Source organism: Schistocerca piceifrons, chromosome 2 (assembly GCF_021461385.2).
Source record: "Schistocerca piceifrons isolate TAMUIC-IGC-003096 chromosome 2, iqSchPice1.1, whole genome shotgun sequence".
NCBI lineage: Eukaryota > Metazoa > Arthropoda > Insecta > Orthoptera > Acrididae > Schistocerca > Schistocerca piceifrons.
The window spans coordinates 316,458,281-316,746,638 of NC_060139.1; the positions used below are offsets into that span (position 1 = coordinate 316,458,281).

General features: G+C 43.4%; 1 pseudogene; it reads left to right on the top strand.

The window, feature by feature from the left end:
- The first annotated feature begins 168,023 nt into the window (after positions 1-168,023).
- On the top strand, positions 168,024-168,141 carry LOC124778620 (annotated as a pseudogene).
- The last annotated feature ends 120,217 nt before the right edge of the window (positions 168,142-288,358 follow it).

Below are 288,358 nucleotides of genomic sequence, written 5' to 3' on the forward strand. Positions count from 1 at the left end.
AGTACAAGAGCATGTAGCCAGAGCTCTCCCAGTCGTACACAGAGAGCAGGACATCAAAAGTGAGTAATTCTGGTATATTTTTGTGGTGTTCTTCATTACAGCATAACAGCTGCCAACATGAGTAACGTAGAAGTAAATATCCTCGGAGTACTGAAGCAATTTAAATCAATTAGTAAAAGCAGGTCTTTGGTCCAGACTGTATACCAATTAGGTTCCTTTCAGATTATGCTGATGCATTAGCTCCATACTTAACAATCAAGTACAACCGTTCGTTCGACGAAAGATCCGTACCCAAAGACTGGAAAGTTGCACGGGTCACGCCAATATTCAAGAAAGGCAGTAGGAGTAAATTCACTAAATTACAGGCCCATATCGTTAACGCCGATATGCAGCAGGATTTTAGAACATATATTGTGTTCGAACATTATGAATTACCTCGAACAAAACTGTCTATTGACACACAGTCAACATGGGTTTAGAAAACATCGTTCCTATGAAATGCAACTATCTCTTTATTCACATGAAGTATTGAGTGCTATTGACAAGGGATTTCAGATCGATTCCGTAATTCTGGATTTCCGGAAGGCTTTTGACACTGTACCACACAAGCGGCTTGTAGTGAAACTGCGTGCTTATGGAATATCGTCTCAGTTATGTGACTGGATTTGTGATTTCCTCTCAGAGAGGTCACAGTTTGTAATAATTTACGGAAACTCATAGAGTAAAAAAACAGAAGTGACTTCCGGCGTTCCCCAAGCTAGTGTTATAGGTCCTTTGCTGTTCCTTATCTATATAAAAGATTCTGAAGACAATCTGAGCAGCCATCTTCTGTTGTTTGCAGATGACGCTGTCGGTTATCGACTAATAAGATCATCAGAAGATCAAAACAAACTGCAAAACGATTTAGAAAAGATATCTGAATGGTGCGAAAAGTGGCAGTTGACCCTAAATAACAAAAAGTGTGAGGTCATCCACATGAGTGCTAAAAGGAACTCAAACTCCGGTTACACGATAAATCTGTCTAATCTAAAAGCCGTAAATTCAACTAAATACCTAGGAATTACAATTACGAACAACTTAAATTGGAAGTAGCATACAGAAAATGTTGGGGGGAAGACTAACCAAAGATTGCGATTTATTAGCAGGACACTTGGGAAATGTAACAGACCTACTAAGGCGATGGCCTACACTACGCTTGTCCGTCCTCTTTTAGAATACTGCTGCGCGGTGTGGGTTCCTTACCAGCTAGGACTGACGGAGTACATTGAAAAATTTCAAACAAGGGCAGCACGTTTTGTATTATCGCGAAATATGGGAGAGAGTGTCACAGAAATGATACAGGATTTGGGCTGAACATCGTTAAAAGAAAGGCGTTTTTCGTTGCGACGGAATCTTCTCACGAAATTCCAATCACCAACTTTCTCCTCCGAATGCGAAAATATTTTGTTGACACCGACTTACATAGGGAGGAACGATCACCAAGATAAAATAAGGTAATTCCGAGCTCCTACGGAAAGATACAGGTGTTCATTCTTTCCGAGCGCTATACGAGATTGAAATAATAGAGAATTGTGAAGGTGTTTCGATGAACCCTTTGCCAGGCACTTGAATGTGATTTGCAGAGTATCCATGTAGATGTAGAGACACTTTTGAATAATTTTACATGGGAGGAATAATTTCGAAACTGGAAGGAGGACGAATTGTGAGGAGTGTAGCCCTTTGGTGTTGCTCACAGCAATGTTTCATGTACATGGGGAGCGTTCCGAGACACAAGCACTGCAGGCCGAAAGGGAGGAGGTAGTCGACCACGCTCAAGTGCAGCACCAGATGACTGCTACATGGTGCAACAGACAAGAAGGGACCCACGTAAAACAGCGGAACGCTATGTCGCGCTCCACAGGGGCACGGCTACTGCATTTGGGTGGTATCTATGCCCGACTACCAGCGCGTTGTGTTCCATTCACATACGCACATCGGCAGCACCACTTGCTGTTGTTCCAGTGCATAGGGACTGGACCAAGGACGAGACGGGTCGCTTCGCGGATGAGAGCGGATTTAGTGTGAACAGTGATTCTGGATGTAACATCACATGGTGAGAGGTGGGAACATTTACGAGTAATGCGCCCAGGAACATTGTCGAACGTGATCGTTTTGGTGGTCCAGGTGTTAAGGTATGGGAAGGACCAATGTTGCATGGATGTACTGAACTTCAAATCTTTGAACACGAACACACATAGATCAGCGCTACTGTGATACTGTATTCCTTCCCCATGTGTTTTCATCGGTGCATTCGGTTGTGAATTCATGGATGGCAGTGGACGACCGCATCGAACTGCGCAGATGAGGAGCTCTTGGAAAGAGAGGATATTTGGTTAATGGACTGGCCAGCCCGTTGCCCCAACTTAAATCTCATCCAACACGTGTGACATGCGGTTGCGATACACATTGCCACACCCAAGTGTGCACCAACAACCATTCAGCAGTTGTGTACCCCGCTGATGGAGGAACGAAACGCCCGACCACGAGAGCTCCTTGCAAGCCTTGTAGCCAACATGGAAGCACATTGCGGATCATGAGTTTTTGTTCACTGTTATCACACACCCTATTAACACCTATGTCACGCCTTTAGCAATGTTCAGGGGACCATCATAAATCGCAGTGACTTCACTGTAATAATTGTCTTTGAACAAAAGTGTCACTTCTGTTCATCTCAAAGCGTAATTCTCTGTAGCCCTCTTTAGTATACTGTAATAGTACTTTCTGCGTACTGTCCTAATTTCATCGAGCTATGTTGGCACTGATAGTTTCGTCCGTAAGTGCTGCACACCAGTGTATATACTGAATATTTGACAGACGAGGGCCACATACAGCGTGCTTAAAAACGTGTCATAAACTGTAGGGATCTATTACTGACATAAAAACCACATATTTACATGGTCGAGAAAATCCTTAGTTCGTGAGGTATGACAGAAATTCCACATGGTGATTCTCACAGCCGAGCGCACCAACCTCGATTAAAATTTAATAGCGCTAAAGTCAGCATTTAACCTTGAAACTTTCTGGCAGATTAAAACTGTGTGCTGGACCGAGACTCGAACTCGAGACCTTTCCTTTTCGCGGGTAAGTGCTCTACCAACTGAGCTACCCAAGCACGACTCACGCCCCGTCCTCAAAGCTTCACTAGTACCCCGTCTCCTACCTTCCAAACTTTACAGAAGCTCTTCTGCGACCTTGCAGAACTAGCACTCCTGAAAGAAAGGATATTACAGAGACATGGCTTAGCCACAGCCTGGGGGATGTTTCCAGAATGAGATTTTCACTCTGCAGCGGAGTGTGCGCTGATATGAAACTTTCTGGCAGATTAAAACTGTGTGCCGGACCGAGACTCGAACTCGGGACCTTTGCCTTTCGCAGGCTAGTGCTCTACCGACTGAGCTACCCAAGCACGACTCACACCCCCTCCTCACAGCTTCACTTTTGCCAGTACCTGGTCTCCTACCTTCCAAACTTTACAGAAGCTCTCCTGCGACCTTGCAGAACTAGCACTCCTGAAAGAAAGGATATTGCAGAGACATGGCTTAGCCACAGTCTGGGGGATGTTTCCAGAACGAGATTTCCACTCTCCAGAGGAGTGGGTGCTGATATGAAACTTTCTGGCAGATTAAAACTGTGTGCCGGACCGATACTCGAACTCGGGACCTTTGCCTTTTGCGGGCAAGTGCTCTACCAACTGAGCTACCCAAGCACGACTCACGCCCACAGCTTCACTTCTGCCAGTACCTCGCCTCCTACCTTCCAATCTTTACAGAAGCTCTCCTGCGAACCTTGCAGAACTAGCACTTCTGAAAGAAAGGATATTGCTGTTCGCAAGAGAGCTTCTGTAAAGTTTGGAAGGTAGGAGACGAGGTACTGGCAGAAGTGAAGCTGTGGGGACGGGGCGTGAGTCGTGCTTGGGTAGCTCAGTTAGTAGAGCACTTGCCCGTGAAAGGCAAAGGTCCCGAGTTCGAGTCTCGGTCCGGCACACAGTTTTAATCTGCCAGGAAGTTTCATATCAATATCAGCGCACACTGCGCTGTAAAGTGAAAATCTCATTCACCATTTAACCTTGTTCAACGCAAAATTCTGGTGCACTGACCTCAGTCAAAGTGAAATGAGGTAGTTGACTGTGGTTAAATTTTATTGTGGCTCAGGCGTAGTTTTCGCGTGATGAACCGGGTTTTGTAAGCATATGGTATTAAGATGATGGCCATTTTCAATTTGCTGACGCAGACTCAAGGCATCTATACCGTGCCCCATACGTAAGGATGAACCCTGAAAGTTTATTAATTTGTGAATCAAACTTACTAGAATTAGAATTAAATGGTGCCTCCACATGTAGCCACATTGCCTGCTTTCTCTAATAAGAGGATCACATGAAAATCAGGTTACCGTAATTTTTCGATCATGTTTCATGTGGTAAAATAAGGTAGCCTTTCTAGCTTTTTCTTCATCAACCCATGTGGCTGTGTGGTAGTGTGCTTGCTCGCTGTGTGTGTGTGTGTGTGTGTGTGTGTGTGTGTGTGTGAGAGAGAGAGAGAGAGAGAGAGAGAAAGAGAGAGAGAGAGAGAGAGAGTGAGTGAGTGAGTGGGGGAGGTGTGGGTTGATTCCAGGTGGATTCAAATTTTTAAACAAAGGTGCTTGTTCTATGAGCATGTATGTGAAGCGTAAAATACAAAAAAATAGAAAAAATTAATCTGTAATTTTTATTCATACAGTTTTGATTACCAATCTTTCGTAAAAGGACAGTAATTAACAATTTTCGTTTGCAATGAAAACGGGATTATTGTACGTATTATATTGGTAGATATAAGAAAATATGCATTTTTCAAAAAAATTACAATTCGATGGATTAATTAGAACACAACTGACGGCTTTTATATTTAAATGACGTACGTATTCGAACTGAACGAATAAATAATAACCGAAACGAGACACAGTACATTTCTTCTTTTATACTGCAGCCTGCAGTTCTTATATTTACAAGAACAGCCGGCAACAGTGGCCGAGCGGTTCTAGGCGCTAGAGTCTGGAACCGCGCGACCGCTACGGTCGCAGGTTCGAATCCTGCCTCGGGCATGGATGTGTGTGATGTCCTTAGGTTAATTAGGTTTAAGGAGTTTGCCGGCCGGAGTGGCCAAGCGTTTCTAGGCGCTACAGTCTGGAAACGCGCGACCGCTACGGTCGCAGGTTCGAATCCTGCCTCGGGCATGGATGTGTGTGTTGTCCTTAGGTTAGTTAGGTTTAAGTAGTTCTAAGTTCTAGGGGACTGATGACCTCAGATGTTAAGTCCCATAGTGCTCAGAGCCATTTACAAGAACAAATGCATTGCAAATGCATTCGCATAGATCAATTGGTGTTGTTCTTCTGTTTTCCGTTTCGCCAAACATAAAGGAATAGACTAGCATCGAGGTATAAACACACTTCTGTTTGTTGACAAAAGTAAGCGAATTTGACAATGGCGTAGCTCACTAGCGATTATTTAGAAAACATACGTATTTAGACGGCACTACGCAAATTTATGTCTCGATTAACATCTTTGCGTCTCCAGGACGCCTTCCATTGCAGTACACAGACTTAACAGCGATCAAATGCACGGTTGGCTGACGACGGTTTGCTGACTGGCGATTAACGTTGGTGCACCGCAGAGACATTTTAAATGCGGTTGACTTTTAGCCGTGATCACGGGACGTTCGTTTTTTTTTCTTTTTATTTTTGGCCGAGATTGGTGCACTCGGCCCTCAGTTATGTAATTTACCTGAAATGTGTAATTTCACTCACGTTGTAATTTACAGTTGGTCATGGCATTTGTTTTGTTTTGTCCGATTGTTGTTTGTTCTGTTTTAGAGTAGCTTCCATCACAACATATCACCACCATTTATTCAGTGTCTGAACTGACGGATACGCGCTACATGCACGACCTAACAGATGAGAATGAGGATTCAACTCGTTTGGAGTTCAGGGTAAAAACGTGTCTACAGAATGTGTGTACCCGGTAAAATAATACAATTTGACCCAGATGTCCGACGATTTTGAAGTTTTTGTCTGGCGTCAGCAATTTAAGTGTTGGTAGGCATACCTCGCATATTTAGCTGTCTTGCGTACATTAATAGTAAGATGCCCATTTTAAGTTAAATGATATTTATTGGTTTCTATAGTAAGCTATTTGTCGGTCTTATTCTTTTGTTAAAATGTGTTTGTAATACATTGCAACCTATGTTGCTAAATAATTATAAAAAAAAATGATTGAATCTGTTGAAGTAATATATTCGCTGATTTCTCAAGTAATTTTATCCAGTGTAACACGATACCCCACTTGGGAGGAGGGGGGGGGGAGGAGGAGGTCTGTAGCCCCTATAGTCCACCCCCACTTGCCACCGCCCCTGCTGAGCGTTATCCAGTAAGGCAGTTAGCTTGTGCAGAATGTCTGTTCCACCCCGCCAACGCTTGGGAGACGGGCTCATGTGAAAAGAACTGCAGATGGTTGAAGACCACGCTATGTACAAACGCCTGAGCCTGAAGAAGGGGTTTTTCTTACTATAGATAAACTCCATGTATTAGTAAAATGAGACCTGTGAGAATAGAAGACGTTAATCATGGGACGGTCTGGAACATTCAGCTCGAAAATTCTGTACCTGTATCACGTTGAATGGGTGCAATGATTAAATGAGGCAGACTTTCAGCCAGGAACACATTTCTTTAAACGTCTCGTATATTAGGGTAGCAGCCTGTATTTCTGCAGTTGGGAGCCTATACCTCATTCTCTAATGAAGCTGAAAGTTCACATGATGGGATCTTCGAATACGTTCATAATCACATGTAGGATTATGAAACTCTCATGAAGTGTGTAAAAACAGACATAAACAGAGTTTCAGCCTCAACGTGTGGGGCGGAATCCTTCATAATCAACTCATGGGGCCCTACTTCCTACCAAAACGTCTTAGTAGACAAATGCATCTACAGTTTCTCAGGAATGAGCTGTTTCACTTACTTGATGACGTACCTGTAGACATCGTGGTTCATGCACGCCAGCATCCCGATATCCAGTTTCAGAAAAGGTGGCTTGGTCAAGGGGCTGAACATATTGTCTGTCCTACCCGATCACTAGATTTGAATCCAATGGACTTTTTTTTCCTTTGGGAACATTTAAAACCCTTGGTGTGCCCAATTTCAGTTCCCAGGTATGATGTTCTGAGGAATCGTGTCCGATATGGATTTTACTAAGTACAGAACGCAGCAGGAGTTTTCCACAACGCGGGTCTAAGTATGAATCGCAGAGTTAGAGTTAGCATAGATATAGGAGTTGGTCACTTCAAACAATTTTTGTAATGTAAACGTGTATGGTAAATTTATCACTTTTGCGCCATGAATAATCACTCCTTTCAAACATTTAAATGTGTTTGATAAATGTATCGTATTTGTAAAATAAATAACAAATCATTTCTGGTAAATGTGTCGTCTTTGGGTAATAAATAACAAATCATTTCAAACGTCCCTAACGATGGATTTTCGGACCCATCTCCGTATGTACTTTTTATAATGTTTTGATCTCGGTAAATCGTTATAGTTTGTGACATGTTTTTATAGACCTGTACTGTCACAAGAGCTGATCGTGGGATTATAAATGTGCCAGATTTATAGGAAATAGACATATACAGGGTGTTTTAAAAAGTTGAAATTGAGCCTACGCTTCGATCTTCATCTTCTATAAGATATAATACTGTGAAATTCGACGAATACCTTTCATACATCTTTGTTTTGGGCAATATACGCGAAATATAGCTATATTATCGTGGCTTAGTATTGGTATTGTCTGGAATGACTGAGTAGTAGTCCGGCAGATAAGCAAATTTGGGCAAAAGAACGGAGGGAAATTTAGAGCGGCTGTTCTTCAAGAAAGTGTAACGTAACTGTTCTATTTACAACATGCAGCGCCCTGATGTTTCTAATAAATTTCACAGTCATTTACTCCCAAACGCATTTCGTGTTAAAGAGTCTCTGAGATGAACAGCTTTTGTCACACATTTGCCTTTTAAATGGAATTGAACTACGGACACACGGAAATGAACCTGTATCGTGTGTAAATAGACCTAAACTTTAGTATCGCACTAAGCGCGGCACACTCGTGTAGTACGTTTTTTTCACAGGCAACATATGAAAAACCCAGTAAGAAATTAAATATGTCCTACTTAAATTCTATACTGAACCACCGTGATCACACGCACTAACACTGTTAGGTAAATGGAAACACTCAAAAGCCGAAATGATGATAGTAAAATCACGGCACTGTTATCACATGGTACATTCATCAACGTCATAGAAACAAACAATGGCGCAAATGGCACTGGGAAAAGGCTATGTACATTGTTCATTTACTAGCATATCTGTATCAGTTCATAAATTCGACAGTCATGCACATATGTTTACCAACACGCAATAAACACATGAACTATCTGAGGTTGTACAATGCAGAGGCATCAATTACTATGAGACGAATTAAATAATGGTGAAATAAGGCTGTAACAGAGTTTGATATTACGTTTTCGCTCATACTTGAGCTGAAACTATTAATAGTATAGTATTTGTTAACAATACTTTGTCCAAAGAAGTACCGAAGCAAAGAGGAATATGACTACGACGTGGAACAGGTGAAAATTCCGAACACTTTATAATCAACTGAATTATTTTCATCAGGCTTCTATGTGAGTTGGCAATCTCAGCCAAAGTCGTTTGGCGGCCCTGAAAGTTAGCAAAAATAAACTGTCGGCTACTTTACCTGTACGGAGTCACTCTTAACGGCGCAGCTAAACGTCTTCTTTGCACGGAGAACCATTTAAGCATGTTCATTTCGCACCAATTACGTTCACCTCAACATCATCTTGGACTTTCAAGCCGGCCAGTGGCCTTAAAACTCATTCCAGTCGTTTCCTCCTACCTTCACCAGCTATATCGTTGTTAACGTTTTGGAATATGGTTCTATGTCCAGAGATTCCTTCCTTGCGCTTACGTTTATAGAATCTTTGATCAACACATAATCAGTCATGGCCGATCACTCACCTTAAACAGATTTTTTGATTGTTCGTTTTACAAATGACTTCCTTTTTTTAATTAATTGATTCTTCGAATGATTTATTATTTTATTTTGTTACACACATATTTACTGCAGTTATTCTCAGATACAACAAACAGCTTTGCAGCTCGCTGGACTGAACACATAGGTCGCTCTAGTTAAGGCATACATGCCACATGTAGGATATACTTAGATTGCTTGTGGAAACCTGTTTCTTAAAAAAAAAAAAAATCCTGTACTAGATCCTTACATTGGGCTAGCATTGCAGAACCGTCCCGACATTCGTTTGAAGTGATTTGGGCAATCAACTGAAAACTTTAAGCAGGATGTTAAGAATGGCATTTGAACCTCACTCGTTCCGAATACGCGTCTAACTCCTTAAGCACTGCGCTATCTATCTCTCGATAAATCACTGCAACTTCATTCAGAACAGTTGATACCAACTATCGTGATTGTGAGGGAACGTAATTAGAGGTAAGTTCCAAATGTAGTCAAGTTGTGTGTCAGAAATATTTTATGTGATTTGCATTTTTAATTTTCTTGTATCCCTCATAAGTGCCAACAACATATCTAATAAACATTTGGTCCACACCGAATCGATTGACTAAATGTCAATATTTCGTGATCTCACTGATGAAACATAATGAAATAACAATTCATATTCAATATCCACACTTTAGTATGAATTTTCGCCACTATGTACAAGTACGGTACATACTGAGTGATTACGCGATGACGGAAAAGGGTAAATGTATCAAAATAGTATAGTAAAAAGGAGCTCTAAAATGCATTTCTTAAGAGCTATAAGCACTTGAACAGTAGACGAGATGTGTTTAATGGTAGCGAAGATAAACAAGTGCTCACAGTTCTTAACACTCTGTCACCCGGCGACGCCACAGTAGTGTCGTGCGTGAAGTAGCGGTCAAAGGCCGGCGACACCACAGTGGTGTCGTGTGCATAGTATCGCTCAGTGGCCGGCGAAAGCACTTTAGTATCTTTTGCATTCTGTTGGTGTTTTGTTTAGGAAACAATAAGTTACACAACCCACAAGTTCTTTCTTTTTATAAGTATCTGCACTCTTTCATCATGGCAGACGAAAGAGATGATACAATTATTTACAATGAATGCGTGGAGCAAAACTTGGAGGTTGCCACTACATCACGTACGTCTCATCATGATCAGGTTGACAAACTTTCCGGTCACATAATGCAACACCAACTAATAGGTCTACGTATTTCCGAAACGAATAAACGAAAACGAAGAAACTGCCATGTATGTTAAAAAAAATTAATGTGCAAGTCTTATGGAGTTGTGTTACGTCTTGGAGACTGTTTTTCTGCATATCATAGGAAAGAGAAATTCTAAGTCCCAGAGACAATGCAAACAAAGAAATATATGAAACAAACAAATTTTGTATTTATTTACGTATGTGTATCTTTGAAATTTCATGAAAGCAGGGGAATAGGGTTGACAATTTACGAGAACTAACGATGAGATTAGTAAAAAGTAACAATTTTTTATCTCCCGATGATCTCAAGAACGGCCGGCGACAAGCAAGGTAATCCGAATTAGCGCTGCAGGCTCCAAGCGAATAAATTTGTACTAGACGTACGGACGGCAAAGTGTTAAGATATCCACTTTAGATCCCATGTTTACTCTAACTTTTCTACTTGTTTGGTCCATCTCTCAAACTATGAAGAGCAAAGAGCTTGCTATAGAAGATATGTTTCCACAGAATCGAAGATGCAGAAGTGCTCATAGGTCTTAAGGTATGCGTTCTAGAGTGCATGTTTACTGTTTTTTTTTTTTTATTTCTTTTCCTTCTCCACTAGCGGAAAGTTTGTAACATCATCGCGGAATCACACTGTATACGAGAGGTAAGACGTGTATTTCTCTTGCTGCAGACAGGATTTATTGCTAAAAGCACAAACGAAATCAAAATTTATTGTAACTCCATTATCTCCACTAGATACGACGCAATACTTTTGTAATTTAAATTAATTATAAGACTGGTGCAATGTTCCATACATTCATTATATCATTTACAATGAAGGCTTTCACGACCGGTTGTATCAGTTACTGGTGAATCTTCAACGATTGTATGATCGTGGTCCACGGGAAATTTTCGTTGGTGACGTTTCGTCCCGAACTGCTTAGGACGTCTGCAGAAGTGCTCCAGTTTCGGCTGTCTTGCCTACTGAAGGGTCGGACGTCGGAGACTGTCATAAACACCGTGGAAAGGGGGCGCTGTAGACGTTTATATGTGATCGGCAGACATAATTCTTATCAAAGATAAAGCAAAAATCGATTCTGTAGGACCGCTGTCCATATATTACTAAGTTTCATGGCCCCCTTCCTTTCGAAAATCCAGTTTACCGTGGGAATTGAAAATGACAAAGGAATATCTTTCTTGGATGTTTTGGATGAGAGACACACCGGTGGAAGATTGGAACATAAAGCTTTTTTGGAAGTCACGCTTGCGAACACATATGTACATAAGAACTCAAACCATTATCCACAGCAAAAGAGAGGTTCCATTAAAAACATTGTCGATACAGCCAAAAAAATTGAGCACTGGAACATCTGAAGCAGAATTTGTAGAGAAATAGTCATTCAGGAAAAGACGTAAATAGACCTCTGTGACTAGATAACAGTAGGTCGAAGGGTAATGAAAAACGATGGAAGAACACAGTTTCTCTCCCCTTTATTCAAAATGCAATTGATCAGCTCGGTAACATAACATCAGGTCGGTTTTTAGAAATTATGTCAAGCCCTCAGACCTCTGCTGTCATGCTTGTGGTAAGGTGTACGTTGGAACTGCGAAGAAGAGCGAGAATACACGTCTGAAGGAGTACAGTGGTCTTCGCAGACTACGGAAAGTAGAAAAATAAACTGCATCAGTGCCTGCTCTTCAGTCTGGAAACCGTGAAGTTTTCCGAAACAAAAATTTTAACTACAGTGACGAAATATTACGTTAAGTTATGCAGAAAACCTATCGAAACTTATAAGAATGGGGACAATTTTATCAGGAAAAAAGAATGCATGAAACTTGATGATAGATAAATTTTAACTTTGACAGATGACAGTTCAATAGTTGAATTTTATCGTTGATAAAGACTTTCTCTGCAGATCCCATGTAAACTTCTGCCATGCTTCCTTTTTATAGTATTTACGTCACTCTTCGACATTCGACCCGTCATCCGGTGAGACAGCGATATCCAAGAGCGCTTCCGGAGAAGTCCAATAAAGCTATGAATAGAAGGCAAGGAACAATAAAATTTCATAAATTACTACCATACAACCCGCAAGATTCACCAACAACTGATTGGTTTCGTTATATGTCTTTTTACCGACGTGTATTTGCCACCACTGAATCAAATACGGGGTGGTTATAATTAAACTTTCGCTACTTCGGAGGCCCCATTAACAATCGATTGATCGTAGCACGATTAAACTTTGGGATAACTTTTTTAAGGACATGTGGGAGAGAAATAACGAATAAATCATTGAAACACATTTTAATTTCGACATGGCAGGTTGACATTTCTTAATTACGTACCATGCTTACATTCCAGGTTACAAAAGTTGCTCAGTGGGATGACCATTTGCATCCGCGACATCAGTAAATACTAGCTCTGAATGTACAGTTACATTTGTTTTTAGAAACATTTGAACTTACGAATTATTTGGCACACTTAAAATTTCTATTATTAATTACGCAATCTAGTACTGTTTACTACGTTTATTTCTGGATTCATTTATGAAATAAAAATTGAAAGTAATAATGTAACAGAAACTAATAGAAATTCATTTGTCAAGAAGAACTGTAAACTGTTTAGAATATTGTTATTTCCGCTGAGTGAGACAGTGGCAAACATGCTTCTGATGTGATCGGATTTATTTTTGTATTTTGTACGAACAATGTAATTTCGGCTTTGTTAATGTAAAAAATCAAAAACGGTATGATATACTACAATGTGATAAAATATATTAACGTAACAACAAAAATTCTCCAATAACAATCTTCAAATTTATTTAGATCAATTCAACCACGAGGACCTAAAATGTGAAAATTGCAGCTTCAAGAATCAGACCCACATGTTTTATGTGCGTACATTTGAGTGTACAAAACAGTATTGTAGAATCCCATACACGAGCTATATTGATACGTGCTGAAAATAAGATCATTTCCAGACTGAAGATACGTCACGAGGCCGTACGATCCTGAAAGGCCAAGTGATCAATACTTTTCCCCCCTCGGCCATTAGTCTTGTGGGGCCATTCAAACCCTCTACTACAATGGGTACTGCTGACAGTCGTGCGATCCTAATCAATGTGAGGAGCAATATCACTGAACGACAAACCGCTGTCTCGACTGGCCAGGATCCGGCCGCTGTCGAATTCCAACACGTGCTGGTATACGTTTCTCTTTCCTACACGACGCCTAACACGACATCGTCACACTTAATCAACGTTTAAATACAACTTCTGAATGAGAAAGCACCTTTTATTGTAGCAAGAAATTCGGTTTTATTCACAAAACAAATATTGTTGTGCTTGCTGCGGAGGATGGCAACGTAAACACACTTGCATAACTTTTATTTACGCACAGCTTATTAGACCCGCTTATTGTGGCTGCGGTGAAACGTTAATCGTTTATACAATGAAGAGCCAAAGACACTGGTACACCTACCTAATATCGCGTAGGGCTCCTGCGAGCACGAAGAAGTGCCGCAACATGACGTGGCATGGACTCTATTAAAGTCTGAAGTAGTGCTGGAGGGAACTGACACCATGATTTCTGTAGGCCTGTCCATACATCCGTAATAGTGGAGATCTCTTCTGGGCAGTATGTAGCACGGCGTCCGAGGTATGGTCAATAATGTTCATATCGCCGCGCGGGGTAGCCGCTCGATCTGAGGCGTTTTGCCACGGTCTGGCCGACTGTTCCCGTCGGAGGTTCGAGTCCTCCCTCGCGCATGGTTGTGTCTTTTGTCCTTAGCTTAAGTTCGTTTAAGTTAGGTTAAGTAGTGTGTAGGCTTAGGGACCGATGACCTCAGCAGTTTGGTCCCTTAAGAATTCACACACACACACACACACACATACACATACACACACACACACACACACACACACACACACACTGAGAAGAGTGTTCCTGGAGCCACCCTGTGGCAATTCTGGACGGTGGGGTGTCGCATTCTTCTGCTGGAACTCCCGAAGTTCGTCTGAATTCACAATGGACATGAATGGAATCAGGTGATCAGACAGGATGTTTACGTACGTGTCACCTGTTTAGAGTCGTATCTAGACGCATCAGGGGTCCCATATCACTCAAACTACACACGCCCCACGTCATTACAGAGCCTCCACCAGCTCGAACACTCCCCTGCTGACATGCAGGGTCCATGAATTCATAGGTTGTCTCCACACCCGTACAAGTCCATCCGCTCGACAAAATTTGAAATGAGACTAGTTCGACCAGGCTAGATATTTCCAGTCATCAACAGTCCAGTGTTGGTGTTGATGGGTCCAGGCGAGGCGTAAAGCAGTCTTCAAGGGTACGAGTGAACTTTAGGCTCCGAAAGTCCATATCGATGATGTTTCGTTGAATGATTCGCACGCTGACACTTGCTAATGGCGTTGAAATTTGCAACAATTTGCGAAAGGGTTGCACTTCTGTCACGCTGAACGATTCTCTTCAGTCGTCGTTGGTCCCGTTCTTGTAGGATCTTACTCCGGTCGCAGTGATGTGTTACCGGATTCCTGATATTCACGGTACACTCGTGAAATGGTCGTACGGGACGATCCCCACTTCATTGCTACCTCAGAGATTCTGTGTACATCGCTCGTACGCCGACTATAACATCACGTTCAAACTCACTTAAATCTTGATAACCTGAAAGCAGCGGTAAACCATCTAACAACTTCTGCTTGTTGTCTTCTATAGGCGTTGGCGACAGCAGCGGCGTATTCTGCCTGTTTACATATTTCTGCATTTGAATACGTATGCCTATCCAGTTTCCTTGGCCTTCATTATACGTCAAAGGATGTAGTATACGTCGCGCTAATTTGACTTTGCTTGCATGGAACACTAACGGTGTTGCAATTCTCATGGCCAGAAGTGTAGTTACCTGTGCTGTAGGAGTTGGTGGAACGACGAATTAGGGAATGCACTTCATATCGTTTCGTCAATCTCGTGAACAATGGAAACGTTTGAGCACGGTGAGCCTCGCGATACCACCTGTCAACTCCCTTTGCGCTGTTTTAGTCAAAGGGAACAGCTTTGCTTTCGGTTGCGCAGTCACGCAGCCTTGGCTGCGTGTGTAGGCCGCGTCAGTTCGTATACGTACGTGTGGGGGTGAAGGGGAAGAGGCCCCAGGCTGGCACCTTTCTGGCGCAACAAATTGCCCGGAAAATGGTGCGCATTGTGGGCGCCGCCCCGTGCCTCCGCCTCTGCGCTGCTCAAGTTGGAAAGGAAGAGGAACGCGCTGCAGTCGCAGGCGGAATAGGTCGTCAGCAGCGGCAGAACACATGCGCTGTCGTACGTTTGTGCTCGCGACGTCAATGGAACTAAGGAAACGGTTCGTGTTTACATTACCACGGCTGGTTGTCAGGAGAGGCGGACCCACCAGTATAAAAGAAGGTGGGAAGTACAGTGTTGTCATCAGAATAGCGGTAACAAGAGAATGGGTGGATCATCAGACCTCAGAGATTTCCAAAGTGGGCTAGTCATTGCATGTCACGTGAACAGCTAGTCCATTAAGGACATTTCACCCCTTCGTAAGCTTCAGAAGTCGATATTGATGATATTATTATGAAGTGGAAACACGGAGTAACAACTACAGCGAAAACAACACTTGCCAGACGTCACTTACTGACGGACCGGGACCGTCGAGCATTGCGGAGAATGATCGTGAAGGATTCACTCGCGAGTTCCGAAGTGCTATCAACAGTCGTGTCAGCACAATGACTGTTCATAGGTAGTTAAAAAAAGAATAGATTACAACGATAGAGCAACTCCTCATTAGGCACACATTTTTGTGGTCAACTCTGAGAGACGGCTGAGTTCTTGGAAAGAGGGGCGCTACTGGACAGTGGTGACTGGGAACGAGTGGTATGGAGTGATGAAACACGCTGTACCGTGTCGCAGTCCAAAATGTGTTCAAATGGTTCAAATGGCTCTGAGCACTGAGAGACTTAACTTCTGAGGTCATCAGTCCCCTAGAACGTAGAACTAATTAAACCTAACTAACCTAAGGACATCACACACATCCATGCCCGAGTCAGGATTCGAACCTGCGACCGTAGTGGTCGGGCGGTTCCAGACTGTAGCGCCTAGAACCGCACGGCCACTCTGGCCGGTCCAAAACGTGTGAGAATTTCTAAGGGACCAAACTGCGCAGGTCATCGGTCGCTAGAATCACACACTACTTAAACTAACTTACGCTAAGAAAAACACGCACACCCATGCTCGAGGGAAGACTCGAACCCTCGGCGGGAAGGGCCGCACTATCCGTGACATGACGCCTCAAACCACGCGGCCACTCCGCGCGGCTGTCGCTGTCCGCTAGAAGTGTTTGGGTTTGTCGAATGCCTGGAGTACCTTAAATGCCATAGCGCCTATTGCCAACAGGAATGTACGGAGCAGGTGTTGTTATGGTACTATGCTGTTTTTCGTTGTTATTGTGTGGCACCTTGATTGCGTTCAAGAAAACGCTAAGTGTGGAAGTATACGTCATTGTATACAGCCTACAGTAGACGAACAGTTCGGAGACAATCATTCTTTGTATCGGCATCACACTGCATCCCGTCATGAAGAAGCATCTGTGAGATGTCCGCCCTTGGTAGCTGAGTGGTCAGCGCGACGGAATGTCATGCCGAACGGCCCGAGTACGATTCCTGGCTGGGTTGGAGATTTTCTCCGCTCAGGGACTGGGTGTTATGTTGTCCTTATCATCATCATTTCATCCCCATCGACGCGCAAGTCGCCGAAGTGACGTCAACTCGAAAAACTTGCACCAGGCGAAAGGTCTACCCGACGGGAGGCCCTAGCCACACGGCATTTCCATTTCCATCTTTGAGGTAATGGTTTCTGGACAATAATATTGCTGAAATGATATGGCTTGCCCAAAGTCCCAACCTGAACCTAATGGACCACGTTAGGAACGAATTAGAAAGTGGTCTCTGCTCCCGACACCAGAGTTCATCTTGTCTGCTGTTTCGGCTGTTGAGGAAGAATGGACGGTCATTCCTCCGCAGGCATTCAGACGCGTCAATGATAGTGTCCCCATCAGAGTTCAGTCCGGCATACATGAGACGGGTGGACACACCCTATGTTAATATCCACTAATAGGTATCCGGATACTTTTGATCAAATAATGTACAAACAACTCCAAGTACCAATCGGCCGAGCTTACACCGCTTGATGGACGTAATTCTCATAAAAGTGGCTAGCAGTCTAAATAAGAGCAGGCCGGAGTGGCCGTGCGGTTCTAGGCGCTACAGTCTGGAGCCGCGCGACCGCTACGGTCGCAGGTTCGAATCCTGCCTCGGGCATGAATGTGTGCGATGTCCTTAGGTTGGTTAGGTTTAAGTAGTTCTTGTTGTGTCGGTAGCTGGGCCGACACCGTGAAGTTTAGATGGCTGAAAAGGAATGCTAGACTAACGCTGTAGCCGATAGGGCACGCAAGGCTAAAGCAGACGGGCGTGAAGTCTGGAACATGAGAACTTATAAATGAATAAGAAGAAAAGTATGTAGATGCTTATTACTTATCTTTTTATTAGTCCTTGGAATACATCTCTCTTGAATACTCGTAACCTATAGGCACGGATACAAATGGCGCCTTGCTAGTTCGTTGCCATTAACTTGGCTGATGGCTATTCTGTCTCTCGGCTAATGAGAGAGAAAGGCTTCGTACAACTGGGCGGTAGCTAGGTTCTCGTACAACTGGGCGGTAGCTAGGTTCTCGTACAACTGGGCGGTAGCTAGGTTCTCGTACAACTGGGGCGAGTGCTCTCTCGTATCACGAGACCTGCCTTGGTGGTGGCGCTAGGTCTGCGAGTACACAGTGGCGACACGCGGGTCCGACATGTACTAAATGGACCGCGGCCGATTTAAGCTACCACCTAGCAAGTGTGGTGTCTGGCGGTGACACCACATTCCTCCCCCGCAAATCGGCGAACGGTCGTGTGATAAGGCTTCCGCCCGCCGTGGGGAGGACCACATGTTGACGTATGCGATGAGGTGGGGAGCCTAACAACAGGCGAGGCTGTGCCACCCGCACCCGGCCATCCGGTCCGAGGGGAGCTAGGAAACGCCTGAAAAACTAGTCCAGGGTGCACGTCAACATGCGGTGTATGCGCCCGTAAAGAGACAGGAGGTACCGAAGGGTCGACCTCCATTGCGTCGGGGTAGCCGACGCGCGATGACGTCATGTGGTCCGGAGCGGTCGGGAGTTCCATGGCGGAGGACAGCTGGTCACGGGAAGCGATCGGCGGCGCGTGACCCTGGGAGGCGCTTGGCGGCTGCAACGAAGCGTCGAATGCGGGCGGCGCCGGCGGGAGAACAAGCGGCGGCGGCGGCGGCGGCGGCTGCTGCTGCTGCAGCGGCGGCGGCGCGTCGCCATGGGGCAACATGGAAGGCATCGTCGGTAACACCTGGGGATGAGGCGAGCCAGTAGATGGGTCCCCAGGGCGCTGACCGGACGGCACCGTCGCTGAAAGCAGACGGGGAGCGGCAGAACCCGAGCGACGACAGAGGCGCAGCTGATTGAGATGCCGACGCACCTCACCAGAGGCCCCCAAAACCAAATACATCGCGCGGCCGAGGCAGCTAAGAATGCGCCCTGCGAGCCAACGCCGTGAACCTCGATAGTTGCGATAAAATACAACGTCGCCTGGAGCAAAAGCAGGAGTCTGCCGCTGCACAGGAACCTGATGCGGCGGATGCAGCAAAGACATCAAGGTGCGATGAGGACGACCGTGGAGCAACTCAGCCGGCGAGCGACCATCTCGGGGCTGAGAGCGATACGAAGACAAAAAGAGCAACAATGCGTCCTCCCGAGAATGCGACTCTTTCAATTTCAACATCTGTGACTTGAAAGTCCGGACCAATCGTTCAGCGGCACCGTTGGACTGAGGCGAAAACGGCGCGGATGTCAGATGTTGAATACCATTGGCCTGGCAGAATGACTGGAATTCTGCGGACATGAATTGTGGGCCATTGTCGGAAACAATAGTCTGCGGAAGACCTTCAATGCAAAAGATAGCAGACAACGCTTGGATGGTGGCGGAGGACGTCGTGGAAGACATCCGGACAACAAAAGGAAAATTACTGAAGGCGTCGACCAGAACCAACCATCGAGCATTCCAGAATGGACCAGCAAAATCAATGTGCAAGCGTTGCCAAGGGGAAGTGGCTTTTGGCCACGCAAAGACTTTCCGCGGCGGTGCGGACTGTTGTTCGGCACACGCCGGGCACGAAGAACACATATTCGTAATCGCAGCATCGATTCCGAACCAAGTACAGTGCTGACGAGCAAGTTGTTTCGTTCGCACTATACCCCAATGTCCTTGGTGAAGAAGCCGTAAAACAGAGGACTGTAACGAACGTGGGACCACGGCTCTGGACTGATCATTATCAGAACGCAACAACAAAACACCACGTCGAACAAAAAGTCTCTCTTTGTGAGCAAAAAATCGGCGAACCAACGGATCCTCGATCCGAGACTTTGACAAAGGCCATTGCGTAGCAACAAAACGTAAAACAGTAGCAAGGACAGGGTCAGCAGCTGTGGCTGTAGCGACACGACGAAAATCAATCGGAAACGATTCGACCACTTCATCGGTTTCCGAATCAATGAACATGCAAGCAAGTTCGGAAGAATCGAATGCTTTATCCTCAGCAACAGGCAAACGGGACAACGCATCGGCGTTTCCGTGCTTAGCAGTGGACCGATACAAGATATCGTAGCGGTACTGCGAGAGGAAAATAGACCAGCGAATGAATTTCTGCGCTGTACGTGGAGGTACAGGCTTGGTCGGATGAAAAAGCGATGTCAAAGGTTTGTGGTCTGTGATGATGGTAAAGTGACGACCATACAAGAACACCAAACACGAGAGCCAAAGCTTCTTTCTCTATCTATGAATAATTTCTTTGCGCAGACGAGAGCAATTTGGACGCAAAGGCAATAGGGCGATCATGGGAGCCAACTTTGTGCGCAAGCACAGCACCGATCCCGAAATCCGATGCATCTACCATCAACAAAAGGGGTTTCTGGGGATCGAATGGCGTAAGGCAAGTATTAGAAAGCAACGCCGATTTCAACTGGCGAAAGGCGCGTTCGCATTCCGTCGTCCAGACGAACGGAACACCTTTACGGCGTAAGCGATGAAGCGGAGCTGAAATGGAAGAGGCATTGCGCACATATTTATTGTAATAATTAATTTTACCCAACACACTCTGTAGCTGTTTCACATTTTGAGGGGAAGGCAATTCTTGTATGGCACGGAGGTGCTCTGGACTCGGATGTATGCCTTGGGCATTAATGACATGTCCCAGGTATGGTAAGTCACGAGCAAAAAACACACATTTGTCCTTCCTCAAGCGAAGACCATTTTGCCGCAAGACCTGAAATAATGTTCGTAAATTCGCAAGATGATCTTCTTCTGTCTGTCCGGAGATCACTATATCGTCCAGATAGTTTGCTGCAGTAGGGACCGACGCACAAATAGTTTGTAAATATTGCTGAAACAAGGCAGGGGCGGATGCACACCCGAATGGCAGTCTCTTGAAGCGGTACAGTCCAAGATGCGTGTTAACCACCAATACGCGCTGGGATTCGTCGTCCACCGGTATTTGCAAGTACGCATCGGCTAGGTCCAACTTTGAAAAATATTTTCCCGGGCACAATTTAGCAAAAAGATCTTCCGGGCGGGGCAAAGGAAAAGTAGCAGTCACTAGCTGTGGATTCACTGTGGCCTTGAAGTCCACGCAAAGTCTCAATTTTCCGGAAGGTTTTGGCAAAATGACTAAGGGTGAGGCCCAGAGAGAAGCTTGCACACGTTCAATTACACCCTGTGATTCGAGATCGTGTAACGTTCTTGCGACCTCATCACGCAATGCGTGGGGAAACATTGCGCGCCCTGAAAAATTTCGGTTACGCGTTTACCTTCAGTTCTAAATGTGCTTCATAGTTTTTAGCGCAACCTAAGCCCGGTGCAAAAATGTCTGCAAATTCGTCACACAGCCGAGAAACACTGTCTGTAGGCACAGTCTGATTCACTGATAGGACCTGATTTACAATAGACATGTTAAACAACTTAAATAAATCTAGACCAAACAAGTTCACTGCAGAAGAAGAACGAAGAACGTAAAATGACACAAGTTTTGTTTGTCCCTTGTATGTTGCAAGAAGGCGGCACTGTCCTAACACAGGAATTTTCTGTCCGGAATACGTAGTTAACTTAACATTTGCGGAACGCAACGGAGGTTTGCCCAGTTGTTTGTACGTGTCGTGATTGAGCAATGAAACTGCAGCTCCGGTATCGAGCTGGAATGGTATCACTTTGCCTTCAAAGTCTAAGTCCACAAAAAGTTTATTGTCCTGCTGACGACAAGAGCGACTGTTTTGTGCAATTTGAATAGACGCTGGTACAGAATCACTTGCTAATTGACGTGATTTCCGGCGACGTCGACGCACAGTTTTTGTGGGACGAACACAGTCACTGGTAGAGAAAGTGTCACTGGACGGAGCGGAATTAACGACATGAATGTCCATAGGCGAAGGTCCACGAGCCTGAGTGTCCTTTGTTCGATTCCGGCGCGAAGCAAAGGGCCTGGAATGATTGTGATTGTCTGATCTGAGCTTTTTCTGGCAAACACTTTGAACATGTCCTTTCTTATTGCAGAAAAAGCAAATAGCTTGGCGTGACGGGCAATGTTCACGCGAATGTCTAGTAGCACACCGCGGGCATGATTTCACTGCATTTGTGTGCTGGCGCGGCACACCTGGCTTAGCACGCGGCGGCAGCTGTGCGGACGGCCGCGAGGGCAGTTGACCGGGCCGCGTTGCGCGAGCGCGCCCGGCGGGCCGGTTAATGTTACACACAGCTGGCGAAGTTTCAAAAGATTCCTGAGCACAGTCAAGTGTGTCCTGTCTATCCAATATGTCTATCACTTGTTGAAGGGAGGGATTAACTAGTTTCAAAATTTGCTCCCGTATGCGAACATCAGAAACGTTCTGTGCAATTGCATCACGCACCATTGTATCTGAATAAGAAAGACCACAGTCACATTCAAAGGCACAGTCCCTAGTAAGTCCTTGCAATGTTGCTACCCACTCCCTATTAGTTTGACCGGCCGTACGTTTTGTACGAAAGAACGTATACCGTTTGGCAACCACATTAACTGTTTCTTTGAAATAGGCATCTAATGCAGACAAAATTTCCTCGTAGGACAGAGTTGCTACGTCGCGTCTTGGAAACAATTTCACTATCACACGGTATGTGGACACACCGACACAAGAAAGCAAAAACGGCTGCCGCTCTTTACCTTGAATTCTGTAGGCCGCTAGATGAAAGTTGAACTGGCGAGACCACTCGTGCCAGGTCTCATCGGCTGCCACGTATGGACGAAAGGGAGGTGCAACAGCGTTTAGTGGCAGCGGTAGCGAAGAAGCGGCGGCGGCCGCATCGGTTTGAATGGTACGTTGACCCTGGACGAGCTGTCCAAGGGCATCCAGTAACGCCTGCGTCTGCTGATTCTGCAAGCGATAAAATTCGGACAGTACATCTGGAGAATGTGGCGAAGCCATGACACAATTAAATTAAGCAATCAGAAAGAGCACTTTAAATCGTCGCCAATGTTGCAAACAAATTAATACAAACTCTTTTGCTCGTCGCCAATAAATGTTGTGTCGGTAGCTGGGCCGACACCGTGAAGTTTAGATGGCTGAAAAGGAATGCTAGACTAACGCTGTAGCCGATAGGGCACGCAAGGCTAAAGCAGACGGGCGTGAAGTCTGGAACATGAGAACTTATAAATGAATAAGAAGAAAAGTATGTAGATGCTTATTACTTATCTTTTTATTAGTCCTTGGAATACATCTCTCTTGAATACTCGTAAGCTATAGGCACGGATACAAATGGCGCCTTGCTAGTTCGTTGCCATTAACTTGGCTGATGGCTATTCTGTCTCTCGGCTAATGAGAGAGAAAGGCTTCGTACAACTGGGCGGTAGCTAGGTTCTCGTACAACTGGGGCGAGTGCTCTCTCGTATCACGAGACCTGCCTTGGTGGTGGCGCTAGGTCTGCGAGTACACAGTGGCGACACGCGGGTCCGACATGTACTAAATGGACCGCGGCCGATTTAAGCTACCACCTAGCAAGTGTGGTGTCTGGCGGTGACACCACAGTTCTAAGTTCCAGGGGACTGATGACCTCAGAAGTTGAATCCCATAGTGCTCAGAGCCATTTGAACCAACCATCTAAATCAGATATAATTTACGCAAAATTGGTGCAAATACACTGCTGACCATTAATGTTGCAACACCATGTAAGTGGAATGCTATAAACGGGAAACTAGCGCAAGTCAATTACATACATGGATACACAAACGATTAACATTTTAGCGCCATTGGATGAAGTGGGTAGGAGCAACTGGCGTGACTCTCGTACCTACCAAACTTCATTCAGGAAGCAGTCCCCCAGGTTGTGGCTAAATCAGATCTACATCAATACTCTGGGTGAAAGAAACGGAAAGGAATCGGCATGGAAAAGGGATAGGAAAGAAACAATGCATTGCAGCCGCAAGGGGCTTTGCGGTAATCCTGCGGCCGAGTTGAAAATTTGTGCCGGACCGGGAGATGAACCCGTATGCCCTCCTTCTCTAGGACAGCTGGCTTGGGCGCCATCAGGACACGCTTTGTACCACACTCAAATTCCCAAATTCCCGTACGACGCACCGCAGCGACCCCTGCTCCTTAACCCTCTACTAGCAGATATCTGATTCCCATAGGACTTCAAACGTTGGTTGTGCATCTGCACAGAAATTTTCATCAGACAGCCGTCGTGCGCATGGAGTTTTACACATGAGTGGTGTTCTGTCGGACATGGCCTTCAGGACAGAGACCACTCATATTTATAAATGAGTTCTCCACACACTTTCTTCCAAGAGCGTTATCTAGCAGTGGATACCGAGAAGCCTATGTGAAGTTTGGAATTTGCAAGGTAGGAGAAAATTAGTGGCAGGAGAAAAGCTATGAGGATGGTTCTTGACTCGTGCCTGGGTATCTCCGTGGCCACAGTAACCGCCCGCCAAAGGCCAAGTCTCTGAGTTCCAGTCGCGGTCAGATCCACAGTTCTCAAAATTCAAATGGTTCAAATAGCTCTGAGCACTATGGGACTTAACTTCTGAGGTCATCAGTCCCCTAGAACTTAGAACTACTCAAAACTAACTAACGTGAGGACATCACACACATCCATGCCCGAGGCAGGATTCGAACCTGAAGCGCCTAGAACGGCTCGGCCACCGCTCTCGGCTCACAGTTTTCATCTGCCAGGAAGTTTCAGATCAGCGCACCCTTTGCTGTAGGGTGAAAATTCATTCTGCAATCAATATTATTTTTATTTGTAGACACATGTCTGCACCTGTCTGCAGTCCTGATACACATAGCCGGACCAACAAAAACAAAAGAAAGTAGCTCATTCATGAAGTGGAATATCGTCAGAAAATTCGTTTTCTGTATTCGAACAGGAACAACGCCGCAACAACCTTCTATGGTAGGAAGCAAAACGGGGGGCAGTAAATAAAAACTGGGCTCTCGTTGTCTTTCTCGGGGATGACGAGTCTGTTTCAGCCTACCTTTTCACACTGTGCTCGTGTGCGTTAATGATTAAAATAAAAATGTTAATTACCCTGGTCGTATTGAGAGTTAATTAATTGTTGGCTATTAACTAGGTTGAAAAGCCGTACAATGACGACCCGCAATAATTTTTTGAATTTTTACTAAATAAAGTTCATTGTCTGTAAAACTGTTTATATAACTATGAAGACTGGTGAAAACTACAAACTCTGTCAAGTTGTTGAAAAGTGGCTCGAGCTCCTAATATAGCACCAGGCAAACTCGCTGTACAGAATTTTAATAAATTGATGAAAGTTGTAAATCGTTAGCTAAGTTCACAATTGTTCCCTGAAACAAATAAATGGTGGGCTACTTCGCATCTATCAGAATCCAGGTGACACACGACGCGAAACTCACAGTGCATATCAGGAAAAAAAATCGAGTGCCTTGAAGTCGAATCTGAGGTTCAGTCCAAGAAACAATAAAAAATAAACATCTTAATGACTAATGATTGTAAAACGTGTGATACGTCCTCCGTCAACGTACACTGCGTTGCTTTATGTGTAATTGTATCGTGGTAATATTAACTTGCAATAAAATTTCAGCTACAATTTGTTTTACCGCTGAATTAATTAACACATAAATTACATGAATACATCAACGGAGCCTCTCGCGGAGACCTTTATTTTAAGTACTCGTTTTTTTTTTTGGTACTTGAAACATTAAACACATTATAAATAATTTACTGAATGAAGGTTGTATAAAACTAGTCGGCGCTGTACGCATTTACAGACACTGAGGTGACAAAAGTAATAAGATACCTCCTAATACCGTGTCAAACGTCTCTTTGCCGTGTGTAGTGCAGCAACTTGACGTGGGATGGACTCAACAAGTGATTGGAAATCCCCTGCAGAAATAATGGGCCATGTTCCCTATATAGCTGTCTGTAATTGCGAAAGTGTTACTTGTGAAGATGTTGTGCACGAACTGACCTCTCGATTATGCGCAGTAAATGTTCGAAGGGGATCTATGTCGTGCCATCTGGGTGGCCAAATCATTCGTGCTAACTGCCCAGAATATTCTTCAAACCAACTGCGGACAGTTATGACCCGGTGACATGTTGTTTGGGAACATGAAGTCCACGAATGGCTGCAAATGGTCTCCATGTAGCCGAACGTAAACATTTACAGTCAATCCCAGGTTCAGTTGAACTACATGATCTATCCAATTCCATGTAAGCCAGCCGCGGAGGCCTAGCGGTTCTAGGCGCTTCAGTCTGGAACCGCGCGACTGCTACGGTCGCAGGTTCGAATCCTGCCCCGGGCATGGATGTGTGTGATGTCCTTAGGTTGGTTAGGTTTAAGTAGTTCTAAATTCTAGGGGAATGATGACCTCAGATCTTAAGTCCCATAGTGCTCAGAGCCATTTGAACAATTCCATGCAGACACAACCAACGCCATTATGTAGCCATCATCAGCTTGCACAGTGCCTCTTTGATATTCCCGGTCCACGGCTTAGTGGGATGTGCGCCTAACTCGAACCCTACCATCATATCTTACCATCTGAAAGCGGTTTTCCATTCTTCTAGGGTCCAGCCGACATGGTCACGAGCTCAGGAGACGTGCTGCAGGCGATGACGTGCTGTTAGCGAAGGAACCTGTTTCAGTCGTCTGCTGCCATAGTCCATTAAAGTCAAATTCCGCGGCACTGTCCTAACGGATACGTTCGTCGTACGTCCCACATTGATTTCAGCTGTTATTTCACTTAGCGTTGCTTGTCTGTTAGCACAGGTAACTCTACGTAAACGCCACTGCTCTCGATCGTTAAGTGAAGGCCATCGTCCACTGCATTGTTCGCTGTGAGAGGTAATGCCTAAAATTTGGTATTCTCGGTACACTCTTGACACTGTGATTTTTGAAATATTGAATTCCCTAACGATATCGTAAAGTGAATGTCCATTTCGTCTACTTCCAATTACTATTCCGCGTTGTGCGACCATAAACACGTCGGAAACCTTTCCACAACAATCACCTGAGTACAAATGACAGCTTCACCAATGCACTGCCCTTTCATACCTTCTATACGCGATACCACCGCCATCCGTGTACGTATACATTTTCATCCTACGGTTTTTGTCACCTCAGTGTACGTAGAACCCAAATGAGATGCGCACATCGGGCATATTACGCTGCTTCCGTCTGTCAACTGATATATCGTCTTTCGTAGTACTAATTACCGTTGGGACAGTATGAGCGCGAAACCAGATAATATTTGGCTTCCACTGTGATCCACCAACGTCCCTTTCAGCACTAAGTGTTCAGCCGCGTCACCTACCTACATGTCTAGCTGCACGGACCACAGAGTGCTGGTACATCAGCAGCTTCTCCCACCAATACCGACCGAGCCCTGTTTATCGGGGGCCAGCCTCCCGTCGAGGTGCAGGGAGCCACTTGAAGTCCATCTACGACTCCAATCATAAATGGCGTACCGTCATGTCACAAACTCATGCTGAGTTTGTGGATATCAGTACCGTCAGAAAAATCTGAATGACTCACAACGAAGCTGCTGACCATCCATTTGTAAAGAAATGGGAACCACACAAGGAGTGGAGTTCTCGTTGCTTTCTACACTACTGGCCATTAAAATTGCTACACCAAGAAGAAATGCAGATGATAAACGGGTATTCATTGAACAAATATATTATACTAGAACAGACACGTGATTACATTTTCACGCTATTTGGGTGCGTAGATCCAAAGAAATCAGTACCCAGAAAAACCACCTCTGGCCGTAATAACTGCGTTGATACACCTGGGCATTGAATCAAACAGAGCTTTGATGGTGTGTACAGGTACAGCTGCCCATGCAGCTTCAACACGATACCACAGTTCATCAGTAGTGACTGGCGTATTGTGACGAGCCAGTTGCTCGGCCACCATTGACCAGACGTTTACAATTGGTGAGAGATCTGGAGAATGTGCCGGCCAGGGCAGCAGTCGAACATTTTCTGTATCCAGAAAGGCCCGTACAGGACCTGCAACATGCAATCGTGCATTATCCTGCTGAAATGTAGGGCTTCGCAGGGATCGAATGAAAGGTAGAGCCACGGGTCGTAACACATCTGAAATGTAACGTCCACTGTTCAAAGTGCCGTCAATGCGAACAAGAGGTGACCGAGACGTGTAACCAATGGCACCCCATACCACCACGCCGGGTGATACGCCAGTATGGACATGACGGATACACGCTTCCAATGTGCGTTCACCGCGATGTCACCAAACACGGATGCGACCATCATGATGCTGTAAACAGAACCTGGATTCATCCGAAGAAATGCCGTTTTGCCATTCGTGCACCCAGGTTCGTCGTTGAATACACCATCGCAGGCGCTCCTGTCTGTGATGCAGCATCAATGGTAACCGCAGCCGTGGTCTCCGAGCTGATAGTCCATGCTGTTGCAAACGTCGTCGAACTGTTCGTGCACATGGTTGTTGTCTTGCAAACGTCCCCATCTGTTGACTCAGGGATCGAAACGTGGCTGCACGAACCGTTACAGCCATTCGGATAAGATGCCTGTCATCTCCACTGCTAGTGATACGAGACCGTTGGGATCCAGCACGGCGTTCCGTATTACCCCCTGAACCCACCGATTCCATATTATGCTAACAGTCATTGGCTGGCTGGCTCTGAGCACTATGGGACTTAACATCTATGGTCATCAGTCCCCTAGAACTTAGAACTACTTAAACCTAACTAACCTAAGGACATCACACAACACCCAGTCATCACGAGACAGAGAAAATCCCTGACCCCGCCGGGAATCGAACCCGGGAACCCGGGCGTGGGAAGCGAGAACGCTACCGCACGACGACGATAACAGTCATTGGATCTCGACCAACGCGAGCAGCAATGTCGCGATACGATAAACCGCAATCGCGATAGGCTACAATCCGACCTTTATCAAAGTCGGAAACGTGATGGTACGCATTTCTCCTCCTTACAAGAGGCATCACAACAACTTGTCACCAGGCAACGCCGGTCAACTGGTGTTTGTGTATGAGAAATCGGTTGGAAACTTTCCTCATATCAGCGCGTTCTAGGTGTCGCCACCGCACCAACCTTGTGTGAATGCTCTGAAAAGATAATCATTTGCATATCACAGCATCTTCTTCCTGTCGGTTAGCCGCCCGTAGTGGCCGTAAGGTTCTAGGCGCTACAGTCTGGAGCCGAGTGTCCGCTACGGTCGCAGGTTCGAATCCTGCATCGGGCATGTATGTGTGTGATGTCCTTAGGTTAGTTAGGTTTAATTAGTTCTAAGTTCTAGGCGACTGATGAACTCAGAAATTAAGTCGCATAGTGCTCAGAGCCATTTGAACCTGTCGGTTAAATTTCGCGTCTATAGCACGTGATCTTCGTGGTGTAGCATTTGTCATTTTGAACATGACAAGGGCAGCAACGCGTTCTACGACTACTCACGTGAATTCAAAAATTCCACCAAAATGAGACAGCAGCGCATATTTTGCAGCTGTGGCAGACTAATACAGGCGAGTGTTGTGTTTATCACTATGGCACAGATTAAAAGGGTCAAAGCAAGCAGTGCAGTGGAAATACACGAATTCATCGGTGACGAGAAAGGTGAAAACCAATTACCACCAGGCAACGGTGTGCCATGGCTGTGGCACTAACAGATGTTATTAATGAGCGATAACTCGTGGAAATTTCCTGAAGCGATTGCGGGAAGCAGTAAAGATAAAGCGTCGCGGGAAGCTGTCCATAGTGGTTTTTGTTCCATGACGACGCCACCGTTGATTGTGTACAGAACTGTCACACATGGGGCTTTTTTGGGCTGTCAAAATTTGCTTCACCCCTCATATGCTCCTGACACGACACGCCGTGGATTCCTACTCTTTCCTGGGATGAAGAAAGCGCTAGTACCAAGATCTCCGGCAATTCGACTATCGCCTGGAAAAATTAATTGCATTTAAGGGTGAATGTGTAGACAAGGACAGGCACCATCATACTTGCGGCTTGGTTTTGGACAAAGTGACAGCTAAAACCGTACTGTACATCTTGTACAACTGCCATTACTCACATATAAGAGCGCGTAAGAAGAATACGAAGCATCATTCAAGTCCAGAGTGAGCAGGTTACTGAAATTTTATCGCAGAGATTTAACTGGACAAGCAGCAGCTAATTTAAAGCTATCAGCTTGCCTTGTGTTATGCAAAATACTGCTTTATTGCCATTTCAAATACAGCTGGAGCAAAGGTACGCGTTTGATCGACATCACATGAGAAACGCAGCCTTCATTATCTTAACGAATAAAAGGAGACGCAGACACGGTTTTTCTGTATTTGTTTGTTATTTTACACTTTCAAAAGCCCCACGTGTGTGAAAGTCAGTTTAACTTAATTAGAATTAACCGTGATACGGGGACACCCTGGAAACCCAATGCTGGAATCACTGTACGCAATGGATTGATTACTGCTACGAAATATTGTGGCCCTAGGAGTGACGTTTATGGTAGTAAATACGCAATTCATCATTGAAAAGTATGAAATGTGATGATAATCACAAGCTTTAAATCAAATCTGTTGTTTATTACAAAAGAAAACATTAGATCGTAAGCATCCAAAAATTGTAAAATTACTACAGTTACAGTCACAGTATTAACCATGAAAATTATAAAACTGGAACTATCAGTTGGCAAAGTTAATCAAAGGCGTAGGACTGCTTGGTGATCTCCCATCTGACTTTGTGGAATTTATGTCGGCCCAACTGTTTAATGATTATTGTGACTGTTTCTCTCAAAAGAGAACCGAAAACACGTGTAGTACCAAGGATTCACTGGTGAACATGGAGCAATGAAACCTATCATGAATCCGAACTTCAGACTCTCGATTGTGTTGACATGCTACAGCTGGTAGCTATGCTCACCATAATCTTCAGTGTAATAAGAGCTATGTGGTAAGGCGATATCTCTTTGCAATCGAGTGCGATGTTAGGATCACTGCGCCAGGACTCGAGCACTGGACCCCAATCGGCTCCTCCAGTTGAGAGCACAGCCTGCAGGGTACCGATGTGTTCAACGCCAAGGCCAGAGAAATTCTTCAAATGGTTCAAATGGCTCTGAGCACTATGGTACTCAACATGTGAGGTCATCAGTTCCATAGAACTTAGAACTACTGAAACCAACTAACCTAAAGACATCACACACATCCATGCCCGAGGCAGGATTCGAACCTGCGGCTGTAGCGGTCGCGCGGTTCCAGACTGTAGCGCCTAGAACCGCTCGGCCACTCTGGCCGGCAATACCTGCTCATATTGGTATTGTAGTGTGGTCATTGTGACTCTGATATCTCTTTCATAATGGTAGTTTCTCTTCATCTCCGTCTTACCGGACGCCGCGAGATACATGACTAAAGCCGCTTACCATTATTCTTTCCTAGGTCTCTCCTAGTCTTCTTCGCGTCTCTTGTATTTGAACAGTGGCTATATTGACAGTAGTCGACAGTTTTTCAGACAATGTATCCCGATACTGACGGGATCTTCTTTATTGCTGACAAGCGTTACGGCCATTTCTCGTCTGCGAATTCGTCCTCATGAATAGACAGGTAAGCATTCTTTTCACGGAAGCAGAAAACCGTTAACTGAGAGGTACAGCGCCTTATCGCGACGAACGAGAATAATAATGGCGAGAGTGAAGCTGTACACAAAGCTTCGCGTATTTGTAAAAGCCAGTTGTTAGTCTGTAAATGGAAAACCTTTACGTGAGAGCAATCTAAAGTTTCTCTTCAGCAAAGTACAAATATTCTCGTGTTGGCGCAGTTTGCTTTCAATGTGTGTTATCAATCTCCATAGAATTTCATCCAAGGTTTCACTGTGGACTACTTGTCTCCGCTTGCAAAGAACATACTGGCGTAAGAGTAGCATCACATTATGACACCACCGCATCAACGACATTACTATCGCTAGGCAAAACGTATAAGGAAGGTTTAATGCAGAGGACCCACAAGATGACAAACTGGTCGTAATAAATCAGGAAACAAACTGAGGATACACCGAACACGATGGGAATGACAAATTAATATTACTGTAATAATATTTATTATATGTATCCTTGGAGGAATACGTCGATAATTTATTCTCTTGAAACGAAAAAGTAACTCTTCACATTTTGCTTTCCGTTCATTGTGATATGCATGTTATGATACACTTGTTACAAGAGGTGTTACATTTAGTATGGAATCCAACACTGTAAGCCTACATTACCGGACGAAGTTCTTTGGTTGTCGTAAAATCGTTGGTCACTACAGAGTCTATAATGACAGAATTTTGATTCGACCGCACCTGCTTTTACATGTATTTAGTGTTCCGCTGGAATCTAGTGCAGGCAGTCAGAAATTGGCGAATAGCGATAGCGGAATGTCAGTGAAAACAATATATGAAATTAATGAAGAATTTAGGCAAGCAGAGGAAACGTGCTGAAAAGAAGACTATCAATTGTGATACAGATGAAAAGATTGTAATAAGTAATTACTATACACATAGTGTGCTCATTAATCTCAAGTGGCTGAAGTTAACAGCTTTTTGTGAATGATAGGTTACAAAATTATCCTACATGATGTTTCATCTAACTTTTTGTAATTCTCATGAGGAGCTTTCCAGAATAAAATTACGCAGAGTGGAAATGGTATTGTGATAACGGTGACGAATTCGAGTACAAAGTGAAATTCTTAGGGGCTAAACGCCTATCTAATAAGTAGTGACTCTTTTTTACGTATTACATTCGTCTGAGTTAATGCATGTACACCACTCAAATTTTATTATTTCTTGAATTAAAATGAATAATAATCAACCTATATTTTCTAATCGCATAGTAGCATACGATGGTTACCAAGCACAGGGGGACACGCCGTATCATTCTTCCCGTGTTTAGTTCTACGTGAGTTCTTGCGCCTCGACCCCTCCCCTTCAGTTAAATAATTAGAGATTGCCTTCGATTAAAAGTGCGATCAATAATGTCCTTTGATAATTATTTCATTCAAGAAGAAGACATCATGAAGACTGAGACTGACAAATATAAAATAAAGAGATGTCTGTGTTAGATACTTGTTTATTGCCTCAATTAAGGAGAATCTAGAGGAACACTGTTGCTTTTCACCATACGATGACAACAGTACTGTATCATTATCGTTGCCGGCATCGTCTACTTAAGAAGAGGGACTTAGACAGACTATAGCTGTATACCTGGCCTTTTGATAATTTTCGTTCCGATTTGATGTCAGAACATAGTTTTGTCCAACTATAATTTAGCACTTTTGCTATTTCTTGTTACCTGGGACAGAGTCCTGTTACCTATGAATCTATTCGAAAATACGACTATTACCATCAATAAAAACTCAAATGAAAACTACTCGATAAATTCTGCTTCTTCAAATTTTATCTCAAATGAAAAAAAGATAAAATAATATGCGCGGTTTATTTACACAGATAAAATAAATTTTACTACAAAAAATAATTAATTACTTGACAACTTATCACTTTACTATTGGTGACGTTCAAAATTAAAAAAAACGGCTAAAGGTAAAAATATTAGATGATTAATTTCCTATTGTTTTAAACTCCTTACGTTGCGAATGTTCTCTGTTTGTTGTGTGTGGTTTGATACGAAGTATTTTAGCGCTCTTCGTCTTTTCTTGTTGTGTTCTTCAGCCCAAAGACTGGTTTGATGCGGTTCTTCATGTTAGTTTGTCCTCTGCAAGGCTCTTCATCTCTGCGTAACAACCGAAGCCTACATCCATTTGAATCTGATTCCTGTATTCTCTCTACTATTTTGACTCTATGTACTTCCCTCCATTACTAAATCGACAATTTCTTGATGTTCAGGATGTGTCCTACCCCTTCTTTTATGCAAATTACGCCGTAAATTTCATTTTTGCTCAGCTACATTCAGTAGCTCCTCATTAGTTATTTGATATATCCATGCTATATTCAGCATTCTTCTGTAACAACATTTTTCAGAAACTTCTGTTCTCTTCTTATCTGAAATGTGGATCATCCGTGTTACACTCCAAACAAATACCTTCGCAAAAGAATTCCCTACACATTTATACTTGTTGTTGACAAATTCCTCTTTTTCAGAAATGATTTTCTTGCTATTGCCAGTGTGTATTTTATATCCTCTGCATTTCACCCACAATCACTTGCTTTGCTGCCCAAATAGCAAAACTCATGAACTTCCATTAGTGTCTCACTTCCCAATCCAGTTCTCTCAACATCGCTTTATTTGATTAGACTAAATTCCCCTACGCTTGTTTTCTTATACTGATGTTCTTATTGTAACCCTTCTTAAGGCATTGTCCTTTCAGTTCAGCTGCCGCGCGGGATTAGCCGAGCGGTGTAGGGCGCTGCAGTCATGGGCTGCGCGGCTGGTCCCGGCGGAGGTTCGAGTCCTCCCTCGGGCATGGGTGTGTGTGTGTGTGTGTGTGTGTGTGTGTGTGTGTGTGTGTGTGTGTGTGTACTTAGGATAATTTAGGTTAAGTAGTGTGTAAGCTTAGGGACTGATGACCTTAGCAGTTAAGTCTCATAAGATTTCACACACATTTGAACATTTTTTTCAGTTCAGCTGCTCGTCAAAGTGTCTCTGGTTGAATTATAATGTCATCAGCAAACCTCAGAGCTTTAATATCGTTTCTAAATTTATCCTTGGCTTCCTTAACTGCTTGCTCAATTTACAGACTAAATAACGTACAGGATAAACTACGTCCTGCCCCACTCCTTTCTCAACTACTGCTTCCCTTTCATGTCCTACGAATATTAATGGTTGTAGTCTGGTTTCTGTTAAGTTGTCGGTACCTTTTCGCGCTTCCGAAATTTCGAAGAGTGTTGTCTGGTTGTTTAAAATGTACGAAGTGGAGTGATTTAAAACTATTTTGGTCAGGTTAACTCACTGCATTTTGTAACGTGTAGTGTTTATACGAGTATGTTGTGCGTTTCTTTGCACTGTTACGTCTCAGTAATCATTTTCATTAATAAGCGTATAGTTTACGAGTACACAATTCATACACAGGTTATTAAATAAATGTCTCTGAGTGCGCCTTGAGATTCTGATGCTAGCAGTTGAACATTTTTGTGCGCGTATGCAGTGCACGTGCGAACTGAGTATTCAGATTAACTGTTGAATAATCTTCTGTTGAGGACAGAGTAATTCGCCCTTAGTGAACTTGCGTAGAAACAACTATCAGCTAAAGTGTCTGTAGCACATACCAATACCGTCTCAATGCGTCCCTCACAACAAATATAAGTTATTCATTAATAGCAATTGTAACATTAAAAAGCTGTGTTGTGGTGTGGTTGGGGGAGATTATTGTCATTTACGACAGTAAGTTGTCTGTGTTCCCCCATTCTGTTCGGCTTATTCCAGAACCAGTCACTTGTCTCCCATGTTTCAGACGTGCAATAACACAATGGTAAGATCGAAGCGAATGTGGCCAGTGTCTTATCCACATATGGCAAGCACTAAATCTTAGCTGCTGGAAACAACGAGAGGCCCATTGACAAGTATGAATTCAGAAAGCGCAGAAAGAGACACGCTGTCTAGAGTAACAGAGGCTGTTCTGAAGACAACGACAATGTCGAACGACCTCGGGTTGTGGCATCAGAGTGTGCTTCTCCTCGCGGCACGCTGTGCCAGACGTAGAGGTGTGAGTGTGGCGGCGAGGCGGCGTCCGTGGCCGGAGGCCGGGCTTCGACACCGCGCGCGGCGTGCCTACTGCGTATTGATCTGCGGCCAGCGACCGCAAACATTTAACAGCGCTCCGTTCGTAACGAGCCGACAACGCTGCGTTAACTGCCGAACCTGCAGGCGGCCTTTTAGGGGCCCTCGGCTGGTTCACTCTGAGTAACCTACAGAGTAAGTTTAGGTATTTGATGTTTATTTCTTTCAATAGCTAGCTCGAAAGGTATCACTGTTAGCAGGAAGCACAAGCACAGTCATAAAGTTTTAATTATCACCTCACAAAAATTCCTGTTGCGACCCCGATACCTGGTGATGGTGTCAGTCCTTTTCTCCATTTTTTGCATTAAATGCGATACGTTATTCCCAATGACGAATAACATGGTGGAGACATTGGCTGTACAACGCTGTATTTTGGGTGCTCACAAAGAAAAAAACTCCGAGGGAAGAGAAAGAAGTCAGCAGAAATAGTGTGGTGGGGAAGGGAGGCAAATTGTTATATCAATGTGTGACTGTGTTCCACTCAGAACGTGCTGGGCTGTCACATGGAACAGAACTGTCCTTTTGACAGCTTCCCGCAACGGTTTGTCTTGACAGCCACCTGTAAACCTGTCAGGAAATTTCGATATTTTGCTCCCTTGGCGGTTCGCCCCTTACGAGCAAGATTTGTTAGCTCTATGCCAGGCAGTCCCTAAAAGCACTCACCTTCAGCTTGCCTGATGATGGTTGGGCCTTCGCCTTCTTTGGCAGTAGTGCTTACACTTGTTTTCGCTGTCTGCGTTGCTCCTTTGCACCGGGTTCTCAGTGATAAATCCAGCACTTGTGCATGGTGATTATGTGGTTAAAGTATCATATAAATTGACCTGTCAAAGCCATTAACCACCGTGTCATTGGTTCGTGCACTGTTGCCATAGGCATCCACAACTTGGATACCTTGTTGCATTGTTTTTCCTCTTCAAATGCACTAGACGAATTAGCAAACGATACGAATCTTTATCGATGGATTGCGCCGTTTTTTCTTAGCTGCTCTAGCTGCGCTACTGAGTGGCGGGGTATATCATTGTCTGTCATAATTAAGCAATTTCATTCTTTCGTGCTGATAATTAAAACTTTATGATCACCTCTTGTAACGTTGATTAGTTTAGGACCCACTTAAAGTATCAGTTAAGATATTGTTAAGGTACTTGTGAGGTAACGGCCAGTTGCGGCTCCGTGGAAATATTATACTTCGGAGTTGGCGGCCACCGCTCGAGCCGCGCGGCAGGGCCGAACTCGTTAGCATCCGCGTGGTCCATCGAGCACATGGCTGGGAATTCCTTGGTGACGCTGTGCGCCGGGAGGGCCTAAGATGGCGGACTTTGTGAAACCTTAATGGCAGACATTTCAAAGTTCGAATAGAAATTAATAGTAGCCAGATGAATCATGATACCTCAAAAAGAAACATGTACATTACCATTATTTGCACGACGATTCTGATGGTGTAATCAGATTTTCAATATCTTTATTAGTTTAAAGTTTAGTATCTGACAGTAAATTATACAAGTAACACCCAGCAACGAATTTCCAAAATTTAAACGCTATTAGTGTAAACGTGAATTGGTATAAATTACAGGCATGTAACTTGAATAGCACATGAGTTATTGGAGGTCAAAGTGGCCGATTACTATCCATGGCGTCAGGCCATAAGTACTTCACAGTGGCACGAAAAAACGGTAGCAGCATCCTTATAAATATATTTATTCGTCTATGTCTTTGTTTATATCCGATATATACTATTCATGAAGAAAATGGTTAAATATTTACTGTGTTCTAGAAAGCACAGAGACATTAGGCTGCTGGCCTAACTTTCGTTGCTATTCCTGTGATATATGTTTATTTAATTTGTTTATGTATCTAATAATGTGCGTTAGAACGTATTTATGGTCCAGCCGTAGGAATATTTATTTAATTTCAAGTTATTTAAATGTAAATCCAGTATTTCGAAAGTGTTCTATGTTTGTGAGTGTAGGTTAGCTTGGAGACGTGGAGGGAGCGCTCTAGCCAGTCACAGCGCTCGCTACTAAGGGAGGCGACCACCGGGCTTCTGGCAGGGCGGCAGTGCTGGACAGTACGGGTCAGGAGAGCGGACAGTACAGCGCGACGGTCACAGAGTCGGCAGAAACACTTGCACAGTGGTGAAATTTGCGCGTCGTCGCGGAGGAGAGAAATATTTCGGAGTGTCTTGTGTGATTTCCGTGGCTTTTGGGGTGAAGGCGTAGTGTGTTCAGAAGTGAATATCTCGAGAGCTATGTTGTCGTTCATAACTAATTACTTGCAGTAGGAATCTATTGATTCCCTGTTTTTCAACTTATAATTCATTTAACTGCTGTACCATCGACACCAATAAGTGTTTTGCTGAAATATACCACTTTCTCAAAAGTACTTCTACTATCGCACTCATCATTTAAAGTCGTTAAGATAGTACCTGCGGATTTTATTTAACTGCGGTCTTTCATTTATAAATTTATATGTTACATTCATAATTCGTAATTGCCGAATGATAGGAACCTTCGACCATTCGGTTAATGTGTATATTCATATTGTAGACTCAGCAGTATTTGGCCTGTAATGCGACAACTACGTGTTCCAGCCCCTAGGTAACGAAACCTGCCCAAACTTTTAATACTGCAACTCTGAGTCGGAGGGTACGTAGTTGAGGGCCACACCACATCATCACCATTCATTTTGTTTGTTAGAAAGCCCGCGTACTGCAAGAAGACCCTAAAACCATGCAGCATCGTAGCGGCCACATGCGACTCGCCCCAGACAGGATAAACACATTGTTCACATAGCACGTACATTGAATCAGGAATCGAGTTATTTTACGGCATAATAACGATCTGCACGGTCACTGCGACGATGTATAAAGCACCACGGAGCGCCAGCACGACAACCGTTGTTGCGGCTTCCACTGCCACCGTAACTGAGAGAACAGTGGAGCGGCTGACGACACCTCTAGAGACAGAGCACCGCCGTGCCGTGTCCTCAGATGAGTCCCAGTTCTGCGCAGAGGATTACGACGAATGTATCCGTGTGTGGAGGCTGCAGGCAGAACGTGCGTTGGCACATTGCAAATCAAATGGTTCAAATGGCTCTAAGTACTATGGGACTAAACAGCTGAGGTCATCAGTCCCCTGGACTTAGAACTACTTAAACCTAACTAACCTAAGGACATCACACATACCCATGCCCGAGGCAGGATTCGAACCTGCGACCGTAGCAGCCGCGTGGTTCCGGACTGCCACATCGCATTCGTCGTCGTTATACCGTCCCAGCACGTGGCATGATGGTACAGGGGGCACTCGGTACACAACACGACCACCTCTGCTTCGCATAGCTGGTAAATGTGGTAACAGGCGTTGCATTGCTGACGTGGTTATGCGGTGGCTGTGGCCTATCTTCGAAACAGGGTTTTGTCCTTGCTGTCCTAAGCTACCCCAGTGCACAGGGTATTCGACTGCTGGCCTGGCCAGCACGTTCTGCAGATGCCTTACCTACGGACAACATCGGGTAATGGCTTTCTGGAAGAAGCTCAGTTCAACTGGAAGCCCAACCGCGTTAGAGAAAATGTTATGCTATAGGTGGTAGTTCTGTGTATATGTGCGTCCGCAGAAATTTATCCAAGACGGGCCTACATCAGGGTTTCCTAGACGGTGGTACGAGAACCACTGGCAGTATGCAAGGACATTTCAGATGGAAAGCGTACAAGTAAACAAAACACGTACTGATAAGAAAACTTATCCTCCTGCGTTACCTTATTTTTAAAGTAAAATGATAATGAGTAAACTGATAAAAGTAGCATCGAAACAACGATGAAAAAATGATTTACCGCAGAATGTTTGTTTCATACTGTATGCATGACACAGGAGGCTATTCGAAGGTATTCGAGACGCTTTGCAAGTGCTGCCAACTTATTCGGTGTACCACTGTATAGCGCTGCAGTAGTTATTACGCAATGAACGGTTTATTGGTATTGTCGCTTTATTGGATGTTACGTTAAATGACATCGTGACACGAAGAATGCTTGCGTTTAAAACTCCTACGACAGTCCTAGCCCAACCTTCAGAAACTCCTCCCCCCCCCCCCCCCCCCCCCGCGCTCACCATCCCACCCCATCCTTCATCCTGCAGCGTTCGTTAAGAAGTGGTACGCAGAAATTTACAAAATTGTTGTCATGTGATATGCAGGGACAGAAAGTGTAGGAATCCCTGTGATAGGCGCTAAAAGTGATGACTGATTCGACGGGTCTGAGTATGTATCTTGCGCCAAGAACCTTGCATCCCATAAAAGGTACTGCATCTGAAGAGAGTGGTAGGTATCCACTCAATGTTGTGAAGGTAGATTATTTGGTAACAAAAGGGTACGCCATGGATCCCCATAGTGGTCTATGTCGACCCCCAGGGGACTACTCCACTCTGCAAGGTGCCATGTCAGCGAAACAAAATACTGGCTGTCATTGGATATAGACGAAAATGGATATCAGTAAGAATGGATCCCATTTAGGCACCTCGCAACAAAAATTCCGAATTCTCCTCACAGAGTTGTTGCTTGTTCCTGCGTACGTCACTGTTCATCTCGTCGGTTAATTGAGCAGGTGGCTGGTGAGTTGGTTGACCAATTTGGGGGAAGGAGACCAAACAGCGAGGTCATCAGTCCCATCGGGTTACGGAAGGATGGGAAAGGAAGTAGGCTGTGCCCTTTGAAAGGAACCATTCTGGTATTTGCCTGAAGCTATCTAGGGAAAAAATGGTTCAAATGGCTCTGAGCACTATGGGACTTAACATCTGTGGTCATCAGTCCCCTAGAACTTAGAACTACTTAAACCTAACTAACCTAAGGACATCACACACATCCATGCCCGAGGCAGGATTCGAACCTGCGACCGTAGCAGTCGCGCGGTTCCGGACTGCGCGCCTAGAACCGCTAGACCACCGCGGCCGGCGATATCTAGGGAAACCACGGAAAACTTTAACCAGGATGGCCGGATACGGATTTTAGCCGCCGTCCTTAACGCGAGTCCAGTGTGCTAACCACTCAGTGATGAGCGGATGGGGCAACTATTTTACATTCGCTGCCCTGCTTGCAACATTCAGCAACATTATTAATTGCTTTTCTAGCTTCACTCCATGAGGTACTGCACCTTGTCCTTCTTCTATGAGTAAAAAAAGTATCTTGCGCTGCTCATGATTGGCCAGGAATCACTTCGTCGCTCGTCAACAGATGTTTTAATTTGCGACATATCGTAACACTGCACAACAAGCATTCGCAATGACTAGACATGAATAAACATGCCGAAATCGACCGACTTCAACAATCCAGAACCACAAAGCCCTTATTCTCTCTTTTTGAACAGACAATAGTTAGACACCATCAACAAACCTAAAGTTTCATGGTGAAACATGACTAAATTGAAACCAAATAATGAAAATTTGCTAGTAAATCATCAGAATTATCTCTCCCATTAAAAGCAGTTGTGTATTAATTTTATTAGTTTTGCATTTTATATCACTTTAAAGTAACAAGCGTTTAAAACTTAATTTTTTTTAAGTTTTTCATTCTACACTTCTACAGGTAAACGTACCAAAGTGAGTACCACTGTATTATCCGTCAAAAACGTATTTCAACTTGACAAATTCACACAAATTCCGTACATGAAATGCAGAGGATATAAAAAAAGAAAGGAACAGAGAAAAAGTGGGACACGTTACGAGACAAAGAAGTTCAGGTACCTCTGGAGTAAGAAAATTCCTCTGGTATATGCAAAGTATATCCTTTTATGTTATTAGAATGTAATTTTCTTCATTCGATGTTCTAAAATTAAATTTTTCTCCTTGATATCCTTCTTCTTACTCACAAAGAAAAAAACAATGTTTTTATTCGTATACCGATAATGTTAAGTTGACAAATAATTAAATATCTGAAACAAAACAAAGACAAAATTATTGAGGAAGTTCCTGTTACATAAGAACAAAAATAACGAATAAAAATTCCACGTTAACACGTCCATAAGAGGAGAAATTGGAAATACACATCAAAACGTGCTTATTCGACTTCGACGGCATCTATAACAGTATCTTTGCTTACAAAACTTCACATTTGACCTTATTGATTGACTTATTGATTTAGTTTCATGCCTTAGGTTATTTTACGTTGACTGGATAGTTAAAGTAGAGCGCATTATGTTTACAGAGCTACATTTTTTGGGTGGGGCGGGTAAAATGTAACACAGAGGCAATTTTCGACTAGGTGAGTATGGTAAATCTCTCGCTATCACCATCAAATTGACCGACAAATCGACTATGAATTGCTTCGTACCGAACCAAGGAAGTTTCCATCTCCCCTGTTTGAGACATTAGGAAGCATCCCAGCCAACCTGACTGCAGGGTTCGTACATCTACGACTGCACGTTGCACTCTGTTGCACCCCGTAGACTGACAAGTTCCCATTTCCTTTCATGGACATCTCTTCGACTTTGAAATTTCAAGATTTTTTCATCTCTTCTCGAATGATCACACGTACAGTATGTCTGCGTTCTTCAGAGTCTACTACAGCTCCTCTGCCGCATAAGGCTGCGTGCAAATTCGGGCAGCACTCATGGGACTCGATTTCGACTTTTGTCCGTCAAGTTGCACGTCCACTTTCATTGCACCGATTCCGGCTATTGTCCGTCAAGTTGCACGTCCACTTTCATTGCACCGATTCCGGCTATTGTCCGTCAAGTTGCACGTCCACTTTCATTGCACCGATTCCGGCTATTGTCCGTCAAGTTGCACGTCCACTTTCATTGCACCGATTCCGGCTATTGTCCGTCAAGTTGCACGTCCACTTTCATTGCACCGATTCCGGCTATTGTCCGTCAAGTTGCACGTCCACTTTCATTGCACCGATTCCGGCTATTGTCCGTCAAGTTGCACGTCCACTTTCATTGCAGGAGCGTACCAAATGCGCTGTTGCGCCCAGAGGATGGCTCGTAATATCCTGTGAACGTCGTAATAACCAAAACAGTTGAAGTTACGTAGTTGTTTATAATGCAACAACCTCTCCAATCGCGGTCGATAATGTTAAGTCTGCTGTTCAGTAACATCGCAGACAATCATTGCTAGAAGTGCGTGAAAATTTCGTAATGGACGAAAAGTCTGTACCCCAGATTGCAGGAGGGAGTAAGTCTCCCCTCTTGCCACCCTCCCACGCCTCCCAGCCCCGTCGCAGAAGCCTATGTCTTTGTATTGGATTTCACACGTTGTATGCCTTCAAATCGCCTATAAATTTTATCACATATTCGTCCTAATATACCCAAAATAAGAAAAATTTCGTTATTCGCTATTCTTCCATATGTTTCAGCTTTCATAGCGGGCAGTATACAATCAGAACGTTAGAGGTCCTATTATGCTTCCACTGGGCACAGCCGTTGCATTCCTGATCAACATTCGCCGTCCAATATAAAGCAAACGTTAGCAGATTGAATGAAATTACGGTCGTGATTGAGATATCACTGACTGTTGAAATACCTGTTTAAAAATAGAGGAAGCATCAATAATAACGCCTTCAGTCATAATTTCTTCGTGTTTTATTGAATGGCTTAATGCATTTCGCACCCTGTGGGTTCAGCATCAGGTCAAAATCGTTTTAACATAGTATTTGCTTCAGCTCTTAAGTGAGATGGTGCATCCCACTGATTTGTGCTAGAAAAGCTAGCTTGTACCCTCAACGAGCGGTAAGAGAACCTTAGGGGTTTCAATACTCACTGTGTATAGGTGTTTCTCAAAGTTCATTTGGCCAGTTTTTGGTCCTAGCATGAGTTTAATGCGTCTCCAGTTCAGGTCTAGGGTTAGAGAATTTAGTTGGAAACATGACTTAGGCACTATCAACTTTTCGTGTTTTTGTTTCTGGATCTTAGTTAAATAATCTGCGTGCTGCCCGCTAATCCAGCTACGTAATTTTATTCTTAACACTGACTTAGTGATGTTCAGGACAGGTTCCGGTGCAATAAATGAAGTCGTTACTTCTGTCCTGGACAGCCTATAGGCTCGTTTATTGGCGCTAATTCCTGAATCACCAACGACCCTCAAAAGGTTTACCTTGTTAGTTTTCCCTAGCCTCACCACGGCTTCATAGCATGCTGTAATGTCATTTGATTTCGTTGCAGGGGTTGATACAGATTCCAGAGCTGCTTGGCTGTCTGAATGAATGTAAATGTATACCCACACCCGACTTCTCAAAACAATGGTAACCTGTTGTGAAAACCAATATAACAACTGCGTTCTCTACTAAAAATAAGTTACTACACTAACCAGTCAATGACATGAAAACAGTCATCGAAAAATATAGCAACAGTGGAATATATATATAGCATCAAGCTACAGTTATCCTGCATAGTATGTAGGGAAAACAGGCATCAATTTTAAAACCCGTTTCCAAGAATAAATAAATGCTTTCAGATTTAATCACATTGAAAAATAAGTAATTGCACAACATATGCTGAACGAAGTGGAAAGAAATTTGATAGCACGATAATGAATACAGGCCGAAGCAATGAAATAAAATTTGTACCAAGGTCGCAATTCAGACCAGGTCTTCTGCTCACTGTGCGACCATGGCGGTGCGGCTTACACAGGCTGCATGGTATACCAAAGTACGTCTCCCATTCTAATATAAACAAGTATTCACTCCTCAGACCATCTTGATCTTCCCGTTCTTAACTCGTATCAGTACAGCAGATACTCTCTGACAATGTAATAGCATCTCAGTACTGAATAAAATAGGGATAGTCCTGCCTACACCACAGGCTTAGGTGATAATCAGATAAATTAATTAGATAAATTAATGAGATAAATTTTATGTTCCAGAGATATTAATTCTCACCTTCATCTATGGTAATGAATACAGGTCGAAGCTATGAACAAAATTTTGTACCAAGTCTGGGATTTGTGCTCAGGTCTCCTGCTCGCTAGGCAGATACACTGACCACTGTGCCACCCTGGCACTGCGGCTAATTTATCTAATTTAAGTATAACCTATGCCTGAGGTACAGGCAGGTTTATCCCCATTTCAGTCAATGCTGAGATGCTATTCCAGTGTCAGAGAGCCTCGCAATACTGTTACGAGTTAAGAATAGGAACACCAAGATGAGCTGGCGTTTGTATTAGGGAGGGAGATGTACTAGGGAATCTGCTCAGCTGTGTTAGCTGTAGTGCCAGGATGGCGTAGTGGTTAGCGCATGTGACTAGTGAGTAGGAGACTGGGTTCAAATCCCAGAGTTGGTGCAAATTTTAGTAAATTGTTTGGGTCTGTATTCATTGTCATAGAGGAAGCTGAGACTTAACAGTTCTCTGAACTGAATAAATTATCTGACAAATGATTTGATAGTACTATACAATGAAGCCAAAGGTAAGACCCTACAGTTGTTAGAAGAACTTGAAATGTACTTAGATAAAATCACAAAGCCGATACGTACAGATAGATTTCGCTAGTCATAATTATTTTAGTAATATTAAAGACTTATTCATTTGCTTACATATGTCACTTTATTTATGAGTAAAAATCTAATAACTAACACTACATAATAAACATCTTTAGGCATCTCATGTTACACGGAATGTGTGAAGTGTACAAAACACGTGTGCCTTCAGTGACGTGATGTGTAACTACAGAATGGATAAATCGACTTGTGCCTGCACTGAAATGTTGAAAATATTTTTCGGTTAGTTTTTCATCGTATTATAGGTCACTTGACTCGCGAATTACAGAAACTAATATCTAAGTTTCTCACAACAGGAACATAAATTACGCATCACCTCACTCAACAGAGAAGCAAATAATGTATTAAAACGATTTGCACCAGATGATGGACTCACAGGGTCAGAAATGCATAGTGTGATTCAATATAACACGAAAAATTGTCACTGAAGGCGTCATTATTCATGTTTCCTGTGTACTGTATCAACGCGAACTGACCACCGTGTCTGCAAGGAACTGTGTTACCGCTCGCAGCCATGTAAAACGACGTAAGAATAGTGGTCGTATAAAAGATCCTAACAGTCAGGTACTGGAGACGAGTGTCAAGCCTAGTTAACGACAGTCGGTTTCAAACCCAACAGGAGATGTTGTTGCCAGCAAATGCAGGTCCATCTCCACCTGTTTCTGAACGAACATTGCGAAGGAAACTGCACACAATGGGCAGGTGGAATCAGGTACCTCGTAAAAGCCAATAGTCCACAGGCCCACTTGAAGCTGCAGGCCTTCTGTGGGCCAAATAAGCAGAAAATGGACAGTAATTTTAGTTATACTGTTCAAATAAAACCAAGATTGCGATCCTGAAGATTGACAGACGTTTCCGAAATGTTTCCTTACCGACTCCAGACATATTTTTAAATCGGAATCTTGAATGTTCCCATGTGGTTAGCGTCGGTATTTCTGTTTCATCATGTATACCTGTATACCCGGCAGCGGAATCATGAATGTATGGTGTCTTTCCTTTCGGACAAGTGCGAAAAAACAGAACTACACGTATAAAACTTTCACAGTAGATTATCGTTCCCGTTCGAAGTATTTTACTGCAAGTAGTGTATTAACACCTTGAGACAGAAATGTTTCACCTTTCATTATCAAGATGTTTTACCGTATGAAAATTTTCTTTGGTAACTACGTGGGTTCGAACTGTAATAGTAGCAACTATTTATTTACAGCTCGTACAAAATAGATACGTATTTCAAAGTTTTACTGACCTTCAAAGTAGTCACCAGAATTGTGTATAACACGTTGCCAGCGATGTGTGACTGTAGGATACTCTTAGAAGTGCCAGTTGTGTTGACAGTTCGAGCGGTGTGGTCTATTGCCCGACGAATTTGCAGCAGTTCTGAAGCGAATGCCTTAAAGTGTTTTCTTCAGTTTATAAACCGAGTTGAACTTACGAGGGCCGGCCGGGGTGGCCGAGCGGTTCTAGGCGCTACAGTCTGGAACCGCGAGACCGCTACGGTCGCAGGTTCGAATCCTGCCTCGGGCATGGATGTTTGTGCTGTCCTTAGGTTAGCTAGGTTCGAGTAGTTCTAACTTCTAGGGGACTGATGACCTCAGAAGTTAAGTCGCATTGTGCTCAGAACCATTTGAGCCAATTTCTAAACTGAAAGAAATACTTCACAGCATTCGCTTCAGAACTGCTACAAATTCGTCGAGCAATAGACCGCGCCGCTCGAACCGTCAACGTAACTGGCACTACTAAGAGTATCCTACGACTTCCACATCGCTGGCAACGGGATATACACAATGCTGGGGACTTTTTTTTAAGTCAGTAAAACACGTATGTATTTTGTACGAGCTGAAAATAAATAGCTGTCACTATTAAAGTTCCAACCCTCGTATATGAAAAAATGAAGAGCTTTTTTTTATCTGATTCGGCACTTAAAACACGTTTCGCGATTTATTCTTCATAAAAAAGGATGTTCGCTAATTTTATATTGATAGTTATTTGAAACAGTCATGAAGTAATTACATTCTTAAGTGTGAACTGCCGCCAAGATGAAAAAAACAAATTTAATAGCGGGAGCACATTTGAACAAACTACCGACTGTATCTTGAAGTTTCATTTGCGTTTCATCCCTAGTGAGTGCGTTACGATACAGATATTTTGAGAAATTTAGTTTTGTCAAGTGTTCACCATACAGCAACCTGTATACACTCGGCAACATCACCGAGCAGCGCGTGCCATCTGTAGCGCAGCTAGTGAACTACTGCGCAGCGGTCTTCAGAGACTTGAAAAAAACAGCCGTCAGAAATTTTGTCTGCTTTTATATTCCTACCTTAATGCCCTTAAAAATTTACCAGTGATAGAAAATGCCCGAATTACGGATCGGAAGGCAATTTTCTTTTTTTCACGGCAGTTTTGCTATCAGTAATTGTATTCCATTTTCTTACGGTATCACGTAGTCTAAAACAGAATTCACACTTCCACGTAACAATTAAATGGTGAATTTTGTTTTCTTAAACCACCACGGAAAACTAATAAATGAGAAGTGCAAGTCCCACGTTGGGACAGAAACGCTGAGCGACAGCAGTGCTCCAAGCGATATGGAGATGAATTAACAAAAGCAAACAATGTGTCTTGAGTCTCCTGTAATTCACTAATTTACTAAAAGAAAACCTGGATTCCTTTACACTATATTTTTCTTGTTATATGCATGTTCAAGCTACAGATAATACATTACATTTTCCTTGGTACACACATGGACATGCATCAAGAAACTTTAATCGTGTGAGACAGGCCTAACTGCAGCCAAATTGAATAAGTTCATTTCTTGACTCCCTGTCTCTTCCAATTCTATTGGACATTCGTCACCAAGCATGAAAATTTTGAAAGTAAGTGTCCTTTATCATAGCTTTACGACAGTAACTGTGGCATAAATAGCTGATTTTATATGTAACAAACTGCAGGTTCACAATTTTCCCAACTGACCTCACAGTAGTAACTAAGAAAGAAATGCACTACCACATAAAAATGATACCATACGCAACTGGCTATATCCAACCAGCCTCCTTTTCATGATTAAAAGACGTATTAGATAAGAATGCGTCCTATCTGTAGATTTATTTTCAGTGGGAATAAAAATTTTACGAAGTGTACCACTCAAAGAATTACTCTGTTCAGCAGAACTAGTGCTTCGTAATTCACTAACATAAGTTTCGTCTGGCCCACTTCTGATGATAGTAACTACATAAGGAACACTAGTCAGATGCCTTGCCTGCTTAGTTTTAGTCATGAAGTCGTTTTCAGAAAAATAGTCCTCACAAGCAAAAACGCTAACACAATGTCGTGCACGTCAGATGACAGCTGACAAACACTTTTCCACTTCAGAAGTAACTCTCGAGGTTGTCTGGAAAACCTATAGAGATGTTTGTTGTTAACCTACGTAGTATCCAGATAAACATCCCTGGAATTTATAGGAGTATATCCATGTCAGTTACTTGTGTTGAATATCCTGAAAACGGCACAATTCTTGATTACATTCGCTAGAACAACTGTATTTAAATAAACAAGCTACGCTCCTTAATTCGAAACAGAAGATAATCCATTTTATTTATGAGTAATTAATATATTGTAAGTTAAATGTGTTAGCATAGTATTGTTTGTGGATTTTATTCCAGCAGGAATTCTCTCCAGTTCCACGGTGATGGTTATCAGATTTAAAGTATAAAATCTTATTACAATGAAGATATGAAACTAAACTCCGTCCAGACAGGCCTTCGAAGGCCCAACGGTATTGACCGACAGATGTGTCATCCTCGGCCTATAGGCGTCACCCTGTGCGAAGTTGTAACGAAGGTGTAACTAAGTATAATTCGCAGTATACAGACATGACCGAACTGAACCATCCGCCATTGGACAATTCTCAGCAGCCAGTTAGATGGCTTCATTTTTCACTCTAGCGCTCCAAGAGATTTGGAGATGAACTACATGGCGTGTTTCCAGTTTTTCCACAAAGCTTTCGTCTCCGTGTGGTGAAAGCTAAAAACAGCGTCACTAGGGAGACGCACGTGATTCACAAAACTAAATTAAAAATGTTATTTTCTGCACTATTTTACACTACTGGTCCAAATGGTTCAAATGGATCTGAGCACTATGGGACTTAACTTCTGAGGTCATCAGTCCCCTAGAACTTAGAACTACTTAAACCTAACTAACCTAAGGACATCACACACATCCATGCCCGAGGCAGGATTCGAACCTGCGACGTAGCGGTAGCGCGGTTCCAGGCTGTAGCGCCTAGAACCGCTCGGCTACCACAGCCGGCTACACTACTGGTATATGGCTTGAGAACAGTAGCGGAAATCTATGTGAGACTGGATTGCAAAGGCTCCTACGTGCATATCCATAACTCAGACAAATTTAAAGGTGCGGAACCAATGTTGAGTTTGGTTGTTTTGAGCCAAATACCATTGACGTGCCACTCGGGCAGATTGAGTCCTAATAGGGAATATTTGTGGGGGAATTTACAGTTCTGGCATTCGTCTTACAAGGAAGGGAAACCATCCGAAATCTTGGTCAGAACCGGGAAATAGTAACCTATTTAATTTTGGGAAAATATATACCAGATAGAAAACGAAAGCCTAGTGTATATTTAAGTGTATTTGTTTATGTCTATACTGGCTAAAGTCGACGTGCAGCTTGATAAGTGCAGTGCACTTTGACTATGCCATGTCCAACTGTGCGGTGACGTAATGCTGAACAAGAAGTTTCTAAGGAAACAGATTCTCCCTCGACGCAAAGGGACTGCGACACACTTGGAAACATTTATCAGACATTGGAATTCTGGATTACAGCGTGGAAAGGTACAATGTGAGCTTCATCGAATATTTTTCTATCATATTCGTGAAAAACAACAAGTAGTTCCAAGCGCTAACACAGCGATGCGCGCAGCTATAGTGTAGCGTAGAGACTAGCATAAGACTAAAAAGCTTCGCGGACTTTATTTTCTTACATTTACTTGCACATGTTCCTATAACTTAAAATATCCTCGAGCTTCTAGCCACGTCAAGTGGATAAAAAACACACGAGATGTCAGTTGAGTCACGCGGGGTAGCCGCACGATCTAAGGCGGCTTGTCACGGTTCGCACGGCTCCCTCCGTCGGAGATTCAAGTCCTCTCTGGGGCATGGGTGTGTGTGTTGTCCTTAGGGTAAGTTAGATTAAGTAGTGAGTAAGCTTAGGGAGAGATGACCTCAGCAGTTTCGTCCCATAGGATCTTACCACAAATTTCCAAAATGTCAGTCGAGTGCTCCTCAACCATAGTTAAGAGTGGTGTGTTTGCTGCTACCGTCCTTAATTTGCCGTCCTCTTGCCTTTGGCGTCACTAGTGCGCAGCCGAGTGCCACATAAGGTAATGTTTTCGTTGTAAGACCACTGCAACAGCTTCCACTTCAGGTGGCCGGTTCAGAAGCTCTGTTAGCTGCAGATCGTCGAGCTTACTGACGATGCTTAGGTAAAATTTTATCTCGATCGCTTCTTTCTCGTGTATAACGCTATTCCACAAACAGTTGGTCCGTTTAATAGCAGATGTCTCGTCGACTGCAGTTTTCCACATCAATTTCTGCTACCACTGATTTCTCAGGATACCATAAGCGGAAACACCTCTGTTCTATTCATCTTAGCTGGATTTAGGGCTGTCACGTACAGGGCAATACAGAACAAGGGCTCATTTCACGCGGGACCATCTCGCGGTCTGCGAGGTCAGATCCAGTGCAGACATCATAAGTAGACGTCATCAGGATAAATGCCTCTCTTCCTATTTACCCCCACCCCCTTTCCACAATGGACAACGGCTTGTAAAGAGGCGAGTGATATGTGCTGAAATACAAACAATATTTAACGAAATATAGCCAACCAACACCTGCCAATACAGGAGTTCAAAACGACGAGCTGAATAACAAGTGGAGAGGAAAAGGAGCATAAAATAAAGAACTGGGGAAATAGGACACATCCAATAAAACGTGTGAACAAGGACAGAACAGCAATCATCTTCCTATTATGAAGGTGGAAACATAGAATACAGAAGTGTCTCAGGAGCACCGTAATAAACAAATCATGACAAATGGAGTACCAAAACTATATTGTAGGCAAAGTGGAACCATTTTTCCGAGAACTTAAACGGAAAAAGGCTTGAAGCACGAAAGCAGCGCAGCAACTAGAATCTCAACAGAGACGGCACAGCTAGGAGAGTGTAGAAAACACAGTTCAAAACTAAATGAAGACGAAACCAGGATGATCCAACATCCCACTTCTAGTCTTATACCAAGCCGCAACCCACCCCCATACCTACCCCCCAAGACCACGCAAAGACACCTGAGAAGATGGTGGTAAAAGGCCTACCATCTGACGCCAGAAAGAAGCTCGCGCTATTCGTCCACGAGACTCAGAGCGCCATAGACACGGGTTCACAGGTAGATGCCGTGTTTCTTGACTTCCGCAAGGCGTTCGATACAGTTCCCCACAGTCGTTTAATGAACAAAGTAAGAGCATATGGACTATCAGACCAATTGTGTGATTGGATTGAGGAGTTCCTAGATAACAGGACGCAGCATGTTATTCTCAATGGAGAGAAGTCTTCCGAAGTAAGAGTGATTTCAGGTGTGCCGCAGGGGAGTGTCATAGGACCGTTGCTATTCACAATATACATAAATGACCTGGTGGATGACATCGGAAGTTCACTGAGGCTTTTTGCAGATGATGCTGTGGTGTACCGAGAGGTTGTAACAATGGAAAATTGTATTGAAATGCAGGAGGATCTGCAGCGAATTGACGCATGGTGCAGGGAATGGCAATTGAATCTCAATGTAGACAAGTGTAATGTGCTGCGAATATACAGAAAGATAGATCCTTTATCATTTAGCTACAAAATAGCAGGTCAGCAACTGGAAGCAGTTAATACCACAAATTATCTGGGAGTACGCATTAGGAGTGATTTAAAATGGAATGATCATACAATGTTGATCGTCGGTAAAGCAGATGCCAGACTGAGATTCATTGGAAGAATCCTAAGGAAATGCAATCCGAAAACAAAGGAAGTAGGTTACAGTACGCTTGTTCGCCCACTGCTTGAATACTGCTCAGCAGTGTGGGATCCGTACCAGATAGGGTTGATAGAAGAGATAGAGAAGATCCAACGGAGAGCAGCGCGCTTCGTTACAGGATCATTTAGTAATCGCGAAAGCGTTACGGAGATGATAGATAAACTCCAGTGGAAGACTCTGCAGGAGAGACGCTCAGTAGCTCGGTACGGGCTTTTATTGAAGTTTCGAGAACATACCTTCACCGAAGAGTCAAGCAGTATATTGCTCCCTCCTACGTATATCTCGCGAAGAGACCATGAGGATAAAACCAGAGAGATTAGAGCCCACACAGAGGCATACCGACAGTCCTTCTTTCCACGAACAATACGAGACTGGAATAGAAGGGAGAACCGATAGAGGTACTGAAGGTACCCTCCGCCACACACCGTCAGGTGGCTTGCGGAGTATGGACGTAGATGTAGATGTAGATGAAGAGATGATGAAGGATCTGATCGAACAGAAGAAAGACATACCGGAAGTCCATCAATATGAACGTAAAAAATGCTGCAACTGCCGCGAAACCGTTGTCAAGGTCAACGTCCTGTTGCACATCACACTCCAAACTGTCGTTTCCGGCGGCAAAATGTGCAAAACTGAACACCCCAAGAGAAATTGTGCTCTCATTCCCATACTTTATGACGCCTCCCGACGATATTTCGTGTCGGTTCTGAACAGCGGCGTGTCCGAAAAAACTGTTTTCCTCTGTATCCCATAAGAAAACCGTGTGATTTTTACGCTGGGTGTCGCGGTTGTGACTGCTTTTGCAGATCTGTGAAGAGAAGGGGTGAGGTGTCGGTAAAGGGAGACGCGTCCATCTTTGCAATGTGTGACACGTCCGTGGTGGCGTCAGGCAGAATAATAGAGAAATTTGGTGGTAATGTGAAATCATTGCCCCACCTTGTGCCTGATATGAAGTTGTGAATGACATCTTGCTATTTTAAGCGTCACCGAGCCCAAGGACGATGTCACAGGGGGCCGCGCTTGCGCACCATTACCTACGAAAAGAATTCTGTTTCGCAATGGGACAAAATGACGAGGTTTAAGAAAAGGCGGCCCTTTAATTCTGTTGCGCAATGTAGTTTTATGGTGCTTGAAGCTGAATGAAACCGGTGGTTAATAAAGCTTTATTCATAAGTAGCTCTTTTCGTTCTGAAATATGCCTTTTTTTTTTAGAAACAATAACAGTTGGACCAACTTCTGCTACGACGCTGAAGCTGCGGGCAGAGTGGCACCGACATCTTAGCAATCCGCCAATGACCGACTTCGCGGGACTGCTGATGTTTTCAATCAGTACGTGAGTATTTGCGTGCTCTCAGTGCAACCGATCTCAACACCTGAACGTACAGACCTCGGTCAGTGGTCGGCGGAATTCAAATCAGTTTGCTTACCTCAGTCGAATAGGGCAACGTTCCCACAGGCAAAAGGTGGACAGTGAGAATTTTTTTAGTTCAGTATAACAAAGAACAAGTTTTTGGCATCCGGAGGATGGGAAATATAATAAGAGGGATCTGTCTCGGAACCTGTGGTCTCAAATAGGTACTTTGTTGGAAACCACATGTTTCCAACAACTTAGGTAATTAATAAAATTAATTATACGTTCACATTATATTGCATAATGCATTTTCTGTTGATGTCCAGCCAATTCAGCTCCGTGTCTACGTGTATTTAAAATGCAGCATGTCATCCACGGCACAGGCATAATCTGTATCGGATATAGAAGGCCTATATTACACTGAAGCGCCAAAGAAACTGGTATAGGCATGCGTATTCAAATACAGATATATGTAAACAGACAGAATACGGCACCGCGGTCGGGAAAGCCTGTGTAAGACAATAAGTTCAAAATGGTTCAAATGGCTCTGAGCACTACGGGACTTAACATCTGAGGTCATCAGTCACCTAGAACTTAGAACTACTTAAACCTAACTAACCTAAGGACATCAAAAATTGCTGCAGATTTCAAAGCTGGGCTGTCAACAAGTGTCAAAGCGGGAACCATTCAACGAAACACCATCCATATGGGCTTTCGGAGCCGAAGGCCCAATCGTGTACTCTTCATGACTGTACGACACAGAGTTTTACGTCTCGCCTGGGCCCGTCAACATCGCCATTGGGCTATTTATGACTGGAAACATGTTACCTGGTCGGACGAGTCTCGTTTCAAAATATATCGAGCGGATAGACGTGTACGGGTACGGAGACAATCTCATAAATCCATGGACCCTGCATGTCAGCACGGGACTATTCAAGCTGGTGGAGGCTCTGTAACAGAGTGGGGCGTGTGTAGTTGGAATGATATGCGACCCCTGATACGGCTAGATACGACTCTGTCAGGTGACACGTACGTAAGCATGTTGTGTGATCACCTGCATCCATTCATGTCCATTGTGCTTTCTGACGGACTTGGGCAACTTCAGCAGGACAATGCGACACCCCACACGTCCAGAATTGCTACAGAGTAACTCCAGGAACACTCTTCTGAATTTAAACACTTCCTTTAGCCACCAGACTGCCCAGACATGAACATTATTGAGCATATCTGGGATGGCTTGCAACGTGCTGTTCAGAAGATATTTCCACCCCCTCGTACTCTTACGTATTTATGGAGAGGCCTGCAGTATTCATGTTGTCAATTCCCTCCAGCAGCACTTCAGACATTAGTCGAGTCCATGCCACGTCGTGTTGCGGGACTTCTGCGTGCTCGCGGGGATCCTACGCGATATGAGGCAGCTGTACCAGTTTCTTTGGCACTTCAGTGCCTGAAAAACTTCTGAGTTCAAGTGAGCAAGGTGGCGTAAGCCAATTGTGATGTTTGAAATTTCTGCAGTGGATCCTTTTTACTTGTTCTTAAGTGGGCGTTAGCTGTCTACGAATTATTGTTTCTGCTTACTGGTGGTTTTACGTTATTAGGTTGGTGATTGTATTATATGAGGTGGTTTCCTAAGGCGGAGTATAAGTTTCCATTTCTCAGTGTTTCAGGTATTCAAAGTGACTTATTGTAAGATTTATATTTCTCTTTCAGCCATATTCTGACAGTCGTTGATGGTTGACTGGAACACGTCTGTTTCACTGAATTTATTTGAAGTTGTGGATAGTGTTTATAATCTTGCTTTTGAATGTCTCCATGGACAATCTCGAGTACGTAACAGCACACTTCCATTTTCATCTCATATATTCGTAGAACTTTTCTGGTTATCTCAGTAACCAGTGACTCTGTAACGGCAGTAACTCTTCCATCCCGCCAAATCTGGTAAAGGAATTCGGACACACTGTGACCAAGCTGTCGGTCGATGTTATCAGACGACCTCTGGCTACGGCGTCTGGCGACCGTTGTCGGTGCCACTGTGAACGCAGCCTCAGAATTTAAAATTTTTCCACTCATTTCAAAGTGCTTGACAATACAATCTTTTGTGTCATAATTATTGTCGTTGTGCGCATAAATTTCTTGATTCATTACTTGAGGGCCGCTCGTTTCCCTTGGAAATACCATAATTGCACATTATTTAAAGAGGCATGTAGTGAAACTTATTAGTTTAACAGTCAGATATAAACTGTCATGATTAAGTAACTGTAAACCAGCTGCATTATTCAACGGCAGTGTGTGCAAATCTTTAAAAATTGTTACTTATCATCAAGTGAAAAATCTGCACTAGCAATCCCATATAATAAATGATTTCATTAACATTTTGTGTGTGTGTGTGTGTGTGTGTGTGTGTGTGTGAGAGAGAGAGAGAGAGAGAGAGAGAGAGAGAGAGAGAGAGAGAAACCGCATTGAGATCTGAGTAGGTAATTGTTCTACGTAATTTGAAAAGTGCTAAAGTTTCCTGTCGTTACAAAAGTGTGTCTTACAACCATGCTACTCTACGAACCAACGTCAAGTGCATGGCTGAGGGTAAGCCCCACTGTACCGATTATTGGGGCTTTTTCCTGTTCCATTCACTTATGGAGCACGGGAAAAATGTATGTTTGAATGTCTTTGCGTGTACTGTAATTAATCTAACCTTATCCTCATGATCCCTATGGAAGCGATAGATAGGAGGTTGCAGTATATTCCTCTAGCCATCATTCAAAATCAGTTCGTGAACTTTACTAGTAGACATTCTCGGAATAGTTTCTGTTTATCTTCAAGAATCTGGCATTTCGGCTCTTTCAGTATCTCAGTGACACACCCATGGGTCAAACAAACCTGTGACCATTCGTGTTGCCCTTCTCTGTATACGTTCAATAACCCCTGGTAATCCTATATGGTATGGGTCCCACACACTTGAGAAATATTCTAGGACTGGTCGCACGAGTGATTTTTAAGCAATCTCCTTGGGAGAATATTGCATTTTTCTAGTATTCTACCAGTAAACCGAAGCCTGCTACCAGCTTTACCCAGGACTGAACCTATGTGATCGTTCCACTTCACGGCCTTCCAAGTATTATAACAGGTATTTGTATGAGTTTACATATTCCACCTGTGATTCACTAACATTATATTGATAGGATTCTATGGTTTTACTGTTTCGTTTTGTGAAGTGCACAGTTTTACATTTTTGAATATTTAAAGCAAGCTGACAGTCATTACACAACTTTGGAATCTTGTCAGAGTCGGACTAGTTATTTCTACAGTTTTCTTCCAGACTGCATTCCGTAGTAGATAACTGCATCACATGCGAAAAGTCCGACGTTGCTATTAATATGGTCCTCAAGATAGTTATTAAGTTGGGTTGTTTTGGGGAAGAAGACCAGGCATCGAGGTCATCGGTCTAATCGGATTAGGGAAGGACGGGAAAGGACGTCGGCCGTGCCCTTTCAAACAAACCATCCCGGCATTTGCCTGGAGCAATTTAGGGAAATCACCGAAAACCTAAATCACGATGGCCGGACGCGGGATTGAACCGTCGTCCTCCCGAATGCGAGTCCAGTGAAGATCGCTACTGCTGAGAACTGTGTGCATATATTTCCTTTACAAAATACCTGTGCATTTGGTTACTAATATCATTTTTCTATTATACAACTAGAATGTGTAGAAAATATCATATTATTTAAGTCTACTGTTCGATGGTGAGAAGAATGCTGCTGCGAATGGGGTGAGGATTGAGATATACCACACGCCGTCCTTAAAATGTTACCGCCGAAGCAACTGTGTGAACACTGCTATGTTATCCATGCTGGATCTTGGAGAACTCTGCGGCCGTTTACGATTGATGATGATGAAAGAAATCAGTCACAAACACTCTTAAATAGCTAGAAAGCTTTGTTTTATGCCGTTTCTTGTTTCCATCTATCATGACCATCATCAGGCGACTAAAATTTCTGATTATGCTGTTATTTTGGTCAGCAGATTGTCGTCTGCTACTGCGGTATGTCCCAGTGACCAGCGTTTCGCCTTGCTTTCGTCGTTACGCCTTTTCTGGACTGTATAAAGTTCACCGGAACATACTTTAAAGAGCAAACGGCATGCTATAACGAAGAGGATATTGTAAATGAAATTTAGCCATATGAAGTTGGCCATAGTAGACAGATCGGTAATGATAAAAATGAAGGTTTTGAAAAGCATTTGTGGCTGGTTGCGTTCTTCACAAACAATGTTTAAGCACTGTATGACTAACTGGCTTACATGCAAGTGATATAAATACGTTAAACGATCATCTCTTTTCAAGGCATACATACTTTCGTAATAATAATGGTCAGTTTCACTCACGTAACCGTGGTATCGGTAGATGTTGGATACATAGTCAAATGATTCAAATGGCTCTGACCACTATGGGACTTAACTTCTCAGGTCATCAGTCCCCTAGAACTTAGAACTAATTAAACCTAACTAACCTAAGGACATCACACACATCCATGCCCGAGGCAGGATTCGAACCTGCGACCGTAGCGGTCGCGCGGTTCCAGACTGTAGCGCCTAGAACCGCTCGTCCACTCCGGCCGGCTGATACATAGTCAATTACCGTCGGTACACTCTATGAAACTGCTGAAATAAGTGTTTTCGTCACGATATACTTTTAGTTTTATTCCGTTAAAATGTCGTGATATGTGAGATTTTTAAGCATTTTTAGTGGCTTTCAGCTTTTAATACACTGATTTTGACTCATCGGGCCTTAGTGAAGTTAATTTTTTGACGTCGGCAACGTCTACAGCTTAAAATACATAAGTAGCCGGAAATTGTTTACAGTTTTATGTGAATTTTGTTATATGGTTGTCTATCAAAGGAGTAAATGCAATTATTACTTGGTATCTGTGCTTCCGTTGATTATACCTGCACAAAATTTCCGTGTTAATAAATGGAATCGTGAATTACTGCCTGCAATTGAGGAGTATTTGAAAGTCTATCACTTCGATCACGACAGAATGATGTGTACCGACCGGGAGTAGGTATTTTGATATTCAAATGCTCAACTAGCGACCCGTATGCTGATCTTGCTGCGTGCAGCATAATAGGCGACACACCACACTGTACTTTAGCGGCTCTACGTGTGATACTCTTTAAACTACGTTATGAAGTTAATATTAACCTTGTTTTTATCTAATACATAATGGGTTATCAAAGTTGGCCGTTAATTGTAACTATAATGAAATGGAATAATACAGAGCTATTTGTTGGAATGGAGAGCGGCTATCCCTAGGCTGATATTTTAAAAAAAAACCATACGTTACCAGATAGTACCTGTTTAAATATTAAAAATTAGCCTAGTTATACTGGTATGGAGTTACTTGTTAGTTTGGATACGTGTGAGCGCAGGTGTGTTCGTGTTTAAGATGGTGGCGTTAAGTGTCTTCAGCCGTTGTCGGCCCCTTATACGATCGCGTCTCCTCCGTATGCTCTAACATAGTTTGTTTACCAGTTCACGGGACCATTTCTTGTAAATCGCTGTTAATATTAGTGACTGTTCCGTTCGTCAATATTTTTACGCAGCAGCCTGTCCGTACTACTAATCTATTATGCAACCGATAGTTACTGGTTATGGATCTACGGCCAAACGATTTCTTTTTCAAAATGACATGATTCGTGGTGGTTTAATGCACTTATATAGTGGTTTTCAGCTATTACCACACCAAATTTGACTCATAAGTATTAGTGAAGTTAATGCTTTGACGTCCGCAACGTGTGTAGATTAGAACACTGAAGAGCCAAATAAACTGGTACAGCTGCCTAATAATATGTTGGGACCCTGCGAGTACCCAGAAGTGCCGTAACGTCGTGCATGGACTCGACTACTACCTGACGTAGTGCTGGAGGGAACTGACACCATGAACCCTGCACGGCTGTCCATAAATCCGTAAGAGTACGAGGTGGTGGAGATCTCTTCTGAACAGCACGTCGCAAGGCATCCCAGATATGATCAATAATGTTCATGTCTGGGGAGTTTGATGGCCAGCGGAAGTGTTTTAACTCAGAAGAGTGTTTCTGGAGCCACTCCGTAGCAATTCTGGACGTGTGGGGTGTCGCATTGTCCTGCTGGAACTGCCACGTCTGTCGGAAAGCGCAATGGACGTGAATGGATACACGTGGTCAGACAGAATGCTTACGTACGTGTCAGAGTCGTATCTAGACGTATCAGAGGTCCCATATCACTCCAACTGCACACGCCCCACACCAGTTCAGAGTCGCCATCAGCTTGAACAGTCCCCCGCTGACATGCAGGGTCCATGGATTCATGAGATTGTCTCCGTACCCGTACCCGTGCACATCCGTCCGCTCGATACAATTTGAAACGAGACTCGTCCGACCAGACAACATGTTTCCAGACGCCAACAGCCCAGCGTCGGTGCTGACAAGCCCAGGCGGGCGTAAAGCTTTGTGTCGTGCAGTCATTAAGAGTACACAGGTGGGCCTTCGGCACAAATCGACGATGCTTCGTAACAATGCAAGTGGCCAAATCACCTCGTCGATCCGTTACTACCCGTAAGAACAGATATTTTTAACCAGTCTCGGACCTCCAGCATCTCCGCAATAACCTGGATAAGAAACTTATAAAATCTGCCAAAGAACCCTCTTAACTCCAGGCTCACATGCATTCTACTAGCATTATCTAAAGTTTTAGAATAAATAGTTCACGATCTGCTTACAAATTACTTAACATCAGATAACCATCTGTATGAACACCAGCCTGGTTCCCGGAAAATTCACAGCACGTTGACTGCTCTTAAGAAAGTGACTGACGAACCGAAACAATCTGTGGACAAACAAGAGGTGACTATTATGTGCCTTTCGGATTCCAGAAAAGCTATCGACACTGTCGACTTTGATATTCTCCTTTTAAGATCAAAGGTCAACACTTTTCTTCAGATGCTATACAGTGGCTGTACTCATACTTTACATGACGCCAACAGTGTGCAATTATCGGAACAAAGAAGTCACAACTGAGGAATGTGATCTCAGAGGTCCCACAAGGGTCTGTACTGGGCCCATTACTTTTCTCATAATATGTTAATGTTGTGTCGACTATTATCTGCCACTGCAAATACTGCTTGGTTATAGCTAAGTGCAAGTCCAAAAATCTGCGCAGAGCCATCCAGCACGTAAATGCTGACTGACTTGCTTTATCAGAGTGGGTTCAGAACACAAGGTTGAAACTTAACCCATCTAAAACACAAACAGTCTTGGTTGCTCACAAAAGACTTATTACCAGTCAGTTCAGAGAACCTATTCCATCTAACCCTAAACAGCACAGAAACAACCTTTTCTTCTTCTGCAAAGAATGTGGGGATAATTCTGGGACATCACCTAGACTAGACTGAACACACAACTGCAGTCTGTAAGCAGTTATCTGCATCACTTCAATCACCACTCAAATATAAGTCATTTCTCTCGAGCTTTAAAAGTAACTCGTAGTCACTAAAACTTCCCTTCTTTCCTTATGGGGGTCCTACTGTCCAAAGAGTTTCGCATGAGAGCTCGCATCAGCTTGAACAGGCGATGAATGCATGTGTGCGATTCCATATCACTTCTGCCTACGAAAAATTATTATCATGGTTACGTGCTGATAAGCTAAGGGATGGCCATACCCTGTTTTTGCCCTATCGCCTTTTCAAACATTGCACTCCTTCTTATTTACTTTGAACCCTGTCTCAACAACACAGCACAAATACTTGTCCTCAACAAAGTAAAATCCTTTCTGCACCATTACAGAACATTTCTATGTTCTGTAAATAGTTTTCTGAACAAGGAACCCGACTTTCGAACAATCTTCTACAAAATACTGGAGAAATTAAAATGCTTCAAAACTTCAAAACAAAGGTAATAGCCCACGTTGAGTCACAATATCTCCTGTATATAAATGTCTGCACCTCACGCTCGTCAACCTTCCCTCCCTCCCCCTCCACGTTTTTCATCTCCTTGTCTACGGAGCTACCTATTACAATACAGTTCATTCCTAATAATCATTCTCACTTTCATTTAATCCTTTTATTATTCCTTCCACTTTCTCTAATACCAAACAAGGCTTCAGAAGTGCTAAACTAATCAATATCATTCTTAATACTTCGATTATTTTATTATTATTATTATTATTATTAGTAGTAGTAGCAGTAGTAGTAGTAGTAGTAGTAGTGTCGTTAATGTTACTATTATTATTGGCAGTCATTGCTTTTATTAATATATTATTATTATTATTATTACTGACTTCGTTATGTAACAACAAATCAATACCATTCTGAATGCCTCCACTACTTTAGCGTCATTAATTGTGTTACTATTATTATTGCCAATTATTATTTTCATTAACAATGGTTCAAATGGCTCTAAACACTATGGGACTTAACATCTGAGGTCATCAGTCCCCTACACTTGGAACCTAACTAAGGCAACGGCCTTGCCGCAGTGGATACAGCGGTTCCCGTGAGATCCCCGAAGTTCAGCGCTGTCGGGCGTGGTCGGCACTTGGATGGGCGACCATCCAGGTCGCCATGCGCTGTTGCCATTTGTAACCTCCCCACCGTAATTTTTAAAAGAAATAAACATGACTCAATAGAAATGGGAGCCAAGTGTAACCTCCCCACAAAAAATGTGTTGACAATGGCAACCAAAACGTGAAACTCGCAATCTGACTCAAATATAAATCCTTCAAAAAATTAAAGTCCATTCAGTGACAAGAAAATTCAATTAAACCGAAATATCGGTCTTTGGCCCTGTGTAAAACAATCAGAATTAAAGTCTTACCTCAGAATAAATGGATGTCACATATCTGCTCTTGTTGTTGCGCACCGCTTGGAGGAGCTGCATTGCAAATAATAATATTCTCTTTTTTTGTGATTTTAGTGGAATTTTTCTTCAAAAGAAGTGGAATGAAATGGGAAGTGCAACGAAATCTTGAGTTCAATAAAAAAATTAAATTTTTGAGAAAATGCTTTTGAAATAAAAAAATTATTATTGGGAGACTTGTTGGAGAATAATTACAATAAATAAAATTTTTCATTATCTAATGATTATATTAATTAACAGTATACCTTATTCCTCATCTTGACCAGTGTTGCCGACCGCCTACATCACACAACCGCACTGGGCTGCTACTACTGACCGACCGCTCTGCATGACGACTACAGACTGAGTACTGCTCTCAACTAGACAGAGCTACAGACTCGCAACGACTACTACTGACAGACTCGCAACGACTGACTGAGAACCGCTCGCAACACTCGCGCGGTCAAGCGCATACTCTCTGGTCACAGATGCTACAATGCCTCGCCATCGCTGCTATGTTACATACGTGTTTCATAACCCTCCACTGGGGGGGCAAAAATTTGGCAGCGATGGTGAGTCATTTGGACTTGCCAAGCGCGGCAAAATTTTTCTTTAATTAACAAAATTCTACAACTTACAGAGTATTTAAATGTTGTGCACACGCACTAAGTACAAAATATATCAGACAAAGACAAAATGTGAGTACAAAACATAGTAGCAAATCAGAAAAATATATACAAATTATTTGACAGATAAAGTGCACAGGCACTGAAAAAATTCTTTAGCATATTCAGAACAAATAAACAGACTGGCAAAAAATATTATGTTGACAAGTGACATAAGTGTACTCGCATTGGAGTTCATCGAATCGAAAAATGTATAACCTATGAACATAAATGATGTTACCAAAAAATTTTTTCTTTATGTGACAAGAATCAGGATAGGAAAGGGAAGGATTGCATCATGGTTGTAGCACTTTAGATTGCACACAGCTGCTCTGAAAGTCCATATCTTTCCACAGAAGTACAACACCAAGTGACACAACTTGAAGATCTTTTCCCATCAGAATTTATCAGTGTAGCAAAGACACTGAACTGTCGTAGTAATGTTCCATGTTTTCATTTCGGCAGTACATTAGGTACACCAAACAGTGGGACCATAATAATGTCTTCATCGCTCATGGTGGTGGACAGCATGTCGTGTCAACACCACACTCTTACAAGGCACACCAACGTAGAATTAGTGCAAAACAAATATAGTGCTCCATGATCACTGGGATAAACAGGACAAATGGACATTGCAGTAATTCAGGGTAGTCAGCTTATGAGGTGAAGGACATCAAGTCACATAATATTGACAATTACAGACTTAATTAGTAGTTTGTGGCATTCATAGCCCAGTTATTGAACATTTCTGTACCAAGTATGTAGTATTACAGAAAAATGTTCATTAATTGTTGTACATAGAATCAGTAGCCTTCTTTTCCTGGTTACAAAGCATTATGAAATAATCGCATTCTTTTCAGTTACAGAGTATAATTAAGAATCATTAACCTTCTCCTAATTACAGTTAATTAATCATTTGTCATTCCAATAATCATTAGCCTTTTCCTAATTACAGTTAATTAATCATTTGTCGTTAATTAATCATTTGTCTAATTACAGTTAATTAATCATTTGTCTAATTACAGTTAATTAATCATATTAATCATTTGTCTAATTACAGTTAATTAATCATTTGTCGTTAATTAATCATTTGTCTAATTACAGTTAATTAATTGATCATTTGTCATTTCAATATAGTAAGAATTATTAGCCTTAATTAATTACAAAGCATTATTAACAGTACCATAGTTAATTAATTGTGTCATTCCAATGTAGTAAGAATTATTACCCTTCTCCTAATTACAAAGCATTATTAAACAGTAATTAAGATTCATTAGCCTTCTAATAACAAAACATCCTAATGACAGTTAATTAATCATTTGTCATTCCAATCTATTAAGAATCAGTAGCCTTCTTCTAATTACAAAGCATTATTAAACAGTCACATTCTTTTCTGGTTACAAAGTATCAACATTGGAAACAAGAGCTAATCAATGGCATAATTAATCACAATTCTTCAAGTGACATTAATTATTGGCACTCAGTGGCCAGCAAGTATTGAATAAAATCATCATTCAGTATTATTCAGATTATTACGAAGTCATTATTAAAAATCAGTTAATTACAGTCAAATCATTAGTAATAACAGGCATTATAAGTAATATCATTCAGTATTATTCAGATTATTACGAAGTCATTATTAAAAATCAGTTAATTACAGTCATAGCATTAATAATCATGGGCATTACAAGTACTCATTACAATAAACAGTGTTCCTCATTCAGTAGTATTCAGATCATTACAAAGGCATTATTAAAATCAGTTAATTACAGTCAAATCATTAGTAATCACAAGCATTATAAGTGGTAACATTACAATAAACAGTGTTCCTCCTTCAGTAGTATTCAGACCATTACAAAGTCATTATTAAAATCAGTTAATTACAGGCAAATCATTAATAATCACAGGCATTATACGTAGTATCATTATAATAGACAGTGGCAGTTATTAGCTAGTGACAAAGCATTATTTTGAATATAGTCTCATTAAGAGGTCATTACTCAAGTGACATGCTATTCAGAGTTGATCAGTATTATTCAGAATTTTCTCAAACTGGTATCACTATTTGGGACTGTTAATACATCTTTTTTTTTGTTAGCAATGCATTGCGTTGGGATCGATAATTAATTGCTGAGACATAACACTATTTGTTTTTGACCTATTGCTGCAAATGAGGATAGGTAACGTCATTCGTCATGAGTCAGCTGTACCAAGGTTAGGTAACAAGGCAGTATATGTGATCACATTTATAAATGATAGACACAAATGGGTAAAAAATAAAAAATGCAAGTACTAGAACAGGTATAATAAGTAACAGGTTTAGTAAGTATCATGAAAAGCTTCTCCTGGAAAAAATACAAAATGGATTATTGACCTGAAAGAAGAAATGCACACTATGCTGAAAAGTAGTGAACTTCGAATTAACAGGTAGTGAAATGTGTATAAAAATGTGTTCCATAGCTGTCCTTTCCAAAACTTTCTGTCATCCTACTATGCAATGTAACACCTGCTGTCAAAGCAAACTGCAACAAATACTTAAATAACTACGTAGCATAAATACATAACTTCAACATTATCCTCATCTGTAAAGAAAAAACTTCATTATCCATCACTTCATTATCCACATTACCATAACTTCATTATCATCATCACCTGTAAAGAAAAACTTCATTATTCATAATACCATATCCTTCATCATTATTCATCAGCATTCATTATCATCTGCAAAAAATCACTTCATTCCTCATTATACAACTATTCCTTATCTCTAGCATATTTCATCACTAAAACTAAGATGTGTAGTTCAGTCTGACAGCCTGCATCAATCACCTTGTATTCAGAAAGAAAAAATTAGTTAAGACTGCTATTCTATGATGAGTACAGTATATTCTTGTTAATGTTTGTTAATCCTGATCCATTTACTCTTCCTCATAAAGTTATTGCATCTCCTTTCGTTTATTCCGTAGGTGAAATTCCCATTTCTGTTGAATTTATTTCTTACATACATCATTTCTTTCTGAAATTGATGAACAGAGATTAATGTCTTGCATTTAAATCATATACCCACTAAATAATGACTGGTTTATGGTGACACAATTAACCATACAGCATAACATGACAGAAAACGCAATATGTTAAAGACGTTGACAGTGTTCAGATGCAAAAATGTACACAGAATAACACAATGCAGTAGCAAAAAAAAAAAAATGTGAAACAGTCACGATGTTGAGATGTCATAAGGCAAAAAAAAAAAAAAATGTCAAAGTCGACTGGTGTGTGTTATATCTTAACTATTTCATAGTCCATACAAACAAAACTGGAGTACAGTCATATACACAAAAAAATGGAAAATGTGCACGGTCTGATGTGTAACGACAAGAAAAGCGACCTGCTAACCTTACCTTGCCGGGCACTTGCCAAGAAAAAATACGATAATCATCAATAAGTAGTCACATAAATATAACTGCAGAAATAGTCGTAAATGTGTAAATTCATCTGGAAAAATATGCACGGTCTGATGTGTAACGACAAGAAGAGCGACCTGCTAACCTTACCTTGCCGGGCACTTGCCAAGAAAAAATACGATAATCATCAGTAATTAGTCACGTGAAATAATTGCATTAGTAAATGGCATCATAGTGTGTTGAATCATACAGTGGTTTCACTCAATAAACGGTTTAATGTTTGAGATATGGTGATTGCCTTTCGATTTTCTGGTTCTCAAAGTTTCGACGTGTACAACATTGGGGTGAGGGATGCTGCGAATCCGATATGGACCTGCGTATAGAAGTTCAAATTTACTGCACTTACCTTTTAATTTACTGGATAAATAGTGTGTACGTACTAGTATCTTCTGTCCAACGTGAAAGTCGCGGCGTGTACAAACCTGTTTTTGCTGTCTTCTCCGGCGCTCTGCGGCACGTTTGAGGTTGTTCAGCGCAATGTCAATTATTTCGTGGTGTCGTAGGCGACGACTTTTGGGAAATTCTATTAATTCTTTAATTTTGTTCGGTGGTTCAACGTTTTTCAGTATAACAGTCGGAGATAGCATAGTGGATTCATTTGGAATGGAATTAATTACATCTTGGAATGAGAGTATGTGTGTATCCCAATCAATATGTCTTTTGTGGCAGTATATTCGGCACAGCTTACCAATTTCCTTCATTAATCTTTCACAAGGGTTCGAAGAAGCGTGGTACTTGGATATATAAATCGGAGAAATGTTTCTGGCTCGTAACATGCGTGTCCATACACTACTACGAAATTGAGATCCATTATCAGAAATTACTTTCATTACATGCCCTACATGAGATAGAAAATGTTTTACAAATGCTTTCGAAACAGTTTTAGCAGTAGCTTTGCGTAACGGAGTGAAAGTAACAAATTTTGAAGTGAGCTCAACAGCGACAAAGATGTAGCAAAAACCTCTGTTAGTTCTCGGAATCGGACCAAAAATGTCTACTGCGGCCATGTGTCTTAATTTAACAGGTATAATGGGATATAATGGAGGAATATGTGAAGTGGTGTCAGATTTAGCTTTCTGGCAAATTTTACAAGACGCTAAAACTCGTCGTATACGTTTCTCCATGTTGGCAAAATAACAGTTCTGTCTCAGTATAAGAAAACATTTTCGTGCTCCGTAATGTGCGTAGCTTAAATAAGTGTACCAAATTAATTTGTTGACCAGTTCGTCAGGAATGCATAATAACCAATTGTTGCTGTCAGGATGAGAGCGGCGAAACAGAATGTCATTGCGTACAGTGTAATGGTTTCTAATCGTAACATTATTCTTATCTTGCCAAAGGTGTTTAATTTCTTTCCACACGTTGTCTTTATTTTGTTCCTTTGCTATGTCCTGTAATGACGATGAAATAAAGTTTTCAAATGCAACTTGCTGAATGTACATGACACTGAAATTTGTTTTGCAGAAGTTGGTTGCTACGTCTTGCTGATTGTTGCCGAGAGAACGCGATAGTGCGTCTGCTATAACATTTTGCGTGCCGGGAATGTGGACTATTGTAAAATTAAATTCCTGTAAATATAGTTTCCATCTGCTTAACCTGTCGTGAGTGAATTTAGCTGAAAGTAAAAATTGTATAGCTCTATGGTCCGTGTAAACGGTGGTATGTCTGCCATAAAGAAAGTGCCTAAATCTCGTAAAAGCCCATACAACACATAATGTTTCCAATTCTGTAACGGAGTAATTTCGTTCAGCAGGTGACAAAATGCGGCTTGCAAATGCGATGTTTTTAATTACTATTGAACCATCTTCTTCAATTTCCTGGAAAATATGTACGCCTAAAGCGGTGTTAGAACTGTCGGTGGCAATGGAAAAAATTCTAGTAAGATATGGGTGCGATAAAAGTGGTGCATTCAACAGAGCATGTTTCAAATAACATTCTCGTGAGCAAAATTCTGCGTGTCAAAAGTAATGTTTGCGTTACTGTAATATGCAATCTGTGCTGTATCTGGTTAAAATCTATCGTATGTGTCGTTATTTATTTTACGGGAGGATGCTGTGGCATATCCACTATATGAACTGTTCTGTTATTTCTTACTGACGTGTTACGCTATGGATGACACCTATTGTCTGTTCCATTCATGAGTATTTGTTGTTGCTGATGTTGTTGCTGCTAATATGATCGACTGTTATTAAATGTACGCTGAAAATTGTGCTAGTTATTTTTACGTCTATCATGATAGTAATTTCTATACGGCGCATTGCGATGCGAGTTGAAATAGTGTGTTGTCTGTACGTAGTTATTTCTTTGCTGCCATGCGTTACTATTTGTTAGAGCTGGGACTATACGTGCACGCGGCGAAACATTAAAGTCTGGTTGACCTTGTAGACTGCATTGTTGGTTAGGTATGCTAAGCGGCTGACTTTCATGCTATTGTGGTGAAAAACATCTATTGTTACAAAAATATGGTTTCTATTGCTGATAACTTTACACATACTGATGATTACGATTTTATCTGTTATTAAAATTACGCTGATTCTGGAGTGCCTAATGAAAATTGTCACAGTCGGTAGAAGTTTGTCACATCGGGTTTTCATTACATGTTCTTAATCCTAGATAGAGCAATAGTTAAAGAGCAATTTTGATAGATATAAAGGATAGTAGAAGAAAAGGCAGCAGTGCAGAAAACTAAAGATGAAATAGCACTACTACAGCTCGGGGCCCTATGCTCGCTACGGCACATATTCATTAAAGCGTAATGAATCCCCTGAGGTCTTTTACGCACTGCAAATAAATTTTAGCTTTTGTGTTACAGGCAATAGCGGTAAAATTTCAAAGGCAAATTGTTGTATCCGTGCTAATTCAAGTTTCCTCATTACAGGCAATGCTGTTGTAAATACAAAAATAAATTGTCGCATCTGGTTCAAAGCTAGCTTCTGCATTACAGGTAGTAGCGGTGAATGTACAAAGATAAATTGTCGTTTACAGTGCAAAGCGTGTACCTGTATGCTGTCATTATTAAGTTCTTTACATTTTCTGGCGGATAAAATTTGCTCGTAATCTACGTTCTCGTCATAGAATTTGAAAACACGTTCGGGTTTGTGTGTGAATCTGTTCGTCTGTGTCATTCCGGATTTCCAGTTGCATAGCTTTTCAGATTTTAAATCGCGTGGCTTTTCGGATTTTAAGTCGCGTAGTTGCTGTAAATTGCTCACATTATACACGCTGCGTGACTCTGATAAATGCTCGCAACGTGGCGGATTCTGTGACGTGTTGGTGACTGAAATAATTGTTAATTCTGTTACTTTAATACTTTCGTCAATCTGGTTGTTGTGTCGTTCACTTTTCTCGTCAGCCTCCGTATTCGGAGTGTGTGAAACTTCCACTGACTCCAAATCATCGCGAATCTGTACTGCGTTTTTAGGGCATTCTTCAGTGACTGCATTAATTTCGTGTATCTGTGTATCGTTCGCTGAACATTGTTCAGTGACTGCAATAATCTCGTCTTTATGTGATTCGGTTGTGCCTACACGTGTGCTACTGAATTCTTGTGCAACAGTGCCAACTTCTTCATTACTGTTATTAGCACAAGTCTGAGTATCCTCACATAATTGTTCTTTATTGTCCTGGCATTGCACGGTAATAGCTGTATTCTCTTCACTAACTTGTCTGCTCCGTTCGTTAAGGTTGTCTTGTTTCTCGTTCGTCAGTTTGAAACTTTCATTAATTGTTTCGCTAAGTTGTTTGTAATGGTTGTCGACACTTTCATTTCGTTGTTTGAACTGTTCCCTAAGTTGTCTAAAATTTTCATTTTGTTGTTTGAACATTTTATTTAGTTCTTCACTGAGTTGTAGTAAAAATGCGATAACTTGATCCTCAGTAACATTACCCATTTGTTGTACCAATACTCTAATTTCATCCTCAGTAACATTGCCTACTATATTCTCTGTGCTATTTGACGGTGTATTTGCAATTGTCGCGTTTTGTGTGACCATTTGGTCATTCTTTGGTTCACAAAAGGCTTTCCCTGTCAAATGTACACTCTCATTCACTATTTCGGAATTAAATAAATCCGTCCTACTTTCAGTACATTGTTCATTTTCACTAGACAAATTTGTCTGTACATTACTTAGATTTTCTAAATCGGGTGTGTTAAGCTCGGCAGCACTCATTACTATAGACCGCTCCGCGTCATCAATTGTCGTCAAGTTAACAGACGAGACAATTGAGTTCGTTTGTTCATCATTAAGGTAAAAGTCATCATTAGTGGTTGGAATGCACTGATTGTTAGTGAACGCAGGATTGTCATCTTTACGTTGCGTATCACAATTACTATCGGTCACGTTGTTTAAGTCGGTAATTTCATTCACAATACTTCGCGATACACTATTCACAGTCTTTCGCGGCATTTTTACAATAGTCAAAATTTTTCACAAAACAAATCGACACAGTGCAAAAGCAACACAAATACAACAAAGCAACTAACTGCCGTTGACCTGTAGAGAGAAAGTCACAAGATTAATAAAAGCGTAGTGCCAAATCCTAATTATATCTAAGCAAATAAGAGCAGATATCTGACTGTTGCTCAAAAGACTCTCAACGAAATACGATCCTGGACTGGGTGTCGCCAAGTGTAACCTCCCCACCGTAATTTTTAAAAGAAATAAACATGACTCAATAGAAATGGGAGCCAAGTGTAACCTCCCCACAAAAAATGTGTTGACAATGGCAACCAAAACGTGAAACTCGCAATCTGACTCAAATATAAATCCTTCAAAAAATTAAAGTCCATTCAGTGACAAGAAAATTCAATTAAACCGAAATATCGGTCTTTGGCCCTGTGTAAAACAATCAGAATTAAAGTCTTACCTCAGAATAAATGGATGTCACATATCTGCTCTTGTTGTTGCGCACCGCTTGGAGGAGCTGCATTGCAAATAATAATATTCTCTTTTTTTGTGATTTTAGTGGAATTTTTCTTCAAAAGAAGTGGAATGAAATGGGAAGTGCAACGAAATCTTGAGTTCAATAAAAAATTAAATTTTTGAGAAAATGCTTTTGAAATAAAAAAATTATTATTGGGAGACTTGTTGGAGAATAATTACAATAAATAAAATTTTTCATTATCTAATGATTATATTAATTAACAGTATACCTTATTCCTCATCTTGACCAGTGTTGCCGACCGCCTACATCACACAACCGCACTGGGCTGCTACTACTGACCGACCGCTCTGCATGACGACTACAGACTGAGTACTGCTCTCAACTAGACAGAGCTACAGACTCGCAACGACTACTACTGACAGACTCGCAACGACTGACTGAGAACCGCTCGCAACACTCGCGCGGTCAAGCGCATACTCTCTGGTCACAGATGCTACAATGCCTCGCCATCGCTGCTATGTTACATACGTGTTTCACATTTTCGGGGTGAACTCAGCTTCGTGATGCCAATTGAGGAACTAATCGACCGAATAGTAGCGGCTTCGGTCAAGAATACCATCATAACGGCCGGGAGAGCGGTGTGCTGACCCCAGGTCCCTTCTATCCGCATCCTCTATGAGGATGACACGGCGGTCGGATGGTCCCGGTAGCCCACTCGTGGCCTGAAGCGGAGTGCTTTAAAGCTAACTAACTTAAGGACATCACACACATCCATGTCCGAGACAGGATTCGAACCTGCGACCGTAGCAGCAGCGCGGTTCCGGGCTGAAGAGCCTAGAACCGCTCGGCCACAGCCACCATCCATTAACGATGATAGTTATTACTGTGACTGTTACATAATATTTTTTGTTGCTGAGATGTAAGAGAGGGAATTAAAGTCCTAATCTGGTAAGGCTAAATAAGCAATAACTGATGATGATAATATATTGCAGTTTCTTAGTAGAATGTGGTTTTCTGCCTTAGGGAAAGTCCACGTTATATTCAACATTTGGAAAGAAATCCACCTCAAGTTATGATGTAGGCGAGGATATCATCACAATATTTGCTCAAACCATATTTTTTTAAAGATATGTAAACGGTGATTGGACATGTCACAGATTTAATTACTACCTCAGCTCAAAGACGAGGGAATTATGGGTCTTGAGTGGATAGTTACAGCAGGACGGAGGTCCTGGAAATTTCGTGCTATTCAGGCTATAGTTTCCGGGTATTCTTGTCGATTTCTCTTACGTGAGTAGACAAAATCAGTTTGCTGTGCTCGTGTTTGTATACTGGAGTTATTTTCAGTTTGTTAAACGAGTACTTATTCGCAGTTGTTAAGTACGTTTTTGCGTAAAATACAAACAACGGCTGGGAAGCGTTTAAATTTATACCATTAAAACACTGTTTTTAATAATTTGAGATTTTTCAGTCCCCTACGTGGAGAATACAACTGTTCGCAGAGAAATACATAAGAGGACGTTTTCTGTAGGAAATTTAATGTAGTGTAAGTTTTTAAGGAGCCGCGTTTGCGCTATACATCGCAGTTTTCGAGTTATTCAGGAAAAAATTAAAAAAGTGACGTTAAAACGTAACAACCCCAATCTCCGTCCATTCCCCACTCCTGGGTCAGGACTTGTATGTTGTTCATGGCACTTCCTGTTAGCGCCGTACAAAAATTTTGGGACTTCGCAACTTATTTCCTCTATTCGATTTTATTTGACCATTGTTGATTGTGCTATAGCTATGCGACGACTTCACGGACACAACGCAGGTACGAAAGCAATTTCAGATTGTCAGTGCAGGTTTATTGCTGTAGAGAAAGGTGCAAAATAAAAAGAGGAAATAAAGTTCAGAATGTTAGTTAACATGAAAAGCGAAATATCTGTACTTTTGGGCTGGAAGCTAGTACCATTGCGCCACGATCGGCGCCACGTAGTCTGCTCTCGGCGTTGCTATGGAAACAGTCCGGCGCCGAAACCTCAGAGCCGAAGACAGGTCCCGCCATCTGTGGCTTCGCGCGTGGACTAGGGTGTAGACAGTCTGCTGCTGCCACCTGGTAGCTAGCGCGCTCACTGCGTCCGCCCCCGCGCCGCGCAGCGCCGCGCCAGCGTAGCTTTGATCAGCGGCGCGGCTCGCGGCCGGCGTCACGGAGTCTGTGCTCTCGCGGACCGGCGGGCTGCGCTATTCCGGGCTTTAAAGCGGAGCGGCCTGCGTAGGAAGGGCGCCCATTGAGCTGAGTGGCCGCTGCCGCCGCGGTCGATGACCGTGCAGAACGGGGATGTGGCCGTCCTGGCCCGAAAATAACGTAAACCACCTCTTGCACCACCCAGTCCAGCTTCAGTCTGCCTGACCACTTGTGTTCATCACTCTCTGTAACTCAGCACTACCTTCAGTTTCATCGAAACAAGTGTGGGAAGTTTAATAACAAAGTGCGTCTAGGTGTAATAGTGTATATGATAGTGTAACCCGTAATGTAAGATATGTAAAGCCTGTGGTGCGAACCAGTAATCTGGCTACTGGACAGACAGCACAGAGAGTTCAGCCTCCTTTCGTCGCAACACTAAGAGGGATAGTGTTATGTACCCTGGCCCTCACCTCACCGCTATTTACCAGCACTGTCTGGAGTATCTGGAAGGCTTTGGTTTTACTCCCCAGAAAAATTCACGGTACTCATTTGATGGCCGAGAGGATCTGGAGCCCTGGAATGAGGAAAAATCCTCAATTCATTAAACTCGGGAGGTTCAGAACAGGAATCTAGTGCTCTACTCGCTAAATCATCACAGTCGCAAGTCGTAATTGATAAAGATAAGAATGAGAAAGTACCATGTGGTACAACCTGACTAACAGAAGTGATCGGTTGGTAGGACACTCTCTGAGGCATGAAAGGATCACCAATTTGGTACTGCCGGCCGGGGTGGCCGAGTGGTTCTAGGCGCTACAGTCTGGAACCGCGCGAACGCTACGGTCGCAGGTTCGAATCCTGCCTCGGGCATGGATGTGTGTGATGTCCTTAGGTTAGTTAGGTTTAAGTAGCTCTAAGTTCTAGGGGACTGATGACCTCAGAAGTTAAGTCCCATACTGCTCAGAGCTATTTGAACCAATTTAGTACTGGGGGGAAGCGTGGGGGGTTAAAGTCGTAGGGGGAGACCAAGGGCTGCATACAGTAAGCTGATTCTAAGGGATGTGGGTCGCAGTAGTTACTCGGAGATGAAGAGGCTTGCACAGGATAGAGCAGCATGGAGAGCTGGATCAAACCAATCTTTAGACTGAAGACCACAACAATAACAATGAGAGAGTTCGAATTACCGCTCGTGTTTAGCCAATTTAGTACACATGTGCATAGATGAAACATTCAAATAGGACATCTGTAGCTAGGAACTGTCAAGTTCACCCTAAACCCTTGTTTGAATCAAAGTGACGTTTTCTTTACTCTTCTATTTAACAAAATAATAGAGAGGATTAAGCTTGTAAGTGACACTCCTAAATATACAGCGTGGTCAGAAACAATCAGGCCGATATGCGCACAAATCCAAGCAGCCCGCCACACAAAATTAGTGACAGTTGTTCTCATAGCGTAGTTGACAGCGCACGCGACTGCTCAGATCGGGTTCGATCCTTATTACCGTCCCATGCCCAATGTTTGTATAGTTATTTTGATTTATTTTAGAAAACCAAATGAAGAACACATTTGGCGACTCCATCTCTGGCGGGCTGCACAATTTGCGTGCCCCATGATCTCATTGGCTAACTTCAATGTTAATTAACTCGTAAACGACGCAACATGTCGAAATTTTTTTTAATAATTATTTCTCAGCAGTATCTAGCCTGCAACGCGCTTACAAGCATTTCAGACGGTTTCTGACCACACTGTATATACAGCTGCAACTACCATGTATCTACCAGATATAATTTTGTTCTCCTGATTCATTGTTGTCAAGATTTACCACCTCTCACCCAATGTTCGGCTTAGAAATAAATAATAGGTTGAGCAGATTTGTGCATTACTATTCCCAAGGACTATACGCTGACACGCACTCCTTGTTACACTGGAAAATACATTTTGTCACTTACGGGGTTAACAGAAAATTTGTGTAAACTAATCCCACAATGAATAAGCTCGAAGGTAAATTCCCAGATTTGTTTGTGCGTAACCTCGTTGTGCTCGTCCACGAGGTTCAGAGGGTCGTAGGCAATGGCGACCAGGCTGATAACGACGTTCCTTGGCCTTAGAAGGATGTTTGTTACAGTTTCGCGCTGTCGTTTAGTGAACGAAATACGACCTTACCGAGTATCCAATCAAATCTGTGATCCAGAACTCCCTTGAAGATAGAACGTAGCACGTGACTCTTAACGGAACAAACTGTTAACAGTATACGGGGTGTTCAAAAATTTAGTGCCCAAACTGACACATATGATGATGGAGATGACAACAAACATATTTTGTAAAGCAACCATGTGTTGAAAATGCATGTTGAGCGAGTAATGAGTATCCAGCAAGTAACTCGTTGTGATTAACAATAAAGAAAAGTTAAATGTGTTTCAATTCTTTATTGTTCAGATCAGCGTCAAAGGTAAATTTTCAAAATGAGCACCTTTAACTTCAGTGCAGAGCCCGTATTGACTTAACAGGGTAATTGTTTTCGAGGGAAAAGTGTGAGGTGTTCTGTATGAGCACGGCTGCTGCAAGAATTCTTGCTACTAATTCCTCCATAAGGCAAGAACACAGTTTGATTTTTCTGTAGCCACTGAAAAAGAAGACTAGTGGGATAAGATCCATGAATGTTTCAGGCCAATGTAGTGTCCTCCCTGGCTGATCTACCGATTGCTGTAGGTACAGGATAATGCTGCTCATACTCATTCTGCAAGGTGCGCTAAGACTCTTTGAACGGGCTCAATGCGAACAACAGAACGTTACAAACTAGGTACCTCAAATCAAATTAAGTTTAACAATGTTTGAAGAAAAGGTACTGTTTATTTCATACGTCATGGGTTTACTTAGGCATGCTTAGTGCTTATTCAAACTATACGACACCTGATTACCTAATAAAAAAAAATCTTTTTGGCTCGGTCGTAATATGTGTCAGTTTGGGTCTTGAATCTTTGAACACACTGCGTATACAGGTTGTCCCAGAAATGTTGCAACAAATTTCGACCTGTTCGGCAAGAAACAGGCGAAACGACTCTCAGTGTCACTTGTTATTCGCAGCTGGCTGCCAGGGTCGCCAGTGGAGAAGATGGAGAAAGCTGCTCCGTACAAAGGTCTTGTCTCCCATGAATGCGATTCTCTATTGCCTTAGTGGATGACAGTTTCGGATACCATTTTCCATCTGCAGTTTATTTTTCTCCTGGAACCTTATAAAATCTCCAGAGTTTTTTCGATACACCGAAGAAAAATAAACTGCAAATAGAAATCCATGTCCATAAACCGTCATCCACCAAGGCAACATTTGCATTTGAAGCAGATAGCTCCATCATCTCCACTGGTGAACATAGCAGTCAGTAGCGATCACTGAAAAACACAATTGCGAGACCCCCCGCCCACGCCCCGTTAGAGTACAAAGACGTGTTTGAAGCTGAAGCGTGGCCTAGCGGCATGCGGCGGCTACTGTAACTTCAACACTGTGTAGCGTCGTTGGATGAGGTTTCCGTACACGGGTTTCTATCCCCCACTGGTTCCTCAGAACATGCTCTATAACCTCTCGAAGTTTGTCGCAATTTTTCTGGGTCACCCTGTATATAAATGATGTGTATAACGTCGAGAGATCTATGCGGCTGTTCGCAGGTGATACAAGTGGCGTATAAGAAGGTAACAACGTCAGAAGACTGTAGCGAATTGCAGGAAGACCTTCTTGGGGTTGATCATCGGTGAAGGGACTGGCAGTTGTCCCTGAACGTAAATGAATGTAGGGTACTATTACACTGTTGGCAGTTAAGTACGGTAAACTATGTGGCAGCGTGCATATAATTTCCTACAATTTGTTTTATGTGCTCATTCCAGTTTAGGCCACTCCGGATTGTTGGTCCAGATTGTCCCACTCCTCAACGGCGATTCGGCGTAGATCCCTCGGAGTGGTTGATGGGTCTCGTCTTCCATAAACAGCCCTTTTCGTGCTATTCCATGCATGTTCGATAGGGTTCATGTCTGGGGTACATGCTGGCCACTCTAGTCGAGCGATCTCGTTATCCTGAAGGAAGATGTGACGTGAGCACGATGGGGGCGCGATTAGTCGCCCATGAAGACGAATGCCTCGCCAATATGCTGCCGGTATGGTTGTACTATCGGCCGGAGGATGGCATTCACGTATCGTAGAGCCGTTATGGCGCCTTCCATGACCACCAGCGGCGTACGTCGAGTCCATATAATACCACTCCAAAACAGCAGGAAACCTCCACCTTACTGCACTCTCTGGACAGTGTGTCTAAAGCGTGCAGCCTGACCAGGTTGCCTCCAAAGACGTCTCCGACGATTGTCTGGTTGAAGGCATATGCGACACTCATCGATGAAGAGAACGTGTTGCCAATTCTGAGCGGTCCATTCGGCATGCTGTTGCGCCCATCTGTACTGCGCTGCATGGTGTAGTGGTTGCAAAGATGGACCTCGCCATGGACGTCGGGAGTGAAGTTGCGCATCAAGCAGGCTGCATCCTGTGGCTGCGCTAAAAGCGTTATGCAACATGGTGGCGTTGCTGTCAGGGTTCCCCCCAAGCCATAATCTGTAGGCAGCGGTCATCCACTGCAGTAGTAGCCCTTGGGCGGCCTGAGCGAAGCATGTCATCGACAGTTCCTGCCTCTTTGTATCTCCTCCATGTCCGAACAACATCGCTTTGGTTAACTCCGAGATGCCTGGACACTTCCCTTGTTGAGAGCCCTTCCTGGCACAAAGTAAAAATGCGGAAGTGATCGCACAGCGGTACTGACCGTCGAGGCATGGTTGAACTACAGACAACACGAGTCGTGTACCTCCTACCTGGTGGAATGACTGGAATTGATCGGTTGTCGGACCCCCTCCGTCTAATACGCATGGCTCATGCATGGTTGTTTACATCTTTGGACTGTGTCTGTGATACAATATCCACATTCAACGTCTATCTTCAGGATTTCTGGGAACCGGGGTTATACAATACTTTTTTCGATGTGTGTACAAAGAAAACTTACTATCAACTGGTGAAAATGATTTCGTTTGAAAAATTATGTTATGACTGTGGTCCCAAACTAAGGAAAAATCATCAAACATTTAGCTCTGATGGCGTAGATGAGTGCAAACAAATAAAATTTAAAAGCATTGTACGAGGGAGTGCTGAAAAGTAATCCCTCCAAATTTTTATGTGAAAACTCGTATTTAAATAAAACAAATTTTATTAAAATTCTACTATTTATTCTCCATGTCTGTATATTTATTTCTCAACAAAGTCACTCTGGCGACGAACACATTAATCCAAACGAGAGACCAGTTTGTTGATATCATTACTGTAGAGTGTTTGACGTTTTTGACGGAGCCACAACCACACCTCTGCTTGCGCCGCTTCATCACTAACAAAGTGAAGTCCTCGGAGATGTTATTAAAATTCTGGAAACAGATGAAAATCGGATGAGGCCAAGCCGGGACTGTATGGAGGATGATGGGTGACAGTGAACTCAAGGCGTCGAATTGTTGAAGATGACGGAGCAGTCGTGTGTGGTCTAGCTGAAGGAGAGGGTGCTAGTGTGTGGACGAACTCTTCGAATTCGTGCTTTCGGTTTCCTGAGAGGCTCGCAGTACCTTCCACTGTTTATGGTGGTGTCTTTAGGCATGAATTCCAAATGCATCACACGCGCCTTGAACATCCCACAACACTGTGAGCATGACATTGTCTGCTGAAGCCGTGATCTTGAACGTTTTTGGCGTCGCTGATCCTGTGTGGCGGAACTCCTCTAATCCTCTCTTGTTTTCTGGGTCAAAATTGTGAATCCAGCTTTCATCACAATGGTGTTAGGGAACTCGTCACCCTAACGCTGAAAAGGCAAAAGAAATTTTTGACAAATGTCGATCCAGTCTCCTCTCTTTCTAGTCAGGAGTGAGGATCCAAGGTACTCACCGTGCACACAGTTTCCTGTACCGCTACGGTCGCAGGTTCGAATACTGCCTCGTGCATGGATGTGTGTGAAGTCCCTAGGTTAGTTAGGTTCAAGTAGTTCTAAGTTCTAGGGGACTGATGACCTCAGATGTTAAGTCCCTTAGCGCTCAGAGCCATTTGAACCATTTTTTTCATCAACCAGATTCCGGCGAGTGTCGTCGGTTGCCGTACGCTATCGTCGACTCCGAGTTCTGCCACATATGTTGAGGTTAGCAGCACCGTTTCCTTCATTACGAACACGAACAACCCAACGTCGCACATTACTGATGTCGACACAATCATCACCGTACACAGCTCTCATTCTCGTACGGATTTCAATTGGAGGTATGTTTTTCGTGGTTGGAAACTCGGTTAGAACACGCATATTCTCACGCACCGATGTATTTACGTCACACACCGCCGTGTTACACCTACAATTCGGAGCGCTGTAGCGGTAGAGGGTTGCTTCTAGCGTCGGCGAAGTGGGAAAGTCGATCTTGTAATACGTGTGGCATGTAATACCTCAACCGGTATTGAGAACGGAGTAAAACATTCGGAGGCTTTATTTTTTTTATCGTACCCTCGTACATTTATTTATTTTTATTTATATCATTAACAGTACACAGTAACCAACCGCCTTGAACTGTAAGGTGCGTCAGATGCTGCTAAATCTAATACCAAAGACTTTTTATTGTTACAGTCTTATTTGTACGCAGTTGTTACTGCTATTTTAAATAATATAAAGAACCCAATATATAAAAATTTCTCTAAGGTTGAACAGAATTTAATGCTTTAAGATTCCTTATGTGGCTCAATATAATTTGTTTCTGCCTAGTTGAGGAGAACATAATTTACAATTGATATAATGCAAACGTTAAAAAATAAATTAATTAACTTAATAAGTATTAGGCTACATTTAAACATGTAATATTGTCTAAATCGCTTGTTGGTTGACAATAGCCTATTTCTACCTATTTCAGGCGAGGTGGTCTTGGTAGAACCTCGAGCTATTCTTCTCTGATATGGTATATGTTTATGTAGGTTTATTGTGTTTGCGTGTACTGATATATTACTTGGAGTGTTGCGTTTCAGGACACTACATGATATTTAGTAGTTGCTTGTTTATCTGATTGTTAATAGTTGTGGTATGTTCCGTGTGATACCTTAGATACATACACCCCTGGTGTAATACAGATTATATACTGACTGAGCATTTGAAGCATGGAATACATGACTTTTACATTTACATGAAGAATAAACTCATGGTTCTAATTTTATTAGTAGAAATAGAATTTAGTTCATTTCCATCTGAGTGAAGTATTTCTCGAATAACTTAATAATTATATTTTTAGTTTTATACATGGTTTATATAGAAAATGCATTCGATGTATAAAATCCATTGATTGTAGCTTTATATAAAAAAGAGAATACACTTCTACCCACACATAATACGACGAATAATACGTTACTCACGCGTATAGTATACTATTAACAATATACAGTGTGTCATTGTGGTGGAGGAGCCTCGGAATAAAAGTTCTTCGAGCCTTCTCCTTCCAAGCGACGTTACCTTACTACTACTGCCTCAGTGTGTCGTGTCGCTGCTGGTGACGGTGCCTTGTTTGTTTTATGGTTGTTACTGACTGTTGTGTTTTTTGTGGCCGTATTACGGCATGCAGTGTCATGGGTTGTTGATTTGTTTTTGCCTCTGTGTCATGTTCACTTAGTCTGTTGGTTCCTTCCGCGGTTTCGAATTCTGTGATCGTGTTGGTGTCCCCCCATCTCGTTTGTTGTGCTGTTTATGCGTGTCTCCGTCTCCTTCCATACAGGTTTGGGCCCTCGTACAACTACATCTTAGAACAGTATGTGCCGAGCAAGGGTGTGAGGGGTGGAAAAGACCACTCTGATTCAGTAGCAGTATAAATCTGTGTACCGGACGGGGGAAAGCATCTGCTACTCGTAGAGTCGTGGAACTACTGTAGGCTACCGTAGACTATCGTAAGGAAGCGTAGATTATGGATGTTTTCCTAGTAGCCTTGGTCAGTTAAGATCGTAAACGCGTTATTTCTATGTTAGGTGCGTTGCGTACCTACGGAGCATTACCTTATTTTGATCGCTTTGTTTGCATATGCCATCAATGTCTTACTAGATTCGTATAGAAACCGGAAACGGTAAACCGTCTAGAAACTGAGTGAGTATCGTGCTTATCAACAATGACATGAAACTGTCGCCTTTGATCATGATGAAGAAAGTTCTGGAGTGATATGTCTGCGTAAGCAGAAGAAACTAACGATCAAAGTCCGAAAACAATTTATTGGACTGTTCAATTAACCGAAACAAATTCTCCAAATATAACACAACACAAAACAGTGATCCGTCTTCGAATCACAACTACATACAAGAATAATATAGAACAACTGAAATAATTTCCTACTAGTCTCCGCCAGAGACTTCTTAGATATACTGAGCCTAATCCAGAGATCAGCGAGAAGATCTAAGCCGGGCTGCCGGGGCGGCAGCTATCCACGTCTGCTGGCGGTCGATGAAATGCCGATGTGCGGCCGAGCGCCGGCCTTTATAGCGCTTCGGCGGATGAGTACCTCGGAACTATTTTCCATCACGTGGTTTGACGTGTGAAAATACTTCCGGGATCTGCAGTGACCTTTTCCTTATGTTTATGTGGGCCAGTAGTGGCCCCTGGCCGCCACTGGTGTCTGCTGTATTGTTGTTGTTGTTGTTGTTGTTGTTGTGGTCGTTCATCAATATTGCCTGTCGGTTGTGTAGTGCTTCGGTGTGCCTGCGAAGCGGGCAACCCGCGGCTGCAGGCTGTCAGTTTGGTTGCTGATACTCTAGGCGCCGTGATGTCTGGTGGAGAAGGCCACAGCATGGTTAGTACAAAATAACAATACTTCTGTGCAAAGTAATTGCTTTGGTTATATAAAACGGCAGAGAATACGAGATCAACTAATTTTTGCTACTTATGAAACGCAATTTATATTTTGTATGGGTATAAAGTACACAATGGACTAATACTGAACGATGTGCGGTTATAGTTACGTGCAAAACGAACAAACAAACAAACAAGAAACAAAGAGAAGGCGTCGGCTCGCAGTTTGTCTTTCACACACACGTTTGAGTTTCCTCACCTACTAATGCTACCGATACGACCCGTAATCCTACCTATTATTACGTCATTTTGATACTGTACCACAGCTACAGAACCGTTGCTATGGTAGAGCGCAACTTCAATTATATCCCTTTCGCGCCTGGTTCGTAATATTTGCACAGAGAAGGAGGAGCATCGCCAGCGAACAGTGAACTGGGTTACATACAGAAACAGGAATTGGAAAGTTAACTCAACACAGAAAAAAAACAGGGAACTGATAGCGAAATATCTGTGTCGATAGGAGATACGGACACTGTAAAATCTGGCAGGCAATACGCAGCGCCGGGCGAGTTTCTTCTTTTTTTTCTTATGACTGTGCGGGCGTTGCCCTGGATTCCGCAGCGTGTCAGCGCCGGCGGAAGGCGAGACACCGCACAACACCGCATCGCCACTTTACGAGCTGGGGGTGGAGGTGTTCCGTCCGGCGCCGCTCTCGCAGCCTCCACCCTCGCCGCCCCCTAGGCTGCCCCCGCGATGAATATTAAAGCCGGCACTGCGCGCCTCGGCGCCGTGTTTTTTTCTGCTCGCCTCCGGGCCTTGCTTTATTGCGGCCGCGAGAGCAAAGGCTGGAGGCCGGAGGCTGGGTGGTGGAAGCGGCGCGGTAGCCGTCTGTCCCATCCTCTCCGCGCCTGCGGCTTCCTCCGCGCGGTAATCTGCAGAAACGTCGTGGCCGCAGAAACGCCGAGTTATCAAGGCCTTAATTAAAGTATTTGCATCGCGGTGTCACTGCACCGGGCCGCTTTCTGGATGGTGTAGCTTTCATTAACCTGTTTAGCGAGCTCTCTGTCCACAAAAAAGCATACAGGCCGTCATCCGCATCGTCAAGGTGCAGTTGGAGCCAAACCGAGATTGTAATCTTGTGCCTAGCTCCTTAAACCTGGCATCTCCATTATCTTGCGAAAGTCCTCAGGCAGAACAAAATGAAATCTCATTCAGCAGGATTCACGTTAATGAAATATTCTTTTTCTTGAGCTTTTGTCTCGCATTGACCCAGAGTCGACATAGTTTTAAGCGGATTTGGCTTGGCTAGTTTAAAGGGTGGCCAGATACCTTTTACTGCTACTACTCCCTTATCCCCCAAAGACGGAGTGCACTCAGGAGCTTGGTTTGTGGGGGTTGAAGGGACCAGACTACAAAGGCCATCGGTCCCCTTGCACTCAGGTGACAAAAGTCATGGGACACCTCCTAATACATTGCTGGCCATTAAAATTGCTACACCACGAAGATAACGTGCTACAGACGATAAATTTAACCGACAGGTAGAAGATGCTGTGATATGCAAACGATTAGCTTTTCAGAGCATTCACACAAGGTTGGCGCCGGTGGCGACACCTACAACAAGCTGACATGAGGAAAGTTTTCAGCCGATTTCTAATACACAAACAGCAGTTGACCGGCGTTGGCGGCCGGGGTGGCCGAGCGGTTCTAGGCTTTTCAGCCTGGGACCGCGCGACTGCTACGGTCGCAGGTTCGAATCCTGCCTCGGGCATGGATGTGTGTGATGTCCTTACGTTAGTTAGGTTTAAGTAGTTCTAAGTTCTAGGGGACTGATGACCTCAGCTGTTAAGTCCCATAGTACTCAGAGCCCGCTTTGACCGTCGTTGCCTGGTGAAAAGTTGTTGTGATGCCTCGTGTAAGGAGGAGAAATGCGTACCATCACGTTTCCGACTATGATAAAGGTCGGATTGTAGCCAATCGCGATTGCGGTTTATCGTATCGCGACATTGCTGCTCGCGTTGGTCGAGATCCAATGACTGTTAGCAGAATATGGAATCGGTGGGTTCAGGAGGGTAATACGGAACGCCGTGCTGGATCCCAAGGGCCTCGTATCACTAGCAGTGGAGATGACAGGCATCTTATCCGCATGGCTGTAACGGATCGTGTAGCCACGTCTCGATCCCTGAGTCAACAGATGGGGACGTTTGCAAGACAAAAACCATCTGCACGAACAGTTCGATGACGTTTGCAGCAGCATGGACTATCAGCTCGGAGACCACGGCTGCGGTTACCCTTGACGCTGCATCACAGACAGGAGCGCCTGCGATGGTGTACTCAACGACGAACCTGGCTGCACGAATGGATCATTTTTTCGGATGAATCCAGGTTCTATTTACAGCATCATGATGGTCGCATCCGTATTTGGCGACATCACGGTGAACGCACATTGGAAGCGTGTATTCGTCATCGCCATTTGGGGTATCACCCGGCGTGATGATATGGAGTGCCATTGGTTACACGTCTCGGTCACCTCTTGTTCGCATTGACGGCACTTTGAACACTGGACGTTACATTTCAGATGTGTTAAAACCCGTGGCTCTACCCTTCATTCGATCCCTGCGAAACCCTACATTTCAGCAGGATAATACACGACTGCATGTTGCAGGTCCTGTACGGGCCTTTCAGGATACAGAAAATGTTCGACTGCTGCCCTGGCCAGCACATTCTCCAGATCTCTCACCAATTGAAAACGTCTGGTCAATGGTGGCCGAGCAACTGGCTCGTCACAATACGCCAGTCACTACTCTTGATGAACTGTGGTATCGTGTTGAAGCTGCATGGGCAGCTGTACCTGTACACGCCATCAAAGCTCTGTTTGACTCAATGCCCAGGCGTATCAAGGCCGTTATTACGGCCAGAGGTGGTTATTCTGGGTACTGATTTCTCAGAATCTATGGACTCAAATTGGGTGAAAATGTAATCACATGTCAGTTCTAGTATAATATATTTGTCCAATGAATACCCGTTTATAATCCGCATTTCTTCTTTCTGTAGCAATTTCAACGGCCAGTAGTGTAGTCCGCTGGAGAAATACTGAGCCATGCAGCCTCTACAGCCGTCCATAATTCCGAATGTTTTGCCGTTGTAGGTTTTTGTGCACGAACTGACCTCTCCATTTTTTTGTGCACGAACTGACCTCTCCATTATGTCCCATAAATGTTCGATGGGATGCATGTCGGACGATCTGGGTGGCCAAACCATTCGCTCGAATTCCACAGAATATTCTCCAAACTAGCTGCGAACAGTTGTTACCCGTTGACATGGCACATTGTCATCTACAAAAATTCCACCGTTGTTTGGGAACATGAACTCCATGAATGGCTGCAGATAGTCTCCAAGTAGCCGAACGCAACCGAAAACCCAATCCATTCCATGTAAACACAGTCCACACCATTATAGAACCAGCACCAGCTTGCACAGTCCCTTGTTGACAATTTGGGTCCATAGCTTCGTAGGGTCCGCGCCGCACTCGAACCCTGCCATCGGCTCTCACCAACTCAAAGGAGGACTCATGTGACCAGGCCAAGGTTTTGCAGTCGTCTAGGGCCCAAACGATACGATCACGAGTTGACGAGAGGCGCTGTTAGAAAGGGCACTCGCGTCGGTCGTCTGCTGCCATAGTCTACGAACGCTAGATTTCGCCGCACTGTCCTAACGCATACGTTCGTCGTACAACCCACATTGATTTCTGCTGTTATTTCGATTGGTGCTGCCTGTCTGTTAGCACCAACAACTACGCAAACGCCGCTGCTGTCGGTTGTTAAATGAAGGCCGTCGCCCACTACGTCGTCTGCGGTGAGAGGTAATGCCTGAAATTTGGCATTCTCGACACACTCTTGATACTGTTGGAATCGTAATGTTAAACTCCCTAACGAATTCCAAAATGGAATGTCCCAAGCGCCTAGCTCGGAACTACCATTCCGCGTTCAACATCACTTAATTCCCGCTGAGAGGCCATAATAACGTCGGAAATCTTTCCACGTGTGTACAAACGACAGCTCCGCCAATGTAATGCCATTTTGTAGCCTGTGTACGCTGTATTGTTGTCATCTTTATATGTTGATGTCGCTATCCCAACCGAGCGATGTGGCGCAGTGGTTAGACACTGGGCTTGCATTCTGGCGGACGTCGGTTCAATCCCGCGTCCGGTCATCCTGATTTAGGTTTCCCGTGATTTCCCTAAATCGCTCCAGGCAAATGCCGGGATGGTTCCTTTCAAAGGACACGGCCGAATTCCTTCCCCGTCCTTCCCTAATCTGATGAGACCGATGACGTCGCTGTCTGGTCTCCTTCCCCAAACAACCCAACCCCAACCCTCGGTATCCCATGAATGTTGTCACCTCAGTGTATGTGTATACCAAGTGCCTGCGTGTAGTGTTGGTACCGTGCGAGCACACAAGCCCTCCCAGCAGTAAGGTGGCGTAAGGCCGGCGCACTGAACGGAGATTATGTCGGAGAACAGAGTTTTGTATCCAAAAGAGGAGGAGTTTTGGTGTGCTAGAATCCTGAATGAAGCCATCCTGCTTTCAGAAAAATAATACTGGCCAACGTCGGAGCCAACGTCTTGCTGTATCAGTCAACGTACTACTTCCCACGGAGTATATCGTGCATTGGGCCAAACAAAAGGAAGCCGGAAAGCGCGAGATCCTGCCTGAAGGGTGAACGAGGAAGAACAGTCCAGCCAAGTTCTACGAGCTCCTCTCAGGTGCCCAGATTTGTGTGAGGCCTTGCATTGTCATGGAGAAGAGGCAGTTAGTTTCCATTTTTGTGCCGACGAACACATTGAAGTCGTTTCTTCAGTATCCTAAGGGTAGCACGATACACTTCAAAGTTGATCGTTGCGCCTTGAGCGTGGACCTCAAACAGAATAACCGCTTCAGATATGGAAAAGACCGTCGCCATAACTTTATCGGCTGAGAATACGTCTTTAACCTTTTTCTTCTAAGGACAGATGGTGTGGCTCCACTCCATGGAATGCCGTTTTGTTCCCAGTTCCGGTTCCGGACCCATGTTTCATCACCTGTGACGATGTTTGACAAAAAATTGTCACGATCAGCCTCGTAACACACAAGGGCAAAAATTGTCCTTCGTTGTTATTTATCATCTTCTGGTACGCAGCGAGGAACCAAGCGATTAACATCTCTGAGTAGCCCACCTGGTGGACGAGTCTGTCAGCACTATCAACAAAGGCGTCCAGTTGTTTAGCGTGGTGTTTGATCGTGATCCGTCCATCGCCTAGAATGAGAGTGTCAGCACGTTCCCACATTGCAGGAGTCACAGCTGTGTGCCACCGGCCGGCACGCTGAAGATCGGACAGGTTTGCTCAACTCATCGAGCTTTTATTCACTGCCAGGTCTCCGTAGACATTCTGCAAGCGCCAGTGAATATCTGCGATGTACCAATTTTCCGTCAAAGGAAACTCAATGACAGTTCTCTGCTTGGAACGCACCGCCGTTACAGTGCCATGTTGAAGGTTACTTATAACGCCGATACCTATCAGAAATTCTTGAGGTTTTAGGGGCTGAAGCGGGAATATTCAACGATGTCCCAAAAGAAATTCCGCGTATCTTCAACCGAAATTGGCTGCAGAAATTGTGTTGCTTTATATTTTGAACGATCCTCGTCGATATACCCGGTTCCCCGCACACACACTTTTGCTGCGATACGGATAACAGGTGCATCACAATGTGGAGTGAAATGCCGTGCGCCACTGGAAACGTACTTCAAAGGCGAAGTACGCGTAACAGTACCATTTTTCCGAAGAAAACTCAAGATCGCACACACATTCACCGTGAAAAGCTGGACCAAATGCCGTGTCGTCCAACCGGAGTGAAATGCCACCAACTGTTTGACCAGCTAGGTCTACATCTTGCACCGTGCGATTTACAAGGAAGGAAGATGAGAGTTTAACGTCCCGTCGACATAGAGGTCGTTAGTGATAGAGTACAAGCTCATATTAGAGAAGGATGGGGATAGAAATCGCCTGTGTGCTTTCTAAGGAACCACCCCATCATTTGCCTAATGCAGTTTAGAGAAATTACGGAAAACATAAACCTGGATGGCCGGTCGGAGATATGAACCGTCGTCATGTCGAATGTGAGTCGAGTGTGCTGACCACATCCTTCGGTAGCGATTTCCATCTTCTCGACAAGCTGAAAGAACATTTGGGGTAGGGAGAGGGGGAGGAAGAAATTTTCCAATGATGGTGAAGTCCACAATGCGGTGTGCCCTGAAGAAGAAGCGGGCTTCTATCGACGAGTAAATAAACGATTGGCAGAACGTTCAGATCGTTGTTTACAGACTTGGTGGCTATGTTTAAAAATAGTGTCCAACATTTGTGTCACTTTGAAGTGTACAGCAGCATTCAGTAAAAGTTATTGGGAATGCCATAATAATGTGTAGCTTATTTTTTGAAGTTTCCTCGCACATCATAACCTTAGTAGTGAAGTACTCGCGGAAACATCAGATATCTTAGACTTACCAATTTTGTTGACACTCCCTTTTCTCAAAACAGCTTAACTTTTATGCAGAAGGAATTCTGTCCTTCATTACGCTTGATATGGTCGATGGGCACTCTGCCCGCCTTTTCATTCCTACCACATATCGTGTAAAAATATTACCACCGAAGTAATGTGTAACTCGATATTCTGAAACCATGTAAATACATATTTTTAACAGTTTTAATAATAGCACCGTTTTAAGTTACGAAATTATACAAATTCACATTTTTATTCAAGATAGTTGTTTCAATTAACAACTACCTTCTAATATCTTGTGCGTGGTTCTATCGTCATCATTTATTAAATGAAATCCTTTTTCCTACAACGATGTACTATGGCGAACAGGAATTTTTATGCTTCATAATTGGACAGTTGTGATATCACTGTCAGTTTCAAATTCACTAGAAGCCCAAAAAGTCATAGATACAAAATAATAACATCAAATTCAATGTAAAAGTAATTTCATTTAGCTCTATCCAGTCTGTTATTTAACTTGCACTACTGACCAGTTTTGTAACTAAAATGTTATTTATGCTTATTTTGTATTAAACATCAAATTTTCACATGAAACTCAATAATTCAGACGGACGGTTGGATGGATTGATAAGTACAGTCTTAGTTGCTATATGGCTATTTATTATTCATGAGCAACAGAACATTAAATGTCTTACATCGCAGTGATTTTCCCGGTCTTTGAGTTACAGCGGAGTGGGCGTCTCCAGTTGAACGGAATTAGACCTGGCGAACTGGCTGTGGAAAATGTGAGGATATGCTGCCTGTGAATTATCCCCACGACAGAGCGACTATCGAGCGGAGAATCACATCAGAAAACATTTTGTCGAATACTGGCTTTTTAATACAAATACGACTTCGTAATGGCAGATAATACGTCTGTAACATATTTAAGCAAACAATTTAATAATTGTTATTCTATTTTTATTTTCCATATGATAAAAAATATTTTTATTTAAAATCTCTCGAGTCTCAAGTTTCTAAAACAATATAAAGTTTTCTCGCAGATCGAAACTGTACGTTGAAACAGCAAGCCTGCCATTGTACAGCGTATATCATGCTATAAAGACAACGACTATCACACAAATTAACCTTCCACGTAATGCTGTTCCCCGCTGCAGAATGAGTTATTCATTCAGGGTTTTCGTTATAGCTGGTCATCGATTTTAAAAGGCAACGACGTGCCAATCGACAAATAAGAAAGTCTTTTCATTGCCTGAATTCTAAAGTTGACCAAAGATATGTGACTATGAAAACGAGTAGCTATGTTACACAGTTCAAATAAAATGTATTAACTGCATCATTCCTTAATTTCCTTTCGATGTACGAATCATCTTAAGTAATGTGAGTGTCTATAATCTTTCATGTCGACTGGAATTACGTTTCGTAGACAGCGAATACATAGGTTATGGGGAAGCGGCGCAGCCTACCTCCGAGTAACCGTGGTCTTGTTTCTTGTCCAGAGGACAAGACTCGAAGATCTGGCGAGTTTATTTGATATTATGAGTTGCCTTTCAGCTGACTTTGACAAGGGCACACTGCTTACTGATAAAAATCATTGACATCTGTTACTCATCTGATAAATAATGTCCTTATCGCTTTAGATAGTTTGGATTAAGTAAACAGCCAGCTTGAATTCACAGTTTTTAAAATACGCAATAAGACTAAAAAATGTAAGGCCAAGATGGTTTGCTATCAAGGGCAACAAAACGGGGAGTAGAATATCGTCGAAAACCAAAGAAATGGCACCCCAGACCATCACTCCCGGTTGTCGGGTTGTATGCAGCCGACAGATCGTCAGGTAGTGGTATCCCACCACTTTCCGGGGCATCTCCAAACACGTCTTCAGCCTGGAATCTCTTTGACTGGAGCAGAATTATCTACAGTGATGAACCTCGCTTCGAAATGAGCCTCGATGACATGCGAAGACATGTCTCCTGATTCCGCAGACATCGGTGAGATACTAACCTCACTGTCGCCTGCAACAATACGACCCACCGACCATGAGCGACGATCTGGGATGCCATTTCGTTTGATAGCAGGACTCCTTTAGTTGTCATCCGTGGCACGCTTACAGCACAGCGGTATGTCGACGATATTCTATGCCCCTTCATGGCAAGTTATCATGGTCTTACATTTCAGCAAGATAACGCACGCCCACACACGGCCAGTGTGTCTTCGTGCTTGGCAACACTCACCTGGGCCAGCAAGATCGCAGCATCTTTCCTGAACCATTACGGGCAAGGCCCTCCAACCAGCTAGGAGTTTCGACGACCTAACTCGCCAACTGGACGGAACTTGACACAATATCTCTCAAGAGGTCAACCAACAACGCTATCAATGCCAATCAGAATAACTGCTGTCATAAGGGCCAGTGGTGAACCAACACGTTATTAACTTTCTCAGTTTTTGAAGCTCTTTCTCTTGAATGAATCATCCAATTTTTCTGAAACTGTAATAATTTGTTTGTCTGCTCATGTACATCACATCTACCGATTTCCGTCCCGTCCGGATAATTCCTTCGCGGTGCGTCTGTTTTTGTGTTTTTCTGTTTCTTGTTGTTGGTTTTAAGGAGTGTGCTACATGTGATGTTTCTTGCTGTATTGTCAACTGTCGTAAAATTTTGAACTACTGATTTCCTGAAGGAAAAATGGTTTACGGAAGCGGATGACGTAGTCAATAAAGGCATTTGAGAATGAGAATTAAATTCTTGTTAAGAGCAACTCTTAAATGCTCAGGGGTGGAGGAAGGGGGAAGGTGATGCTGTTCTATGGGTTTTACATTAAAAGTGAAGACCAGAGACGTAAGTCTACACCTCCGCCCATGAAGCTGTGGAATCATCGCTTAGTTTGCCGCAAACAAAAGGCGATTACGTAATTCCATTTTCATGTATCATATTTTCAGCCTTTTTCCTTTAACGACGCGTTTAAGTGTAAATTTTAGCAAATGTTATATTAATAATGCAGTACACAGTCTACTCAGTGTTCAAATGGCGACATGTTTCTACGATTCTCCTACTTGAAATATTTCCTGAGTGCGAAATTTAAAGCTTTCGCTTTTGTTTTGCTGTCTTCAACTGTCAAACCAGATTTGTCAACGAATAACTGGATGGAAGCCTTAGGCCTGATTAGATATTTTACAAGGATACAAATACTGAACTTTATGAAATAAAATCGTCATAACCTCTGAACGGTTTGCGTAAGGACATTCAAACTGCACAGTTGGCCGCGGGGCGTGATGGGAATTCTATGGCTTGACTTAGCGAGGAAGCCCACTTTCATCTGGATGGGTTCGTTAATAAGCAAAATTGGCGCATTTGTGGGCTGAGAATTCGCATTTAGCTATCGAGAAGTGCTGTGTGGTGTGCAATGTCCAGTCACGGAATAATCGATGCGATATTCCTTGATGGCTCGGTGACTACCAAACTGTACACGAAAGTCTGATCCCCATTATCCAAAGTGACCCTAATTACGACAAGATGTGATTCATGCAAGACGGAGCTCGGCCACATCGTTGCAGGACAGTGTTTGATGTCCTAGAGGACCACTTTGGGGACCGCATTCTGGCATGGGGTTCGATTGGCTGCCACATTCTACGGATCTGAACACACGCGACTCCTTTTTATGGGGATATATTAAAGACAAGGTGTACACGAATAACCCGAAAACCATTGCTGAGCTGAAAACAGCTATTCAGCAGGTCATCGACAGCAACGGGTCATGCAGAATTTCGCCATTCGTCCGCACCACATATCGCCAATGATGGTAGGCATATCGAACATGTCATAACCTAAATCCGAATATCTGTTGTGACGTTTAAATGTTGAATAAAGTGTGTGCACGCTGTAGTTTGTAGGTAATTTACACTTTTTTTCATATAGTTCAATAATTGACAGCCTGTACATAGGACAAGAATTTCTCGGGTTCTAGGCCAGATCTTTTGCTAAAATACGACGCTGGTAGCTGTTGTATGCTTCGCGCATAGATGTTTTCACATACACAGTAACGTCTACTAACCTTTCAGATTGTAATTTGCGCGTTCTCTTTTGAACCGAGAGTGCAACAGCCTTGGCTTCCTCATCAATTCCCGAATTTCGTTGTTAAACCATGGTGGGTTTTCCCCCTCCTTAATCCACATACTAGGCATGTAGTTCTCCAGTCCACGATTTACAATCTGTTAAAACTTTGCCGATAATTCCTCTACGCGCATCTTATTGGAAATAAGTGACGTTAGTTCACTCTTTATGTGAGATGTTAACTGATTATCTGCTCTTTCTTGAATAAATCCTAACTGTATTGAGTGATTTACTAATTTTCGAAACCACTGTTGCTATAACGACATTATGATCACTAATCACCGTCTCTATACTGACTTGTCGGAAAGGACCGGTCTGTTCGTAGGTATACGGTCTAAGATATTTCCATTGCGTGTGAGCTGCCAAACTCGCTGCGCGTGACAGTTTTCAGAAAACGTTTTCAAAAGTACTTCACAAGACTGTCTGTAACTTCAAGCCGGCCGGTGTGGCCGAGCGGTTCTAGGCGCTACAGTCTGGAACCGCGCGACCGCTACGGATGTGTGTGATATCCTTAGGTTAGTTAGGTTTAAGTAGTTCTAAGTTCTAGGGGACTGATGACCTCAGAAGTTAAGTCCCATAGTGCTCAGAACCATTTGAACCATTTTTTTGTAACTTCAAAGTGACATTACGTGGGTACTCGCCACTTTACTTGACAGAAGTTTTAAGTCTTTCATGGAACTTAAACATCACTTCTTTGAAGATTGGCACAGGAATTCCACTATTCAGTTCCTGGATGGTGTGCGGTGGATCACACCGGAAGATCTGAGATTTTAAATGACCCCAAAGAAAGAAATCACACGCTGAAGGGTACGGGATCTTGGAGGCCAGGAAACGTCCCCGTTCTTGGAGATGAGATGACGAGGAAAGATTTTCTGTAGCGCATTAATGGAATCCCACGAGAATGACATATGGCCCCGTCTTGTTGGAAGAATTTATTTACAGTTACAGGAAAATCAGCAAGCTCTCGCACTAGGAAATGGTTCAAAATATGAAAATAACGTTCTGTATTCTGATTAACAGCGCTTGCGTGATTGTCTCAAAGAAAAAAAAAAGCCCTTGATTGCAAACGATGATACGCCATAAGCAGCACCACAGTACTACTTTCTGACTGTGAAGTGGCGTTTCACGAAGTACAAGGAGTGCCCAGAAAGTAATGCACAGAAGACCTTTCGAGGACAATGAGGAGGTGATTCACACAGTGCAGCACTGGCTCCGCCACCAGGACAAGGACTGGTACCGACAGGACGTACACGGCCTTGTTTTGCGCTAGAATGGGATGGAGATTACGTGATAAAACAGGGTGTGTAGATAAAACAGCATTCTTTCGTGTGTGTAATTCTCATTGTGTTCAATAAAGAATTGTTGAAGAAAAAAATGAGGTGCATTACCATCTGGGCAACCCTCATATTTCTGGATTTTCGCGTAACGAGTGTCTAAATTTTTGGTTGTTATCAAAGCCTAACACACAAAAATTCGCCTCATCGTTCATGATCAAATTGTTACATAGCCTTGGGTTGTCGTTCATGAGTTGCAACAACTCCCAACAAGAGCGTATTCTCGTTGAAAGCTCGTCCGCATTCAGTTTTTACACTATATGCATTTTGTATGGGTAGTGTTGGAGTTTCTCGTGCAATATTCGCCGTACGCTGCGGTCCGAAATGTTAAGTTGCAGCCAATGCTTGCTTGCAGAAAGCATGCAACTTCGGCTGAAGATTTCTTTCACTCCCGGAACATTCTTCGGTGTTCAAACGCGTTATGCACTTCCACCCTCTTTCGCACCGTATCACCCGTTTCCTCAAAGTTCTGTACCCACAATTTCAGAGTACGAGGGTTGCCCAGAAAGTAATGCACCACGTCTTTCTCTTCAACAATTCTGTATTGAACACAATGATAATTACACACACGAAAGCATGGTCTTTTATCCACACAACCTGTTTTACCACGGAGCCTCCATCCCGTTCTATGGCCTTCCTCCAGGGAGAAACAAGGGTGTGTTTGACCTGTCGGAACCTATCCTTGTCCTGGTGGTGGAGCCAGTGGTTCACTGCGTGAATCACATCCTCATCGTCCTCAAAATGTCTTCCACGAATGGCATCCTATAATGGCCAAAACAAGTGGAAGTCCGAGGGGGCTAGGTTAGGGCTGTAGGGTGGATGTGATAACAGTGTCCAACCTTGTTTCACGATATGTTCAGCAGCCCTCAGATTTGGGTGGGACCAAGCATTATCGTCTTGCAACAAAACATCTCCTGGGTTGTTGTGGCGCCGAAGTCGCTAGAAGCCCGTCGTGAGATTTGTTAATGTGTTGACATATGCTTCTGAATTAATGGTACCGCCTCTCGGCATCACATTAATGAGAATCACACCTTCACAGTCCCAGGAAAAGGTGATCATGACCTTAGCAGAGGAAGCAGTTGTTTTGAATTTTTTCTTCTGTGGGGAGTGGGAATGGTGCCATTCCATCGACTGTCGTTTTGCTTCCGGTTCAAAATGGTGAACCCAGTTTTCATCACCTGTCACAATCCGGGACAAGAAGGCCTGCCCCTCAGCTTCAAAATGTTGCAACAAAAGAAGACAAATGTTTTTTCTGTTCGATCTGTAATCTACCGTTAGACACCGCGAGACCCATCTAGCACACACTTTTGAATATCCAAGAGTGCGAAATAATTGCATCGACACTTCCTTTGCTGATTGACAGATGCAGCGCCGACTGCCGAGTCGTAATGCGTCTGCCCTCACGAATGACAATATCAGCTGGCTGCAACATGTCAGGTGTGACAGCTGTGGATGGTCTCCCCGACCGCTGCAAATCGTGGAGCTCCTCCGAACCGCCTTCTGATGACCTCACCCTCCGTGCCCAGCGACTAAATGTACTTCTGTCGACATCAGATGTTAGATAGATTTGCTCAACCGTTTGTGAATATTTCCCACAGTTTATTTCTCTACAGTGAGAAATTCAATGACTGCACGTTGCTACAGGCGCCATTTTGAAACTGTCCTGCAGTTACGCTATCTGTCAGAAGTGACGGAAACTTGGCGCGCTCACTCATGGGACTTCAAATAATACATACGTAACGTTTCGCATTCGTAGCATTGTTTTCGGCTGAGGAAAAAAAAGTGATGTATTACTTTCTGGGCATCCCTCGTATTTATTGACAGGAGTGGGACATGCCGTGTGATTGTAATGATCACGAAGCATACGCTGCGTGGCTACGTAGCTCTCGTGGGTTTTGTGAAATCCCTTCACGGCAACAGCGCTTTATTCATCAGTCCACGACGCCATTTCGATTGAACATCGATATCAGCGTCAATGGGAAAGATTTGTTGTCCAGATGGTGCCATTCTCGTTTTCTGATTCCTAACGTAATGTGCTATTTCCAGGATTTCCAGATCGCCCGTTTCACTGCCACCCAAATAAGCGATGTGGATGACAGTGCTCTGCTATCTATAATTCTCTTGCGCGTGAGTATGAGCTACAGAGCGGTTGATATCAGCTACTTCTTCGACGCAGTAGCAGATTGCAAGGCCCGTCGAGAAATGGTCGAGCGTCTGCAGTCTGCAGCGAAGCTGTTTGCAGCATCCATTCAAGACGTCGGCGGCCACTTCACAGTGGCAGGTGCCAGGGAGAGAGGGAAAACGAAATGGGAAAAGCTGAGTATATAAAGGGAGCGGGGAAGTGACGGAGGAACCCCGCCAAGTGGCGGCGGCGGTGGAGGGAGGGTGGAAGGGAGGGACGGAGAGGAGGGGGAGAGGGAGCAGTCGTCGCTTCTAAGAGGGCCGCCATTCATACGGCAGGCAGCCCGGCAGAGCAGAGCGTTCGAATCGAAGATCGTTACGCGTCAGCCTGGCTCCAATTTGTGACCTCCAGAGCCGATCGCGGCGAGCGGCACGGGGGTCGGTTTATGCGCAGCCAGCCCCTTTGGAGGTAATTTGACGTCGGGGCTGCGGGAAGATACTGAAGATGCCTTTGCTATCCGCTAGAGAGTATTTGAGGATAACGAGACCGGCAATAGCAGCGAAGGCATCTCGTAGCACCACAGTTGGAAACGAGAGGCTTTGCTTGGTGGTTCTTTTATATGATTCGTGATTACCACTGATATGATGGCTGGAAGAGCAGCATTATTTCTAGAACCACTTCCTCGTGTAGATGCTGTGTAAGTTACCCAGAGTTCTGACGATTTTATATACTTTTCAATTGCTTCACATGTTTGCGGCTGTCTTATTGATGGCGTCGGAATATTTGTAGACAGCATTACCGGGCAAACCTACTCCGGAGGCAGCATGTATCACTGCATTAACTTTCATAACCGTGAGCTAATGTAACACATATCCACTGGGTCTAACTTACTTCCACTGTTCAGTATACAGGGTGCACTACCTAAAAATTGCACGTAAATATTGCTGAAATGGAAGGTGCTATTGATGTGCGGTTTTCACCGAATGGATAGGTAGTCAGGCGCTCGTACTGTTAGGCAGTAAGCAGTTGGTAAGAATAGTTATAAAGTATTTTTGTGTAAACATATACTTTTATAAATGGAACAATGCCTACTGACATCAAACTAAAAGTAGAGTACAATAGAAAGTCAGTGGTGTTGGTTACCGGATTGTAGTGCGAACCGTCTACGAGATATAGTATTTTGAAAAGTTTCCACACCTACACTTGTTTGTGCCATTCAACATGCATAGTTTCTAGGTACGAAATTGCTATGTTTAGTTAAAGTGTGCTTGTGTTTTCCATGAGTGCACTAGTCCGTTAGTTTGTGACAGTCCAAGCAGTAGGCCATGAGTGGGCGATGGGATTTACCAATGTGCGACATGCTCATAGTGTAGGCAGAGTGTGGGAAGAATGCAGTATGGTGCATGTGGTGAGATATTCCAATTGACGTCAACCATCGCGGCAATTATTTATCAATCTCTTCAACTAGTTGTGAGAGAGTGGTAGCGTAACACCTAGACAATGACAACAGAAGAAGGGAAATCAATGTTCTTTTTAGAATGAGATTTTCACTCTGCAGCGGAGTGTGCGCCGATATGAAACTTCCTGGCAGATTAAAACTGTGTGCCTGACCGAGACTCGAACTCGGGACCTTTGCCTTTCGCGGGCAAGTGCTCTACCAACTGAGCTACCCAAGCACGACTCACGCCCCGTCCTCACAGCATTACTTCTGCAAGTATCTCGTCTCCTACCTTCCAAACTCCGCTGCAGAGTGAAAATCTCATTCTGGAAACATCCCCCAGGCTGTGGCTAAGTCATGTCTCCGCAATATCCTTTCTTTCAGGAGTGCTGGTTTTGCAGGGTTTGCAGGAGAGCTTCTGTAAAGTTTGGAAGGTAGGAGACGAGATACTGGCAGAAGTAAGGCTGTGAGGACGGGGCGTGAGTCGTGCTTGGGTAGCTCAGTTGGTAGAGCACTTGCCCGCGAAAGGCAAAGGTCCCGAGTTCGAGTCTCGGTCCGGCACACAGTTTTAATCTGCCAGGAAGTTTCATATCAACGTTCTTTTTGCTGTTGCAGCTGATCCGCAGGTTCGCTCCAGCGCAGTCGCACGAGGAAGTGGCGTAAGTCAGGCAAGTGTACTACCCACTCTGCAACGACATAGGCTCCATCCTTATCACATCCGTCTCCTTCAAGAACTGCAGGGAAACGATTATGAGAATATTGTTAACTTCTGTACGAGGGCATTAAGACAGGACACTTCCAATTTCTGCAATATTTGCGGCAAAAGTTTTAGGCGATTCGCCCTGTAGATAACTCAATAAACACGCTATGTAGTTATTGGGATCTTCAAACTAACGCTGGGTTTATTAAACCTTAACTTCATGAACATGTCCCTACGTTATTCTAGAGTTCTTTGAGAGGACATGAAATCTCGCAGTATTCACAATTTACTAGAGTTAGCAGTTGCCTTTTAGATTCCGTTCGTTCGCCATAAGAAATCAATACTGTTTCATATTGCACAATGTTATTCACAAAATAAATACTTCGTGCCCCTAATCTTGCCAGTGAAGACTCTTTATGACTGCTACTTGCTCACTCCTTGAGCCAGCCAACCACACGGACTAGCTACCCACGCGACGCTTCTGCAGGAAGACAAAAACTCACACTACTTCCTGCCTTATGGGACACCCCAGTGCCACCTGCTACCTGGTAGAGATGGGCAAAACTAAGAAAATCTGTACCGTTAGAGTTGATTCAAACTATGTTGGCCGGCCGGTGTGGCAGAGCGGTTCTAGGCGCTAGTCTGGAACCTCGCGATCGCTACGGTCGCAGCTTCGAATCCTGCCTCGTGCATGGATGTCTGTAGTGTCCTTAGGTTAGTTAGGTTTAAGTAGTTCTAAGTTCTAGGGGACTGATGACCTCAGATGTTAAGTCCCATAGTGCTCAGAGCCATTTGAACCATTTATGAAACTATGTTGGTGCACTGAGCGGCCTAGTCAATTATCTAACTCACATATTCGCTTTTTAACTGTTATTTATGTGCTTCTGGAAATCACGTTGCAAATTTATGTTTTGTAACTGCACTATCGACGGTGTCTTTGTCGACCGCACTCGACGCGCTACTCATATCTCGGCGGAAAAAGACATGTAACAGTCGCCAACGCGCCACCAGCGAACCACGCTCTGCTGTGAGACAAATACTATGCACCTAGCACGGTGCTACTAATGGCGTACAGAAAATTCACTGATTAATGGTATGTGGACCTGTGTGAAACAGAAAACCAAGTAATCTGAGTTACATATAACGTACGTCACTTTGTAGAGAGCTCAAACAAATATATTGATATTTTACTCGTTTATTAAATGTTTCCAGTGTTCCACGCCATCTCAGACCAAGTGGAGACACAACAGTAGCCACCGTCAAGTGATTCTGCACTTGACATACGCATTTCAGGCCAATTTTAGCATATTAAGTATTTAGCTTTCTTCCCCTTTCTTTGTTTCCCAACCACTTCCTCCCATCTCCACCAATTACTTTTCAAAACTTTTAGCTATACTTGTTTGTAAGTGATTAGGGTATGACCTAAGTCTTAGCATATTTGACTTGTTCGTATGGATAACATTTGCTCTTCACACCATTTAATAAAAGAGTAAAAATTCTGTGTCCTATTTGTAAACCTATTCGACTAGTAAAAGTCATACGCCACATGTCCTGCTACCAATTACGCAACTGCAGTCTTGACTGCCATAACCCGCCAGGGTAGCCGAGAACGCTCTGCTTCCTGGACTCGGGTAGGCGCGCCGGGCCCGGATCGAATCCGCCCAGCGGATTAACGACAGCGACCAGGTGTGCTGGCCAGCCTGGATGTGTTTTTTAGGCGGTTTTCCACATCTTACTAGGTGAATACTGGGCTGGTCCCGACGTCCCGCCTCAGTTACACAACTCGCAGACCTTTGAAACAGATTCACAGTATTTCACGATTTACACTAGACGCAGACAGCTGGGGTACACTAATTCCGTCCCGGGGGGTATGGGGTGGCGGCAGGAAAGGCATCCACCCACCCCTTAAACTTACCCATGCCAAATCCGTACTCAAGCCTGCCGACCCTGCGCACAATGCGGGATACAGGCGGTAGCAAAACAAAGTCTTGACTGCCATAGATGTCTTCACCTACGATATTGTAGAATTATCTGTGGTTTATGTGTGAAAATTTTGACAACCTGCAAGATACTGTTGCAACGCATGGAGCTAGCGTCGCGTTGTGAACAGGAGATCGAGCGCGGAGTGTGGGTGGGTGGTCCAGTTCACACCCAGAGATGTCAGTGACGTAGTGGTATCTGTAATGACATTTATTTATCGTGCAAAAAGGAACAGAGTTATAAATATCTTCAGAGCTGTGGATGGCGGCCGTGTTGAAACGCGAGTGACGGAAGGAAGTGGTGATGCCTCGTCAATGAGTTGTGACGTCGCTCCCAGGGTCAGCTCCGTGGCTGCGCCCTGTTCTGATGGAGTCAGCGGGATGAGGAAGGCGCCATATGCGCTTACGTTAGGCAGCAATGGCAGACCATGGCTGTGGTATGCATCAGGCTGGGTGGATCTCGGTGTTGAAGTGAGCCAGAAAAGGCTGGTCATCATCAGTCAGCCTGGTGTGGTTTCACTGCAGTCAACAGATTTTCTGGTTTTAGCGACAGAGATGGAAGAGAAGAACGACACAGATTGTGTTCTTGAGCTCCGAAAGCTTCGCTATTTAAAGGGCGGAGGCAGCGCTTCTGACGCGGTGGCTCTGGGTTCAAAATGGTTCAAATGACTCTAAACACTATGGGACTTAACATCTGAGGTCATCAGTCCCCTAGACTTAGCACTACTTAAACTTAACTAACCTAAGAACAGCACACACATCTATGCCCGAGGCAGCAGCGCGGTTCCGGGCTGATGCGCCTGGAAACACTCGGCCACAGCGGCCGGCTGGCTCTCGGCGTATGGGGACGTTTGTCCTCTTTTATCAGTCCCAGCAGCACTCCTTTCCTTGCAGTGGTAATTCAGTAATTATTCTGGGTCGCTGCTCTCTCTTCTTGCTGCTTACACTGAGGTGACAAATGTCATGGGATACCTCTTAACAACGTGACGGTCCTCCTTTTGCCCAGCGCAGTGCTGCAGTTCGAAACGACCTGGACTAAACCAGTCGTTGGAAGTCCTCTGCAGCAATACTCAGTCACACTGCCACGGTAGCCGTAAATATTTGCGAAAATGTTGCCGGTGCAGGATTTTGTGCACCAACTGACTTCTCGATTAGGCCCCATAAATGTACGATGGGATTCATGTCGGGTGATCTGGGTGGCCAAACCATTCTCTCGAACTGTCCAGTATGTTCTTCAAACCAATTGCGAACAATTGTGGCCCAGTGTCATGGCGCATTTTCGTGGATAAACGTTCTACCGTTGTTTGAGAGCATGAAGTCCATGAATGGCTACAAATGGTCTGCAAGTGGACGGTCATAACCATTTTCAATGAAAGATGGCTCCAGCTGGACCAGAGGGCCCAGTCTGTTCCACAAACACAGCTCACACCATTATGGAGACAGCACAAGCTTGCAAAGTGACTTGTTGACAACTTGGGCCCAAGGCTTCGTGAGGTCAGCGCCACACTCTAACCCTACCATCAGCTCTTACCAACTGAAATCGGGACTCGTCTGACCAGGCCACCGTTTCTCAGTCGTCTACGGTCCAACTAATGTGTTCACGACCACAGGAGAGGCGCTGCAGGTAATGCCGCGCTCTTAGCAAAGGCAGTCGCGTCGGTCGTCTGTTCCCACATCCGTTTAACGTCAAATTTCGCCGTACTGTCCTAACGAATACGTTCGTCGTAGTCCTACATCTACATCTACATTGATACTCCGCAAGCCACCCAACGGTGTGTGGCGGAGGGCACTTTACGTGCCACTGTCATTACCTCCCTTTCCTGTTCCAGTCGCGTATGGTTCGCGGGAAGAACGACTGTCTGAAAGCCTCCGTGCGCGCTCTAATCTCTCTAATTTTACATTCGTGATCTCCTCGGGAGGTATAAGTAGGGGGAAGCAATATATTCGATACCTCATCCAGAAACGCACCCTCTCGAAACCTGGCGAGCAAGCTACACCGCGATGCAGAGCGCCTCTCTTGCAGAGTCTGCCACTTGAGTTTATTAAACATCTCCGTAACGCTATCACGGTTACCAAATAACCCTGTGACGAAACGCGCCACTCTTCTTTGGATCTTCTCTATCTCCTCCGTCAGACCGATCTGGTACGGATCCCACACTGATGAGCAATACTCAAGTATAGGTCGAACGAGTGTTTGGTAAGCCACCTCCTTTGTTGATGGACTACATTTTCTAAGCACTCTCCCAATGAATCTCAACCTGGTACCCGCCTTACCAACAATTAATTTTATATGATCATTCCACTTCAAATCGTTCCGCACGCATACTTCCAGATATTTTACAGAAGTAACTGCTACCAATGTTTGTTCCGCTATCATATAATCATACAATAAAGGATACTTCTTTCTATGTATTCGCAATACATTACATTTGTCTATGTTAAGGGTCAGTTGCACCAAGTGCCTATCCGCTGCAGATCTTCCTGCATTTCGCTACAATTTTCTAATGCTGCAACTTCTCTGTATACTACAGCATCATCCGCGAAAAGCCGCATGGAACTTCCGACACTATCTACTAGGTCATTTATATACACTCCTGGAAATTGAAATAAGAACACCGTGAATTCATTGTCCCAGGAAGGGGAAACTTTATTGACACATTCCTGGGGTCAGATACATCACATGATCACACTGACAGAACCACAGGCACATAGACACAGGCAACAGAGCATGCACAATGTCGGCACTAGTACAGTGTATATCCACCTTTCGCAGCAATGCAGGCTGCTATTCTCCCATGGAGACGATCGTAGAGATGCTGGATGTAGTCCTGTGGAACGGCTTGCCATGCCATTTCCACCTGGCGCCTCAGTTGGACCAGCGTTCGTGCTGGACGTGCAGACCGCGTGAGACGACGCTTCATCCAGTCCCAAACATGCTCAATGGGGGACAGATCCGGAGATCTTGCTGGCCAGGGTAGTTGACTTACACCTTCTAGAGCACGTTGGGTGGCACGGGATACATGCGGACGTGCATTGTCCTGTTGGAACAGCAAGTTCCCTTGCCGGTCTAGGAATGGTAGAACTATGGGTTCGATGACGGTTTGGATGTACCGTGCACTATTCAGTGTCCCCTCGACGATCACCAGTGGTGTACGGCCAGTGTAGGAGATCGCTCCCCACACCATGATGCCGGGTGTTGGCCCTGTGTGCCTCGGTCGTATGCAGTCCTGATTGTGGCGCTCACCTGCACGGCGCCAAACACGCATACGACCATCATTGGCACCAAGGCAGAAGCCAGTCTCATCGTTGAAGACGACACGTCTCCATTCGTCCCTCCATTCACGCCTGTCGTGACACCACTGGAGGCGGGCTGCACGATGTTGGGGCGTGAGCGGAAGACGGCCTAACGGTGTGCGGGACCGTAGCCCAGCTTCATGGAGACGGTTGCGAATGGTCCTCGCCGATACCCCAGGAGCAACAGTGTCCCTAATTTGCTGGGAAGTGGCGGTGCGGTCCCCTACGGCACTGCGTAGGATCCTACGGTCTTGGCGTGCATCCGTGCGTCGCTGCGGTCCGGTCCCAGGTCGACGGGCACGTGCACCTTCCGCCGACCACTGGCGACAACATCGATGTACTGTGGAGACCTCACGCCCCACGTGTTGAGCAATTCGGCGGTACGTCCACCCGGCCTCCCGCATGCCCACTATACGCCCTCGCTCAAAGTCCGTCAACTGCACATACGGTTCACGTCCACGCTGTCGCGGCATGCTACCAGTGTTAAAGACTGCGATGGAGCCCCGTATGCCACGGCAAACTGGCTGACACTGACGGCGGCGGTGCGCAAATGCTGCGCAGCTAGCGCCATTCGACGGCCAACACCGCGGTTCCTGGTGTGTCCGCTGTGCCGTTCGTGTGATCATTGCTTGTACAGCCCTCTCGCAGTGTCCGGAGCAAGTATGGTGGGTCTGACACACCGGTGTCAATGTGTTCTTTTTTCCATTTCCAGGAGTGTATATTGTGAAAAGCAATGGTCCCATAACACTCCCCTGTGGCACGCCAGAGGTTACTTTAACGTCTGTAGACGTCTCCCCATTGATAACAACATGCTGTGTTCTGTTTGCTAAAAACTCTTCAATCCAGCCACACAGCTGGTCTGATATTCCGTAGGCTCTTACTTTGTTTATCAGGCGACAGTGCGGAACTGTATCGAACGCCTTCCGGAAGTCAAGAAAAATAGCATCTACATTGATTTCTACGGTTATTGCACGTAGTGTTGCTTGTCTGTTGGCAGTAATAATTCTACGCAACGCTGCTGCTCTCGGTCATTGAGCGAAAGGTGTCGGCCACTGCGTTGTCCGTAGTGAGTGGTAATGAATGGAATTTGGTATTCTCGGCACACTCTTGACACTGTGGATCTCGGAATATTTAATTCTCGAACGATTTCCTAAATGCACTGTCCCACGTGTCTACCTCCAACTACCATTCCGCCTTCAAAGTCTGTTAACTAGCATCGTGGGGATATAATCATGTTGGAAACCTTTTCACATGAATCACCTGAGTACAAATGCCGGCTCCACCAATGCAGTGCCCTTTTACACCTTGCGTACGCCATATTATTCCACCTGTATATGTGCATATCACTACCCAAGACTTTTGTCACCTCAGTGTATATTTAGTTATGCAGTGGAGCTCGGTTTATGATGTCACGTAGCGTTACTACGCAGTGCCTTCTTATGTAACACAGCAACTCTTCGATATTAGTCAAGAGAAAATAACATATTTACTACATGGATTCAAATGGTTCAAATGGCTCCGAGCACTATGGGACTTAACATCTGAGGTCATCAGTCCCCTAGACGTAGAACTACTTAAACCTAACTAACCTAAGGACATCACACACATCCATGCCCGAGGCAGGATTCGAACCTGCAACCGTAGCAGCCGCGTGGTTCCGGACTGAAGTGCGTAGAACCGCTCGACCACAGCGGCCGGCAGACGGATTCCATTGTAAGCTTACAATGACAGAGAGTAAATTGCATTGTGTAGAGAGGTGTTCGCTGTGCAGTAGAGCAGACGAATGAACGGATTATTTGTGAACGCTGAACAAGTGCAGCAATCTGGTGTCCAAATTCGCTGTAATGCAACAGTTGTTTACTGCGATAATACTCTGGCACTGTATGGCGTGCTCGGTTGCATTAATCGGCGAGAAAAGCTTTCAGGATACCCAATATTCCCAAACACCGTACTAACAAGGAGACCACACAGCAGTCGGATTTTAGTATTTCTTATAAACATGAACTGACCATGAGGGTAACAGATTAACGAAAAATATTGCGACACGCAAAAATAATTAATGTAGAGTAATTAAATATCGGGAGTACATTGGCCTAGCTAAAATATTTAAGTGATTGATTGGCGACTCCATGCTGTCTTGTGCACTACGACCAGATAACAGGTATACTTGAAAAAAGAGACAGCATTGGTCGCATATTTTTTACTATTGCAAAATCGATTTTCTGTCACTGAGTGACCATCTTCAGTGCTATATTGTATAACTTAAATTGGGATGCACTGTTGTCACTAAGCTTACGGCAATCACATAGACTCAAAGTCTATGTCTATGTCTATGTGATTGCCGTAAGCTTAGTGACAACAGTGCATCCCAATTTAAGTTATACAATATAGCACTGAAGATGGTCACTCAGTGACAGAAAATCGATTTTGCAATAGTAAAAAATATACGACCAATGCTGTCTCTTTTTTCAAGTATATTTAAGTGATTAACATTGCAAGGTCACAGGTTAATGTAAGAGCGAGATAAGCCATTGAAAATGTGAAATGCTGGTTATATTAGTAACCGGTGTAATCACCAAAATGTTGAACTGAAACATGCAAACGTGCATACGTTGTGTTGTGGAAGTGCCAGATGTCAGTTTGTCGGATGGAGTTCCAAGCCTGTTGCACTTGGTCGGTCGGTCGGTCAATACAGGGACGTTTGATGCTGTTTGTGGATGATACTGAAGTTGTCATTAGGTGATATACCATACGTGCTCGACTAGAGACGTCCGCAGCTCGTGGTCCAGTGGCTAGCATTGCTGCCTCTGGATCACGGGGTCCCGGGTTCGACTCCCGGCCGGTCTGGAATTTTCTCTCCCCGGGGACTGGGTGTTTGAGTAGTCCTCATCATTTCATCGTCATCATCATCAATCGTGTAAGTGGCTAGATTGGACTGTGAAAAAAATTGGACTGTGTAAAAATTGGGACTTTGTATGGGCGCTGATGACCGTGCAGTTGAGCGCCTCACGAACCAAACATCAACATCAACGACTGGAGACAGATGTGGTGATGGGTTATCCTATGGGGAAACACCCTCTGGAATGCTGTTAAAGAATGGCGGCGCAAGAGGTCGAAACACAGGATTGACATACAATTACGCAATCATACAAAATCGCATGCTGTCATACAAAATCGCATCCCAGACCATAGCTACAGGTGTAGGTGCAGTGTGTCTAGGACGCAAGCAGGTTGGTTGCAGGCCTTCAACTGGCCTCCTCCTAAGTTACACCCGGACATCACTGGCACTGAGGCAGAGCCAGCTTTTATCAGAAAACACAACAGATGTCCAGCCTGACATCCAAAGAACTCTCGCTTGATACCACTGAAGTAGCAAAAAGCGGTGGTTTGAGGTCAGTGGAACGCGCGCTACAGGGCGTCTGTCTCAAAGCATTCTTTGAAGTAACCGCTTTGCAATAGTTCTTTGTGTCACTGTGGTGCCAGCTGTTGCTCAAATCGCTGCTGAAGATGCAGTAGGATGTGCCAAAGCCATACGGCGAACACGTCGCTCATCGCTCTCCGTGGCGCCACGTGACCATTCGGAGTCAAATTTGAAACAAACGTGATTTGCTTCCCTGTGGTGACGCCACTAGTGCCACTCTCATGTGACTGGCACGATATTTGAATTCGAGTCACCGCGCGGCATTAGCCGAGCGGTCTAGGGCGCTGCAGTCATGGACTGTGCGGCTGGTCCCGGCGGAGGTTCGAGTCCTCCCTCGGGCATGGGTGTGTGTCTGTTTGTCCTTAGGATAATTTAGGTTAAGTAGTGTGTAAGCTTAGGGACTGATGACCTTAGCTATTAAGCGCCATAAGATTTCACACACATCTGAACATTTTTGAATTAGAGTCGACCTCATCTTTCACATATGGAAACCTGCCGAACGACTTTCGTTTATGTTGCACATCTCTTCCTTGGTGTTGCGATTATGTTTTCCGTTAGTGTATAAATAATCTTTATCTAAGTGGTTATTCAATCTGTTCAAAAATGTCATGCGATGTGCCTGCTGTCTTCCCTAAAATAATAAACTTACACACGAAGTATAAACGAAATTCAGTATGCAGTTGCTTACTTTTATTTTGTTTAGTTTACAGTGAAAATTGTCATAAATAAAATTATTAATTGTAGCTTCTTGAGGGGAAGCGTCTGGTAATATTAATCAGATCATCACTGACGGTATGTTTCTGACTAATTTGGCACCAAAGCCACCACCTAATTTGAGGAATACCTTGTTGTTAGTTTACTGCTGTTGAATATCATTCCTCGTGTTAATTTATTTTTGTGCACCTACGCATGTACCTTGGAAATACAGATTTCGTGTAGATAAACCGTCAAGCCCACCCCCCCACCGCCCATGAACCATGGATCTTGCCGTCGGTGGGGAGGCTTGCGTGCCTCAACGATACAGATAGCCGTACCGTAGGTGCAACCACAACGGAGGGGTATCTGTTGAGAGGCCAGATAAACGTGTGGTTCCTGAAGAGGGGCAGCAGTCTTTTCAGTAGTTGCAGGGGCAGCAGTCTGAATGATTGACTGATCTGGCCTTGTAACACTAACCAAAACGGCCTTGCTGTGCTGGTACTGCGAACGGCTGAAAGCAAGGGGAAACTACGGCCGTAATTCTTCCCGAGGGCATGCAGCTTTACTGTATGGTTAAATGATGATGGCGTCCTCTTGGGTACAATATTCCGGAGGTAAAATAGTCCTCAATTCGGATCTCCGGGCGGGGACTACTCAAGAGGATGTCGTTATCAGGAGAAAGAAAACTGGCGTTCTACGGATCGGAGCGTGGAATGTCAGATCCCTTAATCGGGCAGGTAGGTTAGAAAATTTAAGAAGGGAAATGGATAGGTTAAAGTTAGATATAGTGGGAATTAGTGAAGTTCGGTGGCAGGAGGAACAAGACTTTTGGTCAGGTGAATACAGGGTTATAAATAAAAAATCAAATAGGGGTAATGCAGGAGTAGGTTTAATAATGAATAAAAAAATGGGAGTGCGGGTAAGCTACTACAAACAGCATAGTGAACGCATTATTGTGGCCAAGATAGACACAAAGCCCACGCCTATCACAGTAGTACAAGTTTATATGCCAACTAGCTCTGATGACGAAGAAATTGAAGAAATGTATGATGAAATAAAAGAAATTATTCAAATAGTGAAGGGAGACGAAAATTTAATAGTCATGGGTGGCTGGAATTCGGTAGTAGGAAAAGGGAGAGAAGGAAACGTAGTAGGTGAATATGGATTGCGGAGAAGAAATGAAAGAGAAAGCCGCCTGGTAGAATTTTGCACAGAGCACAACTTAATCATAGCTAACACTTAGTTCAAGAATCATAAAAGAAGGTTGTATACATGAAAGAAGCCTGGAGATACTGACAGGTTTCAGATAAGTTATATAATGGTAAGACAGAGATTTAGGAACCAGGTTTTAAATTGTAAGACATTTCCAGGGCAGATGTGGACTCTGACCACAATCTATTGGTTAAGAACTGTAGATTGAAACTGCAGAACCTGCAAAAAGGTGGGAATTTAAGGAGATGGGACCTGGATAAACTGACTAAACCAGAGGTTGTAGAGAGTTTCTGGGAGAGCATTAGGGAAAAATTGACACGAATTGGGGGAAAGAAATACAGTAGAAGAAGAATGGGTAGCTTTGAGGGATGAAGTAGTGAAGGCAGCAGAGGATAAAGTAGGTAAGAAGACGAGGGCTGCTAGAAATTCTTGGGTAACAGAATAGATAATGAATTTAATTGATGAAAGGAGAAAATACAAAAATGCAGTAAATGAAGCAGGCAAAAAAGAATACAAACGTCTCAAAAATGAGATCGACAGGAAGTGCAAAATGGCTAACCAGGGATGTCTAGAGGACAAATGTAAGCATGTAAAGGCTTATCTCACTAGGGGTAAGAGACCTTTAGAGAAAAGAGAACCACTTGTATGAATATCAAGAGCTCAGATGGAAACCCAGTTCCAAGCAAAGAAGGGAAAGCAGAAAGGTGGAAGGAGTATATAGAGGTTCTATACAAGGGCGATGCACTTGACGACAGTATTATGGAAATGGAAGAGGATGTAGATGAAGATGAAATGGGAAATATGATGCTGCGTGTGAGGTTGACAGAGCACTGAAAGACCTGAGTCGAAACAAGGCCCCCAGAGTAGACAACATTCCATTAGAACTACTGACAGCCTTGGGAGAGCCAGTCCTGACTAAACTCTACCATATGGTGAGCAAGATGTATGAGACAGGCGAAATACCCTCAGACTTCAAGAAGAATATAATAATTCCAATCCCAAAGAAAGCAGGTGTTGACAGATGTGAAATTTACCCAACTATCAGTTTAATAAGCCACGGCTGCAAAATACTAACGCTAATTTTTTACAGACGAATGGAAAAGCTAGTAGAAGCCGACCTCGGGAAAGATCAGTTTGGATTCCGTAGAAATGTTGGAACACACGAGGCAATACTGACCCTACGACTTATCTTAGAAGCTAGATTAAGGAAAGGCAAACCTACGTTTCTAGCATTTGTAGACCTAGAGAAAGCTTTTGACAATGTTGTCTGGAATACTCTCTTTCAAATTCTGAAGGTGGCAGGTGTCAAATACAGGGAGCGAAAGGCTATTTACAATTTGTACAGAAACCAGATGACAGTTATAAGAGTCGAGGGGCATGAAAGGGAAGCAGTGGTTGGGAAGGGAGTGAGACAGGGTTGTAGCCTCTCCACGATGTTATTCAATCTGTATATTGAGCAAGCAGTGAAGGAAACAAAAGAAAAATTCGGAGTAGGTATTAAAATCCAAGAAGAAGAAATAAAAACTTTGAGGTTCGCCGATGACATTGTAATTCTGTCAGAGACAGCAAAGGACTTGGAAGAGCAGTTGAACGGAATGGACAGTGTCTTGAAAGGAGGATATAAGATGAACGTCAACAAAAGTAAAACGGGGATAATGGAATGTAGTCGAATTAAGTCGGTGATGCTGAGGGAATTAGATTAGGAAATGAGACAGTTAAAGTAGTATAGGAGTTTTGCTATTTAGGGAGCAAAATAACTGACGATGGTCAAAGTAGAGAGGATATTAATGTAGACTGGCAATGGCAAGGAAAGCGTTTCTGAAGAAGAAAAATTTGTTAACATCGAGTATAGATTTAAGTGTCAGGAAGTCGTTTGTGAAAGTATTTGTATGGAGTGTAGCCATGTATGGAAGTGAAACAAGGACGATAAATAGTTTGGACAAGAAGAGAATAGAAGCTTTTCAAATGTGGTGCTACAGAGAATGCTGAAGATTAGATGGGTAGATCACATAACTAATGAGGTGGTATTGAATAGGATTGGGGAGAAGAGAAATTTGTGGCACAACTTGACTAGAAGAAGGGATCGGTTGGTAGGACATGTTCTGAGGCATCAAGGGATCACCAATTTAGTATTGGAGGGCAGCGTAGAGGGTAAAAATCGTAGAGGGAGACCAAGAGATGAATACACTAAGCAGATTCAGAAGGATGTAGTACTGGGAGATGAAGAAGCTTGCACAGGATGGAGTAGCATGGAGAGCTGCATCAAACCAGTCTCAGGACTGAAGACCACAACAACAACAACAAATCGTCAGGCGTTCCATTTAATTAAAAAGAGCTCCTACAAATATAGCAGTACAGTGAAAGCTGTTTTGGAGAACTACTGTAATTAATTCACAGAGACGCATATGCAGTAGTAAATCACGCTACCGCAAATCTCAGAGAGATAATTCACTGCTCGTGGAACTGCCACAAGCTCAACTCGTTATAATCAGTGTACACTGCACATGACGTACATGTGGCTAGGCCCACAAAATGTACGAACGTCGGCAGTGGTCATATGCCAATGTAACTGAAGCCCAAACGTTAAAGGCGCTAACCTGAAAATATAGTATCCCAGGAATATTTCCTGAACTTTGAATCTTTATTCTCCATCTAAATCTTTCATACCATGAATACTGAAATTAAATAACGTGGGAGTTTATACTGAATCTGAGGCAATATCTTGGCCAAACTGACGGATAACGGCACAAACACTGTTGAACTACGCGTCATACAGTCACGCTGATGGTCTGTTGTACGATTTTTTTGGTGAAAATTTGAAGTAGTTGTTGTTCTCACATAGCGTCATGAGTTTGTGTGACATCGGCGACAGCAGAACACATCATCACTTGATATTAACAAAACGGTTTTACGTGACAGTGTAAATTCCTTGTAAGCTGGGAGATGGTATCTACGCCGCCTCATCGTGTTCCAGCAGAAAAGTTGCGGCAGCACCTCGGTCTCGGCTGTGCTATGAACACAAGCCCCTGGCCGATGTCGCCAGTATGCAACCCGCGTCGCAGCACCTGCCGAACCGAGAGGCAATCTCTGGCGCGCCGCGGTACTGCATCGCTGTGCGAGGAGCTTGCCTACCGCCGACTGGGAAGATACCACGAGAGTTAATATGCTAAGCGAGACGGATGCCGACCTCTAAACTTCCGGTATCGATTACATACCGTGCTTCCTTGCGGTGCTGCATCAAAATATTCAGTGCCTGCACGCCTTCCGTGCCCGAACTATATTGCCACTGGTATCAGTAAGACTACACACAGCTTTACAGAGTTAGTGAAGCAAAATGCTTCCTAAGCTACATCGCACGGCGCTCCTATACCGACAGCAGTAGTAAAGAAAAAAGTACTGTAGAAATAAATAAATGAAAATAAATACAAAGAAAAGTAAAATAATAACAAAATATAGATATCTATAACTGAGAGAAACTGGAATATGTGCCTCAATTTCAATACTTCGAAAGTAGAATAGAAGGGAAGTGGAGGTATAGCATAGGAATTAAATACGAAATAGCAACGGCAAAATCGGAATACTCGAAGAAGAGGAGCAGTTTTCGCAGCTATATGCTGAGGCCATGGGATTAAGGAAAATATTCATGAAATAATTTGTTTGGAGTGTGAAACTGTATAGTGCCGAACTCGGACCATTAGGAAGGCACGATATATACGATATTGCAGTGCCTACGCTGTTCTGAATTACGATGCGTCTGCCGGAGTGGCCGAGCGGTTCTAGGAGCTACAATCTGGAGCCGCGCGACCGCTACGGTCGCAGGTTCGAATCCTGCCTCGGGCATGGGTGTGCGTGATGTCCTTAGTTTAGTTAGGTTTAAGTAGTTCTAAGTTCTAGGGGACTGATGACCTCAGAAGTTTAAGTCCCGTAGTGCTCAGAGCCATTTGAACCAATTACGATGCAAAGTTCCACTGGACATGCACGTATGTGAACAGGAACTGCGGCTACTAAAGCCGTTATTAAATACATTAAATGTATTCGCAACTTCGAATATGGACAACCATCAGCTGTAGAATGCAATGATGACAGCGAAAATTTGTGCTGGACCGGAACTCGAAACCGGATTTTCCGCTTGACGCGAGTGGTCGCCATACCATTTAGATACCCGAGCGCGACTCACGGCATATCCAAAGGAACTTTGCATCGTAATTCAGAATAACACAGTCACTGCAATATTGTATTCATCCGACGACACTGGGCAAGTGACTTTCAAGTAAAATGTCTCACCTGTAATGGAACATACATAACGGATGTACGAGTACAGGTCGTAGGCGCATGGTTGACGACACATGGAAGTTTAGGTCTGGTCCTGAGTCTTGCACGGGTAGGTAAATCGTAAGGCGACTGCTCGCGATAAGCAGTATATCCGGGTTCGAGTCCCGGTTCGGCACAAATTTTCATTGGAGTCATTGCATTCTACAGCTGATGGTTGTCCATATTCGCAACTGCGAGTGCCTTTAATACATTAGGAAGGCAGCAGGAATCGGATAGAGGCTCTTGAAATGAGGACATGTTGGAGAAAGGAAAGAGGTTAAATGGGTAGATAGAGTATAAAACAAAGAAGCTGTAATGTGTCCAGAGGAAGGGAACGGGGAGGGAGATGATCTGGCCACTTGAAGTTGAGGCAGGTGAAGTCGCCACAAGAGTGGAATCGTATTACCGGATGGAATGGGTGTTCTTCCAGCAGCCGATTTTGCCCAGCTCATGGGCACGGACATTTACATAGCGAAAGCGATTCAAACGATACTGACAAACTGAAGACAGTCTAACGTGGTGATGGGAGAAATTAGGAAAGCCAGCCGCAGATAGAGATAAGGCTGGAATGTTTTTACAGAGGAACTTTCTCAGTGAGAGTGGTTCGTGTCCTTTAGTGTACGAAAAGAGGGTATAACCAAATAGTTACAAAACCAGAAATTCAAGAATTTGACTGGCGAGGTAATAAATTGCCTATGCTGGCCAACTTCCAGAGCAGATTTTACGGGATTCTGAAGTAGACAACCTTAGTTTTGCACACGTCAGTGTAAGGTTTCATAAGAGGGTATAACCAAATAGTTACAAAACCAGAAATTCAAGAATTTGACTGGCGAGGTAATAAGTTGCCTATGCTGGCCAACTTCCACAGCAGATTTTACGGGATTCTGAAGTAGACAACCTTGGTTTTGCACACTTCAGTGTAAGGTTTCATGTGAGACACTTCGCTGCTAGGCTTGATGTAAGGCACATGAACGCCGACTATGATGTTTGCTTGTGAACACAATGGCGAGCATTGGAAATCTTTATCGCTTAAGCCAGAGGCCCACTCCAGCACAGGCAATTAACACATTGCTGCAGCTGCCTTCACTCAACCCCCGCCTCCGAGACATGTTATCTCCAAACTATCCAAGTGCAGCCATCAGACACTGCTAATAGGCCTAAGGAAAATTTTCGAATTTTTCCATTTGTTCATGGAAATGCATTTCACTCCATCAGGTGTTCAATACTCGCTTGCAGCGGTCAACTACATGAAGACGAGTACACATATTCCATGAAACTTTGCGGCACAAATCTTCACCACAACTCCACAACAGGGGCACCTATTTCCATAATATTCTATGGTCTCAAAGGGAACAGTTTCTCTTGCAAAACTCCCTACAAAAAAATAACACAAGTTTTAATCTGGACTAGGAAGAGGCCAAAAATGTTCCTCATGATGGTGCTGTGGGTAACCATGGGACATCACACGATCACTGAATATTTCCTGTAGAAAATCCAGTACAGCACTAGCCGTATGAGGTATTGCCCCATCTTGCTTAAACGTTCTGTGTGTTCATTGAAAGATCAGTGGCAAGAAGAAGTGACAAAATGTCATTTTCCAGCACTGTCTTGTAACGGTCAGCGTTGACAGTTTCACTGGGAAACACTGGTCCGATTCATGACTGTACAGAGATAATCATACTGTCACTTTTTCCCCATGCGTCATTTTTTCATAAACATGAACATTTTGCGGTTTTTCTCTACCCCGAAATCGAACACTTTGTCTGTTTACTGTTCCATTGAGGTTGACTTAAACTTTGTCTGAAATCCATAGATTGAACGTTATTTCTTCTTTTCCTTCTGTCCATAAAGACTACGCCACTCTTCTTTGTCCGTTCTGCTCAGTCAGCTTCTGTAACACAGTCATTTTGTAATGGAAGAGCTCGAGTGCACCCTGTAAAATTCTTTGTGCAGATCGACGAGATATCCTGTTTTCCGTTGCTGCCCTCAGGGATGACTTTTTGGACCTTGTTGAATGGCGACTCGCAGCTCTGCGATTTTTTCTGGAGAACGAACGGTCTGTGCCCGAGGTCGTTTCCCTTCCAACAAAGTGCCTTCTTCTTCAAATTTTCCCGCCAACCGGAGAACTGTGTTCCATGGAGCCCAGCGAGCGCGGTATATTGCCTTAGATCTTCTCTGACTTGCTGTGATATTTTTAGTTTAGTATAAAGGAGAACTGTCTTAACGCGCGTCCATGCTCGGCCATAACGAAACGCTAACTGTGAAACAATGGACCGGCGATATTGTAACAACACTAAATCTACCGACATTTCCATGAAACAAAACACTTTAGAGTGAAATCTGAGAGAAATGTAAGGACAGGTACTGTTTTTATTCAAAGTTCAAAAGTGTCAATTATTCGTGCACCGCTCTGTATTATCCCTTGGTAAGGACACGCACTAAAGCAGGGCTTCCTAACGTGTGGTCCGCGGACCCCTTAGGGGTCCGCCGTTTCTTTCTAGGGGGTCCGCGGCCACCTTTCACGAAATCGTGTAAAATAATGAGTAAAATTATTGAATGAAAATGTGAAAATCAAATTCATCACAATTTTTTTTTTCTTGTGAAAAAGGTGTACTTTTACCTAAGGTCGTATTCCCAAGCAGCCTCTGCAGTTCCTAAGTGAGAACGCATACAAAGTTTAGTGCCGAAGAATGCGGCTTCTCTGATCTACTGTTTCAAAAGAATACGGGAGTCGTTTGTGCGCCGGCTCACGGCGCTAGATGCACTGAAACTTTTTACGCATGCGCGGAGCGAGCTTTGTCGACCAATCACAGCGCTCGCTGGTACGTATTCGGTCCCAGGCAGCATTAAATGCTAAACTTGCTTTGTCAGTGCACTACCTATTTCGTAAGTCGATTTTTGACCAGTTTATTACCTATAACATGGATCGGTGGCTGAAGTCAGGATCACTGAATAAGGGTGCAGTTTTTTCATCGCCTTCACAACAAGGGATGTTTCCAATTGAAATGAATGAGGAGGGAGGACGACCAAAGGAAGAACAATCACAAGAAGGTCCACAGCCGGATTTATTATGTGAAAAAGCTGCAAGTACTCTATTGGTTGCAATATCCCGTGGAAGTGGGATAACCAAGAAGTGTAAGTACAACGAAAGCTATTTAGAAATGGGCTTTATGGAGACAATGGAGTGTAAAGTTCAGTGTGTAATTTGTGCGCCTGTCCTTCCGAACAGTTCAATGGGTCCAGTTAAATTGCGTCGTCATTTTGAAGGTACTCACCCGGGCTTCCAGGCTAAAAACATCGATTTATTTAAAAGGAAGAGTGCTGAACTAGCTGCTTCTCAGCATTGCATGAAAACTCTTGCAAAAACAATTAATGAAAATTCATTAAAAGCTTCTTTCTTGGTTAGTTATCAAGTGGCAAAAACAAGCAAAGCTCATACCATTGCAGAAAATCTCATAATTGGATCGTTAATTTCAAGTTGTTTTCATTCATCTCTAAACCAAAGACTATTGATACTTCTAGAGAGGGGGGGGGGGGGGGGGGGGAGGTCATTCGGAACATGGCACTTGCATTAAGAAGCTTTCAGTTCCCATGGGTTTCGCTCTGAAATTTAAAGTTACTGTGCTCTTGACTGACTAGGGGTCCGCCATGGATTTTCGACTGAAGAAGGGGTCCGCCAGCTGGAAAGGTTGGGAAGCCCTGCACTAAAGCATTCCAATATTATCCCGTCTGTCAAAGTTTCATTTTTCTCATATTAATAATAACTCAAACTTGGGAGAAATGATCGCCTACTTTTCATTAATATAATGGGCACAATAGCCCGCCCGACACACTGCTTTCCGGGCGGGAAGGAGTGCCGGTCCCCGGCACGAATCCACCCGCAGGATTAGTGTCGAGATCCGGTGTGCCGGCCAGTCTGTGGATGGTTTTCAAGACGGTTTTCCACCTGCCTCGTCGAATGCGAGCTGGTTCTTCTTATTCAGCCTCTGTTACACTATGTCGGCGATTGCTGCGCAAACACTATCCCCGCGTCCGCGTACAACATAATTTACCACGCAAACGTTGGGGTTACACTCGTCTGGTGTGAAACGTTCCCCGGTGAGGGGTTGGGGGGGGGGGCGGGAGGAGGGGGGGGGGGGGCACCATAGCACTGAGTTCGGTGTGGGGCGGCGGTGGGGTGCTGTAGCCTGTTGTGGGGTTGTGAACCACTGAAGGCTACGGCGGGGACGAAGCCTCTCCGTCGTTTCTAGGTCTCCAGTTCAATACAAGACAATGGGCACAATACTGTTTTCCTATTTCAGTCACAGTCAAGAGAACACCTTAATTGTTCTGAAATCATGCCTCGTAATAGATAACTGAAATAAACTAGTCGTGTTCTAAATACAACATTTTGCGCAAATTAAATGATTGTGATGTACTGTCTGCTCGTTTCTGCAGCTGACTCACCTAATTCCCGAATTTCTTAAGACAATTACGAATGTTACATTCGAGTACTATTATTGTATATTAAAAAAGTTACGTTTTATAGCACTGTTGGCTGGGAGACATCAGTGGATACGTTTAGCTGCCCAGTCCGAAAGTATTTTATTCTGCAGCGTACAATTGGCCCCTTTCCTAGCGGATATATGACAGTTGTGTCATATTTACATTTGCTAAGGTAGATGAGTGTAATAGATTTACACGTTGTGTTATGCTTGTGTCGTATGATGATGATGGTAAGAGAAGAGAGAGGATGAAATTCGGTGCCGGCATATAGCCTACTCCTCTCGAATTCGACGAAGGGATCTACCGAGTTTAACGTCCCCATCCGACGGCGGATCACCCTCAACGGCTTCATATGGCCTCACTTCATGAGACACTGCGGAGACGTTTGGAATTTAGTGCTGAACAATGGAGCGACGACCGGTACTAGCGAGCTTTATGTCGTAACTTCTCATACACTTAGGAGCCAAATGTTGCAAGTGGAACTTTCATCCATCACCAGGACTCGAACCAGTTTTTTTCCAAGGCGAGCGCCACCGCACAGGCGTACTTTAGTGATGTCGGCTACGTAGACGGGTTTTACAAATGTTGACCCACGAAACAAACAAAATTTATCCGAATCTTCAGAAAAAATTAATATGTGGATCAACATTTGTAAAACTAATTCCTCTCTCTCTCTAACGCCGCCCTATGGGGAGAGAGGGTGAGATTTAATTTTAGCGAATCAAAATTTACGAAGTAAATAAGTATTTTTTATTTATCAGTAACCATTTTCCACGCAAAAATGAGAACATGGATTTTCTTGAATTACAGCGCCAACTACCAAGAATCAAAATAAATGTTTAAGACAAAATGTACGTAGTTTTTTATGTACAATCTGATTCTGCAATGAAAAATAGGGGTTCCCATTTGAAATTTTAAAGTTGCCTCCCACCCCACCCCCAGGGAGCTGGGGTGGCGGGCTAACTTTAGTCCCAGCAGATTTCCCCCTCGAAAATAATCAACTTTAGATTCTACACATTTCTTCGTGCGAAACTTATTTTTCGAATTATTCTGGTTTGTCAACTTAAAATTTACACCCTGTATACAGAATGACCTAAAGAGGAGAACGATAGCGCACAAAAACTGTAAACAACAGGGTCTTGCTCCCAAGGAAGAAAAATCACTATGACAATAGACTCTTTCATTAACTCAGGGGACAGATGTATTAAGACAGTTGTGCTGCGTTACAAACAAAGGTGATGAGCTACACAATGTAGACATACTGGCAACATCATTTAGACTGCATTTTTTTGCCGGCCGCGGTGGCCGTGCGGTTCTAGGCGCTATAGTCCGGAACCGCGGGACTGCCACGGTCGCAGGTTCGAATCCTGCCTCAGGCATGGATGTGTGTGATGTCCTTAGGTAAGTTAGGTTTAAGTAAAGTTCTATGGGACTCATGACCCAAGATGTTAAGTCCCATAGTGCTCAGAGCCATTTGAACCATTTGCATTTTTTCTTTCGTAACTAAAAAGAACCAATGATGTTTAGTCTTTTCCTATTATTTTAGGACACCTAAAGAGGCACGCAGAGTAACCATCTCATTTTTGATCGGTTTGGTCTAGTATAGATCTTTCATCATCTCGCATCTTAAAAATGACCAACGAGAGCAGACTGTTGACACAGCCGTGTTTAGCAGTCGCAATTCTTGCGTGTAAGATTAATGTGTCAAATCTTGTGACAGCATACAGAGCTCACGGGAAAACGTCATCCGCTAAACATATTACTTGAAGAAGAACTACACTTTGGGACAGAGACGAAAATTGAGGAAAAAAAAAACGTTGCAAGTGTCGCCTCTTATTAGAAAAACGCAATCACGAAAGTGATAGCTGACTTTAATATTCATCTAACGGACTGTGAACTAGGTAATTACAAAAGTGAGCTCCAGTAATGAAGGGAAAACAAAAGTTGGATTTTCAACTAAAGCAGTCATGGCCGAGCGGTTGTAGGCGCTTCAGTCCGGAAACGCGCTGCTGCTACGGTCGCAGGTGCGGATCCTGCCTCGGGCATGGATGAGTGTGATGTTCTAAGTCTAGGGAACTGATGACGTCAGATGTTAAATCCCATAGTGCTTAGAGTCATTAGAAACCATTTGAAAGCAATCATGCTATTGCGTACACTGTTTCCTATTCTAGGAACTATTTATTTTTGATAGAATTTCGGGACGTGCCATTACAGCCATCTCAGTAGTGGAACGCCAATTGTCACGGTACGAGCATAAGGAGAATACAGTCTCGAGCTGAGAAAATCTCAGACCCGGCCGGGAATCGAACACGGACCTCTCCGATTAACAGTCCGCCGTTCTGATCGTGCAGCTACCCAGAAAGTATTTACGTATGAACACAAGACTGCCTGCAATATAGGCTGTCCCAATCATTGTAACCTTCTGCGCTGTAAATTCTGGGGTCATGTTGAAAGTAAGGGTAAACGGTTTGATCTATGAAACTATTTAAGATGATTTTTTTCTTATACATGTTTCCAGAACCATCGGATATCAATCAAAGTACGCCGCAGCAGCGCTGAGGTTGTCTGTTACTTGCGTAAAATGTTTCACTCGTGGCACATAAATCATTCTGTTCACATGACAGCCTCCGTGGAAACATGAAATCTTTTAATCAACAATACAGATAAGGCTTTCATTTCGTAGCTTTGAGAGTGTTCCCGACAGGGGATTACGTATTAAAAAATAAACATACCCTGTCACTCGTTAGGAAAAGTCTACGATTAATTAATTTTATTAACATCAGGTTGAAAGAACGGATCTTCCATGAACGCGAAAATCTCCATATTTGCTCTAACACGCTTCCCACAAGCTGGCTCAAGAAATTCATATGGATTCTATAAGAGGAACGTTGAAAGGTGTGTGTGTGTGTGTGTGTGTGTGTGTGTGTGTGTGTGTGTGTGTGTGTGTGTGTGTTTGAAAAAGCTACAAGCACTCGCACATGAAGTGATGAGCAAGCCCTGATATTCTAGTGATACGCAAAATGTAATACGTAGTACCCATGAAAAAGTATCTATCGCTAAGCATATAAACTATCGCAAAGCAATGATAAAGGCTTGTATGTCTCAAAATAACACAAGTACTTCTGTAAATAATTTCGTGAAAGCAACAAATGATACTAATGTGTGTTAGCTTCTCACTTAAAGCGATCGGATGCACAGTTGGGCTGTTTCCCCAAAGACACATTCATCAGCTCAGAGAGTGTGCAACAGCTATCTGAAAAATCACGTAACAGTGGTCTAGCGTTTCTCGTACTTCGAGCGATAATAATTCAATGACACAACGTTACCACGCCAGTCTAGCAACACAGAAACAGACGTCGACTTACCTTACTCAGTTCCTGGAAAGCTAGCTAGGATGCAAACATATTGTTCCACCTTCTATTATCAAGCTCCAACCATACCTTACGCTACGTAAACATATTCATTACAACGACTTCTATCTGATCACGACAAGATGGTAATGCCCTCTTGACTGCACATTTAAGTGCAGCATCAATATATGGAAGGAGCACTCTCGTAAATTACTATCCAATTCATGATGTTAATAGTAGATGTGTTATTCCTCAAGAACGTGAACGGAAGCTAGAACTTCGTGATGAGAACCCTATCCATGCCACTGTTTACAAAACCAAGCTTCTATATCGAGAAACTAATCTAGTATCATCGACACAACACATATCTTACACTGCTTGTTATTCTAACATGGAAGAACTGAAGATATAACAGAATGAAATAAACCTAACATGATGCAGTAACCAGTGTCCAAACTTAATAGTTCACAGCCTCTTCAAGCCTACACCACTGCATGTAAATATTCGGATTGATATCGGCGTGCGTAATGATACAAATGAAGGACTGGAGTACCCTGAAACTGTAGATCACACCTCAGCACAGTATATAAATTTGAATAATCCTTACCGTCCATCTTGTATGTCGTACACACCGTTCAAAACCATGGCTCTCCGTCAAACAAAAGGAAAGTAAATTCATCTAAACAGCGCACCCCCTCAAGTATATCTCCGAAATCCAACACATCTTAACAGCTCTCGCACGACTGTAGTTCAAGTGTAACTTAAATCTAACGACTGACGTCGTATCGAACGAGGAACCACTGGGCACATTCTCTACTGCCCAAGCCCGTGATTGGATCACCAGACTAAATCTCCGATGCAGTGATTGAACAAAGAGTTTGCAAAATTATCATAATCTCTATATGCTAAACCTGGATAAGTCAACATCTCAGAGATAGTTGTAAATTAAATGTTATAGAATTTGAAAAGCAAAAATTGGTGAGGAAACGAGCCAAAAAGGGACACCTTTCAACGTGACACAATTTGTATGGCTCTACCAGCTTCTGTAAGCGAAGACTGACAGCGTATATACAGTCAGAAAGTAAAAGAATGCTTTAACTGAAATCTCTTTGATTTTCTGACCTCAATATACAACGTAATAAGTGGGTTCTTATGCCACGCACCGAATCAATGAAATAAGGATGCACATCCTTTCGAAAAGATGGAGGGAAAGCCTTGCTTTGAAGAAGAAGAAGAATAAGAATTGTTGGAATCTTTGGTTTCTGTCGACACCTGCTGTCACTGCTACTTGATAAGGACTCTAAAAACTGCAGCAGAAATCCAGACAATGTCGCCCTGACATCTTGTATGCAGTTCCCTTTACATGTGTTCTGAACTTCCGCAGAATCCTTCTATCACAGTTCGTAAGATTCCAACAATGGTTATATAAGGAAGACAGATTAGAGCGTAACCTCACGTCGATAGCGCAATCATTAGAGACGGAGCAGAATCTCGGATTACGAAAAGATAGGCAAGGAAATCGGTCACGCCCTATTGAAAGAAACATCCCGGCATTTGCCTGGATAGATTTAGGGAAATGACGGAAAACCTAAATCTGGGCGACGGGACGGGGATTTGATGTGTCCTCCTTCCGAATGCGAGTCCGGTGTGCTGATCACTGAGTCACCTCTGCCGGTGACAGTTACAGGTCAGTGCAGCCCAAGATACTGTAACACAGGAAAGGTCAACGAATTTAGATGGGAATCGTGGGAAGAAAGGAGACAATACGACGTTTTACTCCGTAACATTGTGGATAAATTTGTAGAACCGACATCTGACGAAGACTGCGCGGCAGATCCTCTGCCTCCCTAGAGTACATCTCCCGCAAAAATTACGAGAACTGCTGTGCGCCCATCACTACATTGTTCTGAAGGTCACAAAAATTGTCTTCGTGGAAATAGTACTATAGTTTCTTTTATTCCGCATTCAGAGCAACAATTTTGTTTGTTCTATGGACAAATGAACAAACAAAGATCCGCGGCAGTTCCTCTGCCTCCCTAGAGTACATCTCCCGCAGAAATTACGAGAACTGCTGTGCGTCCATCACTACATTGTTCTGAAGGTCACAAAAATTGTCATCGTGGAAATAGTACTATAGTTTCTTTTATTCCGCATTCAGAGCAACAATTTTGTTTGTTCTATGGACAAATGAACAAACAAAGATCCAGTGATAACTACTACAGTATTATTTCTATGAACAAAACTTTTGTGAATTTTGGCGAAGTGAAGCACAGAAAACGTAAATGCAACAATAGGAAAAGCGAATTCTTAGAAGCTGAAAACTCGCGAATGGTGAATGTGCAACCAGATTTTTCTCTACTTCAGCCTCCTCTAACAACGAGGGAGAAAGCAGAGGACTTCAGCATATCTTAGCAAGAAGAATGAACACCAATAACCACTGAAGGTGCGCTGTAAACAATTACGGTAAACCGAGGAAGAGAAAAAACAGCAATAACACTAGTCAACTTACTCGAACTTTTTTTCTTTATTTGGTCTGTAAATCATTGGATCTATCTATTTTTGGAGTGGTGAATTCAATGACAAAATCGATTTTTATCTATCACATCACATTCCTTATACTCACAGCAGAATCGAAACCAGTGCAGCCGAATATTGACAGAATTAAAACAAACAAGAAGTATCTATTTAAGAATTCAATACTATTTAATACATATTTATATACACGACGCCAATTGGCAATGACGCTCTTCTTTTGTTGTTTTATCGCAATCTATAACAAGACCTCGACAACACCCTCCCGTCATCAAACGGTTCCAATGATATTCGTAACGGTGTTCCGTCATGCGGATGTCTTGGCAAAAACGCTTACACCACTCAGAGCTTACGACTTCCAAATTTTTTGGAGAGAAATCAAAGTGGGAACGTAGAAAGTAAATTTTAGACGACACCCCACACCTCATGTTTGTGTCTTACAGATCATTCACAACGAAAACATAGTTATCATCTCTTCTGTTATCTAAAAAAAAACCTCCACAATTGCTCTGGAAGACGACCAAGTGTCTAATTCGATATTTGTGTGTTTTGTACCAAAGGTTGGACCTTTAATCAATTTTAGTATTCGTGGTCCAGCAAATATACCTTCTTTCATCTTTGATTCGCTCAGTTTAGGAAAATTTACTTTCAAATGATTGAGGACCTGGCCTCCTTTATACATAGCTTTTACAAAGTTCTTCATTAAGCCCAAATTAAGGTGAAAAGAAGGGAAAATGATTTTATCAGGCTCAACCGATGGACTTATTTTTAAATTTCCGTTTTGCAGATACATACGATTTCCTTATAGGTCATTCCTTGGTTCTTGGGGTTATTTGATAAGGTGGAAATAGAAGTCTCAAAAAGGTCTTTAGGCTCACACCACACCACTGGAACAGCGAATGGCATGGCTCGGGGTTTTACATTCAACGATTCGGCTGAAGTGGTGGCACAGGTTAATCATGCAATATGAGACGAAAAATTATTATTTTGATCACCAATAGACCAACAAATATGTAATCAAGATGCCCTCTTAATTAAGTCAATGCTTAGACATCTACACGAAAGTACAATAAACACTTCAATACGGAAAATAAACAATGAAAAATAAAAACCTTTAAAAATTAAAAAATCTTATGTGCTAGTACATTTTGAAAGGTAGATTCGGATTCTACGATACTAAGTGATACATCACATCCAAGATGCAAAATGGTTGATGGGGAGAGTTGTTGTTGTGGTCTTCAGTCCTGAGACTGGTTTGATGCAGCTCTCCAATGCTACCCTATCCTGTGCAAGATTCACCATCTCCAAGTAACTACTGCACCCTGCACCTTTCTGAATCTGCTTAGCGAATTCATCTCTTGGTCTCCCCCTACGATTTTTACCCTCCACATTGCCCTCCAATACTGACTTGGTAATCCCTTGATGCCTCAGAACATGTCCTACCAACCGATCCATGCTACTAGTCAAGTTGTGCCACAAATTCCTCTTCTCCCCAGTCCTATTAAGTGCCTCCTCATTAGTGATCTACCCATCTAATCTGCAGCAATCTTCTGTAGCACCACATTTCGAAAGCTTCTATTCTCTTCTTGTCTAAACTATTTTCGTTCATGTTTCACATTCATACATGCCTACACTCCATGCAAATACTTTTAGAAAAGACTTCCTTACATTTAAATCTATAATCGTTGTTTAGAAATTTCTCTTCTTCAGAAACGCTTTTCTTGCCATTGCCGGTCTACATTTAATATCCTCTCTACTTTGACCATTGTCAGTTATTTTGCTCCCTAAATACAAACACTCATCTACTACTTTAATTGTCTCATTTCCTAATCTAATTCCCTCAGCATCACCCGATTGAATTAGACTATATTCCATTATTGTCGTTTTGCTTTTGTTGACGTTCGTCTTATATTTTCCTTTCAAGACACTGTCCATTCCGTTCAACTGTCCTTGCAAGTTCTTTGCTGTCTCTGAAAGAATTACAATGTCATCGTCGAACCTCAAAGTTTTTATTTCTTCTCATGGATTTTAATACGTACTCCGAATTTTTCTTTTGTTTCCTTTGCTGCTTGCTCAATATACAGATTGAATAACATCGGGGAGAGGCTACAACCCTGTCTCACTCCCTTCCCAACCACTGCTTCCCTTTCATGTCCCTCGACTCTTATAACTGCCATCTGGTTTCTGTACGAATTGTAAACAGCCTTTCGCTACCTGTATTTGACCCCTGACACCTTCAAAATTTGAAAGAGAGTATTCAAGTCAACATTGTCATAAGCGTTCTCTAAGTCTACAAATGCTAGAAACGTAGGTTTGCCTTTCCTTAATGTATCTTCTAAGATAAGTCGTATGGTCATTATTGCCTCACGTGAGGAGAGTAACTAATAAAATTCTATATTACTCCCATTACCTAAAACTCAAGATGCTGTAATAGGCCAAATAAAAAGCTTTCCAGATTACTCTAGGAGTCTATTTTATAGATGTACGACTGTGTATTCCGCTGAGGGTTTCCTACACACAGTACCAAGCAACTGAACTAGTCACATCAAAACTGGCAGTCTGGGTACTTCGGAGTCACTGCTACTGCAGCAGCGTCCCACAGGGATCTGTGCTCGGCGCAGTGAATGATAGCTGCCTGCTGGCGCCAGCGATAGCGGCCTGGATGCGATTCAATTTGCGGTGCCAGTACTCCGCCGCTGCATCTTGTACGCCCGAGTTCCGCGCTGCGGTGGCGCCTCCATCACGCCACGGGCCCGCAAGCGCTTCATCAAGCAGCGTGCCACTACATCAGTTATTTCCCCAGGCGACGAGCAGACAAGGAAGGCTGAGTAAAGGCATCCGGCTTCGCCGTCTTTCTCTTCGGTGTCGCCTCTGCCACCTCCGTATTCCTTGCGAAGTCCTCGTCCATTGCGCTCCATCAATCCTTTCTGTTCTCATAACCCGTACTGCACTCTGTTTATTCCAACTTGAACACAGAAGTAGATATAGGTAGAGCATCAATTACCTGAAAACCCACCACCCGATACATCGGTTAACCGACAGCGTTCCAGTCAGTAAATCCAAATTTGCATGCGCGCCACGTGGAAGCTGGTCAGTTCTGTGGTTTCCCCCTTCCTGTCAGACTTCACTGCTGCTGCTGCTCTGTGCTAACGTCAACGTCAGAAGCTTCGCTTGTGACGGATCACGCAGTTATGGTGCCAGTCGCAATGACGTCCAAACGTGAAGGAGTTGTTCTTAGTGTTACTAATAACTGTAAGGCTTTCGTAGTCACTTGCTGACAAATTGCCTGTTTGATTCTTCCACAGGTTCTTCGGCCGACGTTTGTTTGATGATTTTTCTGACGTTTCGCCAGCACGAGAAGCTGGCATTGTCAAAATCACATGAAATAGCTCGTGTTGAGGCATGCATAAAAGAACTTGGTGATGTCTTGCGGGAGATCTTGTACCAAAAGACATGCTGATCAGCTTTGATGTTGTTCCTTGGTTTACTAAAGCGCCTCTCGGTGATTTTCTGGAGTATATCGGTTCTGTTTTCCCGCAAGACTTCACCAAGCTCTTTCATGCACGTCTCATCACGAGCTCTTCCATGTGAAATGGCAACTTGTACGAACAGTTGGAAGGCGTCGCCATGGGTAGTCAGTCTAGAGTCCAAAGCTCGTGGTCTAGTGACTAGTGTTGCTATCTCTTATATTATATTTGTACATGAAGAAACTCAGGCCGAAATTCAATGGCCATATACAGTGTCTGCCAATTCCGTTAGGACTGTCATTATGAAAAATAAAATTCATCTATGATATTCACAAAGTCACTGTATTTATTTGAAATAGTCTCCCCCTGAATCAGTACACAGCTGAAACCGTTTTAAAAGTGTTTTGAAAAGTCATTGTAGTCCTTTGTTGGAAATGCAATTAGTAATACAGTACAATTATCTTGGATGTCCTTAACTGTGTCGTAACAATGCTCTTTTTTCACAAACTTCTATTTGGAGGGCATCATAAGTTGCCTGAGGCCAAACCCGGCGAATACGGCCTGTAATCGAGGACTGTGATCCGTTTTATGGCAGCAATTCTGGCGCTCTGACCTATGTATCTGTTGTTGTAACATCAAGAATTGCAACGCCAGTAATCGCCATGTGATAGCATTGCAGTTTGGAATTCCATACAAGCAGTCCTCGTGGAACAGGGGACACTGGATATTAAAAGAATGGAACTAACCAGATTAACAAGACAAGTTGCGAAATTCTGCGAAAGTCGAAATAAAGCAAATACTGAAACAATAAAATGGGTCGTTGCAGTGAAAGGAGCGGGAATAACACAACTGTATATTCGAGACGGGAAAGTATCTAGGCAGAAATTTCATGATTGGACATTTGGTCTGGTACGAAAATCCAAGAAAACTGGAACAGCTTTGGCCTACGAACGGAAAAGAGCCAATTCTGAGACAATTAAAGTAATATGAGCACAAACGAAAGAGAAAGAAAACACTGAAAATGACCCAAGTTGTAAATCGTTTGGTTTAGTAGGGCTCAATCGTAAATAACAATCATAATAATAATAAATTAATAATAATAACAATATGTATAGAAATGGGTAAATGGAATTTAAGAAATGACAGTCTTATCAACATAGTATTGAGCAATGGTAAGATTGGCAAATGGGATGGAATAAAGCAAATGGAAATAGAAATGGGTGAGAAAATCCCAGATAGATAGTTCACAATGTGAAAGAGATGCACGCTCCGAGTTGGACAAACGAAATACAACTGGGATATGCCAAGAAGGAAGTTACATCGACGATTACAGATATAGCCTTAATCCCCCTTTGAATGCAGGTCCTGCAAGCACACTTTCTTCTCTAATGGTTTATTACAGCTGGAATTCTATAATCTCAAATTTCCTACAGGACTGCACTGGAGCATAGTGTGACCCAGTGATAAATTCCATCTTTGTCTTCAGCATTTTAGTAAATGATACAGCCGGCCGAAGTGGCCGTGCGGTTCTAGGCGCTGCAGTCTGGAACCGCGAGACCGCTACGGTCGCAGGTTCGAATCCTGCCTCGGGCATGGATGTGTTTGATGTCCTTAGGTTAGTTATGTGTAACTAGTTCTAAGTTCTAGGGGACTAATGACCTCAGAAGTTGAGTCCCATAGTGCTCAGAGCCATTTGAGCCATTTTTTAAAAATGTATACGGTCTTTAGTTGGAACTGTGACTGCTATGTCCAGATGCAAACTGAGTTGCTGACCCTTCAGTCCCACAGCTCCAGGCAGTGCTGGCTTCGACGCAGAGCTTGAGGCCACTGTCAATGAGCATCACCTTGGGGGCCAGATGCCGCTATCCAATGGACGTCCAGCAGTCCACAGATCGCGAGATCGGTCTACTCCTGTGGCTCCCCAGGCACTGCTCGCACTGAGGTTGACCTCTCACCTTTGGTCGAGTGGTAGGTCGCTCCAAGGTTTGACAGACAGTGAAAGACGTTCCAGGTGGCCAATCAAAGCACGTCCCCAGTTCGTCTGACGAACAAGTGTCAGGTGTAATCTCTGTGTCACAAACCTACTGATGTAGTTGCTTGCACTGTTTCAGTGAAAGCCTCACGACCTGCAAAATCTGAGCAGTCACAGGGTATGGGATTACTGGTAGCTGGAAGCTCCAATGTCAGACGCTCAATCTGGTCCCTTAGGCATATGGATGTAAAGGAGGGGAAAGAACCCAGTGTGAACTCTGTGTGCATTCCGGGAGAAGTCATTGCAGATGTGAAATGGATGCTTCTGGATTCCATGTAGTGCACAGGATGCATGGAACTACAGGAGATAGTTCACCTCGGAACTAACGATGTGTGTCACTTTAGATCAGAAGAAATTTTCTTTGGTTTAAGGCTGATAGATGTATTGGTAAAGACTGCCAATCTTGCTTGCGAGACGAAGGCGGTGGGCAGCGTCTGTAGCATAGTCGACAGGACCGTCTGCGGAACTTGGATACAGAGCCAAGCAGAGGGCGCGAATCAGAGGCTCAGACGGTTCTGCGCCCGTATAGGCTGCAGATTCCTCGACTTGCGACATTGGGTGGTGGGTTTATGGGTGCTACTAAATACGTCAGAAGTCCAATACACACAGGAAGCGTCTACACGAGTAGCAGGTTCAAAAAATGGTTCAAATGGCTCTGAGCACTATGGGACTTAACGTCTGAGGTCATCAGTCCCCTAGAACTTAGAACTACTTAAACCTAACTAACCTAAGGACATCACACACATCCATGCCCGAGGCAGGATTCGAACCTGCGACCGTAGCGATCGCTCGGCTCCAGACTGTAGCGCCTAGAACCGCACGGCCACTTCGGCCAGCACACGAGTAGCATTGGCCATGTGGAAGGGACTGGGCGGATTTTAGGTTAGACAGTCTCAGGAAAGTATAGAAATGGATGCTTCAATAGAAATGGTGCTTCAATCTTAAAGGGTGCTGGGCTAATACAAGACGATGGTAGACACAGTAACAATCGTTATCGTAGTTACAAACTGTCCTAGCTGTGTTTGGAAAGAATCAGGGCTCCAAGCGCTAACAGAAAGCACTGAAACTCAAATCGTTGTAGCCACTGAATGCTGGCTAAAACCGGAGACAAGTTCAGCCCTAACCGTGTTCAGAAAGGATGAATCAAATATAGTTGATGGAGGAGTGTATATTGCTGTCAGAAGTAGTTTATTCTGTAGTAAGATTGAAGTAGAGTGTTCCTGTGAGTTACTATGTGTGGGAAAATAAATTAATAATTGGTTCCTTTTACCGACGCCCTGATTCAGATGATACAGTTGCTGAGAGGTTCGAAGAAAAAACTGAGTCTCATTTCAAATAGGAAACCCACTCATACAATTAAGGTTGGTGGTGACTTCAATCTACCCTCGATATGCTGACAAAAATACATGTCCGAAGTCGGTGGTAGGCATGAAATGTCGTCTGAAATCGTACTAGAAGCTTTCTCCTAAAATTATTTTAAACAGTTAGTTCAGGAGTCCACTCGAAGTGTAAATGGTTGCGAAAACATACTTGACCTCTTAGCAACAAATAATTCTGAGAAAACAAGGAACATCATTACGGTTACATGAATTAGTGATCACAAGGTCCTTATAGCAAGATTGACCACTGCAACATCGAAATCCGTTAAGAGTAAACGCAAAATGTATCTATTTTCTAAAAAATCAGATAAAAATCCGGTTGACGCTTTCTTCGGTCAAGGAAGACACTCCCAATCTATGTAAGTGTAGACCGGATGTGATTTAAATTCAGAGGCTCTGTACCGACAGCAGTTGAGAGATGTGTGCCAAATAAATTAATAAGAGATGGTACTGACCCCCCCCCCCCCCCTCCCTCCCTTCAACCCCAGGGTTGGAACAGGTCAGAACTGTCGCAAAAGCAACGAAGAAAGCATGTCAAATTTAAAAGAACGCAAACTCTTCACGACTGGCACATTCTACTGATTCTCGAAACTTTGTGCGGACTTCAGTGCGAGATGCTTTTAATAGTTTCAGCAAGGAAACTTTGTCCTGAATCTGGCAGAAAATCCAAAGAGATTCTGGTCGTATCTAAATTACGCCAGCGGCAGGGAACAATAAATACCTTCACTAAGCCAAGACAATGGATACGCTACTGGTGACAGTGCAACTAAAGCAGAATTACTAAACACAGTTTTCCGAAATACTTTCACCAAGTGAGACGAAGTAAGTATTCCAGAATTCGCATTAGAACAACTACCAACAGGAGTAACTTAGAAGTTGGTGTCCTAGGTGTAGCGAAGCAGCTTGAATCAACTAAGAACTGGAAAGCTGGACAGGTCCCACCAACATTCAAGAAAGGAAATACGAGTAATCCGCTGAATTACAGACACATATCACTGACGTCGATCTGTAAGAAGACTTTGGAACATATACTGTGTTCGAATACTTTATATTACCTCGATTGAAACGATTCACTGTTAATCAGCACGAATTCAGAAAATGTCGTTCTTCTGAAACACAATTAGCTCATTGGTTGCTTGGTTGGTAGGCTGATTTGGAGGAGGGGATCAAACAGCTAGGTCATCAGTCCCATCGGATTACGGAAGGAAGTCGGCCGTGCCCATTCAAAGGAACCATCCCGGCATTTGCCTGAAGCGATTTAGGTAAATCACGGAACCCATAAATCAGGATGGCCGCACTCGACTTTGAACCGTCGTCCTCCCAAATGCGAGTACGGTGTGCTAACCACTGCGCCATCTCGCTCTGTAATTAGCTCTTTATTCTCACGAAGAAATAAGTTGCATCGACAGGTGATCTGAAATTGATCTGTATTCCTGGATTTCCAAAAGGCAGTTCCTCACGAACGGCTTGTGATCAAATTGTGTGCCTGTGGAGTATCATCTCAGTTGTGCTAATGGTTACGTGACTTTCTGCCAGAAGGGTTACAGTTCGTAGTAACTGACGAAAAGTCATTGCGTGAAACGGAAGTGATATCCGGCATTCCCCAAGGAAGAGTTACAAGATCTCTGTTGTTCTTGATCTGCACAAACGTTTTAGGAGACAATTTGAGGAGCTCTCTTAGGCTATTTGCATATGATACTGCCATTTACCGTCTTGTAAAATCATCAGATGATCAAAACAAATTGCAAATTGACTTAGAAAGATATCTCTATGGTGAGAAAAGTGGAAATTGACTCTAAATAATGGACAGTGTGATGTCATCCACAGTAGTACTTTTGTACGTCCATCCTTTTAGCAAGAGGTCTCTGGGACGACGATGACGGCCGTTTACTATCGTGATAAAAAATAAAACCACCTACAACCGTCCTTATGATTTTATTTTATTTTGTCGCAGCCAGTTGGCAGTTGGAGTGCTGACACATTATCTGCGTACCCAGTAATGCTGGCGACTGATGGGTTATGCGTGGGGATCATATCGACCTGAACCGCATCAAAAACAGCCAAAGATGGCGCAATGAAGCGTTGAAACCGGTAGCGCCAAAATGAAATAAAATCATAAGGACGGCTGTAGGTGTTCTTATTTTTTGTCACGGCGATAGTACTTGAAGAATACCGCTAAAATTCGGTTACACGATAAATCACACAAATCTAAAGGCTGTGAATTCCACTAAATACTTAGGCATTTCATTACAAATTATTTAAAGTGGAATGATCACATAGGCAGTATTGTGGGAAAAGCGAACTAACGACTGAGATTTGTTGGTAGAACACTTAAAAAATGCAACAGGTGTACTGAAGAGATTGCCTACACTACGCTCGTCCGTCTTCTTCTGGAGTGTTGCTGTGCGGTGTGAGATCCGCATCAGTTAGAATAGACGGTGGACATCGAGAAAGTTCATGTAGGGCAGCTCGGTTTGTATTATCGAGAAACAGGGGCAAGGGTGCCATGGATATGATACGCGAATTGGGGTGGCAATCATTAAAATAAAGCCATTTTTCGTTGCGACAAGACTTTCTTATGAAATTTGTCATGAATTTTATCCTCCGAACGCGAATATATTTTGATGTCGCCAACTTACATAGGGATAAACGATCATTATAATAAAATAAGAGGAATCAGAGGTCGCACGGAAAGTTTTACGTGTCCGTTTGTCCCGCGCGTGTAGAGATTGGAACAGTAGACAAAAATGTTTGAATGCGGTTCGATGAACCCTTTGCTAGGCACTTTTTTGTGAACTGCACAGTATTCACGTACATGTAGAAGTAAGAGAACTACTCGGAAAGTAAATTTCCTGTCGCTCGTGAAATGGAAACCACAACGAACCCGAAAATGTTTTATTTGCAACGGTTAGGTACGCCTTCCAGCTATTTCCCTCCGTAGTCGAAGATCCGACGGAGATATTTGTCGTAGCATTGTACCAACTTTCCAATACTCTCATCGCAGAATGCAGCCGCCTGTGCTTTCCGCTACTTCTCTACGCTGACCTGTAGTTCGTTGTCTGTGTGTGTGAGTAAGGCTTCCCGTCGGGTAGACCATTCGCCGGGTGCAAGTCTTTCGATTTGACGCCACTTCGGCGACTTGCGTATCGATGGGGATGAAATGATGATGATTAGGACAACACAACACCCAGTCCCCGTCGTGAGAAAATCTCCGACCCAGCCGGGAATCAAACCCGGGCCCGTAGGATTGACATTCTGCCGCGCTTTCCACTCAGCTACCGGGGGCGGACTCGTCTGTGCGGAAATGTTATCCTCACAAACAGCAGTCCATGTGAGCGAAGATGAACATTAGAGGGAGCTAAGTGCGGGCTGTATGGCGGGTGATCAAACACTTGCCATCGAAAACGTTTCAGGGGGGCCCTTATTGACCCTGCAGTGTGCGGCTGAGAACAGTCTTGAAGAAGGAAACGCATGGTAGCTGCGTTATGTGGGGTGGGGGGGAGGGGGGGGGAGGGCGGGGATTGCATGAAATTAGGTAAAATATCTCAGCGGGCACTTCTTCTTGGCGAGAGACAGTACTGGTCTAGACATCTTTACGCGATCTCTGCGCGCTCAGCACTGAAAGGGACCAAGTGAGGCGAGCGACAGGCACTGTCCAACACATCTGTGCAAAGCTTCATAGGGATTTCACTGCGGTTTCCATTTCGCAATCGATCGGACCTTACTTTCCGAATAGCCCTCGTAGATGTAGAGGGCTTTCAACAAAACCCGTAACTCTCACACGCATTTTAGACGTTCTTATTTCGGTATCCGAATAATTTAAAAGTTCGATGAGGCTAAGTATTTGGCGGGTGCTGCTGAAAAACTGTGTTAACTATAACCATATGAAAAGCTTTCACGTGCTGTCTACGACCGTAGACGACCAACAGACTGAGGTTACACAACGATGAAGGTGCTCAGCTAATGATCGCGCGGAACTAGGGCGACACGTCGTTCCGGTCGCCTTAAACCTGATAGGATGAATGCCAGGATGGTTTTCTGCAATGAAGCTGTGACCGATACACTTCTACATGCTTGTCCATTTGAACTACTTCTTCGTCTCCAATGCTTACGATTTAGACAGTTAATTAATTTTAATTCTCTCTTTCATCCTTAGCTACTCCTTTGTGAGAAATCACTTTTCTACATACTGATCGGAGATTTCAGTTCTCGAGAATATCAGAGAAAATTGTGCTCACTAAAAGCTACTATCTACTGTGCCTAATTGCATGCGTCAAGATCTCTGAAGTACTCACGTCACGTATATTTAAAAATGAATAAATTCGAGCTACATCTCACTGTCTAGATTTCGCATTTTCATCACTAATTGTGTCTAGCACCAGATACGCAATGCGTAATTAACTTCGTGATTGGCAAGCGGTGTATTTACACTCGACTGTCGAGGGACGCGCTAACTTGATTACGTTTCCTGCCTGCCTGTACGCCAGTAATCGACCTCCTCGACTGTCGTGCCAGATAATCGCAGAAATGTTCCAGAGAGTTTAGCAGGTTCACGAACAACAAGAATGAACTGAAATTTTCGACTTAGATCTAGTCTGTTGATACAATATCCTGTATTCAAAACCGTTGTGTCTGCAGTTGTAGGAGGTAGATACGAGCTGAGCCTTTTACACCAGAAACAAAAAGAAATTCAACCACGTAGGTAGAATTATCATTTTTATTGACAACTTTACAAGCAGCCAAGACGGCAAAGGCAATACAAGAAAGTGCTTATCTTTGTTCAAAAAGGAGAAATTCCTATCTGTCCCGCATTTGGGCAATGAAAGAATTAACTGGCGACAAACGAAAATTTGTACCAAGGTCATGATTCAAACCCGGTCTCTTGTTTACTAACCAGATGCGTTAATCAAGCACGACACCTTGGCGCGATGGTTAGACACAACTGCGCAGACTTCCCAAGCAAGCCTCCCCCTTCAATCCAAATTACCATTTGCTCCAGACTACCAAAGTAGCGTCTTGGTAGTGTGCGGCAAATAGGAATTTGGATTGAAGGGGGAGGCTTGCTTGGGAAGTCTGCGCAGTTGTGTCTAACCATCGCGCCAAGGTCTCGTGCTTGATTAACGCATCTGGTTAGTAAACAAGAGACCAGGTTTGAATCACGACCTTGGTACAAATTTTCGTTTGTCGCCAATTAATTCTTTCATTGCCCAAATGCGGGACATAACGGAATTTCACCTTTCTGAACATATTCCATGCGTGGCCGCGGAATCAAACACAGAAATGATGTCTGTTGTCCGAAAGGAAAGACACCAGTCATACTGATATATAGCTATCTTATTCTAATCAACTGACAATCGTTCATCTAACTGAATAATGTCTTTGGTTCACTCACTCGTAGCTTCTAGTGGACTGCCGACTGTGGACTCGCTATCTCGACTAGGCTTCGATGGTAGTCATGCAGTGTTCTTCATGTCTTCTCCCCCTGTGTTCTGCAAGTGCGCCGACTGTTAAGAATGTGCAGGTGACCACTGCTAGCTACGTTGACCACTAGTTCCACCTGTCGATTTTCGGCGAGTGGTAGAGACTGCTGAATAAGCGAAAGCACTCGCTGGCATCCGGCCTGGAGTTAACTATACTCGACTGACTTTGGAGCAGAGCTATGAGAGTGTCTTGAAAGACCTGATACTTGTGCAGAGGAATCTGAAAGATAATGACATAATATAGGAGGCCCAGAATAGGTGCAATGTAATTATCAGCCGTTGTTGTGTTTTGGCTTTCATTACCATTTTCAGGTAACCTGGGAACACAATGTTGCAGAGATCATTTGCGTACATAATACGCCTAGCATATTTAATTGATTACATACTGATTCTCATATTAGGTGCACTTGACGTCCATATTACATCGAAATGAACTGTCACGTAACTGTCGGTGTTCAGCTGTTGGTAAAATAACGCAATTTCAATATTTTTTATACACTGAATATGTTTTGACAGAAATTTGACAGTTCTCCTGCTATGACGTTATGTGTCTACAAATTATATGCAAATGGATAGCGATGATGTTGTCATGTTGATTAATCGTGTCTTTGCCGGCTATTCGCGACTTTCCTGCACGATATTTCAACTGCGAGTCACGCGGATGAAATATCCTGCAGGAAAGACGCGAATAACCGGCAAAACCCGATTAATCAACATGACAACGCCTCGCCAGGAAAGCCTGAAGAATTACAGCGTTGATGTTATTTCTCGCAGGTTGGATTTCGACGTAGGCCATCATTGCTAATTGTCTGTTACTCTTATTAATTTTATACCTCTCTGTGTTCCAGTATTTCAATAAAGTTTTTACGTAGAATTTATATTTAGAATATGTATGTTTCTTTGATATTTCTTGTGGATAGTTTCCCACAATTAGATAAATGTCTAATTGCAGACCGAGATTTTCAGTCTGCAGCGGAGTGTGCGCTGATATGAAAATTCCTGGCAGATTAAAACTGCGTGCCTACCATGGTAGAAGACTTGCCCGCGGAAGGCAAAGGTCCGAGTTCGAGTCTCAATCTGCCAAGAAGTTTCAAATGTCTAATTCTTCGAGAACGTTCACAGCAGGGCCTTCGGGTATGCTACGGAGTGCTTCCAAATCATTTTCAAGTTTATCAGCTGTTGATTCTTTAGATGAAGAAAGAAGCTCGATCGGTTATTGTCGCTATTTCTGGTGTGCTCTCTGAATCTAACGTTAAAATTTCGGCCTGTTTGGCCAATCGAGTTTCTTTCTCCATTTAAAAAACCAAAACCCTCCAGTTGGTAAACTGAAAATGCATTGCAAATACTGCATAGAATACCCGAAGGTCCCACTACGAACAATCTTGAAGAATATGAAATTTATATACCGGTACACATGAGAAGCTACTCGTTAGAAGTACTGAGCGAACATTCATACACAAACATAAATTCTACTTAAAAACTTTATTGAAATACTGGAACAAAAAGGGATGAAAAGGGAAACAAATAACACCCAACGACCAAAGATAGCCTACGTCGAAATCTAACCAGTAGAATTAACGTCATCAAATTCTATTTAAAAATATTTTGTGAACATGTAACATCGTAGTAAGAAACTGTCCAACTACTGTCAAAACATATTCAACGTATAAAAAATATTAGAATTATGCTATTTTACCAAAAACCGAACACTGGCACTTGATAGTTCACTATAGATGTGGTACGGACGTCAAGTTCACCTAGACCTAAGTACCAATATGAAATCAATCAAACATGCAAGGCATATTATATATGCAAGTGAACCCACCAACATGGTATTCATAGGATACCTGAAAACAGATCTGTTGTCATATAAAGACTGATAATTACATTGCTGCTATCGTCGCTCTTCTTTGTAATAATGTCATTATATGACGTATACTATACTGCACGCCCAAATGAACAATGAATCTGAAAGAATGTTAAAGTATAGCGCCCTGTCACCGGCGACATCATTCGCAGATAGGACGCGAGCAGCAGTAACTTGAGCGTTGCATCGTTTCAGGATGAACAGGTTGACACAAGGCCATAGCGAAGTAATAACAAGACTGTAACAGTGTAGAGGCAGTCTCATTTAGGTACTCACTGTCTCGTTTGAATTAATTAAGCTGTTGACGATGCCGTCGCGTGCACTGTTCATTTATTCATGATGCGATGAACTCCACACGATAGTACACTGCCAAACGAGAAGCCCACATTCAAGTACACAATATGACCAAAAGTAATCAGACACTTATTAGAGGGCATTAATATGGGGTGTGTCCACTCTTCGCCTTTATGACGCCTTGAACTGTGCTAAGGACACTTTCAACGCCGTGTCTGAATGTCTGTCGAGGAATAATATAACCCATTCCTCCTCAGGAGCCAAATCTGACTCATCACTTAGTTGGTACATTTGGTCCACTTCACGAAGGTTATTATCCACAAACCATTGCGTCAAAGATTAAGACAGGGTGCACTGTCACGATGACAGAACAATCACCTTCTCCGAACTATTCCTATTACGTACGCAGCACACAATGCTGTAGAACATGTTTACATCCTTCTGCATTTAGAGTTTTCTTACGCGTATTAATAGAACAACCCGCTAACTACGAAAAACGCCATTATACCATAACACCATTGCCTTCCAACTTCACTGTTGGCACTACACATGATGGCAGGTAACATTCTCCAAGTATTCGCCGAATACAAACACTTAGATAAGATTACCACAGGGTACCGCTTGGTTCAGCACTCGAAATCACTAGTTTCCAGTCATCCACTGCCCAGTGATGGCGCTCTCTAAATCAAATGAAAAAGGTAGTTGTTTGGCCGCTACCAATGGAAGACCTACACTGAAGCGCCAAACAAAACTGGTATAGGCATGCGAATTCAAATACAGAGGGTTATAAACAAGCAGAATACGGCGCTGCGGTCGGCAATTCCTACACTGTATAAGCCAACAAGTGTTTGGTGCAGTTGTTAGATCGGTTACTGCTGCTACAATGGCAGGATACCAAGATTTAAGTGAGTTTGAACGTGGTGTTGTAGTCGGCGCACGAGCGATGGGACACAGCATCTCAGAGGTAGCGATGAAGTGGGGAAGACTTTCGCAGCGGCATAAACCTTTGTTAACAGTTTCTAGAGACTGATGGTGTCATATGCGACAGTAATATCAACAAAAGCTGCACGAGACCACTGATCTTCCCACGTTCATATCCATCTTCTATGTCTTGTGTCAGGTTCAAGATCTGTCCACAACACGACCTCCCGCGGCGGAAACCGAATTGCTCTCTGATCAGTGTTTGGTCAACTTGGCCCGAGATTCGATTGAGGATCATTCTCTCTAAGACTTTATATAGATGGCATTGGAGTGATAACGGTCGGAAAATGGAAGGGGCCGCCCCGAAGATCGCAGCGTGAGGAAGATAACGACAAACAATATCATCACCAGAGATTGGGCGTACCCTGGGCAACATTGGGAGCAGTTCCAATGGCAGATCCTTCCACCACCAGTACATTACACCAGATTTTCCTGTGCCACCATGTCACGAGAAACATCAAATGTCTGACATCGCTGCGGCCGGAAAAAAACTTGCAGGAACGGGACCAACGACGGCAGTAGACAATCGTTCAGCTTGACAGAAGCGCAACTCTCCCGCAAATTGCTGCAGATTTCAATTCTTGGCTATCAAGAAGTGTCAGCGTGCGAACCCTTTAACGAAACATCATTGATATGGGCTTTCGGAGCCGAAGGTCCACTCGCGTACTCTTGATGACTGCACGATACAAAGCCTTACGCCTCTCCTGGGCCCGTCAACATCGACATTGGACTGTTGATGACTGGAAACGTGTTGTCTGGCCGGACGAGTCTCGCTTCAAATTGTATTGAACGGATGGACGTGTACGGGTATGGAGACAACCTCATGAATCCATGGATCCTTTATGTCAGCAGGGGACTGCCCAAGCTGATGGACGCTCTGTAATGGTGTGGGGCGTGCGGAGTGGGATTGATATGTGATCCCTGATACCTCTAGATACAACTTTGGCAGATGACACGTATGCAAGCATCCTGTATGATCACCTGCATCCATTCACGTCCATTGTGCATTCCGACGGACTTGGGGAATTCCAACAGGACAACGCGACACCCCACACGTCCAGAATTGCTACAGAGTTGCTCCGGGACCATTTTTCTGAGTTTAAACACTTCCGCTGGCCACCGCACTCCCCACACATGAACATCATTGAGCATGTCTGGGATGCCTTGCAACGTGTTGTTCAGAAGCTGTCTCTACCCCCTCGTCCTCTTACGGGTTTATGGACAGCCCTGCAGGGTTCACGGTGTCAATTCCCTCCAGCACTAGTTCAAACATTAGTCTTGTCCATGCCTCGTCGTGTTGCGGTACTTCTGCGTGCTCGCAGGGGCACTACACGATATTAGGCAGGTGTACCAGTTTCTTCAGTGTGTTTGCGCTCTAAAATATGACCTGAACTGATACGTGGAAGACATTCAGCATGTGCCCGCAGCTTTTAAACTGCAGGAAGGTGGAAAACATTTTGGAGTACGTCCAATGAAGCTTGGAAATATCACTGGAAAGGTTCTAAGATCTGGATTTCGTTCAAAAATGTAATTGTTCGGAATCAAGTTTCTGAGGAATCTATGTTAATAACAGCATCTGTAACAAAATATTACAAAACGTAATTGTCACACATTTTACTAATTATTCCGCCCAGAAGAAACGTCAAAGGAATCAAAAAATGCAAGATATATTGCTAACTGAACGTAACACTTTGAAGGTCAAGACTGCCGTGGTTAATTAATTATATGGTGATGTGTTTTTAAATTTAGTACAATGAAAGATCGGCGCCCAGCTAATAAAAGATGCAACGAGACCGCAGCAAGGTCGCATTAACAGACATCAAACAGCGGCGCTGCGGTAATGATTCAAAGCGTCACCAGTAAATCAATTAAGCCCCAAGGAAGTGTAACAGGACGTATAACGTTTTCAATGTAAATAAACAAAATCAGCATCACTGTAAGATATTTCGTTAAGGAAGATGATGTGGGTAGGAAATTATCGTCGTTGGACGATCGTAATGAACTGCGGAAAGACTATCACATTATTTCCATTTGGTATAATGAATGGATAAATTGTGGATAAATATGAGATAATATTTTAGAGAGAAGCAACCAGATGGCATTGGTTAGAAGATAAGTGGTGAACGTCGTGAGGACGTGACATCGTGTATTTGTATGATTATATGATAGCGGAACAAACACTGGTAGCAGTTACTTCTGTAAAATATCTGGGAGTATGCGTACGGAACGATTTGAAGTGGAATGATCATATAAAACTAATTGTTGGTAAGGCGGGTACCAGGTTGAGATTCATTGGGAGAGTGCTTAGAAAATGTAGTCCATCAACAAAGGAGGTGGCTTACAAAACACTCGTTCGACCTATACTTGAGTGTTGCTCATCAGTGTGGGATCCGTACCAGGTCGGGTTGACGGAGGAGATAGAGAAGATCCAAAGAAGAGCGGCGCGTTTCGTCACTGGGTTATTTGGTAACCGTGATAGCGTTACGGAGATGTTTAATAAACTCAAGTGGCAGACTCTGCAAGAGAGGCGCTCTGCATCGCGGTGTAGCTTGCTCGCCAGGTTTCGAGAGGGTGCGTTTCTGGATGAGGTATCGAATATATTGCTTCCCCCTACTTATACTTCCCGAGGAGATCACGAATGTAAAATTAGAGAGATTAGAGCGCGCACGGAGGCTTTCAGACAGTCGTTCTTCCCGCGAACCATACGCGACTGGAACAGGAAAGGGAGGTAATGACAGTGGCACGTAAAGTGCCCTCCGCCACACACCGTTGGGTGGCTTGCGGAGTATCAATGTAGATGTAGATGTAGATTAAGAAGCAAAATGAAATGTGACTATGACGCAAAATCAATATTAAGGAAGGCGAATGAAAACCTTAACTTGTTAGAAGGCTAGCGGAAAATGCAAAGCGTCTGTAGGGGAAATTGGGGGGGAAGACACTGTGCGACCAGTGATTTTGTGATTTTATTAGTAGCTATTGTTTCTCAACAACTGTAGTATATTTTTCAGAATAAAATTCAGTCACCAGTGCACAGTTCTTTTTATTTAGCTTTACCCGATTCAATAGATTAATCTGTCACCTTCAGAAGGGATATTATAAATCATCAGATCTTGGTCCTACGTTTATGTGTAGTATAAGAAGTGTACTACAAAAAGTTACTAATATTGGTTTAGCAGATGTCAATATCTTCTTCACAGAAGCTTAATTCCTTTCCATTTTCAAAAATGTACATACAGCATGTGATTATTACAAACACAGACTGACAGACTGATAATTTACAGTAAACGAATCATTTCTATGTACACAGTCAACTTGTTATTCCAACAGGACATCTCAAAATTGAGAACACACTCATCCACTTCCATCCTTGCTTAAAGTAGAAATTTTGGATGTAGGTGAAAAGGGGTACAAAATTAACCTTTTAGAGGAGCCAGAAACGTATACAAATTCCTCTTTAAATTCAAAAGATTTCTTGAACGCTAAGCTTGCACTGAAAAATAGACGCCGTTTTGATCGTGTGACATCTCTAACAAAATGTGAAAAATTAGCCGATTCCTTTCAAATATAGAGCTACGTATCACGTCATTCAAATGTGTTGTACATAACTTCTTTATATATCTAAGTTATACTTTTTATTCGATTTTAAATATTTTCCTTGTTGCCAGCACATCAACTTGACTATGTACATAAATGTGATTCGTTTACTGTAAGTTATCAATCTGTCAGTCTGTATTTATAATAACCACGTATAATACGTACATTTTTGCACATATCATGGCATTATCCTTTTTTGAAGAAAATACTGACATCTGCTAAACCAGCACTAGGGAAGCTTTTGCAATACTCTTCTTACACTACACAGGGTGTAAACAGTATAAGTCGCCAAAAAATCCTGTTAGCAGAACAGAAGTAATTTATTTAAAACGCGTAGTAACATGTTTACTTTTCCTACAGTTCAAAAATGGCTCTGAGCACTATGGGACTTAACTTCTGAGGTCATCAGTCCCCTAGAACTAAGAACTACTTAAATCTGACCAACCTAAGGACATCACATACATCCATGCCCGAGGCAGGATTCGAACCTCCGACCGTAGCAGTCGCGCTGTTCCGGACTGAAGCGCCTAGAACCGCTCGGTCACCGCGGCCGGCCCTCCTACGGTTGTCTTAAAAAAACAGTTCATCTTAGCACAATGTTCTTGGACAAGTAGACATTAGACAGTGCATCCGGATTAGACGCGACATGTTTAAACAGTATGCATAGTAGCTTGGGAGCATTCATTGAACAGGATCAAAACACTACGGTTTGCCTGCTCCGTCCTCTCCCACAACACAGGTGCACTTACGTAAACAATCGGTTCCTGCTATTTACCGCTGCGCGTATTGAAACCGCGAGCATGAGAAGCAGACATATAGGCAACTGCAGCCCGCGTGGTGGAGTCATTGTAATACGCTGATCGTGGACAGCCAAAAATGGTTCAAATGGCTCTGAGCACTATGGGACTTAACATCTGATGTCATCAGTCCCCATGAACTTAGAACTACTTAAACCTAACTAACCTAAGGATATCACACACATCCATTTCCGAGGCAGGTTTCGAACCTGCGACCGTAGTGGTCCCGCGGTTCCTAACTGTAGCGCCTAGAACCGCTCGGCCACACCGGCGGGCCGTCGACAGTCGTCGGATTATCCGTGCAGACGTTATTGCAAGTCTGTTAAACCTGGAAGGGAGATTTACTATCGCTTCACTATGCGACAGTCATTCAGTTTATGGCGAGCAAAAATGTGTTGTGAGGGCAGCTGTACGAATTTATGGAGAACGCTTCCCACATCGAAGACTTCCTGCACGATCGATATTTGTTGCTGTTCGCCGAGGGTTTGTGTCATCATAATTCTCTACTTGTACTCGATTATTGTGTAATTCATTCGCAACGAACTATGGTAGTTACCTTTACCTTTTTACATTTAATCCTGTATGCGAAACGTATGGTCTGTTTTGATGCGCTTTCATTTTATTATTAAGTATATCGAGACAGAATATAACTTACAAGTACGTATTTAATTTGCATAGATTGAGAGGTACAGTCTCTTTAATGCCCCTAGCAGAAGGTAGACCCCAAAACGAGAAGAACTTACATTGGAAGCTGAGGAACAAATTCTGAATCTCAACCACAAAGATCCTACGCAGAGAACTAGAAAAACGCCCGCCAAATGGGTGTATCGCACACAGCCGTTCGTCGCCCTTTGAAAGAGGAGCGTCTGCGACCTTGCCACATTCAACGCGTACAAGCGTTGGAAGAGTAAGATTCCACTCCGTGACGAGAATTCTCAGAGTGTTTTTTGTTACAAAGTGCGCAACATGATTCTGTAAACAAAGCACTCGTCAGAGATGAAGCGTATTTCACTTGTGACAGAATAACAAATTTCCTTAACACACACACGTGGAGTGTAAATAATACGCGCCAAGTAGTAGCAACACATTTTCAGTCCCGTTTTTCCGTAAATATATGGGCGAGTATAATCAATAATTACATTACTGGGCCTTGCACGATTGACTAGTAACGATTACTGAATCTTTCTAGAGGAAACATTGCTACCAGCTTCATAAGAAGATATTCCGTCAGCCTACTTCATAACATGGGGTACCTCCACGATGTTGCTCCACCCCACATTGGTCAGAATATACGAAGATTATTGAATGGAAGATTTCCAGGACGAAGGATAGGAGGTTTTGGTCCACGTCGATGGACAGCACGTAGTACTGATTTAAATCCATTTGATTTTTACTTTCCGGGCCATATGAAGGAGCTTATTTATGCTCAGCTAGTAAATAATGGGTACAAACTTACACAGAGGATTTTCAATGCTGGCAATACCATAAAGGCAAATGTGCATGTGTGTGAATGAGTGCGACGAATTGGCTTCGTCGTAATGAAGCATGTGTCGAATTGAATGATGGCTATTTCGAACACTTATTGTAATATTGGTGTGAGAGGAAACATAGTAATTTAGATTTAATGTGGATTTCCTTTTCGTTACGGTATTGTTGCACAATAGGAAAGTAATCTGAATTTAATTTTCGCTGTCGTACTGTAAAAAAGGAAACAGTTGATTATAATTAATACAAAATGAATTACATGGTAATTGGTTGATTTTGTACTAAGGGAAAGACATTTTATTTGATGTTAGCTTTTCTTTAATACGATCACTTTCGTTACGGTAATGTAAAAGAGAAAGGGTCTGGCTGTACTTAATTCACTGTTTACGTAAAACGAATGACCCGTTCTTAGCAACCCAATGACTGTTTACATTGTTTGTTTTGTAATGTTCTGACGCCACGCCTTGTCATTGTACACGTGCAATGTTTACGTTGCTCTGGTTCATCCGTTACCTTTCTTTGCCCGTCGCGTCGATGTCGGCAATACACAAGTAAGGTCGTGTACCCTCAGTTGACAATATAGACAGGAATGCGTCGACTGTCAATCCTACAAATATCTGTCTTTTAGAAATACAAAAATAAAGACCACGATACAATGATATTACATTAGCTAGTTATCTCAAGCACACCGAGATGTACCTTCTGTATAATTCTGACAGCTTACGCTGTTTACACCCTGTATACAAATGCATGGCCGAGGTCTGAAGATTTATAATATCCCTAATTTGTGGGCATCTGACGATGACAGATTAATCTATTGAAACCACTGAGCTAAATAAAAATATCTGTGCAATTGACGACTGAATTTTATTCTGTTCCAGTGTTTGGAGTCCTTATCAAGAAGGCGTGACAACCAACATCTAACGAATCCAGATACCCGCCGCTAAGGTCTTAAAAGGTCGGCATAACCCATAGAAAATATAACAGAAATAACTTTGGCAATACGATGTGACTCCTTGACGGAAAAATGTAGGTCTCGCAAACCACTGTTAGATAAATTTAGAGTCTGTGTATGGAGAAGATTGGGCAGCCATGGTGCTGCGAACATGGTATATATCGCGTACGGATCATGAGAGTAAGATAAGAGCGATTAGCGTACGTGCAGAGACATTTAGGCTGTCCTCGATCAACACTCGAAAAGAATAGGAAAGAAAATCGATAATATTGATACAAAATATCCCTCGCCACGCATTGTGGAATCGTTTGCGGTGAATGTACGAAGAGCCATCTTTTTTTAAATAAAAAAATATTTCCGGTCCGTCGCGAAATGGTTAATCACAGTTAAAATAAAAAAAAAGTTTTGTTTGGAACATTTAGCTATATCTTCCAGCTACTTCTCTACATAGTCGCCGCTCTGACTTACACATTTGTCACTGCGTGGTACCAACTTTCCAGTACCCTTGTCATGAAGACAGCCGCCTGTGATTTCCACCAAGTCCTTACGCTAGTCTGTGCCAAAATTCTGTCCTCTTGGCCAGTGGTTCATGCAAGGAAAGAGTTGAAGTCCAGGCTGTATGGTTGGTGATCAAACACGTCCTATCGAAAATGCTGCAGGAGCGTCTTTGTTGCCCCTGCAGTGTGCGGTCGAGATTTTTCATGAAGAAGTAAACGCCTGTCAGTTACATTATGTGGTGTGCATGAAATCAGGTAAAACATCTCAGCAGGCACCTCATACTTGGGGTCAGACACTGTTGTTTTCTTGGCATCTTTATGTGCTCAGAACCGAGAAGTGCGACATGGGTGGGTGGGGGGGGGGGGAGGGGGGAATCGGTAGGCATACTGGATGACACAGCTCAACGTACCTGCGCAAAGCTTCGCCGGATATTCACTGTGTTTTTAATTTCGTGGACGATCGGAAGTTGGAAAAGAAAAGCAAAAATAGCCCTGGTATGTAGATGTACTGGAAGATGATAACTTGATTCGTAATAAACTGTGTGTAGATTCCAGGTCCAACAGACGAATAACTTGACGGTGCGTAGTGTACTAAGAGAAGAAATACAATAGCAATAAATTAAAAAAAATGCTGTGACCTTTCTCGTTGGGAAATAGAACAGAGAGTTAGAGAATAACTTGAGGGAAATGATGAAGTAGTGTGATGATGAACTGCAGCGACACTCCAGCCAGCCGAGAGCGGCCCTCGAGACCAGAACCTGGCCGTAAGTGCCACTGAATACTTGAGTGTGCTGCAAGTGGAGGTTCCTGTGGACGCCAGCACCGCTCGTTTTCAAGCACCTTACAGCGCTGCCCCGAGGAGTCCGATAAAGAGCAGAAGCAAGCTGGCAAGCCGCGCAGAGTAACGTAAGCAGCTCTCCATTCCAAACATGCATACAGTCAAAGTACAAAGTAAAGTTTACGATAATGAAGACTACCCATCCTGGCAGTGAAACACAGAGTTCTGTAGGTGAGGATGCAATTTCTTTTTGTTTCATTTTTTTTCTTTTTTTTTCTTTTACTACACGATATTCCAGTTTATCCATTTCACATTATAGAGGTATGTGTACTAACATGACAAAAACAAAATACCATTGGTCTTAACGTCAGATAGAGAAATTTTGTCTAGCCGTAAAATACTGCTATGGATTTTTTATTTACAGATACGCTGATCACAGTGAAAGGACTTTTAACACGTAAAATTTCGACTCTTATCACTCATCATCAGAACTACGGAAAAGACAAGATGCAAACTTACTATTCCTAATGAAAAGTGAAAAGCACACGTAAGGAGAAAAACAGAAATATACCCAGTATCATGGTACACCGGTAACATGTCAGACGGTCATTTTACTTCCATCTAGTGCACTTTACATCAACTGCCCTGACAGCTCAAGCATCTTACTTATAAAAGTGAGCTATTATGTGTGTAGAGAGCACATAAGTATGCTTCGCTTACATGTGCAGAAGCGCTAGTATGGACTGTATCATGTTAAATTTAGTTTATTTTTATTTTTAACCGCATTTTGTGACTCATTCGCTTTAAGTATTATTTTGGAGATCACTGTTTTCGAAAATAAAGTACGGTGCTGAACTTAACGCCTGAAACATACCTCGTTTTTATCTGACTGGACGCGTCCCTTGCAAACAGTACGAGTTAACGATATAACTTTCGGATCCCTATCGGAAGTCCATGACCATTGTTTTTAACGAGGCTAGCGGTCTGATTTCAGTACATGCGAGCGTTATCGACGGCTCCTGTCAGTCAATGTCGTTTTGTTGCCGCGGTCGAGTTAGCGAAGCTATAAATCTATGAGGTTTTCATTTCTCCGTTACATCACTCAGTGTTAAAAACGGAGTCTGAAAATCTCAGAAATTACCCCCGTGGAAATATGAAATCGGTAATGCGTCCTCCAGTCCTAGTGGTACATTCAAACGAAATAATTGTATTAGTATGCATTAGTAAATTACCAAGACACATGAATTATCGTGAAATAAGTGTAAAAAAAGAAGCTGAATCTCACTGATTCACTGACACAAGCTACAACTTATTCATGAAGAAATACTTTCAAATGTGTGCATAACTACATCTTGCTCCGATGACAGCAAGACAATATAAACACATGTCTCATGCACGAAAGCAGATATTTCTGTTGTTGTCAGATAGGCACTTTGTTTGGCACGTATTACTTTTGCATGGAGTCTAGTGGTTCACCCATTCTCACACTTCACTCGATTTTCTAATACGTGAATATTTTTGAAAATTTAATTATTTTTGCTTAAAACCTGAATGTGTTGACGATTACTGCCGTTTGTGGCTCAGATGAAGAAGCAATTGTCGATTTGGTTTCTTCTTGTGTTGGGAGAGAGTTTTCTTGCTTTCAGGGTTCTGTTATCACTTTTGTGTGGTTTTCTCTTCTAACTACAGGTGTGATGGCTTATTTAGTACATTAAATAATGTCATTATTACATTCCATTCAGGTTTCCTACGACTTCCATTCACATTCCTTGGAAGTGCAGAGAACAAAAGTTGAATTGTTAGACGGATACAAGGCTTCTTTCTATTAAAGGTCAAGTCTTCTGGTGTTTACTAGCAATCCTTTTTATTAAAGGAAGTTTTTTATTTATTGTTGTTTTATCCCGCCATGCCCCATATGAGCGTGGGGGGAGGGGGGGGGGTGAGATGTGAGATTGAGAGATGTCAGCGGTCAGCGGTACAACACTGCTCTTCAGCCAAGACGGCTCATAAAACGAAAGCGAAGGTGACAGAAAAATAAAAAAAAATATGAGGAATGTTTATATTTTAAGTAAAAAAGATTAATGACGGAAAGCGAAAAGGACGAAGAATATATACAATTTAAAAACACAGGTGCGATGAGGCGAAAGCCTTCTATGAAAAAAAAACATAGGAGCACTACATTTTCACTTAAAATATGAAGGAACTACACTAGGTAAAAAAGTATTCTGAGAGGAGAGAATATGTTCCATTAAGGTTTTATTAAGGGAAAATGATATTCTCCAGTAAATATGTGTACGTTACAAGAGATCGTAAATCACGTGTTGTGCTATGTACCATTCAAACCTCTCAGGATCCTTACGAAACTAAGAAACAACAAAAGTGGTGTCATTTTTAGTTTTTGTCGACTTTTATGTCAATACATACGCTCCCTATTATAAAAACTATGTTACAAATGGATACAAAAGATAGTATTCGTACTCATCCGATATCATATTTAGAAGTGTCACGTGTTGGCCTCTTGGGGCGCTGCCCGTTGCAGTGGGCAACAGAAACGACACGGAGTGTTGCGACTGTTTTATGACTCTACCGCGCCGCAACATTATCTCCAGTCTGGACAATGTCCAGGTGGATTGTTAATCTCTCTTAGAATAACAGTACTACTAACTTCGTCCCGGCCAGTTCGTAAGTCTTTTGCTATCGCCCTTTACCACATAGACTCCATGTCGGGATAAGAAGTCTTATTGTAGAAGGATGATGTCGCCAGTTCTAATTTTCTTGCTTCTACCAACGTTCTGGACCTGATGAAGCCTTCTGAGGACCAGTAAGTACTCTTTGCTCCAACGATTCCAGAAGTCTTCTGTTACTTTCTGCTGGAGCATAAATTCTTTTGCTGAGTCTGTGGCTATTGAGGGCGCCAGCCCACTCACATGGGGACCACATGACGTGTTAAACACGGATTTTTTTGGGTATTAAGTATACTGTAGAGGGCCCTGTCCTCAGTACCTGGCTAGTGGGTTTTCATGCGATGGCCCCGAGTTTCCGAGTACACCGATGTTGAAATTGTCTGCGTATCACCTATAACCGTAAGGTTAATTACGTTTAGACCGAGCGAGGGCAGTTCATGGATACCACTCTGGCGGTACAGATTCAAACTCTGTCCGTAACTTTTATCTTACAAAATATCCTTAAATAGTACAAATCATGCAAAATTATTCAAAAACAGTCATTTCAACAGTAATTATATTATCATTAATAAGTGAATCATTACAGCACACTGTCTTCAAATGAGGGTTCCATTTGCGTTTCGTAGTTAAAATTCCATATCTTTGGACACCTACATAGCGTTCTCAACAATGGAAAAGTATGAGAAGCTCTGGAAGGAATCCTTACAATGACGAAAATATTCAACCCTGATTTTGACCTCGATTGTGTAGCTAATACCGGCAAAATCAGCTGTCGATACCAATAGACGGAAAATAGATCCCTTGCGGAACAAGAAGCGAAAACCGACTTCGACAAGATTAGTCAGTCCTTCACAGCGCAGTGCGAACTGCGTTAGCAAAGATATTCTCTTACTTTTTCTTACGGATGCAAGAACCATTCGGGAAATTTTCATCGGATTGTTCAAAAAATAATTGTGACGTGCACTAAATCAGGGATCACGAAAGCGCTGCCAAATAGTTCTTAAAATCTGGACTACTTCTGCACGTGGAACAAGAACGTTTTTTTACATTATTTTTTTGTGGGGAGGGCAGACTGATCAGTCACTTTACCATCGAATCTTTGTAGCTGAAATACAAGCAGGCAGCTGCACCGTAAAAATTATCTACATCGCCAATCCTCTGGTGTTTATTTTTAAAGTCAGGCCAAAATATTCACGAAAAAAATTGAAAATGCTGAAAACTAACACAGAGATAGCTTCGAGGTTACACTCCGATAGAGAGACATTCTTTAATTCAGCATCAGTTCAGATCACCTGTTTTCACAAGAGCGATCAAATACGCTTGGTTCGCGCTGAAGATGATCGAAGAAAGAACAATCTTTTCAATTTGAGTAAACAGTGTTTTCCACTATCGCTTCTGAAAAATCTATGGGGCTGCAAGGCAGTAGCTTCATTAAATGTGTGTGATGCTTTACGAGTTCATGTTTCGGTGTTGCTTCTACGACAAATGGTGTCTGGAATTCTGTTCTGGCGCAGCAATCGATAGTGATTAAGACGATTCTGTAATCTATTCTGCGCCGGCCGAAGTGGCCGTGCGGTTAAAGGCGCTGCAGTCTGGAACCGCAAGACCGCTACGGTCGCAGGTTCGAATCCTGCCTCGGGCATGGATGTTTGTGATGTCCTTAGGTTAGTTAGGTTTAACTAGTTCTAAGTTCTAGGGGACTAATGACCTTAGCAGCTGAGTCCCATAGTGCTCAGAGCCATTTGAACCATTTAATCTATTCTGCAACAAATTTGCGGGATTTCAAAAAAATTAATGGTGGCCGTCAACTACGTACCGTGAGACTCAGAGTTGAAATATTAAAAGTTTTGGCTGGTTTCGTTGTCTAGGGGCTGGGATACGTAGTTGCCGCATTACAAGCCAAATACCGCCGAGTCTACAGTATACAATATGAATATACACATTAATCGAGTGGTCGAAAGTTCGTATCACTCGGAAATTGCGAATTTTGAATGTAACGTAGAAATTTATAAATGAAAAATTGCAATTAAATAAAATCTGCAGGTACTATTTTAACTACTTTAAATGATAAGTACGATAGCATAAGTACCTATAAAAATGCCATTTTTTACTGCAAAACACTTATTGGTGTCGATGGTCCAGCAATTAAATAAAATATAAGTTGAATAACAGGGAAACAATAGATTCCTACTTCACATAATTGGTTATAAACAACAACATTGCTCGCGAGATATTCACTTCTAAACGCATACTACGTCTTCACTGCAAAAGCCACGGAAATCTCACAAGTGCACAAGTCGGCACCAGTAATTATTTCTATCTCCCGCGACCACCCGCAAACTGCTTAACACTCTCCAAGTATTTCTTGCGACCGTCCGTTACGCCTTCTTGTCCAGCACTCACTCGTGTACTCTGCATCCCGATGCTCCTCCCCCACTTCCATACAGTCTCTACATTGACTTCAGTAGTCGCCTACCATAGTAACGAGCGCTGTGATTGGCTAGAGCGCTCCCGCCATGTCTCCAAGCCATCGCACACTCACAAACATATTGAAACACATACGAAATACTGGATTTACATTTCAATAACTAGAAATTAAATAAATATTCCTACTGCTGGACCATAAACACGTTCTAGCACACATTATTATATTCATAAAGAACTTAAATAAACATATATCAAAGGAAGAGAAGCAAAAGTAGGCCTAATGTCTCTGTGCTTTCTAAAACACAGAAAATATTTGCCCAATTTCTTGATGAATAGTATATATCTGATACAAACAAAGACACAGACTGATAAATATATATTTATAAGCAAGCTGCTACCGTTTTTTCGTGTAACTGTGGAGTACTTATGGCCTCATACGATCAATAGTAATTTTGACCTCCAATAAGTCATGAACTATTCAAGTTACATGACTATAATTCATACCAATTTAAGTTTTCACTAATAGCTTTCTAAAGACACGTCGATTGACAAAATGGGATGAACTGCTTAGATTTTGGAAATTCGTTGCTGGGTGTTACTTGTATAATTTAAAGTCAGATCCTAAACTTTAGACTAAAAAAGATATTGAAAATCTGATTACACCACCAGAATCATAGTGCAAATAATGCATGTTTCTTTTTGAGGTATCATGATTCCTCTGCCTACTATTAATTTCTACATGAACTGTGAAATGTCTGCCGTTATGGTTTCACAAAGTCCGCCATCTTTGGCACTCCCAGCACACAGATCTCCTTCACCGACACAAAGCACAGTCCTCGACACGGCGTCAACATGGAATTCCCAGCCACGCGGTCAGCCTGGACCACGCGCTGGCGCTACCCGTCTTGCTCCGGCGAATGTTCGGCACCACGCGGTTGCCGACGAGCCCCAGCTTGGCGAGCGGCCCATTCGCCCACGCCAACTGCGAACTTAAAATATTTTCAGGGCGCCACAACTCGCCCTTACCTCACAAACTTAATACACATTTGAAGGAATTTTTGCTATAGCGATTTATTTATTAATGAAATAACTACGGTTGAAATGACTATTTTTAAATAATTTTGCTATTTCATGATATTCTGTGCGATGAAACTGAAAGAAAGAAAGAAAAAAACAGAGAAAAACGCACATGGACAGGGTTCGAGCCCGTACCTCGAGCGAGGTAGCCGCGAACCTAAGCCTCTGCACTACGCCCACTCGGTCAAAATACCCTTAAAACTTCAACATCGATATTCTCAGAAACGAGGGGCCGTCGCATGAACATCCACTAGCCAGACACTCAGCACAGGTACCTCTACAGAATACTTTACAATCATCAAAATCCGCAATTCATAGGTCAGATGGTTCCATTGTCGGTAAGGTAGTAAGTTTCCCCCTACCTGGAACAGCTGGCGCGAGCATATCGCCAGTCTAACAGGCAATTCTCGAGTTGATTGTGGCTTCAATGCTTACAAGAACAGTTTGAAGTCTCTGCTCGTCCAGACTGCTTCGCCTGAGAACTTTACGACGGCGCCGTTTTACTGAACCAACCGTTCTTTCTCGCCGGCCTCCCCACCAAGCTGCTTGTAGGGCAGTCAACTTCGAGATGCTGGGCTCTGCTCCTATCGATGCTAGTGCTATGGAGCATCATCCAAATCGTTGTATTGCCAATGACACAGTTGGTATCCTCGCAGTAATTACGCAACAGTCTTGTTCCCACCGAGCGAGGTGGCGCAGTGGCTAACACCCTGGACTCGCATTCGGGAGAGCGACGGTTCAATCCCGCGTCCGGCCACACTGATTTAGGTTTTCCGTGATTTCCCTAAATCGCTCCAGGCAAATGCCGCGATGGTTCGTTTGAAAGGGCACGGCCGATTTCCTTCCTCTTCCTTCCCTAATCCGATGAGACCGTTGACCTCGCTGTCTGGTCTCCTCCCCCAAAACAACCCAACTCTTGTTCCCAACAATGTAGCTCGCAGCTGAGCAAGAGATTGTTCCTCTCTTGAGGGTGCTAAACTCTTTTTATTGCCAATCAATTGTGTATCTTTGTATTTTGGCGCTACGATCGCAGGTTCGAATCCTGCCTCGGGGAATGAATGTGTGTGATGTCCTTAGGTTGGTTAGGTTTAAGTAGTTCTAAGTTCTAGGAGACTGATGACCACAGATGTTAAGTCCCATAGTGCTCAGAGCCATTTGAACCATTTTCTTTGTATTTCTTTCCGTTCTCCTCGCTCGTGACGTAAAAGTCGACCCAATACACTCGATCAGAAGCATCACAAAAACTTGAATACGGGAGCTTGTTTTCTCAGGTGTTCAGGTGAACCCGAATACAATCGGATACATCAGGAAGCGACGGTGACGTACGCCATTTCGAGGCAAGCTGATGAGACAGGATTTAGTCTCAATACGACCCAAGCAGCCAAATGTCTTGGAATAAAATCTTTCTGGTTATGGATACTGGCGACATTAAACCCAGAGAATCGTAGATACTTGCATTAACTCGTAACAAATTTCTTTCGGTTGCTATCATGTCTAATGTTTTGCCAATAATAGCCGCTCGAAGTACAGAAAGCATATCTTTAATTGTATCTAGTAATTTGTATAGAATTGTAGTATTCGTTTTTATGTCTTGTGTTTCGCTCAATTGTGGTGATTTTGTTGCCCATTTTGACAATGGCAGCCGTATTTGTTGCGTGAATGAGATCAGCTCATAATAGAGAGACAACAATGCGTCTTGTTTTTCGTTGTCAGGCGCACCGACACCCATACACTTAGTCTAATGTACAGAATGTTAGGAAATTCCCGTTACAAACTTCTAGAACTTGTAGAGGGGAGTGAGACCATAATATTTCGAACAGAAACCCATGTCCGGAAACGCCATCCAACGGCACTACAAAGCGCCAAAGTTACAGGTGCTAGCGCCTGTAAATTATGTATGTACAGGAGATTCCGCGATGATGTTACAAATTGTTAGGGATAATGGAAAAGGATAAATGTATCAATTTGAGATAAGGGTCCTCGTACCGGAAAAGAACGAGTCGAAAGTCACATGGGTAAAGCGTTCTAATGCCACTGACAGTGAAATACACGTACCACTACTGTTACTGCTAAGATTGTATGGTGGGCAACTTTCAGAGGTTATAGTAAGGACGCAAACAAGAAAAAATGTGCAGTAAACATCGGCTTTAAAATGTATACCTTAAGGGTTATGAGCACTAGTTCCATAGAGGAAACATGTTTCACACTAGCGGAGATGAACAAGTGCTCATAGTGGGCAATAACGGTACTGGTACATGAATGGTTCAAATGGCTCTGAGCACTATGGGACTTAACATCTTAGGTCACCAGTCCCCTAGAACTTAGAACTACTTAAATCTAACTAACCTAATGACATCACACACATCCATGCCCGAGGCAGGATTCGAACCTGCGACCGTAGCAGTCCCGCGGTTCCGGACTGTAGCGCGTAGAACCGCACGGCCACCGCGGTCGGCACTGGCACGTGAGTTCCACTGTCAGAGGTATCATACACATCTACGTCTACATCGAACTATGCAAGCCCCACTTAAGTGCCTGACAGTGGTTTCATCAAACCAATTGCACAATTATTCTCTATTATTCCAATCTCGAACAGCGCGCGGAAGAAACGAACACATATACGCTTCCTGTGCGAACTCTTATTTCCCTTATTTTATGATGATAATCGTTTCTCCTTATGTAGGTCGGCATCAAAAAAGTATTTTCGCATTCGGAGGACAAAGTTGGTGACAGAAATTTCATGGTAAGAGCCCGCTACAAAGAGAAACGCCTTTATTTTAATGATGTCCACCTCAGATCCCGTATCATTTCCGTGACACTCTTTCCCGTACTTTTCGATAGTACAAAAGGTAGTGCCCTTTCTCGAGCCCTCTCGATTAACTCTGTTAACCCTATCTGATAATGAGCCCACACAGCCCATCAGTACTCCAGAAGATGGAGGACAAGCGGAATGTAGCCAGTCTCGTTAGTAGATCTGTTGCATCTTCTAACTGTTCTGCCAGTAAGCAGTCTTTGGATCGGCTTCTGTGTTTTCTTTCTAATTTGAGTTGTTCGTAATTGTAATTCTTCGGCATTTAGCTGAATTTACGTCCTTGAGTTTTGGCTGATTTATCGTATAACCGAAGTTTAAGAGATTCCTTTTAGCACTCATATGGATGACCTCACACTTTTCATTATTTAGGATCAATTTCTAATTTTAGCACCATACACGTATCTTTTCTAAATCGTTTTGCAATTTGTTTTGATCTTATGATAACTTTACTGGCGATAAACGACAACGTAATCTGCAAACAGCCTAACACTGCTCCTCAGATTGTTTCCTAAAGCGTTTATATAGACAAGGAACAGCAGAGGGTCTGTAACACTATCTTAGGGAACACCACGAATCACTTCTCTTTTACTCTGTGACTGTCCATCAGCCGGTCGGTGTGGCCGTGCGGTTCTAGGCGCTACAGTCCGGAACCGCGGGACTGCTACGGTCGCAGGTTCGAATCCTGCCTCGGGCATGGATGTGTGTGATGTCTTGAGGTTAGTTAGGTTTAAGTAGTTCTAAGTTCTAGGGGACTGATGACCACAGATGTTAAGTCCCATAGTGCTCAGAGCCATTTTTTGAACTGTCCATCAGTTACAACGAACTGTGACCTCACTGACAGGAAGTCACTAATGCAGTCGCGTAACTCGGACGATATTCCATAAGCACGCAATTTGATTACAAGCCGCCGGAAATCTAGAAATGCGGAATCAATCTGAAATCCCTTGTCGACAGCACTCAACACTTCAAGTGAGTAAAGAGGTAGTTATGTTTCGCAGGGATGATGCTGACTGTGTGTCAATAGACAGTTCTCTTCGAGGTGATTCGTAATGTTCGAACACAATATATGTTCCAAAATCCTGCTGCATATCGACGTTAGTGATATGAGCCTGTAATTTAGTGGATTACTCGTACTGACCACCTTGAATATTGGTGTCACCTGTGCAACTTTCCAGCCTTTGGGTACGGATCTTTGATCGACTGAGTGGTTGTATATGATTGTTGAGTATGGAGCTATTGCATCAGCATACTCTGAAAGGAACGTAACTGGTATTCAGTCTGGCCCGGAAGGCTTGCTTTTTATAAGTGATTTGAGTTGCTTTACTAGTCCGAGGATGTCTTCTTCTAAGTTGCTCACGTTGGCAGCTATTTTTGATTCGGAGTATCTAATATTTACTTCGTCTTCTTTGGTGAAGGGATTTCGGAGGTTCAAATGGCTCTGAGCGCTATGGGACTTAACATCTGAGCTCATCAGTCCCCTAGAACGTAGAACTACTTAAACCGAACTAACCTAAGGACATCACACACATCCATGCCCGAGGCAGGATTCGAACGTGCGACCGTAGCGGTCGCGCAGTTCCAGACTAAAGCGCCTAGAACCGCTCGGCCACTCCGGCCGGCTGATTTCGGAGGGCTTTGTTTAGTAACTCTGCTTTAGCAGCACTGTCATCGATAGTATTTCCATTGCTGTCGAACAGAGAAGGCATTGATTGTGTCTTGCCGCTAGCATACTTTACACATGACCATAATCTCTATGATTTTCTTCCAGGTTTCGAGACAAGGTTTCGTTGGGGAAACTATTATCAGCATCTCGCATTGAAATCTGCGCAACATTTCGAGCTTCTGTAATAGATCACCAGTCTTAGGGATTTTGAGTTTGTTTAAATTTGGCACGCTTTTTTCGCTGTTTCTGCAACAGAGTGCCGACCTGTATTGTGTACCACGGGGGATCAGCTCCGTCGTTTGTTAATTTATTTTGTATAAATGCTTCAATTGCTGTCGATACTGTTTCTAAGAATTCCAGCCAGTCTGGTGTACATTTATATAGTTAATTTGGAAGAAATGGAAATTGTCTACCAGGAAGGCGTCAAGTGAATTTTTAACTGCTTTTTTGAACATCTACATTTTTCGTTTATTTCTGAAGGATCTGGGAGTTACGGTATTCACTTTCGCTACGACTTTCACTAATCCCTGAATCCGTTTTGATGCTAGTTATTACCTCAGGATTATTTGTTGCTAAGAGGTCAGGTGTGTTTTCACAGCCCTGTACTACTCGAGAGGACTCATGACTAATTGCTCGAAACAATTGTCAGAGAATGCGTTCAGCACAATTTCGGATGATGTTTTATGCGTACCTCCGTATTTTAATACGTATTTTCGCCAATTACCGAGAGTAAATTGAGGCCTCGCCAACTATAATTCTATGAGCCGGTAGGTGGAACCGTAGAAGCACAGCCATCACTCCTGGTAGAAGATTATGACCAATTTCTGGACCGCCATTAAGCCATGGGGTGCCTCATTCATGAGCAAACCCATCAGAACCAACATACCATTTTATAGCCCTGGTCTTTCCTTTTTGACTATGTGATGCGGTGGATAAAAGGTGACTGTATGTCCTTCAGAAGGAGCTAACTCAATATGGTCTTGTCTATTGTATTCTGACACCCGAGTGCCATAAGCGCGACTCAGCTGGTTATTTTGTACCAAACGCAGTGGCGACCAATGTACTACAATGTGGTGACCTCTAGCCTTTTGTCTTACGAGGGTAGTAACCGTAACTAAACTGAATATATTAATATTACGTATATAAGTTGAACTGTTCAGATATATTTAACTTTTTAAGTAATAGTTTAACATAGTGAGGAATAAAAAATGAAAAAAGTTTGTCACAGCGGGAATCGAACCAGGTCCACAAATCACTAATCTGAGCATTTTTTTTCCAGTCCCTTTTTTATTCCACAAAAACAGTAACAGAGCTGACTAGCGTACAATGAAATGACCTAAATAAGGTGACAGCTAATTGCAGTCGTCAATTACAGCATTCATAGGATGAAGAGTGATATTCAATCTTGGACACCAGCACATGGAAACAAATTTAACAACGTCCTCTATTCGGGAGGCTTCTTCAGCTGGTGACATTTTACTATCCACATTTTCTTGTTCTGTATCCTGACACTACTCTTCATCAATGCCTATATCAAACTTCATAATTCAGTGAATCCTTGATGTACGCACCTGCAGAGTCACTTGTGGGGACAGAAGAGCAATCTCAAACAGAAACATCTCAAAGTCCATCACTGCCTTGTCATTTTTGTCAGTGTCAGCCTTTAAAGAGCATCCTTAGGTAATTCAAGACCGTCCTTTGTCAAAGACACCAACTTTTTGCCATCATATTTTTGTATTTGCCGTATTACGGCAAGGGATTCTCAAAAATCACTGAAACTGTATACTTAAAGCTTGCAAGTGCTATTAACTTTTTCCTACGACCCACTTAGGCGAAATATTCTAGGAGCTTGAAAGGGACATCAACCAGGTTCAAATAAAATAGTTTTATTTTGTCCATAGTGTCTGTCAGTGGAATCAGTAGTGTTCTGGAAATCAGCAAAGATCTTCTCAATTCAGTAATCTGCGACAAACGATTGACTTAAGATTAAATGTTTATTCAGAACATGATCTGTCTTTTCTAAAACCACCATGATATTCACCTATAGTACTCAACAGTGTTGTTTTTACGCCCTTCAAAATAATCTTGGAAATTATGTTACATGCAACTGGTTGCGAAGAAATTCATCTGTAGTGGTTAACATTTTGTTTGCCGGCCGGTGTGGCCGAGTGGTTCTAGGCGCTTCAGTCTGGAACTGCGTGACCGCTACCGTCGCAGGTTCGAATCCTGCCTCGGGCATGGATGTGTGTGATGTCCTTCGGGTCGTTAGGTTTAAGTAGTTCTAAGTTCTAGGGGACTGATGACCTCAGATGTTAAGTCCCATAGAGCTCAGAGCCATTTTAACCATTTTTAACATTTTTTTATTGCCTTTATTAGGTAGTGCGTGTATCAAGGTAACATTCTATTCTCCAACGTTTTCTCAGACATAAACTTTAGCTCATCTTTATAAGGTTTTAATAACTTCTACAATTTCTCTGATTGAGGAGGGGGGAACCATCTTCTACCTTTTCATGAGTGAGTGAGGATTCGAACTTATGGATTTATTTTGGACAATTAAGAAGATTATCAAAATATTTTGCAAGTATTTCGAAATTTTCTGTGTTAGGTAAGCCAGATCGGTGTACCGCTTCTGATGCTCCTCAGTTGCAAGATTTATATTTGAAATACGTCTACCTAATTTTAAAATCTCACTTTCTCCTCCAAATATCACTGGAAAAGGGCCTGTTTAGCAGATCTCCGAAAGAAAACGCTTTCATACGAAATATCCTCGTATTTTGTTACCGCCATCTAACCTATAGCCCTTTGCCATACAAGGGTAGTAATTGTGTCTAAATTGAATACATTGATTTTACATATATAAATTGAACTGTATACATATATTTAAATTTCATAATTACTAGTTTAACACTGCGAGGAATAAAAGACAATCTTTAAAGAAGTTGGTAACAGCAGGAATCGAACCCCGATCCACGAAGTGCCGGACTGCGCACAGTCCATGTAGCAACAATCCAGAAATATACAGCGTTTTTAGAACTATGTCACGTTAATGTAGCCTAATTTCATTTATTTGTGCTTGACTGAATTTAAAATCTTATATACCGTAGACTGTAAGTGATAATGTAACTCATCTTTATTTCTTATGTATGTTTCGTTCTATCATGTCACTGAAAACGCTTTGTGCAAATGGTTTGTAACTTAATGGTTGACTGATTATAAACTAAATAAATAAAATAAAGTGATATAAAAAATGAAGTCATGAAAAACTTTGCAGATATCTTCACTACTTGAAATGTGGTTGTGGCACATACCCGAACTCGGCCAGATTTTCGGAGTTAAATATTCAACTGCGGGGGCACTGCTAAACATGGAGAATTCTGTATGGGACATCTGGTGATGCAAATACTTGTGTTGGAATCGTAGTATGTTTTTAACAGCAGTGTCCCCTGGTAATTATGTCACAGAAGATCTAATCCAAACTGGTATAAATGAGGTTCAAGAATTTCAAGAGCCGAAATGTTACATAACTGTTTCTGACGAGCAACGACGCTAGGTTAGTAAGTGGGGATAATTTTATTAAGGAAAATATTTCGTGACTGTCTATTAAAGCGGCGTAGCGAGGTGTTTGCGATGTGTGAGTTGCTGAATTATTGTAGTGCGTTTACTGTAATATAAACCCGCTCAGTTTTGTAATACTGTGGTATCTTTCTCTACGGATACTAACGAATGTGGAAATAACTTTTCCTCGCCGATTTCTTGTTCTCCTCCCATATCTGATTTCTCTCGTACGTTACATTACACCACTGACAGGTCACAGTGCACACTGAAAACAGAAACATACAATATCAAGCAATATTTTTTAACGGATTCTGTGAACTGTCAATTGTGTGTTGCATAATACGTGTGAGTATGAAGTAATAAGTGCCGTCGACAGAGGATGTCAAACTGATTTCATAGTTTTAGATTTCCAGAAAGCTTTCGACACCGTTCCTCACAAGCGTCTTGTAACCAAACTGCGTGCCTACGGAGTATCGCCTCAGTTGTGCGGCTGGATTCGTGATTTCCTATCAGAAAGCTCACAGTTCGTAGTAACAGACGGAAAGTCATCGAGTGAAACAGAATCAATATCCAGCATTCCCCAAGGAAGTGTTATAGGCCCTCTATTGTTCCCGATCTATATTAACGACATAGGAGATAATCTGAGAAGCCGTCTTAGATTGTTTGCAGATGATGCTGTCATTTACCGTCTTGTAAAGTCATCAGATGATCAAAACGACTTGCAAAATGATTTAGATAAGGTATCTGTATGGTGCCAAAAGTGGCAATTGACCCTGAATAAGGAAAAGTGTGAAGTTTTTCACACGAGTACTAAAAGAAATCAGCTAAATTTCGATTACGCGACAAGTCACAGAAATGTGAAGGCTGTAAATTCAACTAAATCTTAGGGATTACAATTACAAATAACCTAAATTGGAACGATCACATAAATAATATTGTGGGTAGAAAAAACCAAAGACTGCGATTCACTGGCAGAACACTTAGAAGGTGCAACAGGTCTACTAATGAGAATGCTTACACCACGCTTATCCGCCCTATTCTGGAGTATTGCTGTGCGGTGTGGGATCCGCATCAGATGAGACTGGCGGATGACATCAAAAAAGGACAAAGAAGGGCAACTCGTTTTGTATTATCGCGAAGTAGGGGGAATAGTGCCACAGACATGATACGTGAATTGGAGTGACAATCATTGAAACAAAGGCGTTTTTCGTTGGGACGGGATCTTCTCGTGAAATTTCGATCACCAGTTTTCTCCTCCGATTGCGAAAACATTCTGTTGGCACCCAACTACACAGAGAGAAATAATCATCACGATAAAATAAGAGAAATCAGGGCTCGCACAGAAAAATGTAAGTGCTCGTTTTTCCCGCACGCTGTTCGCGAGTGGAACGGTAGAGAGACAGCTTGAAGGTGGTTCATTGAACCCTCTGCCAGGCACTTTATGGTGAATAGCAGAGTAATCACTTAGATGTAGATGTAGAAGAAGATAACAGTAAATCCGCAAGTAAGGAGTTTTAACGAACTCTCCATTCTCTATAAACGAAATTACATCAGTACCACAAAATCGACTGTGCGGGGAGTAAAGACACCAGAATAATGCAGAAATTCAGACATCACAAACAAAACGTCTAACAATGTCATAATACGTGAGAACTCTGAAAAAAATAAAGGAGAATCGCGACTGGCAGAAGCAAATGTTATTTTATAAAACTGCTCTCACAGTCAAAGCCTTGCTCCAGTCGCTTCTGACGGACAAAATGAATTTCATTATACGAAGACAAACTCACGTGTATGCTGGGACCCGTTCAAGGACCTATCAATGTGAACTTGTACAGGTCGGTATATTCGACGGTCGAAAGCGAGCATGGGTATCTACCAAATACGATTGTAGTATATTTAACGAGCGTTGCTGCGAACTTCTGCACTCATTGAGAACTTAGCAAATTTATCTGTGATATCTGAACAACATATTTAGAGGACCGTCATTATGCAGGTGGTTCATGGTGTGGGTTCCTGTAGTCATGTCCTAGTTCATGAACCACGGGCAACGTATGAGTGGCCAAGTAAGTGGTCCCCACAGTCGGGATACCAGTTACTTTGGAACAAGGCTGGGCATCTCGGTCATATTCTGAGTCGTGGTCACCTTTGTGCTCATACGGAAAAGACTACCAAATCCACCGGTTAGTCCCTCAACCGTTAGGGGTAAAACCCAATGAGACTCGGGGCAAGTAAGGCTAGCAACCTGCTTCCCTGGTACTTTAAGTATGATGCTGGCAACAATCAGAGCAAAATGCCTCGAACCTTTGGAGGTGACGGAGTCCCACCTCTAACTGACAAACCAGGGACTCCTAAGATACGACTTGGCAAACAAATGGTAATGAGATGGGGAGCTATTAATATCAATGGGGGCTACTCTGGGAAGAAGGTAAAGCTGGCAGAGGCTGCAAGTAAGATGGGGCTGGACGTTTTAGCAGTTAGTGACATTCGGGTAAGGGGTGAGAAGGAAGAGGAAGTGGAAGAATACAAGGTCTACCTGTCAGGAGTCAAAGCAGGAATAGCACAATGGGGTGTAGGGCTTTACATCAGGAAAGAAATGCAACCCAGCGTAGTTGCAATACGGTATGTAAACGAACGACTAATGTGGATATATTTGACAGTGTCTAGCAAGAAAATTAGGATTGTGTCAGTATATTCGCATTGTAAAGGGACAGATCAAGATAAGATGGATAGTTTTTATGAGGCACTCAGTGACGTAGTTGTTAGAGTAAAGGACAAGGACAGTGTTCTGCTCATGGGTGATTTTAATGCCAGGATTGGAAATCGAACAGAATGGTATGAAAAGGTTATGGGTAAATTTGGAGAGGATATGGAGGCCAACAGGAACGGTAAACAACTCTTGGATTTCTGTGCCAGTATGGGCTTAGTAATCACAAACTCCTTTTTTAAACATAAGGACATTCACCGGTATACTTGGGAAGGCAGGGGAACCAGATCTGTCATTGACTATATAATAACAGATCAGGAATTCAAGAAGGCTGTGAGGGACACACGTGTATTCAGGGCATTCTTTGATGACACTGATCATTATTTAATCTGCAGTGAAATTGGGATTGTGAGGCCGAAAGTGCAGGAGGTCAGGTCCATATGTAGGAGGATAAGAGTGGAGAAACTTCAGGAGAAGGAAATCAGGCACAAGTACATAGCAGTGATCTCAGAAAGGTACCAGTTAGTTGAATGTAGTCAATTACAGTCATTGGAAAAGGAATGGACAAGGTACAGGGACACAGTACTGGAAGTGGCTAAAGAATGTCTTGGAACAGTAGTGTGTAAAACTAGGATGAAGCAAACATCTTGGTGGAATGACACAGTCAAGGCAGTCTGTAAAAGGAAAAAGAAGGCGCATCAAAAATGGCTACATACTAGAACTCAGGTAGACAGAGAAAGTTATGTTGAAGAAAGAAACAAAGCCAAATAGATAATTGCAGCATCCAAGAAGAAATCTTGGGAAGACTTTGGAAACAGGTAGGAGACTATGGGTCAAGCTGCTGGAAAACCATTCTGGAGTGTAATTAGCAGCCTTCGAAAGGGAGGTAAGAAGGAAATGACGGTCAGGAAAACTGCTGGTGAATGCTGTGGATGCCTTGGGCAGATGGAGGGAATATTTTGAAGAGTTACTCAATGTAGGTGAAAATACGTTCAGTAATGTTTCAGATTTCAAGGTAGAATGGGATAGGAATGATGATGGAAGTAGGATCACATTTGAGGAAGTAGAGAAAATGGTCAATAGATTGCAGTGCAATAAAGCAGCGGGGGTGGATGAAATTAAGTCGGAACTCATCAAATACAGTGGAATGTCAGGTTTAAATGGCTACACAGGATAACTGAAATGGCCTGGGAGTCGGGACAGGTTCCATCAGACTGGACAAAAGCAGTAATCACACCAATCTTTAAACATGGAAACACAAAAGATTGTAACAACTACAGAGGTATCTCTTTAATCAGCATTGTGGGTAAAATCTTCTCAGGTAATGCTGAAAGGAACGTGTGAGTATTAGTTGAGGACCAATTGGATGAAAATCAGTGTGGGTTTAGGCCTCTTAGAGGTTGTCAGAACCAGATCTTTAGCTTACGGCAAATAATGGAGAAGTGTTATGAGTGGAACAGGGAATTGTATCTATGCTTTATAGATCTAGAAAAGGCATATGACCGGGTTCCTAGGAGGAAGTAATTGTCTGTTCTACGAGATTATGGAACAGGAGGCAAACTTTTGCAAGCAATTAAAGGTCTCTACATGGATAGTCAGGCAGCAGTTAGAGTTGACGGTAAATTGAGTTCATGGTTCAGAGTAGTTTCAGGAGTAAGACAAGGCTGCAACCTGTCTCCACTGTTGTTCATATTATTTATGGATCATATGTTGAAACAATAGACTGGCTGGGTGAGATTAAGATATGTGAACACAAAATAAGCAGTCTTGCATATGCGGATGACTTAGTTGTGATGGCCGATTCGATTGAAAGTTTGCAAAGTAATATTTCAGAGCTAGATCAGAAATGTAAGGACTATGGTATGAAGATTAGCATCTCCAAAACGAAAGTAATGTCAGTGGGAAAGAAATATAAACGGATTGAGTGCCAAATATGAGGAACAAAGTTAGAACAGGTGGACGGTTTCAAGTACTTAGGATGCATATTCTCACAGGATGGCAACACAGTGAAAGAACTGGAAGCGAGGTGTAGCAAAGCTAATGCAGTGAGCGCTCAGCTACGATCTATTCTCTTCTGCAAGAAGGAAGTCAGTACCACGACTAAGTTATCCGTGCACCGTTCAATCTTCCGACCAACTTTGTTGTATGGGAGCGAAAGCTGGGTGGATTCAGGTTACCTTATCAACAAGGTTGAGGTTACGGATATGAAAGTAGCTAGGATGATTGCAGGTACTAGTAGATGGGAACAATGGCAGGAGGGTGTCCACAATGAGGAAATCAAAGAAAAACTGGGAATGAACTCTATAGATGTAGCACTGGGTTACCCAAGAGACTCATGGGTTCAGCAGTAGAGGGTAGGAGGAGTCGGGGCAGACCAAGGAGAAGGTACCTGGATTCGGTTAAGAATGATTTTGAAGTAATAGGTTTAACATCAGAAGAGGCACCAATGTTAGCACTGAATAGGGGATCATGGAGGAATTTTATAAGGGGGCTATGCTCCAGACTGAACGCTGAAAGGCATAATCAGTCTTAAATAATGATGATGATGATGATGATGATGATGATGAGTCATTATGCAGATCACTGTGAGAGGAGAACGTGGGAAGTGGTTGTCTTAAGTTACGCCCTTCCGTATGTAATACAGCAGTCAAAACGTTAATAGCACAATTGCGCATACAAGTTTTTTGTGAAGTAATGTGATGTCTCTTACTGAAGCTCCCGGATTAACGTCGTTACCTCATTTGCAGAGGAAACAGACGTTTTGATTTCCCCGCTGTTAAAACGAATCCGCACACAAACGTAGTTAGGCGCTCGAGTGAAGCTTCAACTTCCATCTCCTGTCAGCGGGAATTCGAGCTGTAAGCTCTCCTCATGACGTTCATTTGACAAGCGGCCTGCTTTGAAATCGGCCCACGGCTGAAAGGATATTTGGAATACTAAAAGTGTGGCCTGGCTGTAATTCCCCGCGCATCTGTCCCGTCCGGGGCGCGTATTTTTGGCCTGCAACGGCGTGCCGTCAATTAAAATAAAATGTACGGCTCCGCTGAAGCGCCGACTCGGCGCGGTTGGGCATTAATTAATCCCGGCTGTGGATTACAGCCGGCTCGGTCGCATTCTGTTAAAGCGCGCCCGTTCGCCTGACGCTCCAACGGCAGGCTCCATTAATCACTCTGCTCCCCTGTTTCGCGTTCGCGATCTTCAGCCTCAGTTTTAGAATATTCCGGTGTATTCCGTTCTGCCGTGTCTCCATCGAGATGGCCGGCTAGGAGTAATTTTCTGAGCAACGCTCCTTAATGTCACTTGTAACCCCACATTAGTCTTTGTACTGTTGAGGAACTATATCATGTAGACTCGTAAAATGGACTACGGCACTCCTATTTTCCCCGCTTCAGTTGAACCCGGTAATGACAATGTATAACCTGTATTTTATATTTTTATTTTTCCAACAGCCTTGCCGCAGTGGCAACACCGGTTCCCGTCAGATCACCGAAGTTAAGCGCTGTCGGGCTGGGCTAGCACTTGGATGGGTGAGCATCCGGTATGCCGAGCGCTGTTGGCAAGAGGGGTGCACTCAGCCCTTGTGAGGCAAACTGATGAGCTACTTGATTGAGAAGTAGCGGCTGCGGTCTCGGAAACTGACGTATTGTTGGGAGAGCTGTGTGCTAACCAGTTGACCCTCCATATCCGCATCCAGTGACGCCTGTAGGCTGAGGATGACACGGCGGCCAGTCCGTACCTTTGGCCTGTGACGGAGGAGCTATATTTTTATTTATTTCTGTAAATCGTAAGAAGTTAGTTTTTGCTGCGTTTTATAGATCCAGCACAAATTAAAAATGGCTCTGAGCACTATGCGACCTACCTTCTGAGGTCACCAGTCGCCTAGAACTTATAACTAATTAAACCTAACTAAGCTAAGGACATCACACACATCCATGCCCGAGGCAGGATTCGAACCTGCGACCGTAGCGGTCGCTCGGTTCCAGACTGTAGCGCCTAGAGCCGCACGGCCACTCCGGCCAGCCACAAATTAAAGACGAGATGTGGAGTTGGTCATCATACACTGCTGTAAAAAAAAATTATTTCCCCAGAAAGACGACGTCGATGTTGACCCGATGACGGCATATGCCACCTGGGGGATCGTGGACGTACTGATTCAGACAAACGTGTTATGAGACCAGTTCACATTGCAATACACTGAGCAGCGACATAGAGGCCGAACGTTGATTTAAGTGGAGGTTTACTATCTTTTGGTTAAAAAATCGATTTTTTTTTAATTGAATTTTTGGATCCATAAACGTGTTTAGAATCCACCTCTGAAACGGTTTTTCCGAATACGGAACGGAAGTGTTTGTTATTCGTAGTTGAACAAAAGAATGCACCTGCTTGAAATCGGCCTTTTTCACGTACCAGTTTTTTTATCTTTCGGGGGACGAGCTATTGTACCGGCGGTTGGGAGGCTGGTTCAAATGGCTCTGAGCACTATGGGACTTAACATCTGAGGTCATCAGTCCCCTAGAACTTAGAACATTGGTGACTCCATGGAGTGCTGTGTGCACAACGACCATATATGTTAAATTAAAAGGAAGATCAGCGTTGGCCGTAATATTGATGTTTTATGGATGGCAAAATCGATTTTCAATTACATAGTGATCATCTTCAGTGCTGTGGTGTACAAATTAAACTAATAGACACTGGTATCTAGTCATCATTGACCAAAGCTGAGAAGCGATCACAATAAATCTTTATTGTGATCGCTTCTCAACTTTGGTTAATGACGCAGCACTGAAGATGATCACTATGTGATTGAAAATCGATCTTGCCATCCATAAAACATCAATATTACGGCCAACGCTGACCTTCCTTTTAATTTGACACAAAATTCAGTTGTAAGTTTGAACGCGTGTGTTTGGAAGTTAGCCCCCAATCATTTGAATTCTGGTGCGAAGACTGTGGAGATTGCGACTTTCTTGGCAGTGAGAATCTTCAACGAAGGGTATTCAGTAATTCTGAAGACCATGACAACGATGGACGTCACTCTAGGACTCTATTCGACGAAGTTCGCCAAGCATTCGGACGACCACCGGATTCAAGCGGCAGAAAACCGCTTGTCACCGGCCGTACGAGAAGCTCTGGAGCAGTGTAGGATGGCCCAGATCGAGCAGAACGCCCTCTATGAGGAAGAGGAAAGACTAGTTTATGGACGCGGAATAGCACATCGAACGTAAGTTGCATAATATTGCATTTATATGTACTCAAAACTTCAAACGCGTTTTTCTCGAAATGACTTTTTTTATCGCACCGTATGGCACCTTCAAATCTATTGAACCGATTGGCACGATTCTTTGTTTCCGACGAAGCTAACGAAATAATCTAGGAGTTGTACCACTTTTATTCCGATCCATCAACTATAAACATTTTTACTTGGCCTATTTTTCTTCAAATGGCCGCCATTTTATTTCCTATGGCCCAAATAACTTAAGCGAGGTACAACTCCTAAAGAATCTTATATACTTCTCTAACGTCAACTTAGTTTTGATTTTAAACTAGCCGGCTGACCTGTGACATACCGCGCGTGGAGGTCTACAACTAATTTTTTTTTTTCGTTCCGAAGGCACTTCCGCCTTTGCTCTTCGATATTTCCGCTCGAAAAAATTCCAGTTTGTAGAGAAAATATCAATAAACATTTTGAACAAATTTGACATTGATATCTATAACACATCCCGAGAAAAAATTCTCAATGAACATTTTTATTTTCGGGCCAAAGATAGTGAACCTCCACTTAATGTCGACAAACGAGTTACGATAGTAACATAAATTAGCTGAAGAATATTTGATACAGGATTTCAGCGGCCGGTGCGAGGCCCACAGGGGATTCTTTTTTAACCCTCAACACGGGGCGGTGAAGAACCCTGTTGATTTCATTCCTATTGACGTTTTTCATTTTATTTCCGTGATCAAATAACACGTTCGAAACAGGCCTCAGTCTGTTTACATGGAGCAAATGGACTGCTGTTTTAATACTTTTTTCGAAAATCGTTGCTTTGTAACTGTGTATCCAGTAACTGTGTTTGATGTTTTATTAGAAGTGATGAAACTTGGTTTATTTAATCTTAAAAGGTTTGATGTATTTTGCTGAATTGTGTCGTTATTCCGCAGAAAAAGTTATGTGGTATGTTTTGAAACAGCCATTCTTAAGTACCATGGTTGTTTCACAAATGCCCTTCTTGCCGATACAATATTCCAACACTGTACTACATTAATTTCTATTATTTATTACCTACCTGAGCATTCAGCTACACAGAAATCTGGATCAATATCAGAATCAATAACTCCCCCTTCTGAACTGAAGTCGTAGTTTTCTTCTTCCAAGAGCATGAAAACATTGTTATCGATACAGGTACGAAACGAAGGCAGTACGGGTCTCAACACACGGCAGAAACATGAGAGGCGCTTATGAGTATGACAGACAGTTCGGAATTCAAAAATACGATGTAGGATAATTCAGAGACCCTACCTTCGACAGTCTACATTTACACCAACAGAGGGCAGGAGACGCAATGTTAGCTAAGGATCTCTACGCACAACAGGGGCAGGACTTGCGCGCTGTTTACCTAACTGCTCCGCCCACAATGTTTAACTGTCAAGGAAAAAGACATCCATTTTTTTATTTTACGTAAACTGTATTTTTTCGCTATAATAACAGGGCAGACAGATTCAATGATATGACTCTTTTGCAACACCGAAAAGAAAGAGACTAAGAGCCTGCTGAACATGGAGCTCTGTTGCTGTTGTTGAGCTGTTTTGAGGGTGTGCTGTCCAGAGGTTTTGGCCACTGCCCAAGCTAATTAGCGCTGCCGGGGACAGACACTGTTGACAGAAACCTGCCTCGTCCAGGTAGCCGCTTTCTCTACTTTAAGAAGTTGATTGAAGAATAGCTGCAGTTGCGCGGCTGTCAACGAAGAGCACGTTTTCTATGTGGGAATTTTACAATTTGTTGCTATTAAAACATCTCCATAACCCAATAATTGCTTATAATGTACAACACATTTTCAGAGGTGGAAAGCTAACTCTGTTTACTAATGAAGAGTTGGTCGTCCTTCTCTTCATTCAGTTTCTCCAATGCAGGTAATTAAAGAGAACGCGGATAGCGCCAGGTCTATCAGTATCAACAAGAAAACGGTCTGCTTCACGGGAATATGAAACGAAAGATATCGAATAACATACGCCAAATACGTACATTCATTAATTGTGGTTTGTATTGAAAATTGGGCAGGAACCTCAAGGCGAGCTTAGTTATCTCAGTGGATAAGGAGATTACTGGCGGTAAGTAGAAGGGAGCACAGGTTTGGGTGCGGCACAAATTATGAATGTAGTGACATATTCATTACGTGACAGGTTCAGATGGTTAAAATTGGTCTGAGCACTTTGGGACTTAACATCTGAGGTCATCAGTACCCTAGAACTACTTAAACCTAACTAACCTAAGGACATCACACACATCCATGCCCGAGGCAGGATTCGAACCTGCGACCGTAGCAGTCGCGCGGTTCCGGACTGAAGCGCCTAGAACCGCTCGGCCACAGCGGCCGGACAACAGGCTCAGTATTTGTGACTAGTTTTCATACCTTGGCACTGATCTCATTTATTCTGTCTCCATTCGCGGAAGTTCAGTGATTCTAATTTCACACTAGTGCTGGATGTCGAGCTTCGGCAAAGTTGGGGACTGTGGAAGCTGAATTTCCTGGGGCTATCGTCCCGTTGGTTATTGGCCTCTCGGTCGGGTGCTTCATCGTTACGTGCCATAGGCGTCACGGGACATGGCAGAAGTTGTGGAATTTAATGAAGGGTATTGGCGCATAGTCTACTGATTGGAAATTTTCACACTACCATTGCACCTCTCTATGCTGTACGAACTCCTGGTGGCCTTAATTTTGTCCTTTATTAGGATTTAAAGCTTTTAATTCCAGGTCGAAAACCACAAGATTGGTGGAATCGAATACCATACATACCACTCTTCAATAAACAAATATACATCTATGCTGGACAGCGCTAGTGTACCACGGAAAGGTGAAAATTTCTGATTCTCACACACTATTGATAACGGGTTAATAGAGAAAGATTTATTTGTGTTGATTGAAAATTATAGTTCATAGATTTTACCGGTTTCGTCGTTAGACAATCATCTCCAGATTACGAGTAGGGATTTCCTCTTCTATCTTTCCTAGAAAACTATTCGTATATTGTCTCAGATTTGTAAGACACACACAATATAAAATAAGTGAAAGTGAACATACAATTAAAAGGCTGACTACAATAGATAATACGTATAAAAAAGTCTGCACATGCGTAGATATACAGAATGTGTTTGTATGTAACAATAAGATTGCCACCTCCAACCTCCCCATCTATAGTTATACAACACGGCACTATTGTTCTCTAACACCCCTATCATTCTCTAATCGTGTTGTGTTCTACAAAAAAGGCCTGTTGTTCTCTAATCCTCCTATTGTTCTGTTGAATGATTTTTCATGTCTGCCCTTCTCCTTCACTTTTGTTCTGGAACAAAGGGTACTGCCTTTCAATGTCACCACCTCCCTATGGGTTTCCCATTTCTGGAACAAAGGGTATTGTCACCATTTTCCCCACTGTTCCAATATAGGCCAATTGCTCGATGTATAAAATGACAAGATACTGATACACGATGCAGCATCGTACTGTTGGACAAAGGATGCTCCCCCCCCCCTCCCTCCCGCCCACGCTTCTCCCCCTCCCTTCCAAAGTCTGTTCTGCTGTTCACAGCCAGGACAAAAGGTGTTTGTTTCCCCTGCACGTCCAAGACCGTATGTTAAACAAAGAATATCATGTTTTCACTCCACAGATAGTAGCTCTTTCCACGACAGTAGCAGTTACTTCTGTAAAATATCTGGGAGTATGCGTGCGGAACGATTTGAAGTGGAATGATCATGTAAAATTAATTGTTGGTAAGGAGGGTACCAGGTTGAGATTCATTGGGAGAGTCCTTAGAAAATGTTGTCCATCAACAAAGGAGATGGCTTACAAAACATTCATTCGACCTATACTTGAGTATTGCTCATCAGTGTCGGATCCGTACCAGATCGGGTTGACGGAGGAGATAGAGAAGATCCAAAGAAGAGCGGCGCGTTTCGTCACAGGGTTATTTGGTAAGCGTGATAGCGTTACGGAGATGTTTAACAAACTCAAGTGGCAGACTCTGCAAGAGAGGCGCTGTGCATCGCGGTGTAGTAGCTTGCTCGCCAAGTTTCGAGAGGGTGCGTTTCTGGATGAGGTATCGAATATATTGCTTCCCCCTACTTATACCTCCCGAGGAGGTCACGAATGTAAAATTAGAGAGATTCGAGCGCGCACGGAGGCTTTCAGACAGTCGTTCTTCCCGCGAACCATACGCGACTGGAACAGAAAAGGGAGGTAATGACAGTGGCACGTAAAGTGCCCTCCGCCACACACCTTTGGGTGGCTTGCGGAGTATAAATGTAGATGTAGATGTAGACATGAAAAACCACGCAACAAATTCTCGCCGAGCTATTATTCACTCAGACAAGTAGACAAGTAAAGACCTGTTCTCATGGTTTGCAGATCACTTGTTCTATGTATAGAGTTCTAAATGGATACTGGGTTCTCCCCCTGATGTTAAACACCCTCTGCCTCAAGTGCAAATCCAGCTAACCAAATTTTAAGCAATCCCCTTCTGATGTCACCACTTGTGCTTTGTTAGAAATGTTTATGTCTTTAACACAACGTCAGGTAGGGCCACTTTGTGGTGGCAAGGTTCATGATAGCCAGACTGGTCAAGAAGTCTGCAATCCTCCACAACAGCATGCAAAGAGCTGGTTCAGATCACACCACAACCAACAGTCGCAGAGGGCCACCGTGCTGTCAGCCACTTAGGGAGCAGAGTCGCTGTGCTGCATTAAGATCTCAGGTAACACATTAGTGTGACACATCACAAGCCGGGAGTCCCGCCATCGTTGACCAATGACAGCTGGCCACATTCAGCACTGGCAGAATCTGGCCAAAACCAATGAGCGCTACTTGCCTTGAGGTTGTGCCACTAGCTGCCGGTGGGATCTCTGTACACAGAGGTGCCGCGCACATACTGTGAGATCATCTCCCTAACGGGAATTGCAGAATGGTAGTTCTGATTTCCATCAGCAGTATGCTGTTTGTGATGACTCTGCAGAAACATCCCACATGAGCTGAATTAAAGTGGCGGGAAACATGAAAAAGGAAGGAAGCAAATTTGTACGTTAACCCGTATTGAGAGAGAGGGATTCAAACCACAGTCTAACATCAAATAGAAGTCTCACATCCTGTCAAGACTTATCACAGAAATCGTTCATAGTTACAGCGGCACCGTTCTTTGATTTCGTAAAGTAAAATTCTTATTACAGAACAATTCACATTAAAGGATGGATTCTACATTTTGCGTGTCAAATTTGGATTGTATCAATTCCATTAGGGATCTTCTACAACACAGAATCAACGCTGCAATGTACAGCATTATGACTTAAACAGGAAATTCCATTTTTTAAAAAACGGCAGTTTCTGTAGAAATGATACGCCTTACCTCACGATATTTCAACATCCGAAAGAAGGATGGAAAGAAGATTAGGGTTTAACATCCTATTGACATCGAGGCCCTTAGAGACAGATTGAAGTGTAGAGAAAGAAATCGGCCGTGTCCCTTCGAAGGAACTCTCTCAGAATTTGCCTGGAACGATTCAGGGAAATCGCGGAAAACCTAAAACAGGATGGTCGGATGCGTGTTTGAACCGACGTCCTCTGAATGCGAGGCCATTGTGCTAACCACTGCGCCACCTCGCTCAGTCGACATCCGACTTACAAGCCCACTGGAAAGGTCTAATGTCATTACACTTTGCGTAAAACATGTAGGCCTACAAACCATCGACTAACGATACGATATTGCATCACAGCACTCTTTTCAAATTTTACCAGCGTCCTAGATACTATACACTTAGATAAGTAGGCGTCTTAGTGGTGGACTTGTAATAGCCAGCGGCATTCAGTAAACAGTGCCGGACAATACTCGTAGATCCCATTGGTACCTGGCGTCTCGGAGATGTTTACCAAGAGACCATGATTATGGTGTCTCAGTGGGCCGTTCTCGCCTACATAGTTACGCTTTTCTTCCTGCAGGATGCGTCTGGGTCTTGTAGCTAGAACTGTTGATTGTTTCTCCTGTTGAAATGCTGCATACAGCTATGTTACAAAGCATTATTGTCATAACAATGTCATTCTCTTAGATATCTATATCCATCCCGCTTTTGAAGGTCGCAATTTGATTTGTCTCTTCATGTGAAGGTGGTTTTCTCTCAATGTTCTTTATATATATATATATATATATATGTATATATATATATATATATGCTTGAACGAATCTATGCGGCTGGTTATTGACATAACTGCCATCCATAAAAATGCACATATTTTATGTGGTGAATTTTACAAGCGTAGTACCTGAACCTATTTTTCGGCTTCATAGCCATTCCATAGATACGATACAGCACGATGAGTTTGACAGAGCACTGAAAGACCTAACTCGAAACAAGGCTCCGGGAGCAGACAACATTCCATTAGAACTACTGATAGCCTTGGGAGAGCCAGCCCTGACGAAACTCTACCATCTGGTGAGTAAAATGCATGAGACAGGCGAAATACCCTCAGACTTCAAGAAGAGTATAATAATTCCAATGCCAAAGTAAGCAGGTGTTGACAAATGTAAAAATTACCGAACTATCAGTTTAATAAGTCTCAGCTGCAAAATACTAACTAGAATTCTTAACAGGCGAATGGAAAAACTGGTAGAAGCCGACCTCAGGGAAGTTCAGTTTGCATTCCGTAGAAATGTTGGAACACGTGAGGCAATACTGACCCTACGACTTATCTTAGAAAACTGATTAAGGAAAGGCAAACCTACGTTTCTAGCATTTGTAGACTTAGAGAAAGCTTTGGACAATGTTGACTGGAATACTCTCTTTCAAATTCTGAAGGTGCCAGGGTAAAATACAGGGTGCGAAAGGCTATTTACAATCTGTACAGAAACCAGATGGCAGTTATAAGATTCGAGGGGCATGATTCGAGGGGAAGCAGTGGTTGGGAAGAGAGTGAGACAGCGTTGCAGCCTATCCCCGATGTTATTCAATCTGTATATTGAGCAAGCAATAAAGGAAACAAAAGAAAAATTCGGAGATGGAATTAAAATCCATGGAGAACAAATAAAAACTTTGAGGTTCGCCGATGACTGTAATTCTGTCAGAGACAGAAAAGGACCTGGAAGAGTAGCTGAACGGAATCGATAGTGTCTTGATAGGAGGATATAAAATGAACATCAATAAAAGCAAAACAAGGATAATGGAATGTAGTCGAATTAAATCGGGTGATGCTGAGGGTATTAGATTAGGAAATGAGACGCTTAAAGTAGTAAATGAGTTTTGCTGTTTGTGGAGCAAAATAACTGATGATGGTCGAAGTAGAGAGGATATAAAATGTAGACTGGCAACGGCAAGATAGCGTTTCTGAAGAAGAGAAATATGTTGTCATCGAGTATAGATTGAAGTGTTAGGAAGTCTTTTCTGAAAGCATTTGTACGGAGTGTGGCCATGTATGGAAGCGAAACATGGACGACAAACAGTTTGGAGAAGAAGAGAATAAAGCTTTCGAAATGTGGTGCTACAGAAGAATGCTGAAGATTAGATGGGTAGATCACATGACTAATGAGGAAGTATTGTATAGGATTGGGGAGAAGAGAAGTTTGTGGCACAACTTGACCAGAAGAAGGGATCGGTTGGTAGGACATGTTATGAGGCATCAAGGGATCACCAATTTAGTAATGGAGGGCAGCGCTGAGGGTAAAAATCGTAGAGGGAGACCAAGAGATAACTACACTAAGCCGATTCAGAAGGATGTAGGTTGCAGTAGGTACTGGGAGATGAAGAAGCTCGCACAGGATGGAGTAGCATGGAGAGTTGCATCAAACCAATCTCTAGACTGAAGACGACGACAACAACAACAACAACAACAAAAACAACAGCCATTCCACAAGCCTCCATATCAGAAAGACGCATGTTCGTCTCTTCAGTTCCAAGCAGAACATGTGTGTGGGTTAAAGGTTATTTTCAACTTAGGTGAATTCTGAAAACCTGTCACTTTTCAATGTAGGTTCAAGTAAAAATGTGCTTCATGCCTTTTTCATGTTTCCTGCCACTTCAACTCAGGTCCTGTTGGCTATGCCTGCAGTGCTACCATAAACAGCAACCTAATGGTGGAGATCAGAACATTCTGCAATTCACGTTTAGTAGTTGAACTGGCAGTATGTGTATGGCGAATCTGTATACACAGCTGTCACTGGCAGATGGAGTTGCGACTCCGGGCACTTGTATGTCTCTTGCAGTCTTATGTCGCAAGGCAATCCCAGCAGCTTGGTGGCTGTGTGGTCAAATCCGGCTCTGAAGCCACCAATTCACAGGCCCACGAGTCTGTCGAACTCTCCCCCCCTCCCGCCCCCCCTCCCCCCGCCCCCACCCCACACACACACTTAGTGGGTCGCTGACCCGCGTGACTGTGTGTGGGCACACTGAGAGAGTGTTGTGGAACTTAATTGAGCCCAGTCATGTGGCAGTTTTCATCAAAAGCGAAAAGGGCAGAGTGTAATACGGCAGGTGGAGCTGGGGCTCCCAGCTGGAAGTGCACAGGTGGGGCCGACGAATCCGGGCCCTGGCGTGGCTATTATAAAACTGTAGACCACAAAGGGGACATGTAAGATCAGACCCACTCGGCAGATGGGGTTGGCTGACTGGTAGACCTGTGAATGCAGACAAAAAGGCATTGTGACAGACGTCGGCTTTTGGGTTGGAGTTCCAAGCCTGTTGCACTTGGTCGGTCAATACAGGGACGGTTAATACTGTTTGTGGATGATGTTGGAGCTGTCGTCCGATGATATTCCATATATGCTCGATTGAAAACAAAACTGGCAATCAAACAGGCCAAGCCGGCCAGAGAGGCCGAGCGGTTCTAGGCGCTACAGTCTGGAACCGCGTGATCGCAACGGTCGCAGGTTCGAATCCTGCCTCGGGCATGGATGTGTGCGATGTCCTTAGGTTAGTTAGGTTTAAGTAGTTGTAAGATCTGGGGGACTGATGACCTCAGAAGTTAAGTCCCATAGTGCTCAGAGCCATTTTAACCATTTTGAACAGGCCAAGGCGACATGTCAACACTCTGTAGAGCATGTTGGGTTACCACAGTGATATGTGAAAGAACGTTATCTTCTTGGAAAACATACCTGCAATTCTGTACGTGAATGGCAGCACAACAGGTCGAATCACCAGACTGTCGTACAATTTTGCAGTCAGGGTGCATGGGATAACCACGAGAGTGCGCCTGCCGCCATAGAAATCGCGTGCCAGACCATAACTCCAGGTTAGTTCCATTTGTTTAGCATGCAGACAGGTTGCTCGCAGGTCCTCAACTGGTCTCCTTCAAAGCAACACACTGACGTCACTGTCACCGAGGCAGAACTAGCTTTCATCAGAAAACAAAACAGACCTCCACCCTGCTCTCCAATGAGCTCTCGCCTGAAACCACTTGAGTCGCAAATGACGGTGGTCTGGGCTCAGTGGAATGCAGGCGTCTGGCACGGAAGTGTCCTTGAAGTAATCCATTTGCAACATTTCGTTGTGTCTCGATGGTGCCAACTGCTGCTCAAACACTATTGCAGATCCAGTACGATGCGTCAGACCCATACGCCGAACACGACGGTCTACTCTCTCGAAAATGCCACGTGGCCGTCTGGAGGCCGATCTTCTTGCGACCGTACATTATCGTGAGCAACGCTGCCAGCAGTCGTGCACAGTGGCTACGTACCTGCCTAGTCTTCCTGCAGTATCGCAGAAGAAACATTCAGCTTCTGGTATTCCTATTACACGACCTCGTTCAAGCTCATTGAGGTATTGATAATGGCGTCTTTGTCGCCTTAAAGACGTTCTTAACTAACATTAACTGATCACTTCCAATCTCAAAAGTAACTAAAGCTTACGACCGTTGCATTCTCGTAGAGTCGCTACTTGTGCTACTACAGCGACTGGCGCGAAATTTGAGCAGACATAATCTTTGAGATGCAGAAACACGCCTGCCAACTTTCGTTTACGCCGTACAAATGGCTCTGAGCACTATGAGACTTAACATCTGAGGTCATCAGTCCCCTAGAACTTAGAACTACTAAAACCTAACTAACCTAAGGACGTCACACACATCGATGCCCGAGGCAGGATTAGAACCTGCGACCGTAGCAGTCTCGTGGTTCCGGACTGAAGCGCCTAGAACCGCTCGGCCACCGTGGCCGTATACCGTACAACTCCTTCCGGGTGTTGCGATTTTTTCCGTCAGTGTACACATTCATATACTGAAATTAGTATTGAAATTCAACTCAACTGTCATAGGTATAGATATAATAGTTAAGGTGACTATGAAAAGCCGGCCGAGGTGGCCGAGGGGTTCTAGGCGCTACAGTCTAGAACCGCGCGACCGCTACGGTCTCAGGTTCGAATCCTGCCTCGGGCATGGATGTGTGTGATGTCCTTGGATTAGTTAGGTTTAATAGTTCTACGTTCTAGGGGACTGATGACCTCAGCAGTTAAGTCCCATAGTGCTCAGAGCCATTTGAACCATTTAACTATGAAAATTTGTGCCAGATCGAAACTGTAATCCGTATTTCTCTCTTATTGAAAGCAGTCGACTTCGCACGTAGGCTGTCTGTGCTTGCTCCAGGGACCGGAGAAAACTTCCATACATCGCATACCTACCTATTTTTCTAACATTATTATTTCATTAACGCACACTCGCACAACTCGTGGCTCCATGAAGCTTGTTGCAAAAACCAAATGTTACGTCCTGCAATTTGGAGAAGTAATCACTGAGAGTTGCTCTCTTGAGTCCTCCTTGGTATAGCTATACACTCACAAAGATAGTGATTCGAATCCCCATTAGGGTAATCAAATTATATTTTCAGAGACTTTTCTCCCCGAGACCGAATCAGATTTCTAGTTTATCGCACGCTGCATTGAAGGAAGTACTCTGCGCTGATCAAAGTTATGGGACACCTGCTATTATCGTGTCGGACATCCTTTTTTTCCGGCGTAGTGCAACAGCTCAACTCAAGGTTGCACTGACTGCAGAAATGTTGAGCTATGATTCCTCTATAGCTGTCGATAATTGTGAAAGTATTGCCGATTTCACACTTATTCCGTATTTCTAGATTTCCAGAAGGCTTTTGACGCTGTACCACACAAGCGGCTGGTAGTGAAACTGCGTGCTCAGTTATGTGATTGGATTCGTGATTTCCTGTCAGAGAGGCCACAGTTCGTAGAAATTGACGGAAAGTCATGGGATGAAACAGAAGTGATTTCTGGCGTTGCCCATGGTAGTGTCATAGGCGCTACGGTGTTCCTTAACTATATAAACGATTTAGGAGACAATCTGAGCAGCCATCTTAGGTTGTCTGCAGATGATGCTGTCGTTTATCGTCTAGTAAACTCATCAGCAGATTTAAAAAAAATTGCAAAGAGAATCAGAAAAGATATCTGTATGGTGCGAAAATTGGCAATTGACCCTAAATAACGAAAAGTGTAAGATCATCCACATGAGTGCTAAAAGGAATCCGTTAAACTTTGGCTACACGATAAATCAGTCAAAACTAAATGCCCTAAATTCAACTAAATACCTACGAATTACATTCACGAACAACTTAAATTTGAAGATACACGCAGAAAATGTTGTGGGAAAGGCTATCAAAGACGGCATTTTATTGGCAGGAAATTTAGAAAGTGTAACAGATCTACTAAAGAACTGCCTACACTACTCTTGTCCGTCCTCTTTTAGAATACTACTGCGCGGTGTGGGATCTTTACCAGACAGGACTGACGGCGTACATCGAAAAAGTTCAAAGAGGGGCAGCGCGTTTTGTATTATCGCAAAATTGGGGAGAGAGTGTCACTGAAATGATACAGGATTTGGGGTGGACATGATTAAAATAAAGGTGTTTTTCATTGCGGCAGAATCGTCTCACGAAATCTGTATCACCAATTTTCTCCACTGAATGCGAAAATATCTTGTTGACGCCGACCTACATAGGGAGAAACGATCATCATAATAAAATAAGGGAAATCAGAACTCGCATGGAAATATATAGGTGTTCGTTTTTCCACGCTCTGTGCGAGATTGGAGCAATAGAGAATTATTGTGAAGGTGACTCGATGAACCCTCTGCCAGGCACTTAAATGTGATTTACAGAGTATCCATGTAGATGTAGATGCAGGATATTTGTACACGAACTGACCTCTCGATTATGTTCCATAAATAGTCTATGGGATTCATGTCGGGCGATTTGAGTGGGCCGCGCGGGATTAGCCGAACGGTCTCAGGCGCTGCAGTCATGGACTGTGCGGCTGGTCCCGGCGGAGGTTCGAGTCCTCCCTCGGGCATTGGTGTGTGTGTTTGTCCTTAGGATAATTTAGGTTAAGTAGTGTGTAAGCTTAGGGACTGATGACCTTAGCAGTTAAGTCCCATACGATTTCACACACATTTGAACATTTTTTTTTTTTCGATTTGGGTGGCCAAACCATACGCTCGATACGTCCAGTATGTTTTTTCAAACCAATCGCGAGCCAGTGTGGCCCAGAAACACGAATTAGGAGAATGACATCCATGAATGACTGAAAGTGGTGTCCTAGTAGACGCATATAGCCACTTTAGATTAAAGATCGGTTCAACTGGACCAGAAGACTCACTCCGTTCCGTGTAAACACAGTCCACACCATTATGGAGCCACCATCAACTTGCGCACTACCTTGTTTACAAGTTGGGCCCATGGCTTCGTGGGGTCTGTGCCACACTCGAATCCTACCATCGGCTCTTACGAACTGAAGTCGGGACTCATCTCACTAGGCTACGGTTTTCTATTCGCCTAGTGTCCAACCGATACGACCACGAGTCCAGGAGAGGCGCTTCAGGTGATGTAATGCTGTTAGCAAAGGCACTTGTGTCGCTCGTCTGCTACCACAGCCCATTAATGCCAAATTTCGCCGTATTGTCCTAACGGATACCCCGTTCGTCGTACGTCCCATATTGATTTCTGCGGTTATTTCACACAGTGTTGCTTGTCTGTTAGCACTGACAACTCTACACAAATACCGCTGCTCTCAGTCGTTAGGTGATGGCCGTTGGCCACAGCGCTGTCCACAGTGAGAGCTAGTGCCTGAAATTTTGTATTTTCGGCACAATCCTGACACTGTGGATCTCGAAATATTGAATTCGCTGACAATTTCCGAAATGAAATATCTCATGTGATTAGCTCCGTCTACCATACTGTGTTCAAAATCTGTTAATTCCCCTCATGCCGCCATAACGACTTCGGAAATATTTCCACTTGAATCATCTGAGTACAGATGACAACTACGCCAATGCACTGCCCTTTTATACACTGTGCACGCGATACTACCAGAATCTATGTGTGTGTATGTCGCTATCTCATGATTTTTGTCACCTCAGTATATTTCAATATCTTTACCGGAATTAATCTCTGGAGGCTATTTGGAGGCTATCTATTTTGATACAGCAGTTTATCACAATTATCTCTATGCGCGGCTTGAAAGGCTACTAAATTGTGCCGAAGGAACGACGAGTGGATGGTAGTTTTGATGCTGACGGGCAGCGAGGAATCAAGAGAAGGGCATTAACAGTGACGGTGTAGCTGCCGCCGTGTCTCAGAGTGTCAGCATGAAACTTCACAGCCGGCCGAATAACGAGTTGAGTCGGCGAAGTTTAACGAGCAAACTTTTCCCCAGCCCAGATAACAGGACCGGCCCGGAGAGGCCCGGCTAATAAAATCATGCGCTTAGTAGCCCGCAAGTTGTTCCGCGGGGAATAACCGTGGGGACTCACTGTCAAGCACAAAGAGATCACAGAGCAACAGTCAGCGCGTATTCTGTGTCTCCTTATGGTACGCAGCTGTGTGCTGTGGCGTAATCAAATACATACGAAAGTTTTATAACAGATACTAGCAGAGTACAGTTAAATGCTGACGCGAAAGAATGCATTTTATGCTGAACTTGTCATCTACGCCAAGGTTATCAGAGACGAAAGAGAGTGGAGAAAGGAAGCGACTGTGGCGTGTTTCAGTAAATACTCCGACGTAAGTGGAAACGGCCTAGAGAAACCATATAAAATATAAATGAGTACAGCTGGATGGTGAATTTAACTACTTTCTTCCAAATACGAGCACACTGCCTTTTACAGTGTGAAGTCACATTGGCTATCATGATAAAGCTGCCGGTTACTTACAAAATTTTATCCCCTTGTCTTCTAAAGAGAGCTCAAGAACAGCTGGAACATATGTAACACCCCACTCATTGCTTGTCCGATTTTTGCGTGTGTTCGCTCTTGACAAACAACTTACAGAGAAATTGGGAGTGGAACTCTACGCAAAAATGGATAACGCTAGATTTAAATGTGGCCCTGTCACCCGTAATTAATCTGCGGTGGTAGTGTTGACGATAAATCACACGTATTTTGACTTCCAAACGTGAACGATCACGAACACTTAGGGTGTTCAATGACATGAAACACATACACAAAATAAAATAAAGCAAAAGGGTGAATTCAAGATCAACTACTGAAAGTAAAGACTCTACTGAATCACAATAATTTTATTATAACCTTCAGACCAATGCTGATTAAAACACAATGAACAATTTACAAATTATCTTCCTAACTGGCATTGGCAGTAACTATGTTAAAATCGGTTCAAAACGCGATCTCTTATAACATATATACGAAGAACCACTACACTCCAAAGTACCGTGAAACCTCTGTGGAACCAGCAATTGCAATTGATCCAACTATTTAACGTTACTCCTAACACGGGCAGAAGCGGGAGCGATCTCACCGTAATATACCTGTTGTAGCTGCGGTCTCCGATGGCGTCGGCGCGGCCGTGCGCTCGGCGTGTGGCGTCTCGGAAAGTACAATCCTACAGTACTCGAACACCAGACTGCTGTCCGTAAACTTCTCTAATTGCGACAATATTTCCGTCAGCAATGAGCTGGCGTGGCTAACGTCCTCTCAGAACGAAAGACCAAGACGGGAGACGACTTGGCTAATGTCCTCTCAGTATGAGAGCCCAGAACGGAAGACCGCTACCGAGAGTCCAGCAAGATCGTTCTTCACCTTTGTTTTCTCCCCTCAACTTTTACCGAGCGAATCACATCACTAGAAGCTCTCAAAATACCCAGTTTGCCAGTGCCGACCAATGTACGGCCTGGGAATAGATCTCTTTTCCACAGTTCTTTTATTTCTACAGATGGTTCAGATGGCTCTGAGCACTATGGGACTTAACATCTGAGGTCATCAGTCCCCTAGAACTTAGAACTACTTAAACCTAACTAACCAAAGGACATCACACACATCAATGCCCGAGGCAGGATTCGAACCTGCGACCGTAGCGATCGCGTGGTTCCAGACTGAAGTGCCTAGAACCGCTCGGCCACAGCGGCCGGCTTATTTATACAAAATTTCACAAGTAAACACCGCCCTCGCCGGCTGGGAAGAACCACAGCTATGGGCAATAACACGTTTACTGAAAGTTTTCTCCCGAGAGACCACTCGAGATTTTCCCGGCAAGATTCCCCGTCGTAGCGGAACCAGATTCTTGCATTGCCCCACTTGAGTTACTCGAAGGCGTAAAATTAGTGGGACATAGGCGAGAGCACGCACAGGAAAGCCTGTCCAGCTATCCACTGCTCTGTTTTGGTAAACACTTGAACACCAGCAGCCGCGCGTCCTTCAGAGGTTGGCGGCCACTGTGGCCTCTCTAAACGGATTACAGAAATCCCCCAGTTCACCATTCATACCGTTAGGCCGTGGCCTTCGGTGGCTAGGCAGGGACGTAGCCGAGCTCTGTCTCGCGTACTGCTTTTCCGCAAAATCTTATAATTACAAAATCGCGGAATTCTCGCGTGCCGATGCGTTTCCACATAGATTTCCTGCACCGTAATTTAGAGTATTACTTCAACAAAACCTAAAGTGTCACGTTAAATGGACTCATGTAAGGTGCAAGGCCGTTGCCACCTTACACATACAGTTTCAGGTTACCAAACAGGATTCTGACCTAATAAATCGTTCCCGGAACAGATCTTTAATATTAAACTATTTTAAAAATTAAAGCAACAATGTCGAAACCAGTAGTCTGCACATTTGTTGATTCTAAAAAATCATACGGTTCTATAGATTGACAAGCTCCACGCGGTATTCTATAAGAACGTGGACTAGATACCAAAACTCGAAAACTCATCGAACAAACACTGTCAGAAACTAAATCAAAAATTACATTCATAGACAAAATTTCGCAACTATTCTTAGTTAAAATAGGAGTAAGACAAGAATATGGGATCTCGCCACTACTATTCAACATAGTTATAGACAAAGTAATGAAAGAATTGGAAATGGAACTAAGAAAACAAAACTTTTGGAAGACAATAGAAATAGGAAGAAATCAAGGAAAATTGAACGTTCCTTACTTAGCGTTTGCAGATGACTTGGCGATTCTAACCGACAGTGAAGAAACAGCAGTAAAATAAATCGAGACCCTCAAAGAATGTGCAGAGAAGGTTGGCCTGCAAATCTCGTGTGAGAAGACTGAATTTATGTGTTCCAAGTTAGATACTGTGAAACGTAAAATAAATTTTGGTGAAATCATCAGCGTCAAGCACTTTGAGTACCCGGGTGAAATTATTGAACCAACAGGACTTGAAAAACGAGCACAAAAAACAGATTTCAGAAAAAAAGCAAGAAAGTGTCCTTACTTGTTTCAACTTTGTATAACAAAAAATGCCTGTCAAAAGGCACTAAAATCAGACACTACAACACAGTACTCAAACTGACAGTCACATATGTAAGAGAAATACTCTACTTGAATCGAAAACTAGATTTGCAAGAAATTAAGGAAGTATAGAGGAAGATTATTAGAAAAATTCTGGGATCACAATACACACAAGATGGATCTAGACTGCAAACCATCGAGACAACACAAAAAGTGTCCAACATCGAAACCGCCATCAGACAGAGATGAATGAAATTCTATGGACATCTAGACAAATTACTTGGAGACAAAGTAAGTAAACGTCTATTGGATTATGTGACATACATTAGAGCATCAATACCTTGGATAACGAAAGTTAAGAAGGATTTGACAAAAGCAAAAATTGACGTAACAGACACATCACACAGGGATACGTTCAGAAGCAAAATTGCTAAGTGGAAGTTTATTCCAGAGATGGAACCAAAACCATACCGACCAAGTGGACGCAAGAAAGAAAGAAGACCTTTGGGGGGGAGGGGGGGGGGAAGAGAAGAACTATTGGGAAAGCAAGAAGAACCCTAAGAAGGGTTGAATATCACCTGTTTATCGTTATCCAAAGAGAACATTTGCTAATAATAATAATAATAATAATAATAATAATAATAAATTTCTCATTTAGCATATGCATCATTCATAGTCAATAACCAGAAAACCTGAGACTAGTTCCACAGCTTTCTCTCGTCTGTTTAAGGTGTTCATTATGCATACTTCACTGCCAGTCTATAGCAAGAAACATAGATCTTTCAACAAAAATTACCCATCTTTTAGATTTAAAGTATGCATTTTCGAGTTTAAGAATGCCCTCTTCAAAACTCCAATGTCTAATCTCATGGACTGTAAGGTTTATTTTCATTTTTATTTATTTATTAATAATTTATGAGCTGGCAAAACTTTTCCGGGGAGTGGGCTCTCGTATATTATTTTCCGCGGCTACCAATCTCCAGTATATGTACATACATAATGAATCACCTAAAAAGAACAACCATTTGGCATCGGGGGTATATCTGCTGGAGTGTCGCGACTGTAATGCAAGATATGTTGGACGGACAGGCAGAACCTTCAAAATTAGATTGCAAGAACATCTCCTTAATAGATGGGAACAGGTAAAACAGAGCTTTGCCTTTGCCCAACTCCTTAAAGCCAGTAGTAGTAGTAGTAGTAGTAGAGGGGTTTTGGGGGCGCACGACAGCAAGGTCTTCAGCGCCCGATCAGTAACATAGTGAGACGGGTGTCAAGAAAAACACTCAGAACAGTTACAGAAAACGGAACATAAAACACGGGGAAAAACCATTGAAAAATATGTGCTCACCCTCACCGAAGCGTGGGATGAAGCAGGGCGTCAGCAGTAAAACATGGACAACACAGGAAGAAAATGGTAGAGGGAGCTATAACAATGTAGCAGATGGAAGTGACTGGCTGACCACAAGGAAAAAAGGGAGGAGTCAGCCACTCTGCAATACACTAAAACCTCCAGCCTAAAAGTTCAGGCCAGAGTCCAGACACATCACAAAACTTAAAAACCCTAGACACACACGTCTCATCGTCAGCTAAAACACAAGGGAGATCCCAAACAACTCGTGCTTCTGCCCTTGCATCACGGTATAAAATACAGTCGGTTAAAATGTGCCGGACAGAGATGTGCACACCACAAGCGGCACAAAACGGAGGATCCTCCCGCCGTAATAAATAGCCATGCGTCACAGGACAGTGCCCAATCCGCAGACGTGTGAGGGCCACCTCTTCCCGCCTGAGCAACCCGCAGGAGGAACGCCACGGCCGAGTGGTTGACTTTACCGACCGCAGTTTATTGGCCGTCACCGCCAGCCATTCGTCCTCCCACAACTCCATGCACTTCCTGTGGAGTGCAGCGATGACTGACTGCAAGGGGATAGGACACTGGACCACATCCTGCTCTCTGCAGGCCTCCTTGGCAGCCCGATCAGCCTGTTCATTGCCCCATATGCCGACATGACCAGGCACCCAGCAGAAGGATACCTCTTTACCCCGCTGTTGGAGCAAGTACAGTTGGTCATGTATCAACTGGACCATCTCCTCAGTCGGGTATAGGCTCTGCAGCGATTGTAAGGCACTAAGAGAATCGGAGCAGAGAAGAAATCGATCGCCCCGAACACGATGCATCTGCTCCAGTGCCTTCAGGATCGCGTGGAGCTCCGCTGCGAAAACGGTATATTCAGCAGGGAGGCGAATCCGGGTGACACGATCAGGGAACACCACAGAACAGCCAAGGAAAGTCTCCCGTTTCGAGCCATCAGTATAAACGACAGTGAAACCGTGATGCACATCTAAAATGTTAAAAAACAGAGATTGGAACGTAAAATCTGGTGCGCCATCTTTCTTAAAACGAGTCAAATCTAAAATAAGTTTGGGACGCCGGAGGAGCCAAGGTGGAGATCTGCTCCAACCGCGACGTAAAACACGAAGACCATCCACAGACATCGCAGCGAGGCAATCCTGTGCGCGAATCCCATAGGGCTGCGTCGCACGTTGCCGGTTATGAAATAACCGTGTCAGAGGAGGCTGAGCAACGGTATGGTATGCAGGTGTGTAGGGTGTGGACAAAGTTTTATACGCCTGGCGTACCGTAAGTAGCCGTCGCCGCATATGAAGTGGCGGTTCACCTGCCTCTGCACAGAGGCTTGGTATGGGGCTAGTTCGGAATGCCCCAGTGGCCAACCGAAGCCCTTCATGGTGCACAACGTCCAACATCTTTAAGTAAGAAGGCCTCGCAGACCCATACACCGTGCACCCATAATCGAGCCGAGATCGCACAAACGCCCTGTAAAACTGGAGCAGACAAGTCCTGTCAGCTCCCCATGTACTGTGGCTAAGACATTTTAAAATACTTAAAGCCTGAAGCGACCGCCGTTTCGGGTCTTTAAGATGAGGTAACCACGTCACCCTCGAGTCAAAAAGGAGACCCAGAAATCTCACCGTGTCTTTAAAAGTAAGAATAGTGTCCCTCAAGCGCATCTCAGGAAAGGTTAAAATCGAACGAGAACGGTTAAAAAGAACACATACAGACTTCTCGGTGGAAAACTTAAATCCACTCTTCTGCGCCCAGTCATCCAAACGCCTAATCGTAATTTGCAACTGACGAGTTGTCGTTGCAAGGCTTGAAGAAGAGCAGAACAAAGAGAAATCATCCACAAACAAAGAACACTGGACAGGACTTTTCACTAGGGACGTAATGCTATTAATAGCGACGGCAAACAGAGTCACACTTAAAACGCTACCCTGAGGGACACCATTCTCCTGCTCAAAACGATCAGACAGGACGTCACCAATTCGGTATCTAAAATATCGTGGCGAGAGGAAAGACTGAATAAAAAGAGGGAGACAACCACGAAAACCCCATTCGTGAAGCTGCGCCAGGATGAGACGCCTCCAAGTGGTATCGTAGGCCCTCTCGATGTCGAAAAATACACCTAGAAGGTGATGACGGCGGAGGAAGGCTTGTTGTATAGCCGCCTCCAGGAGGGCAAGGTTATCGAAGGTGGAACGAAACCTCCTGAACCCACACTGAAAGCGACTAAGGAGTTGCCGGGATTCTAACATCCAGACAAGGCGGCGGTTGACCATCCGCTCCAAGGTCTTCCCTATGCAACTAGTGAGGGCTATACTACGGTAGCTACTTGGGCTCGTGCGGTCTTTCCCAGGTTTTAAAAAAGGGATTAAAACTGCCTCACGCCACGCGTCAGGAAAGTGACCCGACGCCCAAATGTCATTAAAAAGTGCGAGGAGGAGTTCTCTGTTGCGCATTGTGAGGTGCCATAGCATACTGCAATGGATCCTGTCGTGACCAGGGGATGTGTCACGAGCTCCAGACAATGCAGAATCCAGCTCCCACATAGAAAATAGGCAGTTGTAAGCTTCAGGAGAGGTGGACTGGAAGTTCAGACTACATCTCTCAGCAAGCGCTCTATGGCGCTGGAAACCTGGATCCTGACTGGTCGTTGCAGTAACGGTGGCAAAATACGCTGCCAGAGTCTGGGCAATGTCTCGCGGCTCCGTGTGGAGAGTGCCGTTAGTCATTACAGCAGCTATGGGGCACCTCCCTCCTCTGCCAGAAATTCTCCGGATGGTCTCCCACCCAATGGAACTTTTGGTGGAACGATTAATGGTGTTCAGGAACGTTTGCCACGACCTCTTCTTGCTCTCACGAATAATGCGGCGACATCTTGCCCTCGCCACCCGAAAGGCTGCAAGATTCTCAGCAGTCGGCCGACACTTGAACCGACGCAGAGCCGCACGCCTGGTCCTGAGTGCAGAGCGGCAGTCGGCACTCCACCAAGGCACAGGTGGCCTTTTCCGGTGGCCTGTGGACTGTGGAATGGACGCTGCAGCGGCGTGGTGGACCGTGTGGGTAATATGATCCACCCACATCTCAACATTCGCACAGTGTTCGAATTGGGCCAACTGGCTATAAAGCGTCCAGTCAGCTCCACTGAGCACCCATCGTGGTGGTCTCCTTTCGGGGCCCACGCCATCTGGCAGGTTAATCCAGATAGGGAAATGATCACTGCCGTGCAAGTCAGCGACCACTTCCCAGCGAGCACTGGCGGCAAGGGCTGGAGAGCAAAGCGAGAGATCAATGGCAGAGAACGACCCAGTCGCGGTGCAGAAATGAGTACTCTGTCCTCCATTGAGCAAGTAGGCACAGGATGACAGGAGAAGCCTCTCAATTGCTCTACCCCTGGGGCAGGTAATTGCAGAGCCCCAAAGCACATTGTGGGCATTAAAATCACCACAAATAATGAATGGCTGGGGGAGCTGTGTAATAAGGTCGGTGAGGGCCGCTTCATCAAGAACATCATGTGGGGGCAAGTAAAGTGAACATACAGTCAATGGATGACGCACGTGCACGGACACAGCGACGGCCTGTAAAGTCGTCGTAAGTGAGAGAGGCGAGGAGTGGTAGTCCGTCCTGACGAAAATACCGACGCCTCCTCTAGCTCTCTCTCCACGCAGGTCGTCCTTTTTGTGGAGTGTATAGCCTCGTATCTCAGGGGAGTATGAGGGATGGAAATACGTCTCCTGGAGACAGAGACACAGTGGTCTACCCTGAGAGAGTAGACGAAGTTCCTCCACATGCGTCCTGAACTCTTGCAAGTTCCACTGGAGTGTGGGAGCCATCTATTATGGGGGTAGCACCTTCATCCTGTCTCTCCAACGGGGCGGGGAGACTGCAGCAGGTGGAGGGGCAGGCGTGGGGCGAGATGATTTCCCCACACAGACATCGGATTCCATCAACTCTGGGGAAGAGTCAGAAGAAGCCTCACGGAAAACCACATCTGCATGGTCAGACGGTTTACTACGGGATTTGACCCGCTGTTGTTGCTGTATGGGAGCTTTCTGCGGTTTGGTGGGCTTTGGGGGAGCTGATGTTGGAGTGGTAATGGCTGTACACGGCTTCGGAACATCCTCAGCTGTTGGAGGCGTCAGGGGCTGGCCCAAGTTCGCCACTGTACCTTTGTCTGCCGTTCGAGTAGGGGCTACTGGCTCTGAAACACCGGCTGCGGTGCAAGTGCACTGACAGCTGCAGGTGTTAGTGCCAACACTCACCACCTCAGTCTGCGTCGAGGCATCGACTTTTGGAGTAGGCTTCTGCACCAGGGATGCAAAAGATGTAGCAAATGCTGGAGGTTGCATCGACTTATAAATCTTCTTGGCCTCACCATAGGGGATACGCTTGGTCGTTTTTATTTCCTGGACCTTGCGTTCCTCTAAAAATACGCGGCAGTCCCGACTCCAAACAGGGTGGTTCCCAGAGCAATTAATACATTTAGCCGGAGACGAGCAACCAGCTACTTCATGAGCAGCCTGACCACAGTTTCCACAAGTCGCTTCGCCTTTACAGCCGAGGGTGGTATGCCCAAAACGCTGGCATTTGAAACAGCGCATCGGGGCCGAGAAATAAGGCCTCACACTAAGGCGAAGGAAGCCAGCTTTAACATGTTCAGGAAGTTTTGTGCTACTGAAGGTTAGAATAAAGGTGTCGGATTTGACAAGAGTGCCATCAACCCTCTTCATGATGTGTTGGACGTCAACGATACCTTCTGGAGCCCACTCACGTTGCAGTTCTTCCTTGGGAATATCAACTAGATCCCGGCACGTCACCACACCTTTGCTATAATTCAAGGTGCTGTGCAGTTCAGTGTCTATGGCATACTCCCCAAGGCATTTAGCAGCTTGCAGGTTAGTGGCTTGCTTGGAAGTGGAAGTTTCCACGAGCAAGGTCCCATTACGCAAACGCTTCACTGATTTTAAGGAGCCACAGATGCCCTCCAGACCCTTTTGTATATAGAAGGGCGAAACCTTCTCAAAACTACCCTCCTTCCGTTTCACAATGAGAAACACATTCGGATTACCAGAATGCATTCTGTTACCTAAGAATGGACTTGTTAAAGAAGCGCCGGAGTCAGGGGGACTGACTGCACGGGCCCTCTTAAGAGACTGGGTGTTAGAACCTTCCAGCGGCCCACCCTTTCCGCTGGGAGGAAGAAAAGAGGATTTCGAAGGATCCATCGCGGTCCCACGAGCAGCTAGGGAACTAGAAGTCCACCTAGACAGAGCCCCGCGTGCCTAGGTAAGCCTTATACAACTGAGGTGCGGCAGGTTCCCCAGAGGTTGCCCGCTATCGACTGTTCCACCTCAACAGCCATGCATCTCATCAGCGCGCAGCACACCTTGAGATTGAGGGTTTTTTTATAGAGGTTTATTCCATCCTCGCGACCCGGGCGGTCAAGCCAAGATCCCCATTCCCTGAGACACACAACGTTCCACCGCCGCGCCGCATGGTGGTCGCTGAAGTATGCTCAGAGGTTACGGTGACAGGGGACGGGCGGCGCTTACCAGTCCCCAGCTCAGGAACCCCGGGGTCGCCAAGCCCGTACCCAGCAAAGGAATGCTGAGCCCCTGGGGGCTTAAAGCCAGTGGCATAGTCCTCTGCAACTACAAAATCTTAAGATTTTGCATTTTGCGCAAAAGGGTAAGAAGTTGAACATTTTGGAAGATATTGAAATATTTACGCATATGGAAGACAAAGATTTGTCTCTCCTCCACGGCCAAATATTTGGCGCCAATCTGGCCTTCTTAGAAGTTATGAAATCGATGTTATTAATGTAATCCTGGAATTCTCGTAATTCTGCCTAAATATGAGCCCTGTTCCCCTCTGGTCTTATGTCCTCTTCTTAGCCAAGCCATTAGGGTTTTTTGACTCAAACGGGATACTTGCGAGTTTGTTGCTTTAAATGATGACGCATTTTACACATTTCAATTAGCTATAAAAAAAAGAGGGGGGAAGTTTACCCGCATAACGTCCGTCTTCCACGCTGGTGTGTATTTTTTAAGCCTAATAATTTTACTTGTATTTTATAAAAAAAGTTTTCTTGCTAAACGCTCTAGCTCCGAATGACGCAGTATTGAGTGTTATATGGGCGGCCTCTTTATCTGAAATTACGGTCCTGTGTTTTTCATGTTCTCATTCTAGTGGTATATGATACGAAAAATCTGTTTATTTACTGCATCTGTGTGTTGTATTATACACCTTGTTTTCTCATTTTAAATTTACCGCCTTCATTTATATTTTACTTCCTCAAAATTTTAGGATTAGTTGTTGCACAGGTGTTGCCCCTAGTAATTCCATTTTATCAAAATTTTACGTGCATTACATTTATAAAGTTATAGTGGGTATGTATATCCAGTTTACTATCTCTCATTCTTATCACTGCTCCGTCGCAGCGCCACCTATTGAGGTGTTTCTGTATTAGGCTTCAGTACTGGCACACGACGCTGTGGTGCATTATGCTTACTACCTGAGCCCCCATCTTTCTCTGTTACTCGTTCCTGTGAACGGGAACGCGTTATGCAGATCTTGGTGCCTCTCGCATCCATCTAGAAAAGGTAATCGTTTTACTAATTTATATTTCTAGTTTTTACTGAGTTTAACGAAGGCGATGTTGGCCTGATATATTCGACGATGTCCTTTGGCTACACTGACTAAAGGAGTCTTCTAAGAAATACCAAATTAAGGTATTTCCTCTTTCAATATTTTATCTGTTTATACTTGCTTACAGGTTATCCAGATCTGCACAACGCGATCGCGATTCTTAAATACACTCCTGGAAATTGAAATAAGAACACCGTGAATTCATTGTCCCAGGAAGGGGAAACTTTATTGACACATGCCTGGGGTCAGATACATCACATGATCACACTGACAGAACCACAGGCACAAAGACACAGGCAACAGAGCATGCACAATGTCGGCACTAGTACAGTGTATATCCACCTTTCGCAGCAATGCAGGCTGCTATTCTCCCATGGAGACGATCGTAGAGATGCTGGATGTAGTCCTGTGGAACGGCTTGCCATGCCATTTCCACCTGGCGCCTCAGTTGGACCAGCGTTCGTGCTGGACGTGCAGACCGCGTGAGACGACGCTTCATCCAGTCCCAAACATGCTCAATGGGGGACAGATCCGGAGATCTTGCTGGCCAGGGTAGTTGACTTACACCTTCTAGAGCACGTTGGGTGGCACGGGATACATGCGGACGTGCATTGTCCTGTTGGAACAGCAAGTTCCCTTGCCGGTCTAGGAATGGTAGAACGATGGGTTCGATGACGGTTTGGATGTACCGTTCACTATTCAGTGTCCCCTCGACGATCACCAGTGGTGTACGTCCAGTGTAGGAGATCGCTCCCCACACCATGATGCCGGGTGTTGGCCCTGTGTGCCTCGGTCGTATGCAGTCCTGATTGTGGCGCTCACCAGCACGGCGCCAAACACGCATACGACCATCATTGGGACCAAGGCAGAAGCGAATCTCATCGCTGAAGACGACACGTCTCCATTCGTCCCTCCATTCACGCCTGTCGCGACACCACTGGAGGCGGGCTGCACGATGTTGGGGCGTGAGCGGAAGACGGCCTAACGGTGTGCGGGACCGTAGCCCAGCTTCATGGAGACGGTTGCGAATGGTCCTCGCCGATACCCCAGAAGCAACAGTGTCCCTAATTTGCTGGGAAGTGGCGGTGCGGTCCCCTACGGCACTGCGTAGGATCCTACGGTCTTGGCGTGCATCCGTGCGTCGCTGCGGTCCGGTCCCAGGTCGACGGGCACGTGCACCTTCCGCCGACCACTGGCGACAACATCGATGTACTGTGGAGACCTCACGCCCCACGTGTTGAGCAATTCGGCGGTACGTCCACCCGGCCTCCCGCATGCCCACTATACGCCCTCGCTCAAAGTCCGTCAACTGCACATACGGTTCACGTCCACGCTGTCGCGGCATGCTACCAGTGTTAAAGACTTCGATGGAGCTCCGTATGCCACGGCAAACTGGCTGACACTGACGGCGGCGGTGCACAAATGCTGCGCAGCTAGCGCCATTCGACGGCCAACACCGCGGTTCCTGGTGTGTCCGCTGTGCCGTGCGTGTGATCATTGCTTGTACAGCCCTCTCGCAGTGTCCGGAGCAAGTATGGTGGGTCTGACACACCGGTGTCAATGTGTTCTTTTTTCCATTTCCAGGAGTGTAGATGTATTTGTTCTCTGTTTTCTATGTAGATAACCTGAAGATGCCTAAATAAGGCGAAACGCGTCGTTAAAAAATAAAAAACTAAAATTGCAACCAAGACTGTTTTTAACCAATACTGTTAAGCACAGGTTTTCTGTATGTCACATATGGTTTGGAAGAATTTCTATAGTAATGACAACTTCTCCGACCCATAGCAGATTTCTTAACTTCTGTTTTTGAGATCGCTGTAGAAATACAATACTGCTCTCTCATAAATTCAGCTGATCCATTTTCAGAAGTATTATATCGAAATAACACTATCAAATTGCCTGCTCAAATCAAACAGTGTTAAGTGATCGCTTCAAGTCTGTCCACGTCTGTTGTTTAATTTTTTCAGTCAGTCTGATTAATGCAGTTGCTGTGCTTTGGTAACCTGTTAAGCATGATCGATATTCATCGCAGATGTCGTCAGTTGTCAGGCAATCCGTCAAGTTTTCATAAACAACTTATCTGCCACCTTAGCTTCAGCAAATTATATGCTAATCAGTTACAGTAACCTGCCGACTTTCGACAACCATTCCTGGTTATTGACCAAATCAATCATTGATCTGTGCTGTTGTGCTTCCGTTAACAGGGAAGAGGTTGAAGACGACTGTGGCCATGTTCTCCAACGGATCTCGCGCTTCCTCTCTAATGCCCTCAGTGTCGACGGGTCGTTAAGTTCTAAATCTTCCTTACTTCCTAATCTTAGGACCCACATGCCTACCTACCTAACATCTTGGCTCGATAGCAGCCAGCGATCTTTGCCGCCGAGCGGTCGGCGGATTAGACGCACGTTATTGGCTTTTGGAGAGAGAGAGAGAGAGAGAGAGAGAGAGAGAGAGGGAGAGAGAGAGAGAGAGAGAGAGTAGGCTCGAGCCGTTTTTGCCAGAGTGAAGGCGCGTGGCCAGCATGAATAAAACATGAGCGCTCATCAGCGTCTCCTTAAGGCTTAGAACTGCGCGGCGACCCGCATTCAAAAGCCCAGGGGCCAGAGACCAGTTAAGCACACCTGGGTGTATCATCAGGCGTGTGGCAGGTCCTCTAATCACGTGTGTTTCACCTTTCGGAATTTACCGTAGTGAAGGCAGATATTCTCCACAGAGTCGAAGTATTACTTCTTCAGTGTCAATAGCGTTCCGGTAAAATACTGCGACGTAGTCATCGGACGTGTCACAGGATAGGCGAATGACGCCAGGAAAAAGACACGAGACACGTCGCAGCTGTCCTTTTTCAGGAGATGCGCATCTCTATCGCTAATGGCCCTGCCGCAGTGGTAACACCGGTTCCTGTCAGATCACCGAAGTTAAGCGCTTTCGGGCTTGGCTAGAATTTGGATGGGTGACCGCCGAGTCTGACGAGCGCTGTTGGCAAGCGGGGTGCACTCATGCCTCGTGAGGCCAACTGAGAAGTAGTGGCTCTATTCACGAAACCTAACAACGGCCGGGAGAGCGGTGTGTGGACCACAAGTTTGCATCCAGTGATGCCTATCGGCTAATGACCTTACGGTGGTCGGTCGGTACCGTTGGGACCGGCCACACAACACGAAGCAGTTGAAGGGAGGGGATGAAGACTGTGTGTGTGTGTGTGTGTGTGTGTGTGTGTGTGTGTGTGTATTCAGCGACCAGTTTCCCTCCATTTCCCCCCCCCCCCCACACACTATGGTGGTTATCTTCATTACAACATAGCGCAGATGCAACGCTTCATATGGGGAAGAATCTTCGGGAAACTGCAAGGAGGGTGGCATTTTTCACAGTATTGTTTCACGCGCATGGGAAGCAATCCGAACCACAGGCACTGCTTCACAAAAGAGATGTGGCGGTCCATCATGGCCAACTACAGCAACAGATGGCTGCTACATTGTGCAATAGGCAAGAAGCACCCACGCAGAGTAACGTGCGCAATTGCAACCACAATTAACAAGACTGCAAGGCACAGAACCTCACACTCCACAGTGGTTCAGTGACTGCATGAAGGTGTTCTCTCTGCCGGACGATCAGTATTTTGGGTTCTACATCTATATCTACATCCATACTCCGCAAGCCACCTGACGGTGTGTGGCGGAGGGTACTCTATCGGTTCTCCCTTCTATTCCAGTCTCGTATTGTTCTTGGAAACAAAGATTGTTGGTATGCATCTGTGTGGGCTCTAATCTCTCTGATGTTATTCTCATAGTCTCTTCGCGAGATGTATGTAGCAGCGAGCAATATACTGCTTGACTCCTCGGTGGAGGTACATTCTCGAAACCTCAACAAAAGCCCGTACCGAGCTACTGAGCGTCTCTCTTGCAGAGTCTTCCACTGGAATTCGTCTATTATCTTCGTAACGCTTTCGCGATTACTAAATGATCCTGTAACGAAGCGCGCTGATCACCGTTGGATCATCTCTCTCTCTTCCATCAACCCAATCTGATACAGATCCCACACTGGTGAGCAGTATTCAAGCAGTGGTCGGACAAGTGTACTGTAACCTACTTCCTTTGTTTTCGGACTGTGCCGGCCGGAGTGGCCGTGTGGTTCTAGGCGCTACAGTCTGGAACCGCGAGACCGCTGCGGTCGCACGTTCGAATCCTGCTTCGGCCATGGATGTGTGTGATGTCCATAGGTTAGTTAGGTTTAAGTAGTTCAAAGTTTTAGGGGACTGATGACCTCAGACATTAAGACCCATAGTACTCAGAGCCATTTGAACCTTTTTTTCGGGCTGTATTTCCTTAGGATTCTTCCAGTGAATCTCAGTCTGGCATCTGCCTTACCGACGATTAATTTTATATGGTCGTTCCATTTTAAATCACTCCTAATGCCTACTCCCTACTTTATGGAATTAGCTGATTCCAGTTGCTGACCTGCTAGATTGAAGCTAAATGATAAAGGATCTTTCTTTCTATGCATGCGCAGCACATTACACTTGTCTACATTGAGATTCAATTGCCATTCCCTGCACCATGCGTCAATTGGTTGCAGATCCTCCTGCATTACAGTACAATTTTCTATTGTTACAACCTCTCAATATACTACAGCATCATCCGCAAAAAGTCTCAGTGTTCCGATGGTATCCACAAGATCATTTATATATACACTACTGGCCATTAGAATTGCTACACCAAGAAGGAAAACAGATGATAAACGGGTATTCATTGGACAAAAATATGATACTAGAACTGACACGAAATTACATTTTCATGCAAATTGGGTGCATACATCCTGAGAAATCAGCACCCAGAACAACCACATCTGGCCGTAATAACGGCCTTGATACGCCTGGGCATTGCGTCAAACAGAACTTGGATGGCGTGTACAGGTACAGCTGCCCATGCAGCTTCAACACGATACCACAGTTCATCAGGAGTAGTGACTGGCGTATTGTGACGAGCCAGTTGCTCGGCCACCATTGACCAGACGTTTTCAATTGGTGAGAGATCTGAAGAATGTGCTGGCCAGGGCAGCAGTCGAACATTTTCTGTATCCAGAAAGGCTCGTACAGGACCTGCAACATGCAGTCGTGCATTATCCTGCTCAAATGTAGAGTTTCGCAGGGATCAAATGAAGGGTAGAGCCAAGGTCGTTACACATCTGAAATGTAACGTCCACTGTTCAAAGTGCCGTCAATGCGAACAAGAGGTGACCGAGACGTGTAACCAATGGCACCTCATAACATCACGCCGGGTGATACGCCAGTATGGCGATGACGAATACACGCTTCCAATGTGCGTTCACCGCGATGTCGCCAAACACGGATGCTGTCATCATGATGCTGTAAACAGAACCTGGGTTCATCGGAAAAAATGACGTTTTGCCATTCTTGCACCAGCTTCGTCATTGAGTACACCATCGCAGGCGCTCCTGTCTGTGATGCAGCGTCAAGTGTAACCGCAGCCATGGTCTCCGAGCTGATAGTCCATGCTGCTGCAAACGTCGTCGAACTGTTCGTGCAAATGGTTGTTGTCTTGACAACGTCCCCATCTGTTAACTCAGGGATCGAGGCGTGGCTGCACGAGCCGTTACAGCCATGCGGATAAGATGCCTGTCATTTCGACTGCTAGTGATACAAGGCAGTTGGGATCCAACACGGCGTTCCGTATTACCCTCCTGAACCCACCGATTCCATATTCTTCTAACAGTCATTGGATCTCGACCAACGTGAGCCGCAATGTCGCGATCCGATAAACCGCAATCGCGATCGGCTCCAATCCGACCTTTATCAAAGTCGGAAACGTGATGGTACGCATGTCTCCTCCTTACACGACGCATCACAACGTCGGTCAACTGCTGTTTGTGTATGATTAATCGGTTGGAAACTTTCCCCATGTCAGCACGTTGTAGGTGTCGCGACCGGCGCCAACCTTGTGTGAATGCTCTGAAAAGCTAACAATTTGCATATCACAACATCTTCTTCCAGTCGGTTACATTTCGCGTCTGTAGCACGTCATCTTCGTGGTGTAGCAATTTTAATGGCCAGTAGTGTATCGTGAATAGCAACGGTCCTTCGACACTCCCCTGCGGCACACCTGAAATCACTCTTATTTCGGAAGACTTCTCTCCGTTACGAAAGACATGCTGCGTTCTGTTATCTAGGAACTCTTCAATCCAATCACACAATTGGTCTGATAGTCCATATGCTCTTACTTTGTTCATTAAACGACTGTGGGGAACTGTGTCAAACGCCTTGCGGAAGTCAAGATACCCTTGTCTATGGCCGTCTGAGTCTCATGGACGAATAGCGCGAGCTGGGTTTCACACGATCGTCTTTTTCGAAACCCATGCTGATTCCCACAGAGTAAATTTTTGGTCTCCAGAATAGTCGTTATACTCTAATATAATACGTGGTATCATCCGCACGTTGAAGGTACCGTTTGTGATCTTGAGAAGAATATAGGGACTGGACCAATGGGAAGTGGGGTGGCCTGCTCTTTCCGCATGACAACAGGTTCAGTCTTGAATGGTGATTCTGTACATGCCCTCATATGGCAAGAAGTGAAGACGTGTAATGCACTCAGGAACATTGTCGAACATGAACGTTTGTGTTAACACTGTGGGGAGGCCTGATGTTGAATGGGCGTCCTGTCATCCAAATCTTCGGACACGGTACAGATACCGGTCAGCGTTATTCTGGCACTGCATTCCTTTCCCACGTGCTTCTTCTGAGGAGTGCACTCTGCCCTGACTTCACTTTTATTGATAACAGTGGGTGAGAGCATCGAACAGCGTAGGTGGGGTAGCTCTAGGAAGGAGATGATATTCGGCGGTTGGAGTGGTCTTCCCGTTCCCCTCGACGTAAATTCAACCGAGCAGCATGCGCGTCATGCGTTGCGAGACGTATTCCAGTGCGTGCACATACGCCGCCGACTATCCAGCAGTTACCAGCCGCGTAGGTGTGGACTGAAACGCCCTGTCACAAGAACTCCTTACCAGCCCTGTGGCCAGAATGGGAGCACGTATCGCAGCATGCATTGTTATCCGTGGTGATCACACACGCTATGAAGGGGAGGTTAACTATCTTTGGCCTGAAAGTTGTCAGCATTTAAATTACAGTGTTTAATAGTGTGAAGATATGCTAAAAAGTAATATATATGAAAACTCTTAAAGATTTTATTAAAACAAAGTTAATTGATATTCCACATCATTATTCTTGACATGTACGTATTTCTCTCTCAACATAGTCACCCTGCCAACGAATATATTTCTCCCAACGAGAGACCTGTTTGTTAATAACGTGTGACGGTACAAACCCCCGTTACTAGATGAATATTTCTAGTATGCAAGGATTGCTTTGTGGAGAGGAAGCGCGCTACACGGTGCGCGATTCGTGAAATTGCGTGGCGCGCCCGCGCGAGACTTGCAACGGCCGGTGGGATATCTCTGCCGCCGGGCGGCCACGTGGCCCGCAGCTTGGGGCATTGTTCGGTTTTTCGGGCATTATGCGAAAACTATGTAACTTACGGTGAAGAGCAATGAGGCAGTGGATTGTGGTCAGCAATATGCACCTTCTGAAAGATCGATCTTTATTTCAAGTCACGAGACGCAAAACTTATAGTAAACTCAAAATCGGTTAATATCACGAATACTGAAATACTAATAAAAATAGTAAATAACAACTTACATAAATGAGAGAGCACTCATTAAAAACGTTTCGTCATAGCGGATCGAGTGCCGTAGTCATATGTTAAGATTCATAAAATTAAGCCCGTAAAGAGCGATAAACAAAGTTTCAGGGAAAATTGTTTACAAAATTCAATAGAAAATTTATGACGTAAAGAACGGCACTGTATAATATTTTGGGTGGCTTCACACGTATTTTAAACTAGTTAAGTTATACTACACACGTAACTTGCAATAGTTTTCATTGTTTGCAAATTGTTATTTATCGCCTATAATTAATTAATTATTATAGATATGAAGATTTTGAGCAGCGCAATGTGTAGATCGCTATAGATTATGTTTAAAAACGGTGCTATATGCAGTTCTATGTTAAAACTTGGCAGCACAGATGTCAACAAACAAATTTGCGCTAAGTGGCGAAATTTTGCAAAAAGTAAAACTTGATTTACGAGCGATAGAATGATGCTAGAAATTAATGTAACATGGTACATAAGATGTATTTTTTAGTGCGGTTCCGATGGTGTACTTATTTCTGTCGAGGGATGTATGTATCAAAATTTCTAACCTTAAATCGTGAGATTGGTACTTAAATAACCAGGGGGGTGGACATCTGAGCCTATATAAACGAGCGACCATGTTGGCCAGGGGTCAGTCGTTGGTCAGTTGTTTTGGAGGGTGGGTGGCGAGCGAGCCCCACTTGAGGGTGGCGCATGTGGTCGTTCGAGAATTTTTTCTCGCGCCGATTTATTTAGACAAAGAGTACTGTTTAATAGTGCAAGTGTGCAAGCATATATTTGGTGAACTGGAAGTGCTACGATTATTTGTGTGAGTGCGAATTACGAACTATACATCGGCGTAAGTGAACATGTGGCGATCTGTCATTTCGCGCCAAAACTGCTAGAACAAAGAGGACAGTGGAAGTTGTGGCTCTGTTCGAACTGATCGAGTAATTTTCGTTTATAGCAGCTTACATTACTGCTAGCTCGGACTCAAATTATTATTAAAGTAAAACTGTAAACCGTCTCACCAGTGCTAATTTCATTGTGTGAAAGAAAAGGACAACGCCAATAAATAGTGATTGAACTGTGTCGAGAAAAACTGATTTTGCTATAATAATCGCCTAATTTTTGTTCCCTAGCATAAAGTGTACTCATGAATATTGCAGAACAGGGAATCAGTGATCATAAGCCCGTTGCAACATCCCGGGGTGGTTGGTTGGTTTGGGGGAGGAGACCAGACAGCGAGGTCACCGGTCTCATCGGATTAGGGAAGGACGGGGAAGGAAGTCGGCCGTGCCCTTTGAAAGGAACCATCCCGGCATTTGCCTGGAGCGATTTAGGGAAATCACGGAAAACCTAAATCAGGATGGCCGGACGCGGGATTGAACCGTCGTCCTCCCGAATGCGAGTCCAGTGTCTAACCACTGCGCCACCTCGCTCGGTAGCATCCCTGAATATGGAAGTTAATAGGAATATAAAAAAAGGGAGGAAGGTTTATCTGTTTAGCAAGAGTAATAGAAGGCAGATTTCAGACTACCTAACAGATCAAAACGAAAATTTCTGTTCCGACACTGACAATGTTGAGTGTTTATGGAAAAAGTTCAAGGCAATCGTAAAATGCGTTTTAGACAGGTACATGCCGACTAAAACTGTGAGGGACGGGAAAAACCCACCGTGGTACAACAACAAAGTTAGGAAACTACTGCGAAAGCAAAGAGAGCTTCACTCCAAGTTTAAACGCAGTCAAAACCTCTCAGACAAACAGAAGCTAAACGATGTCAAAGTTAGCGTATGGAGGGCTATGCGTGAAGCGTTCAGTGAATTCGAAAGTAAAATTCTATGTACCGACTTGACAGAAAATCCTAGGAAGTTCTGGTCTTACGTTAAATCAGTAAGTGGCTCGAAACAGCATATCCAGACACTCCGGGATGATGATGGCATTGAAACAGAGGATGACACGCGTAAAGCTGAAATACTAAACACCTTTTTCCAAAGCTGTTTCACAGAGGAAGACCGCACTGCAGTTCCTTCTCTAAATCTTCGCACAAACGAAAAAATGGCTGACATCGAAATAAGTGTCCAAGGAATAGAAAAGCAACTGGAATCACTCAACAGAGGTAAGTCCACTGGACCTGACGGGATACCAATTCGATTCTACACAGAGTACGCGAAAGAACTTGCCCCCCTTCTAACAGCCGTGTACCGCAAGTCTCTAGAGGAACGGAAGGTTCCAAATGATTGGAAAAGAGCACAGGTAGTCCCAGTCTTCAAGAAGGGTCGTCGAGCAGATGCGCAAAACTATAGACCTATATCTCTGACGTCGATCTGTTGTAGAACTTTAGAACATGTTTTTTGCTCGAGTATCATGTCGTTTTTGGAAACCCAGAATCTACTATGGATTCCGGAAACATCGATCGTGTGAGACCGAACTCGCTTTATTTGTTCATGAAACCCAGAAAATATTAGATGCAGGCTCCCAGGCAGATGCTATTTTTCTTGACTTCCGGAAGGCGTTCGATACAGTTCCGCACTGTCGCCTGATGAACAAGGTAAGAGCCTACGGAATATCAGACCAGCTGTGGGGCTGGATTGAAGAGTTTTTAGCAAACAGAACACAGTATGTTGTTATCAATGGAGAGACGTCTACAGACGTTAAAGTAACCTCTGGCGTGCCACAGGGGAGTGTTATGGGACCATTGCTTTTCACAATATATATAAATGACCTAGTAGATAGTGTCGGTAGTTCCATGCGGCTTTTCGCGGATGATGCTGTAGTATACAGAGAAGTTGCAGCATTGGAAAATTGTAGCGAAATGCAGGAAAATCTGCAGCGGATAGGCACTTGGTGCAGGGAGTGGCAACTGACCCTTAACATAGACAAATGTAATGTATTGCGAATACATAGAAAGAAGGATCCTTTATTGTATGATTATATGATAGCGGAACAAACACTGGTAGCAGTTACTTCTGTAAAATATCTGGGAGTATGCGTGCGGAACGATTTGAAGTGGAATGGTCATATAAAAATAATTGTTGGTAAGGCGGGTACCAGGTTGCGATTCATTGGGAGAGTCCTTAGAAAATGTAGTCCATCAACAAAGGAGGTGGCTTACAAAACACTCGTTCGACCTATACTTGAGTATTGCTCATCAGTGTGGGATCCGTACCAGATCGGATTGACGGAGGAGATAGAGAAGATCCAAAGAAGAGCGGCGCGTTTCGTCACAGGGTTATTTGGTAACCGTGATAGCGTTACGGAGATGTTTAACAAACTCAAGTGGCAGACTCTGCAAGAGAGGCGCTGTGCATCGCGGTGTAGGTTGCTCGCCAGGTTTCGAGAGGGTGCTTTTCTGGATGAGGTATCGAATATATTGCTTCCTCCTACTTATACCTCCCGAGGAGATCACGAATGTAAAATTAGAGAGATTAGAGCGCGCACGGAGGCTTTCAGACAGTCGTTCTTCCCGCGAACCATACGCGACTGGAACAGAAAAGGGAGGTAATGACAGTGGCACGTAAAGTGCCCTCCGCCACACACCGTTGGGTGGCTTGCGGAGTATAGATGTAGATGTAGAACTAATGCTAATCTGTGCTAATACACCAAGTGTGAAAATCATCCCCTGAGACTTACGTAAAGTCAAAATTTGCACTAACATTTTTTAACGAACATTTGTATACGCACATTCGTGTGAACTCTTCAACTGCACTTTGTCGCCCAGTCGCAAAAGTCATTGTAGAATGTTTGATTTTTTTAAAGGATCACAACCTCGGCTCTGCCTGTATCCGATTACACAAGTCTATATCTTTTACATGAATGAATACAGAAACTTGTGGTAAATTTTAAATTACCAAAGGAAAAGAGTTTATCTTTTTGCCAGAAGTAAGCTGATAATTCAAACAGCTGTCGGTAAGCTTCACTAGTGCAGTTAACTATCTCCCTCGGTCGTTCGTTAATTACCCAATGAGCGAGTCATAACATAGATAACTTTCCCAAACTGTGCGAATACGCCGCAAATATAATTTTTCAAGCCGGTCAGAGCACCAACGCTCTGGCACCTTCATGTAAGAGCATATTTTAACAATGCGCTACCTCAGAAATACATCGGCCGTAAGACGCTCGTGGATGTCACATTGCACCATTGATTTCCGAGAACGCTATATCTCACGGATTGAGATATTCTTTTCCTACGATGTTACCTATGTGTGAGCCGCTGGTACGTTCACAGAAACTTCAGAAATGTGGAGACTACAATAACGGAGAAACTCACTCGCTTAAACAGTTCACCCGGGCGACAAAAATAGAAACATATACGTTAACAAACCGGAAGACAGATATTGACTTACAAGGGAACCTCCCCATCGCACCCCCCTCAGATTTAGTTATAAGTTGGCACAGTGAATAGGCCTTGAAAAACTGAACATAGATCAATCGAGAAAACAGGAAGAAGTTGTGTGGAACTATGAAAAAAATAAGCAAAATATACAAACTGAGTAGTCCATGTGCAAGATATGCAACATGAAGTATAATCTGAGCTCCGGAGCGCCATGGTCCCGTGGTTAGCGTGAGCAGCTGCGGATTGAGAAGTCCTTGGTTCAGGTCTTCCCTCGAGTGAAAAGTTTAATTTTTTTTATTTTCAGGCAATTATTATCTGTCCGTCCGTCCGTCCGTCCGTCCGATGCGAGGTAACTGCGCCGTAGTATGGGGCAAGGTAGAAGAATCTTTTTACCCACTCGCCAAGTGTACAAGTTAGGTGGGTCGACAACATATTCCTGTCATGTGACGCACATGCCGTCACCAGTGTCGTATAGAATATATCAGACGTCTTTTCCTGTGGAGGAATCGGTTGACCTATGACCTTGCGATCAAATGTTTTGGTTCCCATTGGAGAGGCACGTCCTTGCGGTGCGATCGCAAAACACAGACACTAAACTTATTACAGTGAACAGAGACGTCAACTTAAAAAATAAGAAGTAAATTTTTCAGTCGAGGGAAGATTTGAACCAAGGACCTCTTGCTTTTTTTTAAATCTAATTTTGTTCGTTTTCGTTCGTTGTATCTGCTCGATGCGGACGTCGCAAGACATCGTTTTGAGTTCGTCGTTGTTCAGTTAACTCAGTTTTTTTTTTTTTTTTTTTTATTACAGGGGGCAGCTAACCCCCTGACCGAACACGCTGAGTTACCGTGCCGGCTATTCGCTCAGCAGCTGCTCACGCTAACCACGGGACCACTGCGCTTCCGTGCACAGATGGGCCTTGATGTTGCTTATCTTACACATGGACTACTCAGTTTGTATCTTTTGCTTATTTTTTTCATAGTTCCACACAACTTCTTCCTGTTTTCTCGATTGATCTATGCTCAGTTTTTCAAGGCCTATCCACTGTGCCAACTTATAACTAAATCTGAGGGGGTTGCGATGGGAAGATTCCCTTGTTAGATGCGACTCTGAGTTTACTACCACCAGTTACACTGATGACGATGGCGAGTGGTAGACAACATTTCAAAATGTTCAGATGTGTGTGAAATCTTATGGGACTTAACTGCTAGGGTCATCAGTCCCTAAGCTTACACACTATTTAAGCTAAATTATTCTAAGGACAAACACACACACCCATCCCCGAGGGAGGACTCGAACCTCCGCCGGGACCAGCAGCACAATCCATGACTGCACCGCCTCAGACCGCTCAGCTAATCCCACGTGGCGGTAGACTCATTTAATACCGTTCATACTCTGATCAAACACCACGGAGAATGGTGTAGCAGTGCAGGTGCTGGTATTAACTGCCATCGCAGCTAAAAAGAAATATAAAAAGAAAAAAAATGGCCAAGAGTGAGTAGGATTCGCATACTGAGGGCTTTTTACAGAATTAATTGTGTATGTAGAGAGCTCCTCCATTCCGGTAATCGATAATGTCAAAGAGTTTTGCCTGTTGTCGACACTGATACTCGCATTATATCGGTCCGAGGGTTTCCAAGATTTTCGAGAATGTGTTATTTTCAAAAACAACAATATGGGAATTGTGAGACCGCTTTGATGCAAAACACTGTTTGTTACTTTTTTACTTCTTTATTCCCCACACTAATTTCAGTGACAAATAGTGCCACCACCAGTAGGTCATTTAAATTTTATTTATTGTGCGTTATAGCATGTTTTTAAGACTTTTGTCGCTGTTTGCTGCTTATTTTCTGTGCTTTCTCTGCTGCCGCTTTTCTCGGCATACATCATGTCACCTGCAAGTTCGCTGGACGGCTTGCAGCTAATTTTATATACAGAAAAGGGGAACTTTGGCACTTTTTTATGATCCAAAACATTACACCATTTTTTTTTCTGTGCACGAAATTAGCTGCAAGCCGTCCAACGAACTTGCAGATGACATGATGTATGCCGACAAAAACGGCAAAAGAAAAAGTACAGAAAATATGCCACAAACAGCGACAAAAAGTCTTAAAAACATGCTATACGCAGTGTGTACAATAAATAAGATTTAAAGAACCCACAAATGATGGCGATATTTGTTGCTGAAACTAGTTTGTGGAATAAATAAGTAAATAAACAACAAAGACAGTTTTACATCAAGACGGACTCACAATTCCCTTACTGCTGTTTTTCTATGCAAACACGGACCAAATGGAAGAGTTCCAAGATAAAGTTATTGTGTTATTTTCAGTTTGAAGTCGGATAACAAATGACAAAAGAAATATGTTTCTAGTATGATACAGTTATAAATTAACGGTTTTGGATTTTTCCTTTACTGCTTCTGTGAAACCTTTCTTCGTTCCAGAGTTCATGATTCCAGACCAACAGGAAGTACCGTATACGTTCTGATCGATGAGTTTGCTAGTGTCAAAATATGTAACATAAATGGCCGCATGTCTTCGTTGCACTGACTTAGAAGATTCAATTTCTTACAGCCCCAAGGCGCCGTAAACCTTTGTACGTGACAAAATTCAACTTAATATGTATATTAGTTCCTGAGAGAAAAAGAAACAGTCGCAGGGTCATTAGTTGATGAACGTGTACGTCAGTAGCGGGTTACGAAAATCCAATTTTATATTATCGCAGTATGATGCCGTTGTGGTGGACACGGCGTATAGTGAAGAGGTTCCCCTTGCATTCAGAGTATACAGTCACGTTATCTTGAAGTCATATTCTGTCTGTCCCGTACCGTATGTTAACTATGCTCCGCTGATTCTTTTTTTTTTTCTTTTTTCGTGGGACTCACGCCCTGCCCTTGGCGTTTATCACTGTACACCACAATTTACTAGTCCTGGTGACAATTTTACATGCTTTGAGAGTAAGGTGGCGGTCTAAAATACATCCTAAAGTCAAACTATAGTCAGCAAACGTACCACACTGTGACGATGTATCAAGGAATACAAAAAAGCAGGTGGTTTAGGATGGTATGAGTTCCTTAGATTTCAGCTGTTATGAAAGTGAAAGCACTATCCTTCTCTCTAGGGGCCCTGTACACCCATAAGCACTAGAACTATATGTTTACTGTAAAAGTCTCATAGAGACAGCACCTCTTACGTGGTTACCATCGGAAGCTAAATAAAATACGTCCCTGTCATTCGCACGTTGTTAAAAGCTGCAGGTTACCCTGGCGCCAGAGTTTAGTCACAACTAAAATAGTGTAGTTCACTCTTGAAACGATGGTCCACAAAAGTCCTTCTGTTTAGACGATTGCGGAAGTATAAGTGCCATATGCGTCTTCATCAGACGATCACAGCAGCAATGAAATGCACTGGGATATCGATTTCGTCCCTATATGTTTCACTGTTACGCGGTCTGCCAGGGCAAGTTTTGATCGCACCCTGTTGACGTACGAACATGGCAGCTACCCGTAATTTAATTACTCATCAGCATAATACATTGGCGGCGCTTTGCCAAATAACAGAAGCCACGCAACATGTTGTTTAATTCCATTCCCAGGACAGCTGCACCCGCATCCGATGTTGTGCACAGCGCCAGGTATCGGGCCGAGTGCAGACAGACGATGGAAGTGGTGCTACTGGCTAGATGTTTCCAGCATGCCGACGGCGCCTCGTAGCGCCGAAGTGCGTGCGCTAACTTTAACGACCAGCACGTTGACGGGCTCGTAAAGCTTGCTTGACGGACACGCGGCGGCGAAATCACGGCCATGTTTACGACTCCAAGAGCGGATATAGAGGCGATGTTGCAGCGTCTGTTGCAGCGGAGCGTCAACCGTTGGCGAGGAACCACAAAAAAATACAGTCGCCGCTGCATTTGAAAAAAGAAGGTCGTACTTTCTAATATTATATAGGCGTTACAGAATAGGTGGAAGTTGCTTATGTCATTACGATGGAGTGCTTCTTGCCAGATTGCTTCGCGTTTCAATCCTATTGCTTTGCTGATGTTATCGGATCTACAGAAGAAGAGCAAATAAAATAATTTTTACATTATCACCCAGTTTTTAAATCATAATGAACGGACGGGTATTTTCACCTCAAAGTGTTATATCTTCACCACTATGTGGCGGCGCGGTTCCTTCCGTCCCTTTGCGACGAACCTGCACCTACCTGTGAACATTGTCTCAGCAGATCATCAGTAGGGAAGCCGAGCGAAACCTACTGTACTTCGACGTGAACCAGGCTGCAATTAAAGTCACTAATCTACGTTTCGGGGGAAAGTTTTCACACGAAATGAAAGGCTGGAAATTTTCTTCTTAATTAATATATTCTGATACTTAGGTGAACAAGTATCACTGCCAAGCCCATGGTAGTCTTAACATAGTCACTCACAATCCCTTTAGCAAGTTTATGGTGTTGCATTTCGCGAAAACACAATAGCTACAAAAATAAAGATTGTTTTTGATTGAGAATGCTCGACAAATATTAAGTCTGTCGGTACCTAATGAAGTCACAGTTTTTAGCCACCGACCTGCTCAGTAAGCCACGCGGAATTTATGTCTTTTCTCGTCAGAAAATTCACTTAAAAATTCCGAAATTTCTACACACCCATTGGAATAGTTATGCCGTCACTTTGCAACACTTTAGATGTATGAAACACTGCTAGATCCGGCGACTTATCATTTCCATCGGAACTGCTACTACACACGTCCGAACTGTTTCATAGCTAGGCTCCGACTCCTCTCTAGAATACTTTAAGTCTTCTCTACCAGCAGAGAAAGACGCGTGAACAACATTGCTTTACCATTGGTCAGTTTACTCAACAGCCAATAGCAAAACAACATTCTCCCACGTCAGTCCGCGCTTTTCATCAACAACAAATCGCAAAATAGTAAACCTAACGACTGCACTTTTTACCGACGTAATTATCTAATATGCTGAAGTTTTGTTTATGCATAAAATTATTTACTATTATCATTTATACTGAATTAAATTTTCCTTTACCATAACTTACTTTACAAATCTATTCTACAAAAATCCCCTTTGTCCACATCCATACTTCTTCGAAATGTTCCCACACTAAAACCCACTACATAACTCGTTAAACAATTATCTTCATGCCGGCCGGTGTGGCCGTGCGGTTAAAGGCGCTTCAGTCTGGAACCGCGTGGCCGCTACGGTCGCAGGTTCGAATCCTGCCTCGGGCATGGATGTGTGTGATGTCCTTAGGTTAGTTAGGTTTACTTAGTTCTAAGTTCTAGGGGACTGATGACCTCAGATGTTAAGTCCCGTAGTGCTCAGAGCCAATTATCTTCATATTAACCTGAAACCACACTCACGCATCATTCATACTGCTAAAACACATTTATAACATTTTACATACACAAAAAGACATAATAACACTTTATCAAAATACTAGAACAGTTTATGAAGAACATTCTATTACTTTAGTGCACTCTAGTGGGCACAATCGAAACCAAATCAGTCCCCTATCCAATATTGTCCTCTGTCGGCTGATACATAAACTACGTGCGCGTCGAGTCTCGCGTCACCATCTGTCACTATCCAGCTCTGAGACACATCTCCCACTTAACCGCATCCAAGGCAAGATCGGTATACGGCGCTACACCTCAACAACTGCCTACCTGTTGTTCTATTCCCTACTTTGCACCTATTGTGAAACGGCCGATCTTTTCAAGAGGCTATTTTCTGCACCACTGGAAGTCACTGCCAGTTTTATAGTTCCGTACCTCAACTGAAAAAAAAAAACTCAATATACAGGATCGCTTCGTTGTCTGTCTGTCAGTCTATTTGTCTGTTGACGCCCCCTTGTTCTCAACGACCACATGCGTATCAATTTCAAATTAATGCCACATATTACTGTGCATGGTCCCTTAGCAGAGTAAATAATTTAAGATTCTAATTCAAAGCAATCAGAAGATACGGTCTTTTATGTCTAACATTTTAATACTCGCAAACTTACTCATCAAAACCTATAGGGCACTTACCATTAAGCTAGAATCATGAAATTTATCAAGAAGCAAGGTTTCACAGCACAAGTAAAAAAAGAATCCTAAAATTGTTAATTTATGTTTATAACACATAAAAGAAATATTTCGCATTTGCCATCCATCAAAAGCATAATAGAGGGTGCGGCGTGTAAATCAGGGCCAATGAAACATTTTTTAAAAGCAAATTTATTAAAATACAAATAAAAATGAAAATACTTGTACATGTAACTAGTGCTATCTTTCAAGAGTATCATTACTCGATGTAACCCCCTTCAGTGGCAATGGCAGCCTCCAATCATATCCTGAAGCGATCGCACATACTCTTTAAAACAGATTTGTCCACATTCGCGAATGCTGCTTCGATGGCGGTGCGTAGAGATGCAACATTAGTGTGCCTCGTCGTATTAGTAACTCTTTCGACTACTTTCCAAACATAGTAGTCGAGGGGGTTCAGATCTAGGCTGTTCGGGGATCTGAACTTCTTTGAACAGAACACGTCAACGTTATCAGAGGGCCAGACTAAATAGCTCATATGAGGTCCTTCACTGCCATCCGACGCATTATTCGTTCGCTGACATTCAATACCGACACCAATTTCCTCAGCGATTGCCCCAAGTCATGAGACATCCGTGCCTGAGCCATTCTGATGACTGCTGCAGTTCGTGACGCGCGTTTCCCCGAATAAGGTTTTCTCATCTGCGTAGCAGAAGCTTCCCCAGACTTTTCTGAAGCATTATACTTGGCCAGAACGTCATAAACAGTTGATCTTGGGTATCCGAAGAACCTAACTACACTACTGGCCATTAAAATTGATACACCACGAAGATGACACGCAACAGACGCGAAATTAACCGACAGGAAGAAGATGGTGTGATATGCAAATGATTAGCTTTTCAGAGCATTCACACAAGGTTGGCGCCGGTCGCGACACCTACAACGTGCTGAAATGAGGAAAGTTTCCAACCGATTTCTCATACACAAACAGCAGTTGACCGACGTTGCCTGGTGAAGCGTTGTTGTGATTCTTCGTGTAAGGAGGAGAAATGCGTAACATCACGTTTCCGACTTTGATAAAGATCAGTTTATAGCGTATCGCGATTGCGGTTTCTTGTATCGTGACATTGCTGGTCGAGTTGGTCGAGATCCAATGACTGTTAGCAGAATATGGAATCGGTGGGTTCAGGAGGGTAATACGGAACACCGTGCTGGATCCCAACGGCCTCGTATCACTAGCAGTCGAGATGATAGGCATCTTATCCGCATAGCTATAACGGATCGTGCAGCCACGTCTCGATCCCTGAGTCAACGGATGGGGACGTTTGCAAGACAACAAGCATCTGCACGAACAGTTCGACGACGTTTGCAGCAGCATGGACTATCAGCTCGGAGACCATGGCTGCGGTTACCCTTGACGCTGCATTACAGACAGGAGCGCCTGCGATGGTGTACTGAACGGCGAACCTGGGTGCACGAATGGCAAAACGTCATTTTTTCGGATGAATACAGGTTCTGTTTACAGCATCAAAATGGTCGCAACCGTGTTTGGCGACATCGCGGTGAACGCACATTGAAAGCGTGTATTCGTCATCGCCATACTGGCGTAATACCCGGCGTGACGTTATGAGGTGCCATTGGTTACACGTCTCCGTCACCTCTTGTTCGCATTGACGGCACTTTGAAAAGTGGACGTTACATTTCAGATGTGTTACGCCCCTCGGCTCTACCCTTCATTTGATCCCTACGAAACTCTACATTTCAGCAGGATAATGCACGACCGCATGTTGCAGGTCCTGTACGGGCCTTTCTGGATACAGAAAATGTTCGACTGCTGCCCTGGCCAGCACATTCTCCAGATCTGTCACCAACTGAAAACGTCTGGTCAATGGTGGCCGAGCAACTGGCTCGTCACAATACGCAAGTCACTTTTCTTGATGAACTGTGGTATCGTGTTGAAGCTGCATGGGCAGCTGTACCTGTACACGCCATCCAAGCTCTGTTTGACTCAATGCCTAGGCGTATCAAGGCCGTTATTACGGCCAGCGGTGGTTGTTCTGGGAACTGATTTTTCAGGATCTGTGTACCTAAATTGCGTGAAAATGTAATCACATGTGAGTTCTAGTTAACACATTTTTGTACAATGAATACCCGTTTATCATCTGCATTTCTTTTTGGTGTAGCAATTTTAATGCCCAGTAGTGGCCAGCGCAAAGACTTTCGATAATGGCAGCTCTTCGGTTGTACTACGCTATTGTCCGTAAAATCTCGACCATTTTGAGGTTCTGACTGTTTACTAGTGCCTATGGCTTTCAGGAGCGCCAATTTGGACCTCCTGCGGAACTACGATATGGTGAGAAATTCGAACTGAAATTTGTCCAATTTATGCGCCACACGCTGTAGAAAACTATATCTGCATGCAAACATGAAACTAAGTTATAGTCATGTTTTAGTAACAAATGAAAATGTTTTATCTAAGTTATAGTCATGTTTTAGTAACAAATGAAAATGTTTTATCTTCTCTCTTGTCACACTGAAATCCCCTTCTCGTTTCTTTTTGCATGTCTGAACTACTCTCAGAAACTACTGTAGAGATTCTGATAAGGGCTTTGAATTCCCGGGGCCGATATGTTATCAATATCGACATCGACAAAACTTGTCGAGATTATCGCTTCCCGGGATGGATGAACTATCTACAGGGTGGTCCATTGATAGTGACCGGGCCAAATATCTCACGAAATAAGCATCAAACGAAAAAACTACAAAGAACGAAACTCGTCTTGCTTGAAGGGGGAAACCAGATAGCGCTATGGTTGGCCCGCTAGATGGCGCTGCTATAGGTCAAACGGATATCAACTGCGTTTTTTTTAAATAGCAACCCCCATTTTCTATTACATATTCGTGTAGTACGTAAAGAAATAAGAATGTTTTAGTTGGACCACTTTTTTCGCTTTGTGATAGATGGCGCTGTAATAGTCACAAACAGATGGCTCACAATTTTAGACGAACAGTTGGTAACAGGTAAGTTTATTAAATTAAAATACAGAACGTAGGTACTTTTGAAATTTTTATTTCGGTTATTCCAATGTGATACATGTACCTTTGTGAACTTAACATTTCTGAGAACGCATGCTGTTACAGCGTGATTACCTGTAAATACCACATTAATGCAATAAATGCTCAAAATGATGTCCGTCAAGCTCAATGCATTTGGCAATACATGTAACGACATTCCTCTCAACAGCGAGTAGTTCGCCTTCCGTAACGTTCGCACATGCATTGGCAATGCGGTGACGCATGTTGTCAGGCGTTGTAGGTGGATCACGATAGCAAATATCCTTCAACTTTCCCCACAGAAAGAAATCCGGGGACGCCAGATCCTGTGAAAGTGCGGGCCAGGGTATGGTGCTTCGACGACCAATCCACCTGCCATGAAATATGCTATTGAATATCGCTGCAACCACATGAGAGCTATGTGCCGGACATCCATCATGTTGGAAGTACATCGCCATTCTGTCATGCAGTGAAACATCTTGTAGTAGCATCGGTAGAACGTTACGTAGGAAATCAGCATACATTGCACCATTTATATTGCCATCGATAAAATGGGGGCCAATTATCCTTCCTCCCATAATGTCACACCATACATTAACCCGCCAAGGTCGCCGATGTTCCACTTGTCGCAGCCATCGTGGATTTTCCGTTGCGCAATAGTGCATATTATGCAGGTATACGTTACCGCTGTTGGTGAATGACGCTTCGTCGCTAAATAGAACGCGTGCAAAAAATCTGTCATCGTCCCGTAATTTCTCTTGTGCCCAGTGGCAGAACTGTACACGACGTTCAAAGTCGTCGTCATGCAATTCCTGGTGCATACAAATATTGTACGGATGCAATCGATGTTGATGTAGAATTCTCAACACCGACGTTTTTCAGATTCCCGATTCTCGTGGAATTTGTCTGCTACTGATGTGTGGATTAGCCGCGACAGCAGCTAAAACACCTACTTGGGGATCATCATTTTTGCAGGTCGTGGTTGACGTTTCACATGTGGCTGAACATTTCCTGTTTCCTTAAATAACGTAACTATCCGGCGAACGGTCCGGACACTTGGATGATGTCGTCCAGGATACCGAGCAGCATATATAGCACACGCTCGTTGGGCATTTTATAGCCATACATCAATACGATATCGACCTTTTCTGGAATTGGTAAACGGTCCATTTTAACACGGATAATGTATCACGAAGCAAATACCGTCCGCACTAGCGGAATATTACGTGATACCACGTACTTATACGTTTGTGACTATTACAGCGCCATCAATCACAAAGCGAAAAATGTGGTCCAACTAAAACATTCATATTTCTTTACGTACTACACGAATATGTAATAAAAATAGGGGCTCCTATTTGAAAAAAACGCAGTTGATCTCCGTTTGACCTATGGCAGCGCCATCTAGCGGGCCAACCATAGCGCCATCTGGTTTCCCTCTTCAAGCTAGACGAGTTTTGTTCTTTGTAGTTTTTTCGTTTGATGCTTATTTCGTGAGATATTTGGCCCGGTCACTATCAGTGGACCACCCTGTATATAGTTACTGATTTTCTTGAAGTGGTGACAGGCTCTCAGTTGAAGACAGTTTATTCGTTCACAGACAGACAGTTTATATACTGGCGTGCGAAACTTATGGACGAAAGTAGCTTTCGTATGATGTGTTACAACCAAGTAACATAGCTCGATGAAACTGGAAAGCATCCCAGACGTGCTCGATGGGATTTAAGTCGGGAGAAAGGGCAGGACAGTCTACTCACCGAATATCCTCTCTTTCCAAGAGCTTCTCTAACTGCGGCCGGCCGGAGTGGCCGTGCGGTTCTAGCCGCTGCATTCTGGAATCGAGCGACCGCTACGGTCGCAGGTTCGAATCCTACCTCGGGCATGGATGTGTGTGTTGTCCTTAGGTTAGTTAGGTTTAATTAGTTCTAAGTTCCAGGCGACTGATGACCTAAGAAGTTAAGTCGCATAGTGCTCAGAGCCATTTGAACCATTTTCTAACTGCGCTGTTCGATGCACTATGCGCTGCAGTCTGGAACCGCGCGACAGCTATGGTCGCAGTTTCGAATCCTGCCTCGGGCATGGATGTGTGTGATGTCCTTAGGTTAGTTAGGTTTAAGTAGTTCTAAGTTCTAGGGGACTGATGACCTCAGATGTTAAGCCGCATAGTGTTCAGAGCCATTTTCTTTGTTCGATGCAGTCGCTCGTTGTCATCTATAAGAATGATATCAGGCCCGTAAGCACTCCTGGGAAGACGCACATGGTGAAGGAGTTATAAATGTTCACTTTAAAGCTTGTAATATACTATAGATGTTCCTGAATAATGGGCTACAGAAGCAACTAGTGCGCATACGAAGTACGAAAAGTCATATGTTGATATTGTACACAAAACATACGGAGCAGATATCGAAGACGGAAGTGTCCACGTTATGATGTTGTTTTGGCGTGGTGGTAGTGCTGTCTTTGCTGGTCGATTACGCCTGCAAACCACGCTAGGCGGCGGCGAGTGTGTTTACGTGTGACCTCCCTGCGGCGTAACGGCACCTGGAGCGCCGCTGGAGAGCAATTTCGCAGCAGTGGCGCCCTCCGCCAGACGTGCGGAGCCTTGCTGAGCACCCGGCCGGTGTGGCTGAGCGGTTCTAGGCACTTCAGTCAGGACCCGCGCGACCGATACGGTCGCAGGTTCGAATCCTGGCTCGGGCATGGATAAGTGTGATGTCCTTAGGTTAGTTAGGTTTAAGTAGTTCTAAGTTATAGGGGACTGATGACCTCAGATATTAAATCCCATAGTGCTCAGAGCGATTTGAACCTTGCTGAACAACCCGGCCCAGGCACGAGTAGTGCGGACCGCGCGACGCGTGGACAAAGGCGCTCCGAAGCACACGCCATGTTCTTGCGTATTGGAAACAGTGTGCTTCCATCTTACAAAACGCATTCGAATGTGAATTACTGGATGATACCAATAATATAAGGGGCGATCAAAATGTTTCCGTTTATGGGCGTTGCTGGCGCGTATGTACAACACAGTACGACTCCGATGCGGGTATATGGTCATCGACATATAGGCAAGGGATCGGTGTGGCATTCGTGTCTTTCTGACGTGCGTTCCGTAAATGTGGAAATACGAATTACGGTGACACTGCTACCAAATGCGTCCAAACAGGACCAACGTGTGTTATTTTTTAGTTGGCTTGACACTGGCACGTACACATCTGCCGAAATCCACCGTTGTGAATGGCCGTGCTGGGTGCTGTTGTTTCATAATAACGCAAATTATAACACAGTAGTTACGCCGACTCAAGTGGAAGACAATCGAGCACCCGTCCTGTAGTCCCGGTCTCTCCCTACATGATTATCACGCCTTCAGTCCCATAAAATCAGGGTCTTGAAGGGTCGACTTTCCTATCTAATAAGTATGTGCAGCAAGCAGTTATGGACTTCTGCACGCAGCAGAACAAGATGTTTTATCAAACGGATATCTTCCACCTACTGCGTCGGTGGGATGACTGCCTCAATGCTCCTGGCGATTTTGTTTGATTTGCATAGCGGTTCTGGACTGAACGGCCTTCGAACGGGAACTTTGTGATGGTCCTTGATGTATATCTAGAACCATGGCGTAAAGGAGAAAAGCGAGTATCCTGCACATCTGACTCCAGTACTTCAAAATCTCTATGATAACATAGCGATAGCGCTAGGCCACCACTGTTTATCGGCAATACAGAGTAAAACAGCGACGCTTGCAACTTCACTCGGGCTTGTACACAACGTTTTATCATCACTCGTCTGCAAAAGGGGTTCGGTTGTTCACAATTGCATTCGCGCCCTGTATTGAGTAAGTACAGCAGTGAATGAATTCAAGTATTTGTCTAAATCACGATCGTTCACAAATGATTTGCACCGACAACAGTTAAGAATGAAAACGTTTTTATTTTACTAAATCACATCCACAAAACAAACTGATGGCCACGTGATATTATGTCGGCGGCTATTAGCCGTACCGACCTTACCGCACCGACGGACCACGATCAAAACACCACGATCTTTGTCCCCTATCCTCTGTCCTGTGTCCGGTCACGTGACACTACATTAGTCAAATACATTATTTCTAAACATGGCCATCATTCATTTACAATGTTACAATATTAAAATACGTAAAACTAAATACCTTATGTTATCTTGTAGACAATCATCAGATTATTTACATATTTAAGGGCACTCCACTTTTTGGCAGTTTCACCCCTCTCCATTTGTTTAATCACGTCTTTGCCTAAAAGGTGTGGCATACGAAATACTCATTTTGCCCTACATAGATCGAAACCTAAACAGTACCTTCACAATAAAAGACAATAACTTATTATGCAGAGGTTCTCAAACATCCTTACAACTTAATTTTTATATAAAACATGTTCTTTAATGTCCAAAATATTATCCCTGCTACTATGCTTTAAATTTGAGTTTTGAACTATTTTGAAGAGCTTTTAGGTTTATGGAGTACTCCTATTTCAGTGATCAGATTCCCAGCAAATCCAATGATTAGCAAGACAAGCACACCTTACATTATTAACATATGTACTAAGTTATGCACTGAGACATAAGCAATTATGTAACTAAGTAAATCAATGTGAAACAGTTATATGCTGCCTCCTCTCTTTATCAAGAAGGTGACTCCATAAATATATTGCCTTGTGCTTGCTACACCCCAACTGTTCTTCCACAGTGAGCATTACCACACCCAGCAAATTAGTTATACTATTACAGTATCTCTTGTAACCTCACACGCTGACACGGCTCTTGCAAAGGCAGCAACCTCCATGGTCGACAAGCCAGGCAAGAGGCCAGCGTTGCTATAACGAGGGAATGACAGAAAGACAGGGCGATTGTGGCGTCGGTAGGCCAGCGACTACACATCCAAGCCACAGACTTGTTATGGCCTATGTGGCTGAAAGTGGTGCTTCAGCAAAACAAGTAGGCAGCGTACCAGAATAAATACCAATCATTTTTAGTCAAAGGTATTGCGGTCCGCCAACCTCCACCTACGAGAAGAGGTCTGTGCTGGTCGACGGGGCGATATGGTCCTAGAAGCAGCCGCCGCGAAACTTGGCTTCCGCCATCGTTGGTCCTACTGCTGGCTCCAAGTCCGTTGTTGTCGGCTTAGTACCTTTTATCAGCATTCTGCCCTAGAGGGCAGCCATTAAAGACCGTGGCGGTGCAGCTGCTCAACATCCTACACCTGTCCAGACAAACTGTCACTGTACGACTCTGATTGCAAGGGCAAACAGGTCTGTTGGGGACCATTTTCCTCCACAAGTGCCGCAGTGGGTTTTCGCACCTTCTGGCACATCCTGTCCTGAGTTGCAGAGCTCAGCCCAGATGTTACATGTGTGCTGCTACATACTCCGTATATTGCCGTTGCTGCCACCACAGACGTCACTGGAAACCGACGGCAGCCAGCTTGCATCAGCGCCTCCACACTCGTTGTCTCCAGCACACACCCAGGGGGGTACTGCCATAGCAGAGCGTCGCTATGAACGCTATTGTCTGTTCTTCAATAAAATGTATGACTAATAAATTAAAGTAGCAGATGATCTAGAAGAATTGATACCAAGTCTCAAGAAACAAGCCGAAAATCTAGCTCCCTTGAACCCACCAAGAAAACATGCGTGGTGGACTCCAGAATGTGACAAATTCCTTGAAGACGCCAAGCATGGTTAAAGTTTCAAACAAACAAAACAGAAAAATGGCACCAACCCCAAAAACGAAAGAAAAAAATTCACAGAAAACATTAGGAAAATTAGGAGAGGACTCCATAAATACATAATAAACTCTATAGAAGATAACTGCGACAAAACCAATTCCAGAAAATACTAAAAATCTTTGGGAAACATACACTACGGTATGAGCCCCCGACGCTAATACAGACAGATGAAGATGGAAGAATGGCACATAGTAACAAAGAAAATTCTGAAATCATGGCAAAAGCATTTAACAAACATTAAAATTCTGAAGAACTCAAAGAACTCTTACAAATAGCCGCAAGTACCCCTATTAAAGCAGAATCTATAAAATCAGACTCCCCAACTTTCCAAGAAGTAGAAAGAGTCTCAAAGGGCAAAAAATTATAAGACATGTGCAGAAGATCAGGTTTTGATGAAATGTGGAAATATTCGAGCGATACAGTCAAGACCCCCTTACATAAGGCTCTAGCAAAAATTTGGATAACAGAACAATTCTCTGAACATTGGACATGGTCATCATGCACCCAGTACGCAAGGAGGAGGATAAGAGAAATCCATGCAGCTCCTAAGAAATCTCTCCTCTAGACTGCACTTACAAGTTTTAATCGAAGATCCTATGTGGAAGAATCAAGGAACAACCAGAAGAGAAGTTAGGGGAATACCAGGGAGATTTCAGACCATGTAGAACCTATGCAGAGCAGATCATCAGTCGCCGGCCGGAGTGGCCGTGCGGTTCTAGGCGCTACAGTCTGGAACCGAGCGACCGCTACGATTGCAGGTTCGAATCCTGCCTGTGGCATGGATGTGTGTGATGTCCTTCGGTTAGTTAGGTTTAATTAGTTCTAAGTCTAGGGGACTGATGACCTCAGAAGTTAAGTCGCATAGTGCTCAGAGACAAACAGATAATCAGTTTAAAACTGATTATGGCGTAATTGGGAAACGGAACAAACCTCTTGCAATGACACTTGCAGATTTTAAGAACGCATATGACGGCCTCCATAGACGTTCAGTACCAGACATTTTAAGAATCTGGGACTCTGTCCAAAACTAGTAAAAGTAATAGGACTCACTATAACCAACAACAAAATTAATTTAAAGTTTAGAGAAGAAATTTGTGAACCATTTCGTATAAAAGCTGGTTTAAGACAAAGTGACTGACTGTCACCATTACTGTTCAACTGTGAACTGTAATATATAATGAGAGATGCTATCGGGCTAAAAATAATAAAAATTTGAATTACTTGGGATTGACGATCTTGCTCTCCTAGCCCTAGAAGTTCAAGGAACCATGTGACAAGTTAAATCACCACAAGAATTGGCACAGAAAACTGGCCTCAGAATATCATTGGAGTGAACAGAGATTATACTAACTGACCCACCATTTGCAAAGAAAATTACAATAGGAGAACAAGAAATGAAATTTGTTGATAAATTAAAATATTTAGGTGAAATCGTAACTTACCATCACCTAAATGAGAAACCATCATGGCAAAATAGAAGAAAACTGAACAAAGCAAATCACATAACCAAGAACATATACAACAAAAAGGCCTATCCATAGATGCAAAATATTGAAGGAACAGTTACACAATCACAAATAGCTTAAGCAGCTGAAACCATCTTCAAAACAATGAACACTGCAGAAACTGACAAAATACTAAAGATAGAAAGAAGAATAACTGGGACATGCATAAATAAACAATATCAAGTAAATGGGCATTGGAGAATAGCTTCAAACGAAAAAGTGTACAAGAAAATAGAACCTGTAATGAGCACAATCAGGAAGAAACATATCTTTCTTTGAAGATTTCATGGGGTCACCAGAAAACAGAATTAGCAAGGAAATAATAGAAAAACTGTAGAATAATGACAGAAACATTAAATGGATCACAGAAATTGAGGAGGATATAAGAGAACTCCTACTTACAGTAGATGACTTAAAAAACACAACAGAGAAAACTAGAATACTGCAAGACACACAAACCAGACTACAACGAAGATCAATAAAAGGACTATAGGAACAGTGATCTCAGAGGAAGAAAGAAAGAAAATATCTGAAAGGATGAAGTGGTATTGGGCAGACAGAAGAGCTAAACACCCTTCATATAACAATAAATTGTAATAATCGCTGTATAAGCACAAAACTGTTGAATTGGCTTATTGATTTGTTATTGAATGGTTTTGTACTATTGAATACCACCACCTGTATAAACTTTTGTATCACTGACTAGAGTGATCCAATGATGACCATAAAATATAAATAATCAGAATAGAAATGATGTTTGTGCAAGCAAACATCACCCATCATACAAACAACCACCCACCATCTTTACTCAGGTCTGCCATTAGAGAGGTCATCCTGCCCCACCCTCCATGTCTACATCTATACTCTGCAAATAACTGCAAAATGCATGACAAAGGAAAGGAAGGACTGCCAACTCAATGCAAGGGATTTCCCGTATTTCAGGGTTTAAAAAATTATCCCATATGGACCTTGTACAGGAGCCTAAAATTCTGTATTTCATATTTTCCCATTTATTTTATGTTATCCTTTAGGTATCCACCACGCACAGTCAAAAATTAAAGGTCCAGGCAAACAATGAAGACCAGAATCCACAGAACAGTACTTCATGCAGAATGCCTGGCATTGGAGGAAAAAAAGTTCTGAATTCTTGGCACAATTACTATACAGACAAAGCCTGAAAGGGACTAGTTTGAGTCGAAGTTGACAATGGAAAAATATTCTATGTCCAGTGACGATGAATTAAAAGCAAACAGTGAAGAACTGCAAGTCTGCTCGTTGGTCAATACTTTGAGGCCACATATTCTTCTGGATGGCCTACTTGCTGGATCCAGGACCACAAAACTGGATTGGATGGTGGTGACAGTGCAGAGACGGCTCCGTAGCGAGCTGCTGATTCAAGGGACTAGTTTGAGTCGAAGTTGACAATGGAAAAATATTCTATGTCCAGTGAAGATGAATTAAAAGCAAACAGTGAAGAACTGCAAGTCTGCTCGTTGGTCAATACTTTGAGGCCACATATTCTTCTGGATGGCCTACTTGCTGGATCCAGGACCACAAAACTGGATTGGATGGTGGTGACAGTGCAGAGACGGCTCCGTAGCGAGCTGCTGATTCAACAAATGCATAAGCATTCGCCACCTGGCCCAGAGAGCCAAGTGAAATGGTCACTCAAGACCTGTGCGCTGACCTAAGTAATCCTCAGTGACAGGATACAGTCACTCTTGCTCCCTGTCACGCGGCCGGCGTAGAAAAGAGGTCCGTAGTACCAGTGACCTCTGCTAGACGTTTGGTCGCTGTCTGGTGGCCATGTGTATTGGAGCAGACGTCGAGTGTAAAGAAGCTGGCTACCTGCATACCTTGGACGTAACATACATTGCTTGCATAGTAGGTGTGAGCCCACGATACAGCATACCTACACCTCCCCCCTCCTTCCACCATGGTTGGGTGAGCGATTGAAAAAAAAAACGGTTCAAATGGCTCTGAGCACTATGGGACTTAACATCTGAGGTCACCAGTCCACTAGAACTTAGAACTACTTAAACCTAATTAACCTAAGGACATCACACACATCCATGCCCGAGGCTGGATTCGAACCTGCGACCGTAGCGGTCACGCGGTTCCAGACTGAAGCGCCTAGAACCGCTCGGCCACACAGGCCGGCTGAGCGATTGGAGCCCATATAATGTCCTGAAATGTTTTCGGGCCATGCTGACAGCAGAAGAGACTGGGAAGGCAAAGTCCACTTCCCTGTATGTCGCAGCTGGTAAAGTAGAAGAAGGCCTCCAATATAGAGGTTCGCCGCGCGGGATTAGCCGAGCGGTCTCAGGCGCTGCAGTCATGGGCTTTGCGGCTGGTCCCGGTGGAGGTTCGAGTCCTCCCTCGGGCATGGGTGTGTGTGTTTGTCCTTAGGATAATTTAGGTTAAGTAGTGTGTAAGCTTAGGGACTGATGACCTTAGCAGTTAAGCTCACAAAATTTCACACACATTTGAACATTTTATAGAGGTTCGTGTAGTTCATTTACATCAGTGTTAGGCCATTGTGTCGCTGATCAATGTACTGAAGTATGAATTTCTCTTAGAACACGTTTGTCTGAATTATGGTACATGATCATGAGGTACAGTGGTCGTGTGGGGACAGTTGGTCGGTGTTAGCTCAGGGGGGGGGGGGGGGGGCAGGGGGTGGGAGCGGGCTGGGGGATTATCTTTCGGAGAAATGTTGCCATGCAGGTGAAATTAATTCACATGCAATGAGGATGATCACGTAATTTCTCTCTTGCACAAGCAATTTAGGCTTCTTTGTCTGCTTATAGGGGATGCTCGTGCCCTGAAATATCGTTGATATTTGAGACCGTATTTACTGCGTCTTGCTATGAATAAGGTATCTCCATCCCGCCATTACTCAATACGACAAAAAGACATTTTTACCAGAGAGAAACAAGAAAACGTTAATGAATGTCTGTGGGACTGAGCACATAGTCGATATTGGCCTACCAGAACAATGTTCATTATACAGAAGCTAGCACCTAGCTGTGGGCAAAGGGTGGATTGAAATCACACACACACACACACACACACACACACACACACACACACACACACACACACACACAGAGAGAGAGAGAGAGAGAGAGAGAGAGAGAGAGAGAGAAACTGAGGCGGGGGGTGACCTGGAATGAACCACTCCGACTCTTCCCATACCCAAGTGAAGGGAAAATACCTCCCTCAGTTGACAAGATGTGACCATATACTGCCGAAAGCAGTGATACGCCTCTTTGTTCGGTGCTCTGAGGGCCAGACTGTGAGGACTCTAGATATCCCTCCATCTAAGGGCCAAACCTGGCGCCCTGTTTACCAACCAAAGTCTCTCCAGGCACCCTTTCCCTTCCTATTTGCAACATTAATGTTAATTTAAATAAATGTGCTATCGATGTCGCGCTTCATGAAGTGAAAGTAAAAGTGGGGGACTGTTAGCTGAAGCGGCTATCTGTTGTGATAGTCAATAATTGTGTTTAATCGGTCTATTAAAGATTGATATTACAAGAGATATGCACTGATTAATTAATTTTTCTCATAATTAAATACGTAATTATCACCTCTTCATCACTCCAACTGACAAGAGTATCTTAATCTTTGTATGTACGCTATTTAATTTTAAAGGGAGGACGGCAGTTGTAGGCTCTCGTACACATTCTGGAAGCATGGTGCTACAATCGCATCACTTGTTGTTAGTCAATATTTTTACTTTTTAATTTGCCTTCTTTAAACAATAGCCAAAGCTAACTGTCAAAGTAAATCAACTAACACAGTCCACGCATTACTAAACAATCCTTTGAAGTTTCCAAATTTACAACAACAGTGAACGATGCTTTATACAAATGAGATAATACTTAATGCAGCTTCTAACTAATGGCAATTACGCGTAGACGACAAACGACAAACGTCAATCGTCAACAGTCGACACTTCACATTAATTGTTTGTAGTAAGAATACGATTAACATTGAAGTAATAATATGTAATTCACCTTAGCAAGCGAGTGAAACGACGTACAGTATGTTAAAGTGGACTGATTAATGTAAGCCTTCTCGTTACCACAGTGTGCATGTCCTTTTTCTTAATAAAATAACAGTTGATCTACATCTACAGCGACACACTGCAAATCACATTCAAGTGCCTGGCAGAGTGTTCATCGAACCACCTTTACAATTCTCTATTATTCCAATCTCGTATAGTGCGCGGAAAGGATGACCACCTATACCTTTCCGTACGAACTCTGATTTCCCTTATTTTATCGTTGTAATCGTTCCTCCCTATGTAGGTCCATGTCAACAAAATATTTTCGCATTCAGAGGAGAAAGCTGGTGATTGGAATTTCGTGAGAAGATTCCGTCGCAATGAAAAAGCCTTTCTTTTAATGATTTCCAGCCCAAATCCTGTATCATTTCTGTGACACTCTCTCCCATATTTAAAGACAATACAAAACGTGCTGCCCATCTTTGAACTTTTTAGATGTGCTCGGTCAGTCCTAACTGGTAAGGATCCCACACCGCGCAGCAGTATTCTAAAAGAGGACGGACAAGCGTAGTGTAGGCAGTCTCCTTTGTAGATCTGTTCCATTTTCTAAGTGTCCTGCCAATAAAAGGCAGTCTTTGGTTAGCCTTCCTCTTAACATTTTCTATGTGTTCCTTCCAATTTAAGTTGTTCGTAATTGTAATACCTAGGTATTTAGTTGAATTTATGGCCTTTAGATTTGACTGATTTACCGTGTAATCGAAGTTGAACCAGTTCCTTTTAGCACTCATGTGGATGACCTCACACTTTTCGATTTAGGGTCAACTGCCACATTTGGCACCATTCAGATATCTTTTCTAGATCGTTTTGGAGTTTGTTTTGATCTTCTGATGACTTTATTAGTCGATAAACGACAGCGTCATCTGCAAACAACCTAAGACGGCTGCTCAGATTGCCTCCCAAATCGTTTATATACACTCCTGGAAATGGAAAAAAGAACACATTGACACCGGTGTGTCAGACCCACCATACTTGCTCCGGACACTGCGAGAGGGCTGTACAAGCAATGATCACACGCACGGCACAGCGGACACACCAGGAACCGCGGTGTTGGCCGTCGAATGGCGCTAGCTGCGCAGCATTTGTGCACCGCCGCCGTCAGTGTCAGCCAGTTTGCCGTGGCATACGGAGCTCCATCGCAGTCTTTTAACACTGGTAGCATGCCGCGACAGCGTGGACGTGAACCGTATGTGCAGTTGACGGACTTTGAGCGAGGGCGTATAGTGGGCATGCGGGAGGCCGGGTGGACGTACCGCCGAATTGCTCAACACGTGGGGCGTGAGGTCTCCACAGTACATCGATGTTGTCGCCAGTGGTCGGCGGAAGGTGCACGTGCCCGTCGACCTGGGACCGGACCGCAGCGACGCACGGATGCACGCCAAGACCGTAGGATCCTACGCAGTGCCGTAGGGGACCGCACCGCCACTTCCCAACAAATTAGGGACACTGTTGCTCCTGGGGTATCGGCGAGGACCATTCGCAACCGTCTCCATGAAGCTGGGCTACGGTCCCGCACACCGTTAGGCCGTCTTCCGCTCACGCCCCAACATCGTGCAGCCCGCCTCCAGTGGTGTCGCGACAGGCGTGAATGGAGGGACGAATGGAGACGTGTCGTCTTCAGCGATGAGAGTCGCTTCTGCCTTGGTGCCAATGATGGTCGTATGCGTGTTTGGTGCCGTGCAGGTGAGCGCCACAATCAGGACTGCATACGACCGAGGCATACAGGGCCAACACCCGGCATGTTTGGGACTGGATGAAGCGTCGTCTCACGCGGTCTGCACGTCCAGCACGAACGCTGGTCCAACTGAGGCGCCAGGTGGAAATGGCATGGCAAGCCGTTCCACAGGACTACATCCAGCATCTCTACGATCATCTCCATGGGAGAATAGCAGCCTGCATTGCTGCGAAAGGTGGATATACACTGTACTAGTGCCGACATTGTGCATGCTCTGTTGCCTGTGTCTATGTGCCTGTGGTTCTGTCAGTGTGATCATGTGATGTATCTGACCCCAGGAATGTGTCAATAAAGTTTCCCCTTCCTGGGACAATGAATTCACGGTGTTCTTATTTCAATTTCCAGGAGTGTAGATAAGGAACAGGAAAGGCCTATAACACTACGTTGGGAAACGCCAGAAATCACTTCTGTTTTGCACGATGACTTTCCTTCAATTACTACGAACTGTGACCTCTCTGACAGGAAATCACAAATCCAGTCACGTAACTGAGACGATATTCCATAAGCACGCAATTTCACTGGAAGGCGCTTTGTAGTACAGTGTCAAAAGCCTTCCGGAAATCCAGAAATACGGAATCGATCTGTAATCCTTTGTCAATAGCACTCAACACTTCATGCGAATAAAGAGCTAGCTGCGTATCACAAGAACGTTGTTTTCTAAGCCCATCTTGACGGTGTATCAACAGACCGTTTTCTTCGAGGTAATTCATAATGTTCGAACACAATATATGTTCTAACATCCTGCTGCATATCGACGTTAGCGATATGGGCCTGTAATATAGTGGATTACTCCTACTACCTTTCTCGAATATTGGTGTGACCTGTGCAACTTTCCAGTCTTTGGGGACAGATCTTTCGTCGAGCGAATGGTTGTATATGACTGTTAAGAACGGAGCTAATGCATCAACAAACTCCGAAAGGAACCTAATTGGTATACAGTCTGGACCAGAAGACTTGCTAGCAGCTGTTCTCGATTCGAATTCTTGAATATTTACTTCATTTTCTTTTGTGAAGGCATTTCGGAAGGCTGTGTTTAGTAACTCTGCTTCGGTAGCACTGTCTTCGATAGTATTTCCATTGCTATCGCGCAGGAAAGGCATTGATTGTTTCTTGCTACTAAAATATTTCACATACGACCAGAATCTCTTTGGATTTTCTGCCAGGTTTCGAAACAAAGTTTCGTTGTGGAAACTGTTTTAGGCAACTCGCACTGAAGTCCGCATTAAATTGCGAGCTTCTATAAAAGATTGCCAACCTTGGGGATTTTGCATCTGTTTAAATTTGGCATGTTTGTTTCGTTGTTTTGTGTACCAAGGAGGAGCAGCTCCGTTGTTTGTTAATTTATTTGGTATAAATCTCTCAACTGCTGGCGATACTATTTCATTGAATTTAAGCCACTTGTGGTCTACACTTATATTAGTAATTTGGACCGAGTGGAGATTGTCTCTTAGGAAGGCGTCAAGTGAATTTTTATCTGCTTTTTTTAATAGGTGTATTTTTCGCTTATTTTTCGAGGATTTGGGGATTACAATATTCAATATCGCTACGAGAACTCTGTGTTCACTAATCCCTGAATCCGTTTTGATGCTCATTATTAACTCAGGATTATTTGTTGCTAAGAGGTGAAGTGTGTTTTCACAACCGTTTATTCACTGCTCGAAATAATTTTCAGAGAACTCGTTTAGTACAATTTCGCATGATGTTTTATGCTTACCTCCGGAATTAAATATTTATTTGGCCAAAGTACCGAGGGTATATTAAAGTCGCCACTAATTATAATCGTATGAGTCGGGTACGTGTTTGAAATCAAGCTCAAGTTTTCTTTGAACCTGTCAGCAACTGTACCATCTGGATTGGGAGGTCGGTAAAAGGATCCAATTATTATTTTATTCCGGTTGCCAACAATGACCTCTGCTCATACTAACTCACAGTAAGTATCTACTTCAATTTCGCGGCAAGATAAACTACTTCTATCAGCAACAATCACGCCACCGCCAACTGTGTTTAGCCTATCCTTTCGGAACACCGTTAGGTGTAAAAATTTGGAGTTATCATTTGTATCCCTTATTAGAAACTGACAATATTGCACGGAGAGAACTTTTTATTGTACCACATATTAAAGTCTCCTACCATTCCACGCACGGATGAAATGTGGTAAGCCGGCCTGAGTGGCCGAGCGGTTCTAGGCGCTACAGTCTGGAACCGCGCGTCCGCTACGGTCGCAGGTTCGAATCCTGCCTCGGACATGTGTGTTTGATGTTTTAGGGTAGTTAGGCTTAAGTAGTTCTAAGTTCTAGGGGACTGATGACCTCTGATGTCAAGTCCTATAGAGCTCAGAGCCATTTGAATCATTTTTGAACTGTGGTAAGAATAATTGGTTGCACAACAATTTATGCTATACTTGCTTGATATTATCTGCAAGGTCACTGTGGTATAAATAGATAAATAAGTACTCATAGTTCCTCTGTGAAAGACAGTTCTCGAGGACTGATAAACAAGTTCGCGCGAGGTGTACGCCGTCTGCCAATTTTTTCGCTTTTTCTGTTACACTCTCTCACCAGTCAGATAAGCATGTTAACCGTTTGAACAGCGTTTCGAGATTGACTTTTCGAAATTCCCCTAAAGCTGTCAAAAACTTTCACAAAATGATACAATTTCAGCACATTTTCCCCATATATCTTAAACCTACTAGTTAGCGTAAAATATTATTTATTGCCTGATGTGGCTGCTTGAAGAGATAGAATTTTGTGTTCAGAGGCGTAAAATTATCGTACATATCAAAAATTAAGTTACACAAACAAAAATGTTTAATCTGTAAATGAAATCAACGGCAGACCAGACTGTCGCCTTTCTTCATGCTTTCTTCATTATTTAATTGATTTACCATTAGCGCACCACCTCTACCTCACTTTTATGCTTTCGAGATTAAATTGAGGAATTTCCTGAACACTGACTGGCGAAAGGATTTTATGACCTGAGGGGTGAGGGTGAACGCAATAAAACACTTAGTAAACATTAAAATTGTATTTATTGTTGATAGTTACAGCTCTGAAAAAATTTGTGTTACTTTTAATTTTCTCGTCAAAGTCGTTGCATGATGAAACCTTCAAATTACAACGAATGAGTGATTGATCTTTTACCATATGGACACTCAGTTTGTTTCTAGCGCCAGACTATAAATGATTCATGCAACTGATGACGCTTTACACATACGTAGGCATCGCTGCATGGAACCGTCATGGTGCTTCCGATAAATTTTTTGTTAGGAGTTACTTCTCCGTTTAAAACATTTATCACAAAAAATGGTTCAAATGGCTCTGAGCACTATGGGACTCAACTGCTGAGGTCATTAGTCCCCTAGAACTTAGAACTAGTTAAACCTAACCAACCTAAGTACATCACAAACATCCATGCCCGAGGCAGGATTCGAACCTGCGACCGTAGCGGTCTTGCGGTTCCAGACTGCAGCGCCTTTAACCGCACGGCCACTTCGGCCGGCACATTTATCACAAAAACGAGTTTGTGGAGATGGATGCCTGGCTTCGTAACTATTTCAAAGTTCTATTCAGTATACTTAACTTTTCCTACAAACTATCTTTATAAATACCGTCTTCAGTTACCTACCGCATCTAATGCCTGTACATAGTTTTCATACTTATGAGCTACCAAATGATCATAGATTTGATTTTGCACATTAGTAAATAAATTAATGACATGAATAATTCTGAAAATATCGGATCACTTATACTTCGGTACCCAACACTGAAATATCGAACAGTTCGGTAAAATTCCAACACCTGACAACCTGGATCACTTCACAAATCGACACCTCTATCCACTACACCGCACAACAGAAGAAATATTGAATTTAATTGATGAAAGGAGAAAATATAAAAATGAAGTAAATGAAACAGGCAAAAAGGAATACAAACGTCTCAAAAATGAGATCGACACGAAGTGCAAAACGGCTAAGCAGGGATGGCTAGAGGACAAATGTAAGGATGTAGAGGCTTGTCTCACTAGGGGTAAGATAGATACTGCCTACAGGAAAATTAAAGAGACCTTTGGAGAGAAGAGAACCACTTGTATGAATATCAAGAGCTCAGATGGCAACCCAAATCTAAGCAAAGAAGGGAAGGCAGAAAGGTGGAAGGAGTATATAGAGGGTTTATACAAGGGCGATGTACTTGAGGACAATATTATGGAAATGGAAGAGGACGTAGATGATGATGAAATGGGAGATACGATACTGCGTGAAGAGTTTGACAGAGCACTGAAAGACCTGAGTCGGAACAAGGCCCCGGGAGTAGACAACATTCCATTAGAACTACTGACGGCCTTGGGAGAGCCAGTCCTGACAAAACTCTACCATCTGGTGAGCAAGATGTATGAGACAGGTGAAATACCCTCAGACTTCAAGAAGAATATAATAATTCCAATCCCAAAGGAAGCAGGTGTTGACAGATGTGAAAATTACCGAACTATCAGTTTAATAAGTCACAGCTGCAAAATACTAACGCGAATTCTTTACAGACGAATGGAAAAACTGGTAGAAGCGGACCTCGGGGAAGATCAGTTTGGATTCCGTAGAAATGTTGGAACACGTGAGGCAATACTAACCTTACGACTTATCTTAAAAGAAAGATCAAGAAAAGGCAAACCTACGTTTCTAGCATTTGTAGACTTAGAGAAAGCTTTTGACAATGTTGACTGGAATACTCTCTTTCACATTCTAAAGGTGGCAGGGGTAAAATACAGGGAGCGAAAGGCTATTTACAATTTGTACAGAAACCAGATGGCAGTTATAAGAGTCGAGGGGCATGAAAGGGAAGCAGTGGTTGGGAAAGGAGTGAGACAGGATTGTAGCCTCTCCCCGATGTTATTCAATCTGTATATCGAGCAAGCAGTAAAGGAAACAAAAGAAAAATTCGGAGTAGGTATTAAAATTCATGGAGAAGAAGTAAAAACTTTGAGGTTCGCCGATGACATTGTAATTCTGTCAGAGACAGCAAAGGACTTGGAAGAGCAGTTGAACGGAATGGACAGTGTCTTGAAAGGAGGATATAAGATGAACATCAACAAAATCAAAACGAGGAAAATGGAATGTAGTCAAATTAAATCGGGTGATGGTGAGGGAATTAGATTAGGAAATGAGACACTTAAAGTAGTAAAGGAGTTTTGCTATTTAGGGAGTAAAATAACTGATGATGGTCGAAGTAGAGAGGATATAAAATGTAGTCTGGCAATGGCAAGGAAAGCGTTTCCGAAGAAGAGAAATTTGTTAACATTGAGTATAGATTTAAGTGTCAGGAAGTCGTTTCTTAAAGTATTTGTATGGAGTGTAGCCATGTATGGAAGTGAAACATGGACGATAACTAGTATGGACAAGAAAAGAATAGAAGCCTTTGAAATGTGGTGCTACAGAAGAATGCTGAAGATATGGTGGGTAGATCACGTAACTAATGAGGAAGTATTGAATAGAATTGGGGAGAAGAGAAGTTTGTGGCACAACTTGACTAGAAGAAGGAATCGGTTGGTAGGACATGTTTTGAGGCATCAAAGGATCACAAATTTAGCATTGGAGGGCAGCGTGGAGGGTAAAAATCGTAGAGGGAGACCAAAAGATGAATACACTAAGCAGATTCAGAAGGATGTAGATTGCAGTAGGTACTGGGAGATGAAGAAGCTTGCTCAGGATAGAGTAGCATGGAGAGCTGCATCAAACCAGTCTCAAGACTGAAGACCACAACAACATCCAGTACACTGCTGTGACTGTTTCTTACTAACACTTCCTGAAGACTCTTAACCGCCGATCTGTCATTATCTCACATTTAATTACAAAAAATCATACCAATACCGACGCGTTTTCGAGAGATCCTCAACATCTGAAACAGCAAACATCCATAGGACATAAGTTATAAAATAAAATCTATCAACTACAAGCTTCAACTAAAGCAACGAAATCCAATATGGCGTTACCATATATTCGATACGACCAAGAAAATCCATAGACATCCTTAACAGCTGAAACTGGGCATGTAAATTACACACCATGATGACGTCACAGAGAGGTATCACCGCGGTGAGGGTAACGTTTCCCACATAAGGGAAGATGCAGCGATTGATATGAAGAGAGAGTGACATCTAGTGATTATCTAGAAAACTAAATATTTGTTATTCGAACTAAAACATCATATGTGGCATAAATATTAGGGCTAGGCAGATAAAATAATTCCTCAGTTTCTCCAGTACCGAAATCTTCTTCCGCAAATATCTCTCAACAAAGGATTCTGTTTCCCCAGAAGTTCTCAAAAAACCAAAACTGTAAAAAAAAAAAATCCCATTCTGCCGTCGCTGCGTTCGCGCCACTTTTCAGTGCGTACAGTTGTCCTCTGTTGGCCCAAAATTACACGAGAGATCATGTATCAGAATCTCTTTTATAGGCCGAATATTTGGTCATAAGAGATTTAAAATTAATTGCAGTTAGTAATGTGTGGATTACATCTGCGCTGTAAAGACTACGGAGTATCAATATTTGAAAGCCAAACTGAAATTATAGCCCACCAAGATGAAGACCATGCAGGATCTACAATAGTGCTTGAAGACCATTGTTCGAATAAGTGTCGTACTTCAACCATCTACGGTGTATTTTAATGCCGTGGAAAATAAGACGTGCACAGGTAACACAAACAGTAGCGAGAAGTTCGTAAGAAGCAGGGATCCAGGCATTCAGTCCTGGATCGACATACAATTTTAATTTATCACAAATGTTTTTTCAAATATTTTTTCATTTCCGAAATAAACAGTTTTCTGCAATGTTTAACCGTAATGATGCACATTCCTCTATCCTTAGCTACTGATTCAGTGTGTAGAAGCTCGCATTATTCTGACTCCTTTGTCACTACAGACGTTCGGCCGCCGCAGACCTGTATTCGCTTCTCTAATTATCTGCGTTGTCTGGAACATCAACGCCTGTGTCTGCAAGTTTCCAGAATACCGAAGCCTCTGATGGCATCCGATTCTCAGGTATGAGGCTTTGAATTCCGATAGCTCTGCACCCTGGGCTTCATTATCGAGTAGCTGATTAGGACAGCTATAATATGTAGAGAGATGCTACAGTTAATGTGAAATTTTCAGTTACTAAAGAAAGGAATCCTGCTGGGAAGACGTTGCCTCGATAGCATTGAGTAATCAGATAAGGATCACGATCTCATTTACGAAGGATTGGAAATTAGAAACTTTCGCATTCTTGTTGCAAGAGCCATTTCACCATTCCCCTGAAGAGAATGAGGAACGGATTCGATACCGCGATCGCGATTTTAATCATACTCCAGATAATGAAAAGCAAAAGTGGTTACTCAACGCGAACAATGCGTGAGGCCTAACGAAATTCCTATTCGATTTTACAACGACTCGGCTGCGGAATACGCCATTTCCTAACTCGTATATACCGAGAATCTCTGGGACTAGGAGACTGCGCTAATCACAAAAGTTTAGCTGGCTGGTTATTAAGAAATTCAGAACAGACGCAGAAAATTACAGGCCAATATCGCTGACATACGTTTCTTGCAGGGAATTACACTGAGGTGACGACAGTCATGAGATGTCATATCGGACCTCCTTGTGCCCAGGGTACTGCAGTAACTCGACGCGGTATGGACTCAACAAGTTGTTGGAAGTTCACTACAGAAAACTGAGTCATGCTGCCTCTATAGCCGTCCATTATTGTGAAAGTGTTGCCGGTCCAGGATTTTTGCACAAGTGACCTTTCGATTATGTCACATGAATGCTCGATGCGATTCGTATCAGGCGATCTGGCTGGCCAAACCATTCGACAATTACAGCCCGGTAACATGGCTCATTGTCGTCCAAAAAAATTCCACCGTTTTTTGGAAAAGAGAAGTTTATGAATGGCTGGAGAAGGTCTCCAAGCACCCAAACATAACCATTTCCCGTCAAAGATCGGTTCACTTGGACTGAGGACCCACTACATTCTTCTGGAAACGGTATGCTCTCTGAATTTTAAGAATGAAGCGCACCGGGATGCAGGACGCCTCTTTTTCAGCGTCTGCCATTGGAGTTTACTGATCATCACTGTGACACTTTAGCGCTTGCTACATGAATCTGTAACGAAATGCGCTAATCTTCTTTGGATCTTCCCCTTTCTGACCTATGTGGTACGGATCCCGAATTGACGAGCAATATTCAAATACTGGTCAAACGAATGTTTTATAGGTTACTTCCTTTGATGACGGACTACATTTCCTGAGCATTCTTCCAATGAATGTTAGTCTAGCATTTGCTTTACTCGAGATTAATTTTATGTGGTCGTTCTACTTCAAATTACTCCTAGATATTTTAGGAAAGTAACTGTTTCCACTGATTCTTTTCAAATTTGTAATCATTCAAAAAGAATCTTTCTGTCTATATATTCGTAATACGTTAAGTATGTTTATGTTGAGAGTTGGGTTTCACGTGGTCGTTGTTTTCGGAACCCTCGTTGCTTGTTACAGAGGGGATTTGTGGCCTCCAGAAATGTCATAACACGCGTGCAAATACCATGTCCCAAAATTCTACAACACACCCATGTCAAAAATATAGCCCTATGGTTTTGTGCGTGTGTGCGATGATAGGTCTTGAAATCGGGAACGCTTGGCTCCTCCAACGATCTACGGTCTTTGCATATAATTGGATTCCTCACTTAAAGCTGTATTTTCAAGAGTATCCCAGCTCAGGTTTTTCAACTTTGCGTGACTCTCTCTCATGTGTCAAACAGACTTCTGAGAATTCGTGCTGCCTTCCTTTGTACAATCTCGACTTACCCTGTTAGTCCTGCTTGATATGGGTCCCAAAAACTTCAGCAATATTCTAGGATGTGTCACACGAGTGTTTTGTAAGCACTCATTTGCAAACTGATTGCGTATTCCCAGTATCCTACAGATAAATCGAAGACAAAGGCAGACACCATGAAATGAGTGGGCGCGAAGCCAGTCAGTCACTCGAATCTGGACTACCAAACTGCAAAGCTGAGCTGACAGTTATTCTTCAGCAACAGTTGTAATGTGGGCTGCCGGCCCATGTAGCTGCGGAATGGTACAGTCAACAGTCATGTGTCACCTGAAAGAAGATGTGTCTTTGTAACAGTGGAGCTAAAGTAATGCCTCAGGTAAATGTTACTGCTTGTCTACGTGGCTAGAAAAAGACAATAAGACTGATAGTACGATGTAAGATATTGTACTAGAAAGATGAATTGATATCTTGTGCAGTAAAAATGTCATGTGGAAGCTGTCGATACAAACGTTACGTCGCCTGGGACAGGTTCCTGGTCCATATCCTTACATCTGAACTTTACCATTGTAAAAGTGGCATTATAAAGAGTATAAGAATGATTTTAAAGTATCGTACTAAAATTTTGGGATCACTGCAGAAAAAAAAAATCTGTTAAAAGAAGTGCAATATATGATTTCGGGCACTTAATTAGTATAAAAACAAGGCACTTACTTTTTTCTGGCTATTTGTAAATTAGTGATTGGTTTAAGATGTCTGTGAAAAGGATTTCAAAACAGTACTTCGAATTTCGTAAATTATCTTGACTGTACATAACAGCAAAGCTAAAGACGTTGCTCTCTAAATTGGTTTATTCTATTTCTCCTTTTATCCTTTGTAAACATACTTAAAGAACACGAAACATAAAGTGTGCGTTGACTTGAGGCACTAACTTTAGTTTGTACACTCGTAGATTTTCTAAACTGTTCCACAGTGATTTTCTGTGAAGTAGGCTATATGCTGCCAACGGCCTTGCCGCAGTGGTAACACCGCTTCCCCTCAGATCACCGAATTAACTGCTGTCGGGCTAGGCTAGCACTTGGATGGGTGACCACCCGATCTGCCGAACGCTGTTGGCTATCGTGGTGCAGTCAGTCCTTGTGAGGCGAACTGAGGAGCTACTTGATTGAAAAGTAGCGGCTCCGGTCTCGTAAACTGACTTACGGCCGGGAGAGCGGTGTGCTGACCACATGCCCCTCCATATCCGCATCCAGTGGCGGCTGTGGGCTAAGGAGTTTAGAGGTTTTTTTTTTACGTTTCACGCTATATGCTTCACTCGGATAGCGATACCCCACAATAGCCGTAGGTGCAACAACACCGAAAAGTTATCTGTGGAGTAGTCGTACAAACTTGCGAACAGCTGCAGGGGCAACAGTCTTTATGATTGACTGATCTGTCCTTGTAGCATCAGCAAACATGGCTTTGCTGTGCAAGTACTGCGAACGGCTAAAAGCAAGAAGTAACTACAGCCATTATTTTCGCTGAAGGCATGCAGCTGTGCTGTTTAGTTTATTGATGATGCCATCTTATTGGACAAAATATTTCGGAAATAAAATTGTTCCCTATTTGGACCTCATGGTGGGGACTACTCGAGAAGATATCGTCATAAAAAAATAAAATAAAACTGAAGTTCTACAGGTCGGATTGCAGAATGTTCGATTCCCAAGAGGTCGGTAGGTTAGAGGATTTAAAAAGGGAAATTAGAAGCTCTCAACACATAATTTCAAATGGTCTGACTGTGGTGCTCAAGGTTGTCTGTCGGAATTTTGGAAGAGAGAGTTATTTCACAGCAACGATTGCACAGAAAACTGAACTTCAACCAGATTGAAGTTGATATTATCATGTGCAGCAGCACTGATGATAAAAGATGTAGGATTCCTTAGAAATAAAATATGATGTCCTTCAACTTATTTCGTTCATCTCCAAACAACGTAAAGCACGCCTAACTGTATCGAACTCATTCACTTTGATTCCAAAAATTGTGCACCTAGCAAAAGCAAGAACGGCTCACCATTTACGTTTCAACGAAATACTCTGCTCAGTTCGCTGTTAACCATTCTTATCTTCATTTTGCACATTTTTGACCATCCACTTCCCCGATACGTGATCGATCTGCCTCACTACCGCCTCGTTACTAACTCGCACTCCGTGTGCAACATGGGAATGACCTGCCCGCTGGAAAAGGCGGGAGTCTACAGAAAGTTCTAGAAGCTAAGGCTCACCAGCTACTGCCTGAAGTTAGGCACATCGCTGACAAAGATATCGATCACGGTTCCGTTACAAAATGTATATTCTGAAGTTAGACATATGTAGTTGAAATTAGTGAAGTGCGATGGCTGGAAGAACGGGACTTCTGGTCTTTTTATTCTTACCCCTCCCACCCCCCATGTCCTCAATGTTTTCACGTACACAGAAACGGCGCCCAGCGCACGCGGCCCGGATGCCGTGCCCTAGCTACGCACGGCTGAAATATTAGGCCGGGGCGTGAGTTCATGGCCGTTTTGTTTTGCTTTTTGGTATTACGGTTGCTACGAGTTTATTTTTCGTGCATTACGATAATGCCACTGAACAAGAGAATGGTTTTGTCGTTTTAAGGAGAATGGTGTTGGCATTAGTGACTCTCCAGGATCAGAAAGACATTCGGGGTTTGATGAAGATAGTTTGAACGCATTAATTCATCTACATCTACATCCATACTCCGCAAGCCACCTGACGGTGTGTGGCGGAGGGTACTTTGAGTACTTCTATCGGTTCTCCCTTCTATTCCAGTCTCGTATTGTTCGTGGAAAGAAAGATTGTCGGTATGCCTCCATGTGGGTTCTAATCCCTCTGATTTTATCCTCATGGTCTCTTCACGAGATATAAGTAGAAGGGAGCAATATACTGCTTGATTCCTTGGTGAAGGTATGTTCTCGAAACTTCAACGGAAGCCCGTATCGAGCTACTGAGCGTCTCTCCTGCAGAGTCTTCCACTGGAGTTTATCTATCATCTCCGTAACGCTTTCGCCATTACTAAATGATCCAGTAACGAAACGCGCTGCTCTGCGTTGGATCTTCTCTATCTCTTCTATCAACCCTATCTGGTACGGATCCCACACCGGTGAGCAATATTCAAGCAGTGGGCGAACAAGTGTATTGTAACCTACTTCCTTTGTTTTCAGATTGCGTTTCCTTAGGATTCTTCCAATGAATCTCAGTCTGGCATCCGCTTTACCGACGATCAACTTTAAATGATCATTACATTTTAAATCACTCCTAATACGTACTCTCAGATAATTCACGGAATGAACTGCTTCCAGTTGCTGACCTGCTATATTGTAGCTAAATGATAAAGGATCTTTCTTTCTATGTATTCGCAGCACATTACACTTGTCTACATTGAGATTCAATTGCCATTCCCTCCACCATGCGTCAGTTCGTTGCAGATCCTCCCGCATTTCAGTACAATTTTTCATTGTTACAACCTCTCGATATACCACAGCATCATCCGCAAAAAGCCTCAGTGAACTTCCGATGTTATCCACAAGGTCATTTATGTATATTGTGAATAGCAACGGTCCTACGACACTCCCCTACAGCACACCTGAAATCACTCTTACTTCGGAAGACTTCTCTCCATTGAGAATGACATGCTGCGTTCTGTTATCCAGGAACCCTACAATCCAATCACACAATTGGTCTGATAGTCCATATGCTCTTACTTTGTTCATTAAACAACTGTGGGGAACTGTATCAAATGCCTTGCGGCAGTCAAGAAACACGATATCTACCTGGGAACCCGTGTCTATGGCCCTCTGAGTCTCGTCGACGAATAGCGCGAGCTGGGTTTCACACGATCGCCTTTTTCGAAACCCATGCTGATTCCTACAGAGTAGATTTCTGAATCTACAGAGTAGATTCAGAAAAGTCATAATACTCGAACATAATACGTGTTCCAAAATTCTACAACTGATCGACGTTACAGATATGGGTCTACAGTTCTGCAGATCTGTTTGACGTCCCTTCTTGAAAACGGGGATGCCCTGTGCCCTTTTCCAATCCTTTGGAACGCTATGCTCTTCTAGAGACCTACGGTACACCGCTGCAAGAAGGGGGGCAAGTTCCTTCGCGTACTCTGTGTAAAATCGAACTGGTATCCCATGAGGTCCAGCAGACTTTCCTCTTTTGAGCGATTTTAATTGTTTCTCTATCCCTCTATAGTCTATTTCGATATCTGATTCACGTCAGTCTACTCGAAGACTGGCAGATGTGATGAACTGTGATCGTTCCACCATCGTGTGACATTTGAATGCAACGGGGAAGGTTCAAAAATCGTGTGTACGGGTATCGCATGCTCTTAGCCAGAAATGGCGGGGGCCCATATGTACATCTCTGCTTGCCCGTCATTAAATAGCTCGAGAACATCACCGACCATTCCTATCCTGTGACATTACTGGTGACGAGAAGAAGGAATGGCTGATCCCAAACAAAGCAGCAACTCCACGCACGAATCCATAAAAGTTACGTTATGCATCTGGTGGGACAGCGACGGTGTGGTGTACTATGAACTGTTTCCCCAAGGTGTAACTCTCTGCTGTCATTTATTGTCAACAACTGAGACGACTTGCAGACGCAATCCAAGAACAACGGCCAGGAATACTGCGTGAAGTGATGCTTCTCTACGACAATGCCCTCCTGTATTCCGCTAGACTAACAGAAAACACTACACAGGAGCTGTGTTCGGAAATCATTCCTCACCCACCTTTGTATGTATTTTATGTTAACCGGGGACCTAGAAACGACGGAGAGGCTCCGTCCCCGCCGCAGCCGCAGTGGTCCACAACTCCACGACGACTACCACAGTCCACTTCACCCCTCCGTCGCCCCACACCGAACCCAGGGTTATTGTGCGGTTCGGCCCCCGATGGACCCCCCAGGGAACGTCTCACACCAGACGAGTTTTTGTGTTTGCGTGGTAGAGTGATGGTGGTGTGCGCGTACGTGGAGAACTTGTTTGCGCAGCAATCGCCGACATAGTGTAACTGAGGCGGAATAAGGGGAACCAGCCCGCACTTGGCGAGGCAGGTAGAAAACCATCCACAGACTAGTCGGTTCACCGGACCTCGACACAAATCCGCCGGATGGACTAGTGCCGGGGACCAGGCGCTCCTTCCCGCCCGGAAGGGCCAACCGGGTGGGCCTACCCGCACCCACCTTACTCATCTGATATTGCGTCCTCAGATTTTCACCTTTGCCACTCTATATCGAACAATCTCCGAGCAACTTCCTATCCGAATGAAAATGCGCTCCGCACATGGCTCGACGAACTGTTCGACACCAAACCCTCTGATTTCTACAGCCGCAGGATCCAAAAGTTGCCCCAGAGTTGGGAGACTCTTATACATAGTGAAGGATATATTATTGATAAGTGAAATCCCTGTTGTGTGTCTCTGTTGTGTTTATTGAAAGTATGGAAAAACGTTACGAACTTATGCACCAACCCAATATATAGAGAGATTATCATAGAAATGCTCCTTTCTCGATTGTGATCCCCGGTGTCAGTAGAGGAGAGATAAGTTAATAAAATGGAGACGTCGCTGGGGTAAGCGGCTGGCGGCCAGTGGGCGCCATGGAACTTGTCAGCTGCAGAGAGGCGCCTGCGACTGGCGCGGGGCGTGCCTGACAGACGGCTACGTCACGCGACAATTGAATTACGCCCGGCGCCGCCCCCTACCCCGCCTCCCCTCCCCCGCGGCCGCTGGCGCCGTGACGCCCCCGGCCGCCGCCCAGCAGCTAGAGGGTGGCGAGCTCCACTCACCCGGGACTGCGCAGTCCTTACCGCCGGCGCCTCCACCTACAGCCTATCAGCAGCACTAGCTTATTCGGAAACCCTCAAGTAGCAGCGCAACGAAGGGATGGGAAACAACGATCAATTAAAACCGATATCGGTATTTTTAATTCGAAATAACTGTTTGTTTGTGCTTCTTTGGGCTCAGTTACCTAATCAGGTTAAAATACCAGCATATCACTTTGTCATAGGAGCTATCCAAAAATTTTTGATTTCCAAATAAAATTACTTTCAAAAACAATTAAGGTTCATTCGTAAAATTTCCATTGATTTGAAATATTCGATTATCATAGCAACAGGGTATTTGACCGTTTTCTAGAAATCGTCTTAAATGGTTAATTATGTCATTTATGCTTTTTTCCCCTCTTGAATTTTAGTATTGAAGAAACCAGAAATGTAATTCAAATAATCTGAAGGCCCGCTATAACGCTATATTTGAGTGATGTGATGCCTGTGACATCACTGGCTAGCAAGCGAGGCCCACGAGAAAGACAGGTCGTGGCGCGTACGTCACAGCACGTGACACAGCAGGTCTTAAAAGTGCCAGCAGCCGTCTCCGGCGGACAGCCAGTAACTATTTCAATAATAATTCCATAAATTATCTGGGAGTAGGCATTAGGAGTAATTTAAAATGGAATGATCATATAAAGTTGATCGTCGGTAAAGCAGATGCCAGACAGATTCACTGGAAGAATTCTACGGAAATGCAATCCGAAAACAAAGGAAGTAGGTTACAATACACTTGTTCGCCCACTGTTTGAATATTGCTCACCAGTGTGGGATTCGTACCAGATAGGGTTGATAGAAGAGATAGAGAAGATCCAACGGAGAGCAGCGCGCTTCGTTACAGGATCATTTAGTAATCGCGAAAGCGTTACGGAGATGATAGATAAACTACAGTGGAAGACTCTGCTGGAGAGACGCTCAGTAGCTCGGTAATGGCTTTTGTTGAAGTTTCGAGAACATACCTTTACCGAGGAGTCAAGCAGTATATTGCTCCCTCCTACGTATATCTCCCGAGGAGACCATGAGGATAAAATCAGAGAGATCAGAGCCCACACAGAGGCATACCGACAATCTTTCTTTCCACGAACAATACGAGAGTGGGATAGAAGGGAGAACCGATAGAAGTACTCAAAGTACCCTCCGCCACACATCGTCAAGTGGCTTCCGGAGTATGGATGTAGATTTAGATGTAGATGTAGAAACGTGTTTAATAATTCTTGACTGCGTGTTTAAATGCATGCAAATTCTCGATAAGACACGATCAGATTAAGGCCTATAGTGTGTACCCGTTCGATTATATATTGATTTCCCGTGGGCCCTGCACGAAGTCGAGCGTTCGCGAAGTGTAGCACACAAGCCGACTAGTGTGACGTCAACAATTTCGTTGCGGGGGCCCGTATGTCTCGTTGACCCGCATAGTATGCTGCCCCTACTTTCGTAAAACTCATTCACAGTGGTAAATTGTTTTGGAATTTACGTTTCGGAAAATGGATTACAAATGGTTTTTGGTACCACGTTGCACAAATGCATCTATAAAAACTCTTGAAAATTTGTTTTTGTGTGTAGCAAAGAATGAAAAGAAGCGCAAAATGTGGTTCCACTGTTCCGCCAAAATGCCGCCACGTCGAAGCACAAATTCCCTAACTTTATTAAGAATGTCTTGCACTATGAAGTTAATATTAATTTACCTCCTAGATAAGCTTTTTCACTGCTGCAAGGAAGGGTAGCGTATTGCAACCAAACTAAACTCCCAGCGAAGACTGGGAGAACTGACTGTCGTTATATCCGATGTAACACGCATCCTTCGGCACCACGTTGGTAATGGTAATGGTTTACAAGCAGTCATCCATAGATTGTTGATTGAAATCCAATAGGTAGGAATATTCCAACGTATTTGTAAGTGACTCAGCAGTCCTCTTACACGAAAACCAAATCACATTTACAAAAGGTAACAACACCGATCAGAATCGCAGTACTGTTGACTTTTTTGCCGTTTACACACGCTTACATTTGCAATCGCTGTTCACACACGTCACCTTCAAGAACATTTCTAGTTAATGTAACCATACACTTTTTATTTTATTCGAAACAACCCTTTTTTAATCTTCGTAGCCTGCTGTGAAACTAGGATCCTTCTTTTTTATCATCTTAGCTAAAGATGAAGTTGGTCTGCATCAGACACTGACATTAGTGCTACTCATGTAAACATAACAGACCATACGTTTGTGTTACTTCGCATACGAAACCTTATCGTCCTACACCTCGTTGTTCTGTGAGGGCATGTGGTGATACCCTCACCACTAGCTATACTTTCCAGTAAAGTGAGTTGTGTGTACGTAAATTAGATGTATTCATCCACAGGTGTCCACTTCTCCGACTAAAATTAATACGAAGCTGTATGTAACACATCGTACATTCGAAACAACTGCCACAATGAGTTGTTGCTAACGCTATTTTCGTATTTCGTGCAACATTTCTAAAATTTGACGACCCTGCACAGGATACGAACACGGAAGTGAGAAGCGTTAGCCACTGCGCCACAGATCCGATACACAAGTCACTCTCTCATGTAATTGTCTTCTATTCGAGGAAATAAGCACTAGATTTTCCAATAATTTTACTGAGCTTCCGGTGGAAGTTCATTACTACAGTGAAAATGAATTATGGTGTGTTTTACAGGTTAAGTTCATCTTAATTTCTGAAAGAGTATCTCAAGTGGATCTGATAGTCGACGATCTAAAAATAGGTCACGAACCCACTTGCAAAATGTTCGTAATCCCTTAGTTTTGAGCGACTTTAATGATGTTGCAGGGAAAGAATATCCGTATTTGCCCGTATCACCGCTCTAGATGTGTTGAACATAACGCATTAACTTTCGGAAGGTTTCGACTATCAGCGATAATAAAATTCCTTTCTATCATTACTTAAATGTTGTAAATGCGTTTTCCATCTGTAAAAAGCTAAACTGTTTGCAGAAAAGTAGCGAAAAACCTAGTATCTTTGGCTAACACTGCTGTAACACACGTATAGCTTCGTCTCACACCCAGCCTGTAACGTAACCAGAACTTTAGCCAATAACAGAGCATTTTCGCTCACGTTGCCGTATCTTGAAATTTGATAATATTTAAGCTTAAATTACATAAAAATAATAGATATTTTGAGAGAGTAGTGACCGAAAATGCTGTTTTTTATAACCACTCAGAATAGCAACAACCCGTACCATATTTTTAACATAGGAAAGCAGCCTATTGGCGAAAAGCGATCTGCGCTATTTCAACAACAACGCCTACAGTTAGAAACTAGCAACAAACAACATAAGAATCGGTGCAGCATTGCAGAGACAATAATGTACCTGTTGCTCTCTGCCGTTGCTTATTAGACGCTACGCATGTACGTGCACTGTGTATGACGTGTCCCCCAGTTGTGTACATGGTAATTTCTCGCTGTCGCCCTCGGACATTAGCTAAATTACAGAATGGTGCATGACTAGTTTGTAAGAATTTTACACGAAGTGCTGTAGCAATGAAGCACAATCCTCCGTTTGCAATAAAAGAGTAAGAAACTGGAAGGGGCACAACAAACCTGCGACAACATATAGGAAGAATAAAAGTCCACAGTATTCCTTGCCTCTGAGCACCATGGGACTTAACATCTGAGGTCATCAGTCCCCTAGAACTTAGAACGTTACAAACAGCTAATAAAGCCAGCCGGAGTGGCCGAGCGGTCCTAGGCGCTACAAGCTGGAACCGCGCGACCGCTACGGTCGCAGGTTCGAATCCTGTCTCGGGCATGAATGTGTGTAATGCCCTTAGGTTAGTTAGGTTTAAGCAGTTCTAAGTTGTAGGGGACTGATGACCACATCAGTTAAGTCCCATAGTGCTCAGAGCCATTTGAACCATTTCAACTAATAAATTGCCGGCCGCTGTGGCGAAGCGGTTCTAGGCGCTTCAGTCCGGAACCGCGCGCCTGCTACGGTCGCAGGTTCGAAACCTGCCTCGGGCTTCGATATGTGTGATGTCCTTAGGTTAGTTAGGTTTAAGTAGTTTTAAGTCTAGGGGACTGATGACCTCAGATGTTAAGTCCCATAGTGCTTAGAGCTATTTTTGAACTAATAAAGCCGGCCGATGTGGCCGAGCGGTTCTAGGCGCTTCAGTCTGGAACCGCGCGACTGCTAAGGTCGCAGGTTCGAATCCTGCGTCGGGCATGGATGTGTGTGATGTCTTTAGGTTGGTTAGGTTTAAGTAGTTCTAAGTTCTAGGGGCTGATGACCTCAGATGGTAAGTCTCATAGTGCTCAGAGCCATTTGAACCATTTTTTTGAACTAATAAATTAAATCGTCCTGGTTGATGCGACGGATTTACTACATGAACAGCTAAAATTTAGGAAGAGAGAAACTTTTTTTCCTTTCTTCACTTTTTGGGGAGCTATTAGCGAGGAAAAGTTTATAAAAGTTTGAAATTACTTATGAAGTTTGTTGCAACTTATTAAGTGCTCTATTTCCCAAGTGCTGAATGAGTTTAGTCTGGATACTTCGTGCAGTGAGTTCCGCTGTCTCAACCTATATACAAAGCTTCTAACTACAATAATGTAGTTGTCCTACGGTGTTAAATACTGAACATACGATTATACCTCTTAAACCTAGCAGTACCAAGGCATTTTCCATAATGCGCATTACCAACTGGGAAGGGGGTAATTTATGCAGGCCCTAAAAAAATTAAAAATATAAACTTCGTTAACTCTTGTATAATTATAGTAATGACATGTTGTTGAGGAGGTACGTAAGTTTAAGTATGGTCCAGAACTTGAAAATACCTTTTACCAGGCTCTTAGCAATGTCAACGCACTTTCAATAGCGTGTACGAGCGACTTTATGACCACCAAAAAATCCGCTCAAATGGTTCAAATGACTCTGAGCACTATGCGACTTAACTTCTGAGGTCATCAGTCGCCTAGAACTTAGAACAAATTAAACCTAACTAACCTAAGGACATCACACACAACCATGCCCGAGGCAGGATTCGAACCTGCGGCCATAGCGGTCGCTCGGTTCCAGACTGCAGCGCCTAGAACCGCACGGCCTCTCCGGCCGGCAAAAAACCGTCAGCATACCTTTTAAACATATTAATAATGTGTAAGTAAGGTCCTGAAACTGAAAATACTGAATACGATATTCACTGCGGTAAGTGACATATACAATGGAGACTTAAATTTTTGGATGAAGCTCAACCGAAAAATTTTAAAAAAAATATATGCCGTCTGGTAGAAGAATGCAGTGAAATAAAATATGTTTTTCAAGTTTTAAAATATAGAGCAAGTGACTAGATTACAGTATTTTCAAAAGGAGGGCATGAAGTACTCCCACCCCTACCCTTGGTATTGCAAGGATGAATGCCCTCGGTCAGTGTCAGCTGTCACAGCGTCAACAGATTCTCGTTATTTCTACAGGTACGACTCATGTTTCCATCGTTTGCGTGACATTCGTTGCAGTTAACTTTTCATTAGGTTTTTGATTTGTCCTCTTGTGACCGAGTGGCACTGAAATGTCTCATATACCTTCGGAAATGGCAATAACACAGTACTTGTTAAATATGACGTTCACACAAAAAGCAGTGATGGTCGAAAAGCAACGCTACGACGGATATTGCCCTTCTGTTTATGTTGTTATCACCTACCATTAGAAGAGTCTTTCCTATACTGTCCGCGTTGTCCTTTGCACTCTTCCCTCCATACTGCTCCTAATGTCTTACTTTTTATGCATACGTATTAGTCTCCATTTTTACTGTAACTGAAGAAAAAGTTTCAGTTCTTAGGTTACACTTGCCGACAGTGAAAACGCAGATGGGACGAAGCAAATGTTTGTTAACTATATCGACCACGCTGATAACGAAAACGACAATTTAAAACGCGAATCAGAGTTCGTTACCAAGTTAAAGCGGGGTGCATTTAATTATATTTCATTAGCATTCATTCATTGTCAGTCCCTTCCCATATAGGCTTCGAAATCCCGCTGTTGGTAGCTACAGTGATGAAGTCGCAGGCATGAGTATCTGTGCGTATTTCGCTGTTATTTCTAGCCCGGGCTGGTAGTGACAAGGAGAATAGTAACAGGGAGGGAGGAGCGGAGCATGTTTCATGTGAGCTTAGTTTTGGTCTATTACAAGCTGTGTTCTGTTCGTGAGCTGGAAGAACGTTTTTATTGATGTGCTGTTAGAGCGTGCGGTCATTGTAATTCATGTGATATGCCTCGCAAATGCGTAAACACTACTGGCAAAATTGCTACATTTTCAGACAGACTATCCTGAAATCGCTAAGGAGGCCAATGACGCCATATATTAGGACTGTACTTTGACTGTGAAATCGGGGACCAGGACAATGCCTGGGCTCCTTGTATGTGTTGCATATATATCTTCGTGTACAGTCTTCATTCGTGGTTGAATCCCAAAAGATCGTCCATGGACTTTGCTATATCCATGATCTAAACCATGTGAATGATAGTTATTTTTGTACGACAGCTCCAGTAACACATAGAATTTCCAAGAAGAGAAAGACTTCGTTGACGTACACTGTCGGCCATCGGACCATTGCCTCACTTACACGGGTGCGGCTGTTCCTGTCCCACCTGACAGTGACAGAGACGAGGTCGATAGTAAAACTAGTGCTGCACCATCACTTTCAAAACTCAGTTCTTCATATGATCCTGATATTGTGTGTAACCATGAGTGTACAGAGATTTACAAAATAACGCAGCGTGAAATTAATGCCCTAGTGGGACCTCTGGAATTACCGAAATGTAAAGCTCAAATGTCGGCGCCAAGACAACAACAGTGGAACTGCCTTGATAAGACGGTAAATGTGACTCCGTTCCGCAACCGCCATATGCTATTCCTTCCATGTTTCGACAGTGAAAAAATTTGGTATTTTGTGGTGACGTACAGGCACTACTGCCAACTATAGGCAGCTATAAAAGTCGTAGGTAGGCTGTTTAGGTTTTTATGTTGGTAGCGCCACGTAGCGCTCTGTATGAAAATCACGTGGGGGACACTGCAGGAGCCTCCACGAAGATTGCGTTCACCACTCGAACAACAAGCAATCGGGCGTCGCCTGGAAACGACCTAGTCGGCCAATCCTGCAAACACCGGAGCACCAAAACCAAAAAAGAAGAATGAAAATCACTGGCTGTGCTGTGTGCAGTCTGTGGCTGGTTGGACTCATTGTTGTTTTCTATTGTAGTGTTGGGCAGCTGGATGCTAACAGCTGCAGCGTTGCGCAGTTGGAGGTGAGGCGCCAGCAGTGGTGGATGTGGGGGCGGAGTTTTGAGAGCGGATGATCTGGACGTGTGTCCATCAGACACAATACACTTGTAAGACTGGATGTCATGAACTGATATATATATATATATATATATATATATATATATATATATATATATATATATATATATATATATATATATAATGACTTTTCAACACTATTAAGGTAAATACATTGTTTGTTCTTTATCAAAATCTTTCATTTGCTAACTACGCCTATCAGTAGGTAGTGACTTCAGTAGTTAGAATCTTTTATTTAGCTGGCAGTATTGGCGCTCGTTGTATTGCAGTCGTATGAGTAATGAAGATTTTTGTGAGGTAAGTGATTCATTAAAGGTTTAGGTTATTGTTAGTCAGGCCCATTCTTTTGTAGGGATTATTAAAAGTCAGACTGCGTTGCGCTAAAAATATTGGCTGTCACTTTAGTGATGATCAGAATAAGTAAAGAGAGAAATGTCTGAGTAAGTTCAGTTCTGCTCAGTGTTTGAAAATAAAATAATGTACAAGGTTTATCAGCACAGTAATTCATTAATTTTTCTAAGGGGACGTTTCAAAGTGATCAATGAAGGTTGTTAATCGACTCTTCCAAAGTAAGTCTCATGTGTGTGCTACTACACAATGGCAACGTGTTACCATCGATTCCGATTGAGTATGCACCTTACATGAAAGGAACATATGATAACATGATACAATTGTTATCGCGGTTGAACTACGACAAGTTTCAGCGGCAGATTTCATTTCATTATAAAAAGAAAAATTGGCCTAAGCGTCAATCACTTGAATCAGAATCTCACAATGTAATGCACGAAGCATTTATCGAATTCAACAACATAATCATCCCTGCTCTTCAAACAAAAATTAGCCTAATGTAAAACTTCTTTTACGGCCATGCACGTAACTTGAGAAGCATTTCTCTATTTGTGCGAGAAATTTCCACTCTTAGCGAGGCGAAAATAAAAGAAGGAATTTTCGTGGGTCCCTAGATACGACAGCTGTACAAAGACGACCATTTCAACTGCATCCTGAAAGGTGATGAAAAGTTATCTTGGGGTACCTTTGTTCAAGTATGAACAACCTTCCCAGGAAAAAAGAGAGAAGAAAACTATAAGGACCTTGTGGCAAATCTTCTGCAGTGCTACAACAGACTGGGGTGCAACCAAAAGTAACATTTTCTACATTCACACTTAGACTTCTTTTCTGACAACTGTGGCGCTGTAACGACGAGCACGGAGAATGCTTACACCAGCAAGTTTCGGACGTGGATATGAGATATCAGGGAAAGGGGAGTGCATTAATATTAGCCGATTACTGCTGGACATTAATCAGGGAGCCCCCAAAAGGAAACTACAAACGCCAGGCAAAGCGGTTGAGCTTTCAGTGGCCTTCCTCCAAGGGGTAACACCGAGAAAACTACATGCATAAGATTACATAGCCAATAACGTAAAATTATCGTAACTTCAAAACGGGGGCTAACTTCCATTTCCATTAACATTTTTGATATCAGCACACCCGAAAACATAAAGATTAGCTGCTTTCATGCCATTTACTGAGAAAAGTTTTCATTGGCTAGTATTACTGTGTCTCTGCAAGTCTTACTTAATTCCTGTGGTTCAAGGAAGCCCTGATTTATTTTTATCAGGGTACTGGAATACTTGTGTCAATTTATGGAAGTAGCCAGCAAATTTCAACGAGCACGTTACTGCTTCTTTGGTACAAGGGTCATTCCAAAACAAATGCCAGCTTTTGTTCCATATGTTTGCTATTCACGGAAAACGTAGAACTATTCTTCTTGCTTGTATTAAAATTTAATTCAACGTGATTCCTCCGGTCGCACTGTCATAGCATTCCATCAAGATGTCTGGTGCGCTTGATATTCGTCTGAAGCAAAGCGCTCTCATAGAGTCGCTAGATTGTGAGAACGAGACAGTGACCAATATCAACAACAAATTGCAGAAGCTGTATGTGGATGACGCTACCGATCGCAATACAATTACTTACTGGACAAACAAAATGTCTGGTGAACGTAGTCACTCCGATACTCGCGACCTCCCATGCATCAGCAGACCGAACACCGCACTGCTACACAGAAGCACTGTCAATTCTTATGAGTAAAATGGCAACTTTAAAAAACCCTATAATCGAATGTGTCGCGTTCGATAACATGGGCAAAAACAGGATGTTTTGCAGTTACGTGATAAAACCCAAACACATGTCAGTGAGAAAACCAGCAACTACCAGTGGCGGAAACAGAAAAATCTCAAGGAGGAGGCGCTAAAGATATCTTGAGCTACCTTTACTTTTACCGTAATAAAAAATAATCAAATCACATGCAAAGTTTTATTGAAAGTGATTACACACATATACAAAACAATGCCACCTCATGATATAAAAAAGTTGCAACTGTGGTTCTCTTCCTTAAATGATGAATTCTATGCGCCTATTCTTCCTGGCAATTTCATTTATTACATCGTCAATAGGACAATTAATATCATGGCGAGTGTTCAACAGAGCTAAGCCATGTTACCATCGATTCCGATTGAGTATGCGCCTTACATGAAAGAAACATATGATAACATGAAACAATTCGTGTCGACCTCAGTCATGTCTTTGTACGCCGCAACGTTGAAAAACTTCTTTCTACTGTAGCAATAGACGCAGGTAGAGAAGCAAATATTTTGTACGGCGTGTGCAAAAATTGATCAAATGCCTCTGAGCACTATGGGACTTAACATCTGAGGTCATCAGTCCCCTAGAACTTAGAACTACTTAAACCTAACTAACCTAAGGACATCACACACATCCATGCCCGAGGCAGGATTCGAACCTGCGACCGTAGCAGTCCCGCGGTTCCAGACTGAAGCGCCTTGAACCGCACGACCACCACGGCCGGCAGAGCGGGATTCGAACCAGGGTTTCCAGCCTGTCGCGAACGATCGTCTTAATCACTTCGACTATCCGGGCACGCTTTGAGGAGCGGCCTGAAATTCCATTTGTCCTGATGTCTACTCTACCTTATGGTTCCGCTATATTAACGTGATTCCCGCACAGGCTCAGACATTGTTTTCTCTCGTCACTAAACAACGGGAAATTCGGGCTCGAATCCCAGTTCGTCACAGATTTTAATTTGTTCTGAAATATTCTAGACCTGATGCTGAACCATAATCGCAGTTTGCGAGTTCATTCTTATTGAGATCACAAAGCTCGAGTGGACAACACTGGAACACCCACCCTACAGCCCTGATCAGGCACTTTGTTCTTACCACCTTTTCGGTAACCTGAAGTAATCTCTTCGCATAACGAGACTTGAAGATGACAACTCCCTTCCGAAGGCTGTAAATAGCGGCTCAAACGTGGCTGTCCTGACTTCAACGGTGCAGGTATACAGAGCAGAGGTCCACGGTGGCATAAGATAGTTCAAAGGAAGCGGAGATCATGTGATAAAATTTTGTCTGCCAAGAATGTATCAACGTACTGTAAAAAATACCAGAAGTATGGAAAAGAAATCCGATGTTAAAAAAAAAAGTATTTCTTTTGGCTCGTATTTACGGGATACCTTCACATACTTATTTTTTATTTCTTATTTTGCGTCCGTAATTAACATTTTAAGTGTTACTCACGTTAATTTTGTTGTAGCTCTTCTGTCAAGTGAGCTGGTGCGGTTTACATTGTTCATTTACTTAATGCCAAAATAAAAGAAGCGTATTATTTCGAACTGTAATGCAGATTGCTTTACACCAATTACTTCGTTGCCTTTTGTTTTACGATATATACCACAGTGGTACAAACACCATTTTCTTGCTTATTTACTATTCGGGCTGCACCTGACCCAGTTGTCTGCTGTCAGTTCCTCGCCGCGTTGGAGCGATGACCCTGCGAATCAAGGGAGCCCTTCCCCTCCCCTCCCCTGCCCAGCCCTCTCCCCACCCCATCTGCCAAAGCCCGGCGACCAGTACTAATCACCGGCGGCGCTTACAAGTCCCAGCGTGCCACCGCCCTAATTACGGCTGTCTCAGGGTTGCCAACCGCTGGCAATCACGCGCCCCATACCTCACCCTTCGGGCGCGCTCGTCCCGGGGCTCTAATTCCGGCCGTCTCTGCGGTCACCTGTCCAGAGGTACCGACGTCACTGGCAGAGATTCACTTCTGTCCTGCCGAGAAGTACGTGACCTAGTCTGAAGTAGAAGCTGCAGTTTATTCGTGTTTAACAGTCACCATTAAAAAACAGCTACACGTTGGTAACGGTGTGTGCATATCCTGAAGAAGATAATTTTATATGCACTACTGGCCATTGAAATTGCTACACCAAGAAGAAATGCAGATGATAAACGGGTATTCACTGGATAAATATATTTCACTAGAACTGACATGTGATTACATTTTCAAGCAATTTGGGTGCATAAATCCTGAGAAATCAGTACCCATAAGAACCACCTCGGGCCGTAATAACGGCCTTGATACGCCTGAGCATTGAGTCAAACAGAGCTTGGATGGCGTCTACAGGTACAGCTGCCCATGCAGCTTCAACACGATACCACAGTTCATCAAGAGTAGTGACTGGCGCATTGTGACCAGCCAGCTGCTCGGCCACCATTGACCAGACGTTTTCAATTCGTGAGAGATCTGGAGAATGTGCTGGCCAGGGCAGCAGTTGAACATCTTCTGTATCCAGAAAGGCCCGTACATGACCTGCAACATGCGGTCGTATCCTGCTGAAATGTAGGGTTTCGCAGAGATCGAATGAAGGGTAAAGCCACGGGTCGTAACACATCTGAAATGTAACGTCCACTGTTCAAAGTGCCGTCAATGCGAACAAGAGGTGACCGAGACGTGTAACTAATGGCACCCCATACGAACACGCCGGGTGATACGGCAGTATGGCGATGATGAATACACGCTTCCAATGTGCGTTCACCGCGATGTCGCCAAACAAGGATGCGACCATCATGATGCTGTGAAGAACCTGAAAATGGTTCAAATGGCTCTGAACACTATGGGACTCAACAGCTGAGGTCATCAGTCCCCTAGAACTTAGAACTACTTAAACCTAACTAACCTAAGCACAACACACACATCCATGCCCGAGGAACGATTCGAACCTGCTACCGTAGCGGTCGCACGGTTCCAGACTGAAGCGCCTAGAACCGCTCAGCCACTTCCGCCGGCAAACAGAACATGGAATCATCCGAAAAATGACGTTTTGCCATTCGTTCATCCACGTTCGTCATTGAGTACACCATCGCAGGCGCTCCTGTCTGTGATGCAACGTCAAGGGTAACCGCAGCCACGGTCTCCGAGCTGATAGTCCATGCTGCTGCAAACGTCGTCGTCGAACTGTTCGTGCAGATGGTTGTTGTCTTGCAAACGTCCCCATCTGTTTACTCAGGGATCGAGACGTGTCTGCACGATCCGTTACAGCCATGCGGATAAGATGCCTGTCATCTCGACTGCTAGTGATACGAGGCCGTTGGGATCCAGCACGGCGTTCCGTATTACCTTCCAGAACCCAATGATTCCATATTCTGCTAAGTCATTGGATCTCGACCAACGCGAGCAGCAATTTCGCGATACGATATACCGCAATCGCGATAGGCTACAATCTGACCTTTGTCAAAGTCGGAAATACACTCCTGGAAATTGAAATAAAAGCACCGTGAATTCATTCTCCCAGGAAGGGGAAACTTTATTGACGCATTCCTGGGGTCAGATACATCACATGATCACACTGACAGAACCACAGGCACATAGACACAGGCAACAGAGCATGCACAATGTCGGCACTAGTACAGTGTATATCCACCTTTCGCAGCAATGCAGGCTGCTATTCTCCCATGGAGACGATCGTAGAGATGCTGGATGTAGTCCTGTGGAACGGCTTGCCATGCCATTTCCACCTGGTGCTTCAGTTGGACCAGCGTTCGTGCTGGACGTGCAGACCGCGTGAGACGACGCTTCATCCAGTCCCAAACATGCTCAGTGGGGGACAGATCCGGAGATCTTGCTGGCCAGGGTAGTTGACTTACACCTTCTAGAGCACGTTGGGTGGCACGGGATACATGCGGACGTGCATTGTCCTGTTGGAACAGCAAGTTCCCTTGCCGGTCTAGGAATGGTAGAACGATGGGTTCGATGACGGTTTGGATGTACCGTGCACTATTCAGTGTCCCCTCGATGATCACCAGTGGTGTACGGCCAGTGTAGGAGATCGCTCCCCACACCATGATGCCGGGTGTTGGCCCTGTGTGCCTCGGTCGTATGCAGTCCTGATTGTGGCGCTCACCTGCACGGCGCCAAACACGCATACGACCATCATTGGCACCAAGGCAGAAGCGACTCTCATCGCTGAAGACGACACGTCTCCATTCGTCCCTCCATTCACGCCTGTCGCGACACCACTGGAGGCGGGCTGCACGATGTTGGGGCGTGAGCGGAAGACGGCCTAACGGTGTGCGGGACCGTAGCCCAGCTTCATGGAGACGGTTGCGAATGGTCCTCGCCGATACCCCAGGAGCAACAGTGTCCCTAATTTGCTGGGAAGTGGCGGTGCGGTCCCCTACGGCACTGCGTAGGATCCTACGGTCTTGGCGTGCACCCGTGCGTCGCTGCGGTCCGGTGCCAGGTCGACGGGCACGTGCACCTTCCGCCAACCACTGGCGACAACATCGATGTACTGTGGAGACCTCACGCCCCACGTGTTGAGCAATTCGGCGGTACGTCCACCCGGCCTCCCGCATGCCCACTATACGCCCTCGCTCAAAGTCCGTCAACTGCACATACGGTTCACGTCCACGCTGTCGCGGCATGCTACCAGTGTTAAAGACTGCGATGGAGCTCCGTATGCCACGGCAAACTGGCTGACACTGATGGCGGCGGTGCACAAATGCTGCGCAGCTAGCGCCATTCGACGGCCAACACCGCGGTTCCTGGTGTGTCCGCTGTACCGTGCGTGTGATCATTGCTTGTACAGCCCTCTCGCAGTGTCCAGAGCAAGTATGGTGGGTCTGACACACCGGTGTCAATGTGTTCTTTTTTCCATTTCCAGGAGTGTATGATGGTGCGCATTTCTTCTTCTTACATGAGGCATCAGAACAACGTTTCACCGGGCAACGCCGGACAATTGGTGTTTGTGTATGAGAAATCGGTTGGAAAATGTCCTAATGTCAGCACGTTGTAGGTGTCGCCACCGGCGCCAACCTTGTGTGAATGCTCTGAAAAGCTAATCATTTGCATATCACAGCATCTTCTTCCTCTCGGTTAAATTTCGCGTCTGTAGCACGTCATCTTCATGGTGTAGCAATTTTAATGGCCAGTGGTGTAATTTCTGCGTCTCGTTGTGTGATGGTAGTACAGGTCACAATCACAACAGGTAAAAATTAACAACAGCTTCTCAGAGCTACACAGAGTCAAACATGTGTGTCTTCGCAGGATACTACGTATACTAAGTTTTTGACAGAAATGCAGTGGCAACAGTTCGTGATATTTGCCCTGAGGCCAGAGTAGCGTGTAATTAACACGGTCAATCGTTAGTTACACGTACTCTGAATAACAGTCATTTTTGGCAAAAGCCTTACAAAGTTGATAGTACTTCAAGGTCCTTAAGGAGCTATTCCTCTAGAAAACAACACAATATTTGCTGTTTTCCAATCTTGTCGACGAAATTCGTATCAGGGAAATTTATAACGGCTCTGGTTGCTTACAAATTACTTGCACCGCATTTCAATGATGCCTTCGGCTTACTCGACGCGTGATCTCAAACAGAACTAGCAGCCTGGTATCCCACGTGAAAGCTGTGGTGTCACCGCCAGACACCACACTTGCTAGGTGGTAGCTTTAAATCGGCCGCGGTCCATTAGTATACGCCGGACCCGCGTGTCGCCACTGTAAGTGATAGCAGACCGAGCGCCACCACACGGCAGGTCTAGAGAGACGTACTAGCACTCGCCCCAGTTGTACAGCCGACGTAGCTAGCTACAGTTCACTGACCAATACGCTCTCATTTGCCGAGACGATAGTTAGCATAGCCTTCAGCTAAGTCATTGCCTACGACCTAGCAAGGCGCCATAGCTTTGATAATTAATATTGTGAAGCATGTATCATCAAGAGTGATGTTCTACAAATGTGGATTAAAGTTAAGTATTACAAGATTTTCGTACTTTATTGCAATTCTCAAGACATAGTCCTATTCCAGTCCTCACGCCAATCTGCGTGAGCTTAAGCGCGTGCCTTTCGGCTTCCTCTCATTGTGTCTAGGCTGTATTGTCTAGACACAACAAAAGCTGACATCACTGTACGGCATTAAGATGTACAACCATATGTTAGAGGTTTAACACATTAAGACAGAGACAGTATTGTAGATGGATACTGTGTGTATAATTTGAAGCACTGCGCGCGAATACCCATCTAAGTTCATTCATTATTTGAGAATGAGAGTACTTAGTGAACTGCAACGACCTTCACACATAACTTCGAATTTTTGCGAAATTTTGTGTCGGTAATACTCCCCAAAAAGTGATGAAAGGAAAAAGTTTATCGCTCACTACTCTTCTGCTGTTCATGTAGTTACACTGCTGCATTAGGCATGACGTGTTAAGTTATTACTTATTTACTATTAACACTATTCATTATACATTTTGCAAGTGTTATCCACATTTAGCACAGAATGTACTTGGAAAGTTATATCGATCTACGACACATGGTTAAGGACGTATGTTGTCATGAACACTGAGGTACCTGCACAACAAGTTTCGGGTTAAAACGGAGCGCAAATTACCAGGACTATACTCGTTCAGTGTTTGCAATTGAGCCCACCTTCCTACGCACTGTAGCCATAATTTCAAACATATATTACACTTTTTTCTTGCTTACATGCTTGCCCTCTAATACAAATATTTAATATCTTAAAAATGGTTCAAATGGCTCTAAGCACTATGGGACTTAACATCGGAGGTCATCAGTCCCCTAGACTTAGAACTATTTAAACCTAAATAACCTAAGGACATCACACACATCCATGCCCGAGGCGGGATTCGAACCTGAGACCGTAGCAGCAGCGCGGTTCCGGACTAAAGCTCCTAGGACCACTCGGCCACGGCGGCCGGCATTTAATATCTTATGTCACTTGTCAACTAATCAGAATTGTCCATGACACGTAGAACTGTTAACAGACTCACCTAATTTTGAGGATTCAGAAATATTTTTCTTCTTGTTGTCAGTGCAAACAATTTGTGGGATGGAAGTTCACTTTAAACCGGTTGCGTGAAAAAATTTTTAATTGTTTGGAAACATTGATAACATCAATGACATTCTTTCTTCGTTATTTTGCTACGTAGCTCACAATGATTATAGTCAGTTGTCAGCTTTATCAACCGCCCTGAATTGCCGAGACAGCTTTGAAAATTTGTCATATTGTGTGTACCTCCTTCATAATGATAAAGTGAAATAATCTGCAGTCTTAAATTTCTTTGTTTTGAGCGCTTTACCACCAATAGGAATCTATCCAAACGTGGAGAAGGTTTTTGAAGAATACACTCTTTCTTTTTCAACTTTTAATTAACGGTCAGCTGAATTGAAGGAAGGAAAAAACGAATATTAGACTTCAACGTTCAGTAATACGTGTTACGAACCTTTTCAGGACAGCCAAGTGCCGAGAAACGCGCGTAGGCGCCAGCACGAGTCCGAAACCAAAGGAAAACTCCAGTAGCCATTAACAAGCAATAAAGCAGTTGACAAAGTAAGGACCCTTTGGTGACGGACAATCCACAGGCGTATCCATAACTTACTCATCAATTTTATTTCGAGGTACTTAAATATTCAGTCACGGTTTATACCACTAACGAATTCCCCAAAAAAATTCGCCCATTGGGACTGTGCCAGTTTAGAAAACCCCTTTGGGGAAAAGGGCGTCATCAGTTACAATGTCCCACCAAGCAGGCCCCGGTCTCTCAGTCTCCTATTAGTTGGCAAAAAATGCTATTTTTTTAAAGTTGGAAGACCAAGGCATGAAATGTTTGACCAACGTCACGTCCGGTCCACTCGTTTTGAACTACGATACGGACCGGCAGCTACAGCTGTCGTCACCATTCGAGACTGCGCTTTGCTATAAGCGTTTACCACCCGTGCAATGGTAGCAGTTTAGCTGTTCATTACTTTGAGCTGAACATAACAATGTCGTTCAATTTACGTCGCCGTTTTGTTCACTATATGAGCTCGAGGATGTTGCACTTCGACTGCCAACCATGACAGCCATGGGGTAATATTTACTGCCCCCCTCTGTAACCTTGATGTGCTTCTCGTATGCCATTCTCTCCACGAGCTGGTCTTAGCTCTCAAACACATTCCCTTGCTTTTATATATTATGTTTCTCGATTTGTGCACGAAATTACAGTTGGTCGGTGTTGCTGCTCCGAGAGACGCTATTCCAGTTTCCTGCAGTTATATGGGTAACCATTGCTACACAATCAATCATGTTGAGAGTGATTTTCGCAATGTTTGCTGGCACATCTTGAGAAACCATTACATGTTCAATTTCGGTAGGATCTTATCAATGACTCTGCAGGTTCAGTCATCTTCAGTTAATGCTATTACGCCTTTTTCCACTACGTTGCAAAGTTTATTGCGTGTTTCACTCATGCTACCTAAGTTTTTCGTTAGACGGCGTTTATTGTATTTACCTGAATCCTTACTGGTTTCGTTACGTAGTTTTTTTCTAATCAGTTCAAGACAGATTTACTCTGCACTTATAAAACCGATTCTTAATGAGTAGATATACTTTACAAACTGAAGACCATAAGACATGAAAAAGTCTGAAGAAGACCTTTATCCAGCAGAGTTGAATGGTTATTATTGCTCTTCACGATGCTCAAAACGAAGCATAGATAATGGAGGGATATAAAATACTTTTAACTACTTGAAACTACGAAAATTTGTATCAGTGACAAGGGCAGGAGTTTATAACCAGGTCTTTGATACATACCTGAATATACTACAACTTCATTTCTCTGCGCTAGCGCGACAGAAATAATTATATGTGACACATCTTTCCATTCTGTTGTCCATTTGCAGGTACTGTTTGCATATTCGTCGGCAGCTGCCGTCTCCAGTTCGGAAGATTATCAAGATCTGCTTCCACTGGCCATCGAAATGTCTTCCTCTTGATCTCTTCCTGGGAATATTCCGCCTCGAGATGACCTGAAGGGGATTCAGTCTCAGATATTGCAAAACTACCACACTGTTTTTGTTATACGTTTCTATCTTTTGTAGACTACGCCCGGAGAAATCGGTATCTGTTGCGCGGAAACGGCTCACGTTTCGTGCAACAATAGTTGGTCCCTGCTGTCCCAGTGTCGATATAAGTACGACTTACGATCACGTCTACTCATCTTCCATTATCTCCACAGCTGGGGTCGCTGGCGCCAGTTTCTTTTCGCACTCGATTCGGCGACAACCAGTTCGAGTCCTGCCTGAAGAACACAGCATCGAGCTTCTGATCACAGCATATATCGTCATGGGCTAAATTGCAAATATCTCGGCAGTCGCTCATCGGATGAGGGTTTGCAATAGCGTTCGTGATGGTGAGCAGTCTAATGCTATCTAAATTCTTTGTTTGAAGTATTATCTAAAACGGGAGCTTAGCTTACAAGACGGAGCAAAGCCATTTTACAAAGTGTATGGTTTTTTTGATAATTTACAAACATATAGTAATCTAAAAGTAATTAGGATAATGATCAGTGTGAGTAGATTCACATTAGTCATTATTGGTTGCTGTATACTTTGCAGAAGGCAACGGTGATTCTGTTAGATTGAAGGAAGCCATGCAACAATGTACAAGGTTTCACTTCTTCCCTTCCCTTTATAGATAACAACACAACACTGTACTGTATAAACACTCAGCACAGTCATTCACTCGACACAGCTGAATCTTTGTGAGAAGTCGGAGGAAGGCATCAGAAAATCATTTGTACTCGGACCTTACCCCACAGCTCATATCCAGAGTATGGGACTGACTTGGCTAGCTAATATCGAAATTTTGACATACGTCAAAAAATCACACCAACAACATGGCAGCATTTTGGGAGTTTTTTCGTTCAGTAATCAATGTTTTCATGGATAGCAATGACCGAGAAAATACGTTTCCTTAAGTACTGAAACTTGTTACACAGTACCCATACACGCTTCCACCTCTTAGATGGCCACTTGGAGAGCTTGCACTCAGAAACAAGCAACTTGCTTGGAGAGGACAGGAATATTGTTTCAATCTTACGATCAAAATGTAGTCAAGATCACGGTTTTTCATCGTGATGACAGGTTACGGCTATAATAGGCCATCTACAATTCTAAAATAAGGGAAAGGATGGCATCTACCACCAGCGTCGGCAGATGTGCGTCGTTACTCCTCGGATTTGCTAATTTTAGGTGACACTAGCATTAATTCTCCATGCCAAAATTAAAATACGGGTGGGGGGGGGGGCGGTGAAAAAATGTGGAAACACCACAAGCACAACACATTATCATGATTAGAGGCACCATGTCACGGTTTGCGCGGTCCCTCCTGCCGGAGGTTCGAGTCCTCTCTCGGGATTGGGGTGTGTGTGTTGTTCTTTGCGTAAGTTAGTTTAAGTAGTGTGCAAGTCTAGGGACCGATGATTTCAGCAGTTTGGTCCCTTAGGAATTCCTACACATTTGAATATTTTATACCATTCTTCCTGCAAAATAGTGGCAAGTTCACATAACGATGATAGAAGTAGATAGCACGTTCTGTATTTTAATTTAAAAAACCTACCTGCTACCAACTGTTCGTCTCAAATTGTGAGCCATATGTTTGTGACTATTACAGCGCCATCTATCACAAAGCGAAAAAAGTGTTCCAACTAAAACATTCATATTTCTTTACGTACTACATGAATATGTAATAAAAAATGGGGGTCATCCGTTTGACCTATGGCAGCGCCATCTAGCTGGCCAACCATAGCGCCATCTGATTTCCCCGTTCAAGGTAGACAAGTTTCGTTCTTTGTAGTTTTTTCGTTTGACGCTTATTTCGTGAGATATTTGGCCCGGTCACGATCAATGGATCACCCTATATATATATATATATATATATATATATATATATATATATATATGTACTGTATGCGAAGTGCGCTGCGAATAGAGAGTCATTAGTAAAGATATAATAAACGGAAACGTTAAGCCTGATGTTGAAGTTTTACTGCACGCCATTTAAACAAAATCCAGTTTCTCACGCAACTAAATGGTTCTGATGTTATATTTCCGGAACGTTGTGTAGTACAATGATATAATTTTGCAGGTACGCTAAGTTGTAGTTGCGGATAATGTCTGCGAATCGTGTTGCGAATAGAGTTAGTAGTAAAGAAGTAAAAAAATTAAAACCTCATGGCTGATGACGAAGTTTTACTGCATGAATAGCGAAAATGTCAGCGACAAATATTTTTCCTATCATAATTTTGTAGGGATGTCAGCGACATAGAGTTTCTTGAAAGTTTGAATTATGTGTGAAGTTCGTTGGTAGTCGCTAAGTACTCATATTCTCAAATAATGGTTGAAGGACGTCCGTGTATTGCGCGTCGTCACTGATGCTGCCTCAAGGCAAACATACATCATCTTACTGTAATATCTCTCTTGCTCTGTTAACGTTTTAAAGTAAGATTATTCTTGCTACTTTTTCCCTACCCTGGAATTTGTATCGAGTTTCAGATTCCGCGTTTGTGGTTCCAGGATAGTGTTCTAGTAATAAAGATCGTCACTTGTTTCTGGCCTACAGGTACTTGTTTCCGCATCATTTTAAAAAAATTCAGTGCACCAAAACAAACTCCGCGGGTCTACTAATCAATGAGCAAAATGTTTTACAACTACATCAGCATTCATTTACTTGTAATCGTTATTACCTACAAAGACAGTACGTCTCTTGAAAGACAATTTATTTCATACTTTTTTGAAAGCAAAACAGTAGGCTAATCTCCACAACGACGGAAGGTGTGGCGATGATTTAGATATAAGTAACATCTCAAATTCGAGCGCATTATTCAGAGTACTTGCGATTCACAGAAAACCATTATTTTATACTTTTTAAAATGAGTGTAGCCAGCGCTCAACGTGCAGTTTCCAGCAAATCCCTGTGTGCTATGTCTGGCAGCAACTAGAAGTCGAAGGCCCCTCGGGAACGTTCTCTTTCAGACGCACCGAGCCATTTCTCGTAATTCCCAGGAGCTGCACGATAGCAGCGCACCGCAGAGAATGAAGGATGGAAGGATACCGATACGCGTGATTAGCTTCGCGCTAATGCAAAGCTCATTTCAGGAAAACCAATCTGGTGGAAAATATTTGGACGCTCTTGTTTGCGCTCGTTAATTAAAACGAGAATGCCAACAGGTTTTTAATTGCCTGTCCGAGTGTATTTTTCTCTGTATCTCGCATCGCACAGGAATTAATCTGCGACGCGTGCATACTGTTCTTTCAGAGGAAATCGAGTCGCAGTCGTCTTGAACGATTCCCAAATCTCATTCTCCCAAATGTAAAAACAAAAACACACATAACGTCACACTCACATGGGACGTTGCGCGCTAATATTGTGTAGTGACCTCTTTTCACAGGCATCGGAACCATTAATCGAGGGAACATTTACAACTATACGTTGAGATCAATACTATAACATCCCCCTTGCACAACCAATCTAGACATCTTCTCGTACTTCCAAGAGATGTGCTTGTCCTGTACTTTTGGTGACGTTGCCTTTCGAATTGACCATGGGCTACAATGTTTACAGTTACTCAAAGAACTAACTATTAATTATTATTTTTTTCGTCTTAAGACAATTGAGAGTGTTGCAGTTTAAGAGTGTTTTAAACCAACATCGTTTCGCTTTAATTTCTAAAGCATCATCATTAGCCGTTCTGTAAATACGGTATGTATTATGTGTGTGTGTTTTTTTTGTTGCTATTTGTGGATTAAGAATAGTTTTTCTTCATAAATGTGGCGTACAATAAATTACGGTGTTTATTCCTCTTTTTTAGATGTTCCTAAGTAGACAGGTTTTTCCCTCGTTTTTACCGCAGGTTGGAGTCGAAAAATACTTTGAAGCAAATAATCCCTCCGTTTTTTGTCTTTTAAGATCCCATTTTTTCGTTTGCTGCATTTTTAATATTTGGCTTTGCACTTCTGTAAAACCTCACAAAATCTGTCTTTACTGTTTCGCACGCAGCACCTAGTCTTTTTGTGTTCAATTCTTTTTCATGTGGGTCGTGAGTACTCCCAGTCTCGTGCAAACACTGGTTTGAGTATGTTTTCTTTGAAGAGTAGTGTTGTGAAGTTTAACAAAAACGAAAAGTCAGCTCTATTAAAGGAAGAAAGTAGTTTTAGATGTTATCTGGCACTCAGAAAGAAAATAGGAAACAAGGGCTGAAGTAGTGAACTTTGTGTTGCCATTTAAATAACATTTACTGTATCTGTATGTAATTATTTTTTCAAATACGTTATGTTTAGTAGGATTCAGATGAAATTTTCCCCATTCTTTCAATTTTTATGAGTACGTACGCATTTATCACGACCATTCGCTATGAATTTGACTTTGATTATCAAACATCTCTGCTATCATTGCTGTTTCCTTGAAAACCAAATGGTGCAGGCATGTGACAAGGCTCTTGGCCCTACTGCAGGTAGAGTATGGTCTTTCTTCGCTGCGGCACAAGAATGGGACGCCGGGGGGAAGGGGGGGGGGTCAGCATCGACCGGCAGCATTTTAAACCCGGGAGAGATCCAGAGATCCCCGGTACTCATTTCGACAGCAGGGGGTGGAGATCTGTTCTAAACAGCACGTTCCAAGGCATCCCAGATATGCTCAGTAATGTTCATGTCCGGGGAGTTTAGTGGCCAGCGGAAGTCTTTTAACTCAGAAGAGTGGTCCTAGAGCCACTCTGTACAGATTCTGGTCGCGTTGTCCTGCTGGAATTGCCGAACTTCCTCGGAATGCAGAAGGGACATGAATGAGTGCAGGTGATCAGGGAGGATGTTGACGTATGTGTCATCTGTCAGAGTCGTACGTAGACGTATCAGGGCTCCCATATCACACCAAATGTTCACGCCCCACACAATTACAGAGCCACCACCAGCTTGAGCAGTCCCCTGCTGACACGCAGGGTCCATGGATTCATGAGATTGTCTCCATACCCGTACACGTCCATCCGCTCGATACAATTTTAAACGAGAATCGCCTGACCAGGCGAAATGTTTCTAGTCATCTACAGTCCAATGTCGATGTTGACGGGCCCAGGCGAGGCGTACAGCTTTGTGACGTGCAGTCATCAAGGGTACACGAGTGGGCCTTCGGCTCCTAAGGCCCATATAGATGATGTTTCGTTGAATGGTTCACACGGTGACACTTATTAATTGCCCAGCTCTGAAATCTGCACCAGTCTGTGGAAGGACGACACTTCTGTCACGTTGAGCTATTCTCTTCAGTCGTCGTCAGTCCCGTTGATGTAGGATCTTTTTCAGGCCGTGGCGATGTCGGAGATCTGTGTTTGAATGCACATGCCTATACCAGTTTCTTTGGCGGTTCTGTGTATATCTCACCTTTTTTTAAAAAAAAAGAAAAGAAAAGAAACAAAGGCCGCACATCATAGCACACCCGAAAATTTGGCACCATTCGTCTTCTTCCATACGATATGGATACCAAACATTCGAACATTACTCAAGAAAGGGGCTCACCAGTGAGCCTCCTTTATAGATGAATCATATTTTCCCAGAATTCTCCCAATAAACCAAAGTCGACCATTCACCTTCGCTACAATCGACCTGCTGTTTCCGCATCACGTCAACGCGCTAAATTTCGAGCTTCTGTAAAAGACCACCGATCTTGCGGATTTTACGTCTGTTTAAATTTGGCATGTTTGTTTCGTTGTTTCTGCAACAGTGTCCTCACGCTTTTTGTGTACCAAGGAGCATCAGCTCCGTCGTTTGTTAATTTATTTGGTATAAATCTCTCAATTGCTGCCGATACTATTTCTTTGAATTTAAGCCACATCTGGTCTACACTTATATTATTAATTTGGAAGGAGTGGAGATTGTCTCTCAGGAAGGCGTCAAGCGAATTTTTATCTGCTTTTTTGGTTCAAATGGGTCTAAGCACTATGGGACTTAACATCTGAGGTCATCAGCCCCCTATACTTAGAATTACTTAAACCTAACTAACTTAAGGAAATCGCACATATCCATGCCCGAGGTAGGATTCTAACCTGCGACCATAGCAGCAGCGCGGTTGCAGACTGAAGCGCCTAGAACCGCTCGGCCACAGCGGCCGGCTTATCTGTTTTTTTAATAGGTAAGGTTTTCGTTTATTATTGGAGCATTTGGGGTTAATATATTTATTCTCTCTACGACAACCCTATGTTGTCTATTATCTGTTTCCGTTTTGATGAGCGTTATTAACTCAGGTTTATTTGTTGCTAAGAGGTCAAGTGTGTTTTGACAACCGTTTACTGTCGAGTGGGCTCGTGAATTAACTGCTCGAAATAATTTTCAGAGAATGCATTTAGCACAATTTCGGATTATGTTTTATGCGTACCTCCGGAATTAAACATGTACTTTCGCCAACATATCTCGGGCAAATTGAAGTCACCGCCAAATGTAATCGTATGAGTCGGATATGTGTTTGAAATCAAACTCAAGTTTTCTTTGAACCTTTCAGCAACTGTATCATCTGAATTGGGAGGTCGGTATAAGGACCCAACTATTATTTTATTCCGATTGGGATGAAAAAGCGGAAGGCTCGCTGGAGCAAGTGTATATACCTCAAAGGATACTATGTTGAGAAGTAAGGTGAGCTGCTTACGAAACAAACATTTTTCTTGCTTTTTTTACAAGACTTATCAAAATAGGATCGTATTATCGGTCCCGGTCCTCCTGATGACTTGGTGACACGGTGACTGCTTGTGGAGTGGGCTGCGTGTTTGTGTGTGTTGGTGGTGGGGGGGGGGGGGGGGGGGGTTGGATAAGTGCTAAATGTAAGAAAGGGAAGGAATGGTAGGTACTTGGTGGTGGCGTGTAGACCTGTTCTTTCGAATAGCAGTGACAGTCATCCAAGCTTGCCGTCGCAATGGACTGCATCAGTGTGTCATACCTTCATGGCATGAGAGAATGCGAAACGCTTTTCCGGCCAAATATTATCACTGATAGTTCTCCCTTTAAGATGATCGGAATCGACTAATTCCATTACGTTTTACGGCACTAATGTGGATCATGCGTGCATCATATGCCCGGCTACGTAGACGATCAACTAATATTCTGCTCCCGGTAGTCTTGCAAGATACTGAACACACATTGGAAGTGACGTGACGTTTTCCAGGAATACTTACGTCGTTATGTCGTACTAATCGACGCATGATTGCGTACCGACGACAAATCAGTCTCTGAATCACTGATAGCGATGTTTTTCAGTCGGTACCTGTTAAACTAACTTTGGATGTTAAACAAAATCGACGTACATACTCATCAAGAATTTTCCAGTTGTCTGGAGCACCATGAGTAATGCTTTAGTAACCCTTTAACCCATGTAACGATCCTTGAATTATTTGCTGTAACTACTAGTGCTTACTACCATACTGTGTACGATTTTAACTGCTCTCGTTCGAGCTGTTCTACCTGTCCAATGCTACTTCTTCTTTTGGCGTGAACTGACGTTGCCATTCTCTTAATTATACGTTAATTATTGCCTTACGTTGGTTTCATACGTAAAGAAATAGTGCTGCTGCCTTATAGAACGGCTATGAGATCAAATTATTTGGCATTTAAATATTTTACCTCACTTCACCGAACTTCGTCCTCTGGAACAGAGCCACCTCTTGCCAGCAGGCCACTTCCAATTTGCAGGCATAAGGCTTAATTAAAGAAAAGTAATTTGCAAATTATTCGACCTGTAGGGTCGCTTCTTTAATTTTTGTCTGGCTAAAAAGATTTGAATTTTGATTCAAAACTGCGTAAGACTTGATATGGAAATAATGAGGCGCCTGCAATCAAGATTCATGGATAATCTCAGCGACAAAAAAGTTCGTAAAATCAAGGCAGTGAGCTTTAATTCCTGTAGCTCCCTGCGTAATTATAAAAGAAAGAGACTGTTAAAATTCATTATACGAGAGAAGTGTCGTGTGAAATTCGGCTCGACGTCAGCAAAGAGCAACGAAAGGACCAAAAGTCCCAGGTTTCAGCACTTTTTCCTACAATTATATGGCAACATACTACGCGTCGCTGTTACGAACCAGAAAGTGAATTTTAAAATGTATTCAAAATAAATAATATTATCAATATATTTAATGAATTCTAAATCTCCTTTAGATGAGTTCGCAGATCTTTTATTGCTTATATAAAAATGAGCAGCGAAACATTACCTCTTTTCCTCTTTAATTTCTACATGCGATCTACGAACTTTTATACTAAACACGTTAAGCATATTCAGAATTACTGAAGAATTGCTTTGATGGCGCAGTGATTTTGGGTTGGTAATACAAAATTTGTTAACACTCATGCTTAGAAATAAAATGGAGAGTGTGATTCTACTTGTCTCGTGGGTCCTGTGACGTAATGAACAAAGCGACTGTAGCTCATGTGAGGAGTACGATACAAAGCTACGATTATATGCATGTATCAACAGAAAACTTGTAATCTCAGAAACAAATTTAACTAAAAAAAGGAGACTAGCGCTAGCAAAAATGACACTCATGACCGAGAGAAGTCTCCTAGTATCAAACACAGGCCTTAATTTGAGAAAGAACTTTCTGAGAATGTACGTTTGGAGCACAGCGTTGTGTGCTAGTGAAACATGAACTGTGGGAAAACCGGAAGAGAAGAGAAACGAAGCATTATCTTGCTGAAATGTAAACTCTGGATGGCTTGCCATAGAGGGCAACAAAACTAGGCGCAGAATATCGCCGCCGTTCTCTAGTGCTGTAAGGCCGCCGCGGATGACAACCACAGGGGTCCTGCCATGAAATGAAATGCATGGAAAACACCGACAAGAAGAAGGGACAGGATAACAGACCATCTGTTAAGACATCAGGTAGTAAGTTCCATGGTACTAGAGGGAGTTACAGAGGATAAGAACTGCAGAGAAAGACACAAACTGGAATACACCAGCAAATAATTTTAGACGTAGGTTGCAAGAGCTGCTCTGAGATGAAGCAGCTGCACACGAGAGGAATTCGTGGCGAGCCCATGACTAAAAAAAATTGCCATAATTGTTGATACATTTATCCCACTGTGAGACTAGACGGTCAGTGTCTTCATGGACAGATGTTTTCGGTTGTCTATGAAATCATGATTGTACTCAGGCGTGCACCTCTTTGTCCGAAGCAAATGTCCTTCTTCAGGGCTCTAAAGACATGGAAATGTATGAGGAGAGATCGGGACTGAAAGGAGGATATGTAAGGGGTTCCCAGGGAAAATTCTGCAGCATAATCGAAACATTCTTGGCGACATGTGGACGGGCATTATCTTGCCCAGGAATATTGAGGACGTCATCATTCTGTTGCAGTGTAATGATTCTCCATACAGTCCTGATCTCTCCCCAGGTGATATCCATATTTTTGGAGCCCTGAAGAAAGACATTAGTGGCCATCGATTTGCTTCGGACGAAGGGGTGCACATCTGGGTACAATCATGGTTCCGCAAGCAAACGCAAACAATTTTCCGTGAAGGCGCTGACTTCTTGTCTCAGAATAGGATAACTGTATTAGCAGTTATGGCGATTACTTTTAAAATAATGAGCAATTTTGTTATCTTTTTTTTAATCTGTCTTGTTTTCATTTGACTACCCCTTACACAAATAGATATACGTAGAACGTGAACTTAAGAAATCTGCTTTATTAGTTCTAACAGTTGCAGACAGTATAACGGAGTATGTTTAAATCTATTCTTGATAAATCGTAATATAAGAGATGGCTTTATATTTTAGACGCGGTAGCGGCTATCGCACGAATACATAGCAACACTGGCCGGTGTACACAGTGGTACAGCCTAGGTGTCGTTTCGACTGCACAAAGATAAATTACCGTAGGCGTTCAGAAGCAGCGCGTGTACTCACCAGCCAGCGGTGTGGAGTCCATGGCGGTACGTCCTGGCGACTGCATCAGCCTGCAACAACAACGGCGAGAATGCGTTTACTCTATTAACTATTTTGTCCATTTAGATCCCTGAAAGACTTATAAAATACAAAGAAACCGTCAGAATACTTACTTTTCATACTCTCTACAGATGTTTTGCCACTCGAGTGGATGTTTCCAGTTTACATACCACACCCCATCTACACAGCGCAAGTCAGCATGGACTGGTCGCCACAGATATACACGGAACGATTAAATTTATCGCGGCGCGGTTTTAAGTAAGTTACTGCAGACAATTTCGTAATTTTCTGACGTAGGCAAAAAATTTTACATGTGATAGAAGTGGATACTGTAAACGCTCACCATATAATTTTTGAGTACATTTCTCGTGGGGAACAGCGGTTTGGCAAAAGTACTTGAAAAATGAGCACAAACACTCTCTACCGAAAAAATATTTATTTGTTTATTTTGTGATAACCAGTTACGGTCAGTTTTTGACCATCTTCAGGTATTATACCATGACGGCAGACGGTGGTTTTGAATTGGGTTATAAAAAGAAAATGTAAAATTTTTGTAAAGTTTTGTTCCCCCCCCCCTCCCCCCCCCCCCTCCCCCCCGAGTTTCAGTGATGTAAAAGATGTATATGCCAAGTTTGAAGAAGACTGCATAATACTTGGAGGTTGCACACTTTGATCAGTTTTGTAAAAGTTGGCCAAAAATACGATTTTTAGTGTTGATTGCTTTATTGGGAAAACTAGAACTCAAAAATGTAAAATAATGTTAAAACTAGACTCTAAGGTTAACAGACGGTGTGACAGGCAAAACATGCGTTATATTGATAAACTTCTTTCAACGATGAAATCCCTTCTTTTGTGCGTTTGGTGACGGCGTTTCTGTGATGTTAGACTAACCTCATTAAAAATTGTTTTTTTTGTTCGTCCCCAATCGATTTTTTAGAACATTTTTACTAGAGGAATTCCTCTTTCTGCGGTATCCTTGTCCACCGCAAGAGTGTTTCACAAGCTTCCTGAGAAATCACATCAGTATTCTGTCACGTTGTGGATCCCAAACAATTCAAAGGACGTCTTTGTTTTATTTGTCTAAGTTGTCTTGTACCTTACTATAGTCACGCAATTCCGACACCTTACCGTACACCACGGCATCATCAGGAAACAACCACAGATTGCTGACCACCCTGTCCGCCAAATCATTTATTTATACAGAGAACAACTGCACTATCACTTCCCTGGAGCACTTCTGACGATACCGTTGTTTCTGATGAACCTCACCCTCGAGGACAACATACTGGGTTCTATTACTTAAGAAGTTTTCGAGCCACTCACATATCTATGAACTTCCATATGCTGGTACCTTCGTTAACAGCCTGCAATGGAACATCGTGTCAAATGCTTTCCGGAAATCTAGAAATGTGGACTCTGCCTGTTGCCCTTCATCCAGTATATCATGTGAGAGAAGGGCGCCGGCCGATGTGGCCGAGCGGTTGTAGGCGCTTCAGTCCGGAACCGCGCTGCTGCACCGGTCTCAGGTTCGAATCCTGCCTCGGGCATAGATGTGTGTGATGTCCTTAGGTTAGTTAGGTTTAAGTAGTACTACGTCTAGGGGACTGATGACTTCAGATGTTAAGTCCCAACGTGCTTAGAGCCATTTTTTGAGAGAAGGGCAAGCTCAATTTCGCACGAGCGATGCTTTCTAAAACCATGCTGATTCGTGGCAGTAAGCTTCTTAGACTCAAGAAAGTTTATTATATTCTAACTGAGAATTTGTTCAAGGATTCTTCCGCAAACCGCAGTTAGAGATATTGGTCTGTAATTTTTTGGGTCCGTTCTTTTACTTTTCTTATATACTGGAGTCAACTGCGTTTTTTTCCAGTCTCTTGGGACTGTTCTGGGCGAGATATTCACGATAAATGCAAGCTAGGTAAGGGGCCAATGGCGTAGAGTACTCATTATTAAATAGAACTGGTATTCCATCCGGACCTGGTGATTTATTAGTTTTCAAATCTTTCAGTTGTTTCTCTACGACAGGTATGCCTATTTCTATGTCGTCCATACGGGAGTCTGTCCAGTGGCCAAATGACGGTCCATACGGGAGTCTGTCCAGTGGCCAAATGACGGTACATTTCTACGGTTCTCCCGCGTGAACGCTTTCGTGAATGTGAAATTTAAAACTTCGTCTTTCATTTTGCTATTTTCACCTGCCTCACCAGACTGGTCAACAAGACATTGAATGGGACCCTTAGACCCGCTTAGCAGTTTTACATACGACCAGAATTTTCTCGGGTTCTCTGCCAGATCTTTCGCTAAGGTGCGACGGTGGAAATTGTTGTCTGCTTCGCGAATATATCTTTTCACAGACGCACGAATCTCTACTAACCTTTGCTTGCGTCATTTGTGCATCCCCTTTTGAACCTAGATTGCAACAGCCTCTGATTTGTCAGCATCCGCCGAATTTCGTTATTTAGCCATGGTGGATCTTTTTCATCCTTCATCCACCTACTAGGTACGTATCTTTCCAGGCCACGACTTAAAATCTGCTTAAATTTTGCCCATAAGGCCTCTACATCCGTCTTACTGGAAGTGATGCCAATTTACGGCCTAAGTGAGATGCTAATAACTGATTATCTCCTCTGTCTAGCAGAAACACTCTTCTACCCTTCTTGACTGACTTATTAACTTTCGTAATCATAGTTGCTGTAATGACATTATAGTAGCTAATCCCTGTATTTATACTCACATTGTCGATAAGATTCGGCCTATTTGTGGCTACAGGGTCTAAGATATTTCCATTTCGTGTGGGCTGCCGTGCTAGCTGTTCAAGACAGTTTTCAGATAACGTTTTCAAACGTATTTCGCATGACTGGCTGTCTGTATACCCCCCCACCCCCCTCCCATCCTCCACTCCCACCCCCCTGTCAGTCCATAGACATCCCATTCCCTACTCGGCAGGTTAAAGTCGCCACCATCTAGTATTGCATGATCTGGGTATTTAAGCGCTATTTACCGTAGACTTTCTTTGAATGACTTTAGAAATGTCACATCGGAATCTGGTGGCCGGTAAAACATCCAAAAAGTAATTTATTTTCACCTATACCTGTTATAGGCTACCAAATGAGTTCACTGTCACACTCAACTTAGATCTCAATAGAGACAATATTTTTGTGAACTGCAACGAACACTCCCCCTCCTATAGCTTCTAATCTGTCTTTCCGACATATGTTCAACGACTCGCTAAATTTCTCAGAGATTTCCACTTCAGGTTTCAACCAGCTCTCGGTCCCAAGAATAATTTGAGCTTGAGAACTTTCCTGGAGGATATTAAATTCGGTAGCTTTGTTAAGAATACTTCGACAGTTTACTGATAAAATTGTGACAGTCGAAGTGTCTTTATTCTCAACGTCGTTTCACTTCCCTTGCTGTGAATCGACTGGTGAGTGATCATTTGAGCATCTCAGACCACCGCCTAGCCTAAAAACCCTCATGTGCACTCCACAGGTAATCTGATCCCCGAGTAGCTGCTTTCTTTGTGTAGTGCACTCCTGACAAATCAAGGGAAGTCCTACAAATCCCGATACGATAACGCAGGTCTAGAAATCTGCAGCCAAGACCGTCACAGTCGACGAAGCCTTTGGTCGAGGCCCTCCTTCGGCACCTAACCAAAGGACCCCGATAAACTCTGGGAACGATGCTGCAAGTTGCTTATTTTGTAGTAGATGCCATAGTATCAAAAGATAGACCGATTATACGTCGCGTAGGCCAAATCGGTCGACTTTCCGAGTAGCTCTTCCAACCATCTGCTCATGAATGCCTTTCAGAGCAACAGAGACGCCAAACAAATGCCCAAAATCTTTTCCAATCACTAGAACTGCAACTAATAATTCACCTATATATGCTCCTTTCCTTGTGCTTTTGTTATTCTGAGTAACCCTATTATAAACACTTTTGAAGTGCTTTTTCAGTATCTACAAGCAATAATTTTCGTCTTTGAATAAAGGTTTGAAACTAATTTTTGTGAACTAACTTTTAAAGTGAAGGTAAAAGTACTGTATGATTTACATAACAGAAGTGCTGTAGTGAAATTTTACTTAAGTACTGAAGTAGATGTTTCCAGACAAATTTAACGATTTTAATATTCTTACTCTCTTTGTGGCTATACGTAAAGTGAAAGTGAGCAAGTAAGTTTTGAGTTAAGTAAAGCTAAAATACTTTCAGCTATAAATGAAATTCAATAAAGTTTGAAGAGTCCAAAAAGAAATTTGCGCATATTGTCAATAACACTGAAGTAGGGTTGCATAAAAATACTGGATGACAATGTGGAGTGTGTCTTATCGCAGTTTGGAAGTTGAAACTCTTACCTCAGGTCGGGAGCATGTAGGGCAATTGTAGCTACAGTTTAAAAGAACAGTTGTCGATGAGCTTGCTGGATATGTACCTAGAAGAAGATTTCATCGTGGGAAGAACGCTCCATGGTATTCAGTCACTGTAAATTAACTTGTAAAGAAATAGAGAATACTGTACGATAGGTGTAATACAAGCACAGGGCTATAGATAGACATGCTGAATGAAACGAATTTGGAAGTCTAGAGAGCAATGTGTGAAGCCTTTAATGACAACCATAGCAGAATACTGTCGAAAGATCTACAAAACAAAAAAAACAAAAATTCTAGTTGTATGTAACGGCCGTTACTGGCACCAAAGTTAATGTTCAGTCACTCACGGACAGTACAGGAAGTGAAACTGAGGGTTGAAAAACTAAAGCATAAAAAATTAACTCTACTTCCAAATGTTTGTTTACATGGAAAGCCCTCGAGTATTGATCCAATTTAATTTTAGTACCAATGAAAAGATGATTTAAATACACATAGTGTCAGGGGCGATGAGGAACAGCTGAAATCGTTAAATTTGGAAAAAAGCTGCTGGACCCAATGGAATCCCTATCGGCTTCCATACTGAATTCGTGGCTGAGTTAGCCTCTCTTCTATGTGTAACCTAACCATACATTCCTCAAACAGAAAACCGTGCCCAGTTGGAAGAAACCACAGATCACACCTGTCTACAAGAAGTGATCGACAAAACTATTGTTAAATATCCTTGTCATCACTTTTTGTAGACTCTTAGAACATATTTTAAGTTCAGTTGTTAGCAGTTATCTCGAACAGACTGAGCTCCACTATGCCAATCAGCATGGACGCCGAAAACATCGACCATGTGATAACCAAACTTGCATTTTTCTCACATGACATCCTGAAAGCCACGGATCAAGGCAGTCCGTTAAATGTGCTGTTTCTTGACTCCCGAAAGGCATTTTACTCAACACGAATATTATCGGAGGTGTGATCATATGGTGTATCAAGCGAGTTTCGTGTTTGTATCGAAGATTTTTTAGTAAGGAGGACACTGTAGCTACTGCAATCGTGGTTGGAGAGATATCGACACAGAAAGAAGTAACTTCAGGTGTGCCCCAGGGAAGTGTGTTTGGTCCTTTCCTGTCAATGTTATATATTAAACATAATCTCTATATACAAAACGCAATGTTCCGATTCACTCACTCACTGACTCGTCATTGCCCAGCCCAAAACGTTAAGGATAGAGACATTAAATTTAGAGAGGGTGTTTATCCTATACTGTAGGCGTCGTTTAAGAAGGGATGTTCCGAAATTCCATCTCTAAGGGGGTGAAATAGGGGATCAAAGGCTTTTTGAAAATACGTTGCTGTTAAGGCAATTTGAAGCTATAACTACAAAAACTCGTATTTGGTTTCTCAGAAATAAAATAAATACATGTTTCAGGATTTTTGGAAATTCAACCACTAAGTGGGTAAAATAGTAGGTGAAGCTTTTTAAAAAATAAAATCATTATTAAAGAACTACTTCTATGAAAACTGGTATTTAACTTCTTAGTTATATATACAGAAATATGTGTTTGGGGATGAAAGTTCCGATGGCAATATCACCACAAGAACTAATAATACAAAATTAACGAAAAACATTAAACTCCGCTACGAGAATCGCTTTTTGTTGAGAAGTGCATTCGGGGAAGACCATGCTTCTAGCCGGCCGGGGTGGCCGAGAGGTTCTATGCGTTACAGTCTGGAACCGCGCGACCGCTACGGATGTGTGTGATGTCCTTAAGTTAGTTAGGTTTAAGTAGTTCTATGTTCTAGGGGACTGATGTCCACAGAAGTTAAGTCCCATAGTGCTCAGAGCCATTTTGAACCATGCTTCTACACTCACGTTCATAAATTGAGGATAATACTGATACATGGTGAAACAACGGTCTGGTGGGCGGTTTGCGGGTTTAAATCACCTCGGGGTATGACCATACAGTGCATTTGACCTACTGTCGTCGCACGGTGGTGCTGGCTGCAGTCTACATACGCAAAGGTGTGTTGGTGCATTCAGAGTACGGTGCAGCGGGTAAGTGTGCAGACGTTTTCAGACGTGCTAATGGTGACCGTGTGTTGAAAATGGCTCAAAGAACACATATTGATGACGTTGTGAGGGGTAGAATACTAGGGCGACTGGAGGCTGGTCAAACACAGCAGGTCGTAGCACCGGCCCTCCGTGTGTCACAAAGTGTGATCTCAAGATTATGGCAACGATTCCAGCAGGCAGTGAACATGTTCAGGCGCTACAGTACGGGACGTCCACAGTGTACAACACCACAAGAAGTCCGATGTCTCACCATCAGTGCCCACAGACGGCCACGGAGTACTGCAGGTAGCCCTGCTTGGGACCTTACCGCGGCCACTGGAACAGTTGTATCCAGACACGCAATCTACAGACGACTGAACAGACATGGTTTATTCGCCTGAAGATCTGTAAGGTGCATTCCACTGATCTCTGGTCACAGGAGAGCCCGTAAAGCCTGGTGTCAAGAACACAGTACAGTGGTCCCTGGTTATCTTCACGAACGAGTCCAGGTATAGTCTGAACAGTGATTCTCGCTGGGGGTTTCATCTGGCGTGAAACAAGAACCAGATACTAACCCCTTAATGTCTTTGAAAGGGACCTGATTTGATGGTGTGGGGTGGGATTATGATTGGTGCAAGTACACCCCTGCATGTCTTTGACAGAGGAACTGTAGCAGTTCAGGTGTGTCGGGATGTCATTTTGCACCAGTATGTCCGCCTTTTCAGGGGTACAGTGGGTCCCACCTTCCTCCTGATGGATGATAACGCACGGCCCCACCGAGCTGCCATCGTGGAGGAGTACCTTGAAACAGAAGACATCACGTAAATTGAGTGGCCTGCAGACCTAACCCCCATCGAGCACGTCTGGGATGCTCTCGGTTGACGTATCGCTGCACGTCTTCACACCTCTAAGACACTTCAGGAGCTCCGACATGCACTGGTAACCAGAAAGGATAAAAAATTAATTCAAGTTCAGTATGTTGAAATGACTTACTACTGCAAAAAAATATTTTATTAAAGTGCTAATTGGTCCAGTGTCTTCTGTGTACGTTTTAACAGACTTTTAAGCAGACAAATTTTAATTTGTTTGGACCGAACAGGCAGTTCCAAGCTTTTAAAGAAGGACAGGTGCTGGAACAAGAAATATTTAACTACAATGTGCTAAATAGCAAAGATCATGAATTTCAATATTACAACTGTCTGAAGTAATTTAGGTAATGCATTCACTCAAGTTACTACCACAACAGCTTCATGAACGCTTTTAAATTTAAGTAAAATCTTGCAATGAATCAAAACATCAAAAGCTTTCATAACTTTAAAATTAAGTAAAAATTTACAATAAATTAAGCAGAAACACCAAGACATTTCAGAATTTAAAATAAGAATATCACTTGAAAGATGAGAAATGAATTCTCAAAACTAGCCCAACCGCTTTGACAGTAAGTGGAAGTAAGGCACCTCGTGACCAAAATGCGGCAATTTACACGGCAGCACTATCGCAGGATTGAGCTCCTAGCTAACGCCTAAACATGCCACCACTATGGTTGCCAATTGGGCCTTTCATCAATATAGTAGTACACATTTCAATACACAGCAATAGCTCCTGGAACATAAAATCTTTTAAGCTCTTACAATAACCGGGGAACCTGAATGAGCATGTGATCTTTCAGTGCTTAAAACCACCAAGCTTGGCGTAGTTAACAGACGTTTATTTCATTTAATTTCAAACAAAAAATTTAAATCACTAAGAATGTCGATTAATGAATACGAAGATGAGCCGAATTAAACACAGTGATCAGTTTAATCACCAAAAGTACCTCGTGCGCTACCAGTACTTCAATCAACAGTTGCAATTACAAATAGCACGTCAGCAATAACTAATGGCTGATACTTCAATTTGCTACCCGTAGTATATCAGGTTATTCACAAAACTGAAGAACAGTGACAAATAGTAAATTTAAAAATTGTTAAATAATACTGCCGTCTTTGAAACTAATGAGTGATAATTTCACTGCCTTACTACGAGAACACCAAAACAATCGCTTAACTGAAAAATACCTATCTGGTAATCAATTTTGTGATCCCCATACACGTTGCAATATCCCGCAGTTTGTGAGACTGTGGAACTTAACAGAGTAATGGACTACCCAGACTCTGTCACACGCCCCTTACGACTCCGTATTAACTGCAAATTACGAAACGGAATCGTTATCTTGAAATGCCCCAACATAGAATCATAAGGTGGGAAACTGCAATAATTCTGCCATATGACTACCCAGTAAATCAAAAGAATAAATCGGTAACCCAAAGGGTATTGCGTGCTTCTTCAAAGTAAATGACACATAAACCAGTTATTTATTATATTAACCAATTACAATGTATGTGGACCATCATTGTACGAGAAAAAAGCAGCGTAAATTGTTGGCGACAGTTAACAAGCTAAACAAGCGGAGGGTTGGCTACCGTGTCCACGAAAACTTGAGTTTGATTTTAAACACGTACCGACCCATACAATTATAGTTGGTGCCGACTTTAATTTACCCTAGATATGTTGGCGAAAATACATGATTAATTAAGGAGCTACGCATAAAACATAATCGGAAATTGTGCTAAACGCATTATCTGAAAATTATTTCTATCAGTTAGTTCATGAGCCCACGAAAGTAGTAAACGGTTGTCAAAACACACTTGACTGTATCAAAACGGATACAGTGATTAGTGAACACAAGGTTGTCGTAGCGATTTGAATTTTGTAACCCTCAAAATCTCCAAAAATAAACGAAACATATACCTATTCAAAAAAGCAGATAAAAATTCACTTGATGCCCTCCTGAGAGACAATCTCGACTCATTCCAAATTAATAATATAAGTACAGACCAGATGTGGCTTGAAGTCTAAGAAATAGTATCAGCAGCAATTGAAAGACTTATACCAAATAAAATAACAAAAGACGAAGCTGATCCTCCTTGGAACACAAAACGGGTCAAAACACTGTTGCAGAAACAACGAAACAACATGATACCAAATTTAAACAGATGCAAAATCGCCAAGATTGGCGATCTTTTACACAAGCTCGAAATTTAGCGCGGCCTTCAATGCTAGATGCTTATAACAGTTTCCACAACGAAACTTTCTCTCAAAAGCTGGTAGAAAATCCAAAGAGATTCTGCTCGTTTGTGAAGTATGTTAGCGGCAAAAAACAATCAATGCCTTCTCTGCGCGATAGCAATGGATGTACTATCGAAGACAGTGCTGCCAAAGCAGAGTTACTGAACACAGCCTTCCGAAATGCCTTCAAAAGAAGACGAAGTAAATAGTCCAGAATTCGGATCAAGAACAGCTGACAACATGAGTAACGTAGAAGTAAATATCCCCTGAGTAGTGAAGGAACTTAAATCACTTAATAAAGGCAAGTCTTCTGGTCCAGACTGTATACCAATTAGCTTTCTTTCAGAGTATGCTGATGAATTAGCTCCATACTTAACAATCATATACAACCGTTCGCTCGACGAACGTTCCGTACCCAAAGACTGGAATGTTGCTCAGTTCATACCAATACCCAAGAAAGGTGGTAGGAGTAATTCACTTAATTACAGGGCCATATCTTTAAGGTAGATATGCAGCAGGATTCTGGAACATATATTGTGTTCGAACATTATGAATTACATAGAATAAAACGGTCTACTGACACAGTCCGTTATTGTGAAACACCACTAGCTCTTTATTCGCTGAAGTGTTGAGTGCTACTGACAAGGGATTTCAGATCGACTCCGTAATTCTGGATTTCCGGAAGGCTTTTGAAACTCTACCTCACAAGCGGCTTGTAGTGAAATTGCGTGCTTATGGAATATCGTCTCAGTTATGTGACCATATTTGTGATTTTCTGTCAGAGAGATCACAAATCGTGGTAACTGACCGAAAGTCATCGAGTAAAACAGAAGTGATTTCTGGTGTTCCCCAAGGTAGTGTTATAGGCCCTTTCCAGTTCCTTATCTATATAAACGATTTGGGAGCCAATCTGAGCAGCCGTCTTACGTTGTTCGCAGATGATGCTGTCGTTTATCGACTAATAAAGTGAGCAGAAGATCAAAAAAAATTGCAAAACAATTTAGAAGAGATATCTGAATGGTGCCAAAATTGGCAGTTGACCCTAAATAACGAAAAGTTTGAGGTCATCCACATGAGTGCTAAAAGGAATTCGTTCAACTTCGGTTACACGATAAATCGGTCAAATCTAAAGGCCGTAAATTCAATCAAATACCTAGAATTACAATTATGAACAACTTAAATTGGAAGGAGCACACAGAAAAAGTTGTGGGGAATGATAACCAAAGACTGCGTTTTATTGGCAGTGCATTTAGAAAATGTAACAGATCTACTAAGGAGAGTGCCTCCACTACGCTTGTCCGTCCTCTTTTAGAATACTGCTGCGCAGTGTGGGATCGTCTCCAGAGAGGAGTGACGGAGAACATCGAAAAAGTTCAAAGAAGTGCAGCATGTTTTGTACTATCGCGAAATACGAGAGAAAGTGTCACTGAAATGATACAAGATTTGGGCTGGACGTCATTGAAAGAAAGGCGTTTTGCTTTGCGACGGAATCTTCTCACAAAATTTCAATCACCAACTTTCTCCTCCAAATGCTAAAATATTTTGTTGACACCGACGTAAATAGCGAGAAACGATAACCACGATAAAATAAGAGAAATCAGAGGTCGTACGGAAAGATATAGGTGTTCGTTCTTTCCGCGCGTTATACGAGATTGGAATAATAGATAATTGTGAAGGTGGTTCGATGTACCCTCTGCCAGGCAGTTGAATGTGATTTGCAGAGCATCCATGTAGATGTAGATGTAGCTGCGCATTAAGTCATTAACCGAGTACGACCCATACAACCTAACGATTAATTTAGAATCTCCAGTGATCGATTGAATACTACAATAAACGATACTAAGTCATGAATATGGTTTAGCGAAGATGTGGCAACTGTTCGCTCGCTGTGTAACATTAAACCCCATCTTGGGAGCCGTGTTGTTGTACACCCCTATCAGTCTGCTGTGGGGGTAAGTTGGGGGACCATGGTCGTAGTGGAGTATCAGAACATCTCTCGTCAGGACTCGGACACCTCCAAGTGCCACGACGCCCAAACTAGCGACCTGCCTCCATCCACCAGCAAACCAAGGGCGTCCCTTTTTCTTCTAACAGCTCGCGACTCGGCAACTTGCGCCAATCTGGCCGCAAACGCCAGTCATGAAAAACGTTACCGTCTTCCGCCACTAGCGTCTCACTACCACGTTTTATAAATTTCCACCCAGGAATGTCGTCGGTCATGGACAAATCAGAGCACATCTTCTTCGCTAGTTATTCCCGGAAATTCCCATCTGACGTTAGCAGGCGATGGGCGAATCAGAGCATTGTTTGACGCTTCTGAATTTCCCGAGGTCCCTGTTCTCACCGTGGTTTGCTCAACATTCCCACACTTGTACATTTCCGCCATAAATTCTGGTGTCCCAGCAAGCACTTGAAACTGCTGACCTTGGCCATCAGAAGAGGCGAGTCGCGCCACAGGCCGCTAACCCCGGACGTAGAGGAAAAGATCCGTAACCTTCCGTCGGTGGCCACTTGATACGCGAAAGCCAGCACAAAGTTCTGAGTGACCACGAAACACCTGCCGCATTCAGAGTAGAGTGTCAACTGTGCACTTCTCACTTATTCACAGACTGGAACTATTAGCCCCCTTTAACGACGACCACTGTTATTTTATAAAATACATTTCTCTGTAATAAATAAACATAATTAGAAAGTAGCTGCAAGTAAGTGTCCTATCGCCAGTCATGACAAGGGGCTGGTATATTTAGTATAATCTTGAAATGCAACTTCTCGTTGAATCGGGTGTACTGCCGGTGGTTTGCGTTTTTCCGAACACAATATATCGACGTCGTTCCTCGGCGTCTTCATTAAGTGCTTCCTGTGACTGAGCGACAGGCTGACCGTGTACCATATTTATGCCTGGACGGTGTCTGGCGTTCCCTACGCCGTCCGCTCCCGCTGCGGCCGTGTCGGTTGGTTGCCAGATGTTCCGTCTTCCGTCTGGACCCGCTTTCGCTGTTTTCCCCGGTGGCGGCCGTCTCATGGCGTACCCTACTAGGTCCGCGCTAGCCAGAAGCGTTCCTGGCACTGTCGACAGGCTGTATTTGCTTTCTCCAGCACCCCTGTCATTCTCCTCGTCTTGTGTTTTCTTCCGTTGTTTTTGTAATAGGTCCAAAGCCGGGTTGCACGCCTTGCTGAGTTGGTGTCCAGCCCCCGGTTTATCAGGTTCTCTGTCATCCTGATTTCGATCAATTCAGTGATGACGCTATCCCAAAATTTGGGGGTCAAGATCCTTATCATAATTCAGGGTGTGCTCAAGTTCCACGCAACGTTTTGTTATTGCCGATTTATAGGCTTGTCGTAGCCAGGTATGCCTTTGGTGCTCTTTACATCTCATGTCCACGGTCCTGGTGGTCTGGAAAATGTAAGACATACCGAATTCACATGGTATATGGTAGATACCAGGTTTTCTCAATCCCAGATCGAAATATTGCTTTAGAAAAAAGCAGACCATTCGCAGTACACCCGATTCAACGAGATGTAATATTCAGTATAAATAGACGTAAGCGAGACAGACGGCTTGTAACGTTCCCAAGGTTTACTACAACACGTATATTTAGAACACGGTAAGTGCTTACCAATAATCAAACTCCGACAGCGTCGTACACCGTTACTGCAGTAATTCTTTTCCCATAGACAGCAGCACACTTAGAGGCGGATCCAAAGTGGTCTGTGTACCATCCACTACCGGCAGAAATTTGTTCCGCTTGCTGCACGTGGAGCGATGCCTTCAATAGGAAACAAACAGCAATTACATTTGCCGAGTACCTCGATGCACTCTTCAGACTACGCCAAGATGATAGAGGCTGAGTGCAGATAAGGAGACACTGTATACTTGCTTCCACCTGGAAAAGTCCAATGCCGGCACATAAAACCGCGAATCCACACGGGACACAACACACAGCTCCGCGCCATACTGTTAGTCGCACGGTGGCTCTATTTCTACTCCCGGCAGAGAAGAAAGTTCACTCTGTGGTCGCTCCACACAACACTCCAAGCCCAAGCACTCAGTGTATTCCTCCAAGGCGCTGGTTCCACTATTTCCCCTGGCACCACCGTCCTCGACCTTATAACCACTCACTCCAGAGTTCCTCAAGTAATCAGAGCCCAGAAACTAGAACGATGTCTCGAACGAAGTTAATTACAGACACTGAAGCAAGGTTAAACGCGCCACGGCTCACTAATATTACTCATAAAACAACTTACACAGTTAATTTTGATGGCTTTTGTGAAGATACTCTTCAGTGGTGTAGAAGGAATTGTGTAACAGAAAGTTCAGTAATTCCGTTTCAAGCTCCACCGCATTACTCAAAAGTATGTAATTTGCTCTGGCAGGTTGTTGAACGCATATGTATCGGTATGTCTCAGTTCTCTCTAGTATGTTATGCCTCTGAAGTGTCTGTAAGGGTTGGCTCTGGGCTCAGTACTATTCATTAACGCCTTACGCTGTTTTGACATAAGAGTGATATTGGTATCAGCAGCAGGTATCAGTGAATACATACACTGAAAAATAGACGTCCAAACATAAATTTCTTCTTAAAAAATCTAGAAGATTGTTCTACAAGTAGTATCAGATGTAATTATCACAACATGTTTCTGTATTCTCAAAATGTTATCGGTATAAGCAGAGTTTACCTGAAAAATAGTTCAAAAACTCATTATTGAATCGAAATGTGCAGGACAAAACTACTTTCTTTACTTTCAAATCATTAGTAACTGCGATAATGTGACTGCAATTGTAGCTGAAATAAAGCACTTCATTATTTCTAAAAACTGGGTTTCCTGTTTTGGTTGTACTCTAACTGTAGTCACAAAAGAAAGACTTCCTACCTCTGTGTTTCATTGTTCCAGTAGACTGTTTTTATAACTTGTGCAGTTTTTTGTGACTTACTGAGTCTTTCAAAATTTAATGCTTATCTATTTGACGTACATTACTTGTTGATGCTTCAAATATTTCATTAGGTGCCTTTTCAGTAATACTTGCATCACCTGTGCAGCCGGAAAAAATTCATTTTTTGAAAAATGTTGGAAGTTCATTCATGCATATCTCCATGAACAGAGTATTTTTAAATAATTATACCGCTTCAATGCCACTACTATATTAATTTGTAAGACGCGGAAAAAATTGCAAACATTTGTGAATATACTGTCCCCAATTCAGCCTATAAAGGCAGTTTGTAATAAAAGAATTCATATCATCATGACAACAGACCATCTTTCCGTAAACTACTTGCAGGGCTGGCCGTGCGGTTCTAGGCGCTTCAGTCTGGAACCGCGTGACCGCTACGGTCGCAGGTTCGAATCCTGCCTCGGGCATGGATATGTGATGTCCTTAGGTTAGTTAGGTTTAAGTAGTTCTAAGTTCTAGGGGACTGATGGCGACGGATGTTAAGTCCCATAGTGCTCAGAGCCATTTGAACCTACTTGCAGGTTGTTTCACCGAAATGGTCATGGCATACCTCTCTGTAGGATAGGTCCTCCACATTGGCAGAGAAAACGTCAGTCTCCGTGAAATTAGTGTGGCAGGTTGGTATAAATACACGAAAGTCGCTCGAAAAGGAACCTGGTCAACCTGGGAGAACTCTTCCAGTAAGTAGAAGAAGCAATAAAATTAAATTCCCAACGCAACGTGTTTCTGGAAGAATTTGTGTGGTGGACAAAGGAAGTGGCCCCAAGAAGACCTAGTAGAAGTGATGATTTTGTAACACCACACACTTCTGTCTGGAGAACGTTTACTCAAATTAGTAACGGTGTTGTACAATGCCGGCCGCGGTGGCCGTGCGGTTCTGGCGCTGCAGTCCGGAACCGCGGGACTGCTACGGTCGCAGGTTCGAATCCTGCCTCGGGCATGGGTGTGTGTGATGTCCTTAGGTTAGTTAGGTTTAATTAGTTCTAAGTTCTAGGGGACTTATGACCTAAGATGTTGAGTCCCATAGTGCTCAGAGCCATTTGAACCATTTTTGTTGTACACTGTGAAAAGCTAGAAGAAGGGAGGAACACTAGGCCGGAGAAATCTATTTGTTAGTGCCTTAGATAAGTCTCACTAACTATTGCTGCTTTGAGGTAGCAGCTTTGTAAATGGTAATCCTCTACTTTTCTTGAGCCTCATCCGTACTTGAACGAGTAGTGTTAACCAGACTGAATTTTCATTCTGCAGCGGGGTATACACTAATATGAAACTTCCTGGTGGATTAAGAGTGTGTGAAGGACTGGGATTCGCATCTGGGACCTTTGTCTTTCGGGGCAAGTGCTCGGTCAGGTGCTGATAACGTTGTCCCACACGAGGACAGTCTAATTCTGAGATTCACTTTAAGCGACCAGCGGCTGACTACAACCTCAGCTGGAAGCCACATTTCAAAGATGTGTTTTACGTTCTGCGACAGGGAGTAGGCCGAATAAGAGACGATACAGTTGGTGAGGTACCGCTGGCTGCTGGCTGGCAGATGAAGTACGTAGGTAAGTCAAGTCAGCGGTCGCTCACTTCTACATTTGCATCTACATGGATACTCTGCAAATCACATTTAAGTGCCTGGCAGAGGGTTCATCGAACCACCTTCACAATTATCTATTATTCCAATCTCGTATAGAGCGCGGAAAGAATGAAGACCTGTATCTTTCCGTATGAGCTCTGATTTCCCTTATTTTATCTTGGTGATCGTTCCTCCCTATGTAGGTCGGTGTCAACAAAATATTTTCGCATTCGGAGGAGAAAGTTGGTGAGTGGAATTTCGTGAGAAGATTCCGTCGCAACGAAAAAGTCTTCCTTTTAATGATGTCCATCCCAAATCCTGTACCATTTCTGAGATACTCTCTCCCATATTTCGTGATAATACAAAACGTGCTGCCCTTCTTTGAACTTTTTCGATGTTCTCCGTCAGTCCTATCTGGTAAGGATCACACACCGCGCAGCAGTATTCTAAAAGAGGACGGACAAGCATAGTGTAGGCAGTCTCCTTAGTAGATCTGTTACATTTTCTAAGTGTCCTGCCAATAAAAGG